General features: G+C 38.7%; 1 protein-coding gene and 1 non-coding gene across 12 annotated transcripts; one reads left to right on the top strand and one right to left on the bottom strand.

Annotated features, from left to right (window-relative positions):
* The first annotated feature begins 2,380 nt into the window (after positions 1 to 2,380).
* PHLDB2 (pleckstrin homology like domain family B member 2) lies at positions 2,381 to 206,097 on the top strand. 11 transcript variants are annotated; one of them, XM_069475080.1, is made up of 20 exons: positions 2,381 to 2,600; positions 94,984 to 95,119; positions 127,303 to 128,651; positions 148,031 to 148,414; positions 153,275 to 153,418; positions 154,480 to 154,617; positions 165,063 to 165,191; positions 170,998 to 171,153; positions 172,104 to 172,214; positions 176,083 to 176,172; positions 179,787 to 179,930; positions 183,322 to 183,462; positions 184,626 to 184,725; positions 188,777 to 188,797; positions 192,311 to 192,515; positions 196,177 to 196,267; positions 197,205 to 197,351; positions 199,413 to 199,632; positions 203,299 to 203,384; positions 204,002 to 205,840. In XM_069475080.1, the coding sequence occupies exons 2-20, from the start codon at positions 94,990 to 94,992 to the stop codon at positions 204,140 to 204,142; spliced, it is 3,927 nt and encodes a 1,308-aa protein (XP_069331181.1). In that variant the 5' UTR covers positions 2,381 to 2,600; positions 94,984 to 94,989; the 3' UTR covers positions 204,143 to 205,840. The 11 variants fall into 11 exon arrangements, with proteins under 11 accessions (XP_069331181.1, XP_069331182.1, XP_069331183.1 ...); XM_069475081.1 differs by having other exon boundaries at positions 94,984 to 95,104; XM_069475082.1 differs by lacking the exon at positions 188,777 to 188,797.
* On the bottom strand, positions 99,633 to 99,766 carry LOC138389004 (small nucleolar RNA SNORA48). Its single transcript, XR_011234450.1, has one exon. It is a non-coding gene; the product is annotated as a small nucleolar RNA SNORA48 (small nucleolar RNA).
* Positions 206,098 to 208,350: the final 2,253 nt, after the last annotated feature.

The following is a 208,350-nucleotide window of genomic DNA, read 5'->3' on the forward strand; positions in this document are numbered from 1 at the left end:
TATCAGCCTCTGTCCAGTAGCATCATGAGATTGAGAGAAGCCTTAGGCAAGCAGATGGCTTTAATCTAAGGGGCCAAGCATCTGAAACAGTAAGATTTATCATATAGAGAAAGGCCCCAAGAAGCAAAGTTCTGGTTGCAAAAAGAGACCACTGAAAACTGTTCTTTGTTTAACCTAAGAACTTAGCTGCTTTTTGGCCTGGACACTTTCCTGCCTTGATCTTCACTGGGCGTTTACTCAATCTAGTCCCAGAGAGTCTCTTATTTAGAGCCTCCATGAATTGCAAGGGGATACAGAAAAAGACATTAGGCTGCCTTTTGCAAAAGCTTCCCCCACCAACAACTTCGTGAGTGTAAAACTAACTTGCCACATATCAGAGAGGCCAGTGGACTACTTTGGAGGGTGCAGTGCCCCAAAATAACACACAAAATTTTAGATGTATTTTTCTCTGGCAGAAGATCCATAACTTTCATCAAATTCTCAAAGAATCTATGGTCCTAAAACCATTGCCTTTCTAATGCCTGTAAGTATGAATTATTTAAATGTTAAGCAAGCAAGGATGGCTAATTTAGGCTAGCACTAGAAAGCCTTGGTTCTTCCTATTTAAAAAAAAAAATCTAAATTAAGACTCCTATGGATTTGTTCACTACGGTGCTCTCTTTCAAGAGGTAAGGTCAGATAAAGCAAGACAAGAAGAAACAGACTTGGCTTAAGTCCAAAGTGTCCTAAGGAGTAGTTAGATGGGATCCAGCAAGAGAGGGTGTTCAGGAGCCAGAGGAACCAGGCAGGTAGACAAGGGACAGCAGGGCCACAATGTGTAGTTCTGGGCACCACATGTCAGAGGGAAATGGGTAAATTGGAGCCTTCCCAGAGAAGGGCAACCAGGAGAGGGAAGGGTCCAGAAGTCATGTCACATGAGAAGCTGGAAAAGCTCGAACAGGAAAAACTGGGAGAAAGGTAACAGGGATACCTTCAAATATTTGAAAATTGTTACATGATTTGGTTTTAGAAGATTATGATGTTAGATGTGGAAGGTATCAAAGGACATTTCTGCTAGGAGATAATGTTGTAGGAGAGAAAACTGAAAGACAGAACTGACTGATGGAGGCACAGCTGGGACTAGAGTCAAGATTCTGACTCCCACCCTGGCACATTTTCTCACCATTTCTGGCTGCCCTGCTGAGTGCCTCGTGTGCAGGGAAGAACTAGGACCCATGAGTTGCCATTTCGAGAAGGTAGAGTTCAGCCAAATCAAGAGTATTACTATGTGGAATGGGATGCTAAATGAAATAGGGAGTTCACTAACAAAAAATATTTCTAAGGGAATGCTTATTTGTTTTCTATTGCTCATATAACAAACTTGATAGCTTACAACAACACATGTTTATTACCTTGAAGGTCTAGAATGGGTCCTCAGGGCTGTGTTCCTTCCAGAGGCCTTAGAGGAGAATGCATTTCCTTGTCTCTTCCACTTCTAGAAGCTGCCTGCACTCCTTGGCCCACGGCCCCTCCCTGCATCTTCAAAGCCAGCAGTGTATCTTCAGTCTCTGGCTCTGCTCCTGTCACCACACTCCTCGGTGCCAGCCTCTCATAAGGCCCCCTGTGCTGCCTGGATAGTCAGGATAATCTCCCATCTCGAGATCCTTAACTTGATCACATCTGCAAAGTCTCTTTTGCCGCGTAAGGTAACACAGTCACAGGTTCTGGAGATTAGGACATGCACTTCCTTGGGGCATAATTCAACCTACCATAGAGTGTGTCACAGAAAGGATATTCATGCTGGCACTGGTTTTAGAGTAGACTTGGGTTCAAATCCTGCCTTCAGCATTTACTAGGTGCATGACTATTACCCCTTTGAGCCTCAGTTCCTTCATCCATAAAATAGGGATGCAATCCCAAGGTTATTGTGAGGACTTGTGATAACATATAGGAAATGCATAGGATATAATGCATTCTCAATGAATGGTAAATATATTTATTCAAAGACCTGCTAGATGATTCTCACCCTACAAGAATTCAATAGAAGAAACTCCATTATTAAATGGGAGATTTGGTAAAATGACCTCCAAATTCCCTTCTGAGATTGCTAAAGTATAAGGGATGAAAATTTTCCTCCCATATGTAAATTATTCTCAGAACCTCTAGTCCACTTCCCAGATCCAGTTACAAGGTAACCACTTTTCTGGGTAGTCAGTAGCAATCAGACTGTGCTTCCTGCCCCTGACAGTCCTGCTATCTGATTTTGTCACCCAGCCCTCTGGTTGGATTTGAGCAGGACTAGGAGCCTGTCCTGGTGTGTGATGATTGGCTAGACCTGGCTGCTGAGACCGGCGCAGACTCCCTCCTTCACATCTGTCAACATACCTGGCTTCAAGCAAGTCACTGCCCACTATGCCACTGTCTGCAGGGCCCAGAGAGAGCAGGGAAAGAAACGGAGGGGAACAACTTACTTTCATTCTGCGGGAAAAGTAGAAGCCTGTGTTGATGCTTCTTCCCAACATCCCAACCTCTTCAGCAAGTGTTGGGACAGCCATGGGCTATCACTGCTGAGTCAGAAAGAAAGCTGAGGGAAGAGTTGGGACTGAAAAGCAGCTATCAAGGTAAGTGGTCTATCTGGTCATGGGCTCTTCCCTAAAGAGTTACGAAACAAGCCCCTTGCATAGCCTTGTAACCAGAGTGTCTCTGAGGATGGGCTGCTGAAGGTGAGGTGGTAGGTGTGAGTGTGTTGGGAGAATTCAGTCATTTGCCCATCGGCATGTTCTAGAAAGCAAGCTGTAATTTGCTTCCATATTCTCTTGTTTTTCCTGTACACATTTAAAAACTTTGGAAGGTTTTTTAAAAAAATCTTTCATTATAACAACTTATATTTGTGATTTATTGAAATTTTCCCACTAGTAGTGGCTCCACAAACGTGATTCTGTTTTAGAATTTTGCTTGCATGACTTTTTTCCACTTTCAAGACATACCATAGAGAACAGTGTGCATATAATTCAGAGGGCTGTCAACCTATCATTTGAGGGAGTAAACTGCATTTTTCTGCTTTGGAACCTAGAGAGTTAAAAGTCCTAAAACTACTGAAGCAGAATCAAGCCTATTTACCTAAGCTTATCACACTGGGCACCCAGGTCAATCATTTACTGAGGCCAGGCTGTTTCCTGACTGGAACAGAAGACCACCAAAATCTCCTCCCTACTGAGACTCTTTATGGAATAGACACAGGCAACATAGAAGGAACCCTTCTCTGAAGCTATAGCCCATATTTTCTTCTGACCAGAGTAAATTTTTATCCTACCCAGAGTGGTAAATGCCACAAGGTCCCGCTAAGCTCAGTGATAAATAAATATGAGCAAGATTCATACACAAACCTGATGCCTGATTTCACCTCAGGAACAAGAGCTGTGGCTTTAGAGATAGCTTCGCCTGTCACTGGAGGTCTATAGGGAAGAAGTAGACTAACTATGGAACAAGCAACTAAATGATTCCTGAGGAAAACAAGGTTATGAAGTAATCACAAAAAGAAATACTTGGAATTTTTCCCCTTCACATCTACATATTCTGGAAATATGTTATTTTTAATGAACATGATCCATTCTTCTTTAAGTCTGAATATAACTCCTCTAATTTCAGCAACATTGTCATACTATCACCACATACACCTGTCAGGCCTCTGTGGTGGTTTCTGGTTCTTATAATTATTAATATTAGTTAGAAGCTTGGTGATACGGAGGCTCTATTTTTCTGAACTCCCTTTAGGGAAGGAGTTGGACCATGTATTGGACAAGGTAATGTTTGACACTTTTTATCAACCATTTGTGGAACTGAAGTGATTCCCCTCAGGTAATGTTTGTGGCCTGAATGTTTAGTGGCTGAGGCAGTTAACTAGATGCAAGAATTCAGGCCATTGTAGACACAAACTTATGTGTGATTTTGGGTAAGTCTGTGGATACCTACCAAGAATGTTGTGGAGAATTATGGAAAACTGATAAATTTCCTAAAGATATTAAGTCCTATAAAATGTGGGTCTGGTTGGTATCCAGAGCATGTTTGTAGGTAATGCAGGCGATGGAGGTGGTTTTGAAGACGCAAAGGGTCTCGGGGTGCTCAAATGAACTGACCAGACTTACCCACATTACTGTAGGCTGGGGATGGACACACAGGTTTGACCCGTCCTTCCTGGACAACATTTGGCTCAAGGCCTAAAGCACACTGGAAGCCCGTGAGGGTATATCCAGCTTTTCTTTCCATTCCAAGTATATCGGATAGCAGGCAGAGGGAGATTATTCTCAAGATGGACTAGATTAGAACAGACATTGTTATTGCTTTTACATGTTAGGAAGTTAGAACACAGAAGTTAATTAGTTTGCCCAAAATTATTCAATTAGTGAGAGTCTGAGCCAGGATTCTACTCAGCTCTGCCTTGTCGTCAATCCAGCACTTCCCCCATAAAGTCATGGAGTTGAGGACATGGAGAAGCACAAATTGGGAGGTCACCCAAGTAGCAAGGCCGACTAACATCGTCAGAGCTTCTCCATTGGCCCACTGCTGTGCCATGCCCGAGGCCAAGTGGGTGCCACAACAAGCAAAAGGCCAGCATTGGACTGGACTGGATCTTCTTTGAGGGGACGTAAAAGAACAAACAGACAGGGAGCAAAAGGGAGTGTTTCTAAAGGTGGCAGTCACCAGAGTCTTCTCAGTCCTGGATATTCCCTAAGTAAACCCAGTTAATTCTCAGGCTAGATCTCCGCCCCTTTCTATTCCATAGACTCAAACCTATGTGCCCCAACGAATGTCCAACATCTGAACTGACTCCAGAGAAAGAAATGACCCTATCCCAATCCTTCTCTGGGAACTCCAGATTTTAATTACTATTTCCGCTCACCTCAGCTAATAGCCACTCATCTAAACCCAGGAGACCTGGGCACAAAGAAGCTTAAAGCAAGAAGAACCATCAACATCCATCATATCAAGGCTCCAACTATCTGCAACCCAAAGAGACCCGCATTGACCTGCAGTCCGAATGGCTTGTTGGTGTCATTTAAGCAGTAAATGAGTAAAGTGCAGCAACAAGCCTTCCTCTGCATCCCTGCCCCTAGCTCCACTTTTGCTCAGATCGCCCCTAAAAATTCCATTAGCTGGCTAGCATAAATTCCAAAGCAGCCACAATCCTTGAGCGTTTACAACATCAAGATAAATAGATGCCATCATGAAATGTGGTTGGCTAAACATCTTTGAACAAAGGGTTTCTTCTTTTTACTCACCCGCCCCATGCATACCTCAAGGGTGTGATAGCAAAGGCATTACAAACAGGGATTGCATCACCACGTCTACCACTATTCTTTTCTAAACAACTGACGCCACCTGAACTGTACTCTGGTGCTATCATTTTTGTTAACTAAAACACTAGGAGAAAAAGTTGAAACTAAAACACAAGGACTCATAACAATATTTTACTTTTATCAAATGCTTATTATGACTAGGAAATGAACTATTGCCTTATTATCCTCACTTTTTTAAAAAATTTAATTTTCATAACAAAACTATGCAACTTGCCCAAGTCACAGAGCTAGTAAGATGAGGAGAAATTTGAGTTGAGATGTGTCAGACTCTAACGCCCAGAATGTTCTTTAGCATTCTGTCCTGGGAAACATACTCAATGGCATCTACACTGTTCACATTCTAAGTGCAAAAGTATAAATAGTCCTTTCTAGATTATTTGATTGGATCCTCAGAGTATACATTTATCCCCCCTTCCCCCCCCTCACCAGACGTTCTTGATGCTGTGCAGGCGTAAAACTCAATCAATACCACAGTGGTTTTCCTCTCGGAAAGCAACCACAAAACACACATACGTGCGCACACACATGTGTGCGCACACACATGCAAGTGCACACACACTATAACAATTGCCTACTTATCAGTGCTTTGATACCTTTCTGAAGCTGTGAGAGCTTCAGAATTGTTCTTATTTCCTGGTTTACAAACATGGTTTTCATTGTTTGGTGTTTTTTTAATTGATTTTAAGGTAATGTAAAAGAAACAAATTTTTCATTTATCATACAGAGATTTTTTAAAAGTTTATTTCTGCAGTGAAATTTCAGTCTTTGAGAAAGCTAAATTTCTCAAGACTTCCCAGCAAGTCAATAGTTTTATTTAATCTTTATCACAGGCCTGTAAGGTGAGTACCATTTTCAGGTGATATCCTTGCAGATAAGGAACCTGAGACTCAGTGCAGACGAGTGCCCTTCTCAAGCTCACTCATCCTGGGATTCCAAATTCTTTGCTCTTTTTTTCCTAATACACAAACGGTTCTCTGGATTCCTAAGGCCTACAAATGGTAGGAATGGGGCCCACAAGCTAGTTACAGAAATTAAAAATGTCAAATGACTAAACAGCATGTTCTTGGGCTTCAGGAACCCACTCAAACATTGGTTGCTTTGCTTTTGGCTGGAATTCTATCAGGTCAGTGTGGTAATGCTGTTACTCTAATTAGATTTTCATAGAATAATGAAAACAAAGATGCTAATTGTTACTTAATAAAATCTTTCTTAAAGGCAAAAATCTTTCAAGCCCATGTGCCCATGAGCAAAATAAAATATCAAAGGGGTTCCTGCTAGGAGAAAGGTAAGAAACCACTGTCCTCTAATCTGTTGTATGCATGGGTAAGTTACAGCCTCCATGGTGTCTCTTGATAATCAAAACACAAACCCTCTCTTGGTTAATCCTATAACCAGATGGATGTTTCTTGGGTCAAATAGTTGCAAAATGGTGGGGAACCTAAGTTAGTCCTTCTACAAATTAGGACTCCATTGTGAGTGTAGATTTAACCTCCAGAAACCAGCTATACTTACCGGTGGAATTCTTGTGCCCTGTGAATTCTACTTCAGTCCTAAGAAGTTCAGAGCGGTCAGGGAGCCCTGCCTTAGCAGTGCATCTGGATGAGATAGATTGTTTTCTTATTCCTAATGCTTTCCTGGGAACTGCCCCTGGCTGGCTGCCTGAGTCTCCACCCCATGTGACAGTTTTGTTGTCCACATCCTTGCTTTGGTGATAATGTGCATCTTCATTCTACCTTTTGTCATCATTTCTGTGATCTCAGTGGGTCTAAGGTTCTTGGTGCAGGAGAATTCATGGTTTGGGACAAGGAGCAAACAGAGAGAATGAAACATCTGCCCCTGCCCCATACCATCTTGAAAATTTTCCCCCTCCTCTCTACAATTCCAAGGTCAAGTTGCCCATGGGAGCAGTAAAGGAACTGAAGGTCACAAAAAGCTGGCAAATCACCATCCCTTGGAGGGATTCCCAGAAAGTAAAATGAAAATGAGATTGTTTTCACATAAGACCTCTGTATTTGGAGGACAGGATTCAAACAGTTTGAATTTGCAGTTTCACTGTGCACTGAGGTAACCCCCACAAGGTCCGTTTTTTTTTTTTTTTTTTTTCCTAAAGCCAAAACAATATCAAAAACACTTCCTGCAGAGAACTCTAACTAGGCAGAATTCTTTTTTGTCATCACTAGGCTGATGTTTTCAAGGATTCATTTCTTAAGATAAGCCTTATATAGTGCATTTGGCTGGAGCTCATGTGTATTGCTGTGGAATGATGGCTTTCATCCATGGGGCCTACTTTGTGGTGATCTCATTAGGTTTCATAAGGTAAGCGGCTTAAAACTCATGGTTAGTACATGAGCAGTCTGCGAGAGAAGAGAAAACCCAGAAACCAACCAGAAGACATTGCAGTGACTGAGCAGGTGGCAGACTTCTCTATGACCCAAGGACACCCAGTACCCCAATCTGAGTCTACAAATTCCAGGGAGATGTATCCTCGATTTCAAACATGTGTTTTCCACAAAATTTAGCTTTCCTTCCTAGGTAGGAATCCTGAACAATGGCTAGACTTCCCCTAACATGACTGTTGTCTACCCAAATTCATCTTGTTTTGCTTCTCTTTGCAAAATGAAAATCCCCCATTTTTCATAAGAGGTTTTGTTATAGAATATAGTTGTCTGGTAACTTGAAGTTCAACAAGTTGAACGTGAAATAGCCCAAGAGGTATCCTAGTCCTTACTTACTGCTGTCTTTCTCTGTGGGTTTGTGCTAATTTTCACACTTCTTGGTGATGGCTTAGTTTCAGTTCTTTACTCATCTTCATCCTTGCTGTGAATAACCACAAACATTTATTGATGGGTTATCCTCAGTTCAGCAACAATCATCTACTCCTTCCCCGAAATATATTAGACACTGTTTTTAAAACAGGATTATATAATCTTGCCACTCCTCAGAGATAAGAAGGTTTTAAACTTACCAAGTGGGCCAAACCGTAGCCTCCCTAGAATCCTCTGTATGTACATATGTGTGTGCGTGTGTGTGTGTGTGCTTTTAATCATTATACAGTATCTTGAAGATTATGGGTCCTCAGTAAATATTTGTCAATGATAATAAATTGGTAAAGCAACTGGGAATTTAGTATAGACAGTGCTTTTAAACAAAAAGACTTTGGAATTGCCAAGGAAAACTAAAGATAGGACTGGAAGTATCATTGGTGTGCACTGAGGGTCTACTTGCTCTTCTGCCATCCAGTAACAGAATGGCACAGTAGATGGGAGATTTGGGTTCTGTTTGATTCTCCTGCTATTACACTCCAATCAGGCATCTGAGCACGTTACTTCAGCTCTCTGAACCTCAATTTTCCCACTTTCAAAATGGAAGCAGGGTTTTGGGAGTATACCATCTTTAAGGTCTCTTCTAGCTTTAATATTCTGTGTTTTATGAAAAACTACAAAAGTTAAGATCAGAAAGTTCTTTAATGAAAATACAGAAATGATTTTAATCCCTTTGGGGTGACTGTCCCTATCTCTTAGGTAAATAAACTGGGACGAATAAAAAACTGCTCAAGAGATCCCAGGTATGTAACCTTAAGGATGGTATAAATTGGAGGGGCTGGAGATCTTTGCTAGAGAAAGAGCCCACTTAGCTGGGAGAACACAGGGAACCACAGATGAGTTTTCTTGTCCATCTGTAACCCTGGCACCAGCACTCAGCTCTGCCTCACCTGTGTGTTGCTAATGGGAGCTCCAGCGAGCAGGCAGTCATGACTATCATGCTCTCTTTATAAATAAACAGAAGCCCTTAAAGGTGACATGACTTGCTCAAGGTTACAGAAACATGGCAGTGACTCAGATGGAACTGTGTGTTTGGAGGAGGGGGAGCAGATGACACTATAAGCAAACAGTGGAAGAGTGAGGGAAAGATCCATGGCTCCTCTAAAGTACACAAAACAATGGTCAAGGACTGTGGAAGAGATTTAAGTTTGCTCTGGATCCCGAGACCAACCCTCTCTGCCCCTCCCTGAGCCACCCAGCCACCCTGCCCAGGGTTACTCACACAGGTTGTTGCTAACTGGATGCCTGCACTCATGTCCCTTCTTGTAAGCTTCATGAAAGGCTATTTGTAATGAAGAGAAGGCACATCAAGGAAATGAGACTGCATTAAAGATCTTCCCCAAGGCCCTGAACTAACAGGGCAGTTTTTTTGGAGACAGTCCCATTTTCCTCTTAAAGTCTAGAGAAGTGAATGGCCATCAGGATGACTGGCACAGTTATGATGTTCCATTTCAAGCATGGATTTTTTTTTTAATTTTTTACTTCTGGGGTTATTTCACTTCTCTCTGCTCTACTTCTTCAAATAAAAAAGAAAGAAAAAAGCTTGCTCCCTGTGACACTGCATGAGCGAAAACAGCCCCAGGCAATACTATTCAAAGGAACCTACTCATTGCAACAAACACCAAGGCATGGCTAGACATTTCAGTAAAGAAAGTGTGATAGTGATTGTGGCCCACACTGATTGACTTCATCCGCCCAGACCCATGCCCAGGAGACTCTAAGGTCCTGAATAACAACATCACAAGTGATGGCAAAGAACCTCTGGTCCAACAAGAAAAGCATTGAAAGAAATTAGACATCAATAGTCTTATGTCTTAGTAGCAGTTAGAGCCTGCATCACTTTACTGCCTTTTTGTCCTTTTTAAAGATTAGAAATGGCAGGCAACATTACTTATCATCACCAGGGGATATCTGATAATTTTCTGGGGAGGGGAGTAATGCCATGGATTCAATAAGAATAGACTGGTTTCCTGGAAGGATCTTCAAGTGACTTTCTGTTGTGCACAACAAAAATCATACTGGGCATTCCCACTTCTCAGTTTTCACTCTATTCCTAACAGCTAATTGACTTCTTCTTAGGTAGTCTCTTGGAGAAGGGATTAGGTAACAGGCAACACAATAAACAATGCTTAGTTGACACCATAGACAACCATATAGGCTACACTCACTATTTAGAAGCCACAAAACAGTCATCAAAAGTTACCTTTGGGTTGCCCACCATATACATTCAATTAAGGCAAGATAGGAAGAGGATAGTCTCATGATTCAATCATGTACTGTCTCTTAATGAGGCCAGAGAATCAGAACAGCCCATGATGATTCCAACAATCATTATCAATGTCAAACTAAGCTGAAATACAGACCTCAATGCCTCAGTGAATTCCTATCAAGTTAAAAAACAAAAAGAAATGGACATCAACAAAAACGAACAAACAAAAAAAACAGGCAAGGTGCTGAAACATAGGACAATCTCATACATCCTCTGACAATAATGACCAAGTACCAGCTGGCACCTTTGTGAGTTCTACACTCTGTGGACACATCACAGCTTCTAGACTTGAACTGAATTTCTGTTATTGGACTGGATTCTCTAGTCCTGACAGCTTTCTAGCAGGAGAAAAGGGATTTCAGAGCCTGTAGTAAAATGGAACTGTGTTTTCCTACTTTTCAAAAAAACATCTGGCCTTTCATATACCTACCCATAGTTCTCACTCAGCCCACTGAAGCCCAGGAAGCTAGAGTCCATGCGTCTCCCTTCTGTGCCTGAGTGTCTGCCCGACAGTGAAGGGAAGAAGGAGCTTATTCAGTAGAGGCTTTCCAGAAGATGCAGGACTATTCCTGATAATCCCACTTTTCATTGCCCACTGGGCCAAAAGGGAGTGAGGCAGCATTTTGAACCAAGGAGAGTTTCATGCTATAAATCTTCATGCATTTGGGGGCGCCAAGTGTCTTGCTGTGATTGAGGTGGAACTAAAATAATTTACGAGTAGTGTGTGTGTGTGTGTGTGTGTGTGTGTGTGTCTGTGTGATACATGGAAAGAATTTTAATATGAGAAGCGCATTGGATCAATTTTGCAACACGAAAAATCTTTTGTCGGACTATTTCTGGGTGTGGGTTACACAAAATCTAAATACTTTTTAATTTCTGGAGTTAATTAGCAAATGTCTATTTAAAACACTGGCTTCTATTGACAACATATTCCCTTCTCTAAAATTGCTACAAGACATTTTGATCATTTTTAGAAAATGTATACTACAAGAACCTTTGGCATATAAAAAATTCTTTTGTGATGTCTAAATGAATCTCAGGGTTGGTTAATTGTACTGAACTTTAGATGTCTTCAAGTAACTCTTGACATGCTGAATTTTATATCCCATTACCATCTATCTTATTTTAGTGGTGCTGTAAGTCATTAGCCAATGAAATTCAGGTAAACTGATCAATGAATACAACAGCCTGTGCATTATTATTTAGTTAGATTGTGTGCTTAGCCTACTTTCCAAACATGTTTTTTTTTCCTTTTCTGCAGGCACACACTCTGCCTATGTCTGGTTTCGCTTAATCTTTGGCTGTTCCCATGAAGGGATTAGCTGGGGGTCACCATATTTCCTCTTTTAACCACTATCTGATAAGCCTCCAACTGGGATACTACTATTCTTCACAAGCATTTATATCAAAAGCTATTAACTCCCACTTCCCCCAAGCCAAGGATATAAGCATGTTGGAATCAAATATTTTCCATTGTTCAAACATAGATCCAATAAGAAGACATTTACAGAGTGACTAACACATGTTTGACATTGTGCTAAGGGCTGTAGATTCAGACATGTGTAGTTCACAATTCCACCCAAAAGGAAGACAAACATCTCATACAGCAGATGAACCAATAAAGGAGCCAACGCAGCATCATGTGAGGCTGTCAAGACAATGATAACTGAATACAACATAGAAAAATTCCAGATGGATGCTCAGGAAGACTATCAGGGGAGTTGAAATCCAAGTGGTGTTTTTTAAAAAAGGAAATTAGGATTTGCATCCTTCCTTTTATCAGAATTCAGACTTAAAAAAAAAAAAAAGCTGCTTCCTTTTTAAGAATGTGTATGGATAACCTAAGGAGAGGAAATAACAAAAGTAGAGATAGTTATGTTAGCCATCTCTGGAGAAGCAAGGTAAGAGGAGAGTCCAGAGAGATCCTTCTAATTAAAATGTAGGAACAAGAAGAACTAGACCTTTGCCTTGAACCAGAGTCTGTGCCTAAATCACAACCCTGGGACCTGGAGCCTTAATTTAGAAGCATTCTCTGCAGCCCAGAGCTCATACGCTCTCCCATACCCTAGGGACCTCTACTTGATAGACAGTCTTGTTATAAATCTAATCTCCACTTAGATATGACTTGAATTTCATTTATTCTGGGAGCAACTTTAAACAGAAACAATGAACAAAGAACAAAACTGGAGAAATGGCAATAAGGTCTTCTGATGTCAGCAGCTGGCACCAGGTAAGAAGCTCAAGGTTAAAGAACAAAGATGGCCTACCCAGCACCCATCCCTGCATTAACATCCAAATCCAGCTTTGACTTTAATACTGCACATTTTAGCAAGATATAAGTCAGAATAATAAGCTTAGTAGCTCTTGAGCTAGCCTAGCTGGAAGTTCTTCTTAAGTTGACTTGGGTAAACATTCAGTGTGTAAGTGAAAACTTTCACCGTCTTAAACAATTTGCCTGTTTCCTGAAGTAGGGCCAACAGATTGTTGAGTTGCCTGATTCCTTTAGAAACTCAGATCATAAATCAAACTCCTAATGGACCAACTTTCATGTTGGCTTCATTCTTTCATTCACTGAAAAAGGGAATATATGTAAAAGTTAATTAGGATAGATTTGACTACATAAATATTTAAGACTTCTTTTACAAATGCCATAAACAAAGGTAAAAATAGAAATAGTGAACAGAAAAGTATATTTGCAACATAAATAACAGGCAAATGTTACTGTCCCCAAAGAGTACTTACACATCCATACCAACTACAGACATTAAGCCCAGAGAAAGTCAGGCAGAAATTGAACTGGCAATTCACAAAATAAGGAAAATACATGACCTATAATCATATGAAGAAACGTTCAGCCATGTTAACAATGAAATAAAATCAAATTGAAACAGTAAGGTTGCATTTCCTTTCTATGAGATTGGAAAAAATTGGGTGATAGGTATCGTGAGCATGTGGGAAACAGGCCCTTCCACACATTGCTGCTGGTGGAAGTGTCAGTCTCCACAACTTCTTTTTTAAGGACAGTTTGTCAAAGCATATTTTACAAGTTGTAATGTGTGTAACTTTTGATTTAGCAAATCTACTGCTAGAACTTATTTTAGAAAATAATACAAGTTCAGTGCATAAAGGATTTCCCATAGTACACAAATATTTGTGTAAGGTTTGTTTATAACAACAAATTTTGAAAACAGCTTATGTGTTCATGAGAGAGGGCTCAGATATAAACACACACACAAGGATACTGTGCAGCCATTTAAAGTGATGAGATCCGTGTAGCAGTAGCTCAGAGCCTGAACTCTGCAGCCAATAGATCTGTATTTTAGCGCTGCCAGTTACTTGCTGTGTGACCTTGGGCAAGTCACTTGACCTCAGTCTCATTTTAAAGAAATGGGGATAATACTAGTACCTATGTCTCAAGATGAAGGTGAATTAGATGAAAGTGTGAATATAAAGCTCTTAATACACCACTTGACATGCAGTAAGGGCAAACTAACTGTGAACTGTTGCTAGTGAGAGACCCTGTTTCAATCCTGCTAAGTGTGAAAAATTGGGGTAAAAATAGCACTGTTGGCTTCTGCACAAGATGACAGACTAGCCCCGGGGCTTTGCCTCTTGATCCTTCTAAGATCTTACTGAAATAAAAAAAATTTTTTTAAATAAAAAGAATAAACTCCTAATAGATAAGAAAGAGGAAGGGGGTATCAACAAATTCCTGAAAGATAGAAAACAAATAGGACAGAGGAAAAAAATACAAACAAGAAGAACTGCATCTGTAAAACAACGGAGACACTATAAAAAAACAATCTGAGGCAGGGTGTGGTGGCTCACGCCTGTAATCCTAGCACTTTGGGAGGCTGAGGGAGGAGATGGCTTGAGGTTGAGAGTTTGAAACCATGCTGTGTGACAAAGTGAGAGCCTCATCTCTACAAAAAAAAGAAAGAACTGGGCATGGTGGTGCATGCCTGTATTCGCAGCTACTCGGGAGGCTGAGACAGGAGGATCCCTTAAGCCCAGGAGTTTGAGGTTGCAGTGAGCTATCATGATGCCACTGCAGTCTAGCTGGGGCTATGGAGCAAGACTCTGTCTAAAAAAAAAAAAAAAAGAGTTCTTTTAGTGACTAAAATTATTAATGTTATAAAAAAATTGATATACTGGAAAATAATGTTAAAGAAGCTTTTTGAAATTTAGAGCAAAATGACATCAGTGGAAATGTGAGGAAAAAATAAGCATATGGTATAGCATAACCAACATATACTAAAAGTGCTTGGATATATGCCAGGCGTTGATTTACATCCATTACCTGTATTATTGCAATCAGTCTTCCCAGCAACTCTGTGGGGTAGGTAACAATATTACTACAGTTGGAGAGAATGAGGCATTAAGAAATCAAAAAACTTGCCCCAGACCACATGGCTAATATAGGAAGGAGTATGGTGTGGCTCTGAGCTGGATTGTCTCTGTCATCTTGGCATCTCCAAAGCCCTGCTGAGGACTTCCTCACAGGACTAAGAAGCAAAAACTACATTTCCCAGAATGGCCACCTCTCGCGGTTTCAGATTACAACCTTAAGAAGTCACAGTGATTGGGAAGGTAGAAGACGGATCCTTATTCTCCAGAGGCAGTTATAGGCAGACACATGGCAAAAGGTGGTTGCGAGGTTTGAAGCAGCTTAAAATTGAGCATCTAGAGAATCATGCAGATTCGGGTTGTGAACTGAGGTAATCAGTGACAGTTCAAGGCACTTTCACTTTCAACGCTTATTCCTTACATCAAAACACTTCCTGCTAGGCACACACAAAAAGGCTTTTGTTTCCCAAACCAACTTTGACTGACACAGGCTCCAAAGGCTGAGACCTAATCCTGGAAGTCCAATATCTAACTAATAAGTATCTCAGAAATAACATGGAAAATTGAAGGGAAGAAATCATCAAAAAATAGAATCTTAGAGTTCAAAAGACACAAAGCTTGGATGAAAAGTGTCCAGCACAATGAATTAAAAAGAAAAACAAGTAGGCAAACTTGTGATATTTTAGAATGCTGAAGACTAAAAGAACATAAGAAACTTCGGTGAGGGAAAAAAAAAGTAACCTACAAGGAATCCAAATTAGCTAGTTCTGATTTCTCATCAATATCATTAAGTGATGCTACCAGATATTTGGGGAATGCCTTCAAAGTTACACGGGAACATGATTTCAGCCTAGAATTCTATACCCAGCCAAACTATAAATCAATTGTTAGAGCAGAATATAGACATTTTCTGATAGTAAAGACTTCAAAATTTTAGCTTCTATGTACAATTTTTTAAACAAGGATGAAGTTCACTTGATAAACTTTCAGTGGATTTACTTCCATGAGTATTAAAAATCTGTAGCATAACAACCCTCCACATTTTCATATATTATTTAGAAAAAATATTAGAGGTATTTGGGTATAAAAAAGGAATATAAAGCACAAGTAGGTAAATATGGCACATTTGAGAGTAGCATAAGAATAACTGAAATTTGGGAAACAATTTGCTAAAGTAAATGCCTTAATGTATTATCTCTTCCAAATATATTTAGATTGTAAAAGAAAGGACTTAAAAGACACGGCAGAATCAATGGCAGAAACTCATCAGCGGCAGCAATAACGAGAGCAGAGGAGCACAGGGACTGCTATTTGGTGGCCCATCCCTGACGGTGGCCCAGTTTCCTTTGTTTAGACTGCATAGCCATCATTCTTTCTCCCCCACCCCAGAAGCCTCTGACTATGTTTCCCAGGAAGGCTCTCTCCCACAGAAGGGAATGTGAAGACACATTAAACTGTGTGTTCTTGTTTGCCTACAAGTTCCATTGCTCATTATGAATAAATATATTTAGCAATCTGGCTTATGCAGCAATTCTTTTTACTTCCTCCTATTTTTTTCATCTTCTTTTTTTCACTCTTTTAGGTTGTACCTTTTTGTGTAAGTAATCTCAAGTCTTCTTTGGAGTGAGAAAGAGTTTAAATAAATATTATTGATGACCCTAACCTCACTTTCTTGTAAGGTGCAGCAGCCCAGTCCCTAGAGCCTGACACCCTGTAGGCACACGGACACACTGGAGTTTCTGGTCCGAAAGAGCTGGGATTAAACTCTGATGTTGTATTCAGGGTTCTTGGTTGCACTAACAGATTGACTCTGGCACTGTACATAGAAAATGAATTTATTGAAAGGAGGTCAAATAGTTCACAGAAGGGGTGGGAAGGCTGGAGAAGGAGGCCTGGTATATGGGAGAGAGCAAAGGAGGCAACACAGGGCCAAGAGGGCGTGTGAGGAAGAGTCTGTTCCGGATAGTGCCACTGGAGTTCTCGCCACGGACACCAGCTACGGTTTCACCAGCCACACCTGACGCCACCCTCCGTCAGAGGCACTGACCATAATCTCCAAAGGTCCCCCAGACATCTGCGTTGCTCAGTGAAGACTCAAATGCTCAGGCAGAGGCACCTGGTGGCCTGAGTGGTCAGGGGATTGAGGAAGGAAACATATACTCTTTAGGGTTGGGCTTCCTTATCGGTATTTCCTGAAATAAGACGTCAGGGCATGCAAAAATGACAAAAGTCCATTTCACTTGTGGACCCTTCAAGGCCCTACTAGAGTAGCCAACTCATGTTCCTCTTCATTGTCACCTCATTTTTCTTGTTAAATTCAGCAATTTGCAAATCAGGATATTTGTGTTAGTTACATTTGCATGATATATATTTCCTACTTCTTTCAAAATCAGACTGTAAACATGAGCTTCTCATTTAAATTTTTAGTGTCTTTCTATTTGTACTTCTAAATATACACAGACAAGGCTGAGAAGTCTTTCCTGTTCAATTCTGTTGGGACATAAGTTTCAGATTACCTGAGAGCATTTTTCATTAAAACACAAAAATGCATTTTGATGATAAGTTCAAAGAGGCTGAGTGTTCTAATGTAATTAACCACCAACAATGTAAGATGCTTATTTTGTGAATTCTTGAAAGAGATCTTAGACTATGATAGTGAAAAAAAACCACTGAACTGCTTAAGTAAGAACCAGATAGATGCCTCTGCTAAATTCTTAGCAAAAAAATCTGTGAGGAAACAAAGACATCCATTCTAGTGGTATATGAAAGATGATGTAGGAAGATAAATAAAAAATAATGAATACCAACTGTCGGTTGATACTCTTTGCATTAAATTATATTTATAAGCAAGATTTTTATGTTTTGTTGGCTCTGACTTCACACTAGCCTGTTACAGTTACATTTCCCATGTTTGTTTTAGTCTCCTTTACATTTACAATGTCCTGGAGGGTGGTGGTGTTAAATTTAATTTGTCACCCTACGTTTAATTTTACAAGAATCCAGATCAAACTGCTGTATAAACAAGAATTGCCTTCCAGAAGCTTCTTGGTGATTAGGCTGCAGAAGTCACAGCTGAATTAAAAAATATGCTGTCAGGATTATTTTTTTCATTTTTCTCCCCTATAATTTTAATGGCTCAAATGAAAGAGCTGTTTTTCTTTAACAATAGTATCCTTGTTAAAAAGTACTTTAAAGAACTGTTCGGCTGCACTGAAACAGTCTAATTAAACCCTTAATATAACAGAGATGCCAACAGTTGCTGAATTGAGAGAATGCACTTCCATCTCATGGTAGAAATTAAAGGTGATTTTATTTCAGCTTTCCACTTGATTCTCAGTTTGGGAACTCCTGCCCATTAGACATTTCCATCACTAATCTGTGAGACTTACTACAATAGCATATTATTTTTCCCAACAGAGGTTGTCATTGAAACTGCATATTATCAAGGCAGCTGTCCGATTAAGTTTTTACAAAGGCTTAGGGGGTTATATGAGTCCCTAACAGCTGCACCAGCTGAGATAAAACACTGGTTCCCAAACCTTATGCTTCTTGGTATATGGAATGAAATGATATATTCTTTACCCATACAACAAGATATTAGTATTTAAAGGGAAAATTAAATTAAAAACAAAACTTCATTTGAGTGTAAAGCATTGTGGAAAGATAAATGAAGAAATACCGAAAGGAATATAAAATATTGCCCGTTCTCTTGAGGAGTCTACCAAAATCTCAGTAGGGACAGAAATAAAATTTAAGATTTTAAATAAAAGTTTGAGAAACTGAAGGAATTCTGCAAGTTCGTTCCTGAATAACTGCTGAACAGTGCAGATGGCTGCTTTGGAAGTTCAGGCAGTGAGAACATTTCAGGGCCAGAGGTTAAAGGAGAAAGTGGATGTGATTTATCAATTAAGAACTCAAAGAAAAGTCATCAAGATTGTCTGAAGTGTGTGTGTAAAAGTTGGAAGTCACCTGAGAGACCACTTTCTAGTCCAGTGTTCCCTAAACTTACCTGTGGAAAAGACTTATATGAGAAAACTTCTACATATAACACTTATTGGTCCTTTTCTCAGCTCTATTGAGTCATGAGGGCCCGGGAAAGGGCCCTCCAAAGTGGTAATTTTAAATGCTACAGGTGATTATTTTCATCTGAAAGTTAGGAAAAAAACTGTTCTAAGTCAATTGGTGAGCTCAGCAAATAAAACATTGAACAATTATCAAATGTAAAAAAAAAAAAAGTGGATGGAGACAATGGCCAACGTTGTGTGTGAGAGTGTGTGTGTGTGTGTGTGTGTGTGTGTTAGGCATCAAGTGTGGGTCCAGCAGGGGGAAGACTTGCACAGGGTCCAGGGCCAAAGAACTATGGCCCAGTGCTTTTCACATTGTGGGCACTCAAGAAGTACCTTGTACTGACTGAATTAAAAATGAAGCAAAGAACAAAATAAGCTGTAATCCTTGCATATTTAATGACCTATTTATGACTTTTTACCATTTTATGTTCCGTTTATTTTGTAAAACCTCTACTTGGAGACACAGACCATGAATTTTAAAGTCTCCTGTGGATTGCACAGCAAGACTGAGTCAAAACACTCCAATCCTGGGAAAAATTTAAATACCAAGGAGGTAAAGAGATTTTGCTGCAATGAGGTAAAAAGTTGAAATTCAAGAAAAGGAGCCTCTTAGCTGCATTGCAGAGAACATATCTATATGCTTATTAGATTGTGGCAGATTTTGCTAACGCATGTGATGCAATGAATAGTTCACAAAAATAATTTTAAACTGGCTTAGAGGACCTTGAAGAAAATTACTGAAAACTAGCCCAAGCCCTGAGCAAACCACAGAAACACAAACTACCATATGGGGGATAATCTCACTGTGGCAGGGCGGAGCCAGTGACTTCATGTGTTTCTTCACCATCCCCCACCATTAAAGCTCCAGTTCTTAATGCTTCTCTGTCTGCATTCCTCTAGTCAGTGGGAGTTTCTAAATTTCAGTGTGTGTGTATGAGCATTTTAAGATAAAAATGTCTGTACCCGTATCCTAATAAATACTAAAATTCCTTCATTCTCTTTACTCATAGACTCTCTACTTTTTCATATCTAATGTGAGAAGCATCTTAATGAAAAGTTGATTTATAAAACTTAAATAAAAGTAATGTTTTGACATCAATAGTTTATTTCTGAACTCATTGAGTACATATATTTTAAATGTCAAAATGAGTTAACTAGAAATATCAAGTTTTTATCAAATTATTTTCTAACCAAACATCACAAATGCATTTTTTTGCTATTAGTGTAGCTTAAGGAATCCACAGCTTGACGTTTTTCATAGGATTGAATCAATAGGAGGGGTGAGTCAACAACTATGATAGAATAAATTCATGGAAGTGCTTTTATAATCTTCTGGATGCTTAACCAGACAGAGGCAACAAGCTGTACTTTGCTAGTGGGCCCTATCAGTGTGCGGCCCAGGCCATCTTTAGACCGTAAGCAGCACCTGGGATGCCAGGAATAAGTCAGTAGATTTCACTGTGATGCTTTAAGGAAAGAAATAAAGGAGAAAAATTACTGCTTTTCAGAGCTCATTACAGTAATAATGTAATATATATGTGTGTGTGTGTGTGTGTGTGTGTGTGTGTATCCTAGATATATCACTCTCTATATATTTCTCAATGATATGTGTCTTAGTCCATTCTGGCTGCTGTAACAAAATACTATAAACTGGGTAGTTTGTAAATAACAGAAATTTATTTCTCATCATTCTGGAGGCTGGGAAGTTCACGATAAAGATATCAGCATATTTGGTATCTGGTAAGGGCCCACGTTCTGTTTTATAGATGGCACCTTCTTACTATGTCCTCACACGGTGGAAGGGTGAGCTAGCTCTCCAAGTTCTCGTTTATCCCCAATTTATAGGTAAGGAAACAAGTCTCAGGGAGGCTAAGTAACTTGTCAGAGGTCACACAGCTAATAAGAGATAAAGTCAAATTTTGAACTTGGTTTTGTCTCTCTCCAGAATTTTTATTCTTAACCAATAGGCTATAATTGAATGATTATCACGAGTTTGCTGGGCATATTGTTGGTTCATACTAGCAACAACATGTAATTTGCAGGACAACGGTCTTTGGGGCAGAGAACTTAGTGCATTTATCAAATAGGGAAGGCCATGTGAAGTCCCAGTTTCTTCATTCCTTCTTATTAAATTCAGGTTGTAGCCACAACAATTCTGCAAAAGCATCTCAGAAAAGATATTGCTAGGAGGTCTCCGCTTCTACGAGGTCAGAGTTTAATGCACGTAATACATCTTGCCTTCATTTGTATGTTCCTAACCCGTGCTCATGACTTATAGTCTTTCAGTGTGTCTGCAGTGAATTAAAATAGGACCAGATAGCAATACCAAGTGCTGAGCAAAACTCTTTTGAAACTCAAAAACAGTTTCTGTCAGCAGAAACCACGTTTACATTTTTTAAATTCCTATTTTACCTTATTCGAAGCTGTAAGATGGAATCTAGAGACTCCCTCAAACCAGAATTTATTTAATGTCAGTGAATCTTTGCTGAGATAAAAAAGAATGTTGTACTCCAAAGATACTAAATGTGGGTCACCTCAATAATAGCCATAGTTTCCATTTTCTGACAAAACCAAATAAAATTTCCCACTATTTTTAAATTAGGAAAAGTAGCATCTCAGATAACTTGCAAGCAAGACTTTTGTAACAAACTAGCAAGGTTGGAGTAATTTCTATTGAAAGTTATGTTTGCATGGTTATTAAAAGGCAGATTTGTGTTAGACTGCAGGACTCATCTTACATCGACCTCTAGAGAATGAAGTAGAAGGCAGAAAATTTTCTGGGGTTTTTTTGGTCTCTGCAATGTGCATACAGTTTTAGTTTTCCCACTGAAAGCCATGTGGGACCGATGAGGCTGAGAAGCACAATTTGAGTTAGCATTTAGATTAAAAAACTGAAGCAGTAATTTTCTCCCTTTCCAGTTTTAGTTGTTTTACCCATGTTGATAAATTGTAGGTGGGAAGTTGGGGAGAGGAGGCCAGGATGCTGCTTGGCTCATTCACAGCACTTCTTGGAACTTTTAAAATCAAGCATTTTGGATGCTAATCCCAGCTTTGCCATTATCCCATTCAACCTAAAACTACAGTTTTATTCAATTTTTTTTTTTCCTTTTCCTCTTCTGGCATGAAGGTAGCTTGAAGCTACTCAACCACACTGGGAAATGAGCAAGTGGTTCCAAAAACAGAGGTGGCCTGTGGATACACATGAGGTGTATAAAGCTCAGAGTCTCCTCGTGCACACCCTCAGTTCAGAAAGGAACTGACACTGTTGATGAAATGTATCGCACAAGATGGGATTGAGCAAATCCTTCATCCTAAAAAGGACAGAAACTCAGAAGGGAATGACTGGGAGAATGAGTCACTAGCAGCTGTTAAGAATCAGAGTGAGGTCTCTAGTCCTGATTTAACTCTCTCCTTTGTCTACCCCAGAGGCCAGTGAGCCTTGAACTTTAGCTCCATCAGAATCACCTCAAGGCTTGTTAAAACTCGGATTATTGAGCCCCAAGCCCAGAATTTCCAATTCAGTAGATATGAGTGGGACCAGAGAATTTGCATTTCTAAGAAGTTCCCAGGTGATGCTGGTCTGGGATACCGTAGTAAAAGAACTACTGCTTTAGGCAATATCAGTTTCAGAATTAAGCCAGAGAGACCAAGACTAATTTAACTACCTGGAAAATCAGCCCAACATCTCTTAAAAACAGGTACTTCTGTGTTAACCTGAAAAGGGTCCTGCTAAAAGTCAGGATGAGGAGTGTCAGAGGAACATAATTTATCCAACGTGGAAGCTCTGCCCACCACTCCTCCTCCTCCCCACCCCACCCACCATATTCAGCGGAGGCCCAGACCAGTGTGGGCCAAGGCTGGCCTGTCCTTAGGCTGTCAGTTCATTGCTTGGGTTTTGGTGCCACATCAGACTTAGATTTGAGATCCAAGTCGACCACCTAAAGTGATGAACTTGTTCAATTCAGTCATTTACTTTTCTAAACTGCAGTGTTCTCACTATAAAATTGCAAACATAATACAATTGATCTCATTGGGTTGCTGTGAAGATTAAATGAGATAATGTTTAGAAAGCTTTAAGACAGTGGCTTATGCATAGTAAGGCCTCCATAAAGGCTAACTCTAAGTATTTGTTTAATAATTATATAACCAATACATGTAACATTTTTACTACTGTCAACAAATTTTGAGGTGTTTATTCCATTTTTGGATATTGGAAACTGAGGCACTGAGGGGTTAAGTACCGTGCCCAAGGGCATCCTAGGGAGCTCTCTGAAGTTATGCCCTGTGATGCCACTAGTATCATCATTCCAATCCCAGGCCTCTAAACTTGATCTGATCCAGACCTCCTGGATAGCCTTCCCAAGAACCTGGCCACACTCCTCAGCATTAAAGGAGGAGGTATTATTTCTTCAAGCCCTCCTGGAGTCTCCCTCAGCCTTTTTTGGCCCACGTACTGCTCTATGTAGTTTGTGTCTGAAATGGAAAATTTCTGTAACACAATACCCAGCTCTGATCCCCACAGACTCTCAAATAATCTTTTTTTTTTTTTTGGTTTGGGTTAAAATATGACTTCATGTGCAAAAAAGAAGCCTCATTTCCCAGCGCTCTCAGCAGATGCATAAATGTTACAGATTCAAAACCCTCTGGTTCCTAAGAATTCCGAAGCAAAGAATTAATTTTACTTTTTTAAAAAGGAGAGCAATGACTAAGAAGTGAGAAGAGAAATGGAAACATTAAAACTAGCTGCCCGTTTGATGCAGGATATACAGTTCTGTGTGCCCGTCCTCTTCTCATGCACCCTCAAGAAGGTTCGCATCTCCAGCACGTCCACAGGCAGCCCCCAGAAAAGGCAGGAAGCTACAGCTGCCCTTAGCTTTATGATCCTGTCGAAAATTGAGTGTATTAGGCAATTGGGCAGTGGAATAAGGACTTCAGAGATTTGATTCATTGACTCACTAGCATTCTGTTCTCCTAGAGAGCCAACTCTTCACACACTCTACGTATGCGGTCTTGGGCCAGTCTAAAGAGCACAGTGGGCTTTCCCTGGGTATTCTATGACAAGCTACTCTAGCATAGTAGTGAGATGCATTATTCTGCTATAGGGCCTAGTTGGTTGACTTTGATTCCCAGCTCTGCTACTTTCTATCTGGGTGACCTTGAGCAAATTTCTCAACTTCTTCACGTCTTAGCTTTCTCATCTGTAAATGGGGCTCATGATCAACCTCACACTGTGAGATTTTACAAGGAATAGGTTGGTTATTTAATGAATTATAAAGTGTTTAAGACAGTTCCTGACACCTAGTAAGCTCCACATGTGTTGCTGTTACTACTACAACTACTGCCCTACTGCAAGTAAAGGAGCAGTGCTATGGTCTGAATGTTTGTAGCCCCCCTGCCCCAAATTCATGTGCTGAAATCCTAACCCACAAGGTGATCGTATTAGGAGATGATTAGGTCATGAGGGGAAAGCCTTCATGATTAGGGTTAGTGCCCTTATAGAAGAGACCCCAGAGAGCTAGCCAACCCCCTCCACTGTGCAAGGACACTGTGAGGAGGTGCCGTCTCTGAACCAGGGAACAGGCCCTCACCAGACACTAAATCTGCCAGTGCCTTGATCTTAGACTTTCCAGCCTCCAGAACTCTGAAAAAATAAATTTCTGTTGTTTACAAACTACCCAGTCTATGGTATTTTGTTACAGCAGCCCAAACAGACTAAGACAAGGCAGTTATGGCTATATTTGCTCAAGAAAATATAATGCCAAAATAGAAAGGAAAGTTTGTTGTTCTGGTGATGGCACAACAGTCAGACTTGAGCTTGGCATCTGACACTGCTATTTAAGTTGTGTGACCTTGGGCAGGTTTTAAACCTCTTTCAAATCAAGTTTTTTGTTTATAAAATGGCGATAACAACATCTACTTCATAGGGATGCAGGCAGGAGCTAATGAAGTAATGTTTGGGAAGCACTTGACTGTTGGTCAGCAGCCCAAGAATGGTAGTTATTATGTGGCAAACTGGTCACATGAACAAAGAAACCTGAAAGCACTTACAGCCACCCTACTTGATACGACTAAGATAATCCAACATCTGAAATTCTTACCCCAAAAATATTTTTTTAAAGACAGAGTGCACAATATATTTTTCTGCTTCTTATGTTAAACTTGTTTTGTTGTCAAATTTATAAATTGTCCATCATCCCTACCCCTAAACTAGCCTTCTTTATCAATCATATTCTTGTCCCAGAATTTGCATGCTGATATGAGGTTTGGCTTCATAAGGGCACCATGATGAAAGTGCCTCACTGACTGTCACATTTTAATTTGCAGAGGACATGGAATTTTGTGTGATGAAATGAAGGTGCTTGAGGTATCACAGGCAGGGCAGCAGCATCACTCAGTTCCAGGGGGCACTGTTTCCATCATATTGTATCAAAACCAGGCTCCAAGGGGTGCCTTTAACAGAGGACACAATAGGATGGGTGCTCCCTGGAGTTGTGCAACAGAAGAGCTCTGATCTCAAAGCACAGGAAACAAGGTCCAGTTTCTCTGACTTGGACCCTAACCTCCCATCTTTCTGATGAGTCAGACTCTCTCTTCCAAGAATTAATTGATACTTGCTGAGTGAGAACATGCTAATCCCCCAGTGATATCATGATGAGGAACTGCACAATCACAGATTCTGAGAGTTGAAAGACCTACACAGGTCATCAGGCCCACCCTCTCCAGTGCCCTGGGGGAACATGCCAGTGTGGTTCCAATTTACCTTTTGTCAGCAGAAAAAAAAAGTCTGAGGCTTGGCTTCTAAGGAGTTTAGCTTCTATTCTTAACTGGCAGACCTGACGCACCCTTACCCCTTGGCTCACCCCACAGTGCCTGTGTTTGAAGCTCCCTAGTTCTGACTAATGCATTTCTTGAAGAGGCAGGAGAAGGTACGAATGTCAGCACTCAAGGTGTGGTGAGAAAAAGATGGATGAACCCAACACCAATGGAAGGAGATCCTGGAAAGTAATGACTCCAGGAAGGCCAACCAAGTGGCTGTTCTTTTTGCTTTTATACTTTCCCTTCCTTCCACCCCACTGGCTTCTTACATGATAGTGTCATAGGAAGAGCACTTTAGAGCTAAAAGCCATTCACTCAATATTTTGTCCTGAGGCACTCAATTTTCAAATGAGAAAATGAATCTCAGATGTCAGGATGTACTAAGCTTCTAAGACAGGTGATTGATGCAGAAAACACTTAGGTTTTTAGCTGCCTTAAAAAGGAGAGAGAAATGCATTCTGGTCAGAGCAAGTGGGATTTTTAACTCCATTGCACACATATAGAAGCTAAGGCTCAAAAGCAAATGGTGATGATCCTCTTTACCTGATCCTTAAACTCCTCTGCTGTGGAAGCATCAGGGCTTGAAGTAAAGACCTGAACTAGCTTCTATCTAGCAGCTCCCTAAGAATGGAAGCTGAGAGGTGAGTGGGAAGGAATGGTCCCATTCTGTGGATGTTAAGGCGTGAAAAAAGCCATCCTCTTATCAGTAATGTGGAATTTACTTTATCATTTCATTGTCGGCATTTCTTCCTCCACACACATGTACACACATGCATACACATGCACACACACACACACACACACGCACATGCATAGACACATACTGCAGATGGGAAGAACAGAAGTCTGGAGTCAGAACACCAGGATTTTTTATTTACTATCTGTGTCATCTTTCTCAGTTTCACATTTTCTTCTTCCATAAATGAAGAGTTATTACAATGTCTTTCTCATAACATCACTGTATGGGTCAAACAACATAATGAAGTGTAACTGCTTTGTAAACCATGAGACAGTGATTCCTAAATAATTTGGTTCAAGAACCTCCTTAAGAAGCTGATGAAAGCTAAGGACACTCACCAAAATTCCCAGATGTACATACAAAAGTTTTGCAGGTAGTTTCAGAGGGTTTGCAGACCCTCTGAAGACCCCAATTTAATACCTGTTTTAAAAGTGCTTACCAAATGTGGAATGTTCCAGCCGGGACAAATGCATTATTTTTCTGACGAGAGAAAAATTAAAATGAGTCATTCATTTATTTGATAAATCTTTACTGGACCCTCATTAGATATTAGGGACTGCAGGGGCATAGATATCTTTTAAGAGTTAACAATTCAAAACAAATATTAAAGCAAAGGAATCTCTTCATGTGTATTGTATCAGTTAGGAAGGTCACCTCACTATGGCATCTGACCTCAGAACTCCTTTGTCTGGCTACTCTGGTCGGATAGAGGGCAGTGTGGTTACCTCTGATTTGAGACAGGATCCTGTGTACAGAAAGGTCAGGGGCTTTTCCCAGGTCTATAAAAGTGTTCTTTTCTCCAGGACCTGCTGCACAGAGGGATTTGGGGTGCAGACGAGTAGAGGGAAGCCATGTGCAGCTTTGACTCCACACAATCTCCTCACTTGAACCTCCTGTCAGTGAAAAGACATCTGTAAACATCTGTCATTCTTCCACATTCCACTAAGCATGCCTCTTGTAGATTGTTGGCACCAAATCAGCAAATCAAATATCAGGCGATGTAACTCCGAATTGAAAACAGGCATTTTCACCATGAGCAGAAGGTTTTTAAAAATTCCTGCAATCCAGGGTTCAAGTCACTCCACCACTTTCTAGCTTTGGGAAGCACAAAGAAAAAATGTATTCTCATTACCTGAAAATGAGAATGATAATCATGACTTCTACATTTAGTTGAAAAATTAAATGAAATAATTCATGTAAGTGCTTAAAACTATGCCTGGCACATAGTGAAAGCTCAACAAATGGTACTTATAATTATCATTGATCCCATTCCCAACAACTATATCCTTAGCCATTGTCAGAGGTCCATTGGCTTTACTGACAGTGGGAAATATGATTTGTTGTAGATGCTATTCCCTGAAATATCATGATTTTTAAAAAATATTTGTCTACAGAGATGTTACATTTTATAATGACTTAGGCTTGATTTGTAAAATCAAGCCTAAGATACAGTCTGATTCATATAAAACCCAATCAGGAGACTGGAAAACTGAATTTATTTGTATAAGGGAAGCAGGTAAAAATTGGTTAGAGCTGGTGGGATGTGATAAAGGCTGAGATTCAGAAGATACATTTGGAAAAGGAGAATCAGAAAGAGAGATAATTGATCCTGACTGGGATTGTCCAGAAGAAAATCAAGAAAAGGCAAGAATAGATAGCAGCAAATGGGAGCACCTTCCCGTATTAGAAAGAGCCCAGGGAAGCTATTTTTGTTACTAGCCCAAGTAATATCCAGGCAAACTACCTAATTTAGTTTTAGGTGACTTTGACAGAAACTGGATGATAGGAAGAAAATAGAATTTCTTCATGAACCTGAATTAGCAAATGGTGGTATATACAGAGGAGAACTGAGGAATTTAAACAAAAAATCCTGTTGAGTCAACCTGAAATCAATGGCTGGGTTACCTACAGATAGTTTGTAACAAATGTTTTTCAGATTGAAGTCAGAATATTATTCTCTGTAAACAGCAGACTAGTGCTATAACGGGTTTATAGAGGAGAAAAATATAAGAGGACAACTGGTGAGAGCTGTAGTGCTAAAACCATGGCCTCTGAAGGACCTCTTTTCTATCTGCAGACCAAGCCCCAACCCGTGAATGACAACAGAAATGATCTGCTATAAGAATTCGGGGAGTTTAGGGGAGCTCTGGAGAGCTGTATGTGTACCCATCAGCTGGCCGGTCAGTTCCTCACCCACACTTTCTGATCCTGCCACAAATATTTGAGTCACTGCCATGGCGATGTTAATGGACCCATGCAGAATAAAGGCCCATGTGACTGCCCGGGATTTAAATGTCTTCCTATGCAATCTCATCACCCAAATCCACCCACGATCTTAGAGCTTGCTCCGCCTTGCCGGCTTCTTTTGCATTGTCTAGCTGGGCCTACGTGCAGAGGGCCTCAGAGACAATGCTTGGATTCAAGTCTGGAATGCTTCAGCATAGCATTGAACCCACTCCCACTCTCATCTTTGCCTGGGGAAGAGATTCTCAAGTGCCCAAGGAGCCCTCTGGCTGCCCGTGAGCAATTTCCTGAGTCTTTAATTGTAGGCCAATGAAAACAATGCCTTTAGTGAACTGCTGCCTCCCTCTCACCTCTGACCCGTGTTCAGACACGTGGCTTTGAGTGTTGCCAGATGGAAATTGTTAGTAAAGAGCCACATTTAACAGGACTTTTATTTATGATCTAAGAGCAATACTCATCAGTTATCCTGTGGGCTTGAGTTGTGCTTAATATGTAAGTGACCTCAATCTTGTCATGTGAAACCCTATGTATTTGGATGAGGCTTGGCCCATGAAAAAGAGAAGAATTTGTCCCCTCCAAGTTCCCTTACCAAGCACTAGGACTATGAGGCAGATGGGAAAGCCAGTCCAAATTATTAGGTAATAATGGTCTGGGAGGGAGCCCAAAGCCCAAATAAATATTCTCACTTGTGTCCAAATCCTTGCTCGGCAGCTGCGTCAGACACCATCCTGTCCCCATATGCCACCATCCCAGAGATTATAAAGACAGACTCTTTTATCTCACACACCCCTGCCAACCAACTATTCATCATCTGTCTTTCCCTAATCTGAACACTTTGTAGCTCAGATCAAGTGTGTGCTGGAGTTTCATCAATCTCTTCCTAAATAACAGAGCATATGAGGAAAATGCTGATAGCTTGTTTAAGAATGTTCAACCTCAGGGCAGAGGAATGTTAGAGAATTAGAATTCCTCATCCAAGGTTTCCCAGGTCAAAAGCTGCATTTGTAAAAAAAATGTATCTACATTCTTAGCTCTCTGTATGTGCAATATTGTCTACAACCTGCAGCTTTAGAAAGTTTTCCTGTCTGTGTTTTGTTCCATCTCTAAGCTGTGTGATCTTTAGCCACTCTATTCAGTAAGTATTTGGGCAGATGGACGCAAATTGATGAAACACATATGGTTTAGATGGACAGAGATTAAGAACCCTGCTGGGTTGGATGTATCTGTGTAGTGATTGCCACAAGCATCTTAGTTGTTAGACGGTATGGATAAATTAACCCATTGAATTTACTATTGAATTTTAGTTACTTTACTTTTTAGCTTCTAATATAATTTTACAAAATGTACTTTGCTTTCCAGTATTCCTGTAAAGTATTTTAGAGAAAGTGCAGGATCTCTAATTCATTAGTGGAAAACTGAGGTAATGAGAAAGACAAGCCAGAGCCACACAGCTGAAAGCCATTGGTTGTGTCCAGGCCCACGTTTCCCTCGGTAGAAGGTGCTTCCTCTGGGAAGGGTTCTCATTACATCATCAGTGTATTTTTCCAGATACCAGGATCCCTTGGGATGTAAAAACTCTGCCTGGGGAAACATTTATTATCCCTAAGCAAGTAGTTAGATCTTTACAGAAGAGCTCATTATTTTTTTTCCCAATTTCCCTGGTGTGTGTGTGTGTGTGTGTGTGTGTGTGTGTGTATCCCTTTCCTTAGAGATTACCAATTAGTAATACTTTGCAAATTTAGTTTCACATTTGATTTACTTGTTACTATTTTTAAAGCAAATGTTACGTGGCTGTCCTCTGAGAATCTGTTATTTTCATGCTATTTTTTCCCAGAAACAATTCTCTTGTCTAAGTTAGCACGCATGCACACACATAGAGCAGGTTATGAGGCCGTAGAAACGCATTTGGGAAAATGCTTTGTAGTGTACAAGGTACTTTCACTTATGTTATTACAGGAATACTGTGAGAGAACTGCTATCACTGCACCTATTTCAGAATGGAAAAACTTCTTCAGAGACGTGAAATGACTTCTCCAATAGTACATAGGTCCTACGTCACAGAGATAGAACTGGAACCAAGAGTAGAAATCTCATTTCTCAACCCAAGATCTTGCCAGGATATGCTGTAAGACTCCTCTCGGAAGATGAGCAAAGGGAGGCAAGGATAAAAATCCTAGTCCCAGAGGGCTAGTCCCAGAGATCTGGTCACCTACAGAGAAGAGTGACCCCAGAACAAACAGGGATTGGTGCAAAGCTGGTGAGCTGGAGCAGAGCAGCCATACTGGTGCAGCAGTGCTAGTGGGTGGGGAAAGACATGGCACCCGACAGCCTCATGGCGCCCAGCACCTTCTCCCCAGGCTCTCAGCGCACCATTGTGCAGGTGCCCTTTTCTCTGATGGGAGTTGTGGTGCATCTCACCCCACTTAGATGACATGACCAGCATCTCAGCAATCACAGGTTTTGAGCAAGAAGATGCTGCACCTAGATACATGTATTTGTTTCCCAGGGCTGTCATAACAAACACCACAAACTGGATGGCTTACACAAAAGATATTTATTGTCTCAGTTTTGGGAGCTAGAATTTCAAGATTAAGATGTTCGCAGTGTTGGTTACAGCTGAGTGCTGTTTGGAAGATTCTGTGCCATGCCTCTCTCTGTGGCTTCTGGTGGTTTGCTGGTAAATTTCGGCTTCCCTTGGCTTGTAGATGCATCATCCCATCACTGCCTTCATCCTCACATGGCATTCTCCCTGTGTGCATCTATGTCTCTGGGTCCAAATTTTTCCTCCTTATAAGGACACCCATTATATTGGATTAGGGTCTGCCCTCATGACCTCATTTTAACTTCATCATCTGCAAAGACCCTTTTCCCAAGTAAAGTTACATTCATAGGTACTGAGGGTTAGGACTTCAATATCTTTTAGGGGGACAAAATTTAACCAATAACAAAAGGCAGGTTTTTTCTTTTGAAAGGCACCTTCTAATTCAAAAAGATTCATTCCTGACATGCTTATTTTGGTGTCACCTACTTCAAACATAATGATTAACTCATTTTTATAAAGTTCAAATTTTTCTTGTTAGGTTTTTAAAATTTTTTGTATATTGACAAATGAACCTTTGAATTTGAATACTCTCCACCACCACCCCCCCAAGATATAAATGCTTTACTGAAATGGTATGCTGCTATCATTATGAGAATTTATTACTTCTCTTATCTGAACTATGAACTTCCACCCATTTGCATTGCTGAGAACAAATAAAATACTTACAATGGCTCAAAATCAATGATCTTTTTCTTGTTATTATCCCAAAGGAGATTCTATTCACAGGAAAGTCTTTTCCAATGCAGTATTGGAAAATTTCTACAAGTTGTATTTACAAAAGGATTTAATTTTATATTTCTGATTTATTTTAAAAATAAATTATATTCATATTTTTTATAATTAGTGAAAGATTTTTTTAAGTGGGGTTGGGAAGAAGGGAAGGAATAAAAAGAAGAAAAAGACAAGGAAGAAGGGTAAATTGATGAAACGGAGCAGCCATATGAATGACTAAGGCTACAGGAATGCAAAGCTGGTTTTTAAAGCTCTGTCTGCTGTCTGGTCTCTGCACTCAGAAATGTCTAGATTAGCCCTGCCTTGCTAGACACTGGGAATGACATTTTTTTTTGCAGAGAAGTTTGCACCAGGGACCCAGTCAAGTCTAAAGTCTCTTTCTGAGTTTGCATTAACAATTTTCTTGGTTCTAATTCACAGGTAAGAGTTCCCACAAGAGAACATCTTGGGTTGCTTTGTTTATTAAAGGGGCTATACTCTGAGAGCTTATCTGTTTGCCTGGGTGTCCACTGGCCTCAGAAAAAGACAGCATTTCATAAGGGAAACACCTCCTTGAGCCTCTCCCTGCATACTTGCTTCATAGGCCCCACAAGCCTGCACCCCTGAGGAGGGCTGGGGTTCATGAGGAATGCAGTTTGGGTTTTCTCCATAGAGAGGTGAGAATTCTTGTTTGAGGCCAAGAACTCCTTGCCTGTCCACTCCCACTCATGTGCAAATTAGACACTTTTGATTCCCAGCATAACTTCCCTGGGGTTAAGCACAGAAGCAAGTGACCTCAGTAAATAGATAGGTTAACTACTTTAATGCTCTAAGGATTGAACTTGTAAAGGTCTGAGACCAGTCCTTACTGAAAGAGACAAGCAAGAATTTCAATACTATAGCAGCATTACTCAAAGTGCAGTCTGAGAACCACTTTTAGCAGCATCACCTGAAAAGCTTGTTCATAAACATTAACAAGGTTTCCCAGGCTCTGCTCCAAACCAACATAATCATAAGTTCTTGGAGTAGGTACTCATGAATCTCATTTATAACAAGTTTCCCAGGTACTTTCAATGCACATTGAAGTATGAGGGCCACTGCAACACCCAAATGTATGTGGGGACAGCCAAGGTTCACGTGAATATGGATCCCAACATGAACCTGCGGGTCCCTTGAGGACCAAGAAAATAAGTGATTCATCACACTAGATTTATTTGCTTTTTTGTTTAAAGTTCATACAGCCACATGCAATGTCACACCAGCTTTAGAGAGACTTTAGATAGAGTCTTCCCTGACCCTTGATATCTCTGGCAAAGTGCGTTTCCCCACCCTTGTGCTCTCTCCAGCACTTCACATACACCCTTGCCGTTGGGTTATCAAGATCTATTTAGCTGAATTTCTTTTTCAGGCAAAGACAAAGACCTAGCATTTTTCTGTCTTTATATACCCCTTGCCTGGCAAAGTGCCTGCACTGAGTAGGTGCTTAATAAACTTTTGTTGATTAAATAAATAGCATAGCTGCTTTACTCATCAGGAACTTAACAAGCAAAGAGTTTATGCTGATTCTCACTAAACTATTGAGATTTATGACACAGTTTTAATATGAGTCCGAGTCTGGTTGGACTTCTATCTTTATTCCTAATACCTTAAAACAGTAGTTTTTTCTCAAATGCTACCTTATCACCTCTGAGTTGGAAATTTGTTTATGCACTCTCTTCCCACCCACAACGGAAAAGCTACACTGACAGCAGGTGCAGAAAGGAGCCAAACAGGCCCAATTAGAGAGAAATTTGCAAATGGCACTCAGTTTACATATATTCAATACTAAGGCATACTCTCCATTTAGCCAAGGTCTACAAACACCTGTCTGTGGCATTACGAGATGCAATCCTGTGCATTTTGCTGTTCCATGTTCTTAGAGACTGACTACAGGGGAAAAGAGAGCCAGTGCCGCAGAGAGCTCCTTCGTTATTGAGACCACATTGTCCCCACCACTCTGCCTGAGTACTCTGGGGAGCTCTAGGGAAGGATGTCTGCCAGGTAGGGCTGTGCAAAGCATGCGGGTGGTGGACGTGCTGCAGGAATGGAAAGCATTTCAAGGCAGGTGTTTTTCCAAACTTGCTCTTTAGAATTATCCTCCAACTAGTGACCCTTCAGAGAGGGTTTAGTAGTTTAGGAAATTAATAAAATCAGAAAGAAAAAAATTGATCATAAGTCCTGGTGCTTATGTGCACTCTATGTCCTGGAAACTGAGGGAATTCAGAGAGCAAAATGCTGGGGATGCGAGCACCAAGTGGCTTGGCACATCTGGCTGTAGATGCACTAACTGAAGATGTGCCAGAACTAGAAATGCAAGACATGCACATCCTGGGAAAGGGTACCACCAGGACTTGGGGTGGTTTTATGGGTTGTTTTTTTTTTTTTTTTCCTGTTTTCATCTTTTTAAATAATACTAAAATAAAATTGACTTGAAATAATTTCAGTCACGTGTGCACCCTAAATCTGGCACATTCTCTGTCATGCTAACTTCTTTGATTTCAAAGAACACTCTCAATTTACCAGGCCCCAAATTTGTGGTGTTTTTAATTTAAACAGAAGGTTTTGCCAAACCTAGCACTAAGAGAAATATTTTCGTAATCCAGCCCTTTTATCAGCTCCACAGCTCGGGTGTGGTTTCATTCCCCAGTTCAGCATCCCTCTGTGCTGCTGAGAAACCAAACACAATGGCCGGGAAATGTGAGAATGCTCTTGGTGGATCAGATTCCCCCTGCATATCATGGGAGGGATGTGCTGTCGGGAAGGAATTGGAGAAGAAAAGGAAGCAAATTAAGATTTATATTTAATAGTGTTACATGTGATATAAAGAAAATATGAGGGCTTTATCATAAGAATTCCTAATAACAATATTAATCATAGCTATCAATCTAACAATTACTGAGCACTGACTTGATTGCAAAGCACTGCACTGGTGGATTTATAGATATCTCATATCATCCTGTCAACAACCCTATGAGTAGATACTATTATTTTCATCATCATTACCATCATCATCATCATCATTCATAGATGCAACCGAGGAGCAGAGAGATCAAAGGGAGATGACTTGGTCTATCATTTTGGTAGATGCATGGTTGGTCCACACCCTTAGAAAACAAACCTCAAGAACCCAGCTCTAATATATTCAGTTCAGATGATTTTCCCTATAGATTAAACAGTGAGTAACCATGGAAGGGCATGCAGATGATATTTTAGAAAGACTAGTGAGTTAAGAAGAGTGGAGCTGGGTACAGTGACTCATGCCTATAATCCCAGCACTTTGGGAGGCTGAGGTGGAGGATTGCTTGAGGCCAGGAGTATAAGACCAGGCTGGGCAATATAACAAGACTCTGTCTCTACAAAAAATTTTTTTTAAAAATTAGCTGGGTGTGGTGGTATGTGCCTGTAGTCCCAGCTACTCGGGAGGCTGAGGCAGGAGAATCGCTTGAGCCCAGGAGTTCGAGGCTTCAGTGAGCTATCACACCACTGCACTCCAGCCAGGGTGACAGACCAAGATCCTTTCTCTAAATAAATAAATAAATAATAAAAACGAGAAGTAAGAGTGGGAGGACGCAGAGTGTATGTGCTACAATTGTGATGCTGAATTTGATTTGGCCAAAGCACTGTGCTAGCAGAAAGGATATCTAGAAACGGGCCTGGAAATAATGAGACGATAGTTATTTCAGATTTTTGGCAGCCCCTGCCAGCCCTTCTTCTAACTGTATATTTTTGAAATGTCATCCAATTCATGTGCATAGAACCTGCTTTATTCTGGAGGTTAAATAAAAAGGAAAGTAGAGTAGAATAATCAAGAAATGTAATTATAAAACTAGAGATAATAAAATTTTGGCTTGACATTTGACCCAGAGAATAATTATTTTAGATATGCTTTTCTCTCATAAATAAATTAGCAAAATTTTTACATTTTCCTACAATTGCACACCTGGGAACCTACTTATAGCTTATTGCCAAATTAGTGAGAGCCCAGAATTTTCACTGAGTTTATGGAAATGTGCACTCATTTCTCAAATAAGTTTTTAAAGAATGCCTCATTGCTCTGCTATAAAACTAGCCCTGAAGTAGTCTCAGAGCTGCTGGTGCAAGCTTTGGAACATATTTAGCTCTTTTTCAGAGATATGAGCTCCTCACAGCAATGCCAAAGGCAAGAGATTCTGAAGCACAGTGTGACGGTGCACAGCCAGCTCCTGCGCTGATGCTTGTGAATGACTAGAAGGAGAACCCCTGATAACTGCTATTTGGAAGGCACTCTTGAAGATTAGGTCTTATTTAAACATGGACCTTTGGGGGGAATTACCTACAGAGTTGGAGTATACATGGATCTGGGAAAGAATCCCCTTTATTATATAAACTCTCCTTGGGTTTCATTCTAAATCTCTTTGTCAATTAAGTGGGACTGAGGCAGAGGAAAGGAGATAGGAAAAAAATAGAACAGCAAAATATCTTTCTTTAGGATTGTGCATAGGGTGACATTTCAGTATAAGAAATTCCCTTTCTATTTCTGTAAACTATTTCCAACATATTTATGATTTATGGGCTTCGATATCTACTTTACAAATCAAATATTAATTTACTATCTGAGTGCACATTCCTACAATTATGCCTCACACTCCAAATTAATCCAATTGGAATCTCCCTTCAGCGTCCTGGAAAGTCCAGCTTCCTGAGGGCAAATCTTTTCCTGCTGAAATACTAATCATCTGCACCCTATCCTGGAAAACTGGAAAATATAAAGCAAGAGATTTATAATGATTCATGTACCTAGAACCCAAAGAATCTAGGCTTGCATAAGAGTACGAGGGAGTTACAGTTCACCCTTGATGTTTCATATAACCTTTGCCTTCCCTTCATCATCAAGTAGTTTAATGATGTGCATTTCCTTTAGACTCAGCGATTGGTCCCAAAGTCAATGGTAATTATTATGCTTGCTCCTTTCTAACCTTCCTCAGGTAGAGAAGATAGAAATACATTCTCTCTAAAGATGCTTAGGCTGAAGTCATTTAAGTGTATTGCCAAGGAAATAGAAAATAGTTTATTATCTTTAAGGAGCTTATGATAAAGCCAAAAAATTTGGAAAGCGTGTACAGTTAAGGAATCAAAGGAATAAAGGCCATCAAACATCATAAAAAGAGAAGCCAGAAAGGCAATCTGAGTACCAGTCATAGGAGAAGACACAGGAAGCTGAGACAGAAGGGCTTTGATGAGAAGGCAGCGTCCTTTGCCACAGGAAGTTCTAAGAAAATGAGTCCTCTATGAAGAAAGTGATTCTTTCTAGAAAAAGATAATTGGGCACTAGGGTATCTTCTCAAGGGCAGGGCAAAACAATTTTTTTCTCTCAAAATGTCAAAAGGGGGTACTAGTTTCTTTACCAATAAGATGGGTGTCTATCTCCACTATACAATAGTAATAGGAATTCATTATTGAAATTGAACCATTATGCCATTATGATTTGCTAAGTAAGTATTAAGTCTTTCTCTTCTTTCTTTTCTTTTCTTTCTTTTTTTTCCTCATAAGACAATCCAAAATACACAGAATATAACTTGAAGCTAATATCTAGCTCTAAAATTTAGGCTCAGAATTTATGGTATTTCTTTTGCTCTTGTTTTCTGACAAAGCGGCATTTAGTATAGCATCTTAAATTAAACCAGTTCTCTCTCAAACTTGAATATGTAGAAGAACAGAAAGACTAAAGGCGCTTTGGCTCCAGATTATGAAACAACTCTTTCATTCTCTGTTCATCTTTATGTGATTTCCTTCAGTTATGTGCCACATTTCTTTCTTCCAAAAGATACTAGCTTGTGGTAACCCTCCATGTATCATATTCTCAACTTGTCTGATGCCATCTGTTTAATACAATAGAAAATAATTAACAGTCCTAATGCATGAACTTAATTTTATCTGATTCCTCTCCAAAGAAATATGAGGCATTATTCTACTGGGCAAAACTCATGAGTGCTAAATCCTTCAACTAATTTTAGAGGTAAGACACGTTTTACCCAAGTATGGATGTTACATGTTATTCAACATCATTGCACTCCCTTTTTCTTGCCGAACAGACTGACTTCTAGCAAATCCAGACCGCTTAACAGACCCCAGCAGATATATTTTATACGTACAGTAGTCAATAGAATCCCATGGGCAGCGCTGGGCTTGCATCTCATCACACAATCGACCTACTGCCTTGGGGCAGTCATATAACTTTTCTGAGGGTTCTCATTTTCAAAATAGGGACACTGTTCTGGGTTGAATTGTGTCCCCCAAAATGCATATATGAAGTCCTAACCCCCAGGACCTCAGGATATGACCTTATTTGTAAGTAGGGATTTTAGAAAGATAACCACGTTTAAAATGAGGTCATTTGAGTGGGCCTAATCTACTATGAATTATGTCATTAAAAAATGGGGAAATTTGGACACAGGCATGCATACGGGGAGAACACCATGTCAACATGAAGGTGATTATCTACAACCCAAGGAGAGAAGCATGAAATGGATGCTTCCCTCACAGCCCTGAGAAGAAACCAACTTTGCCAATACCTTGATTTTAGACTTCCATTCTCCAGAACTATGAAACAATACAGTTCTGCTGTTTCAGCCACCCAGTTTGTGGTACTTTGTTACGGGAGCCCTAGCAAACTAATATAGACACTATTATAGATCCACCTCATTAGGCTGCATTAAGGATTGCAGAAAATATGTAAAGTGTCCAATTCAGCCTCAGGGTTATAACTGCCCTTCCTAGAACAATGCACTTAGCCACTGTTTTAGCGAACTTGGGAGGCAACTCATGCTCTCACGTGAAATGTGTTTCAGTTCTCATTACAGTGTCCATAGCTTTAGAACCTTGCACAGAACATCTCTACTTACTGCTTGGGGCTCAAGTCAGGCCAATTTGATCCCAAAAACCAAGGTCAACTTTGAGTCACTAAGGAAAACACGGCAATTGATGTGTAGACATACAAACTGAAACTGACAGATTTCTGGAGATCACACTTTCTCCCCAGTTCTCTTCTGTCATCTAATCCATTCTCTTCTACCTACAGTTTTCCTCTGCTCACATAGAGATCCTTAATGTCTTACTATAGCTTCCGTGTGGTCTAATAGACCACTCATGTAGGCTCTTTTGGGATACTTTAACAATAGTTGTTCTCAAAATGTTAGCAGCATCAGAATCGCCTAGAGGGTATGTGAAACTCAGATTACTGGGACTTACCCTCAGAGTCTCTGATCCAGTAGGTCAGAGGAAGCACTAACAGGTTCCTAGGTGCTGCTGATCCTGCTGGCCCAGGGACCACACTCTGAAAACCACTGCTCTCTAATATGATATTCTGCTTCAGTTTTCACTGATTACTTACCTATAACTTTCTGGGTTCCCAAAATGTGTATTCTTAGAGATGTCTGATCTAGATCCTCTTTTTGCCTTAGCTATACAGATCTCTGACCATCCCATATATGGGAATACTTAGAGTAGGTAGCACAATCAGTTGTGGCCAATGAAAGACTGGATCATGCAGCCCAACACTTGTCTATTTATCAACCCATGCCTTCTTCAGATTCTATAGGTGGAGAAGAGTCAGAGACCCTGACATGTGTCTACTCACAAAATGTGGGCCAAAAGTTCACTTATAAGTCAGATATTTGTCACAATGAGTTCTCAGATGTTGCTTTCATTCTGTACATTATTAAAAATGCTAATGTATAACATCTGCTGTGGTTTGAGTGTCCCAACCAAAACTCATGCTGAAATTTAAGTACCATTGTAACAGTATTAAGAGGTGGGACCTTTAATGGTGATTAGTTCATGAGGATGGAGCCATTATTGTAGGAGTGGGTTAGTTAACGCATGAGTGGGCTCCTGTTAAAAGGATGAATTTAGCATACTTTTCTCTCTGTCTCACATGCTCTGTTGCCCTTCTGCCACAAAATAACACATCAAGAAGGCCCTCATCTCATGCTAGTTCCATGTTCTTGGACTTCCCAGCCTGCAAAACCATGAGCCAAAATAAATCTCTTTCTATATAATTACCCAGTCTGTGGTATTCTGTTATAGCAGCAGAAAACAGACCAAGAAAGCATCTCGGAATCATGATGAAGAGTTTTATGCTAATAGAATAGCACATTCAGAGTTCTAACTCACATTGCCTGAAACTCTCATCTTAGAGATTTTTCAGGTAAAATTATGATGGACCATGGTGGACTTACAGCTTTGAAGTCCAGATGGATGGATCCAAATGCATCAACAGCACGGGAAGGAGAAACAGGATTTTACAGCAGGTCTTGATAGGTGTTTTTGTATGTGGGCATATTAACTGGGTGTTTATCAAGGATTATTTATGTGTCTTCACAAGCACATTTTCTGTTCCTCTACAACATATTGAATCTTGGTTTTCCCCCTCCATCAAGCACAGAGCTGTATATATAGTAGGTGATTAAGTGTTTGATCGATGAATGAAGGCTCATCATCTATTCATGGGATGATGACTGGATCATTATCCATGATATTTGTGTAGAATCTTTCCTTTTGCATTATCTCCCTTAACATCAAAATTTGGAATTTGTTCTGAAGTTATTTTTCAGCTTTTATGATTCAAGCTGACATCATTATGGGCCAGTCATAGAGTGATTTCACAATCCAGAAAAATCTAACTGCTTTAAAATTTTTTAAATATAATTTCTTTACTTATTTCTGAAGAACTATGAAGGAGATCTATTGACCATGGAGATTACTTCTTTAAAATCTCCTTGTGTCTCTCCACCTACTTTCCTTATGCCCCAAACCTATTTTTAAACTCCCAAGAAAACTCCTTTCCTACAGCTCTAATCCACATATCTCATCCTTTTCTGTCCCTCTCCTTTTCTCCCAAATTCCATATAAAATTCTGTACCAAGAGACCCCCTGAGTCAGGATTGCCAGGAAAGTTTTGAATACTCATGTTATGTCCTGACACCAATATCAAACTTAATTTAGGGGCTTTTATCAGCATCTCCTCAATAATAGCTTTATCACGAGAGCTTTATTCCTCTAGAATTCTTTTCTTCTACTTTCAAAATATTTTTTTCGAGTCACAGTTGAATCTCTCCTTTGTGGATATTCACAAAAAGATCAGGCTCACATAGATGGTAGAAATGATCATTAGTTTTCCCAAACATGATTCCATTCAAAAGCAAGAATGTCCTTCTGTCTCTGCTATGCAGATGAACTTCTTTCTCCCCGTACTCTCAACTCTCAAATTATTAAGCACAGTAAGGACAATTTGGGCAAAAGGGTTCTTAAATCTAAAGAATACTCCAGAGAACTTTGCAAGATTTTATCAAGTGGTTTCAACACTCTCTTTAGTGCAGATGAAATACAGTCCTCTTCAAAGTATGAGAGGGCAGCTATAGACGGAGGCAATATTACTTCTAGCTTAAACTTCTAGCAAAACTACCTTAGTCAAAGAGCCATAGTGTAACCTGCCTGTTTTGAATTTTATGGAGCAAGGAGAGAATAACTTGGTTCTATCTTCCTCTGTCAAAAACTCTATTTATGTAGTATCTCAGAAACAGGACAGGATTCAAGGCCAGGATCAAGGTATGGCGACAGAATGTAAAAGAGAAAACTATGAAACCAGACTTCATTATTTGCATCCAAATGTCAAAAATAATCGTAGAATGTGGAGATGGGCAATAACTGCTTTTACAATCGGTAGCCAACATTCAGGTTTCTACTGAAAATGACTGCAGTCGTATACAGAACCTCCAAATCTGAGTTAAATGGTCACTCTTGAAAAGGACACTAGGTTCCTGGAAACTATGTCAAACCTTGAGCTAGCTTTATAGTTCAGTATCCTCAGTTACAAAATTTAAAATGAGAGTAGAAAAAGGAGAGATGCTCTGTGCCTGCCATGAGTCCCCTAAAATGTTGGCCACTTTCTGAGCTCAAGCTTGAGCTTTTATAGTCGATGAATTTGTTGAGTTCTTGTTCTTACTATTCCTTCAGTCTGGGGTGCTCTCTACTCTCCTCCTCAGCTTGGCAAATTCTTGCTTATCTCTTTGGCTTAAGTTTAAAAATCATTCATGCCAGAGATCCTTCCCTGGTCCTCTTTATTCCCCTTTAAACTAGGTGAGACTCCTGCTAGAGCTTCTCTCTGTAGCACCAAGTGCTGTTTCCAACAGAGTACTTACCACACTTCTACTCTGCTTAGGAATTGTCTGTCTTTCTGCTCGACAATAAATCCCATAGAGCACCAAACTCTCTACTTTTCTTACCATTTTGAACAAGTGTTTAGCACATATGAGGTGATAAATAGAGCTTTATTTTTTCCTCAGGCTATTCAGAGAGAAAAGAAGTTTTGCAATATTTTTATATATAGTGTCTTCTTTTTAAGGATTATCTATATATGAATTTATATGTTACTGCATAGTTTGAATTAATCTTACGTACTAACTTTATGTCACATATAATTTTTACTTCCAGTTTTTTGTTTTTCTTCTTAGTTCCTATCTACTTTCCCCTCCTCTGTCCCCAGTTGTTATTTAAGGACAGCACTTTCTAAAATTCCAAGGCTCTCTGTGCTTCAAAATTTGGAGAACTCTTGCTTTGCATGTCTATTTCTAGAAACTGTGCTTGCAGGAGTTCTGAGGTCTGTGACTTCAGCACCAAGGTCATGGGAAAATCCTTACTGTTCAGAAGGCGGTTTCTGGCGCCCTCACTGAATATTTGCAAATCCTCTATAGGCCAATAGTAGAAAAGCCAACACTTGATTACCTTTGTTTATAGTACTTCTTTCTGAAATGGGTAGCCGCAACTGGCAATTGGCATCTAAAATATTCACTTTGGTTTGGAATTTCTATTTTTCTTAGTAGTGGCAAGTTCTTTAAAATGAAAGAATTGAACAAGCATTGCTAGGGAAAAACAGAAATATGAGCAAGAGATCGAGAAAAAAAAATCTCCTTTAAGTGTGTTCAAGTCTCCAGGTCCAGATTATTCAGAAAAAACTTATAGATCAATCAGTGAACAGCCAGAGAGAGAAACATGTTTGAGAGAAATATAAATAACTGTAAATGTGCTTGCACTCCAGAGACAGAAAAGTGACCTTCTGATTTAGAGATAAATAAGCTTGCTGTTGATTACTAGCAGGATTCTAGAATGAATATTAAACAGCCAATTTGTGAACATTTGGGCCAGAAAAACTTGACTTCATTCCAAAGGAGTTTTTTAAAGATCAAGTTATACCAAACTTAAAGCACTACATCAGATGAATACCAAAGAGAAATTCAATTTCAGTAAGGTTCTTGACAAAGTTTGTTATCATTAAAAGCTGGATGGTAAACTAAAGACTACATGAAAACACAGTTGAGTGAGTTCAGGGTTGACTGAACAGGCATATTAAAGGCAATTGTTTAGTAGATCCATGTCCTCTGTCCTTTGGAAGAAATAGTCTCTCTGACATGTCAGAATGCTCACCCTGCCTGGTGTCATGTTGATGATAATCTAGATGACATTTTTCAAAATTTCCAAAAGCCCCAAACTGGGAGGGAAAATATGTTGGCTAATAGGATCAAGATCAAGACTGAGAAATATTTAATATTTTATCAGGCAATATATATAATAGCCAACATTCCACAAACTCATGATTAAAGACATATGTCTGAACAGTAATTTTTATTAATCAAGTGTAATATATGTTGATTTAGAAAAATAAAAACATACAAACAAACAAATAGAAGAAAATACTTTCAATGTGGTAGTCATTAGGGCTGTCTGCAAAAATTGCAGTTCTTCTGAGCTCATTGTATGATTGTACTCCCTTGCTCCCTCTGAAATGAGAAAAGGCCTTGTGATTTTCTTTGAACAACAAAATACCAGAAGTTTCGCTCAGTGTGTGTGAGTTGCTCCATCCATTCTCCCTGCCTCAGTGGCCATGGAAACTTCTGTAGCCTCCATCTCTCTGTGTCTCTGGGTGAGTCTGAAGAGCAGGTCTCTCTCTCATAAATTATGTCAGTAAATAGCCTGATCAAGAATTAATTTTTTGTCACGTTAAGTCACTGGAATTTGGGGATTATTTCTTACTGCAGCATAATCTAACCTATTTTGAGTGATAAAACTAGTATTTCTGAATATAGAGATAAGAAATATATTAGTAGTGTGTTAATTCCCAGATTTTTAGTACATAGGTATACTATTTATATAAGTTATGAAAATGTCATCTATTTTGTAACATACTCATTCACTTCATTATACTGTGAAACAAATATATTTCTACAATATCAGTTTTATAACTGAATATAAATAATGGTACATCATTTGAACATGTCACACAATACCCAAACAATTTCCTATTGCTAGAACTTTATTTTTCCTATTTTTGTTATAAAAATGATGACACTTTGTGTACCTGTCTTTAATATTTCACTTAGAATATTAATAAATTAAGAAAGTGATATTTGGGGAACAAAGTTTTTTGCTTTCTTAAGCTTTTATCATATATTTCCAAATTATCCTAAATAAATAATACAAATGTATAGTCCCACCATCTGTCTGAGAAAACCTGTTTTTCCAGACTGTTTTCAAACTAGTCTGTACGTGATATTGGTTATTATTTTTATTTTTACCAGTTTAATTTTGCTAGCACCTTTGATATCTAATATTTTTGAATATTTCATCATATGTTTGTGGGCCATTTTATTTCTTGATCTGTGACTCACTTGTTTATGTTCTTTATCCATTGTTCTACTGATATTAGTCTATTTTAGTCGATATGCAAGGGCTCTTGAGATATTAAGTTGGTTAACCCTATCATATATTTTGCAAACATATTTATCAGTTTTCAATTTACTTTTTAATATTATTTATTATTTTTCCGTATTAGAGCTTTAAATTTTAGTTAGCAAAATATAGCAGTCTTTCCTATGAGACTTAAGTCTTTTTAGGTTATGCTTGGAATATCTTCTCAAGTATCCAAATAAAATTGACATTTCAAATATAACATTTTCCTCTAGTATTTTTCTTATTTTATTTTTGCACGTACATTTTAATCCATCTGGAATTTATTTATGAATGTTAAATACTATAGGAACCTTTTCTCCCCCCCTCAGAAAAAGACCTACTATTTTTAAGTGACCTTAAACTAAACAAAAAGCATTAGTGTGGCAAAGTAATGCAATTTTAAAATTTTTTAAATTAAAATTTATGGCAATGCTTATTTCATTTAAATTAAAAAAAAAAGAATTTTCCATCCCTCAGTATCTGTTGTGGATTGGTTCCAGGATCACAAACACTCAAGTCCTTGATATAAAATTGTGTAGTATTTGTATATAACCTATAGCCCATCTTCCTGTACACTTTAAATCACCTATAGATTACTTATAATACTTAATACAATGTAAATGCTATATAAATGGTTGTTATATTGTGTTGTTTAACAATTAAGGACAAGGAAAAAGGTCTATACATATTTAGTAGAGATGCAGTGTTTTTCCAAATATTTTTCATCCATGGTTGGTTGAATCCACAGATGCAGACCCACAGATACAGAGGGGTGATTTTATTGACATCCTTCTACTGGAAGAATTCAAACAATGACTAAATGTCATTTTATGAGGTAATTTGTAGAAGAGATCCTTGCCTGGGTTGGGATGTTGGACTGATGATCTGTAAGGCTTCTTCTAAAATCTGATTCTATGATTCCAGATTGTTTGACTTACCTAAAGAAAATAACATAATAAATAACCATTGTAACTTTCAAAAATTTAGGTCTGATGTCTGAAAAAGGCTTAAACTGGGAGAATAAGATAGAGCGTCAGCATAGGGGAAAGAACACTAACTTAGGGGATTGGTGTACTAGCCCAGGCCCTACCACCAAGCAATAAGCACTAGAACCTCAGGCAGATCACTTATCGTGTCTGGGCTACAATTTGTCATACTAAAATGAGAGAGTTGAACTAAAATATCATTACTAGATGATCTAAGAGTTCCCTAAAGCCCAAGATACTATAATTCTAAGTTTAATAAATAGGCAGAAAAAACCATATAATCAGATTTTCAAACAGAAACTCATATGCCTATTCTAATAATCATTTCAGTGCCTTATCTTATGGAGAGCCTCTGGAAGAAAAAAACAGAGGTTAAATCCAAGGTTCACATTCATCATTCATCAAAAAGTTTTTAAGAAATGTTTTGTGCCAGGCACTATGTGAGGTACCAGATTCAAGAGTGATTAACACGAAGATCTCACAGTTTAGTAGTGATGACAGTCTAGTAGACCAACACTTATGCTACTACGTGGTAATTGTGTTGGATGTCTTTAACTGCTATAGTATCAGAGACAGGCAGCCTACTTGGCCCTTAGGTATGTAACCCAAGAGACTCCAGTTTACAATTTGTATCCTTATGACATCACGTTACCAAAGATGAATGTTTTCCTTGCTTAAAAGGTTTAATAATTCACCATTTAGAAGTATTTGTTGTCTCTCTATAGCGTGCTGTGTGATCAGAATTTCTTTAGAGAGCAGTTAATTTTAAATCAAATGGTCCTTATAAGTGAGAAATTCTTGTTTCTCTTTGGATACTTTTCTGCACTTGAGTTTTAAACGATGAAAATGAGGGTTCTATCCGTGGTGTAATCCACTGTGGCCTAACACCTGTCACAGATTAGAGCACTTTCCAGCTAAAATAGGAGTGCTCACTTTGCTTCTACCCATTTCCAAGGACACAACTTGTGGCCTGGGCTAGCTGTAGGCTTCCTTTCCTTGTTCTCTGGGGTTCTTTTTCTGGACCCTGCCTTTTTCCTTCTGGTCCACCTCATCTCAAAGACAGACCCCCATGAGAGAAACGGGAGGCATTCCACAGCCAAAGCCAAGAAGAAAGGACCACCCTAGGGTCAAGTTGCTGGCAGCCAACCCAGGCTATTTTGGGGTGGATCTAACCTGATTGCATATTTCTCTAAAATAGAGCACCAAGTGGAAGATATATCAAATATTTTTTCTATAGTTTTTAAACAAATACAGACTTGTAGGCCCAAAAATAAACCTTTAAGAATAAAGCAGTAAAATTTTCAGTACATATTATATATTAGAAATAGATGGTAAGAAATCGTCTAATCTGGTAAAGGCTGGAACGGGAGCATGAATGGGAAATGGGTCAAGACTGCTGGTCACAAATAGGCTCCTCACTTTGACCAAGATGATCACCTCATGCTTCCTGACCCAAGCAAGTCACTAGTTTCCTGGAAGAGAATTGGTAGAATTTCTCAGCACTAAATGTGCTTCAAAGACAAAAGAAAGAAACTTGAACATAAGAACTGGCAGGTGGAGAGAACAATTATGCTATTTTCTTTTTCCTGTCATTTCAAAGTAGTAATTTAGACAGAGGTCACTATGTTTCTTATAAATGCCATGGGAGTAGATCTGCATGGTCACCCCCCTTGGACTAAGAGTGACATAGTGATAGACTCAGTCCAGGTCAGAAGTAGAGTCTGGAACTCCTGGATGTCAGTCCTGCTCTTTAATGCTAAGGCCTTCATCCTCTGAAGGTGGAAAAGTCCAGGAGGAAAAGCATGTGTCATTATTATTTTAAATGACATGAATTTGACACACCCTAAATGAAAAGAAGACCCTTCTAAAGATTCTTTGACTCTTCTCTTGTTTACTTCTTCCATCTTTTTCTACCTTTTATTCTTTCTCTCTGAAAAGAGTCTAAGGTGAGGCAGTAAAATTGGAATGGCTAAATGTACCGCACAGGGACACTTTAAGGATTAAAGGGATAACTTATGGTAAAGCATCCAGCATCCATGTATAGGTGTCTAACAAAGGAATAGCTTCATTTTCTTTCCCTGTTGGCAAAGGGACAGCATTGCAGGATAGCAGGCAGAGAAATGACATTATGACATTATGCTAAATTCTTCTTTTTATTGGAATCAAATTGGTGAGAAAAGAATGCCAGGTTCACACATCAAACCCCTTTGTGACTCTTTTGGAGACTAAATTTTACTTTTCCAATCATCACTGTGGGTTTTTGAACAAGGCAGTGGACAAAACAGTGCGTCTCATTCCTGGTCAACCAAAGAGGGTTTGCTAAACAACAAATTATGCCTGTAGTTCAAGTTTATATCAGTTTCCTGGCATCAAATTAGGAGTTCCTTTGAAGAAAAGACTGTAGACTTCAATAAAACTCCTTATTAGCCCACTTTCTGTGAAGGTGTAATAATACACTCCCTATAGAAACTAGGTGGTCATTTGTTCAACCAACAATTAAGGAAGCATCACTCACAGTTGGTTACACAATTAGCAGATATCTTCGAGTCTGGATTATCTTAGAGGCTATAAGAACAAAATGATTTTTTTATAAGTACATTCTCCATTAAACAAAAGATGAAGAAAGAATTAAATGCTCTGACCTATATACATGGGAAGCCACATGCTGTAGTGAACGAGAATGCAGAATTTGCATTTAGATAGTCCTGAGTTCAAATTTCTTTACTAATTTCACAGACTTAAGAAAGTTATTTAATTTTTTTCTGTGATGTGGTTTTCTCATTTGTAATATGGCAATGGTAACAGTTTACCTTATAGGCTTGTTAAGAATTACATGAGATAATGTATATTATGTGCTTAGTTCATATAATATCTAACCCTATAGGGAGAGTGACTGATAAATAGTATTACTACTGTGCCAGGATTGGCCAAGCTACCATCACTGGGGCTATATACTCTGAGAATTTTTGTTTGGGCTTTGTCTTTAGCCAACCGGACAACAAAAAACTGAGTTACTGAAAAATCTTGGAAACAGTGACTTCTTTCATTCTCACCACCACCATACTGTGAAGTTCATGATCTTCACGTGTCGGAGTCTATCCAGCCAAACCCCCTCAGAACTTTGGAATAGAGTTCTAACACCACAGCAGGTGCTATAGTGTCCCCGTGGGCTTGGGGAGCCTGACTTGGGGTGGGGGAATTCAAATTGCCCTTAGATCTGATCAGCACCTCAAAGGTATCAGCTACCAGGAGATAAAAGCCCAGCCTCCTAAAGTTTATTCCTGCCAAGAAACAGGCCATACCCTGGTTTTCATAACTCCAGAAACTTCATAACATAGCCCTGAATCCTCAGCTTTCCCTATTAGAAATAAAGACCATTCTCCATCTAGAGACGGCCAAGAGAGAGACTCCTGCCACTAGCAATATGGGGGCTCATTCTGTTGCCCTTTGACCCCAGGCAGACTCATTATGCCTCCTTTCTGACCACTACAGCATATTGACTCAAACCCCTCAGGTAAATGTCTCTCCTCTGATGAGGAACCAGATTCCAAAGTCCTTGAAACATTTAGTAGTTACCTTTGAGAAGTTTCCATCCACGTAATTAGTAGTCTCTTCACACTCTCTTCACAGCACTTAAGGTATTAGGACTCTCAGTAGGTTGCTGAGTGATTGCAACTCGGGAGCCAGACTATGACTGTGAACAGCCTTTTGACCAAGGGAGATAACCTTTCACAGATGCGGCAGGAACTTTTGTTTGGTGACATAGTGTAGGAGAAGCCACCTACTTAGGATACTTCAGACATAAAATGACGTATAATGAGGAAAACAGTAATAGAACAGCCTCCAGCCCAAACAGTGTTCTGGTGTAATAGGATTTATTTTTCACTTGGTTTGCTTCTTTTTACTTATACAACAATGCATGATTATTGTAAAAAAATATATAGTAATATGGAAAAGCAAATTAAAAAATTAATTTTCCAGAAAACTACCAATATCTAATATTAATGCTGTAAAATATAACCTCCTAGTCTCTTTCTACTGTATATATTAATTTCATAAAAAAGGTGTCATGGTGAGCATACTGCTATGTAACTGCTTTTCCCCTAATATACTATGAATATTTTCTTCCTTTTTTTTTTTTTTGTGAGACAGAGTCTCACTCTGTTGCCCGGGCTAGAGTACCATGGCGTCAGCCTAGCTCACAGCAACCTCAAACTCCTGGGCTCAAGCAATCCTCCTGCCTCAGCCTCCTGAATAACTGGGACTACAGGTGCACACCATGATGCCCGGCTAATTTCTCTATTTTTAGTAGAGACAGGGTTTTACTCTTGCTCAGGATGGTCTCAAACTCCTGAGCTCAAGCTATCCTCTCAGAGTGCTAGGATTACAGGCGTGAGCGACTGCACCCGGCCTATACTATGAATATGTTCCATAAATATTTTTCTGTAATATCATCTTAATTTCTAGTAATCCATTTTATGAATGTACCACAATAATTTAACCAAACCTGAATTGTCAATATTTAGATAGTTTCCAGATTTTCAGGATTATAAAAAATAGTTTGATGACTAACATTGCAGTTGTTTGTTCTTAGCTAATATCCTTTCCTTACAATAAATTCCTTGATATTATATTTGCCTGGTGAAAAGCTACATACAGGATTTTGTTCATGTGACTAGGACTGCTACGAACATTCGCGTACAGGACTTCTGTTGAGCAGATGCAATGGTTTGTCTCCTGGGAGTGGACTTCTGGGTCTTAGATAAATGATGATGAATGTTTTCCAGGTTAGTCCCAGTTAATACCTGCTGATCAAGAGATTTGCCCCATTAGTGTCCCCTTTTTATTCTCAAAAGTGTCGTGTTTTGGGTAATCTATGGTCATCCTACTCATGCGGTAGACAAATGCTTACCTTTAAGAGATAATGCAAAACTGTTTTCCAAAGTTGTTGCATCAACTCAATCTCCCTCAATAATATGTAAGTTATGATGTGAATCTACAGCCTCTCTGACAATTCATATTGTAAGATGTCCTCTCTCTTAATGAAATGTTATTTTATTATAATCATGATTTATATTTCTCCATCTCTATTGATGTTAAACATTATTTCATCTTTTTAAATTTTTATTGATATTATAATAATTGTACATATTTATGGGGTATATGTGATATTTTGATATATATCTAAATTGGAACTAATCACTCAACAATTACGTGCACATATGGAAATAACACTCATCAGAAATCAAGCAGGTGGGAGTGGGGAGGAGGGGATGGATAAATTCACACCTAACGGGTACAATGCAAACAATCTGGGGGCTGGGCACACTTGTAACTTTGACTCAAACACTGCAAAGTCAATTTATGTAACCAAAACTTTTGTACCCTCTTAATATTCTGAAATTAAAAACAACCCAACATTTCATTTCATTGATTTTTTATATTTTTTAGTCTCAATTTTGCTTATTTCTATTCCAATCTTTATTATTTCTTTCCTTCTACTAATTTGAGGTTTGGTTTGTATTTGGTTTTCTAGTGCCTTGAGATGCATCAGTAGGTTTATTTGAAATTTTCTACTTTTTTGATGTAGGACTTATTGTTATAAACTTCCCTGTTAATACTGCTTTTGCTATGTCTCATAGGTTTTGGTATCTTGTGTTTCTATTTTAATTTGTTTGAAGAATTTTTTTAAATTTTCTTCTTCATTTCCTCCTTTACCCATTGGTTGTTCAGGAGCATGTTGCTTAATTTCCATGTATTTACAGTTTTGAAAGTTCCTCTTGTTATTGATTTCTAGCTTTATTCCATTGTGGTCAGAAAAGATACTTAATATAATTTCACTTCTTTTAAATTTGTTGGGACTTGTTTTGAGTCCTAACATGTGGTCTATCCTGAAGAATGTTCCATGTGCTGATGAAAAGACTATATATTTTGCAGCTGTTAGATGAAATGTTCTGTAAACGTCTGTTACATCCATTTGTTCTGTGGTGCAGTTTAGGTTCAATATTTCTCTGTTGATATTCTGTTTAGATGATCTGTCCAATGCTGAGAGTGGGGTGTTGAAATCCCCAACTAATAATGAATTGGAGTCTATTTCTCTCTATAGATCTAATAATATCTGCTTTATACATCTGTGTGCTCCTGTGTTGGGTGCATAGATATCTATAATTATTAGGTCCTCTTGCTGAACTTATCCCTTAATCATTACATAATAACCTTCTCTGTCTCTTTTTACACTTTTTGACTTAAAGTCTGTTTTATCTGACATAAGTATATCCACTCCTACTCACTTTTGGTTTCCATTTAAGTGGACTATATTTCCATCCCTTCACCTTCAATCTGTGTGTGTCTTTACAGGTGAGGTGAGTTACTTTTAGCAAAATGTAGTGAAGTCATTTTTTAAATTCATTTAGCCAGCCTATATCTTTTAATTGGAAAGCTTAATCCATTTACATTCAAGGTTACTATTGATATGTGAGGATTTATTCTTGTCATTTTGTGAATTATTTTCTGGTTATTTTGTATATCCTCTGTTTCTTTCTTCCTCCTTTATTCTTTATCGTTGTGGTTTTGTGGTTTTCTACAGTGATAAGGTTTGATTCTTTTCTGTTTTTCCTTTGTGTATCTGCTCCACTAGTGCCTTTTATACTCTTGCATGTTTTCATGATGGCGATTATCATTTTTTTGCTTCCAGATACAGGACTACCTTCAATATTTTTTGTAAGGTTGGTCTAGTGGTGATGAATTCTATCAGTTTTTGCTTGTCTGGGAAAGATTTTACTTCTCCTTCATTTATGAAAGAATCAGTTCATATTTGTTTGTCATATATACTTCCTCCCTTATATAAAAGGGAAAGCATAGGGTGATGAATATGAGATTCAGGTTATTTCAGATAGGAGGGAGGCAGAGAGATGGAATGCAGAGAACTTATGGTTTGAGATCAGTTATCATCAGTATCTGAGCATTTGTTTTGAGTGGTCCAATCTAAGGATTTATCACAAACAAGAAAGCAAGCCAACAAACAAAGAAATGCAGGACTTGTGTATGTTATGAGCCAAGATTATGATTAATTCATTTTTGTGCACCAGAAATCCCATGAGAAGAGGGAAGGATATGAACATTTGAAGGTTATTTATGAATACCACTAGATCTGCCCTCAATAAAGGTTAAAAAATTCATATTCTCACCAAAATGTATAAGAGTGCCTATTTCACTGTGTCCTAAATTGTTCTGTAAAGCCAAAGTGATTGGATTTGATCCACCTGGGCTGTAATGTATACCAGGGCTGTAGAACTTCTGTCCCTGATTCATGAATGGAAAGGCACTTGGTCAAACCTTACCATTCTCATCTTTGCCCAAAGCCTGCCCACTTTAGCCTGGTGTTGAAGACAGGATGCAAAGCAGAGGCTACAGCATTTGGCTGAGGGGTGCAACCATATGAAATGCCTCTGCTGCCATTGCCTTTGATGACTTCCAGATGTGAAGAGGACCACATACTTTCCAGTTCTTTCCATGTTACTCCAGGGACATTTTCTCAAAATTTATTTCCAAAATAGCCTAAAAACTATAAATACTCCACCACTATCATCATGAATGGTAACAACTAATGTCTGGCTTTTCTTTAAAGTGTCATAGTCATCAGGTATATACATAAGAGTAGCTTGCTGGGCACAGTGGCTCACACCTGTAATCCTAGCACTTTGGGAGGCTGAGGCAGTTGGATTGCTTGAGCCTACGAGTTCCAGATTGCAGTGAGCTATGATCACACTAATGCATTCAAGCCTGGGCAACAGAGCAAGACACTGTCTCTAAAAATAAATAGATAGATTGATAGATATAGTAGCTCCTCCACCATCAGATATAGTTATATATTTTTTTATTTTTAAAAATCAGATAGATATGCTTACCTCTTCAGTTGTGGAAAATTTCATCTCCATAATGTTTAAGAGTGCTTTTTCCTCCCAAAGATGATATGAGAGTAGAGATGGTTGAGGAGAGGATATATCCCAGCAGCAAAATTCAGTTCATCACTGAAGTGCACATTGGCCAAGTTCTATGGTCCATTTCAATGCAGTTGCCCCTATTCTCTATGTGTTCAGTTGGATCTAGGGATCTTTCATGAAGAGTCTCCACACAGGTCTCCACATTGGTGCCTTCATCAAAGATCTCTCTGTCTCCAGTGAGCTGTATGGGAGCAGAACTAAGTCTCCATCATATTCATTTGAAAGTAAACATGCATTTGATAAAACCACCAACTTCTATGCATTGTCAAGTCTTGGGAAATCCCACTCTCTTTCCCACCCACACTGCCTCCTCCAACACTTTCAGTTCCTCCTCCCTTTGGAAAACCCTTCAGCATGCCTCAGTTTGCCTACTTTTCATAAGTAAAAGCCTGTTTTCTTCAGGGGGAGGGTGAAATAGGATGATGCCTTTCCATATCTACAGAGTTTTCTAGAGTAGTGAAAACATAGTAAATTAAATCTGAAAACAAACAAGTAAATTCCAGAGTTGTTAAGACATTATCTGGTTGATCTACCCTCAAAATATGTCCAAAACCTATTTACTTTTCTCCAGCTCCTTTGCTGTCACCTACTTCAAGCCACCATCATCCTGATGTGGACTGTTTGTTATAATATCTCCTTAAACAAATCTTCCTGATTCCACACTTGCTCTCTTCTAACAGGTTCTCCACAGAACAGCCAGTGGGAGATTTTTAAAACACAAATATGAATTTCTGAATTTGTTACATCCTTAATTAATAAGATATAAAATAATAAAATCTAAAATCCATATCGAGGTCTACAAGACCTACCAGCCTTCCAGCCTTAATTCCTATTGCTCTTCTCTATGTTCGTGAGACAACCAGATTTGTTTGTTTTTAAACTGTCCCTCATTCTTTTCTATCCTTCTGCCTGAAATCTCTTCCTGATGACTTCCTGCTTGTACCTCATGTCTTAGCTAAATGTTACTTCCTCAGAGCAGGCTTTCATTCATTCCATAATCTAAATGAATGACCTTATCTTAGTTTCTCTTTACAACCTTTACCGTCCTTCTTAGCAATATCACAATTTGTCATTAGCTATGTGTTGATGTGATTATTTATTCAATATGTTTCCCCCAATGACCACATATCACCAGTGCCTAACAAATAGTAGACACTCAAGAAATTAACAAACAAAAGAGGAAGATATGGAACTTTGAATGGCTTAAGTTCTATTTAGGCACATAAACACACACACACACCGTAGTCATTGTGGATTGATCAACAGCCCAACACTTTCCCAATCTCATCTCAGACACAGTGTAACTAGAGGCCCAGCCATTGCCATAGCATTCCTGTTTCATATTATTGTTGACTGCCATACTTGAAAGCAATTCAATCCACATGTAAGGATTCAATAAGACAGACAAAAGCAAAAATGCCTTGGTTCTATTTTTGCTACCATCTGTGTCTTTTTAAATTCACTTTATATGTGGCATTTTTTGATGCTTGGGACAACCCCATAAATCTGCCAAATATGTCTACAAGCAGCCTTCACAAACCCCTCTCCAGCATCACCCCTACATTGTTGTCATACCATTTTAGAACTGGAAAGGACATTCGAGATCTTCTTAACTTTGCAGATAACAGAACCAAGGCTCAGAGAAAAAGTGATTTGTCCAAAGCCATTCAGCTATGATTACACAATTATAAAGTAATAGAAAACACGGTGAGCTTTTAAAAGCTTGGTCCTAATAATTGACTCACAAATTTTCTATTAAAAAAAAAAAAGGAAGCAGGGAACATTCTAAAGCTGGGAGTGTTCTAATTTTTCAAAAGATGTTTAAAAAGTTAATTGTTACCATCATTCATAAGAAAGCAAGGAAACGAGACCTAAAAATATTTAAACATCAAATCATTCTTTGCAGAAAAATCTTGCATGTTCTAGGCTTGCTTGCATTTACTTTTCTTACTGCTTTCTATAATCAAGTAAGATTGAGTAAAATTTGCCTGGGCCACAGCTTTGCAATGAAATTATTAAAACATTTATTTAAAATGTTATCTTCTCTTCAATCTGCACAATTCTAGGATCTAGCATTTTTCATGTTCCAGTACAACTGTCAATTCCAAAACGTGTACTGCATTCCTACTGTGCAAAGTAAGGCTGACTGGGCCTCTTGAGGATCAAAAAGTAAGCTAAAATGGAGACAGGCCTTAAGGAGCTGGTATTGTATTATACTGGAAGAAAACAACATAGCCAAAACTTACCCCAAAACCTACCATGGTGTCAGCACAACTTGAAAATGGACTTCTATACATATAAGGGTAATAGTAGTCTCTGAATATATTGTTGGGAAAACTTTTAGAGAAGAAAACTAAATCTTACTTTAATTCTTTATACTGGTGAAGCAGAAAGCTTCAGTTGGCCTTTGAATCGACTGATTTTCTCTAAATTATTTCTTGAAAGCTAGGAATGTCTCTGAAAATATTCACATAAATTGAAAAAATTTCTAAAAACAAGTGGGGCACAAGAATGAACAAATGCAAAGTTGTCTCAAATTCATTGAATTGGGGACTAAATTAGTTTTTCCTTAAAATCAAACTGTGGAGAATTCCAACAGTTTCACTGCTGGGAATTTATCCTGCGGATATATTCTTATGTGACTATAGTCATTGTGTTTTTATGTAATTTTCTAAAATAGAAAACAACATAAATGTTCATCAGAAGGGATTAGTTTATTTAACTGTGTTCAACCCATGTAATAGAACACTATACACTCCTGAAAATGAAACAGGAGAATCTGTAGTATCAATATGGGATAACATCTAAGAAATACTACTAAGTAAAAGGCAAGGAACAGAACTACGTACAGATAGGATTCCATTAGCGGAAACCAAGATTGTATAAATGGAACATTCATAAAGCATTTCTGGAAGGATACTCGAGAAACTTATTGGGTGTATCTTTATAAATTCTACTGGAGACTGAGGTAAAGAGAACTTTTTATTATATACCCTCTGTGCCTTTTGATCACTTTAAAATCATGGACAGGTATTACATTTTGTTTATTTTATTCCTATACTATTATACATATATCATTTTAAAAACTATAGTGCTATTAAGTTAAAGTTATTGGGAAAATGTCCTAACTTCGTTTCTCATTGTCTTTAGTTTCTATATTCCAGTGACTCTGCTGTGAGCTATATGTTTGCCTTAGCTTTTCCCATGTCTGATAACATCATGCACCAGCAAATATGATGTTCATTTCTACTACTGGACTCTTTAATCCTGCTTGTTTTAAGAAGCATTTTGTAAATTACAAGTTGATTAAGACATAGTAACTTATTTTAAGGGGCATAAAATGCAGTGGGAGAGATGGAAACTAGTTTTACTCTATAAAACCCAGTTTTTTAAAAAAGCTGTGACAACACAGAGGGGGTATGGGAACAGAGAAGGAAGGTTACTGAATTTGGCTGGGGGCAGGGTCAAGGAAGATTTCCAGGAAGACATAATAACTAAGATAAATTATGAAAAAAAGAATCAGTTGGTAAAACTACATTTCCTTCGTAGAACATTTTGCATGACCTAGAATTAGAGAATTTTAGACATAGAAAAGATTTTAAGTAGTATTAAGTGTAATCTTCTCATTTTTAAAAAAGAAGCATTATTTGTTAAACAACATGAGCTGTGGGGGCAGATTAAGTGGCCAGTACAGAGTAGATACATAACAAATATTTATTCCCTCCAGAATCAGCCTCATAAAATACAGAGCCCAGTGCACCATGAAAGGCAGGGCCCTTTGTTCAAAAATTACTAACAATTTCAAGACAACCACAATGGAGTATTAAACCAAGCCTCGGCCCTTCCGAGCACAGGGCCACGTGAAAATAGCACCTAGTTCTCAGGCCCGTGAGGCAGACTTTCCTCCCTCCTTTTACCTAAGTTCCTGGAGGTTAACTCTTGGCAGAACCTAAACAAGAACTCAGATCTCCTCAGTCCCTGCACCATTCAGATTTGGAACAAAAACCCAACAACAATTATGAATGTTTATACCATGTATACAGGTTAACGTTTCTGGATTTTTCCTACATACAATTGTGTAATTGTATTAAGAAACATGTGCCAGTTGCTCAAATAGCTAAATTATCCAGTCTTTTAAACAATGGGATGGGCCATGAATTCTGTCTTTCTCTTTTAAATTGGTGAATATTATAAAAAAAAGATCAATTTATAATGTCATTTTTTAAAAAGTTATTACAATAAGAAAAAACTCAACAGAAAGGCATGCTTTTAATAAGGGTCCTGGTATAATCAGCACTTCTTTTAATTATGTGGACAAAACTTCTCAAAATTAAGAAACTCATAAATAATCCATTCACCTGAATTTATTTTTTTTTAACTGAGGGGATACAAATTTCTCATAATTATTTTTACATATTAATTAATAAATTCATGCCTTTATTTATTCATGTAGTAAGTATGAATCAATGTGTTCCAAGAGCCTAGGAAAAGGCTGGTTCACAACAGGTGTTCATTGAAGAATGGGTGATTAATGGACAACTGAATGAATGAATGACTAAATAATAAACCACAATGGAATATTATTGACCATAAAAAGAGATGAAATGTTGATACAAGTTATAACATGAATGAACCTTGAGACATTATGCTAAGTGAAAGAAGTCAGACACAAAAGATCACATATTATATGATTACATTTATATGAACTGTCCAGAACAGTCAAGTGCATAGAGACAGAAAGTAGATTAGTGGTTGCTAGGGGCTGGGAGGAAGGAGAAGCAAAGAATGATTGCTAATGGATATGGGTATTCTTTTTAGAGTGGGCTGGGCGCGGTGGCTCACGCCTGTAATCCTAGCACTCTGGGAGGCCGAGGGGGGTGGATCGTTTGAGCTCAGGAGTTTGAGACCAGCCTGAGCAAAAGCAAGACCCCGTCTCTACTAAAAATAGAAAGAAATTATATGGACAGCTAAAACAATATATATATAGAAAAAATTAGCTGGGCATGGTGGCACATGCCTGTAGTCCCAGCTACTCGGGAGGCTGAAGCAGGAGGATTGCTTGAGCCCAGAAGTTTGAGGTTGCTGTGAGCTAGGCTGATGCCACGGCACTCTAGCCCAGACAACAGAGTGAGACTCTGTCTCAAAAAAAAAAAAAAAAAAAATAGAGTGATGAAAATCTTCTGGAGTGAGACAATGATGATTGTTGTAAAACTTTGTGAGTACACGAAAAACCATTAAATTGTATACTTTAAAAGGGTGGATTTGATAGTATTGATATATGAACTATATCTCAATTTTAAACATATAAAACAATGAAGAAAACAAGATTGAGAGATTTGCTAAAAATCAACTTACTGAGTGTGATTTTAAACTTAACATCAAAGTTTTGGGCTCCTAGGCAGAACTTTTCCCAGTTGTTACTGCCCAGAAAATTGCAGAGCACTACTAGCTCTCTCTAAGGCTCGACAGAGCACTGTACTTACATACAAGAAACCAGTCGGACCAAAGCATAAACCCACCAGTAGCTGCACACTGACTCCTGAGACCCTGGCCTGCAAGGGGTGCGGTATAATGTAAAGGGGAGTGAGAGTAAAAAAATAGCACTTTACAAGAGGCTCCTCATTTTCTCTCTGTTGTCCTAGACACTGCCCAAGCAGCCCTTGGACCTCAGGTCTTTCTTGAGAATCCAAAATAACTAGCAATACCCCTATTGTCCCTCAGCAATATTCCATGATAACTTAGAACATTTATTTCCTATTTTATCCAGTTTAATTTATTTTCATGCTAGCATAGAGCAAGATGACCTATAACCTCTTGTGAAATGCTTGGTATTTGCCCTTCAGGACAGACATAAAGCCTGTTAATTTGTCTAATAGTAAAATAACAACAATCACATTTTGTCCTTGCTTGTGGGTAGGTAATATGTAAAGTGTTCTAAAGTTTCTTTTATTTTTAGCACGAGTTCATTGGTTACAGCAGAATAAGGCAAGCATCATGCATTTTCTCTTTTTTAAAGAAAAAGGAGGCCAGGCGCGGTGGCCACTCTGGGAGGCCAAGGCAGGAGGATTGCTGGAGTTCAGGAGTTCGATACCAGCCTGAGCAAGAGCAAGACCCCCATCTCTACTAAAAATAGAAAGAAATGATCTGGACAGCTAAAAATATGTATGGAAAAAAATTAGCCGGGCATGGTGGCACATGCCTTGTAGTCCCAGCTACTCAGGAGGGTGAGGCAGAAGGATTGCCTGAGCCCAGGAGTTTGAGGTTGCTGCGAGCTAGGCTGATGCCACAGCACTCTAGCCTAGGCAACAGAGCAAGACTCTGTCTCAAAAAAAAAAAAAAAAAAAAAGGAAATGATCATAACACTAAAACCTCCATTTTCTAACTCCTAGTTTATTATCCTCTCTTCTTGCTTGTACTTAATTTTTTTTGCTAAGAAAATGGATGGAGGATAAAGAGTAGGTGATGTGTACACATGTTTTTTGTCCTGCCAGGAAAAGTTAAAGGTTAAGGGCCTGCTTCCAAAGGACAGATAATTAATCATAGTTAAAATGGCAACCTGTCATTGGAAAAGGAAAGAAAAAGCGGAAATGTGAAATAAAACAGATATGTAATATCAAGTAGTACCAGGAAGGTCAAATATTTAACTTTAAATGTGTATAAAGGATTTTGTAAGAAAAAAATTTATACTAATCTCTAGGCACAAAAGAAAAAGCAAAAATGTGGTCTGTATGTTCATAGTCTGTATGGTCATTGCTCTAATTCTGAAATCAGCAGCCATTCCTTGACTGGCATGTGCCACTTGGGAGAAGAGTGTGGAAGAACATGGGGAACAAAAGATCCTACTTTATGCTGTGAAGCAGAGAGAACAGGCAACTGGCCAAAACTTAGGTGGTTCTTCAAACTCCTGGTGGGGATCAGAGTGCCTCTCCCTCACTGACAAATATGGAATGGAATGTAAGGTTATGACTAAAGGGTTCTTTGCAATCCTGAGATTGGTTCTATTCTAGCCAAATCTCTTGGATTCCAGTAAGCTCCAGTCTGGCTGAGCCTTCCTGGGAACCACCCCCTCCCTGCCCCCACCCCTGCAGAACTCCTGGGATATCTCAGTGACAGCCCCACCCCCACCAGCTAGCATCCCTGGAATTTGAACTGTGAGAACACATCAATTCCTGACTCAGGCATTTGAGTCCATCTTCAGTAAACTCAGGATAATTGAATGGGACACCATCTCACCAACCAACAATCAGTGGTTACCATATGGGGGATATGAAATCTTGGGTTTGAAACCAAACAAACTCAGGTTCTTATAGTCATTTATTACACTCAGAAACTGCTGTGTATTTTTTGTAGAATCTGAAAGTATTGAACTTACTGTGCCTTAGTTTCCTCATCTATTAAAAATGGAGATAATATCTTTTTTGGCAAGTGTTGCTTTAAAAGAAGGTGAGGTAAATAATGAAAATTTTCAATTTATAAATATTTCTTTAAAAATCTGAAGTTTCTTTCTTTCAGTTCCAAAGCTAATGACTTCAGGCCAAACAGTGTCTTGTGAGTTGGGAGATTCTGCGGGATCCATCCCAGCCCAAAGTCATGTACTATATGGAATTAATTAGTTCCCTTAAACTCTTCACATGGCCTTTCCTCTCCTCTGTCTACTTCACCTTCTAAACCTTTTGTCCATTATCACACCCCTAAAGAGCCTTTTTAGCCACTTTTTCTTATCGCTCTCACTTCCATGAAATTTAACACCACAGATATACTATTACATCTGTTTGTGTACTGTATGTATATCTGAGCTTTATACATAAAAAGAGTAAAAATTTTTTACATCCCCCCTAACCAATTTTCACCCCCTTATGGGTAATATTGTCCCCATTGCTCTATGCTATAAAAAAAGTGTTAGAAGAATTTGTGAGTTTTTTGTGCGTGTGGAGGAAAACATTATGGAATTCTATTTCAGAACAGACTCTTCCCTTCATCATCTCATAACTATTAGAGGTAGAAAAGTGTTGGCCAAGTTTTAAAATTTCTTTATTTCCTGTGTTTAACCACCAGTGTCCAGGTCAATGGACACTGAAATAAAGAAAGAAGACTGAGATCCAAGAAATTAAATGATGACGCTAGGCCTCAGCCTACTGATGTGTTGTTCCCTAGACAGAGGACATGACATACTTCCTATAGCACAAGTGCACGGGTAATAGGGCTAAACCTGCAAAAGCTAGTCCCAAGTCAGTTGACTAATCGGTTTCTACTCTATGTGGACGTCCAGATTTTGCCTAATTAAACTTTTATTTCTCATTTAAAATTACAGCTGGTACCACGTTCATTTTAGTACATCAAAATGAAATTTTTATGAGAGAACTTTGCTAATCTGCAGTATTTATTTAAATTTTTAAATAACTCTGATGACAAACAGTAAGAATTAATTTGCACACAGAGCTTCTAAAATGTAAGCCATATTTCTTGTTATTATTTTGAGAAAACCTCTGTTATATAATAAATTTCACTGATAAATCAAGTGTTGATATAAATAATGGTAGAAAAATATCAAATTTTGGTGAAATAAAAAGTTACTAATATTAAAAAAAATAGAACAATACTAGGTGTTGTGGAAGATGTGGAGAAACTGGAACTTTAGACCATGCCGATGAGAATGTAAAATGATACAACCACTTTGGAAAACAGTTTGGCATTTCTTAACGAGTTAAATATACACATACCATGTTAACCAACAAATCTACTCCTAGGTATAGGTATTTACCCAAGAGAAATGAAATATATGTCCACAAAAGACTTGTACACAAATGTTTATAGGAGCTGTACACATGATAGCCAAGAACAAATTGTAATATACCCATGCAATATAACACTACCCAACAATAAAAGAACAAATTACTGATAAATGCAACAACATAGATGAATGTCAAAAACAATAAGCTTAGTGAAACAAACCAGACACGAAAAAGCACATATTGTCTGTTTATATTTTGATAGAACTCCAGTAAAGACAAATCTAATCTATAGTGACAGAAAGCAGGTCATTGGTGCCTGGGGCCAGAGCTGGTAGGTGAGTTGACTGGGAAGGACACGGCAACTTTTGGAGGTGATGGAAATGCTTTATATTTTGATTATGGTGGTGGCTGCATGATGTAGACATTTGTCAAAAGTTATCAACAGTATACTTAAAATGGGTACTTAAAGAAGTAGGTCAAAATGTTGTTAAAGATGCAGCAATAAAAGTTATATACTATGAAAATGCCATGAATAGTATTTATAAAATCATAATAGCAGTTATCTTATACTGCAAGTCCCAGTACCATTTTTAACAGCCTTATTGAGGTGCAATTTACATACCATAAAATTCTCCCATTGAAAGTGTACAGTTGTAGGACTTTTTGGTGAAGTTATGCAATCATCACCTCAATCCAGTTTAGAACACACTCATCACTCCAAAAGGTTCCCTCATGCCTCATTGGTAGTCAATCCCCTCTCCCACTCCCAATCCCAGGTAACCACTGAACCACTCTCTGTCTCGATAGTTTTGCCTTTCTTGGAAATTTCACATTAATGGAATTTTATATAATACAAAATGTAGTCTTCTTTGACTGCCTTCTTTTTTGTATTCTTTAGGAGTTTTGTTTGTTTGTTTTCCTTCTTTTTGTTTTCTTAAGATGAAGAAGCTCAAGTTGTGGGACTTGTCTTTGATCACATATTAGTAGCAGATCCAGGAAAAAGCACACATTTGCTAATTCTCAGTCTGGGACTTAGCCATGACACCCTGCTATTGTCAGGATACAGTATGCCAAAGCAGAGAAAAACATGATTTAGGGGATCAAAGCTGCTATCTCTAACTGCATAGTACAGGCAACTAACTCAACTTCTCTGAGGCTCAATTCTCCCTTATATAAAATAAGTATAATAATATCTAATGCATAGCTCTGTGGTGAGGAATAAATTAATTATACAAAGTGACAGGGATAGGCAAATATTACGAATTTAATAAATAATAATTATTGTTGATTGGAAAATCACTTAAAGCACATTCTGTCTTGAGACCTAGGACATAGGACATAGGAAACTAATAAATGATGGTAATTGAAGATTAGGGTTTAAACATTGACTTATTTAATTTTACAAGAAGAATGAATCGCACAGATCAAAGACAGAGCCAGATAAACGAAGAATGATTTGCTATATGTAGTTAACTGAACGTAGCTTTATTTCCTTCGTAAGAAGAACACATTATAAATAATTTTTTTGACTGATTTATGAGTAACTCAATAGTTCTCAGTCCTGGCTACACATTAGAGTCACCTGGGGAGTGTTAAAAATTACCAGTGCCTGGAATCCAGCCCAGAAATCCTGATTTCATTGGTTTGAGGAGGTGCCTGGGCATTGGAGATTTTAAAGTTTCCCCTGGCAATATTAATGTATAACCATTGTAGAGAACCCATGGCTGATTCAACAATTTGATTTCCTGGGCTTTCGGGAATGGGTTCAAAATTGTGCACTAAACTGTCTTTTGAGTATGCCACTTCTGACAATTTAGGAAGAGGCAAACCACAGAACCTGCCTGTCCAAACCCAGACTTCCATCCACAGATGAGCTTTCCTTATTTTTCTAAACAGTGTTGGATGTTTGTATAACCAAGCACAGGCATGAGGGCTTTGTATGAATGACATGATCTATTTCTACTCAGAAGGAGGAGGTTGTCCTTCACCTCCACAGCATATGCTGCCACTCTTCCTCCTAGTCCTCAGTCAGAGCTGGATGCTTAAACGTATATTCTTAAGCAATAAGTGCACATCTCATGAGTAGCAACGTCAAAACGACAAAATGTGCATGGACTGTTACTCTAACTTAAAAGGCCTGAAGACTCAGGAGGCCTGGACAAGTCTCTTACCCTGTTTGGTCTTCAAATATTTAATTTGTAGAATCAATGGATTTTATTTTATGAATCCTAAGGTATTTTCCAGTTACTATGATTCGATGGTTGTAATTTTCATGACTGATATAATAATGAACAAATTCTTTAACATCCTTTTCCAATTCTATTACTAGTACTAAACATCTCCTAAAATAAGGTTTTAGATCTCTGTTAAAATCATTAGTACAAGCACATAAATGATATATTTGGTCTTTGAGTAGTATATTTAAATTACATTGACCAATCTAAATGGCTCTATTTATATTTCTAGAAGGAACTGACAGCTGTAATCGAGGAATAGTTATTAATACATAAATGAATAATTATTCTTTCCAAAAAGATGCTGACAGAACATTAGTTAATTGATTAACCAGTTGGTCAACTATGACACTGCAAAACTATAACATGACATTAATCATTACCTAGTGAAATGATTATGAGCCTTTGTGTGATGCTGCACCCTCCTGCGAAAATCACTAATACATCCACATAAGTCAGATGTGCCAGAAGAAAGTTCTTGCTATGCAACTGAAAGAGAGTTTGTTTAAAGAAAGGAAAACAACTCTAAATAGTAAAATAAATATTTTCTTCTGCCTTTGGGTGACCTTATGCTCAACTCCTTCCCTTAGGAGAATGCTGTCTCCGAGCCTGTGGTTTTGTGGTATGTCAGTCATCTGGAGAGTCTATCTGCAGCCCAGCAATGGGCCGCTTCCCAGCCACACAAACCTGATTTCCTCCTCTTTTCTCCACAGACACCCACATACTCACTAGCTCCGTCTTTTCTTAAGATGGATTCTCTTTCTTTAATGCCAACTTTACTTTATCAACTCTTTGATCCTGAAATGTCTTTAATAAGGTTTCCGTTCTTCATTTCTAAGGCACGGTCTGGCAAATCTACCAGTCATAAACAAGCTCTGCTTTCTGGTGGTGCTAAGGTTGGAAGAAATATGAGTCAATGAAATAACTTATCTGAAATAAGAGTCACTTTAAATTAAGTGTATTTGTCTGGTCACTTGTAGAAGTTTGAGGACAATAATCATGAAGTAATCAAGTATACAAACTCAAGAGGTTAGATACTGCATCAAGAATGTAATATGGCATAAAGTTCCAGTTATGCAAGATGAATATGTCCTGGAGTTCTGTTGTACAACATTGTGCCTATAGTTAACAATACAGCATTGTGCACTTAAAAATTTCTTAAAAGAGTTAAAACAAAAAGAATACAATAATAAGTCAGGTTCAGTGCACCATGCCATTACTGACAATCCCAAGGAAATGCCAGCAGGGCGTCACTGTGACACTACCATTGAGCTATCTGAAAGAAGCTAGGAGTTAAAAAGCCAAACGAAAGATTCCTCAGGCAGAGGCCATACACACTAACCCAAACCTGAGAGCATCTGAGGTGGGAAATATGTTTCCAAGGAGGAGCCCATCTGGGGCCATACTGTTGTGTGTTTTCATGTGCATTTCTGAAACCAGGCCTATACTTCATGACTATCTTAGTCTACTCAGCCTGCCATAACAAATAGTATAAACTGGGTGCCTTAAACAACAGAAGTTTGTTTCTCACAGTTCTGGAAGCTAGGAAATCGAAGCTCAGGGTGCCAGCATGGTCAGTTCCCAGTGAGGGCCCTCTTCCTGGCTTGAAGACAGCTGCCATTTTGCTGTGTGCCCCCATGGTCTTTCCTCGGTGCACATAATAGAGGGCAAGCTCTCTCTCTCTTCTTCTGTTATAAAACCACCAATCCTATCAGATTAGGACCCCACCCTTATGACCTCATTTAACCTTAATTACCTTCTAAAGCTCTCTAAAATACAGTTATATTGGAGGTTAGGGCTTCAACATATGAATTTTGGGGGAACACAATACAGTCCATAGCAATGACATAGCAACCCACCTGGAATATCCCCAAATGTAGAAATTAGCTTTAACCTTCAAAGCAACACATTTTTAAAACATATCTTACAAATGTCTTATTTTCAACACCAGAACCCTTTGTCCAAAGTAAATTTTCGAAGATATTTAGTATGTAATATAAAAAATAAATATATTAGATGGTAAGGTTGGAAAATGTGTTCAGCCTGTGTTGAGGTGGACAGTTGCATCTGCACTGACCCAGCTCTGGGAGTAGACACATAGGAGATTCCAAGGAGCTGCCATCCTGAGTAAGTGGCTCAAGTACATGCTTCACGAACCCCCCAGGGGAAACATCTTTGCTATCAAACAGGAGAGTCTGTAAGAGCAGCTGTACCTCAAGGTTACCCTGGAAAGAGTGGAACCAAATATGACCTTAGATGCAAGAAGAGACTCAACCAAAGGGTGTCTCACCCTGAGTCATCAGGGTATTTATCAGAGGGAGTTAAGTAACTGGTCTTGCCAGTTAAACCCTTTTATAAGAATGTATTCTGTACAGCATCTTACTGATAAAATCAAGTACCTGCAAAACTGGAAGCTTCACCTCATTAAGGAATCTTTCAGGATTTGGTGTTTGCATGAAACAGGAAGTAATCATTGCTATGGAAGAGTCCAAGTTTCTTCATAAAATCATTTAAAAAAATGTATTGGCCTAGGGTCAGGAGAACTCTGGTATCATGCATATTTTGCCACCAATTAGCCTTGGTGAAAATGTAGCCTGGTTTCCCCACCAGTGGATGAAAGGGTAGATTAGGCCAGTGAGTCTGAAGCTTTAATGTATATAAGAATTATTTGAGCAGTTTACTTAAAATGCAAGTTTTATGACCTGTAGCCTCCCCCAAAAATTTTGAGTCAGTTGTTCTGTGGTAAGATCATTTCATTATTTACTGGCCTATTGATTATGATATGGGCAATGAACAGATTCCTCCCTATACACACACACACACACACACACACACACACACACATTTTGAGAAACACTAAACTTAATGATCTCTAAAGTTCTTCTGCCTTTCAGATCTTACAATTCTATATTTCTAAGGTTCATCCAAATAAAACATGATTATTGGGCCTACATTCCTGACTTATCTGCAGCAGACTTATTAAAAACAAACATCTTTTTCTCACTTTAAGCACACTGGACCACGCCATTGTGATAAAGCCCAGGAGAGAAAGGAAATAATGGTGTCTGAGCAGTATTCATCTTTGTGACCTTCATCTTGTATAGGCTGGTAATTTTCCATCTTAAGTGTGTATGTTCAAAATGATGCCCCAGAGTGAGATAAAATTGCTTAGAATGTTCCTTCAATATCTTCTGCCCTCTTTTTTCTGGCCCTGCTACCAACCCTGTCTGTGAAATCTCAGAACCTGAATTCCAGTATTCAGATAAAAAAAAAAAAAGACTAGGGTTTCCCTATTGCCTCTTATCTCTAATTCCATTTCCAAGGTCATTAATGTGTTTAAGGGAGACAGAATTTTTTTTTTAACACACTATACTCTCTTCTAGGATATTCCCAGTCATTTAAAACATCATCTATAGGTACAGGGCTTCTTTCTGAGATCACTGTTTGTTTTCAGTTGGTATCAATGGAGCTTAAAACAGTTTCTTTGGAGTCAGGGATGCTGTATCTAGATGGTGTCTTTATGAAACGTTACAGTAAGCACAAGAGCTAGCACTTTGTAAGAACAGTACTCTGCAATGGGAATGGGGGAACATAAACATATGGTGTTTGAGGTATCTAATGAAACCCAAGTTTATTCAATTATCCAGTGGAAGGACCAGGGAACTGAACTTTTCCATGGAGCTGCTCAACTTTAGAAGGAATCAGTGAAGGAAAGAGGAATAATCACCTCATTAGGAAATTCTCTGTTGGCTTCTCCTACTCTATGAGGCCATCCACAGACTTAAGATGAGTTCACTCAGTATGTATGGGTCATCCCGGGACAGCCAATTGCTGCCTGATTTTACTCCCACTGTTGAAAGCAGCTTGATGAAGACTGGTTCCTGAGAGAAGGACTCAGACAGGAGCTTCATCAAATACCATTTGCCTTTGGCTTTTTACAGAGAAAGTTAACGAATATAGCTTGGAGCCAGAGGAATTAATTTTTTACATTCTCTGTTTATTTTTAACTCTTGTTCCAAATACCTAAAGAGATTAGAGAAGGGGAGAACAATCAGGTCTTCATAGCCAAAGTCCAGGGGCAAGGTAACATGGTCCTAGAATGGAGCTCCTCAGACCAGGAGCATATCTAAAGGAGAAACCAAGTCTGCAATTATCTTGCAAATTTAGCAAAGTGATTTAACATACAATGGTAGTTTGCAGTATGTTTAAGTGAAATGACTCCAGCTGAATGGAAACTTTCCATTCAAATATTTTTAAAGTGGACAAGGGATTGGGATCATGGTGGTAAAAGTCTTCACACAATTTCAGTTAGGAGAAACAAGTTCAAGAAATCTATTGTACAATATGGTGACTATAGTTAATTAATGTGTTCTTGAAAATCCCTAAGAGAGTAGATTTGAAGTGTTTTCAGTACAAAAAATGATGAGTATGTGAGGTAATGCATATATTAATTAGCTTGATTAAGCCATTCCACAATCTATACATATTTCAAATCATTATGTTTTACGCTATATATATATATATAATTTTTATTTGTCAATTAAATAAATAAATGAATAAATAAATGTATGGCATTTTGGAGGCTCAGAAATTTTTGAAAAGGGGGCTTGGGAAATGGGAGACTGACCTAAAGTTTGGAGCCACTGTTGCTAAACAGGATGTTATCTGCTCTCTTTGTTCATAAGAGTTATGTCATCAACATATGTGCTTTTAAAAATCTTCTTCTGTTTGAATACACATCCACCCCATGGATGGAAGTGTTGAGCCACATCCCTTTAATTTTAAAGGCATGTAGCTCACACAACTGAGATGAGAGGAAGCTTAGCTGGCATTCCCTACCCAATTATGCTTCTTATATTAAAAATAGAACTATTTACTTAAACAGCTACCTAATTACAAACTAATCACTAGGAAAACATTTTATAATATGATCATAAAGAAAGGCAGCTATGTAACTTAACCTCTCTGAATCTCAGTTTATGTACCTATAAAACTAGAATTGTGGCGCTTACCTTTCAGGAAGAATGTGAGGCTCAAATACATGAAGCATTAAACACAAAGGCTGTCATTATTCAAAGAAATCTACAATAAAATTTAAGGAAATCAAATACTTCAGCATAAAGTGATAACAATCTTACTACACATTACCTCTTCTGGTCCGAACATCAATATAAACTGTTTTCCTTCAGGTCTCAGTAGAATATAACTTATTGCTTTATTCTGAACATTTTCTGAGTTCTAGAAGCCTTATAGATTGGTATACATTGGTATCTAAGTCCCTGGAGCCTGATTTCTCACTCTAGTAGGAGAAAGCTTTTGAAGCCCACTTAAAAGCCAAGGCCATATTATGTCCTAGGAATCCACCTCTCAGTTTCTGTCTCTTCTTTTCCCGGAGGAATCCCCTTGACCTAAACTCAGAGCATGAGCTCAGTCCCCACCTTCTGACACCCTCCCCAACTAGAACCTACTTTTCCTTTCTTCCAGGTTTATCAAGGTGTCTTTCTGCTGCCTCTTACATTAGAGTCACCAGATGCCTAACTCCAGAACTTCCAAATCAGACTCTGTAGGACTGAAGTTAGGAATTCACATTTTTAACACACTCCCTGGGTGATTCTTAGGCACATAAAGCTTGAGGATCCTGACCTTAAACCAGAGGACAGCATTTCTGTGGGCAGAGAAAAGTTCCTTGGCATTTTAGGTCAGGATTCTGCTTTCAACACCTTTCAAGCTCCACTGCATTTTGTGTGCCTCTTTCACCATAGCGTGAAAAATACCCCCACTGGATCAACTTTAAACTTGTTTTGCATTTAAAAGACCTAGTGAAGAAATTGGTAATTTGTGATGAGTTCATAGATTAACCAATTCTCCAAGTTAATAGGTACTAGGCTCAAACCAATGATTACCAAAGGGTGAAATACTTGCTGTTGACAGTGGGAGAGATGATTTTAAATGGTACACTCACATGGCATTAAATAACAATGAGTCACAAAGTAAGAACCTTTTCAATTCTCTTTCTGCTTACAACAAGGAGTAAGTCTTAGAGATGTGCTACTGTGTCTTCTAACACATCACGGACATTTTTTCCAACTTCTTTTTTTGACAGAGGGTAGGTTTCAGCTACAACTTTTATCAAGCAACAATATTTAACTAAAATGAAATAAATTTCATGAATTTCTGTGTATTTACTTTTATTGTTTTCTTCTGTTTTATAGTAGTGATATAAAGTCTCCCTTTATTCATTTAAATATGAAAAAGTGGGTTGATTATTAAAAATAATAGTTCAGGTAATATATGATATGGCAAAAATCATGAGTGGTGCAAATGAATGAAAGAAGATTTGGGAAAACTGTTTAGCTGATAAAAATTCATAAACAGATAAAAGAAATTCTTAGAATAAGATTAGAAAACAGATTTTCTTATTGTACTCCATGATGATGTGTTTTGTACTTTGATGCCTTAGCTTGTTTAGTGTTGCTTTTAACAGAATATCTGAAACTGGGTAATTCGTAAAGAAAAGAGGTTTATTTGGCACATGATTCTGGTGGCTGGAAAATTCAAGATTGGGTATTTGCATCTGATGAGGGTCTCAGGCTACTTCAACTCATGATGGAAAGTAGAAGGGGGAACATAGTGAAGAGGAGAAGCCCAAGGAGCATCCTGGCTTTATAAAAGCCCTCTCTTAGGGACTAATCCATTCCCAAGGGAACTAATCCAGTCTCACAAGAGTGAGAACTCACTCCCTACCATGAGAATAGCACTAAACTATTTATGAGGGATCAACCCCCAACCCAAACACCTTCCAAGAGGCTCCACCTCCCAATACCACCACAGTGGGGACCAAGTTTCTACATGACTTTTGGTGGGGACAAACAACCATATCCAAGCCATAGCAATGTCTTATGTTGCTTGATGCACTAGGGGAGCAGGTTATTTAACATTTTGTGGATATGTGAATGAAGTTTCATACCAGCTGCCTTATAGGAACAAGAGAGATGGGTAGGAATGAGCATAGCCTTCGTTCTTCATCATCTCTTAGTAATGGAAAGGAATCATTAGGTCACTTTCTGAGGAAATCACATGTAAATCCTTCATGCCCTCACCTTTTTATTCTTTACTCTTCAAATTAAAGCCAAAGAACAATTTGGGTCCCTTAATCAAAATTCTCTTCCCATATTTTCTAGCATTTCTGTTGTACCTTTCCAAACTCATGTTTCATAGCCAATTGTATTGAGGACCATGTTCCCCAGGTACGATAGCCCAGCATGTGAGAATGGGCTCAGAATGTCTAGATTGCTGAGGACCACAGCTCCTCAGATTTTATAGGTACACCAATGATAACACAGCTCAGCTGATCGAGCTATAAGCACTGATTCAGAATGAGTAGAAAGGATAGTGAATTTTGTTCACCTTACTATTAATATGTCTCTTGTGGGAGAAGACAGGCTGGTAATTCATTATTTAAATTATAAGTACAAGACAAGGGAAAATGTGTAGACTGTTTGGCCTTTATTTCTTCTTTGGTGAGCTATAGTGCCTTATTCCTATTGGTTTATGTTTTCTCATTTTTCTACATTAATGTTCGTCTCTGAAATTGATCTCTTATGAAAAAGCCTTTGAGACGAGCTTGTGGTTTCTGTTAAATATAAGCTGACTCATAGGAATAAGTTTTGAGAAGCCAGTATTCCTTGAAAATAAGTAAAAAATTAACTCTGTGTGTGTGTGTTTCTATTTAGTGAAGTATCAAAGAAAAATGTAGTAGCCATTGAAATAGAGATATGATGGCCCTTGTTTGAAATAAGGAAACTGGGATCCTTTTAGAGGCTATATATTGAATAAATGGCACAACCTACTTTCTAAACTCAGTACAAATATTTTCACAAAATATGATCACATAATTTGTTTTTATATTGTTATTTACTGGACCTTCTTTCACAACATGTTGCTGAGTTCTATTTCTTCCATTGTGATCAACTCTTAAGTCTCCTACTTAACCTTATTTTCCAAGAACCCCAGAGATTGACTTTATCTCAAATGGGTCAAGTGGGCTAGTCCTGTGTCCACTCTCTAAGCTAAGCATTTCATTGGACCACTATAACCGTATTGCCTCAATGTCATGCACTGTCACTGTTGAAGATGGGTCTTGCAAAGTCTAACAGCTCTTCGTAGTAATGCCCTTGCTTACTGGAACCTTGCTAGCACATGAGTGGAACCCAATGGTAGGGCTCCAAAGTTGTAGCTATCTTACGTTATTTTCCACAAGACTGACAACAGTCCAGACTGGCTTAATCCTGAGGAAATGCTCCTACCAGCTCCCTGCCATGCCATAATCATCACTATACATCTTGAACCTTGGCCACTTACTACTGGATGCCTCTTTTCCTTAAGGCTGGTTTCATTCCACAGATTTTGTTGCTTTTCCCTTCCAAAGTACCTTCAAATGTTGATGTCCATCTGTCAGTTCAGGCTGCCATAACAAAATGCCATAGTCTAGGTGGCTTACACAACATAAATTTATTTTCTCACAGTTCTGGAGGCTGGTAGTTTGAGATCAGAGTGCCAGCATGGTCAGGATCTGGTGAGGGCTCTCTTTCTAGAGTGTAGATGACTGCCTTCTCATTACATTTTCACATACAGAGAGAGAGCGTGAGTGTGCAAGCTCTCCAGTGTGTTTTTTCATCATGAGGTTCCAACCTCATGGTATCATCTAATTATCTCCCAGAGGCCCCATCTCAAACTAGGGGTTAGAACTTCAACATATGAATTGGGAGGGGGGGAGACAAAATTCAGTCCATAGCGCTATCGTAATTCAAAATGACAAATCTCCCTAACTTCTGAGATGTAGAATTCCAACCAGTTTTTCAACAGGAGAATTCATAAAAATCCAAGGTAGACAGCTCATCTGAATTCAATACCAGTTAGTCTTTTTCATGTCTAATTATCTGAAGTGGAAGAGCTTTCTGCATCTTCAATGTGTGGCAGAGCCAGAGACATCCTCCTTGACTAATTGCTTCCCACCTGGGGGATACTGAGTACAGGAGAACTTCATATCAAGTTCTAGGCTTTTTTCTTTTCTTTTTCTTTTTGGGAGAATTTATGCAACTGAGGATTTTGAGAATCTGGCTAAAATAACAAAAAAACCAAAGTTGGTGTCCTAGAAATATCATTAGTACATTCTCTATGGATATACTATACTTCCTCTCAGAGAACAAACCCACTATTTTCTCAATCCCAATGTTGTTTGTCCTTCAGAAGATACCTCACTCTCATACCATGGCTTATTCTGATTTTATCTGTTTATCCCAAAGATAGCCAAACACCAGTGGGGTCTGAGAGTTTAATTTTTCAGATACATTCATGTTTATCAAATAAATTATTGAGTTGAAAACCAAGCAAGGTTGGCAAGTCCTCATTTAGTAGCCACATCTGGCATGGTACTAAATGTCTTACAGGCTTTAGTGGTAATGAAACTTTGAAGAAAAGTAGTGTTCAAGTAGACAGCCTAACCAAAAGGAAACTTGGACTAAGGTCAAACCATCCTTGCCCCAGTGGCTTGAGGTTGTTCCTTTTTGTTTTTCTTGAGCTCTCTAGAAAGGCTCTGACCATATTCTTCCACCTCTAGCTACCACATGTAGAATCACAGCATTGGCAGGGGACTTAGTGGTTAAGAAATATGTTTGTCTTCCAATCTTGATAAAAATACCTTTATAACCACCTGGAAAATGAGATTCAGATTTAGCATTCTCAGACCCCTTCATATTCCACCATATAACACAGTGATGCAGGTAAAGCTAGCCCTGGCTCAGTCTGAAACCCTTCTATTTTCAATTCCAGATCCATTTCACATTATATTGTGCCTCATATGTGTTGTACCTCACACTAGTTCACATCTATAAGTTCAAACACATTACTGTCAAACAGTGGTCCCCTGGTCACCTCTCATATCTGGATGTATATGCCCTTGGGAGAACAAATCTTCACAGGCCCTAAACAGGGAATTTGGGTATGAAAATCCAAGATTTAGAGTCCCCAGTTTGGGGTGAATAAGCGGAGGGTAAAATAAGGGTAAATTCAGGAAGATAGGGCCAGAGGGGCATGACCTGAATGAGGCTCTCTAAAGTGTAGGACTCAAGGCAGGGGTCCCTTTGCTCAAGTATAAGGGTGGTACTGTAATTTATTAACACCAGGAGTTGTCAGGATATTAACACACTTCAGAATTAAAATAGCAGCATATCACTGGAACAAATTCCAGAGTCAAGCAAGATTCTACCTTCAGACCTCAGCAGCCAAAATGTGCTAGTTGGGAGAGTGCAATTTCAGAACCAGGGTTTAGTTCCAAAAGCCTCTGAAGTTCTTTCCTGAAGATTCCTTTTATGTCTAACATGGGTCCCATGTTAGGGTCCCCAGTGATTCTGAGTATCCAGTATAAGTCTGAGCTGAATCAGGTCAGCTTTCAGCAATTCTCCCAAGAGAAGATTCAAAGAAATATGCCCTACCATTTTGATGAATTTTGCGTGCTTTTTCTGACCAGACCAAGCTCATGGTTCTTCTAAGACCCAAGACACTGTTTCAGGGAGTCCAAGAGATTAGCTCATCCATGGTTCCAAGGCCATGCTGTGGAGAATGTGCAATGACTCTGTATTAGCCAGGGTTCTCCAGAGAAATAGAGCTCATCAGATGAGAGACAGAACTGAGAGAAAGTCAGAGACAGAGAGATAGAGATTTATTTTATGGAATTGGCTCACGTGATTATGGAGGCTAGCAAATTCAAAATCTTCAGGTTAGGTCAGCGGGCTGAAGTCTGAAGAAATAATTGATGTTGCAGCTTAAGTCGAAAGGCAGTATGCTGCCAGCATTTTCTCTTCGTATGGGGAGGTGAGTCTTTTTTCTCTTAAGGCTTCCAACTGATTGGACGAGGCCCACCCACATTACAGAGGTAATCTGTTTTATTCAAAGTTGATTCATTTTGTTAATCTCATCTAAAAAATATACCTCCACAGCCACATCCAGACTGATGTGTGACTAAGTACCTAGGTACTACGGTATAGCCAAGTCGACATACAAAATTAACCATCACAGGCTCCATGACAGCTAATTTGTTCTTGAGTACAACAATAGGTAATGCTACTAAAAATAAGACCATTTTTGCCAACTGCTATTACATTTTTTAAATTTGTATTTGAACAAGTTCATCTTACTACTCTACCTAGGAAAATATCAGTAACCAAGGAGAGGCCCAGAAGGCTGTCTAATGGTCAGAAACTTCAGGTTTTATTCCAGGTTGCTGGCAGGCAAAAATGTTCAGTTCAGAAAAGATATATAACCTCCATGGGGTAGCAGCTTTACTAGGCATGACCATATTTCCACAGGAAGAGTTTGAATTTCAGTTGTCAGGAAATCCTATATTGGGCAAATTTGGGTGATATGTCAAGCCCCATAAATAAAAGCAGGCCAGGTTCTTATAATTTTGCTGATTACCTTTTCAGTCCACTTTTTGAGGCCAGAACCTTAGGTAATAAATTAGGTATTAGCTCCTTACATGGTACTTTCCTCTATTCTCCATTTCTTATGTACTTTTTATCAGAAAAAAAAAATCTCTCTCTTACATATATATATATAAAGTTGTATATATATATCCTATATATTTATATATATAAAGTTATATATATCTATATGTCATATATTTTTATATATAAAGTTATATATATCATATATATATACATATATATATAAAGGTACACTGAAAACAACTTGTTCTGCCAAGATTCAAGCAGCTGTTTTCCTTGTGGAAAATGAAAGGCAGGCATAGAAGAGAAAACTCTTAGAATTCTCTCAATTCCAGGAGTATCAAGGAAACTTACGAACTTTCACTGGACATAAAAGAAGACTCAACTCCCCAAATTGATAGTCCTCGTGAATAGTCTTCAGACCACCTCAAATTTCTGGAATTTGCTCACTTCATGTTAAAGGATGAAAATTTATCCTGTTGCAGTGAAAATCCAACGTGAAAGACCGAAGTTAGGGCACAGAATCTTTCCTAGGAGCTCTGGGAAACACTGACAAGTTGCAGAAGAGGAAAGCTGACTTCAGGGGAATTAAGCTGGTGATTGGAGCTCTTCTCTGACGCCTGTCTTCCCTCCGTGGTCCACATTCCCTCCTCAGGACCAACATCAAAAGTCACCAAACTTTTCTTTCCTTCATTTATTGATTACATACTGCATATGAGATAAAGCACTATAAAGCAGGATGTGAAAGACACAGTCCCTGCCTTTGCAGAACTCTCTGTTTAGGCCTAAAGAAAAACAAATATATGCATAATTATAACATATTTGATCAAGTAAAGTAACAGATTTATGCAGTGTTAGTATGGGGACAAGCAAAGGACCTCCAAGGCACCGAGCAATTTATTTTCCTGGGAGGCACCTCCGTGGTGATGTCTGTGTCAGACAAGCAGAGGAGCAGCAGCAGTGCCATTAGTGGACGTGGGATCATGGATGATGCTGGGGTGCTCAACCAGAGCAGCTTCTAGAGTGGCTGCCAGCCAGGAGGCCTCAGGGACCAGCAGGAAGGTGATGCTGTAATATCCTGATCATGCCTTCCACTTTAAGCCAAAGTTCTTGATTTAAAGAAGCTGCAATTCCAACAGTTCACCCTGAGAAGAGCTGGGATATGGAACAGATGTTCTATCGTTTGCACCCCATTTGTATCCTAGGCTGGTGTGTCTGAGAATGTTTATTCTGTCATTTTTAGAGCATTCTAGATAATATCTCATTTCAATTAGCTCAACTCAGAAATTTCAGGTTAAGTTGCACCATAGCAGAGTGTGTGTGTGTGTGTGTGTGTGTGTACGCATGCACAGGTGCGTATGTGTGAGGAGGTGGTGGAGCGGGTGGAGATTCAGTTCTATCCAGGAGTCTTACCTGTCTCTTTAGGTAACTTGGTCTTATCTTGGATTACTCACATAAAGGCTCAGTCTTTCAGAGACTCATTTCCTCCCCCTGTTAATCTCCAAGATGGTGTCTGAGGGGGGCTGTGAGAGAGGAAAAAAAAAAAGATGATCTCTGAGTATAGAAAAGTGCCTCGCGATAGCTGAAGAAAGGCATGTTTGTAAGGTCTACTTTATACCATGCTTTCTAGATCTCTGTTGTTTTCTCATGTAGAGTGGTTAATCTGGGCAGCTCCCTGGACTGATGATTCTGTCAGCATTTGCTGCTGAAGGAAGGTGGCAGCTGGAGGAATTCATAATTTATCATCCATTTTTTCTCAGCACACCTGGGCCCAGGAATTCCCTGATGACTCAATCCTTTCTCAGTGATCAGTGGAACTGTGGAGATCACCTGAGGTCTCACTCTCTTCCCCCATGGTTCCTCGGTCAGGTGTTTGGTTCCGCAAACCCCAGGTCCAAAACCTTTGCTCTTGGTGCATTTTAACCAATTTTCACCCCTGGTCCTGGGGAAAGTGGGAATTTTTGAGTCTGTCTGTGCCACTTGGGAGCAGTGCTAAATTCCATGCCTATCTCTGTCTCATCCCCACTGCTCTTCCTTTCCTGAGACCAACTTTTATGCATTGACTTGTCCCCCTCAAAAATATGTTGAAGTCCTAATCCCCAGTACCTCAGACTGTGACCTTATTTGGAAATAGGGTCATTGCAGATGTAATTAATTAAGATGAGGTCATACAAGAGTCGGGTGGGTCTTTAATCCAACGTGACTGGTGTCCCTATAAAAAGAGGAGAAAAAGTGCAGACACAGACACTCGAGGGAAGAATGCCATGTGAGGACAGAGGCAGAGATTGAAGTGCTGCAACTGCAAGCCAAGGGACACCAAGGATTGCCAACAAACCATCAAAAGCTAAGAAAAGGCAAGGGAGGATTCTCATCTATAAGTTTCAGAGGGAGGATGGCCCTGCCAACACCTAGATTTTAGACTTCCAGCCTCCAGAACCAGAAAGTCGTACAATTCTGTGTTTAAAGCCACCCAGTTTGCAGTACTTTGTGATGGCAGTCCTGCGAAACCAATACACCATCCTAGGATGGAGTTGGGATCTTCCAGGTCCTGTGAGGGAACCTCCTTCCAGCATCCCAAATAGAAGCAAGGCAAAGCCTCTGAGTCCTCCTCAGACCTTGCTGCCTCTGGAGGTCGGGGCACATGGCTGACTGCCTGTTTTCTAAACGTTTGTCTCCTTCTTTCTATAATGCAGGAAGACCCAAAGGGTCAAGCTTTCCTGGCTTCCTTTTTCTTATCTGATTCAGACACACCTTTTCTGAAACTCTATGACCAAAACCACTAGGCCTATCTTTTGGTATGGTAAAGGAAAAAGAAAAAAAGAAATTTAGAAAGTACATATCACTCCAAAAAAAAAAAAAAAATCTGGGTATTGAGTTTCTTGCTTTGTTGCAGACTCAAATATTCTATTTCGAGTGCCAGAAACCGGTTAGTAACCATTTCATTGCCTTCATAGTTCCAAGTTTTATGCACATCAAAGGATCATCACATGTAGCCAAAATGATCCTTGCATAGTGAGCAAAGTTCTGACACAAAGCATACTTGAGCAGGGCAATCAGTCACAGGATCATTGCTCTATTACTTCCCAACCTGCAGATAACTTCGAACCATCCTCTCGCCTTGCCTTGAGAAGTGAAGAAATTCTTAGCACTATCCTCTGATAGGTCCACTTGCTGGTCTGCTCATTTCCCTCTGTCAGTCTGGAGCAGAAACCTGAGAGACACCCTGTCAGCATGCTAGCCCCAAGGAACCAGAGCCAGTACTTCTCCTTAGAAATAGATTTTTTTTTAATCTGACTCATTTGGTAGCTTCAACTGCGAAACCTTACGGTGTGTTAAAGTTCATGGTGGTTTTTGTACTTGCTATACAGGTATGTCCCTCTCAAGAACTCTGGCATGGACATTACTGGTGGTCTATAGCCTCTGTTGTTTTTTCTTCCTTTCCAACAGAACTGTGACGTTGGTCAGGTATACACCCCTTTCTGACTCAGCCCACATCCCTCGATGGTCTGATTGACTGAAGGGTTATCTCATAACTTTTTCCCATGGTTGGTTCTGGAGTGGGCATGTGACCCAAACCGACTAGAGGTTTCCAGGGGAAAAGTCTCTTTGTCTTTGAGGGACTTTTCAGGAAGCAGGTCTCCTCTACACCAGAGTGTAAGTAAAGGCTTATAGCCCTGACTGCAGCTGGCAGTCATGAAGGGACTGTCCTTAGAATGAAGCTTGTGTTCACCAGAGCTCCGAGTGGAAGCACCTGAAGCCCAGTGAGTCCACGATGTCCAGTTATACAAGCCAATGACTTTCCATATGGTTTAAGCTAATTTGATGGACTTGTAGCTGAAAGTATCCTAATAGATGCAAATTTTGTTGGACATTTAAAATATTTTAATATATACTATGTGGAACGGCCACTGATAAGTTTAGCTTTTTCAGTTATAGATGCATAAATAATTCACTCTGCCTGACTATTCTAGAAAGTATGGAAAAATTGTTCCTTTTATTTCTAATTGTAGACTACCTTTCTATACCATCTCTTAATAGCCTCATCTGCTCTCACTAAGAACTTAGCATTTAATCTGTGAATTCAAAAGATGACTATTCCATAGTTTATTTCTGAGAAGAAATTTGTTTAACTTTTAGCATTATCAATAGGCAAGAAGACAGAAATACTGAGAAGGAAAAGACTTACTCAAACCCACAAATTTCCAAAATCTAGGTAACTGTCACAAGACCAAATCACTGTAGGGCATTGAACAAGCATACAAGACTGTGTTTTTCTCTGATAAGCTGGATCCAGATTCTTAACTTTGTCAGTACATTTCTATTTTGGTGATAGATGAAGATTCTTACACCACCAAAAGGGGAGATATTTAGGGAGACTGTAAAATGTTAATTTTAAAAGATTCTCAGCTGGGCGCAGTGGCTCATGCCTGTAATCCCAGCACTTTGGGAGGCAGGAGTGGGAGGATCCCCTTGAGCCCAATAGCTCAAGACCAGAATGGGCAACGTAGTGAGACCCTGTGTCTACAAAAAATAAAAAAAAAAATTAGCTGGACGTAGTGGCATCAGCCTGTATTCCCACCTACTCCATGGTTGAGGAGGGAGGATCACTTGAGCCCGGGGAGTTGTAGGTGGCAGTGAGCTATGATCGTGCCACTGCGCTCCAGCCTGGGTGACAGAATGAGACCCTGTCTCTAAAAAAAAAAAAAAAAAGAGGAAGCAAGAAAGAAAGGAAAAAAAGATTCTCACCTTTTAAAACTCTTAATAAAGGCAGAGGTAGTGAGAAAATCATATTGGCCATACTTGGAATAGAGTAAGATTCTCCATGGAAAGAAAACACAAATCACACTTCCTGTCCTAAGTAACCCCTTACGTGCTGCATTATTATGTTTTTCACTTGAAAGTTCTCAATTTTTAGCTCATTTAAATCTTTCATATATAAGAGAGCTAGAAAAGAAAAGGAAGATTGAAATAAAATTAATTACTTGCTCTGTGGTTGTTTTAAGAATTTTAATTAGGCCGGGTGCGGCTCACGCCTGTAATCCTAGCACTGTGGGAGGCCTAGGCGGGAGGATCGCTCGAGGTCAGGAGTTCGAGACCAGCCTGAGCAAGAGCAAGACCCCATCTCTACTAAAAATAGAAAGAAATGATCTGGAAAGCTAAAAGTATATATAGAAAAAAATTAGCTGGGCATGGTGGCTCATGCCTGTAGTCCCAGCTACTTGGGAGGCTGAGGCAGAAGGATTGCTTGAGCCCAGGAGTTTGAGGTTGCTGTGAGCTAGGCTGACACCACGGCACTCTAGCCTGGGCAAAGAGTGAGACTCTGTCTTTAAAAAAAAAAAAAAAAAAAAAAAAGAATTTTAATTTAAGAAAGAGTTTTCTGGAATAAAATTAGGATTATCTTTAAGTTCATTCATTTTTGTCATTTCTCCTTAATACATTTATTATCATTAATACTAACATACTGTAAGACTAAATATTTGTTCGTGTCATTGGATAGTTTTTTAAATAAGTCCTCAACAATATACAAATCAAGTAAAGCTCCTTTACTAGGGTATCTGTTGGAATTATCTAATTATTCAAAGGGATAAACCTGGCACATTGGGGAGACGTCCACCGACATACCTTTACATCTGGAAAGCGTCATTTTCTAAGGCATTTGGGTAATCCTAAACACTTGTGCCACTTTTTATTCCCTTGCCTAAGCACTGAGGAATCTTGGCAGCTAAACCAAAAATTGGACTCTACATTTTCTATCAAACAGATAGAGTTCTGGATAGAAGAAAGCATGATAAGAGTAGAACAAAGAGGAAATCCATAAAGCCCAACAGTAATGCCATAATTTTGCTCCGTGGCCAGCGTAGGAATGCAGGAATTTTGCCATCCCACATTCCTTTGTCAATTCTGCCAAGGGAGGTGTGGTCATGTGGTGGTGGAATGGGAGTGGCGGCAGGAGGCAGTGGATCAGCTGACCCTCAACTCTCTGAGAGAAGGTCCTGCCTCCCTCTGCCCCTAGGAGCAGCCTGCTCTGGCAGCAAGGCAAGGCTGCATGTCCATAATCTCTAATTGCCAGGACTTACTGGGTAGTTTGGAGTCACCCTTCATAATTAATTCCCTTACTGGTAAGAAGCCCAAGCACATTCATTGAGAACAACAACTTGTTTATTACGGCACTTCAGGGTTCCTATTCAAAACTGGGAGATTTGGAATGAGTAATACTAAAACTAATGTTAAAGCACTCGCAATTCTAAAGTAATAGACATCTATCTTCCTTACGTATGCTGAGTGAATGTAAAATGATATGATTGCCTTTATTTTATTAATATGGATTTAAAAAAACACCTAATCTGAACATTTCCAAGAACTAAAAGTAATAAATTTAAGACAGTACAATGATTTAAATTTGATGCTTGGGCCTGCATAATGTATAATTCCTTTGTCTTCTTTCACTGGGTTATACGTTCAGAAAGCAGATATTGAGGACTCTCTATATAGCACTGAACTAGGCTCTACATTACAAAGCAAACTTAAACAAGTTATTGATTATTATCCTCCATACTCTTAAAAGGAATAGAGCATAGCACACAATAGAACTTAGTATTTATTGAATGGTGAATGAATAATCCATAGCAAAAGATAAATCACAAATGACTTCTCCTGTTATACTTTAATTGTATTTTGCAGGATATTGACTTATTTATTTAAAGTTAATGTGAAAATTCATTCTCTGTGTCTGTTCGGTGGCAAAGTGAAGCTATTTGGCTATTAAAATGAAAGGCATCACAAACTATTTTATGAGCATATGATTCCATTAATAAGAACAGGCAACTCTATTTGGAGTAAATTTAAGGTTGATAAGGATTCTGTTAAAGCTCTAGTGAGACTTTGTATAAACAGGTGCTTTGTAAAGTGCTGTGAAGATTTTTATAAAGCACAGAGTTATTAGAATGGAAATTGAAGTCAGGTAGGCTTGAGTTTAAGTCCCAGGTCTGTTGCTTACTGGCTGTACACCTGGGCAAGTCTGTAAACCCTGTATGCCTTAGTTTTCTCATACATAAAATGGAAAAGGATAATGCTACCTACATCATGCATTTTTAGTCAGTGTGAAATGAGCTGATGCACAAAAACTTTTTGGCTTAATTTCAGTTCATAGCAAGAACTCAATAAGTGTCAGCCATCATCATTTTCTTTTTCCCATCATCATCATCATCATCATCACCAGAGGTGTTAATTTCTCCCTTACTTGCTCATCCTACAAAATGTCAAGATTGCCAAGAGAAAAAAAGGAAAGGAAAAACAAAAATAAGCAGAAGTGCTACTAAATCACATTATCATAAACTCTCAACCAACAACAATCTGCAAACTGGTCTCTTTAGGCTTGACTTAGTTCAGACAGAAATCTGACTGTGTCATTCCTCTAATCTTTGCACCAATTGCCTGTGCCTCCCAAGCAAAGTCCAAGCCCCCTAGAACAAAAGGAGAGACTTTCAGATCTGAGCCCCTGCCTGCTTCTGCCACCTCAGCTCTTGCCACCCCTGACCACCTTCTGGCCAAATCCTACTCAGTTATGACTCAGTTAAGAAAAGACCAAAAACTGAGCAACTTAGCTCAGACTCTCTTTCCTCTTGGGAAGTAGGTGCTCACCCACTTGTTTAACTGTGTTATAAACATGCTACACCGTGAGCTCCTTATGGGTAGAACCCCAGGGCTTACCATAGTGCTTGGCACAGTCTAGGGGCTCAACAAATCTTTCCAAATAAATGATTGGATGAATAAGTGAATGCACACACACCAGATAACCAGATGCCAAGTACCTAGATGTGTAGTGTTGATGGAGCTGAGTACGCTTTATAGGGCTCGAAGTGGGCCAAAAAAAAAAAAAAAAAGCATTCATTTCCCAATCAAGTTTGAAAACAAGGAAAAGATAGACGGGAAGTCTGGCAGAAGGAGATAAGAATGTCATCTTCATAACTACGGAGCTGACAGAGCAGGGCACAGCTTATGCTCAGAGCAACAGAGGACTTCCAAAAGCTACATCTCCCCATTAGGTAGACATACCCACCAGCCACAGCACGGCTGCCCCCAGGGGCTGCCACTGTATACCAGAGCACAAAGGAGGTGAGCAGCAGTAGCACCTGAGGGCAGCTGGCTCCCAGGGACACAGAACCAGTTTATTTCACAAGTGCACTGATGGGAGAGTTGCCCCTTCTCCTCTGGGATACAGTGAACCAACCAGGGGAGAAAGGCCAAGAAGGTTACAGCAACTGAGGGCCAACTGCTTTATAAACATGGAGCCAGAAGAAGTGGCCCTTCCCCATCCCCAACATCCTCACATGCACTGATTGGTTCAGACGCTGGTGATATTTCCCACAAGTGACAGGGAAGCTGGATAACAAAGATATCTCCAAATTATAAATCTGTTAATGGATCATTTTTTATTTCCCCACTCTAATTCCCCCTGCTCAGTTAGTCAATGAACATAAGTTGAATGACATACTTAAACTACTTACCAAGATTTTAAAATTATTTTGGCTTCTAAAAGAACATACCTCCTGCTTGACTCCATTTATTTTATGAAATCTAGCAAATATTTATTGAGTTCCTGCCAAGTGCCATGGACTGTAGACTATAAATACGAAGACATCACAGTGGTCCTCTGTTGTTTATAAGACATCAGCATCTATGAGATAGAGAAAAGGCAGTATGGTCACTTGTGAGAATAAAAGGAACAGAGACAAATATTTACGACATTTTTTCTAATTTCCAAATGTTTTTCAGAATAGTTAAGTGACTGTTCCCCCAGAGTTTTAGACGTTTCCCTTCTCCCATCATCAGCACTAATTAGAGCCAAGAGACCAATGATAAAAGGTCATGGAGCCCACAGGAGAGCCATTTATCTTCCCTATCTCTTCCATATTTCCCCATCTCACAAAGGCCTGCAACTGGTAAGGAGATGAATTGGGTGAGAGGGTTTGGACATATTATTCAAATCCATCACTATAATTGAAAAACAACTCAAACTAGTTTCTCCTCCCTAAATGAGGGCAGTGTGCTTACTCAACTCTCCTATCCTAAATTCCTGGATCATCCATTATTCTTTTGTTCAAAAAAAAAAAAAAAACTGGCATCTGATATTTCTAAGAATTCCATTTTCCTTTTTACTTTAACTAGATTCTGGAAGACTATTCACGATATTTCACTAGATCCTAAACTCACACTATTTTTTTTAATCTCATATCTATCACCTTACATCTCATCACCAAACTCACAGAACTATTTTTAAAAAGTAGGACTTAGGTAGCACTCTAATTTCGAAAATGTTCAGATTCAGGGTCCACTCCCAACTTCAACTTCTTAACCAAACCATTATGAAGAAATTTGTAATTTTGTTTCCCCCACCGATCCACCAGCTACACTAAATGATGCATATAAACCTACCAAAATTTGGAGCAGGCCTCCACACTCTCTGCCTTGTTCCTGATTGCCAGAAAAACAGCTTTTCCCCTTCCTCCACTTCCAGGCCTCTATTAGATGAGTATCAGGAGCATGAGGTAATTTCTAAAGGCACTTCCACTATCACTTTGCAATTGCTTGGCAGCACACACGGAATGACAAGCAGGGAAAATGAGGCTGGTATTTCTGCTTGGAAAAACAAAAGTTAGTCACAGAGTTAAAACAATCTAAAATTCTTTACCTTAAATGCTACAGTTTTCTATTAAATTATAAGATATCATATAGATTGATAGCAGTAATTAAAAAAGAATCTCTGTAGCTTCATGAGTATGCATAAATATTTTGTTTCTAAATGTTATGAATAAGGAAAATGGCCAAAAGAGGCAAGACATCCCAGGGTCTAAGCATATCATTGTCAGCATGCAGGACTGTAAGATCTTAGGCAACTAATTATACTTCCATGTCTTTTTTCTAGATTTGCAAAAACAAAGAAAAGAGGAAAAAAAAGGCATGAAACTTTTTAAAAAATCACTATATCCACTCAGAATCTACAGGAGATAGGAAAAATAAAAGGAAGTTGTAGATAGTAGAATTATAAATATTGTAGGGACTTCTGCAAATCACTTAGCATAGGCATTTAAAAAATTTTTAAATATAATATTTATGCTCATCTAATGTAATGCATATTGAATATTGAAAAGGATTTAAAAAGAGACTTTCATGTATTAAAAAAATTATTATTGGGCCTCAAAGTAATATTCTTCTAATAAAACACCCAAGTGTTTCTTCTACTCAAAGCATTTTGAAGTCACAAAGGAAAAAGTGCTCTTTCCAGGGGCACATTTCTATGGTCAATAAGCTAGAAGGGACCTTTGTGCAAAAATTTCCTTAGAGCCATTAATTTAAACCCATCTGGAGAAGCAATAAGTAATCCTGTAATAAAATACTGACTTTATAACATACCACTATGATGCCCCATGTGGGATCCATTTTTATAATATGCTTACCCTATCTATATTCAGTGTGTCCCAATATACAGTATTGTTCAAGGCCAAATTTGAATAAATGCTGATTGTTTCATGTAAGAACAAGCAGACAGGGATATCTGTGTATATCTATCTATACCCATCTGTCTAGACACATGTATAGATGATGTAGATACAGACATAAATATGGATGCAGATATAGATACATTCCAGGTTAAAAATATAAGCAAGTTTGACGTGGGGACAAATTCATAAAGATTAGTTTCACAAGTAGGATGTTGTACTACTTACCAACTCATATATTAGTTTGAAAGATCTAGAGTTAATTATAGGTGAATCAGGTTGGATAAGCTAGCTTTTAGGGTGAGCAAGGCTGTGTCAGAGAGAGTTGTTCCCTTTAATCCTGGGACCCAGCAGCAGTAGAAAAGATCTATGGTGTTGCTGCCCATGGCATTGGCTCAGGAGTCTTGCCTTTGACCCTGCAGGCTTAGCTGCAAGCTCTCTCCATATTGACCACATCGCTTGTCTAAGCCCTACAGGAACTGTAACCTAGAAAGCCTGCCCAGGCACACTGTGGACCGCTGCCAAGAACTACCACAACTCTAACCACAGTCCAAGCCTTTGGCACAGCACCACTTTATACCAAATACACGTTAACCTACATCTAATCATCCATTTCTGCCTGAAGCCAACAATCCTTTCAGAATTTACTCCTGTTAATGGCACTATTTGCTTGTAATGGTATGAAATTTGCAGATTTAATATGTTCTTATATTTTTATTTTTTAAAAAAAACAAAAAATATCAATAGGTAAAATTATACCAATTAATCAAAGTAAATATTTTAAGGCCAATCCACTCCTACACAGTTCCATCTCCAGTTCCCAGGGGAAAACAGTATTAATTTTAGTGTTGTTCCTTTCTGACACTTAGGCTTTTTTCTGCTTTTAATGAAAATCAGATGACATTACATAAAAATGTGCGTGTGTGTGTCTCTGTGTGTGTAGAAATATATATATATATATATATTAGTTTACAATTTGCTCTTTTCTCTTGAAACTTATAATTCGGGTCAGTTTATATAGATTTACCTCGTTCTCATATCATTCCATTGTATGAACATATAGGAGTCTACTTAACTATCATCTTGCTGAGGGTGTTTCAGTTCTTCAGTATGGTGCCATCATAAACACAGCTGCAGTAAATACATTTGAACATATAAATTTAAGTACTTTTGCTCTCATTTCTTTAGAAGACAGACTTTCAGAAATGAGATTGCTGGATCATAGGGTATCCTATGTGAATAATTTTTAATAAATGATGCCAAATTATTGTGGCAAATTTTGGATTTCTTTTTCTTATTCTAACTTATTACTTTGTAGACTCCAACCAAGGTCTATGGAAACTTCCTTTGGGATATCATCCTGCCATTTCCTCCTGACCTGACATCCACGTGATTACATTTTAGGTCCTATTTAGACTCTAACATGCTTAGACACTGGCCTTAGCTTCCTGACTGTTTTTTATATATCCAATATATTCTATATATTACTGTCACATTAATCTCTCAAAACTTGCCTTATGCATATCACACCTCTGTAATCTTCCATCAGTCCCCAGTGACTGAAAAAATCAACCTCAATCATGCATCCAAAATCTTTCACAATCAGGCTGCAATCCTATTCATTTTATCCTCATTTCTCCTATTTAAAAATGTAAGAGAAAAGGGTGGGGGGAGAGATATCGATCTACCATGAGTCACACATGCTTAGGCATTTTCATATGCCTTAAATACTTTAATCCTCATGTTAGTTGCAAAAGAGGGGAAACTTATGGATTGGGGAGAAAACTTACTTTCTACCACATAGTCATAGTATCTAGAGCTGTGGTCTGAACTGTAGTATATCTGGCTGCTAAATGCATTTTCTCCCATCCAATACTAACCAGGCCCGACCCTGCTTAGCTTCCAAGATCAGACAAGATCAGGCACATTCAGGGTGGTAAGGCTGTAGATGCTAAATGCATTTTGTTATTATCATGCCATATTTCAGTTCAACCAGAAACTATTTATTCAACACATACTACATGCAAAGTACTTTATTAAGTGCTATAGAGGATTAAAAACATAAAAAGAATGGCACATAACTGACATTTAATAATGGCACCTGCCTGCCCAGCAGCAGCTCCTTCCAGGCAGCTGTGCTTTGTGCCATGTGCCCTTGACCTTGGCAATAGCTGGTTCAAGCAAAGGTAGACACCTGCTCTGGTGGTCTGCTGCAGTATAACAGGCACCTCAATACTCGATGCCTTAAAACAATGACAACATGTATACTGTTCACAAATCGGCACTCTGGGTAAGGCTCAGGGTGAACATCTTGTCTCTGTTCCACTCAGCATCAGCTGGGGACACTCAAAGGCCAGAACTGGGAATCATCTGAAATCTTGGTCACTCACTTGTCTGGGAGGTGGGTGCTGGCTGTCAGCTGGGTCCTCAGTAGGGGCTGTCACCAGGAACAACTTCACATAGCAACTCCATGCAGCCCTTCCTCTTCCTCATGGCGTGGGGCCTAGGTTCCAAGGGTGAGCATCTCTGAAGGGACAGACAAAAGCTGTTTTGGCCTTTTACAGTTTAGTCTTGGAAAGCACATAGCATCACTTTCACTGCATTTACAGGCCTGCTCAGAGCCAAGGGAAGAAGTGCAGCCCCCAGCTCATACTGGAGGAGCATGTGAAACGGTGGGGCCATCTTTGGAACACAATCTGCCATAGCACCTCTATGCATGCCAGGGATCTGTCATAGGAAGATAATCTGGCACAAATTCTCTTTCAAGTGAATATAACTTAAGAAGAATTTAGAGACTAAAACAGCTGCTGGAGATTAATCTGGAAGGACATAATGGAGAAAGAAGAGAGAGGGGCCATGACGAAGCATGTGTTCACTGGAGTTATGAGGCAAAGAGAAGTCAGGGGTACGAACAGAGGTCCTGCTCACCTTTACAGCCCCAGCACAGCACAGTGCCCAACACATGGGAAATGCTCCCATTTGTCACGTGAAGAAATTCACAAATGACTGAAAAGGAGGAACACAAAAGGAGGGGTAAATTTGGAGGAGGGAAGATGAGATTCCGCTGAAAACATGCTGAGTTTGAGGGTCCAGTTATAGCTCCCCACTGAGGTGTCTAACAGGTGGTTAGTGATGTGGATCTGTAGCTCAGAAGAGAGGGCAAGAATTAGGCACAGGGCTTAGGAAGCCATGGACAAGGGAAGCTTTGGCTGTGGATGAGATTGCCAAAGAATCTACGTTATTCGGGAGGAATAATGAAGTGGCTAGTACTATAGGCTTTGAGTCTGAGCACCTGGATTAAAGTCTGTCATGCCTGCTTCACCACCTACTAACTGTGTGTTTTCTAGGTTTAGTTACTTAATATCTCTGTACCTCAGCATCCCATTATAACATTGTTATAACAATAAAACCAAGCTCAGACAGCTATTTGCCTGTGAAGTAACCAGAAAACAGCCTGGCACAGAGTAAAAAAATCAATGCACACTGGTTATCATAACTATTATCAAGTTTAAAAAAAAAAAATCTAAAGTTTAGGAATGAACAGAGAAAGAGCCAGAGAATAAGATTGGGCAGGAAGGCCTTATGCAATCTTGTGTAATATTCCTTATGAAAGTTTGCAGTTACAGTCATTACTGAGTTGCCTAATATCAAATAGTGGCTGATCTGTTAATAAAGAGGGAGTGAGTGACATGGAGAACAGTATTTTCGTTATCTCTCTTTCACAGAGTGTGCGCTCTTTGGGGTGCTATACTTATACGTATCATATTAAAAAAATGTGTATGCTGCACTCAAATAAATTTTGGAAATGCTGGATTAAATGGAATTAAATGGGCATTTCCTTAGCACCTATACGAAATGCATATTCTAATACGTGCTGTGGCCTGCTAAGAAGGGGATGTGTGGGAAACAACGTGGTGCAGGTACTGAGGAACAGACTGATACAGACCTACGTCTGCATTTTGTCTCTGTCTCCTTCTGTTGATCTTGGACAAGTTCTTTATGTTTTCTGAGCTGTTTTCTGACTATTGTATTGTCTGTAAATGAGTGAAAATTACCTAATATACGGATTTGTGGTGATGATAAAAGGAGGTAATGTCAGTAAAACAAACTTAGCACAGTGCCTAGCATGTAAGTGCTCACATGTAATGGTTGCTATTATTATTATCTGGTCTTTAGCAGGTTCAGCTCTTGCCTCTATCAATAATCCTTTCCTTAGACCTCAGGGTTTTTTTTTTTAAGATTATTTTTTACAGTAGTTTTAGGTTCATAGCAAAATTGACAGGAAGGTACAGAAATTCTCATATACCCACTGTCTTTACACATGCAAAGCCTCTCCCTTGTTAACATTCCCACCAGAGTGGTACATTTGTTCCAACTGATGAACCAGCATTGACACATCATAATCACGCAAGGTCCATCATTAGAACTCACTCTTGTACACTCTGTGGGTTTAGACAAATATATACTGGCACGTACCTACCATTACAGTATCTTACAGAGTGTTTTCACTTTCCTAAAAATCCTCTGTATACCTTCTTTTTAAAAGACAGATTTATCGAGATATAATTCACATACCACACAATTCACTTATTTAAAGTTTACAGTCCAATGGTTTTTAATATATTCAAAGTCATCCACCACCTAATTTTAGAACATTTTCCTCACCCCCTAAAAGAAATTCCTTACTCACTGCAGTCACTCCCCATCTCTCCTTTATCTCCCCCACATCCAACTCTGGGCAACTGCTAATCTACTTTGTATCTCTATAAATTTGCCTGTTCTGAACATTTCACATAAATGCATATAAATGGAACCGTACAATATGTGATCTTTAATTTAGCATGTTTTCAAGGTTCATCCATGTTGGAGTATTGTGTCAGTACTTCATTCTTTTTTATGGCTGAATAATATTCCATATAGATAAACCATAGTTTATCTATTCACCTGTGGAAAGGCATCTGAATTGTTTCTACTTTTTTACTATTATGAATAATGACACCATGAATATTTGTATTCAAGTGTTTGTGATAACATATATTTTCCTTTCTTTTGGGTATATACCTAACAGTGGAATTTCTGGGTCTTATGGCAGCTCTACGTTTAACCTTTTGAGGAATTGTCAGGTTGTTATTCAAAGTGGCATTTTGTATTTCCACAAGCACCCTATGAGTGTTCCAATTTCTCCACATCCTCTCTAACACTTGCTATTATCCATCTTTTTCATTTTAACCCTCCTAGTGAGTGTGAAATGGTACCATATTGCAGTACTGATGTGCATTTCCCTAATGGCTAGCGCTGTTCAGAATCTTTCCATGTGCTTATCAGCCATTTGTATAGCTTCTTCAGAGAAATGCCTATTCAGATCTTTTGACCATTTTGGATTTTAAGAGTTTTTGAAAAATATATTCTAGATATAAGTTCCTTATCAGATATATGATTTGCAAATATTTTCTCCTGTTCTGTGAGTTGTCTTTTCACTTTATTAATAGTATTGTTTGTAGCAAAAAAGTTTTTTAAGCTTCTTTTTTAATATAACTTACGGTAGTCCATATTTCCTACAATAATATTCACTGTGGTAGACTTTCAACGGAAGATGTGGCCTTGTACTTCATTGATGAAAGTGAGCCCCTCAGTATGTAAAAGTCCTCTACTCTTGACCCTTTGTGCCACACAACTATTGACCTTCATGAGCATCTATTCTCACCTCTTTCCTCTGTCCATTGCCTTGAGATGAGGAGCCCTTCTAGTCAAGACCAACATGCCACCTGGGTTCTTGACCCCATCTTCTCTCTTCCAGGACATTGTGATATCACTTAATCCCCCTCTTTCTAGATCTTCAACATTTCCCTCATCCCATGAACTAACTTGGCTTCATTTCTCTGATTTTAAGAAAAAAACATAACTTCTTATGACCTGCATCCTCCAAATATATATCTCTAGTTATAATCTTTACTCTGCACTTCACTTGGATGCTCTGCAGATATATTTCAACTCAACATGTCCAGTATTGAATTCCCCTCCTCACACCACATCTGCTCCACTTCCTGTATTTCTATTCTCAGAAAATGGCACCATCAATATTCTGCATTGACCAGGTCTATACAAACCTACCCTCAAAGCCTGAGGAAACTAAAAGGCTGAAGAAAGAGGCTGACAAATCCAGTTTCTCAGAGAGAAACATTTAATAGGGACTTAAAAACAGAAGCCATGTCTTGAACTTCTTGGGCCGTGGTGAGACAAGATAAAGGCTCCCTGCACCATTATCCTATGGACCCAGAGCTTAAGTACCACAGAGAAAAAATGCATAGGACCTCTCAGGGAAGGGCAAGAATGCTATGTGAATCTTCCTAAGAGCAGACTTTATGGTTTAGGTTGTTTTGACCTAAGGCCAGGATTTACAGTAACAGCAGATAAAGTGGAAATCTTAGAGGCATTCCCAGAACAGGAGTTAATCAGAAGTCAGCATGGCAGATTAGCATCCAAAATGGAGGCCGGGCGCGGTGGCTCACGCCTGTAATCCTAGCACTCTGGGAGGCCGAGGCGGGTGGATTGCTCAAGGTCAGGAGTTCGAGACCAGCCTGAGCGAGACCCCGTCTCTACTAAAAATGGAAAGACATTATATGGACAACTAAAAATCTATATAGAAAAAATTAGCCGGGCATAGTGGCGCATGCCTGTAGTCCCAGCTACTCGGGAGGCTGAGGCAGGAGGATCGCTTAAGCCGAGGAGTCTGAGGTTGCTGTGAGCTAAGCTGACGCCACGGCACTCACTCTAGCCTGGGCAACAAAGTGAGACTCTGTCTCAACAACAAAAAAAAAAAAAAAAAAAAAAACAAAATGGAGTTGCTTTATCCCTCACAATCATCCACCACCTGCTCAGGTCACAGTAGACTCTCCCTTGCACCCACTTCCCAGTGCCAATAAATCATCTTAGCCTGATGAATTTTATCTCCCATCTATGTCACAGCCTGCACATCACTATCTTAAACAAATGCCCTAGTTTTGTTACTTGGCACCTTTCCCCTGAACTAATGTATAGACCTCTAACTTGTCTTTCTACCTCCAGTTCTGCCACCATTAAAATTTGTCCTCCTTAATACATCAAGGACAATTTAAACAAAAATGGATACATTTTTAGTATTTGAATAGAAGGTGGGGGTTGTCATCTTATGAAGTAATGTACATTACTGGTTATGTGACTTTCGACAACTCTTTTATTCTTCCTCAGCCTCTGGCTCCTCATTTATAAAACAAAAATGATAATACTTAGTCTTAGAGCCATTGTGAGAATCAGCTGAGAAAATATTTGGGATAGTATGTGCACAACAAATGGGAGCCCTTACATGACAGTGGGATCATGTCATCTCCTGGGGCGCCCCTGAGTCTGCAGAGAGTACTGGACACGGGACACCCGCAGAAGGCCTGACCTGAAGTCAGGAGCACCTTGGGGAGCTCTTGAGAAAAAGGATACTGGTTTCCTTCCATATAATATGGGATTTTGTAAAAATTAGAAGAAATAATAAAGACAAAGTACCTAACTGTGTGGCTGGCATGGTACAGAAAATAAGCAGCAATGAAGGCCAGGTGCAGTGGCTCACATCTGTAATCCAGCACTCTGGGAGGCCAAGGCAGGAGGATTGCTTGAGGCCAGAAGTTTGAGGCCAGCCTGAGCAAGAGCCATATCCTTTCTGTACAAAAAAAGTAGAAAAATTAGCTGGGTGCGGTGGTGCACCCCTGTATTCCGATCTACTTGGGAGGCTGAGGCAGGAAGATCACTTGAGCCCAGGAGTTTGAGGTTGCTGTGAGCTGTGATGACATCACTGCACTTTAGCTGGGTGACAGAACAAGACCCTGTCTCAAAAAAAAAAAAAAAAAGAAAAGAAAAGAAAGAAAAAGAAAAGAAAAGAAGTAGCAATAAATCCAAGGGGAAACAACTATGCTAAAAAACTAGCCCTTCTTTTGGTCTAAGCACTACTCATTACTCATTTGCTAGGATCTGTTTCTTAAAAATCTGTAACTATTCTATCCACAAGTGTGCTTTTGTTGGTGGTGGTGCTGGTGGTGTGTAAGTTTTGCCATTCTAAAGGGTAGCTAGCAGTAGAATAACAGGGTGATCCAAGATGTCTGTTTTTCAACTTCAGTAGCAGTTTGTGTCTCCAGATGTTCAACATCTATGTTTAACAGATGAAGTCCTGTTGACCTCCTGCTTTCAGAGGTCAGTTCAGTTTTCAGCTTCCCAATTATGGTATCTCTCTTTTCTCGCTGAGCACAGGCTGACATGGATCCCAGTTTCTCCTCTGAGACTCAGCAGAAGATCCTGATGGAGGAGGATGATACCCAGAGAGAGGAGCCCAGGGAAGATGGTGTTGGTGTTGGTGATGTGCAACATTTTGGTGAGAACTCTCTTGGTGTGTACTTCATTCTCAGAGGTTTTCAGTACATGTTTAAAGTATCTGCTCCGTCATAACTTATTGAGAATGCTCTGGCATTTTTTCAGTATAAACTCAGGAGTCCAGAAAGCACCAAGAAGACAGCCTGAGGCTGGCAATCTTGTCCAGAGCTTTGGTCAGGTGCTAACTCATAGGTCACTGTTTCTTACCTCACTGAAGACAAGTTGAAGTTTTCTTTAGCCCAGATGCTGAATGACAGGAAGACCAAAGCAGCTGATGTGAAGAAGTGTTTTCCAGTGACTCATCAGTCATACAGGAATCCAAGCCCCCACAGAAAGGGGTGTGATGAGATGCACAGAGAAAGGCACCAAGTTTTGGCTCTATCAGACTGGCTGACCCTACCATCTCCTCCCAGGAGGGAGGAGGCTCCAACCCAGCCACTCACAGTTCATGGGGTTTGTGGTGCTGGTTGAAATCTTTGCAAAGGGTTCCCCTGGCACTTAAAAAGAAAAAAATGGACCTATAAAATGTATATTTCCCTCATTTATTTTTTATTATATCTCAGATGATCAAGTATGCTTGAGCACCCCGTTTCAATCAATCTCATTAGTATTTCCTTGCTGCCAGCTGATTAGCTTTGTACTGTGGAGTCTCTGTTTCTCTCTCTCCCCCCTCCCCCACCCTCCTCTCTGTTTCTCTCTTTATAGCATCTTACTGGATAGATCGCTCTATTGTGGGGACTGGCAAGTTTGTGATCTGTAGGGAGTATATATTTTGAACAGGCACGGAAGATAAAACAGAAAAATTGCAATACAATAATGTGAAATACTTTGGCACCCAGTCAAAACAAGGCATGAAGTTGGGAAAATCTTTCTGGCTAGGGTGATTTCTGAACTGACTATTGCTGGGTGGACTGTGGTTATGAAGAAAGAGGTAAACAAGTGTGTGTGACACATGTGAATAACCAAAAATAGTTCATTGTAATTGCAACACTCACTTCTTGCAGGAATAGGAGGGAGGAAATGGTAAGCTATTAGGTGGGAAATAACCTAGAGTAACCAGATGAGTTTTTTTGTTTGTGTATTTGGTTTCACACTAATCTAAGGATTCCAGATTTATTTTATCTTAAAGTATTTGAGAAGTTATTGAAGAATTCTAAGCATTGAAGTGATGTGATTAGATTTTTGGTATCAAAGACCAATTCATGTAATTATTCAACAAATGTTATACAGTGTCAGTCATATATGAAGTACTGAGAGGTGCTGGGGATATATTAATAATAGTGAACAAGATAGAAGTATGCCTGCCCTCACAAAGCTTACTGTTTCATTGGGGGGACATAAAATAATTAAAAATTTTAATTAGTGCTACTGAGGCTTGATATAGAACCTTATTATAATTCCAGTGTCTGCCTACCCCTGTCCCACCTGGCCATCACATCCTGCCAAGCTTCAAACACTGAGAATTACTCAGCAACTTCCTCATACCCTATCCCCTCTCATGGCCAAATTCACAGGGCCTTGGGTTTGATACTTTCAGACCTTCTCTCCAAAATCTGAATCTTATCATTTCCTCTAGGCTCTTCACCTGTTATTGCCTTGGGCAAGCCTTGCTTACCACACACCTATGTCCCTTCAGCAACATACCTAATAAGGTCCCATCTCTTCTTGACCCCTGGGCTTGTCCCTGGCCCTCAAGAAGTCATTGCTGAAAACACTGGGTAATAAGTGAAGGCAAAGAGGATGGGGAGAAGAGTACTATTGACAGGTATTAAAGAGGTAAAAATGATATGATGTGGCAATGGGTTGATAACCAATGTGGCAGGGGTTGAGGAAGAATGAGGGACTGAAGAAGTTTTCTAGGTCGGGGAGTTGGATGACTAGATATTAAGAGATTGCCCTTTACTTGATTATAGAATACAACAAAGAAGGAGGGCCGAGGGTGCACATGGGGGAAGGTGATAATGACTTGGACATGTTGAGTCTGCTGTGCCCAAGGGGTATCTCCATGCAGGTGTACAGTATGTGATTCCATCTTCCCCCTCGTGTCCCCTCAACTCTCCTTTCTTGTACTGAGGATTGTGGCAGTTGGGATGGAAAATAAGGGATTGATATTTCCAATAGGCTCAAACTATTCAACTATTTGCAAAGCCATTGAGAATCTAACATGAAATGCTAATAGCCCATGAGAGATAGATAATATTTTCTTTTGAGAAGTAATTGACAGTGAATTATCCATCAAGGATGATGTTGTGCTTCACCAATATGGAGCTTTCAAAATTGCCTGTGTTGGCAGTCTTCAACCTTTTTGGCACAAGAGACTGGTTTCATGGAAGGTAATTTTTCCATGAATGTGGGGTGGGGAGGTGGGGAGGAGTGGTTTGGGGATGATTCCAGTGCATTACATTTATTGTGCAAGCTTCCCTGCTAATGATAATCTGTATTTGCAGCTGCTCCCCAGCACTAGTATCACCACCTCAGCTCCACCTCAGATCATCAGGCATTAGATTCTCATAAGGAGCACACAACCTAGATCCCTCGCGTGCACAGTTTACAGTAAGGTTCGCTCTCCTACGAGAATCTAATGCTGCCTGGTCTGACAGGAGGTGGAGCTTACGTGGTGATATGTGATGGGGAGAGGCTGTGACTACACATGAAGAGTGGCTTGCCTGCCCGCCTGCCTGCTGCTCACCTCTTGCTGTGCAGCCCAGTTCCTAACAGGCCACAGACCAATACAGGTCCGAGGCCCAGGGGTTGGGGACTGCAGGCCCGTGTAAAGTATTTTCCACCTGGATAGTCACTTTGATAACTTCTGGATGCAGGGCAAAACTAGCTTGTGCAACAGGAAAACAATAAACCACATTGGGACCTATTTTGATTACATTGCTCATCAATGCTCAGCGGACTAGAGAAGTGAGAAGCAATTAGGTGATTTCCCCCCCATCAGCACGGCAGCTGTTGAGGGGTCCTCAGATCTTATCTGGGAGTTTTGTAGAGGAAACAGAGAGAGTCCCAGAAAGCTCTGCCAGCAGGCCTGTGGTAGAAGGGGGAAAATATACTCATTAAACATATTTATATTTGCCCTGTGACTAGTCGATTTATTTCAATACAATCATGCATGGCATAACAATGTTTCGGTCAGTGATGGACTGCATATACAATGGTGGTCCTGTGTGATTATAATGGAGCTGAAAAATTCTTATCACCTGGTGACATTGCAGTCATGGCTTTGTAGTACCACACATTACCTTTTCTATGTTGAGATATGTTTAGCTACACAAGTACCTACCATTGTGTTACAATTGCCTATGGTACAATATCATGCTATAAAGGTGTGTAGCCTAGGAGCAATAGGCTATATCATATAGCCTAGGTATGTACCATCTAGATTTGTGTAAGTACACGCTATGATGTTTACACAATGATAAAATCACCTAATGACACATTTCTCAGAACTTATCCCTGTCATTAAGCAACACACTATATATGAAACTTTTCTCTTGTGTATTATTGGGTTGCTAAGCCTTTCATAAAGCTACCTTTAATATTAACATTAAATGTACAGTATATTCATATACCCATTTTAAAGTTCTGGAGTTCTTGTGTTAATCTTGTATATAAAATAATAATACCTTAGGAATCAACATCTGGAAATAATCAGTAAGAGAATGACCTTTTAAATAGAACTTATTTTAGTTCCAACTTAAACAACATAGCAAGTGAATTTTGATCATCTTCTTTAGGCATATTTGTAACTTGTAGAAATTCCTAGTTCTTGAGGATAGCCAGAAATTCAAATTAGTCTGAAAGAACTGTACTAGTGGTAACCTCACCATCTGTATCTCAGAAATAAATGCTTCAAACAACCATTTAGAACTTATGGAGCACTAACGCTAAATCTCTAGTCACAGCTAAGTGCTATATATAATAGTGTTTTTATTAGTTTCCTTTACAATTCTCCTGAGAGAAACAACGAAATTATCCTCATAAAGTGGAACATTAAAAAAAGGTCAAGTAGGTATCCCTGAGCCCCGGGGACAGAGCCAGTTAGTTGGAATATTGTCACTGAATTTCAGTATCTTAACTGGGGCCCTAATGAATACTCAGTTGAACAGCTTTGATTTGGGGTTGCTATCTTATTTACTATAGGAAAAAGAATCGATAGGACTTTACTGGAGTCTTTTTATTTTTATTTTTCAGAGACAAGGTCTCACAGTCTTGCTCTGTTGCCCATGCTGGAGTGCAGTGGCACAATTAGAGTTCATTGCAGCCTCAAACTCTTGCACTCAAGCCATCCTCCTGCCTCAGTCTCCAGGAAGATGGGACTACAGGTGCACACCACCAGGCCTGGCTAAATTTTTTTTTTTTTTTTTTTTGGTACAGACAGGATCTCACTATGTTGCCCAGGCTGGCCTTGAACTTCTGGGCTCAAGAGATCCTCCTGTCTTCACCTCCTAAATTTCTGGGATTACAGGTGCACATCACCATGCCTGTTGCCCCCCCCCTTTTTGGGGGGGCGTTCTTTGTTTTTCCCATGTCTCTAAGGAATGAACCAGGCATAGACATGACCTAAAGCCAAGCTAGAATAAACAGCGGGTTGCTTTGTCCTTGGCTGAGAGGAGATAGGCACCGCCAACCGGATGCCACTCTACCTATGACAGGGGCACACCACCCGTATCAGGGCCTGGAGTTTTTATTATTTTTTTTCCACTGACACATTGGTGTTATTGCACACTCAGTCATACACGTCTTTGTTAATTTGGAAATGGAAACGTGCTTGGTTCATCCATCGGCACAGTTTGGCAGACAAAAATGCAGGGGCAACAGGACATATATACAACAAAAAAAGGCCTTGATAACAGAAAGATTTAGAACCACTAACCAAGGGGAGGAAAAGCCAGAGCTGCCTTGGTTCTCCATGGAGGAGGAATTCCTGGTGCCTTGGGGGCTGAGCCCACAGGTTTCAAGGCTGAGTGAGGTGCCCTTTTCATCCTCTAGGGTCTGCAATGCTAGCATGAGAGGGTTTTCTTCTCCAGCTAGATGCACCCCACATCACAGGGTCCCACAGAGGCAGGGGGCAGGCCTGCAGGAAGGCTCAGCACAGGTGGGTGAGCTGGTCAGCAGTGGCGTGGACGGGGGGCCTAGGGGATTCCCTGCATCAGCAGCTGCCCGGAGCGGACTTGAGGAGACTTGGCTAAATGTCCTGCTCTACCACCCATTTTGCCGCCCCTGCCTTGCCCTCCCCAGCGCCGCTGCAGCCATCTCATGTGCTGGGCCAGGAGTCTTTCAATTCTGTGGCTGGAGCTCATCTTTCTTTTTCATCCCAGCCCTATATAATCAGGTTCCACATCCTGCACAGCCACTGGCTCTTCCTGTATTTGTCAGGCAATGAGGAGCCAGTGCAAGTTTAGAATGAGGAAATGACATAATTAAAATGGTATTAAATGTGAAACCTAAAATTCAAAGCCCCCTCTTTCCCCTTTCCTCAAATCTGGTCCCAACTCCCTGTCTTATCTCCGACTCCTCCCTCCCCAGCTCGGAGGGTGGTTACTCACCATTTCCCAAACTTTCCTTGGCTTTAATGTCCTCCTGCATTGCTCATGCTATTTCCTTTGCCTAAAAGGCCCCTTTTTCAACATGAAGCTCACATGTGTTGTCTTCTCATTGGGCACAGATACTCCTTTATCTGAACTCATTGGTATCATTGTTTTTGCAGTACATATCACATGACATTGTCACATTACAGTTATTCGCAAGGCAGTAAACTTCTTATATATAGACACATCATAAGTGTCTTATTTTATCTCTGTCTTCCAAACATCTAGGCACACTGTGTGGGACAGAGTAGGTGCTCAGTACATTTGCCTTTGTTTTCACATTCCTCACGTTCTGAATCCTGGCCCTTGCTCGGAGTTGTCAGAATCCCCCAGTGCACTGAGGTCTGTAGATATCTGACACTCCAATTTGGACATCTACCCCTGCCCAAGGTGGCTCAGTATATATACTATATACTAATATATGTAATATATAATACACATTATATGTGATATGTAATATGTTTTATATATTATATACACATATTATTAATATATATTATACACCACACATTATATATATAATATTAAGGACAAATTTGAAATCAAGGTGTGAGATAACTTAAGGGATGGTGAAAGTCAGATGAAAGGAAAAATAAAGACCAACAGAGAGAAGACAAGCTGAATTCCCTTCACTATCAAGGAGTACTGCTGATAGAGTGCTATTTTTTTCTGTGATAAGCAGATAAGATACAAAGAAACTCCTTGTTTTATGCCCACCATGCAGGCAAAGTAGTCCTCAAGTGATTAGAAAAGAGAGCTGGATGGTTAATCTAAAGGGGACACACACACAAACACACACACACACACACACACACACACACACACACACACGGCATCCTTTTCCTGCCTGATTGCAATGCAAACTCACAGAGAAGATTGGGGGAAGGGCAGAAAAAGAACATTTGATGTAGGAAGTAATCAGATATTCCAAACTGATTTAGATTTCCTCATAATTAGAGAACGAATCTTGTAACAGATTAAACATAAAGCAGCACATGGGGATAATCATTAAACTTACTGAAGAGATAAAATTGAGATATTTGCGTTTTTGTGCCCCTGAGAGGTTAAAGTGATTTTCACTTCAATTGTGTTTAATTTTCTGGTGTTAATTTGAGTAACTAATGTGTTATTTATACTTCATATATTTAAATACATATTAGAGAACACAGAGTAAAATCCAAATATCTAATAAGGTTATTGAAATAAAAATACATGAAATATGTCCCAAAAAAAAGGAGGAGAAAGCAAAATCTTTGTTACTATCATGTAATAATTTAATAGCAAGCTTGACTCTGAGCTTCCTGGCAATAAGGATACAAAGGGAAACTTTGATTTACATAGTTTTCCTTAACAACAGTTGCAAATCCAATGTGAAAACAGATGAAGATAGCTTTTCTAAGAAATGAGAGTACATTCATTTAAACTTTATCCACATACAAATTTAGAAGAGTGCACAGTGGTTAATGCAGTAACAACAGTTCTGCAGAAGGGCAAGTGTGGTTAGAAACCACTCTTTTGAATGTTCTCTTTGTGCTATCTATCCCTTGTGTAGAGAATGTCTGCATTATCTCATTAATTCATAAAGTATAAGTTCTCATATTTCAGAGTAGAAGTTTGTTTCTGAATGAAGGTAAATGATGCACTCAAATTACTTGACTAGTAAAAAGGCTAAGTCAGAGTGTGAAATCCAGGTTTGCCTGACTCCAAAATCAGTGACCTTTCCACTGCACCCTGCATATGAAAACGTCTTGTTTCTTTAAATAGTCATGATACTAAAGAGAACTTCAGTACAAACAGTTGTTCCAGGAGTTGGACTGGGGTGAGAATGGACTGAGCTAATAGCTACAAAGATTTGTTAAGCTATCACTGCAGAGAAACGAACAGTTATACAGATTCAGGACATAAAATGTTAATCAAGTCCAAACAGTTTTTGCTAATAAAAGGGAACAATAGCAAAAACAATTCCAAATGGAATAACTCATAAATAATTCATAATATCACTGTATGTAATACTTCAACTTTCCTCACCTGAGAGGGCGAAGGATACAGAAAAGTAAGATCAGGCTAGGAGGATCACCTGAGGCCTGGAGTTCGACACCATCTTGGGCAACATAGCGAGTCCCCATCTCTACAAAAAATAAAAATAAAAAAATTAGGCAGTCATGGTGGCGCACGCCTGTAGTCCCAGCTACCTGGGGGGCTGAGGTGGGAGGATCACAGTCTTTTGAGCAGAGGAATCATATGAGCTGACCCAGAGTTTAAGACTGCACTGAGATATGAGCACGCCACCCGCACTCCAGCTGGGGTGACAGATCAGGTACTGTAACCACTATAGTTCCTGAAGAGGTGAACAGAGAAGGAAGGTCTGTGACGTTTACAACACAATATCCCTAGTGGATGATAGCGAATGGCAGAGAGAGGGAGGTATGACTCTGGTGTGTGATTGAATCCGTAATTTTATTTTAAAGAAGCCAGGAAACGAAAAAAGTGGAAGGAAATAGCTCATTCATTTCTTTCTTTCTTTCTTTCTTTCCTTTCTTTCTTTGTTTCTATTTTTTAAAACATCATCATAACTAAAAAAAGTCATAATAACAATTATATTAATAGTTGCTATATATTGCCTGCCTTCTATACATTTCAATATGTTGGGGTCTGCATTTATCTTTTAATTTAACACTTGCACCTTCAGGGTGGTCTCTACTATCTTCAGGCTGCTACAGCATTATGCACGCTAGTGTAAACCACACTAACTCATCAGGAGTGAGAAGCCTTTGCTGGGTTTAGTCACTTTTAAAAATCACATTAAATGTAAACTTTTTGAGCCCCTTCCACATATCAAGGCTTGGAGTATGGTTCATACAAACGTGAATAAAATGACCCCCCTGATCTTTTAGGAGCTTGGCTATAGTAAGAGACAGAGTTGTCAACAGGTGAAACAAGGCAGTTAGGAGAGGCCAGTGAGGATTACTTTTGGTCCAGTAATTAGGAATTATTCATTACACAAAAATGTCCACTGATAACATTCATATTTTTAGAGAAGAGGTGGAGAGTAGCATTTAAGAGCACAAACTCTAGAGCCATGCTGTCTGTGCCCAAATTCTGCCTCTGCCAACTTACTAGCTTATTGACTTTTCTGTGCCTCATTTCTTCACTTATAAAATGGAGGTAGTGATGGCACTTATTTCATAGGATTGCTAAGCTAATTAATACTGTCATATATTTGGCAGAATGCCTGAAGGATATAGTAATTGTGTTACTCTCAATAAATATTAGCTATTTTATTTTCTTAGATATGCATATTGGCAACCTAATTATGGCCATAGTAGATTAGCAGACATGCTCCTTGGACCTTATGAGGGAAAAATAACTGTCTCTGAGATGTCTGTATGTCAAGTGTATTGCTGGCATTGTTCCAGGCAAGGAAAAGTTTGTAACCATAATGCTTTGGGTCAAAACCATCATTAATTCTGGAGCATCAGCTACATGCCAGATATCATCCTAGGCATACTAGGATACAGCATTGGAGAGAACAGAGAAAAATTTCTGCCTGCATAGAACTTACATTCCAGTGAGGAGAGACAGACAATAAACCTCATAAAAAAAAAAACTGCATTTTATAAAATGATAGGAAGTGGTGATTCTGTCAATAAAAAATAAAGAAAGTTTACTGTTAGGGAAAATGCATTTTAAACTTTAAGTAGAGTGGTCAGGGGAGTCCCGAGCAACATGGTGGCATTTGAGTAGTATCTTGAGGGAAGTGAGGGAGCAGGCCATGCAGATACTCGGGACCAGGGGATTCCAAGCAGAGGACAGCTAGCACAAAGGCTCTGAGATGGAATCATGCTTGTCTAGAAAACTAGTCTAGGAATATTGAGGAGGCCATTGTGGTGGGGCTAAGCCAGTGATGTAAGAGAAGCAGGAGATGAGGTCAGAGAGTAACAGGTCATCTATTGTCTTTCTGCACTATTATTTGGACTTTGGCTTTTGCTTTGATTGAGATGGGGACCACTGCAGTCTTTTGAGAAGAGGAGTGATATGAGCTGCCTTAACATTTAGAAAGGATCACTCTGGCTGCTGTGTTGAGAAGAGGCTTCATAGGGGCAAAAGAAGAAACAGGGCAAGGGTAATTGAAGTCAAGACGTGAGGGTAGGTTAGAGCTGGGTGGTAAGTAGTAGAGGTAGTAAGCAGTTGTATTCTGCATTTATTTAAAAATAGAGCTGAAAGGATTTTGTAATGAATTGGATTTGAAATAGAGAGAAACATAAAAGTCAAGGATGACATTAAGGTTTTAGCCTTGATATGGGGAAGACTTCAGTTTGGAAATGGTGGTTGTAGGGGGACAAAGGAAGGGATTTCAGCATTTCGGTGTTGAAAATGTTGTGTGAAAAGCCTAGTAGGCATCCAAGTGGGTAGTTGCTGGGAGCCTGGAGTTCAGGGGAGAGGGCCAGACTGGAGGCAAATTTGAAAGTCATCAACACATAGATCGTATTTAGTGCCATGAGCCGGGATGAGATCACCAAGAGAGTGAGCGTAGACAGAGAAGACAGGAGGTCCGGAATGTGAACTCTGGCCACTCCAGTGTTCAGAGGCTGTGAAGAAAGAAGGAAACAGCAAAGGAGACTTAGAAGGAGTGACCAGTGGGGTAAGAGGAAAACTATGAAAATGTTGTGTTATGGAAGTCAAAATAAAGTGTTTCCAGGAGAAAGTACTCAACTGTTAATTGCTGCTGATAGTTCAAGTAAGATGAAGCCTGAGAAACAATCTTTCAATTTCATAGTTTGATCTCAAATAGGAACAGCTCCAGGAACATGCTAGAGACAAAGCCTGATTGAAGTAAATGGGAACAGAGAACTTGGAGAGAGAGCTTTTCTTAACAGCTCCTAAGTTTTGTTGTAGCTGGACAGAAAAAAGGGCAAGTGGCTGGAGGCAGAAGTAGAGTCAAGAGAGGTTTCTGTTTTTTAAAATGGGAGAAATAACATGATTTTATGTTGATGGGGAAGATCCAATAAAGAGGTGAGAAATGGATGATGTTGATGATGTGGGGAGAAAAGAGAGTTAACTAATTGCTGGAGCACTTAACTGTTGGATCGATCAGTGTATGTCTCTGCGGGGCAAAAACCCAGGACAGATCAAAAATATATTCCTATAAAACACAAAGTATTTGTGAGGTGAGGCTTTCCCTGAAATTAGAAGTTAGGCCCGGGTGGCGTGGTGACTCACACCTGTAATCCCAACACTTTGGGAGGTGGAGGCGGGAGGATTGCTTGAGGCCAGAAGTTTGAGACCAGCCTGAGCAAGAGCAAGGCTACCCCTACAAAAAATAGAAAAATTAGGCAGGCTTGTGTGGTGGAACACTTGTAGTTCCAGCTACGTGGGAGACTGAGGCAGGAGGATTGCCAGCCTGGGCAGACCCCGTCTCAAAAAAAAAAAAAAAAGTCAGACTTTTACTTGCCCAACTGAAAAGTGTGTTAAATATGCTATTTGTTAAAAGACTACTAAGTTCTGCTCATGGTGCCACGTACTTTGCACACATTATCCAGAAGTTTAACAACTGCCCTGCAGTATCACTATCATCATTACCACACTGTAGACGAAGGCATTGTTGCTGTGAGCTAAAACAACTTACCTAAAGCCTCAGTGATCTAAATCAAATAGTTGCACTTCTCTATGCTCTTCCTTGCTGTTGTGAGATCCTCGAGGGCCGATGTCATTCATCTGTGTAACCCCAGAGACTCGCCCAGACCTCGGCAGAGGTTCACGTTCCCCCGTGCCGAGATGGACTTGGGGCCACCCTCGGTCTATTTCTTTGCCTTCCAAGGAAGCATAGGCTGGAGGACGTTCATATCAGCATTGTTTTCATTGTTTCAGAAAAATAAGTGGAAAATATAAAAACTTTCAAGAGAAATGACTGTAAGGAAATCAGAATAAATGAATTTAAAACCCTCCTGGCTCCAGCCCTTAGCTGGGGCTGTTCTCCAACACTTTACAAACTTGTTCTCCTGACGCATCAGGTAAACTTGCCCAGGGGCGACCTGTCAGGAGGAGGTGCGGTCACCTGGAGTTTCCGAGTAGAAACTTTGTTGTCCGATGAGTAAATCATCGCCCAAGGACGTCTACCACCCGCCCTTCTTCCAGCTCCTTAAAAAAATAGCCTGCCACCAAAGTCTCCACTACTTTGCTGTGAGTGCAGCTTTGAGAAGCTGGCGCCCGGTGATGGGGCGAACAGCAAGGTCCCTTTAGCAGCAATAAAACCCCAACAGTAAACTGGCCGGGAGCGGGGTGGGTCGCTAACTTCTTTGCTTCCACTCCCCGGGTGCCCGCCGCGGTGGTTACGAGGGGCCGGGGGTGCCGGACCGAGCCGCGCGGAGCCCACCACCGCGGCCCGAGGGGGACCGCACGGCGTGGCGCGGAGCACCGACGGCGCCTTCCCTCTCTCGCCGCCGGGACTGGGCAGCACCGACGCTCCAGGTGAGGACCGGGCCGCGGGCCGCCAGGAGGAGGGGGCGGCGTCGGCTCCGAGGGCCCGCAGGGCTCCCCGGGGGCGCCGCCTCCCCCGCCACCGAGTTGGTCGCCGCCGGTTGCGCAGCGGAGGGCTGGGGGCGGAGAGGAGACGGCGGCGGCCCGGGCGGAGGAGGGGCGCGCTGCCTGCGCTCGGCCAGTCGGCAGTGGCCGGCGGGCTCACGGTTGCGGCCGGAGCTGCGGCGGGACCCGGGCCGGGGCCGGGGCCGGGGCCGGGGGGAGGGAGAAGTGAGGGCGGGGCAAGGGCCAGGCGAGAGGGCGGCGGGGCCAGCGGAGAGCCGCGGCTCGGAGGAAAGATGCGACGGTGAGTGGGCGCTGGGGCGCAGAGTTGCTTTGCTTCTCTTGCAGGCTGTAGGGACAAAAGCCTGGGCTGGGGTCGGCGGTGCTCAGGCTGCGCAACTTTGGGGGGCCGAGCTCGGTTGTGCGTGACTGTCTGGGACCCGTTGGATCTCCGGTCGAGGAGGTCCTAGGGAGTGAGTGTTCGGGTAAAGGAGATGCTTCTAGAGTGATTGTAGGAAACGGGATTTGGGGAAATTGGGGAGAACTTTTGCTGACAACTCTGGAATGTTCATGGGGAGAGGGATCGAGATCCTCGGGATAGACCTTGGGAAAGAGAGGGTCCGCTGCTGGGTGGTGTGAGGCGCGGGGTTCAGAGAAGACCCCCCTTGCCCCCACCCCAAATATCTGGCTAGCTGCGCTTCTAGTTCCACTTTGTTTCAAGAGTGAAGCTCACGAGTTTGAACCGCCAAGAGGTTCCGATTTGGCCTTGGACCCCCTAAAAGTGTGTAGTGTGGCTGCCTCCGCTCCCCTAGGGACGGCAGCTACAAGGCTTGGGGAGTGTTTTGACCCTTTGTTTCACCAGCGCCCTGCACGGCAGAGACGCAGCTGAAATGTTTGCCGGTGCGTTTAATAACTTAGCCCTAGCAGTCATCACTTATTAAAGCGCCGAGGACCTGGCTAACTCCCGCCACCACCAGGAAATTAAAAGGCTGACAGGCTGTCCCTCCCAGGCTCGGGGTTTCCTGTTTGAAAGAGCTTGGGAAGTCGAACCTGCTTCCCGCAGTTCCTCATGTACCTTTCTTATGCAAAGGAGGGAACGGCTCCCGCAGCCTTTTATGTCGGTGGACTAGCCTAGGGCTGGAAATCCTCTAGGTTGGGCCCTGCCCTCTTCCCTAGAAGTCTTCCTCCTGCAACTCTGAAGTAGCTCTCTGAGTTCTAGAATGCACAGCTAGTCACAGGCGCAGCTGGGAGTGGAACTAGAAGAGGCATAAAAATGTGGAGTCCTTTTAGTATGAACATTTGTCAGCCACATTTCCCTTCATTATATGAGTGTGTAAGTTACAGATGCAGATCTTCAAGTACTGGACGGGTAACTTTGAGCTTCCTAGTTTGGTTTAACTTAGGCTTGAGCTATGTCTCTGGGATTCTAACATCTGAATTCAGCTGGGAGAGATCTAAATGAGGTTCACAGTTTCAGAGGATAAACTTTTGCCCTGCAAGCACTTGAATTCTTGGTTCCTGGTAGGATAGCAACAGAGTAGTCGGATTTGGGATAAATAAATCTTTATAGTTGCCCACTAGTTTAACAGAATGGCTATATCCCTTGTGCCATTGCTCTCCAATGTGTAAATATTTGTTTGAATAAAGAGCTAGGATTCTTTGAAAAGTAACAGTTGTGTCTATTCATGGTTCCCTTTTCATATCCTCACTTATTTAAAAGAGGGGTGTGTTTTTTTTTTTTGCCTTATACATTTAATGTGGAAATTTAAACATTATATGTACTTAAGAAACTCTGTAAAGTCTCCAAAACTTTTATAACTGGCAATCCCTTCAGTAGCAAGGGGGAGTTGAGTTTTTGCTCTCCGTTGACTAGTGTAACCTTCACCTCCTGAGACCCAAAGGTTTGCAAATCCCAGCTTCTCTCACAAATGGAAAAATGAGATGTTTGGTTAAGAGCAGTCATCATTTCAGTCAATTTGCAGGCCTCAATCTGTTCTTGCAGCTGGCAGCTGCTGTTCTTTTGGTGTTGCCATTAACTGGGGGCGGGAGGGAGTAGAGTATCCTGGATCCCTCTTTGAAGTGGGGGAGGAAAAGATACTTGGGAAATTGCGCTAGGAATTGCTTGCTCGTATCTTCAAGAACCCTGACCAAAGCCAGACCTCTAGCAATCTTTCCAGAAACATTTTATTTACTGTTAGGGGTAAAGGGTGTGAGTGTGTGAGAGAGAGAATGAAAAAGCCAAAGGGAAGCCAACCTCTGGTTTTTGATGTTTTCTTCAAAGCTCTATTTTGAGGTCTATACGCAAGGGTTGATTCTGGAGTACACTGGAGAAGTTACTGTGAAAAATGTGATTTCTTTTGAATACTTTTAAAGAGTAGTGGAGGTTATGGTTTTATATGCTAAGGATGACTTGGAAAGACAGTGGCTTTGTCCTTTCTGCCTTCTAGGTGGAATACCTGTGCTTTGTAAGTCTTTCTGTTAAGTCTTGGTGTACTTTCATTGATAATTGTGTAAATGTTACCTATTTGAAACAAAAACACCTTCTAAATGATGTATTTTTAATGCCCTGATTTGCATTACAGCTATGGTTCTCAATCGGCGGGGGAGGGGATTTTGTCTGCAAGGGATATTGACTAACAAGTATTTTTGGTAGTCAAGACTGGGGGTTGGAGAGTACTGTGGGCATCCAGTGGGTAGAGGCCCTGGATGCTGTTAAACATCCTGCAATGCACAGGGCTCACAGACAATTATCCAGCACTAGAGTGTTACCTCTGGGGCATATGTTAACAAGATTAGGGACCTTAATCTAATCTGGGTCCTCAAGAAACTTTAACTGTGTTCTTGCTCAACACTGAGAGACCTTCTCATAGAGGCTTTTTGTCTGCAGTACATTCTTTTGCCCTTGGCATAAAGAGTCTTAATATACCATGGAAGTGAAGGAACTTGTGTTCATTGACGACTTCAAGTTGACTTAAAAATCACAGAATTTTGGAGCATTAGAGCACAAGGGAGCCTCAGAGATCACTAAATTCAACCCTTTCATTTTATAGATGTAGAAACTGAGATGCCCAGGGATTAGAGACTGGACTTGTAGGGTCCCAAGTGAGTTGGGGGCAGATATAGTTCTAGGTACAACTCAGGATTAGAGAATTTAAAAACCAAAACAAAAACACTGGACTTGACCCTTTGTGAGAGTTTAGAAGCACCATTCCCTGTGAGAAAATAAATAAATGCTCTGATGGGGGAGGGGTGGCATTAGCCATGGTGACTGTGGCGCACATGCCTGGGTGCCTCAGCACCAAGAGAGGGATAATTCCATTGTGTAACCTGTGACACTCCACTTCTGATGCTTGCAGCATCCTTTCCATGGCTAAGTGGGCAACAGATGGTTCCACAGACAGAGCAGATGCTGCTTTTGAGTGCAGGTACAAAACAGAACATTTGAGATTTTCTGTCCCTCCCTGCCTTATCACTTAAGAGAGTAGAGTACATGAATGGGTTGGGTTGTCTTGGACAGGAGGGAAAATGAGAGAGGCTTCCTGAGTATAGAAGGAAAAAAAGACATCTGGCACATAAGGAAATGAGCTGATATTGCAGAAATTGTGGGAAAAATTCATAAGCTGATGAGTGGATATCTGAGATAAACTCAATTGCTTAGAAGGAGGATTAGGAATACGAAGACAGTTCAAGCTTGACTACTCTTTGGGCAGGTAGGACAAAATAATTCTGGGGTAAAAGGAACCTTAGAAATCCTCTTAGCTGACTCTTTTGGCCCCAGCCCACTCACTGGGGCAAGGTAGTGGTAGGACCTGGAAGCCAAATCTCCTAACTCCTGTTCCTTTGCACTTTACTGCACACCCCACAGTGTCTACCATTCCATCTGTTTACCTAGTTGGGGGAAAAATGGCAGTAATATAAAGTTATTGTTAATTTCTTGGGAGAGTTTTTAAAATATGGTATTTGTGAATGGCTCTGTTTATAGACAGGAATTGTCTCAGTGAGTTTTTAATTATCAGAAAAGTTGTGCATACATGGCCTGATCAATTACAAACGTGTGTACTCTCATATTTATACACTACAGTTAGCCATTAGGCCCGTGATTATGGATTCTAGCTCTGTGTGCCAAGTGGTCCTGCCATGGTAGGCATTTCATCTAATCCCCCTATTTGGGAGGTTCTGGCAATATAGGAAGGTTTTTAGTATGTCTTTTGTGGAAGAAGTAAGAGCTCTGAATAGTACTGAGATAGTTTTTTCATTGTTTTCACAGCTAGCCAATGGGTGCACCTCAAAGCCAAGTACATAGTTATGTATTTAGAAATGACACAAAAGTGATAGCTCTTTTACGCTCTCTGTCCCCTGCAGGTGCTACCTTAAAGGGATGTAGCAGCCTTTTCATTGTCACCATTCATCTGGCCATTCTTCCTACTTTCCTTTTTTCAGATGATGGGAGAGGAGACATGAGTAATTAAAAAAAAAATTACTGTTGGCTGGGAATATTTATTGGGAATTTATTAATGTGACTCTTGTCTTTTAAAAATAAATGAAATAAAAAAGGGCAGCTCAGATTTTCAAATCCCTTCAAAGTAAATATTTAGTGAGGCAGAACTTGGTCTCTGTGTCACCTAGGAATTTAAACCTTCCAGGGGATAATTTGTACATGGTTTTTTTCATGATATTTAGAGATGTTTCTTAGACATTGTTGAAAAAAGAAGCTTTGTGTTATATCTGCTTAAGAGGCAAGATTGTTTTCTATAGCAGCTAGTGGTCAATAAGAGAAACCCAAGTGTAGAAATCATTTTATTGAGGTACAAGAAACCTAGAGGTTTCAGACACTTAGTGTACAAAGAAACAGGTAAATAAGATATAGGGTAACAGGACAAGTTATACTGGGAAGTTTTTGAGAGGCTTTTCCAAGAGATATTTGTTTACTGTATATAGGTTGATTTCATTAGATGAACTGCTTTTCCTTGCTTTACAAATTAAGGGCAAGGAAAAAAATGTGCATGCCAATATTTAGTTCCATTGTTCCATTAAGCCAGATCAGCCTTTTCTAAGACTTGCTGCTAAATCTGGAGTTCAGTGGAAATTGATGTTGGTCATTTTCTTAGATATGGTTTGTTCACACATTGCATGTGACTTCCCTGGATGGCAGTATGCTTATGGAATTAGCCGGTGAAATAGCAAAAAAAACTAAAGGTTATAAGAATTTTCCAGGATTTGTTTCTTGACCACTGTACTGCTAAACCTAGGTTAGGTAAAAGCAAAGGAGACTCAGCTCCTGCATTGTTTTGACCAACGCACACCCAGTCCGAATAGTGCTTCATAGCCCAGAGATACTCGGAGGGGACTGGGAAATGATGTCTGGCTGCCACACTGCTTACGTCATTGCAGAAGTAGGTTTTCAAAAACAGCTTAAGATTTATTAAGGAAGTTGCAAGCCTTGGGAATGCAGACAAAACATTTCTTATGCATCGTGCTGAATCAAAGATATTATATTGCATTAACATAACACTGGCCAGGCCTTTTTCCCACCATGTTATGCTGAAACAATTTATCTTGCCTTTGGAATGTCATGGGCAATGGTACCCGTGAAATCTTTTCCCAATTAGGTAGCTGCTGCCTTATCACTAAAACGTGTTTCTGTCCTGTGGTCATTTCCATTTCCTGCATTATATATATAACGAGTACTCCTGTGTTATTTAATCAGTGTTTGTGGGAGTCCAGAATGTTGGAGCAGAAAGGACATCTAGTTTACTCTCACCATTTTTATGGGGAAACTTCTGCTAAAACAAGGTGAAGACAGGCAAAGTGACTTGCTCCAGATCTCACTTCTACTAGTTAGTTGGCAGAACCAGGACGAGGACTGGTCTCCTGACTCATGTCCCTGGCAGCCTGCCCAGTGTTCTTTGTACTAGATTGTCCATTACAATAAAAATAACATCCTAATGTAACCATATGCTTTATTAGGTCTTTTGGCCGGAGTTATAAAAACAGTGTTGATTAAAATTAAATTAAACTTTGTCGATTGTTTATTGATCTCTACTGGTTCAAATTCTTTCTCTTCTTTCAATCAGTATGTGGTTAAAAGGTAGGTAGCAGGGAAGAGAAAAATTAAATGTGTTCTAAGACCCACTTTGTATAATCAACTTTTTAAGTAATGAAGAAATGGTATCATCATCATTATTATTATTTACTTTATAGTATTTTAAAGACCCATCCACACAATTTTTGAGTTAAAAAATTATGACTAAGGAAGATAACTTGTGTTTGTTTCATCTCTCCTGAGCCTACTTGTGCTCTGACTATTCCTATTCACAAGTATTGGGTAAGGGAATGGGGATTGTAGTAAGTATCTGGGTCTGGGGAATGTTATTCTGGAAAGATCAAGTATTATTTTTAAGCGAGTGTATTTTTATCAGTAGTGTGGAGTAAATACGCTACTGATGTGATGGTGAAACGATCACACAGTTTTGCTCCCATGGACTCTGCTCAGCTTCCAGTTCAAGTCCACCATAGAGGCAGTTCCAGGGCCAAGAGAAAGCGTCTTTATCTCCACGTGATCCTGGGCTTGATCTTTTTCATGCTCGAAATTAGCTCAGAGGGTGTTTTTTCCTGGAATACCCCTCTGCTTCAAGAAGGGTATATGAAGTACAGTGCACATTAGATATTCACCACCTCCGAGTTAGTTATTCCATGACTCTCTGCTTCTCTGGCTTTATCTTCACCAGGGTGATCACATCATAGAGCAGGATTCTTCCAGGTTAACAGGGACATGGTCATAATCACCCAAACCTGGGGATAAATTTTACCCATGATCAGGAATAGAAAATATTTAGTTTATTTGGGAAAATTTTAGAAATGCTTATCTTAAACTAAAACTGTTTTAGGATTCTCTGAAGAACTCTAAAAATACAGGTCTCTAACTTCCTACATTCAGGGAAGCAGTAACAGAATTTAAAAATCTACAAAGTATGCCAATCTCTTCCTTTGCATAAATATGTAAGGAGTGTGTGTGTGTGTGTGTGTGTGTGTATTTTAACTTTTTTTTTTTTTTTGAGGCTGAAATTCTTTAATATATAGAGGGTTTGGCAGGATTTTTTTTTTAAGAGGTGGGGGTCTTACTCTGTCGCCTAGCACCCAGGCTGGAGTGCAGTGGCGCAACCATCCTCACTGCATCCTTTAACTCCTGTGCTCAAGAGATCCTCCTCCTTCAGCCTCCCAAGTAACTGGGATTACAGATGTGAGCCACCATGCCCAGTTTGGCAGTTTTTGTAAATACTTTTGCATCTCAACTTTCTGAAGAAATGGTTTTTATTTCTTCAGAAATGATAGGTACGTCACCTAGCATTATCTTACAAGTATCCCAAATATAATGTCCTGCTTACTTATAATCTTGACAATTCATTTGCATTCAGATTTCTCCCAGGTACTTAAAAAAATGTTAGCTTTTAGGAACTTAATTCAATATGATAAAAGGTTACTATTTCATACTTTAAAAAAATCACCAAGGAGCCACTGATATGACCCCATTCTTCTTTGTAAATTGTGTCACTATAATCTTTAAGCAAGTATAGATGTTTTTATTCATTTTGACATGCAGAATGCATATGTCTCTTTTAAAGAATGTTTTATTATGGTAAATTTTAAACATACACAAAATTTAAAACATACACTAAAAGAATAACATAGTGAAGACCCATATACTCATCACCCAGTTCAATAGTTATTTACATATGCTAATCTTGTTTCATCTGGAGACCTCATTTCCCTGCAAAACATGGATTATGATAAAGCAGATTCCAAACACCATAGTATTTCATTCACAAATAATTTACAATGCATCTCTAAGACATTAGGATTTTTAAAAAATATAACTACATCATTATCACACCTTTAAAAACCCTGCAGTATCATCTATTTTCCAGTCAGTGATAAAATTGTCTTGTACATTTTTAAAAAATAGGTTAATGTTCAAAATAGAATCCCAAACTGTGTCCACACATTGTATTTTATTGGTATGTCTCCGAGTCTCTTCAATCTAGAATCGTTCCCTTTTCTTCTTGTCCTTCCCCCGCCCCTTGCCATTTGCTGATTGAAGATACTGGTCTGCTCTTTTTTTTTTTTTTTCCTGCAAACTTTCCCGTATTCTAGAATTAAGTAATTGCATCACTGTGGTGGTTTTAAACATATTTTTCTGTCCCTCATATTTCTGTAATCAGCATACTTTTAATTTGAACTGTGTTGAACTTAATTTATTATATATATATCAAAACTTACTGAATTGATATTATCTCTTCTTTACATATTGCTATAACTGCTTTAAAAATGACATAAACACAAATATGAGCCCAATTGATAAAAGTCACATCTTGAGGATTTAGGTAAAAGTCAGGAATTGTGCAAGTGGGAAGAAAGTTTAATTACCCAAAGGTTTTTTGAGGTTGCTTCTGCTTTCTGTCCTCCTTTCCCGCTCTCCTCGCTGGCTGAAGAGAGTTATTACAGGAAACATGCCGCCAAATTCCTTAGATAGTCTAAAGAATATTTTAAAGTTCCTACAGATTAGTCTTATTCAAGAGACTAGCACAAAAACTTTTTAAAAATTCCTGTAATTGATAGTTTACTCTCTTCACTGAGAGTCCTCTAAGATTCTTTAGAATTCTTGATATAAAACCATCTAGACTCACTTAAAAGTAGTCTCTGATCATGGGAGATTAAGATCCTCATTTGCAGTATGGTTATTGCCTTTGATTGTGATTACTTTTAGGAACCTTTGAATACCATCTGGAGTTGTTTTTTTGACAGAACTTAGACTTCAGTGTAGCTGGGGATGACAGAAGGGAACTGTAGCCTGGGGTTAGACTCCATTATTGTGACAAGAAGAAGCTGAAACTTCTTTTTACTTTCTGTCCCCACTTCTTCCATCTGCATTCAATGTTCTCATTATCCCAGATCACTCTCCACTTCCCCCTGGGCTCCTTTCTTCTCCCATAGCATCATTTGAATCTTTTGTTCTTTCCTTAATGGCCTTCTTTCCTTCTTCTTTTAGATACTTTCAGAATATGGTAAAGTAAAAATTCAAAAGATAAAAGAAAACCAAGAAAGAAACTGTGTGATCTGTGTCCTAGCAGATTACATCCACATTCTAGTTCCCAGGGGCCCTCACCTTTCTCCCCAGCCCTGCCGTGTGTCACTCCCAACACCTGGTGAGTTGAAGATACTTCTTGTTTCTGGATCCCGAAGAGCCCCTTCTGGAAGTCCCAAAAAGCTTTTGTGCATTTTAGGCGGCTGTGGGCATGTGGACAGCATGTGTCTGTCTCTCTGAGTGTCTACACACATTAGGATTTACGGCTGCCTATTGTAATAGGCTCAGTCTGCAATGAATAAAATAGGCCTCCTTATTCTGCCATTAAAATACATTTCTTCCCCTGGAACTGCTTTTTTTGGATCTTTTTGAGAGATGAAAACATCCTCCTTGGACATTATCAACCTACCTACACATATCTAGTGGGTAATAATTATTTTGTTCAACAGGCAGATCTTTGAGTGACAAAGAACATGGAGCAAAGGAAGAGGAGTTGGAATCCATTTGCTGCTATATTTATTTGCAAAAAGAACAATATGAGTACTATGTCTCCTAACAAACAAAGTCTTTTTCTCTCTGCTCTGGGACATAAAATTTTGAGTGTGGAGGAAGAATTTAAAGGAATGGGAGGTTAGGAAACAGGATAAGTGAGTGGGAGAAGAGGAAGTTCTATGGAAATGGCTTTTGAGACCTTGAGAAGGCCCAGGGTTAGGTATGTTTGCAAAAACTGTGGGGAAGAGTATTGGAAGGAGAGAGGATCTGAGATATTTGCTGGGAAGGGAGTGTTTGCTTATGGGTATGGGGGCATGTGGAGAGGTGAGGCTTGTTTGCAGAGATGGAGGAGGCTGAGGAGGATTTAGGGATGAAGGGAAATATTTGTAAAGTAGGAGGATCAGTTTGCAGAGGGGGAGCTGAGGGGACTAAGGGTTTAACTAAGGATGGTGTCTGAAGGCTAGAGGATGGGGAAATAGTCTACTTTTGGATTTCTGAAATGAAAATATTGCTGGAGAAGGGGTTGTTCCTGAAGCTTCTAATTAGCCCCCTCTTCCTCATGTTTTGATGTTGGGATTAATGGAAAAAGAGGGAAGTTTTTGTGTCCATTGTTCTTTATTGTAAAGCTTAGAGTTTGGGGTTGAAATGGATTTCTCAGTTTTTATTTTTCAGCCCTTTACAAGCGTCCCCTCAGGCCCCATCTGCTGCCATTGGTCACCACAGCACTACCCCCACAGAATTCATGCGCTGCTTCTGAGGGATTGCTCTAAGCTGGTGTCTGAATTCAATTACATGTCATCATGCATGCTTTATTCATAACATTGCCGTATCGTAAACATCAGTGCTGAAAGAGACCGGCCTGTGGACCACCAGTGTGCTGGGAGAGCTTTGAACACCAGGTGTCAACCTCCCTGCCACAACATGTGCACCCAGAGTCAGCATCTCTGCCCCGAGAACCCCTGCAGAGCAGAGGTGTAGACTCAAACCTTATTATGCAGTGGAAATTTTGACCTACACTATGATTTTTGGAATTATTTTTTCTGAATTTGCTTCTGTAAAATCTAAATCCCTCCCCATTTTCCCAACCATATGAAATGATTTCCACTTTTCTATCACTTGCTCTTACAGTGCCCCTTTGATTCATTCCTGCTGTATTGGGTGATACTAACCAGTATTCGTACATGGCAATGTAAAATGACAAGTAACATATTGTGTAATTTAGGAATCCGGTTGGTACATTTACCTGGATAATTGCATTTATATAGGCTAGTCCCTCTTCTCTAACACAATACAGCACAACACAACATTTTGTTTCAATTTGTTTCTTTGCTTTTACAACTTTGCTCCTTGAGTATGTTTTCATTACCTTGAAACCAAGATCCCTACAGCTAAGGGTGTTGTAAATTCTCTGTTGGTGATTCATAGTTCGAACGGGATCAGCTTCATTGTGCTGTTACCTAAGGGAGCTGGAGAATTACATTTTAAAACAAATACGAGAATCCTACCAAAGAGAAAAGACTCTCCCAAGAAACCTTTAAAAATGGTCCCTGAGTTTGGTTTTTCAAGTAATTTTCTTTCTCTAGGTAAAAAGTACTGTGACTTTCTGTGGTACTTTTCGGAGATCTCTTTATGACTTCTGGCATTTTCTGATTGACAATGGGATGATATACCTTTCAGGTGATAAAATAACAAGAGCACGGGGGGGATTACATTTATGGATTGGAAAGTAAACGCAGACGTTTCAACACGCATTAACTTCTTTCCCGGTTAGACTTCCCGGCGTTGTCTTTTCTCTCAGATGGGCACCAGATGCGTTCCTCCCTTCTCCAGCCCATTGTGTGGATATGCATGTAATAATGCATGTAGCCATTAAAACCCTCGGGACTGTTTTCCTTCCACAATAACATAGTACAGGGATCTTACAGTTTCACTGAGACCCCTTTTTTGTTTACATAAAATATACAGGAAATCCAAAATAAACACATCAGCGTAGAGCAAGAAGACAGGCTGTAAACCTTGGCGTCTTCTTGGCCTCCTCCCTTACACATGTTAGCACAGACCTCTCTTCCCCACCTCCCTCCCTCCTGTTGTCACCTGGGCAGTGCTTCTGGCAGTGCTGTCCTTCACCTCCCCCATCCTAACTCTCTGCCTCTGCTTTCTACCTCCCTCTGCAGTTTCTGACCCATTCTGCCTGCAATCACATCCCTCCTTCCCTCCTTCCCTCATTGCCGGGAAAGTAAAACCAAACTCCTTCACTGTGCTCTTCACCCACCTGCTTCTCTACTCTCCTTGCCCTCACCCTAAGGACGTTACTGGTCTACCTTCACTACGGGTTTCCCATTTCTAGGCCTGCACTCATGGACACCTAAAATGAAAAAGGCCCCCTGGAAATAGGCAAGGAGAGAGTTATCAGCTGTGGAGAATCTGGCTGACTCTCTGCCTTTTAAATTGAATTGATTTGGTGGGATTAAGAGATAATTGAGTTGAGACAAATATACATGTGCATTCAGCTATGGCAGGTAAACTGAGCTTCGGGAAAATGAGGGAATTCCGTATTTGTACCTGGTGGTAAGTCTTTAAATGTACAACTTTTTACATGTCATTAATAGGCCAAATAAGGTTGAACTGAAAAATTGGGGTATCAAATGTGAATATCCCTTTAAATTTTCTCTGGGATGTCCTTCCATCCCAGTCCTCTGTAACTTTCCACTACAAATGTGTATGGTCCAGAAGTGTCGCATGACTGTTTCTCAGATGTGGTTTATTATTTGCAAATGTCCTGCTTGTTTCTTCCCTAGAGACCGTAAAACTGATCTTCTTTCAGCCAATACTACTCTGGAATATTTTGTGTTATATTTTGTTTGGCCAACCAACCTGCCTCAGTAATTACACTTCTTGATTTTTTTAAAAAAAGTATGTGTCGGAAGGATGGGGTGTGGCGGGGGCAGAGTGGTGGCACCCTATGGGCCAGCAGGGAACCTGTAGTAGTTTAATACTCTATAATTCTATTGGCCCAAATAAAGAAGGGACAGAGCTTGGTAATATTTTGTTCAGGTGGTTAAGTCGCATTGGCAACCTGCAAACAGGTTCAACTATATTAATACATTTTATTATCTAAAATAACATCAGTATTTTATGTGGCTGAGTCAAAAGTTAGACTTTTAAGTATCCATTCTGGCATGAGGTGTTAAGCTGTAGTGTTGAGATAAATATTTAAAATGCAGAGTTTGGGCTTTGGTGCTTAGCTTTTGACTTCTGTTTAATGATAAAACATTGGCCTGCTTTTTGGATTGCTGTGTCTGCATACCATGAGAATACCTTTTCTAACTTAGTTCTATTTCCTGTTTTGTATATATTACCTTCAAGCCAAAGTCTTTCCTACTAACTGGTGTTAATTCTTTTCTTGTCTATTCTATTAATAACATCTCACAGTCTTTTTTTTTTTTTTTTTGTATCTCTGCTTAAAACATCCTAAACATTTGAAAGATTGCTGTTGAGGTTAAACCACTTTTAGGAGAGGCTTGTGGCTTGGACCTAGGAGGGCATATCTTACTTGGTGGTAGAGATGGAAAAGGATTTAGATAACTATGAAGGAGAAATACATGGTTATTAAATACAGTTCATCCCAGGAGAGTTATATCTGTAGATTTTTAAGAACCATAATATCAAAAATAACTTGTTTTTTCCTACACAGTTTTTGTTTTTAATCATATCAGGGACAGGATGTTTGTTGGATGAACCAGTGGTTTGACCTCAAATGGGTGTGGAATCTTGTTTATATCTGTGGACTCACAAAATTTTAGGTGTGGAAGTGGCTTTATGCTAACATTGCATAATACTTAACAGATTCCCTTTCCTTCAGTGGGCTTCTTTGTCATTTCTTTTCACCGTCACCTCCCCAAGAGTGCCACTCTCACGGGGCTAGCCCCACTCCATGTTTCTTACCATTCTGTCAATCAGTCCTCGCAGTTAAGGTATGTATAGCAATCATTTGTTCATATGTACTGCTTTCCCTTTGGACTATAAGCTACGTAAACGCAAGAAATGGTTTCTTTTACCATATATCTTCCGATGCCTAGCTCAGAGTCTGGTTTATGGTAGACACTTAATGAAGATTAGCGTCTTCTTCTTTTTTTTTTCTTCTTCTTTTTTGTTTTCTCTTTTAGAGATAAAGTCTCACTCTGTCACTTAGGCCAGAGTGCCATTAGATAGTCTTTGGTCACTATAACTTTGAACTCCTGGGCTCAAATGATCCTCCCACCTCAGCTTCCTGAGTAACTAGGACTATAGGCATGTACCACCATGCCCGGCTAATTTTTTAAATTTTTTGTAGAGATGGGGTCTCACTGTGTTGCCCAGGCTAGCATCTTGATAGTAACAAATAATCCCCAAATCTCAGTGGTTAAAGACAATCTTGAGTAGGCAAGGACCCTATTCTGTGTTGTCCTCATTCAGGGGTGTAGGCTAACAACGCCTCCACAAACCTGGATGGAGGTTAGTTGTCTGAGCAGGGGCGTAGGAATTGGTCAATCATGCTCTGGTTCTTGATGCTTCAGCTTGGAACTGACAGGTTCTTTCTCTCATATTTCATTGATCAAAGCAAGGGACATAGCCATACCTCACACAGTAGGGATGAGGAAGTGCAACCTTACTGTGGTCCTGAAAGGAAGAGAACTGGAATGTTAGTAAGCAACACTAATGCCTGCTAAATAAATATCTGATACGTAGTAGGCATGTATTTAATGAATGAAGTACCTAAAACTACCCATTAAGATTTTATTCTTTTTCCTATATAATAAGCAGAACCACTTCAAATAAGGAAATAATGTAACTACATTTTTAAAAAGGAGAATACTTATATTATTATGTAAGCTATTTTCAGCAAGCATCTGGAGACATTTTTTATAACCGTTCTTTTATTTAGTTTTTTTCATATTAGGGAAGTGTTATGTTTGATTTTTTTAATTTTTTACATATATATAAACAGTGAGATAGATAAATTTTGTATAGTTAACATTTTTACCAGAGTCATTTAGAAGACTTGGGGAAAATGTTGCAATCTTCAAATATTTATATATGTAGTCTGATCAAGAAGTTCTTTAAAATAAACTTTTTTGGAAGAATTAATATCTGGCCTGAAAATTGGGCAAGAGCTAAGGAAATATGAGAGTCTAATTAACTTAAAAACAAAGTGTTACTACAGATTATTTTCTAGTATTTTATGGTAAATGTTTTTTTTTCTGATCATCAAAACAACCCAAATACATTATATAAAATGTGGAAAATATAAATTATTATTAGAGAGGCAATTTAAAAATCAATCGTAATACCACCACCCAGATGAAACCACTACGAATTTAGGGGTGTGATTTCTTCCAGTCCATTGCTGCTGTAATTGTTGTTGTAGGAGAATAGGCATATTGAGGAGACAAGAGAAGATACTGGCTTGTACTAGAGAGGTGCCTGTGGACATGGTAAGAAGTGATCAGATTCAGAATGTTTTGACAATGTTGATAGCATTTGCTGGTGGGTAGAATGAGGAAGGAGGGCTAGTGATAGAGGAGATCAACTATAACTCCCACGACTTTGTCCTGAACACTTGTGTGTCTGAGTGGGTGTATGTACAGTTGAACCTTGAACAACTTGGGGGTTAAGGATATTACCCCCTCTCCCCACTTAGTTGAAAATCTTGAACTTTTGACTCCCCCAAAACTTAACTAATAATAGCTTACTGTTGAGTGGAAGCCCTACTGATGACATAAATAGTCTATTAAGATATATTTTGTATGTTATATGCATTATGGACTGTATTCTTACAATAAAGTAAGTTAGAGAAAAGAAAATGTTATAAGAAAATCATAAAGAAGAGGAAATATACTTAGTATTCATTAAGTGGAAGTGGATCACCATAAAGGTCTTCATCCTTTTCTTCTTCACATTGAATAGGCTGAGGAGGAGGAGGGAGAGGAAGGGTTACTCTTGCTGTCTCGCGGTAGCAGAGGCGGAAGAGGTAGAGGAGATGTAAGGGGAGGCAGGAGAGGCAGGCACACTAGGTGTAACTTTATGGAAATACATTGTAATTTCTGTCTGACGTTTTTGCTTTTTCATTTCACTAAAAATGTTTTTATATAGTACCAGTCCTTCTTCCACTGTTTGTTTCAGTTTCAGTGCCCATATCACAGAACAGTCCATGTCGTAAAAGAAATCAAGAGCAGTCTTGCATAATTGAAACCCTTCTGCCAGATTGTCTGATGTCCATTTGTTTTCTGGCACTGCTGCTTCTACGTCATCGTCTCATTGTCTGGCACTGGCTTGGAAGCGCTCATCTCCATCAAGTGGTCTTCTGTTAATTCCTCTGGGGTGGTGTCTGTCAGCTCTTAGATTTCTCCAAGAACCGTATCTTGAGACCCTTTACCCCTCACCTTTTTTCCCACTACCTTACCCACAATCTCTTTCATGATTTCCTTGATAGGCTCTGTGTAAATACTGTGAAATCATGCACAACATCTGGACACAATTTTCTGTGGCAGGAATGTATTGTTTCAGGTTTGCTGGCTTTCCCAGCTTTTTTTTGTACAACAATGATGGCATCTGCAATGGGGTAATCCTTCCAGACTTTCTTGATGTTCTCTCTATGAGGGTTCTCTTCCATAGCGTTGACAATCCTTTCCATAGAGTACTATGGGTAACGAGTCTTAAAGGTCCTTATGACCTCCTGATCCAGAGGATAAATTAGGGACATTGTATTTGGAGGCAACCAGACCATTTTATTGTCCTTAGTGTTGAACTCATGGGGTTCTTGGTGGCCAGGGGAATTGTATAATATCAGAAGAGCTTTGAAAGGCAGTCGCTCACTGGCAAGGTACTTCCTGACTTCAGGGACAACACACCAATGGGACCAATCCAGAAAAAGGGAAAAAGGCCCGTTGTCCGGGCCTTCTTGTTGTACAACCAAAGGACTGGCAGCTGGTGTTTATCTTTTCCCTTCAAGGCTTGGGGTTCAGCGACTTTATAGAGAAGGATAGTCCTGATCATAAACCTGACTGCATTCGCACAAAACAATAGGGTTAGACTCTCCCTTCCTGCCTTAAATCCTGGTGCTCACTTCTCTTCCTTACTAATAAATGTCCTTTATGGCATTTTTGTTTTTTCTAAAATAGGGCACTTTTGCCTACATTAGAAACCTGTTCAGGCAGATATCCTTTCTCCGCAGTGATTTTTTCATTGCTTCTGAGAACTCATCTGCTGCTTCTTGGAGAGCAAAAGCTGCTTCTCCTGTTATCTTGACTCTTTTATTAGTCCAAACGTCTTTCTAAGATCATCAAACCATCCTGTCTTGGCATTAACTTCTCCAGCTTTAAATCCTTCACCTCTTTTACTTTAAGTAGTCATGTAATGACTTAGCCTTTTCTTAAATCTTAGGCGTCTATAGGTATACTTTACTATAACAATCCTGAACCCACATAAAAGCTGCATTTTCAATATGAGATAAAAAGGTATTTCACAGAAAGCACAAAGTTTTCATGCCTGCTGGCATAGCTGCAGGGATAGCTTCACAAATTCCTTTTCCTTTTTGACAGTGGTCCTTACCTGGATTCATTTACCTTGAAATGGCGGCAATGGGAGATGCAGGCTTCAATCAATCTACAGTACATATTAAGCACTTAAACTTTTTCTTGCAGTGTCTTTTCTCTGTCATTTGGGAGCACTGCCAGCATCTCTAGGGGCACTTTATGGGTCCCATTGTATTGTTCAAGGCTTATGATATTGCACTAAACACGATGAAACATACATGAGAACTGTAAGAGATCACTTTTTACTGTAATAGACAATTTGCTGGAGAGACAAACTGCTCGCACAGAGATGATTATCCTCATGGTGGATACTTGTAACAGTTGAGCTCACCACAATAGCAACAGAAGGTGGCTATGAAATTATTACAGTAATATAGTATGGACTACAGTTAATTTTATGCATTTATGATTTCATATTACATCTCTACATTTTACATTTCTCTGTACTGCAAATAGCATCATGCACAGTCTGTGTATGCATAAATTTTGATAAATTTTGACTTTTTACAATAGATTTGTGTATATTTTTATGGTAGTAAATGACAAAATAGACTAGTATCTACATACATTTTATGCATTCATGACATACCTCATTTTTTCTTAATTTTATGATATTTCTAGGCCACATGTTTGTGATTTTTTTCAAATTGTTGCAGATCTCCAAAAAATTTTCTAATACATTTATTGAAAAAAATTTTTCATCTAAGCGGACTTGTACAGCTCAAACTCATGTTGTTGAAGGGTAAACCATATAAGAAAACCACACTCATTGTGGGCATCATATACACAGATATACCCGTGTACATATGATCCATGTGTATGAGTGTCTATATTAAAAAAACTGTACTCATTTAAAAATATACTTAAATTATATAAATGCACTTTTTATGCTATAAAATATACTTCCAGATATGATTTTAAATAATTGTGTAATATTCTCTCATTTGATGTATAATAGCTTATTCAATTTTTCCCTATTTGGGGACATTTATGGTATTTTTCCCATTTTAATAAATAACACTGTAATGTCCTAGGAGCCATCTATTTCCTTGTTTTCTTAATTCCAAAATATTTAACTTGAGAAAATTTTCCAAGGCTTGCTGGAATTTCAATATGGCAAACCAAACAGAGATGAAGTTAGTTTGGAATAGAAGGGACCAGGAGTAGGAGTTGTCTCAGCTTCAGGCCTCCAAGGAGGCCTGGTGAGATGTGGCTCAAACCACGCTGGTGTTGCTTTTAAGGTTAGAATTGGCAGCAGGAGACAAATGCTAAGAGGGACATTTGTCTTGGGGGCAGAAAGGACACTGTCCTTGAGGAATGAAAGACTTGGCAAGAGCGATATGGCAGGACCAGATCCCATCTAGGAGCCAAATATAACAGAGAACCTCAATTTTTCTGAAGTATACTTAAAAAGATAAATTATGCTTGTATCCATCCAGGCAGGGCTTTGGGTTGGAGGGTAAGAAACCCAACTGAGCAGAGTTTATTGGAGGAGGCTGCACCTTTATGGGCAGTTGTGGACTTAGCCCATCACCAGAATTTAAGCAGCCACACTACTTCTTGACCCTGGAAGAAAGCGGTTGTTTACTAGGCTGCCTGAATGTGTCCAGAAAGTCTGTGAGGCTGAGCAAACCTATTGAAGTTCCTCAATCCTTGCCTTGGAGGGAATGAGGAAGGCTGTGATGAAGAAAGAAAACGTGTTCATTGAGGTTCTCACCTATGGGGCAGTGGGAGTCAGAGGGGTGGAGATAAGATAGAAATACTAGAGATACCCCTCTTCCTTAAACTTGTGGCCTCGTTACAGAGACAACCACATTATGAAACTGATTACTAACCATGCAGGATACTGTTTATATATAGACCAGAGATGTATTAATTACTGTCTCAGGTGCCTGAGAGTTGGAGGACAGTAGTGGTGTATGAGTTCAATGAGAATGTTTTAAGTTGTGTTTTGTCTTTGCTGGTAATCTAAGGAAAATCTTTTTATCAGTTAGAAATATATGCCTTCTAATTTCCTGTGATAGTTTGTAATTCAAAGATACAGACTAAAACTTTAGTTTCTTAGGTTAATATTGTTTATACTGGAGTCCAAAGCATGGTCTTGTGAGTCCATAAATTTTCTTAAAAATTTTAATTGTAGAAGATAGCAACCTTGAAGAATGGGTGGGCTCTGATAGGTACACAAGAGGGATAAAGGTGCTTATGCTAGAGGAGAGGGTTTGATGTCAAGGATGAACATGGTGCATTTGGGGTACCAGGGAATTTTAAGGATACAACAGTTTCAGAGTTTTAAATTCACCACCCTGATCATATGGCAATAAATTGGGGAACACTTTTCCCTCTATTATTACCTGCCTCTTTCTGATGAGTACAGGAGCCTTAAGTCTTCTTGTTGAGAAGGTAACTCCCAGAGCCCTCATTTAAAGAATGAGCTTCCAACCCTCATGTTACTGATTAGTGTCTAACATAAAATTTTTTCTTTGCCAAAACGTGAATTTTGTTTCCTCAGGAGTTTATTTCTGAGCAGTTAGTGATTCTAATAGAGGCAACTAAAGGGAGGTCCATTGCACTGTCCCTCTGAGTGTTTGCTAGGCACTCAGGAAGCAGGTGGTCCTCCAAGGAGTAGAACATTAAAGGGAAATTGTCTTTTTTTCCAGCCTAATCTTGCACCTTGACTTGGTTAGAGATTTGTTTCCTTCAAATATCCTTGCTGTCCTCTTGAGTAATTTTTCTTTTGTACAGTAAACATGCCAGATCAGTGGTCTTTATTCTTCAATTTGCAGTATCGTTTTAATAGGTTTATTAGTAAAACAAGAGTTTGTGTTTGTTAGTTGCATTAGGTTAGATTGCAAAGTTATTTGTTCAGATGTAGGCCTGACAAGGGACTATTCTTTTTAAATCTTTTTAAAGTAAAACTTTCTCTTTTATTCCTTTACAGATTCCAGCAAGATCATGGCAGACCATAGCCACATCCCCAAACAGCTGGATTTACAAAATGGTAGCTTAGAGGAAGACTTTGTGGAGCATTCCCTTGAGAACGATTCCCAAAACATGATGGAGAGCCTAAGCCCGAAGAAATACTCATCCAGTCTGAGATTTAAAGCCAATGGAGACTATTCTGGCTCCTATCTAACCCTCTCACAACCTGTGCCTGCTAAAAGAAGCCCTTCTCCTTTGGGAACCAGTGTCAGAAGTAGCCCCTCCTTGGTCAAAATCCAGGGAAGCAGGCAGTTCTCTTGTGATGGAACTGACAAAAGTATTTCCATGAAACCTTCCACTCCTCTACTCGGCACTGCACCCTCCCTCAGTGGATATCCATCTGGGAGAACGGACTTTGATCATTATACTGGCCGGGATGGTGATAGGGCCTTGAGGCTCTCAGACAAGCCTCCCTATTCCAAATATAGCTCAAGGAATAAATCACATGACAATGTCTACTTTCTTGGAGGCCTGGAAGGTCGAAAGGCATCTGGCTCACTCCTGACCATGTGGAATGGAGGTTCTCTGAGCGATGCTGGCCCCTCTCCTGTCAGCAGATCGGGAGCAGCAAGCATGCCTTCAAGCCCAAAGCAAGCCAGGAAAATGAACATTCAGGACAACCTGACACTTCAGCCCAAGTTAACCAGACACAAGGACCTAGCATCTGACAACATCGGTTTAAGAACTAGGAAGTATTTGGGCAGCAGCCTGAGTCACATGGGAGCCTATAGCCGATCGCTTCCCAGGTTGTACAAAGCCACAGAGAACCAGCTGACACCTCTCAGCTTGCCTCCAAGAAACTCTCTGGGCAATTCCAAAAGATCAAAACTTGGGGAAAAGGATCTACCTCATAGCATAATAGACAATGACAATTACCTTAATTTTTCTTCTTTAAGCTCAGGGGCTTTACCCTACAAAACCTCTGCATCTGAAGGCAACCCTTACGTAAGTTCCACCCTCAGTGTCCCTGCCAGTCCGCGAGTGGCTCGGAAGATGCTTCTGGCCTCCACCTCCTCCTGCGCCTCTGATGACTTTGACAGGGCTCCATACTCGGGGACAAGTCCGAGTAATTCATTTCTTCCCGGAGAGCCGGACAGAGTATTTGCAGCCAGAAGGAACTTCTCTTGTGGATCAGTGGAGTTTGATGATGCTGATTCGGACAGCCTCAGACAGGCCTCAGGAACGCCTCAGCCTGTCCTTCGGGAGCGGAAAAGCAGCATTAGCTCCATTTCTGGACGTGATGACCTGATGGATTATCACCGGCGGCAGAGGGAGGAAAGGCTCAGGGAGCAGGAGATGGAGCGATTGGTAATCTTCATCTGTTGACCTCACTGTTCCATTGACCAGCATCTACAGGGCAGCCTTGGAGACAGACTCCAAGGATATGTGGGGCATAGAATTTCCATGTGCACCAGCCACTGCTGTTCCTTCCTAGACTCTCTCCTGCTGTTCTTCCTCTTCCCAGATCACTACCCTTAGGCACCTGTGGGTGTTTTGAAAGGCTATAGGAGTTAGCTCCACAGAGTTCTCACATTATAAATTCTCGAAAAACATCACACAGGTAGTTGTAAATTTTACTGAATTTCTTACAAGTCTTACAAACTTTTAAGACTGTGAGGAAATGTTGACTTGTATTATTTATTCATTAAATTTGCATCTGTGTGGTTACGATAGTAGTCAGTGAAATCATGACTTAGTGGGAATTAGGTAGTGAATTTGTCTTTATAGCAAATTGTCTGGAAAGTGAAAGGGTTGCCTCAATGGCACTGAAACTTTTCAAAATTCACTTCACAAAATTGATTGAGTTTTCTTTCTCCATTTAAAATGAATTTATACTTACTGTGGAAAATACTGAAAATAAGACAGAAAGAGACATCCCCTGAGAGTCCCACCAATGAATGAGACCAAACAATTGCATTTTTTCATTTTCTTTTAAACACAGATTTTTTTCTTTTAGAATGAATATGTCAGAGATTATTTTGATCCATTAATGATTGATTAATGATTTCCTTAATGAGATAAGCCACAGCATAGTAAAGCTGGTTTACAAAAGTATAGGATTATCAGAAGTATTTTATTTACTAAAAGTATGGCAGAATAAGATTTTTAAATGACATACAAAGCTAGTTAATGCCCTATAGTACAAGAAAACGATAACTTTTGGATTACAATGGACAGAAACCATTTGTATCTTTACAGGACAAAACATGTTTGACATTTTAGAGCAAGAATCATTTGCATCACTCATAGTTTTTGATAAGTTGATGTCTATTCTTACAGAGCTTTAAAATATCCAAAGCAATAATAATGAATGAAAACAAATGTGCATACCCTTAGAGAATTAGATATTCCTTGGATGGATCAGTTAGATACTACGCCAGTATAAATTTCCCCTTTGTTTTTATAAATAGTCTCCAGAGATTATTCATGATCACAAAATGGCATTGTGTTTTGGCTTGATTCATTGACATAAACTCAGAAGAATTTTAATTACTGTATAAAAGCCTTTTTGCATGCAGACAGCAAATATAGTGCTATATTATAATTTTCTGTAAGGCCAGAGAATTAACTTCTAGATAGATAATTTCTTAAGGAATCTAGGAGAGCATTTTCAACGGCTTCCATCACTCCAGGGATCTGCCTTGAGTGCATGCTCCTTTTTACTCTTTTATTCCAAGGGTAGGGAACCAAACTCAAGAAATTTACCTCCTCTGGGTTTCATCTTTAGCATTTGTTAAGTGCTGGTGGATTTCTCTTTCATCCAGATCCTCCAAATCTGCTAAGGCTCCTGACAATCCAGGAAGTGACCTTGTTTACTACCTGTATGATTGGGCTGGTGTACACAAACAGGCTCAACTTTTGGGGAGGGCTTTGTGGGTATTGCTCTAAATATGAAGTTATAACCCCTTATCCTTAATGGTGGGCTTGTCATACCTGATGAAATTAGGCTTATTTTAAAATTTGACACTCCAGGCTTGGCCTTGGTTGCATAGTCTATTTGTCTGATTACATCCCAGTAAAAGGGACAATATATTCTTAATTTTTAATTCTATTAAACTTTTAGTCATAAAACAGCTTCTGAAGGGACGGCAGATTTTGATTTAGCTAACTAGTACTGTCTCAGTCTTGTCTAGGCAGTGCCAGCTCAGAAGCCTCTATCTATAAGTCTATTCTTTGAAATATCAGGAATTAAGAGTATCTGATAAAGTCCTATCCACGAGGCTCTGAAACTGTCTTTCTTTGTTAAAGGCATATTGTAGTCTGTAGGCAAACATAAGAGAAATATAGAGACCACTTGGTAAATGTAAGAGTAAGAGGCTATGGTAAACAGTATCAGCATGAAGGCAGTTAACATCCTTTATTAGGGCATAAGACATTGGTCTTATTTAATCAGTGTTTCCCCTGAGGGTAAGAACATAATTACAGAGAGTAAGGGCATTGAAATATTTGGGGCCTTTCTGTAAAGTACACAGACTTTGGACATTATTAGTAGTAATATTTTACCTGTACAAAATTATCCTAGGGAAGGCTGAGTTTCTCATTTGATTTGACAATTTTCTTACAGGATTCTTGATAATGTTGGGCTACTTAAAACTAAGGGGTATAACAAGCAAATGTAATTATTTCTAGCATCTTTCTTTTTGCAAGGTTAAAGAACAAATCTTTGTAATTGCCCAGAGGTTCTCTGGGAAAACCTAAAGATAGCTTGGATATAAGGTATCTTAGAAAAAATGTTTTTTTCTGAATTTAGGGTCTGTCTGATCTTGAGAAGACAGAATCAAATATCAATCAGAGGAGACTGATTGAATAATATAGGATTGTGGATACCTGAGAACGGTGAATGTTTGCAGATTGTCTAGTTAATAAAGTGATAATAGATTATTTTGTGGTAAGCAGGAAACCTTAAATCATTCAGAAATGGGGAACTCTTTTATTTTAAATATGCAAGGATATATCTTAATTAGCACAAAGCACAAAAAGTTATTCTTGTGAGAATCTCTGTTCTCGGAGCAGATTACATAGGAGAATAACCTTTTACCATGTTTTGTAAGCATAGACTGATTTTTCCAAGATCAGTCTGTCATTTCAATAGAGATAACTACATTTTAGTTTTACATTAACAGGGTGTTTCTCATACATTTTATTTTATTTTATTTGGAAATTGTGCTCAAGTGGACACATTGCAGAACATAATTACTGTTAGTATAAAAAGATTTTCCACAATTATATTTCAGTTTAGGTGAGCACAAATTTTAAATTGTCTTACTCTTATGGAAGTAATCTTAGCTTATATTTTCAGTAAGTTAATAGAAGACATTTAAGAATTTCAAATAAATGATTCTTTTTATCATAAAACAAATCCAAATCTTTTTTAAAAAATGAAATTATGCTTATATTATGTTATAAACTGATAAAACAAGGAAAAGACATATAGCTGTTTTTTAAACCAAATTATCAAATCGGTCTGATTTGTGTAAGGATTCAATTTAATTGTGCAAACTTGTTTTCTAATGGGGAAAAAATGCTTCTGAGTCAACAATTTTGTTAAGAAAGGTCTTTTTCTTAAAAGGAGAGCACATTTACAGTATTAGAATTTCACCTTATTTTGGAATTTGGGGAATGTTAGGTCCATTAAGTACTTGTTAGTCTCTACAAACCAATCAGAACTGCAAAACTCCTCTATTTTAGTTTATTATCCTTAGGAGACAGGAAAATATTTCACCTACACACAATGATTTTTTTCTCAGATACAAAGACAAAGAGCTCATAGCCTAAGTCCTACAGCTTCAACTACACAGCAAAAATAAATGCTGGAACACAAAAATCTCACTCCTCCAGATCTTAAAAGACTGCTTTTCCATTGGTCACAAAATATTTTCCTGAGCTGAGTGTATAAATAAAAAAACAGACAAATTACAAACAGCAAAAACAACAAACAAATGCTCCATCATCTCTGACATGACCAAGGCTAGATTTCGTTCCTACCTGACAGAGCAACAAGAGGTCAGACTGCAAAACCAGATTCTAGTCCGTGCTGCCATCAGTGGGGATAACTATCAGTTGTGTGCAGACCAAAACCCCGATCCAATTTGACCAGGGATCAAAAACCAAAGCAAAAGTACAGAGTCAGTGAAACAAAAATTGTACATAATAGTGAATCAGTGAAGGTAAAGTTCTACTGCCATTTGGGATTTACTCCAGGAGCCAAGATAAGATGTGCCTGGGTTTGCAGCCCATGAGATATTCTTCATGGCCAGTGCAGTTTCATTGACTCTATAGGATGAGTCACTCGAACATTTCACTGAGACCTCCAAATTGTCAAAGTATAATTTTCAAAAAGTAAACACAACTCATGTAAATAAAGAATGAATAGAGGCCAAAGAGCTGTTTAACTTATTAATGAGGAAACCAAATAGGGTAAATCTGGTTCACTAAGCGGAATATCTATAGTATTTTTAGCTCTGCTGTGATAATATCAGTGTTCTATCTGGATCTTTATTTGTTCAATCTTTATTTTAAAACTAAAGATAATTTTATTGAGTATTAAAGATTGAACCATAATTATGAACCTCCAGGGACCTACGATGGGGTAAAACAATCCACTTGCGTCTATATTAAATAGCCTCCAGCTGCTGTACTATTTGAGATGTTTAGGTTTTTTTCTTTAGTTTTTCTTCTTTCTTAAGAGCTCTTAGCTGCCAATTCATGCTTTTGTCATTATGCCAAACTTCTTTCTTTTTTTATGATTTTAGAAAGCAGATATCAAGCCTTGATTTAAAATGTTCTGAACTAAGAGTTACTAAGTGCAAATGAGGTCTTGAGAGGGTCCTGTGCACATGACGTGTGTGCACTGCAGTTCGTAGACCTGGTGACATCCATTTGGGCTGGTCAGCAGTCATTGTAACTCCCTCGTTCTGAGCTATGTCCCAAGTAGGGGGCATTAATGGTAAGGTATCTGTAGAGGGCTGAGATGCTGATTATTTGGCAAATTAGATGTTTTAGAAGCTAGAGATATCGTTATAAAGTAGATAGGATATTCTTTTATTCACTTCGTTTGATACTTGCATGTCTCCAATAATCCAGAGGTAGTGATGGTCATCCAGGGCCTCTAAAGGTCCAGGTTAGTGAAAATCATTCTAGGAAGAAAAAGAGAAAATGAAAAACTTGAAGTAAATCCTTCTGCTGTTAAGAGTATTCATTTGGTTATGTTGCCAAAAGCATCTGTGTTCTATTGTGGAGAACCAGTGGATTCCCACAAATTGCACTGTAGCAATCCAGGATTTTCTTTCTGCAGTGCCTTGGTAAACAGCACTGTCGTCATTTAGAACTATGCAGGGCCACGCTCGAGACTTATTTCTCAAACATGTAATGTGATGCCAGCTCTCATGAAGCACCATAAGGTTTTCTGATTTTTTACATGCTCTACCAAATTCCCTGAAGATAAGATTGGCTTTCTTTCAAGGCACATTTTAATATTTCCATGGTAGTTATGTGACTAGGTGAAATGTCTGGGTCAGCAATTCTCTGCTGCTTGGAAGGTGTTTTCTTCTTATAGCTCCTATGAAAACACTTTATAACTAAAGAACTTTAATTTGCAAGATGCTGGGACCATGCCTGTTGTGCTCGCTGCTGTATATTCACCTCTTGGCCAGATGACTGGGGTATAGGAAGCATTGTATGCATGTTTCTGAAAATAGTAATTGAATGTTTTCAATTCCCATTCATGACATTCATTATGGCTTTCCTTATTCTGTGGCTGTAGGCTGCACCCCTGGTTCCCATACAATCAATATGCATTTCATTCCAGGTAACAGTGAAACGCTATACAAAAGAATGGGAATATTTCAACATAAATGCATTCTTTTTACTTCCAAAAAAGGAGGAAACCCCCTTCCAACTTTCAATTAAAAATAAAAAGATGAAAATCAGTTATTTTTCTTTACTGTGAGAATTCTGTAGCATTCTTTCTAAGGATTAGTGCTCTCCAAGGTCATACAAAAACCAAGGCTCTAGGTCCCGGAGTCTTACTTGTGTGCTGCTGAACAGACAGTAGATCTAATGTTTCTAGAACGAAGAGAAAGTATAATTGAGCATATTTATTTAAAGAGTTTTGGTATTTTAAAAAACAAATGTATATGTTCTCTAATCTCCCAAAGGTGGTCAGATGCAGATACTATTTTAATGATCAGAGAGTAAACAGGTTGGTATTATTTAATTTTGTAATTGGGAAATATTGTTTAGGAACTCAAGACTAGTGAGCATTATCAGGTGAAAGTTACTCCACTTACAGATGTGTTTTGCTTCTCTATTTGCTTCATGCTGTCTCCTCTTCCTAGTGACTCCTGACCCTAAAAAACAACTTGAGCATTCAGACCTTTTTTGGCCGTGCAGAGCCATTCTGTAAGTTTGACAGTTTTTTGTTTGTTTGGGTAGCAGAATGGCCAATGTTAAGAGAATGATTATTGTTGTTTAGTCATAGCATTAACCTTTAAAAAAAAAAAAAGAATGTCTTTGAAATGTGAAGGCAAACTTAAGTATTGAAAACTATTTTGTCCTCCAGTCTGACTTGAAAAGAATCTCCTTTCTGATGTGACCCTTCCGCTTGCTACATCCTGGCTGTAGTTTTAATTTTTTTAAAAAATGGTTGTACTAGTGGAAAGAAGCCAGTTTAACTGCAGATGCAGGAGAGATTTGTTTGCTAATCAAATAAACTTAGTGGCTCAGACTTTTTAAAGGGGTATTTAGAAATGATGACTTTCTTCCTATATTTTGGGTTAGAATGGCAATTGTTACATTAATTTATTTATCTTTAGATTCATCCTAAGCCTTAAACTGAATTGTTTCTGTGGAGCCCTTTTCTTAAGTCTAATGGTTAAAAACAGCCAATTCTCTGCCTTCTTTTACTTTCATGCCTTGCTTGAATGGTTTATAGGATCTAGCTCAGAAATATAACGTGAGCCACAAATGTGAGCCATGAATGTAATTTTAAGTTTTCTTATTTTAAGAAAAGGTAAAAAAAAAATACAAAACAAAACAAAAAAACCTGGTGCAATTAAGTATAATAACCGGGCAGCACAGAATTAAATTGAAGATGCTATCTACTGCCTAAACAAGCTATCCATTCTCTAGGTAAATATCATTCCTTTGTTTCTAAATAAAGTAAGAGTAAATCTATAACCTATGGGTACTATTAAGAAGAATATTATCTGTTATTAGATCACCTGGGATTATTAGAGAATAAAGCAAGGACTGTCTCTCTGCAAATAGCTGGCATCTTCATTAATGCTATTAATATTGAAGAAATTAATGATTAGCAAATTAGGACTGCCAATCGTCCTCAGTTAACTGAGAATTAAAAAAGTTGTCACATTTTTTTTCTTTTTTCCTTCTTTAATTGGAAAGATAAATGGGCAGAAAAGGAGTGGAAAGGGAAAAATTAGCATTTAGCAATAATCTAATAACTTCACATGGGGAAACAGAGCTGAAGTCTTGATGTAATTCTATATTGCAGTAGTGTATGGCAATTGCTATTAAAAGTAGGTTCCTCTGTACTTGAGAGCAAACCCTTGGTTCTTGTTAGAGTGGCAGTACAAGCTATTGCCTCTTGATGGTGCCACGCATTTAAAAATCCTTATTGGAGTTTGAGAGATGTGTGTTCTGAATCTTAGCATAGTTTAGCATTCTCAGGCTAATAGCTGAAATATAGAAGACAACTTAGACTAAAAAGAGGTCCTGTATGTTGCTATGTCAGTTATGGAAGAAGTCTCATTCTTTTTAAAAATGATAAATCAATATGCAAACACTTATTTTTAAATAGGAAATAAAGCTCATAAATAAAATTTATACGAAAATGTACAAACTAAATGAAAATTGAAAATATATTGATATAAACAAGTATATGGGAGCAGAGGTATATGAGGGAGGACTATAAACTGTTCATAGTAAAAGAAGTCCTCATATTTGTTGCCAGATTACTTGTGTATCTAAATTAAAGCCAACTATTGAGCTACCTTTCTTTAAAATTTTCTTGTCACCTGATAGGTTTAGTGATTGTGTTGGCTAATTCTTATAATGTGAACTTCTCTTCCCCAGTTCTAGAAATATTATGAGAATGTTTGCTGTGGAGAATATTTTTAAAGTTTAAGATTTAAAAAAAAATCCAAAACACATATTACAATAGAAACATAGTCATCACTTTCTCAATGGAAAAATTTTGTTTCAGCCACTTCAATGTGCAGGTGAAGACCTATTAAAAGGCACTTTAAAAAAATTAAACACTTGATTTTGAAGATTCACATGCAGTTATAAGAAAAAAAATCAGAGAGATCCTGTGTACCCTTTACCAAGTTTCCTCCAATGGTAACATCTTGCAAAACCATAGCGCATTATCTGCAGTCAGGATACAGAACAGTTCTGACTCCGTAAGGGTCCCTCAGGGTGGCCTTTTATAGCCACGCCCACTTCCCTCCTCCTTAACCTCTGGTAACTGCTGATCTCTTTTCCATTTCTATAATTTTGCCATTTCAAGAAAATTACATAAATATAACCATATAGTATGTAACTTGTGGGTTTGGCTTTTTTCATTCGGCACAGTTGTCTGGAGATTGAGCCGGGTTTTTGCATGTTGCTTCCCCTTCCTCTGGTCTAAGAATGGGCCGTGAGGCAAAATGAAATCCCGGGGAACACACTTCTTTGTGTTTCCTTGGGTTTCTGGGTCCCTAGCTTGTCTGTCTTCTTTGCACCTTTTGGAATCTCCTTCCACTTGTCTTTTATATGATGTATGGGGTTCTTAGTTATATTTAGGAGGAAGAATAGGGAAAGTATACCTACTCCATCTTCCCAGAAGCCAAAGTCAATGAGATTAGTTTTTTAAAGTTGAGAACAGTGACTGCAGGGAGGAATCTTTCTGTGGGGTATGTTCTGTTAAAAAATTTTGGTTTGGATACATTTGACGTTTTTTATTCAAAATCGCCAAAACCATATTTCAGCTTTGGAATTGTAATTTGGATTTTAAGAAAAGACAGAATTTTAAGAAAATGCTGAGTAGCATGAAAAGGAACATATCTCTCATATATTTATTATTCTTTCATTCTGATTATATTATAGAATAACAGAGCTGGCACTTTGAAAGGCCATCTTTTATACCACATCGTGAAGACCAAGGCCTAAATCATGTTAGGCAGAGATTACAATTTTACAAGTTGTCCTGGGAGAAAGGAAAATATACAGGCATACCTTGGAGACATTGGTGGTTCATTTTCAGGCCACTGCAATAAAGTGAATAACCCAATAAAGCGAGTCACACAGATGTTTTGGTTTCCTAGTGCATATAAAAGTTATGTTTACACTATACTGTAGTCTATTAAGTGTGTAATAGAACTATGTTTAGAAAAGATACATACCTTAATTAAAAATACTTTATTGGTAAAATAAAATGCTAACAGTCATCTGATCCTTCAGCAAAACATAATCTTTTTGTTGGTGGAGGGTCTTGCCTCGATATTAATGGCTGCTGACTGATCAGGGTGGTGGTTGCCAAAGGTTGGCAGTTTCTTAAAATAAGACAACAATGAAGTTTGCCATGTTGACTCTTCCTTTCATGAAAAATTTCTCTGTAGCATGCAATGCTGTTTGATAGCATATTACCCAGAGTAGGACTTCTTTCAAAATGGGAGTCAATCCTTCAAACCCTGTTGCTACTTTATCAACTAACTAGGTTTGTATAAAATTCTAAATCCTTTGTTATTGTTTCAACAATGTTCACAACATCTTCAACAGGAATAGATTCTGTAAGTCCTAATCATTAAAGTTTTATTGTGAGATTACAGCAATTTGCTTACATCTTCACACTTCACTTCTCATTCTAGTTTTTTTGCTATTTCCACCACATCAGCAGTTACTTCTTCCATTACAGTCTTGAGTCTCTCAAAGTCATCTATGAGGGTTAGAATCAACTTCTTCTAAACTCGTGTTAATGTTGATATTTTGCTGTCTCATGAATTACACAAATGTCCTTAATGGCATATTGAATGGTTAATCCTTCCCAGAAGGTTTTCAACTTATTTTTCTGAGATCCATCAAAGGAATCATTATCTATGGCAGCTGCAGCCTTACAAAATGTACTTTTTTTTCCTTTTTTTTTTTTTACACACTCACTCACTCACTCACTTCCTCCAAAATGTACTTTTTAAATAATAAAACTTGAAAGCCAAAATTACTCCTTGATCCATGGGCTGCAGAATAGAGACTGTGTTAGCAGACTTGGAGGCAACATTAATCTCCTCGTACATCTCCATCAGAGCTCTTGGGTGACCAGATGCACTGTCAATGAGCAGTAATATTTTGAAAGGAATCTTTTTTCCTGAGCAGTAGGTCTCAACAGTGGGCTTAAAATATTTGGTAAACTGGCTGGGGGTGATGGTTCATGCCTATAATCCTAGCACTCTGGAAGGCTGAGTCAGGAGGATAGCTTGAGCTTATGAGTTTGAAACCAGCCTGAGCAAGAGCGAGACCCTGTCTCTACATCTCTACTATAAATAGAAAAAATTAGCCGGGCATGGTGGTTCGTGCCTGTAGTCCCAACTACTCAAGAGGAGGATTGCTTGAGCCCAGGAGTTTGAGGTTGTGGTGAGCTAGGCTGATACCATGGCACTCCCCCGGGCAACAGAGTGAGACTGTCTCACAAAAAAAAAAAAAAAAAAAAAAAAAATTTCAGTAAACTATGCTATAAGCAGTTGTGCTGTCATCCAGGCTTTGTTGTTCTACTTACAGAGCACAGGTAGATTTAGCATAATTCTTAAGGGTCCTAGGATTTTTGAATAGGAAATGAGCATTGGCTTCAACTTAAAATTACCAGCTACACTAGCCCCTTGTGTCCTTTGAAGCTTTGAAGTCACACATTGACTTCTCTTTATTAGCTATGAAAGTTGTAGATGGCATCTTCTGCCAATAAAAGACTTTTTTCTACATTGACATTCTGTTGTTCAGTGTACCCACCTTCATCAATGATGTTAGCTAGATCTTCTGCATAACCTGCTACAGCTTCTTCAGCAGAACTTGGTGCTTCACCTTGCACTTTTATGTTATGGAGTTGGCTTCTTTCATTAAACCTCATGAGCCAACCTCTGCTAGCTTCAGACTTTTCTTTTGCAGCTTCCTCACCTCACTCAGCCTTCATAGAATTAAAGAGAGTTTGCCCTGGATTAGGGCCTTACGCTGGATTAGGCTTTGGCTTAAGGGAATGTTGTAGTGGGTTTGATCTTCTATCCAGACCACTAAAACTTTCTTCATATCTGCAATAGAGTTGTTTTACTTTCTTATCATTCATGTGTTCACTGGAGTAGCACTTTTAGTTTCCTTCAAGAACTTTTTCTTTCTTTTCTTTCTTTTTTTTTTTTTTTTTTCCAAAACAGTATCTTGCTCTGTTGCCAGGGCTAAAGTGCAGTGGCATCATCTTAGCTCACTGCAGCCTCAAACTCCTGGGCTCAAGTGATCCTCCTGTGTCAGCTTCCTGAGCAGCTGGGACTACAGGCACATGCCACCATGCCTGGCTCATTTTTCTAGTAGAGACAGGGTCTTGCTCTGTCCTTCAAGCTGGTCTCAAACTCCTGGTCTCAAGCGATCCCTCTCCTCTGTCTCCCAAAATGCTAAGATTACAGGTATGAGCCACTGCGCCCAGACAAGAACTTCGTCTTTACATTTACAGCTTGACTGCTTGGCGCAAAAAGGCCTAGCTTTTGGCCTATCTCAGCTTTAAACGTGCCTTCCTCTCTAAGCTTAATCATTTCTAGCTTTTGATTTAAAGTGTGAGACGTGCAACTCTTCTTTTCACTTAAACGCTTAGAGGCCATTGCAGTGTTATTAATTGGCCAAATCGCAATATGGTTGTGTCTCAGGGAATAGGGAGACCTCAAGAGAGGGAGAGAGACAGGAGTGGTGTCGGCGGAGCAGTCAGAACACACACACACACACACCCACCCTTTATTGATTAAGTTTGCTGTCTTATATGGGCATAGTCTGTGGTGCCCAAAGCAATTATAATAGTAACATGAAAGATCATTGATCACAGATCACCATAACAGATATAATAATAATGAAAAAGTTTGAAATATTGCAAGAATTACCAAAACGTGACAGAGTAATGTGAGGTGAACACATGCTGTTGGAAAAATAGTGCTGATAGACTAGCTCATTGTAGGGTTGTCTTGAACCCTTAATTTATAAAATATAATTATCTGAGAAACAGAATAAAGCAAATACAATAAAATGAGGTATGCCTATAGTTACTTTCCTAACAGTATTCTCAAATTTAGAAAGAATACATGCCATTGTTTATGTTACGTTCCTATACATAAAATTTTATAACATACTTTTTAAATTTTAGCACATAATATTTTCCATGTGATAGGTCTCATCAGCTTATATGTAATAGCTCACCTTCCTTTTTTTACATGTAGACTTTCCTACCTTTTTTACCCTAGCGACTTCTTTATGCATTAAAAAAATCCTTATTTTTTAAAGGATAGTGTATGTTTTCAAATGTGAAGATTTCCTTAAAGGTCTTTATGCTTCTTATACACTTACTTTTATTGAACAAAATAAAATATTACATAAAATGTTAAAAACTATTTTAATGGGTTGTGTTTTATAGACTATGGTCTTTCAGAAGAAACAAGCAAAAAGATCCTCTAGAACTTGGTTAAGCTAAAGTGAAAATGTAAACAGATGACAATGCCATTAGATTTTGCTGTGTTTTCTTTAATGGTGCGGAGCAATCACGTAATTTGTTTAACAGAGGGTCTCAGGCACCTTGTAGATTTTCCTCTGGAACACTGTCCATGTAAGAGTAAAAACATCTGGCATTTTTTTTAGATGCTATGTGGAAATTATGATTATATTGATCATATGAATTCCTTTCTTTCTAGCCAGTGCTTTTCAGTCAATAGGGAGAAATGCATTTTTCCCCTTAAAATGTTATGGAGTCATCCATAATGGACACTTTTCTTCAAATGATATCTTTTAGTATTTTAAGAATAGTTCACCTCCAACCTTAATATTTTTTTAAGAGTAGAACATTCTATATACCACGTCTGCTGGTTAATTTTAAATGGCAAAATGATGCAAAAAGGCATCAGGAAAAGGACTAAAATATAATTAAATGGTATAATAATTGTGGTCACAGATTAACTTGATTCTGCCCAACAAAATGCAGAGGTAGAAAAAGTAAGTCAAGAAGACATTCTTGGGTAAAAAGTTAACAGGATTAATTACTTTTTTATTTTTATTTTTTTTGAGACAGAGTCTCACTCTGTTGCCCAGGCTAGAGTGCCGTGGCGTCAGCCTAGCTCACAGCAACCTCCAACTCCTGGGCTCAGGTGATCCTTCTGCCTCAGCCTCCCGAGTAGCTGGGACTACAGGCATGCACCACCATGCCTGGCTAATTTTTTTTGTATATATTTTAGTTGTTTGGCTAATTTCTTTCTATTTTTAGTAGAGACGGGGTCTCGCTCTTGCTCAGGCTGGTCTCGAACTCCTGAGCTCAAACAATCCTCCCGCCTCAGCCTCCCAGAGTGCTAGGATTACAGGCGTGAGCCACCACGCCCGGCCAGGATTAACTAAATCAAGTTATATTACTTTAGAACATGTTTGATGTAAATGAAAGAAAAATAAATAAACATTACTTCATCATATATAGGTATTATTGATCTATAGCAGTGTTATATGTTGCAGTGTTATATGTTATTGAATATATTAATTAACTACATTTATTAAATGTATTAATAATGCAATATATTTTATATTTATGTCTATTTTTAAAGTACAAGCTCCTTCTAAAATAAGGACTTTGCCAGAAATAGTAGTAGAGGCAAGTGGCTTTGAGAGAGTTGTTGACACACAGGTGAGTAATAGTCATTTTTAAAAACAATCAGTTATGTAAGGAATTGATTTATGAGATGAGATTAAAAGAACTGAATTTCTTTGTCTGAGTATGAGTAAAGGTAGGATATGACAAGCCTCTCAGGTATTTGAATGATGCATGCACTCGATAGGATGGGGACACTCATGACCTCTGAAGTTGAAGGTGGAGCCAGGGACAATGTGAATAGAAGCCTGGCTTTTATGTCAAGGGTGAAGTGTGTGGACCAAATAGGGAATGGGTTTTTTTTTTTTTTTTTGGAGAGTAGCTCCTTCTAGAAGCTGCACCACTAGATTTAATTTGCTGGAGGGAATATGTGTTGCCCCATATTGGGATAGAGGGACCAAATGACAAGATACTTTCCTCCCCAGCCTACTCCGGCAACTGGGCAGAGCTCTACTGCCAGGGGCAGAGGTATATGGACCACTGGGCAGGGAATCTGGGGCCTTGGGGGAATTCTGTCTCTCTCCAGATTGGCAAAGGAACCCTGTACCAGTGTGGGTGTAGAGGTGTGGGTTTTTTTCAGGGAGACATTTGGCTACATAACATATTTTTTCCTGTATTTCCTTTCCCTGAAGACAATTGAGTTTGGTTTTTAGTTTTGCTTGTTAACCAGTATTAGAGATGGTTCCCCAGGGCCCACGAGACAATCTTCTATTTCACTTTGAACTTTTGGTGGAAACCATCTTAATCATGATTGGCAAATGCTGAACACCTACTATAGGACAGGCACCAACTTTAGACTTCATAGCATATAGTATATAAAACATTCTCCATTGTTGACCAAAACATTGTTATGTGGCGCAGATGCATACACAACAGTGGTCCCATATAATGTAATCTGTATTATTAGATTATAATACCATTTTTTACTGTACCTTTTCAATATTTAGATACACAAATACTTACCCTTTTGTTACAATGGCCTACGGTAAAGTAACATGCTGTACAGTTTTATAGCCTAGGAGCCATAGGCTATGCCACACTGCCTAGGTGTGTGGTAGGCTATACCATCCAGGTTTATGTAAGTACATGCTACCATGATAAAATCACCTAATGACGCATTTCTTAGACCGTATCCCTGTCATTAAGCAACACATGACTGTATATGTACATGTATATGTAAATCTTCTTGATAACACAATAAGGTAGATACTCTAGTAATCCCCTGTTTTATACATGAGAAAATTGGGACACAAAGAAACTGACTAACTTGCCCAGGGTCACACAGGTAGCTATAGAACCAGGGTTGAAACCCAAGCAGTCAGGCTCCAGAGTTCATGCTCGTAGCCTCTTGGTACAGTGGAGAGAGGAGGACTAGACAGATGAAGATAGAGGAGGGAAGTCAGAGGTTTAAAAAGACATAGATCTATTTCTCCCTTACACTCCATGGGTTAAAAGAGGCCTCTGCTCCACATTTCCTCGCTCAGGGCCTGGGCTGATGAGGCCAGCACCACCTGGAGCATCACTCTGCCATGGCAAAACAAGCATGTGATGAATCATGCTCTGGCTGTTCATGCAAAGATGACACACATCACTTCTCAGAAATCTGAGACCATATCTATTAGAGTTTGCAGGTGGGGAAGAGAGGGGCCATCGTACCCTGTCCCCAGAAAGAGGCTAACTGATCACAATAGCCCCAGTTACTACCCCTAAAAGATTCATCTCTAAAACAAATAGACTTTGAGCCATTGCTTCTGTCTTCCCCCCAAGACTGTCCTACCTAACTGAGACATCAGGGTTTGTATGTGGAATCCTGGAAATTCTGCACACTTGCTGTCAGCCTCACCTCTTCTCATTCTGCCGCTCACTTTTAGACCAGGATTCCTGACTCTTGCTGGTGCACCCTATGTATTTATTCAAAAGTTTATTTGGAGCTTGGGATCCCTGAGTCTTGATATAAAGAGAAAGAAAGTTGGCCCATTTCTATGCAGCTACATCATCCCTCTTCCCCCCAAATGACCCCATCTCTTAGCCACATGCTAGTTGCTGATCTCTGAGCATACCATGACATTGCCTATGCCTCTATGCCTTTGCTTCCGTGGTGCCTTTCCAGAAATGCCCTGCCCACCCCACTGTCCCAACAGACCAGACGGACTTATATTTATCCTTGAGGAGTCAACTCACATTTGCTTTTCTGTAATTTTTGTGTATTGCTTCCTCATATGTAAAGCCATAAGTTTTCTGTAAATGTCTGTTATCACTGTTTCTGTGACTAATCACCTATTTATACTTCTTTTTAAGGATTTCAGGGTAGAAGTGCTGTTTTGTGTTCATTTGTGTATCAGTAGCACATTACTAGACAGTGAGTAACTTAATAGATCTTTGTTGAGCTGAAGATTATGAAGGTTATGGAGACACTGAAGCCCTACAATTACCAGAAGTAAAGTAAAGAGAAGTAAAGTCATACTTATCCTAAAAGAAAAAAAAAAAAAAACAAAACACATCTCCTTTGAACTAAATCATATTTGGCCATTAAAGGTTGACACTTTTGTTTTATGTAATAAATGGCCCAACATACTTAATTTAACAAAAGAATCTTAACAATGATTTCACCTGTGCTTAAGCATCAGCAGTTGGTTTTCTGCAGAATTTGGGGATTTATGCAGTGTATAGACAGCCCTATAGCCCAGACTGGCTGGTGTTGGATACGGGGGACTGGATGGGTTTAGGAGATGGATGGTGCTTCCTTCCTGGGGGCTGTGAAGCTGTAGCGGGGCGATGTCAGACACTTTGCTCTGAAGACAGAAGAAAGCTCTGAGAAAAAAAAAAAAAAAACACTTCAGCCCATGACTCTTGTTTTTTCCTTTAACCTCTAAGGGAAAAAAATTGCACACCATTTTCTTCAGGTACATTTTCTAAGATGTCGTGTCCCCTTCAAAGCTTTCTTTGATATATGTGGGATATGGAGTTGAAGGAAAGGAAAAATGGGAAGGGAGAAAAAATAAAAAATGTATTTAGAATAACTCTATTCAAAGATACCTACTTTCTAAATTCTTAGCACCAGTGTTTTGGTGTATTTAGGTACTTAGGGTCTGTCCTGGTGGCTTTCCAGGAGAATGAATGGTAGATTGCTGGTTTGGAAGGTGGGGTGGGATTTAGAGATTGCCAAGAGGGCCGCCTCCTGACTTAGCAGATTACTAAGGAAAGCTTCCAAAAAAAAATAAATAAATAAATTTTAGATAGGGGGCCAGACATCTCAGTTTGCCAGGATCAATCCCAGTTTGCACTTTGATGTTCCAGCATAATTATTATTAGTGCCCTCTTTGATTTTCAGAGTCATAGTTTGGAATGGTCGTCCTGGTTTTGGAGTCATGTAGGGCGAAGGATATTGGTGTGATGAATGGGAAGGAAAATGACTCCAGAATGAAGATGGTGAAGGGAGAATTATCTTATGAGAGTAATTTCTGTTCAGAGTTTTCCTTAAAAGGCTTCTTGTAGTGCTTTCTGAAATGCCTTGCAGACTTTTTTCTGACGCACTTCTTGACATCAGTTTATTTTTCTTTGGTGCAGCTTTTATGGGGCCAGTGTGTCTCAGTGCAGCCTGAATTTCTTTAAAATTTGTGGGCAGCCTTGCTGCATGTGAGTGTGATTCAAGCATGGGCAGATTGGCTGTGAATGGGGTGATAAGAATAGAGAGAAACACATACCCGTAGACCAAACTTCCTGTGCACAAGCCTTTGAATACTGTGTTTCACTCCCTGAAATAGCATTCATCTTAAGGATGGGATCATTTATTCCCTCTGGAATTAAGCAATACCATTGGCAGCAAAAGTAACTATTTTGGGAAGGAGATGTGGGAGGAATTTTGCTATGTATTCCAGGCTAGGCAGAAGTACCTTTCATGCTTTTGAAGACTGCACTGTTCATTAGAGCCCTGGTATTTGGAAGTTGACAATTTTTAGATACTCTAAAATATAATTAGTGCCAAGGCTAATGTATACATAGTATAATCTACAAAGATTAATGAAGACTGAGTTCAGATGCTTCAATTTAACTAGATGGCAGAAAAGGAAGTTTTCTTTGGAGATTAGCCTCTGATAGAGATGCTGTTGAGAAGTAAATTTAACACTTGTCCCTGCCCCTCTTTTCACATATGCCCCTGCAGGTTGTTTTTGCAGAATCCCACATAGACTTTTCCAAATTGTTGGAGAAGTCTAAACTAATGCAAGGATGGCTGTGTCCCCCTATTCCCTCCCCATAAAGCTGAGGTGGGTAGGGCTTGGCAGTTGGTAGCAGCTGCAGAGATAAATAAGCACCAGGGCTCCTGGATGGACAAGGTGCAGAAGAGCCTGGGGATGAGGGTGTGTAGTCGGGCGTGCCTGCCCTGGGAAGAGGCCATGAGGACGGAGCTGCAGCTGGAGTCCAGAAGTTCAGGAAGTGAAAGGGAGGTGCGAGCTTATAGCAACTAGTTTAAAAGTCCTTTTGATCAAGCTATTGCTTTTTTATTTTTGGGGGGTGGTGATGCCTACTTTAGAGAGTAGATATAAGTCATATACACCTTAAATGTCTTCTATTTTGTCATTTAAATAATGTATTTAATGTAACCCAAGGAGTTAGGTCAGTCTGTTACTACTTGACTTTTCTACATGTCACAACTTCAACTAACAAACAGCTAATTTGTCTTCTGAATTTTGTCTGTACAAATTAACTGCAATTGGAATGAAAACAGCAGCCCAGTGCTGCTTAATATTTTCCTATTTTGTTACTGATAAGCAGTATGGAAAGTCTTTTTCTATGGAGGGCTTCTGGCGTCTCCTCTCAATATGGTAAATGTAATCACAACAGATGGTTTTTGTTTTTAATTCTTTTTCACTTTGGCATTGGAATTAACGTGAAGGGTAAAGATGTTGAGGTGCCCTACCTCAAACAATGCTGTCTAGGCTTATGAGAATCATTTTGTAAATTACATACCATTGTTCACAAATATGTAATTAATTTACTTGAAATTAAATATTATGAATGTCTGCCTGTTTTGCATGGGGAGTCTGGTGCGATGTCAGTTAGTGACACTATTATAGACATTGATGGCCTATATATTGATTTTTTTAAAAAAACAAATGAACTATTATTGTATTTCCTAGCTAAATGAATCAAAGGTTCAGTGATCTCAGAGTTTGAGCTACATTGATATCTATCTGGACTTGATGTGAAATGTTCTTCATTTGAGTCCAACATTCCTACATTTTTATGATCTTAATTATTTATGGAAGAAATTAGTGAAAAAGACTCTCCATGGTGACCAGGCATAAAACAGTTTTGAAAATTCTGAAGCATTTCAAGAAAAAATAATTGAAGATGTAATCTTTTAAATGAAAAGATTCTTTCAGTAGCTTTTTTCTCTTTGTGTGTCTAACAGTAGAATAATATTTCACAGGAGGTTAGAGAATTAATTTTAAGCACAAGTGTTAAGTCTACAGTGATGAAAGAGCAAGATATTGTTGAAGGTAGATATGTAGAGGGTGGGAAGAAGATTAGATAGGAAATGGAGGTTTAAAAAAAACCACTTTGAAGTGTTGGAGAATTGATAAATGAAGAAAAGGCTTACTGAGTGCCGACATGTGCCAGGGTCAGCCCTGGGATATACTGATAAAAGGGACAGAGGAAGCCAGAATTGAGTTTTGGAGGAAAATCGGGCATTGTTAACCCCCAACCAAGTGTCTATGGGTTTATACGTGGAATGAAATTGCCGGTAGTCCCAGCCTTCTTTTTGTTTAGAGTTGTCCATTTTCCCAAACTCACTGGCTTTCCCCTCATCTCTGTGTTCTAGGAGAGACAGCGTCTGGAGACCATCCTCAGTCTCTGTGCTGAATATACAAAGCCTGACAGCCGCTTGTCCACCGGCACCACCGTGGCAGACGTGCAGAAAATCAACAAGGAGCTTGAGAAGCTGCAGCTCTCTGACGAGGAGTCTGTGTTTGAAGAAGCCCTGGTGACCCCTGATACCAGATACAGGTGCCACCGGAAGGTGTCCCTCCACGATGCGGACTCTGCTGGCTTCGGGAGTCTCAGTCAGAGCAGTGCCAGCTTCCTTGCCCCCAGGAGCATCAGGAATGAGGAACTGCTCAGTGAGCTCACCAGGACTGCCCCCCAGTCATCCTCTGCCTTTCTGAAAGCTTCCAGCGAGTCCTCTTACCTAAGCATCCTACCAAAGGTAATGCTGGCTCAGAGACACTAGGATTTAGGGCCTAGGGCTGTGCATATGCTTTAGCCTGGAAACTAAAGATTTTATCATGCTAATTTTCCAGAATGTTTTCAGTGAAGCTTCAATTTAAAAGGCAATTAGCTAAACAAGGTGCAGCAAATTAGGGTGTTTACCATAAAGTAACAAATTTGCACTGTGGAAAATGTAGCAGCACAAAAGAGTAGAAAAGAAAGGAAGAAAACTTTCTCTTCTCCCTTCCCCCTTCCAATTGTGCACCTGACAGATAAACAGGTGTCAAGTAGGTGTTAAAATTGCCTTACCTGCCTTCCTAGTATTTTCTGTGCATATATGGCTATTTATTATAGACATAGATACACTTATACACCCACATTGTGTTCTGCGCTTGTTTTTTCCTCAACGTCTTGGGAATCTTTGCATGTTGGGACACGCAACTCTACCTCATTCTTTTTAATGGCTAAATGGCATTCTTTTGTTTAACAGTACCATTTAAATTGTTTCCCATTTTTTCTCAATAAACTCCATATACAGCAAATATCTAGGATATGTATATTTGCACAATTCTGCAATTGCATCTGTAGGATCACTTACTAAAAGTGGAATTGCTCAGTCAAAGGGTTTGTATTCATTTCAATCAATATTTCCAAATTACACTTCCAAAGGACCATATTTTCAGCCAACACTTTCACTAACAGTTTATGCACACACCTTGTTTTCTGTGCCCTTGTCAAAGTTTTGTATTATCGGAATTTTTCATTTGGCCAAATTGATGGGTCTTTTATTTGCTTTCCTTTGATTATGCATGAAGTTGGGCATTTTTTCATATTTTTAGTTGTTATCTATATTTTGACCCATTCATTCATGTTATTCATTCTTTTTTCATTGTTTTATTTGTCTTGTTTTTTACTGAGTAGTAAGAGCTGTTTGTGGTAAGCAACTTAGCCAATTAGCCTTTTATCATGAGTGGTCTTCCCTTTGAATTTATGATATTTTTTGGACATATAGGAGTTTAAGATTTATTTGTAGTCATAATTATTAGTCTTATGGTTGCACATTGGTTTAAAAATGTCTTCCGAATGTGAGGATCTCTTAAATGGAGTTCAAGGAAAAGCTCTTAGTGTTATTTTTTCACTCATGTTAAGAATTTTTTTCTCCTAGCACTCTGGGAGGCCAAGGCGGGTGGATCGTTTGAGCTCAGAAGTTCGAGACCAGCCTGAGCAAGAGCGAGACCCTGTCTGTACTAAAATAGAAAGAAATTATATGGATAAAAATATACACAGAAAAAATTAGCCAGGCATGGTGGCGCATGCCTGTAGTCCCACCTACTTGGGAGGCTGAGGCAGGAGGATTGCTTGAGCCCAGGAGTTTGAGGTTGCTGTGAGCTAGGCTGATGCCACGGCACTCTAGTCTGAGCAACAGAGTGAGACTCTGTCTCAAAAAAAAAAAAAAAGAAGAAGAAGAAGAAAAAAAAAAGAATTTTTTTCCTACAAAAATTAAAAAAAAATTCCCCCACCTCTTTTCTAAAAAGGATTTGAAGGAGCTTATAATAAAAGATATAAATTTTATTGGACAAGAATTAGAACACCAAAAATAGTAAATAGGAGGAAAAATCAGATTCCGAAATCACAAGGTGAATTTATTTATTTAGGAATAAGTAGGATTAATTTGTTAATTTACTTAATTAACTCTTACCCTTAAGTTCAACTGTGAGATTCTTTAGTTAATCTTTAGTTATAAGAGAAGGACACATACTGATTCTTTAAGAGAGAGACATTATTATAGTGCTAAATTCTGGCAGAAATTTTTCACATGGAGCATTTTTAAGGGGAGTTTGTGTATTTTTTTTTTTTTTTTTTTTTTGCTTGTTTGGCTTCAACAAGACTTTTACACTGTACGTTTCTGGTTAGAAGTCCTTATATCTTCTGTCATATATCAGGACTCTAAACTGTTAAACACATGTTGGACATCAATCCCTTCTTTTCCCTAATGACCATATTTACTTTACTAATTCTGAATGGAGAATAATTCTGAATAGGACATCTGTCTCTGTGGCCAGAAAGTTGCCCTGATTAGAAACCAGGATGGGGAGGAGGATGGGGGCTAGGAGGAATCAAACGCTGTTCAGGCAAAGTAAAGGGCCCATCATATGAAAATTGGACCTGTTGTCATCAGCCATTGGGCTTCCTTAGAGATCTTTGGGTTCCTTTTGCTCTTAAACCTTTTTAAGTTTCCTCCTTTATGAAGATCTGCCAATTTTTTGTTAAAAACTTTGAGCCATACACTCTCTCTAAAGACTGTCTTTTGGGAGACAGGTTTTCTCCTGGAGAAGGCTGTCATAAGAAAGCTGTTGGTGTGTAAACAAGCAGATTGTGGCAGACTCATGTTTTTAATTGCTCAGATAGGTTCTTAGGGGATAGGAGACTCTGAAACTTAGAGCAGCACCCATTGTTGCAGGAGATATAAAACTGTGCATCCTTTAGGGGCAGGAAACATCAGGAAATGTGGTAACATCAAACACCTGGGCACACAGCAGCTTAGACACAGCGCAGGTCAGAGAGAGGATGATGGGTTCTAAGGAACTAGTTTTTCATTTATTACTTTTCAAAAATAGACATAGATTACCTTCTCCCCTCTGTGTGGATCATTACCTCAAAGATGGCATATTAGAGGATGCACATATATGTGTGCTTATTAAAACATGTCACTAGGTAAGTGGATTCCTATGCCTTACTGTAAAAAAAAGTCCCAGAGAAATTAAAATGAAGGGCATATGTTTCAAATTTCAACTTTCTCTGTCACTGTAAAACTAAAAGTATTTAGTAGCTCTGTATTGGTTTTCTTTATTTGGTTAATAAATGAGATTACAATATCCTCACTCGATTCTATTACAAAGCATTCAGTTTTAGAATGCCTCTTGAAGATTTTGCTTCTTATAAATAACTTTTAAAAAGAAACCACAAACATTTCCTAGACGACATTTATTGCTACAAATAGCCCCTTAAGGTGTCTATTATTAAATATACCTATCGTGATAAACTTTCTAAAAACTTGAATTATGCAAATACTTGTAATTCCCACTATTAATTATCTTTACTCCCTACTTGCTTATAGTTTTGCAGATTGTTCAGATATTTTGTTTTTTCCTAATGCTTTGCTTTCACCTGTGAGAGAGATATTTTTAAACCATGTTGGGAGTAGAAACCTAATATGTAATCTTGACCCAACAGGATACTGGCCTTCGTGAGGCTTTCCTGCTAGGATTACTCCTGGGTGATTTTGGAATGCCATTCACTGTTACAGACATTCCTCACAGCCTAAAACAGGCACCTAAGTATTAAGACAATGAGCTTTATTGTCTGTGATAAAAAGGTCAGCAGTTGTTTTATTAGTTGATAAGATATTGGATTTAAGATGACAATTTAAAAGCTGAATGTCAGAGCTTGAAGGACCTGTATACCTTTGTTCTAAGCAACCTGAGATACTAAATTCTCAATTGTTTAATCTCCTTCAGCAGCTGCAAAGTAGGGTAAAGAATAAAGAATATGTTACTTGTCATGAGTTCTATAAAATAAAGAATAAAGAATATGAATATGAATACAGAATACAGAATATGACATGATAGATGTCTTCTTAATGTTATTATCAGTATTATTAAATAAATTAAATGAACCTAGTGAGGTATACTAAATTTTAAATTTTGGGGTGGTTAATTTGAATATTCTTTTCTACAGTGAGTAATCTTCAATAATTTACTCAACTTGTCTGCTGTTTTTAATTTTCAATTGTGAAATTGTATAATTATTGACTTACTGATCCAACTAATTACTTCTTTTTCAGAGAGATTTGCCTTAAAGAAAGGCTGGTCTCTACCAGGTGATATCCAAGATAACTAACCTGAAATTCTAGAAAGAAGAGACTATTTTCAAGTTATTACATTCTCTTCTTAAACAGTAGAGAGTCACATTTTAGCTGTGTGTATGAGCCACAATATTCCTTTCTTCCCTGGACATGTGTCATTAACTGTGTTCAGGAGTGTAAGTACACCCTCTCTCACTTAATTTGTTTCTTGACTTTCTCAATCCTTGCCAAGGAACTCAGTTTTTCCATGAAATAATTTTATGAATGGTGGCCAGTGTCCTATTTTATGTAGTATCTTAAACATTATATAGGAAGAAAGTCCGTAGAAGAGAGACAGCAAATAGTGCACCAGCACAAAAAGTGAAATACACAATTAACTTAATATTGAGTGTGTAGTTCTAAGTCATTTTGTGGGTCCCCAAAGTGATGTGCCTTTGCTTTTCTACCTTGTGTTGGGAAGGAAACAAATAAGCATGAATTCTCACTTGCAGGTAACCCCAGCAGTGGGAGCTAGTAGTATGGCTGGAGACTCAAGAGGCTTTTGTAGATGTATTCACTCGGGAGATGGGAGAGAATGTGGAGCTGGTAATGAAGGTAGCAGTGTGCCCGAGAGATCTCTGAGGAAGATGTCAAAAGTCTCGTCTCAGTTCTGGTTCTCTGCTGTGTTGAACTTTCTCTATAACCATGGAGAAGTCACTTCAATCTCTGCATATGACAACTTCCTCATCTGTACAACCTCTTAGTTCTTTTAGCTTCCAAAGGATATGAATTTGTGAATTGATGGTGTATGAGCTTACCAAAGAACCCAACTGCCAAGCATGGCATGGTCTCTATGGGAACAAGCCTCAGAGTTCCAATTAGGCAATCACAGGATGCTTTTGGAATCCATGTGGGCTTGGAGACAGTAAAACACTAGACTTGAGGCTGGTTTGTAAGTCGAGAAATTCTAGAATTGAAGTGTGAATAACCCATTTCTGTGCTGATTAATCACAGACCCCAGAGGGTATAAGTGAAGAACAGCGGACTCAGGAGTTGGCCACAATGGAAGACACCCGGATAGTAATTCTGAACAACCTCGAGGAACTTGAACAAAAAATCAAAGATATAAATGACCAGATGGATGAATCTTCCAGAGAGGTATAAACCACGAGTTCACTTTTTACCCTCTCCCTTTTTTCCTTCTTTCCTTTAACTTAAAAATAATGCTGTTTATTAGGGTGCAGGACTTCGAGGCCAAAAACATAGAAATCAGCATGAGCAGACATTTGTTCGATGGGTCCCACGTGTCAGTAAAAATCACTTTTTTTTACATTCCTTTTTCTTTCCTTTCTTTAATCAGATGAGATACACATATTAAGTCATCTTTAATGTACTTTATGTATAACCTGACATTGTCTTAACTAGTATGTGCTTTCTGACCTGCCACAGGACCTGTCAGCTGAGGTACTTTGTTTTAGATGTTCAAGTCCAAATCCAATAAACGTTTTCTGAGTGTGTTACTGTGAGTTGCTTATCATGTTGGCACTATGGGGGAATTCACACATGAATCAAACATACACCCAGCTTTCTAGAGGTTTGCAAACCAGACAGAGACACACAGTCTATAATTAGAATACAGTGGCAATGTTTATGTTACTTCCATGGAGTGAGAAGGGGCCCATAATTCTGCCTAGGGGAGGTCTGCATATCTGTCCTCACAGATGGTGCCCATAGCCCCATGGTGGTTAGGGGCTCACCTGTTGTTTTGCACACATAGACCCTGGAAGCCCCTCCTGCTGGCATTGCTAGGAATGCAGAACTCACACGCCGGGCTGGGGTAACTTTCATTTCTCGTGCTCTAGGGACAAAGAAAGAAAGAGGTGGCTGCTCCTGAGGTGGTTCGTGCTTGAGCCTGAACCTAAACAAATAGGCAAAATATTCTTGAAAAGTAAGCAGAAAAGGGGCTATAATAGAAAGTTAAGTGATAACTAGTTTTTTTTTTCCTAGCAAATACATTTTTTAGCAAATATATTCCAGCTTTCTTATATAGGAAATCTGACTCTCACATGGGCTTTCTGGAGTGTTCCCCAGGCCCCATCATCTGGCTGATACAGTAGTACTTTTGGAAATTTGTAGCTGTTACAAGTGCATCTCTAAAGTGGGCAGTTGAGAATGTCTCTGAAGGTGAAATGCTTCTGAGCTTTGTTTTGTGTCCGTAGTTGGATATGGAATGTGCTCTTTTGGATGGAGAACAGAAATCTGAAACAACTGAACTTATGAAGGAGAAGGAGATTTTGGATCATCTAAACCGGAAAATAGCAGAACTGGAAAAGAACATTGTTGGTGAAAAGACCAAGGTAAAGAAAATTATATCTGAATGCAATTTTTAGGGGCAAAATGGTGGTCCCAGTTGATTGAATTTAAATGTTAAATGGAATTACCATGGTTTTAGATTTGTGTGTCATGTTCCTGGAAACAGGGGCACTAGAGGAAAGTCCTAAGATCATACGTTGTCACCAACTAAGAACTACCAGCAGCTGATGCTAAGAAAGCAGAGCCCATTCAGCTTGCAAGCTGGTGTTCATAGCAGCTTATCCTACCAGAGATGAATGAGTTGTTTTTTTTTGTTCTGTTTTTCCATCAGCCTTTCTGCTCTTCTGATTCCACTGTTTTTTAAAGAATTTTTTTAGTTTGCTGAACTCCTTTCCTGCTGGTGCACAGTAGGGATGGCTTAAGCATACTTAAATATGCTTGCCTCGTTTCTTTTCTTTTTTCTGTTTATTAAAAAGATGAATAGAATCCATTCATCTCACCTGCCTTGCCTTGCTATTATCTTCAATGCAAGTGCACTGCTCTTTGAAAAACGTGTTCAAGTTTTTGCAGGGTCCTCACACACTGCCAAGTGAAAGCTATCTGTGAAACACAGTTGACGCTTAGCTTGGAAAAGGTTTTGCTTATACGTTTCAGGCCACAACCTGAATGTTAGCTGATATCTACTAGGGAAAGTCTGAAAAATTACTCGCAGATTTTAGAATTCAGGGTGGTAGTTGGGTTTTTGGTTTGTCTGTTTATGTGCTTTTTTCCCTCTGGGAAATATTATACATTCCTCTCCTATGCTAAGTTAGTTACAGCCAAACTAGGCCTACAGCTAAAAATAAAATTATGATTTGGGAAAGAAAAAAGCAGATGAGTTTTAACACATTCTTCCCCACTCACCATGTTCTCCACTAAGCTGAGAGAAAGAAAAATTTTTAGTTTGAGTAAGTTCTAGTGGTTTATGTGTGGAAAGAATTTCTGCTGAATGTGACTTCCTTTTTAGGCTCTTATTTGTTTGAGACCTATAAATAAGGGCATTTGATCTTGGTGCCAGCGAATGTGCTCAAAATGATACTGTCAGAAATGGAAGTCAGATTAAAAGCTACACATCAGTTTTTGGGTTGCCTGCATGTTAAAATTAAGGCTGCACAGCTTTCTCATATTAAATTTTATGTGCGTTCATTCTACCTCCAGACTTTTAAATAATAAAAACTCTATTTGGGTAATGGGTATATTTTTCTTCAGAAGGTCAAAAACAAGTCAAAGAATTGATCTAAAACTGCAGTTGAGGAGGAGTCAGTTAATGGTATATGCTTTTCAAAGATTTTGCATTGACACAGCAAAAAGCTTTAGTTGGAGGCATCAGATGTCTTGTTTTGATACTTATTAGTATTTTACTATTAAGTAAATACTAATTAAATTAAGTAATGCTATACTAATTTTATTACTATGTATGTCATATTGGAAAACTTGTGAGACATAGGAATGGGGTATCATGTTCCCTATGACCCCTTCTGCTTTCCTCATCCATGAAGTTATTTATTTTTGTGTAGCTCACATATGGCATGGGCTGCAAATTCTATTGGTCTGTCTCTCATTAGCATCTCATCCGATTTTACACAAAAGTGAAGCAGATTGAGCCAGTGCTAAACCTCACTCACCAGGGAAGGCTGTGTTGTATTCTCCGGACCGAAGGTAGAGGGGGAACTTCAGGAACATGAACAGAAACAAGCAAAGAGGCCACCTCCATCCTTCCTGTTATTGTTTTAGTGGCCTGACAGAGGCTATGCACAGGAGAGGGGGCTAAAGGGGCTTGCAGCATAGGACCAGCTCATGCAGCTGTTAGGGGATTAGTTGGTCTTGGAAGGTAGAATAATTGTCTGTCATCACATTGTATATAAAATGGCAGAAACTGGCTTTGGGTGAGGGACTCCAGAATAGGGTGAGGGAAGTGGAAACAAACACTGGGCAAGATGATGTAACTACCTATTCTTGACAACCAAACTCAAGTAGAGACTTGACTACTTGGCATCATTCTTGTATTTCTCAAATAAACTTATTCCACCATTGTATGACCCAGCTATTTTATACCTTCACTCTGTTCAAACCTCTGGCCCACTTTCCTCCCTCTGGCTCAGAGATGCTCTCACCGTCTGCTCCCCTGAAAAATTAGAAGCATTCTGTCTTTTCACAACCAAAGAAGCTGCTCTCCTCCCCACATGACCAGTCCTTTTGGATGTGCTCAGGATGTCATCCCATCTCACCTTCTGAAGGTCTTCAGTCTTTCTGCATGCACTGTCCTCTCCCCACCAATTTCTCCCTCTTTCCTGGGCCTATGCTGCCAGCATGCCAACATTATTATTTTAAAAATAAACTACTACCTTATTATTTAAAAATAAGCTATTCTCTCTTCTCTCTTCTCTTCATCACAGCTAAACTTTTCAAAGAATTTTCTAGGTACACTGTCTCCTCTTCCTCATTTCCCAGTTAACCATTCTTCCCATTCCCGTGGCCTTAGACCTCCCCTACTCATCCGATTTTGCTCCTGTTAAGACTACTAAAGACCTTAGTGCTGCCCAGCTCACTGGGTGCTTTTCCACCCTCTTGTGATCAAACTCCTGAGCAGCATTCCATATAGGAGACACCTTGTTTCCTTGACACTTGCTCCCTCCTCCTCTCATTGCTGTCTCTGTGCACCGCACTTTTATGGTTTTCCTTCTATTTCTCATGTCTCTTTGATTCTCTAATCATCCCTCAGATCATCTGTGATCTGAACCCAGTTCGCTCACATCCTCATATTATTTTGTAGCTATGGCTTCAAGCTATGGCTTGTACGAGCTGGTGACTGTCATAGGTGTGTCTTTAGCCCACAGCTGTTTCTGAACTCTGACTCATATCCTCTAGCCTACCTGACATCTCCACTCAGATATTTCACAGGTATTTCCAACGGAACACACCCATAGCTGAACTAGATCTTATCCTTCCCTTGCCTTCCACCCACCCCCAATCCTCCAGCTCTCCCAGGCCAAGAAATTGCATCTCTGTTCACCTATATATTTAAACAGAAACCAGGACACTGATCTTGACACTTTTCTCCATTATCCCCACATCCAATTGGTTATCAAAGTATTAAATATTTCTCAATTACTTCAACATTTCTGCATCTCCACTATCAGCATTCTCTTCTAAATCACCAAAATCTCTTCTTTAGTCCCATTTCCACTTGCTTCCTTTCAATTCATTCTCTTCACAGAAACCAATGTGATTTTCAAAAAATAAAAATAAAATAAAAATTATATCACTCTGATTGTGTCCCACTGCACTTTCTGTAAGTGTAAATTCTTTACCGTGATCCATCACCACCCTCCCATTCTTCACAGCACTCTCATGTGGCCTTTCTTTCTATTGTTAAAAGATCGCTGTGCCCTGCACAGTTCTTTGCAGATACTGCTTCCCCTGCCTAGAATTCCCTTCCCCGTATTCCATGCCTTGTTGGTCCTGTCTTTCGAGGCTCAGGTTCAGCGCCAGCTTTTCAGAAAAGCCCTCTTAGACCTTTCTAGTTGAGATTAGGTTTTCTCTGTTGTTCTTTTAGTCCTTTTACATATCACATTTATAATTTACGTTTGTTTTGGGCTTACTAGATATTTATTTTCCTCTCTATCGTGTGAACTAGAGGAGGCCACTGTGATCCATTGTCTATCCAGCCCATGGTAGGTGCCAGAATACTGCCAGAGTGCTTTGGGAATATTGTCCTTGGATTCTCCTGCTAATAGCTCGTCCAGGCTGGGCCTGGGCAGAAACACTGAGCCAAACACCTGCCAAACAGCTACATGCAGCCAAGTGTCAGGACAGCTGGGCTGGACTGCCCAAGTGCACATGCCACTGGGCCCGTAATCACATTGCCAGTGAAGCCAGAGCGTAAGACAGAAGGAGGAAGTGGCCTTTGCCCTTTTGGATCGAGTTTCCTTTTCCATACACCTGTTGCTGTGGTCAGATATAAACTGTGGAATGAGAAAAGCAAAACCTGAAACGATATCCCTGTTGGGCAAGCTCCCATTCAGATGTCGATGGTACATCCTGTAAGTCTGGCCCTAGACTTCTGGAGACAAGACCTAGAGCCATAGGAAAAAGGTTTAATAACACCTCAAAGTTCGAATATTGGTGTGAAATTATTGACATTGTTTTCTGGGCTCTGGAGTATTAGCATCTGGTCTGTAGTATTATATCTTTTAGCTGACTTTGGAACTATCAATTTATTTTACATATTTAGTATAAAATAATATATATTTATTCATAATTACTATTTATTCTATGTTACCATATAAAACATAAACTCTAGTCATAATTACATATACAACATAAAATGCAGACAATTTGTTTTATTATAATTTATTGAACATTTTTGCGGCGGTTCGCTGGGCTGGCCTTTCACTACCTCAGAGGGTGGAGAGCATCAATAAGCCTGTTTCCATGTTACCATGAGCTAGATGCCACCTGCCCATTGTGTTCTCAGATAGTAGCTACGTCTGTGATGGATGGAGCCACTGTGAACATTGATAAACCCTGAACAAATGTAAGAATCTAATTTGAATGGAAACCCAGAGGGGATGTTTATTTGGTGAAGCAGTAAGCAAAGATACCATCACGTTTTCTTGCGGCAAGTGAAAGAAGGGACTGTTACCTCTGGTCTAGGAAACGGTTGTAGTTTAACAAGCTTAGTGACTGAGTAGGGAAGCCACTCGCACATGAAGGCCAGTTGGGGCAAAGGTCTGGTTGTGGCACTGGCATCCCTTCCCCCTCACTCCCCGTCTCCACTCCAAGAGCAAGGCTCATTGAGAAAACATGCATGTGTTCATGTAGATTTTGTCTGTATCTATTTCTAACCAAATTTGAAATTCAAAATCAAATATAGTTTTTCAACTGTCTCTCTTTTTGGATTATCTACATTTCATCTGTGCTTCTTAGCACCCTTTTGTTTAAGGACAATTATTTTGTGTATTCACACAGATATAGTGTGACATTTTATAGCCATCATAGCCCACATACTTAACACCCTTAAACACACTAACCATGCTTAAAGGTTTGAACTGAAGCTTAAATCACTCTGTGCCATACCACGTGTTCCTGAGTGAAATCTTAGATTATTTGACTTTTAATTTTTCTACAGTAAACATATGCCATTGCATATTAAATGTTAACTCTTTTCCCCATTATTATCTCGACAAGTACCTGTTACTTCCTCCCCATCCTTCCTTCAGAGCCAGGGGAAGACAGTGAGCCTGGCCCAGAATTCTTCAGCAAAGTGTTAATGCCTCTTGAGTGCAGAGCATTTGCCAAGTCACAGCCAGTGTTCACAAGGGACCCAGCCCTTCCCGTGCCTCTTTCTTACATTTCAAAGTTAGCTCCCTGGTTAGAGGAAGTGGAACTATATCGTGGATTTGGGGATTAAATCAATGGGATTCCAGGTTGGACTTATTTTTTCTGGTGGTTGTTTGATTACATAAGTCCTTAGTGTTCTGGTTTTCCAATTTTTTTCTACACTAAACATCCATCAGTTGCATAATTAAAATATCAAAGCCAAAGGAAAAAAAATCCTAAGAAAGAAACATAAAGATGTGCATCTTTAGAAGCAGAGAATGAGTTCTTGACAGTCACTATTTGTTGACACGGGTCTATAATCTTTCTTCTGCAATTCCAAAATCTGAAAAGTTTTGTGAGGGAAAAGAAAGCCCTTTTGTAAAGTTGAATATTCATAAGTGTAACTACAGAAATAGTAACATGTTTGATTAGAGAGTATTACCCCAGATGTCACTGGAAATGCCTATAATATAAGCTATATGATTTGTGTTACCGCTGTCAGATTCAGAATATTCTAAAATCTGAAACACTTCTGGCCTTAAATAGTATCATGGACATATGCACATGTCCAGATTCATCAAAACAAATATTTAGACATGTACAGTTTTTTAAATATAGCAATTATAGTTCAGTAAAGCTGTTAAAAGAAAAAAAGAATTTCATATAAATGTTTATGGGGCTAAAATAGTTGCCTAATCTATGAACCCATAAAAATGCCTGGCTACCAAACAACCCCACAGGGTTTAGGAACTGGAAGGAAAGGGGATTCTCAGGGTGTATGGAGAGGACTTTGTATAGACCTCCCTTAAAAATGATGTCTTAGGGACTGTGAATTTCAACACATCAGCACATCAATTCCAAACCTGACTCACCGTTTCATGAAATGTGGCCCAAGTGCCTAGAGTGTGCTGGGTTCTTTGCTAAACAGTTTAGAAATTACAGAAATGGATCTTAACTTTTAAGAAAATCTTCATCAAGCTAATAGGGTTGCCAGATTGAGCAAATAAAAATCCAGGAAGCTCAGTTTGAATTTCAGATAAACAGAGAATGATTTTTTTTTTTTTAGTATAATTATGTCCCATGCACTATTTGGGACATACTTACATTAAAAAATAATTTGTTGTTTATCTGAAATTCAAATTTAACTGATGTCCTCTCTTTTATCTGGCAGCCTGATAAATCAATAAATTAGACATCTTTTCAGGATAACCTTGAAACATCTGTGTATTTGGTATTGCACACTTACATATGGTAAAATTATTTTTTATTAGTATTCAAGAATACTATTCCATATAATATTGACATTCAAATAGAGCCAGCAAGTTAAATTTCAGGTTCTTCCTTCAAGAATATAACTTATAAGAGAGAAAACTTAATTACTGTGTTCTGACTACCAGATCTAGCAAAATACGTAGTCTTATGATGAGCCTTGCATTTTTAAGATCATTCAAGATTATTGGCAACTTGTGTACAAGTTCAAATCATGTAGGGTAAATTTATAAACACTCCTGACCATTTGTATGATTAGAAGATAAGCATTTTGCATCTGACCTTGAAATGCATCATCCCTTTCTAAATGAATGTTGAATATTGGAATCTATCATAGTTTTTGTTTGGTTTACTTGAGGCATTTAATTTGAAATGTAAAAATTTTACAACTGGGCTATTACTTGCCAGAGAGGCCTTTTATGCTATGAAGTATCTTAAGAACATTCTTTGATGGATCCTGTATTAATGTGTTGTGTCTTCATTAGAAAAATCAATTGTAGTTAATTGCCTTTTCCTCTCACTTAATCCTGGGTGGCTGAATCAGTGGTTCTCAACCTGGCTGCATATCAGAAAACCTGGAGAGGCTTTTAAAATGCTTGTTATGAGGCCTTGTGGCCCTGGATTTGTGACTAAACTGGGCCTGGGAAATAGTATATTTAGAAGCTCACCCAGGTTATTCTAATGTGCTACATGAAGACAGTGACCAAGTGTCCTCTTTTTCTCTAGACCTCTTTTAATCTTTATTGAGTGAGCGAACAACTCACTATGGGAGCAAATAGATGCCCAACACTGATGTTTGCCTTAATTTATCCAGGAATAATTTACCTTAAGCCTTAACTGTGGAACTTTAGGAATATCAGTGTTAAATATATAAAATAGGCAGCATCTGGCAATGAATTTGTGACCCAGCTGAATTTTGCTGGTACTTCCAGAGAAGATGAATCAAAGCAAGACCAGCGCTAGCGGAAGCAGTTGTCTCTGTAGAAGTCTCAGTCTGTTTTTGATTTTATAAATGCCCCCTTGTACATATGGGTTGTCCTGGAGTGTTCCAGCTCCTTGTAGTCTTATTTTTTTTTTCAACAAAATGAAATTTGTTAAATTTATTAAAAATGCATTTTGATTTATTTCCTGAAAATAGGTGTATGAATCTTCAAAAAGAAATCTTGTACTCTCTGCTAATTCAGTATTTGGAAAATATTACCATGCCTATGGTAGAATAAGTGAGTTTGTCAATTTAAATCTCGAAGAAGGATAACACCCAATTTTAATATTTTATGTGTATAAAGCAAGAATCCCTGAAATTCTGGAACCCTCAACTGCCATCGAATTTGTCCGTTTGTTTTACCTTCACTGTAGAAGGTGATACTTTCAGCTTTAATTAACTGCTTGCCTAGAGCTAATTTTCCTTTGAAAACTTCCTGAGCAATAAATAGAAGAAAGGAATATTAATTTCCTTCTGGTTCAAAGTTGGTCTACCTCTGGCTCTCGTAGGAGTGATATCACCTCTGCAGTCCTCTGTGATTTACGGCCAGGCCCACCTGCCACTAGTCCATCTTTCATCCTTTCCCTTTACTTCCTTTGCCCTAACTTTGGCCCCATTGAGCTTTTGCTCTGAGACCCAGGTAGTGGCTGCAACATTACACAGAGAAGCAGCAAGAAGGTTCTAATGGTGCCTGCTTGCATAATTCTGCTAGCTGCCTCCTTGTATGGAATTGCGAAACGTTTTGAGCACCTCAGAAGGAAGGCTCTATGTAAACATAAGGTATTTTTTATTAGTTGTCCATTTGAGTTTATTATTAACAATAAACAAATTGAGATCAACAGAGGAATAGTTTGGTTATTTCTTCAGACCTGTGACCTATGTTTTAGGACAGTGGCTTTCTATATTATCAAATACTGTATCAGTGTTTTCTGTTGAACAGAGCATTAAATTCAAGGGCTCTGCACATGTGGCATTTAATTATAATAAATAGTCATCTTTTTTTTAAAACTTTATGTTTGGAACTAAAGTTGCTACAAAGTCTGGTGACACGGTATCTAGAAATAGAACTCTTTTTGGATAAAATTCTTTTGCTGTGTAAATAGGGCAGTTTTTGATCCACACACAGGAAAGAACACATTTCTTAGCCAAAAAATAACAAGTACTGCTGATTTTATTAAAGAAAAAAATTATTAATTCTGAAAACTATTAATAAATACTAAATCTAAACCAGAATGAGTATATTCAGTTTTATTATGGATTAACATGTGGAAATCCTTTTTTCTGTTAATGATACAATTGTTTTCTCCAACTCTTGCATAATAAGTGTACCCAGTGTGCAAACATACTGTTAAAGGTTGAAGAAACTTTCTTTGCAGTCTGTTAAAGTTTAAGTTGTTGTAGTATCATTTTAGATTGATATATGAAGTAGGAGTCGCAGGTTTATGTCTTTCGAATTTATTTTAAGAAGAATACATTTGTAAAGCTAAATATACATTGCCGAAATGCCCTTGAAATTTTAAAATTTAAGTCAAAAATGGAGACTCGAGTGAACTGGTACAGGTATTGATGTCTTAAGTTTTAGGTTGAAACCATAACATCTTTTATACATACGTTCAAATATATACGTTTACACAGGAAATCATGGCCATTTAGATAAAAATTATAGTAAGGATAATTTCATAGGACTATTGCAGAGCCTTATCCTTTAAAAAACTCCTGTGATATGCTTAGAAGGTAGTTTTATTTCTACCAATTTACATAGAATGAAAATAAGGAAAAGAAGGTGGTGGTCATTTCACTTACTGGGGGTCGAATTGTTGAAGTGCTTCATAAAGTGCTTTTATTTAGGCTGAGGGTGTTAGACAAGGAGAGAATCAAGTCTAAGATGTGTTTCAAGGGTTCAGAGCATCATAAAGGGAACACAATTTGGGAAGACTGATGCCAAATGAATTGAAGTTTTGTTTCTCTATTTAAGAGGTGGCATTGTAAGGCCATGTAATCACTGTGTTAGAGTATTTGGTGTTATATCCTGAAGAACGTCTAGGGTCACTTTGGCATGTGTGAGTTGGAAGGGATTTAGTATTATCTTCTTTATCTTCTTTTCTATGACTCCAGGGCATTCTTTTCTTTTTTTCACAGTCTATGTTTCAATTTATTTTGTATGTCAGTCATTGCAGAGATGTCTGTGTTTCCAGTCACTGTCACATGTCGGTGTGTTGGAGGTGCCTGATCCAGCTCCCCTTGCTGCTTTGTTTTGCACTTTTCCTAGCTCTCTCAGCCCTTGCATTCGATGTTCTCTCTGGAGTAAGATTTTCTAATTGCTTAAGCTCTGAAGTTTTTCAAACAGCTTAGAACTGTTTGGGCTGACCAGGCTGTCAACTAGTGCCCCTAAGAATTCTCTGACCTGAGAACAAAATTTCAATGATTTCCAAAACTTGCTTAGCAAATGCCTTGAGTGAATTGGACCATGACAGTACTTGAGGTCAATGCCTTTGTCTGGTTCTCTTGGCAAGACTAGCTTATGAATTTGGTTGGCATTTCTTTTGTTCTTTTTTGGCCATTGACCAACACTCAACATTGCCATTGCTTCTCGTGTTTTTGTAACATGGTGGCAGGAAGGAGGGAGGGAGGCTGGGTGGGTCATTGCAATGCCCAGCAAAGTGGACTATGTTTTGAGAATGCACAAACCAGGCCCCTTTGTCTTAACTTCTACTTATACCCCTTTATCCTAGCGACTAACCAGATATGTTTCTATATTCATAGAATGTCTAGAGTTTGTGTATGTTTGTTTGTGTTATCCTTGGGAAATGTTCACTAGCACCTGCTTGGGTGTGAAGGTAATTTCTATTCTTCTATTTTCTGATTTCTGAACTTCAGGAGAAGGTAAAGCTTGATGCTGAAAGGGAAAAACTAGAGAGGCTTCAGGAGCTTTACTCCGAGCAGAAGACCCAGCTGGACAATTGTCCTGAGTCCATGAGGGAACAGTTACAACAACAACTGAAGAGGGTCAGTAGCAAACAGGAATGCACCAGTTATTTTGCTTTTTGTTTTTATCAATTAAGTTCCACTTATCTATGATTTACTACTTCACATGGCATAGATTTGCATAAGTTCTAATCATTAGATACATTTTAAATAGAAATATGCATGCTGAAAGTATATATTATTCCATGCTAATCAGTTAAAAAAATCCTTATTAGAATCTTTCACTAATTTATAATGCAAAATCATTTCTGGAGTCATTTTTTATAACAAAAGAGAGCTGTTACTGACTTGTAACCAGCACCAAGATTGTAGCATTTAAGTCAACTGACATCTTCCCCTGCATTTTGGCTGCATCATGAGTCCTGTTTGCCTTTGCATGTTTTTTTTTTCCTTTACCTTTGTTTTATACTCTTGTCCAGAAATTATCCTATTCTCTGATTTGCTCTCCATCACCAGCCATTGTTTTGTTTTTGTTTCTCTTCCTGCTCTTAGTGACATTTGAACTCATTAGCATGATCACAGCAGTAAAACACCAAGACTGAAATGCAGGGCATTGCTAGTGCCCTCAACATCTTCTCATACAAGCTTCATAATTTTTAAAAACTTAATGCAGCATAGACCTTTTAGTTAAACTTTAATAGGTTATTCTCCAATCCTTTTTTTTTTTTTTTTTTTATTTATTTATTTTTATTATATATATATTTTTTTTCAATTTAGTTTTACAGAGTCAAAGAGTCTAACAGTATATCTTGTTTGATACAGTATGTCCTCATAATGTATACATTATTTCTTGTACAATGATATGAAATAATATGGGAAATATTCATGATAAATTATTAAGTGAACAGTGCAAGTTAAAAACAATAGTTTCATATTTTTTTCCCCACCCCCCCTTTCCAGAGTCAGCACCTTCAAGTGTTACCACTCCCCAAACGGTGCGCAATGCACTCGTTGTGTAGGCATACCCCCATCCCCTCCCCCACCCCCCACCTCAGTCTCCAATCCTTAATGTTCATAATGTTTAGCATAACTACACTGGTTGTCTTCTGAAAGTAAGACTTTCTACGTGGATAGTTTCACAAACACTGGCACAGCCATTTAATATTTTATAGTCTCTTGACAACTGGGTTGTTTTCTCTGAACAGCAGCCCAAATAACCCATGATCCTGGGGAAGCAGTCACTAACAGTCTCGGACCTCTAAAGGAGTCACGTAGTAGTAATTTGTCCTAAGTGAGTAGTAATTTATGATTCTACGTGAGTAGCAAAGGCTGGTACCATCCATGTTATTCTGTCTGTACCTTCTTGGAATGGGCAAGTTGAAAACTCAGCTAAGATAGCACACCCTTGACATTTTTTAAGATGCCCTTTAATACAAAAATATTTGATGCCTCTGAGAACATCACCAGATAATAAAAAATAACAATTAAAATTGTTCAATGTATTGCAGAGGTTAAGAGCATCTAAATAAGAATATCCAACATAGACAGGTTAAACTGCAGTATAACAGTTTTACTATTTATTTCTTACAGTGTTGGATCAAAGAAAGTTTTAACAATATTTCTTCCCCCTTTTTACACTTTATTGTATAAAGCTGAATTTTCTGTAAGAAGAAAAATCTTCCCATTTCTCGTTGACAATTCTCTGGAAGTTTTGTGATAAAAACGATTGGAAAAAACTAGTATTTGTAAAATTACTTTAGTTTGTGATTTATGTTTGTGCCAGTTCACGAGAGAGATGGGGGAACTGATCTTTATATTTGTTCACTGTTTTTTTTTAACTATCCTTATTGCTAAAGATTTTACATGGTTGTCATAAATCTTTATTTACAGTCAGTAGCATATATATATTTTGTTCTTCTCTTCTTCTAGTTACCCATTGGTTTGGGTTCTTTATAAACATTACGTCAAATAAAAATTGGTAGAGTCTATTAATAATCAATGGAATCTATTGGTTAACCTGGACTCAGATTAATATAAGTAATTACTGTTTGCTTAATCTAGATTCTGTAGGATAACTCATAAATTTGTATGCGTTCTAAGGATTTTTGACTGCAAAAGAAGAAAGGAAATGATGCAGACAGTCTGTTCCATTAAATGAAGGCAGAGACTCCTTCCCTTTCCTCTTCAAGCAGAGTGTAAAATTCTTATCATAAAACTCCTTTCCTCAGGAGAGATAACTGGCTTGTGGTAGCTGCTGTTCACCTGATTATTAAGAGCTCTGCTAATTCTATTTTCCAGGGCTGAGGACCAGTGTGATTCTTCACCAGGGCCTTGGCTTAATCAGTAAAAAGTTCACTTACTTCATGAGAAGTCCATTCATTCTAGGAACTTCCTGTGTTATCACAAGTTATTTCCCTTCAGACTTCAAACACTGCAAAATACCACTTCATTACAAAGCTTTCCCTAAGGTGTTTAAAGTAGACTCGATAATGTTGATTTTATGACAACTATCTTCATTAGGTGGCAAGTCACACAAAACAAAAAATTAAAAAATAGGAAAATTATTTTCTTAAACTGTATGTTCTCTCAAATACTTAAGCTGAAATTGTAGAATGATTTTGTGCATACAACATTATGAACTTATGGCTGGGTTTCTTACCTCTAAATCATTATATTAGCGTCAGAATATAGTTTTCATCTGTTGTTGGTTTCATGGCCTGTGGGTGGTATGTTGTTGATTGATATAGGCTCACCAATCCCTCAGATACTAATATTGTGGAAAAGAAAGCTGAATTTAAATGAATCTTTAATTTGCCAGGTTAGGGTACACTCCTAACTGGGGGAGACAGACACCTGGCTGGGACAGTTTTCTTGTGCTTTTGATATTTACTCAACTGAATGGTTGATTTCAGTCTCTTGATTTTTTAAAAATATTTTGTCCATATCTACAATTAAAAGACCTTTTTTCTATCACTGGTTCTAAAATTAGTTTACCCACTAGTCTTAGACAAGTCGTTTGACCTCTATGGGCTTCAGTGTACTCATCATACTTGAAATGAGGAGGTTGGACTAAAAGATTTCTATTGTTTTTCTCCATGGTCCAGAAGTATGCAGTTAAAGTGTTTGATTATAGAGCATAAAATGGTGAAAAGTTAACAAACCCTGAACCCCATTTAAATTTGTTCCAGAGTTGGTTTTGAACTGTTATTGCTACAATTGCTCCTGGCCATACCACATCCATTCTCTTCTTTCTGTCCCTCCATTAGCAAAGAAAACATAAATAACTGCACGTAAACTTCTGCTATATAAATTCTCAAAAGCGTTATTAGAAAGAAAAGAGAAATTACATAGAATTTTCTTTAGTGCAGCTGTTTTATTTCCTTTCGTGCCTGGCCTTTGAGCTTGCTAGCCAGTAAAGATTTGTAATGTTCTTTTAGTGAGTAAAGTGTAGTTAAAAGTTGAACTTGACTTTGGGCTTCCTGTATATATTATTCAGGGCTCAATTAAACTACTTCTGCCCCCAAATTCAATCCCCTGAATTCTTATTCTTATCTAAAATCTTTTAAAAGTTTTTATTTCCTCCCAAATAGTTTTTCTTTCAGAGCATAAGTTTATGTACACATACATTTTAATGGTTTAGATAACTTGATCAGATGATTGTATCCGCAGAATCTGAGCACTTAGCTTAATTTTCAGCTTTTCTACTTAGTGTGCTATTATTTTCATGCAGTGGTTTAAATATTTACTACAAATAAATCAGTGACTCTGTGACTTTCGTGCAGGGTTAAAATAGCGTATGTTGCATATTAACCAGATGTAGGGTAAGCAGCTGACTGCGTAGTGTATATATTGTGAGTTATATGCCACTTTGAATGAAGCTTATTTATATGTCAAAAAAGGGCTTACTAAACTTTTCATCTCAGTAATCTTTGGCCACAAGCCAAGCTTAATTGGAAAACCTTAAAAATTTGAGTATGTGTGCCTATATGAGTAAATATTTCAGTTGATGCATTATTTTAAAATTGCAGATATTGCTTCAAGACATAGCACTTGAGTTATTAATATCTCTAATTCCTTTAATTCATTAATTCCTTTAGAATTTATAAACATGAAATGTCTGATAAATGTCAACCAAAAACCTGAAATTGAGACTACATTCCTTTTTGGCCAAATAAAATGAAATGCTGAATATGTTTTTCAAATTGCATTTTTTCCTGCTCTTAAACTTCGAGAATCCACAGTCTGTGTTGATGTGATAGTCTTGTTGCTATAGTGTTGGCTATAATTACATGGTAGCTAATGGCCCTTCTGTGAATCATCAGTAGAATAAAATTTATTGCAGAGGATAGAAATATATTCCATTTTATCAAAAGGCTTACTTTACCATTTATGTAAAAACCAGAGTGGGGGTAGGGTTAAATAGTGATATAGAAATGATTTATCATATAATTATTTATCCTACTCTCTTTGATGATTTGACTGAACAATAAAAAAATACTCTGGCTATTTTAGCTATATAGAGCTATGAGCCACATAGTTAAGCTGCCTTCTTCTTTGGCCATAGATTATAAGTTATATTTTTTAAAAACGTTTTGCACATACCACATTTATAATTGCGTCAAAGTCTCCAAAAAGAAGGGGGTGTTTTTTAAAAAAGTAGATTGGAGAATTATCTATATAATGTGCATGCACTTGCATGAATACCTCCCTGTCTTCAAGTATCTCATAGGTTGGAGGATGCCTTTTCCAGGCCATCTGATTTTCATGATTCTGCTCTTCCTTAAATGTCCTCAAAATTATTCTCAGAGCAATGGTGCTTAACCTTTTGAGTCACCCTTTGTGCCTGACAAAAACTTTGGTTCTCCTCTTTCCAGTAAAACGATGTGTAAATAATTTTAATGTGTTCATAGAAGCCTGGTTTAAGAAACTCAGTCTCCAAATTTTTGTAATAGACTTTAGTTTTTAGAGTGGTTTTAGATTCATAGCAAAATTAAGCAGAAGATACAGAGATTCCCCATGTTCCTTCTGCCCCGACACATGCATGTCCTCCCCTCATTATCAACATCCCCCACCAGTTTGGTACATTTGTTAAAATTGTCAAACCTACACTGACACATCATCATCACCCAGAATCCATGCCCAAATGATTTTGATTGCTTATCCCTTCAATAAAATTATTTGAGCATGCATGCCCTACATATATTATCTATGTCATATTATTATAAATATACATATTGAATGAATGCTCAAAGAATGTATATGTTTAAAGTTATGTACATATTCTATCCTACTTATATATACATTAGAAAACATTTATTGAAAAACTTACAAAGAAAAGAAAAAACTGTAAATAAGTATAAAGAAGGTGTATTGTTTTCCCCTCACATCCCAGTGGATTGTGTTGTGTGCCATCTGAGGTCTCTTAGAGACCTCTGGTCTGTGTGTAGGCCAGTTTTTGACTCCTTTAATCTCTATATTAACATCTCATTTCATATGAAAAGTTGTGGAAAGAAGAATTTTCTATAGAGACTATGTCACACTTTGGGCTGTAGATTGTGTTGAGATTATTTACAGAATTCTTTTTATACTTTACTATCCATTTTTAAACCCCTAGTGGGTTTAAAGCAAGAATTCTTACGTCCACAGAGCAGTCTAAAACTGATGGTGAAATAAATGCTGCCCACCCCCATGACGCCCCTTCAATTCTGCTCTAACATTCACTGTTATGGGATTTAATTCCAGAGAGAGGATTATCATGTTCTAAGCCTGGTCACAGTTGTAACTGGAAAGATAATCTTTCATTGACTGTTTTTAATAATTGTCTCCTCACATTAAGAAGGCTACAGCCATTCTGGTGTGTCTTGTGTTCATTCCCTTTTCTCCAAAGGATGCCGACCTATTGGATGTTGAAAGCAAACACTTTGAAGACCTGGAGTTCCAGCAGCTGGAACATGAGAGCCGTCTGGATGAGGAAAAGGAGAACTTGACCCAACAGCTCCTGCGTGAAGTGGCTGAATATCAACGGAACATCGTTAGTAGGAAGGTACTTTTGCCAGGTGTCATTCAGTGTGAAAAATCAAAATATGCTTCTCTCTACATGACAGTAGTGATCATTCATATAGGGATGCTATGTGTCTGCTACATATCTTTATATCTGCATGTCACATTCGGCAGATCATGGAGCCTGCCAGGTATGTGGAAAATGGTGTTCTGAACTAGAGAAATCAAGACATGGTATAGTCATTGTTACATAATGCTGTAGATGAACTTATGAATAATATCCATTTTTTTCATTTATATGAAAACTAATGCAGAGAAAATCAGGAATGCAGATATTTATTTTAAATTACTTCCTTTTGCAATCATAGTAACTAATTCAGAATAAGTCTGTGAACAAAGTCTATTTTGGAATTTTCTGTTTTCATTGCTCAATAGTCCTCGAAGCTGACTGACAGCTTATTACTATTAGGCGTAGCCCAGTGAAATGCCATGGGGATTACTACTGACTCCACTCAACTCCTAGCACCAAGATGTCCTGCTCAGAATTCAGCTTTTGTTCTAGAATTTACAATCACACCCCAGGGCTCTGTATCACATTGATAAAATTGAGGGAAGGAAAGACGGAGAAGGCAACTTCTTAAATTCTCAGTGTAAATAAGACATTCCATTGTTGTTTTTTCCCATGAGGCGTCTCCCAAGATGATGTAAAAAGTCATTGATAGTCTAAAACAAGATTTCCTGTTGACTTCTGGGTGCTTCAAAATAGATCTGAAATCACTCGAACTATATTGGCCTTAAGTAAAGAAAGTATTGAGCTTGGCAGGTCAAAGAAAATGCCTCATAATCTCTAGGTAATAATTATTGCCTACCGTCAACTAAAATGTGGTCACTAGTATTCCAGTTATAAAAACCTTTGCTTCTTTTTCCAGGACAGACTGGCAAACCTTTGAATGTCTAACATACGTCTTCCTATGATTAACTCTTTTCCTTCAGGAAAAAATTTCTGCATTGAAAAAGCAAGCCAATCACATTGTTCAGCAGGCTCAGAGAGAGCAAGATCATTTTGTGAAAGAAAAGAATAATTTAATAATGATGTTACAAAGAGTAAGTATTTTCTTTTCAGCACTGGCAGCAATAAAACATAAGTTCCCACTTCAGGGAAGTTGCCTCCTTCACAGTAAATGCATTTTAATAGTGAATGCCTTTATAATTTAAAGAAGACTTTTATACACCTTTTTATTTAATCCTCCACATTAATAAGCTGATTACTCGTAACAATTAACTACAATTCTTTGAAAATAGCAAGGATATTTTCTTCATGCTTTTTCCACATTGTAAAAGTCTAAACTATGGAAAATCTGTATTTTTTTCTCTTTCTGATTTTCTTCTTTTTTTAAAAAAAAATACATTTTATTACCCATTTAGGATTGGCTTAAGGGAAAATGCTCTTTTTGTTACCGTCAAATATTTTAGCTCAGCTGCTCTGATGTTTTGAACTCCCATTATATGTGAGTGGGTCTTCTTAGTAAATGTCATACTAGATTTAGTTTGATTTAATTGGGTAGGTAGACACTCCATATGGTATGGTTAGAGGGTTGGCAAGATTATCCTCACCAAAGGGACTATGTCCTCATCTATCCTAACACCTAAAGTAACTTCACGTAAAGGGATTCATTTGCCCAAAGACAAGCCATAGCCCAACTTTCTGACATGGTCCCTGGTGTAATTTCAGGGATAAGACACCAGACATTAAAGTTGATAGGGCTAGTCTCAGATCTGAACTCTGCATTTGGGCCACTACCTTATAAATGTCATACTTGGGGTTACAAAAATATGTGCTAGACCCAGAATAGGGTGCAGAGAAAGACCAAATTCAGAAGGAAGGATTAAAGGTTGAGGCTGTACCATGGTCCCACTCGGAAGAAATGAGGATTCCCTTCTTAGCTATTTTTAGGTTAGGAAGAGAGATGAAATGTTCCTTCTCATGGAATTATGAGTCCACTTGGGGTGCCTCTGCAGCCCGCACAGATCCCTGACAGCTTCTTTCTTCCTGCTTTTTTAGCTCCTAGAAATCTCTCAATGGAGTTATATTTCTCTTCTCTGTCCCCTGCTCTGGGGATGAACTCTGTTGCCATTGGCCTCCCCATTGCCATTTTACCCTTTGCACACAATATTCAAAGGCACAGCTTAATTAGATATTGTAGTATGTAGTATTTAAGTAGTTTTTCAAATTTTAGCAAAAAAAAATTTAGCAATAGATTTCTTAAAATAGGTGTAATCACAATATTACATTTCCTCATTAAAATACATAAAATACCACAATTTGACTGTAAAAATTGTAGTCCATAGTATTACTATTTTTATTTTTCTAAATTGAGTTATAGATACTTTTTAATCCCAAACAAAATCTCAACAGATTTTTTTGTAGAAATTGATAAATTGATGTTGAAATTTACAGTTGATCCTCATTATTGAAAAATCCCACATCTGTGATTTTGCCTACTTGCTAAAATGTATTTGTTACCCCAGAATCAATATACATGGCACTTTTGCAGTCTATGCACTCACAGAAATGCACAGAGTGGTAAGAGATGAAACAAGAAGACAACCTTGTGTAACTCAAAATTGAGTCGTCCAGCATGGGGTGTTCCCACCTAAAGTTGAACAAGGTTGTCTTCTTGTTTCATCTCTCATACTGTAAAAATGTATCCTTTTTGTGAACTGTTTAGTGCCATGTTTTCACATTTTTGTGTGCTTTTGGGAAGGGGGTGGATTTTGCTGTTTAAAATGCCTCTGAAGCATAGTGCTAAAGTGCTGTTAAATGTTCCTAAACACAGGAAGGCTGTGATGTGTCTTATGGAGAAAATATGTGTGTTAGATAAGCTTCATTCAGGCATGAGTTATAGTGCTGCTGGCTGTCATTTTAATATTAATGAATCAACAATATTTGTTAAATAAGATGCCTTCAAACAGAAACACACATAAAACAAAGTTCTGTATTGATCAGTGGATGAAAATATTGTGACCAGAGGCTCACAGGAGCCCAACCTTGTATTTCTTTTAGTAGGAATGCTTCAGTATTCACAAATTCAGTGTTTGTGGCAACATTATAGAACACAACTGCCACAAATAATATGAATCAACTGCATATGAAAATGTAGAGGGCCTAGAGTAGCCAAAACAACTTTGAACAAGAAGAATAAAATTGGAGGATTTGTACTGTGTGATTTCAAGGTTTACTGTAAAGCTATAATATTTAAGACAGTGTGGTGTTGGCAAGCAGTAGACATACAGATCAATAGAATTGAACTGAGGGTCCAGAAATAGACCCATACATAAACTGTCTATTAATTTTTGACAAAGGCACTAAAAAAATTCAGTTGGGAAGGAAAAGTCTTTCTAAGAAATGGTACTGGATCAACTGGGTAAATGTGGAAAAAAATAAACCTCAACATCCTCACACTGTATGCATAAATTAATTCAAGACAGATCATAGACCTAAACATAAAAATTAAAATTATGAAACTTCCAAAAGAAAACATAAGAGTACAAGTACACCTTCATAGCCTTGGGAAACAAAGATTTCTTAAAGGAAATGACAAAGGGCTTGTACCCAGAACATATTAGAAACTATTACAGCTCAATAATAATAGCTAAGTATTAATAAATGTTTTAAAAAGAAGATATATGAAGGACCAATAAGTCACATGGGGAAAAATACTTACCATTAGTCATCAAGGAAATATAAAAACAACAATATGATTCCACCTCATACCAACTGAAATGACTAAAGTTAAAAAGTAAAATTTCAAATGTTGATGAGGATATGAAGCAGCTAGGACATTCATGCACTGTTGATGTGAGTGTAACAGGTATGACTCCTTCAGAGAATGCCTTGGAAGCTTATTTCATTTCACCAGATATACATCCACCCTATGACCCAGCAACTCCACTTCTAGATATTTACACAATAAAAATGGAAACGCGTCTTCATAAAAAACTTGTATGAGACTATTTAAAGTGCTTCTTTGCTAATAGCCAACAAAACTAGAAATAACCTAAATATCCATCAATAGGAGCATGGATAAGCAAATTATTGGATATATTTATGTAATACAGTACTCCTCAAAAATAAACAAAAATGAACTGCTTACACCTGTGACACCATAAAGTAAAAGAAGACAACACAAAAGAGTGCATATTTTATGATTCCATTTATATAAAGCTCAAGAACAGGCAAAACTAGTGTAAGGCCATAGAAATCAGAGTAGTGCTTGCCCAGGCAGTAGGGATTCACTGGTAGGTGACATGAGAAATACTTGGGGTGAAGAAATGTTCTTCATCTTGATTGGGATATTGTTCCACTTACTAAAATTCATCTGATTACATATTTAAGATCTATGCATTCAACTGTATGTAAATTATATCCCAATAAATAAAACAGGTGACCCATAAAATTTTTTCCTAAAGGTTATTTAACACTGAATTAATTCAAGATAGATCATAGACCCAAACATAAAAGCTTACACCATTCAGTTTCCAAAAGAAAATACATCACTGGATTGTGATACTACGTCACAAGAAGTCACATGATTGTGTGTTGCTTAGGAGGATTTAAAAAAATGACTTTAGAGAATATGCAAAGGAGGGACTCTGAGGGCTCCTCCTCCCATTCAGGCTTCAACTAGAGCAGCTCGCTCCTTTTTTTAAACATGCTCTCACTCTTCAGAATTTACTACGAATGAAATGTTTCAGAGCTAAGGAAGTTTGAAAACAACTCACACATCATATTGGCTAGTAAAAGGTGAGATCTTTAGTATATAATTTGAAGTTTTGACTAAGTATGAGGAAGAGGAATTAGACATGGGGAAAGTAGGTGAGATTCTGATGTTTGTCTCTATTGTAAAGTTGCTGTGTTCCTCAGTTGTATCCAAGATTGACTCAAAGCTTAAAAGATTTTGTGTTCCTTCAGGAAAAGGAGAATCTTTGTAATTTGGAAAAGAAATACTCGAGCCTCTCTGGGGGTAAAGGGTTTCCTGTTAACCCCAATACTCTAAAAGAGGTAAGCTATGATTTCACATGTCCACTCATATCACCTTAGAAATCAGGAGATGTACGTCAGTTTTATGCAATTAGCTGAAGAGTAAAAACATTAACTCAAATGAAAGCACCTGATGCTTTGATGGTTTTCCTGCCTTTCATTATTGATGCTTTGAGGAGTTCATGGATTATCTTTGTGTCTAATACAGGTGCACATTGTGTGTGTGTGTGTGTGTGTGTGCACCTGTCTGTCTACTTTGCTGGGCAGTGACATTGTGGGTTGAAGATTCAAAAAATTTAGGATACAGGCCGGGCACGGTGGCTCACGCCTGTAATCCTAGCACTCTGGGAGACTGAGGCGGGTGGATGGCTCAGGACCAGCCTGAGCAAGAGTGAGACCCCCTGTCTCTACTAAAAAATAGAAAGAAATTATCTGGCCAACTAAAAACATATACAGAAAAAATTAGCTGGGCGTGGTGGCGCATGCCTGTAGTCCCAGCTACTCGAGAGGCTGAGGCAGGAGGATTGCTTAAGCCCAGGAGTTTGAGGTTGCTGTGAGCTAGGCTGATGCCACGGCACTCTAGCCTGGGCAACAGAGCAAGACTCTGTCTATAAAATAAAATAAAATAAAATAAAATAAAATAATTTAGGATCCAGACCAAGATGAGACTTAAATGCTCCCCTCTCCTTCCTGCAATCTCCTTTCCCACTCTCTCTCCTCTCTTCTTTCTCCTGAGTCTTATAGAACGTGAACCTGCCCTTAAACATTTGAAAAAATAGGCTGGTTTCTTTCTTTTCTCTATCTTTTCCCTTCATTGTTGCTTCTGCTATTATTTTCCCTAAATTGGAAACTCCCATTTACATTAAACTGTACATACTCTTTATCCCAAATATCCACTTTTTCCATGTCCCCATCACCACTCTTTCCCAAATATCTTAAGGAGCTACCTGCCACACTGGTATATTATTTTAACTTTAATTTGGAAAATTATTACCCTGACTGAGAAGAAAAATAGTTTTCTTTATGTTTAACTTTTTTCTAAAAAGCTAAGGAAAAAACTTGCTTCTATAGAAATATTTGCATAACCAAAAAACCGTTTTATTTATAAGTTGCTAATAAAAAGAGCAGAGTTGGGAATTCCTACATAGAAAATATTTTTTTGTGTGTAGGTATTTGAAGTAAAATGCTCATCACAATAATAAGGGTGACTAAATGTGTACCTCAGAAGTATTTTGCAAAATATTTCTATACAAGCTTTATTAGATCATTCGGTTTCATAGTTTCTCTCCATTATTCAGAACATGGAACTGGAAGGTTCAATGAATGGTTGTAAATGGAGTGTAGTGGCATAAGATAATGTCAGTGAGGTGGGGAGGGGGCAAATCTTGTGAGCTGTGTTAAAGAAATGCCGATTTTATGTGTGATGGGAGGGAGGCCCTTAAGTGGTTTTAAGCAGGGAGATGACATTATTTGATATCGATTTATTAAAGATCAGTCTGGGCTACTGAGTAGTAAGAGGAGATGCGGGGAAACGAGTATGGAGATGATTGCAATAGTGTACACTGGAGATGCTGATGTTTGAATTAGAGCAATGGCAGAGAGGTGGAGAGAATTAGCTGGATTAGGATATATTTGGGAGGTGGAGTTGACAGTTCTTGTTGATAGATTGGATGTGGGGATAAAGTAAATAAAGGAAGGTGTCAGGAATCATACCATTATTCCAACTGGCATAATGAAGTGGATGGTGAGTACCCTTTACTGAGATAGGGCAGACTGGGAAAAGACTAGGTAAGAGGGAAGATTTGGAAGTTGACTCTGGACATGCTGAGTTTTAAGGTCTTGTGGCACCCAAATGAAGTAGATGGGCTCCAAGGTCTCTTCATCTCCTAATAGAAGTATAAAATCTTTCTTTCCTATTAATGAGTTGGTCTTTTTTTTTTTCCTACAGAATTCCTGGTGTCAAAAGCACATTTGGCTTTTTGACTATTTTGTGTATCTGCAACTCTTGGGCTTGTTGAGTAGCTATGTGTTCTCTTTCATGTACCAAGCACACATGACTCCCAAGATGTTTTTTTCTTTTATTTTTCTGTCTTTCTGCTCTCTCCCTTCTCTCTCCATTCTCTCTCTTTTTTTTTTCTTTTTTTTAAGGAGTGTTGAATTTATAACCTAACTATTGTAAAGAGCTCCCACTTTGGACAAACAGCATACATTTTTGAAGCAATTAATTAAGTTGTATGGTCTATGACACATAAGGACTCAAACCTTGGCTTTGAAGAGTCCTACTATCAACTGAGCAAAAGAGTAACTCAAATTTGTTAATTTTCTTTCTGATTCATTATCATAGATAAAATGAAATGTAGCAACCTAATTGACTACTTTCTTTCTTTCTTTAGTTTTTAACCTTATAAAACTTTACAAAGTATCTATGCTCCTTTATGAAGTGCAAGACTTCATAAAGTCAATTTATAAGCAGTCAACTCTAGCTTTCTCCACTTTGTTATAATTATAAGTTATCAGTAAAAACTTTGATTTTCAGTCTGAAAATTTTACTTAACCAGCATAACAATATCTTGCCCTTCCCGTAGTCACTTTTTGAAAGGACCGATGAGCTAATAGAAGAATCTACATGTCAAATTTAACTCAATTTCACTTTTAAAAGAGAGGTGTTATTTTATACACTTTTTCTCACACTTTTTTATTGGTGTGGTGAAAATCATGATGGGTCTGTATAATTACTTTCCATGATAATTTACAAGTGCCTTTTCCACAAATATAAATTTGGGACATTTGATTCTCGGAGATTTTGATTCATGGGTATTTTCTCTAAGCTGAAGCCAGAACTGAATTATTAATTCAAAAATAATTGGAAATTCTCTGTCCCAGAGGTAGAGTCAGGAGTTGGAGAAACGGTCTTGAATTAAAGCACGTTCCAGCTGCAATTGCACCTTAGGACTGTGTGTGTGTGTGTGTGTGTGTGTGTGCGCGCGCGCAGGTGCGAACATTTGTTTTGCTAGGAAAGGCTCCCCTGGATGAGGGGAAGGTATTCTTCTTATTCTCATTTGGTTGAGCTGCACCAAAGCTAGATTCCATTACAAATAAATTACCGTTTTATACATGTTTTCTTAGCAAAACCCAGTAGCCCTCAGCCCACTTTTCTTCACACTTTAATTCATCAGGAAACAGAAGAGGGGAAAAAAAAAAAATCTAAGAATGAAGATTTGTGGAAAAGGCTCTTGAGTTAGGGAGTGAGTGATTGCATTGCCAATTTACATCTCGAATTTTTTTGGTGTACAATTATTTTAAACCTATGGGGAGTGACAGCTCAATCCGTCAACAGAATGAATGCTGATACTTCTGGATATTTTAAAATCGAAGGTGTTGGGTTATTTATAACATATAGGTATCTTTATTTCCATCAGAAAAATTATGTTTAATGTTCGGAATGCCATTTTTCAAGATTAAGCAACATAAATCCATTTTAATTGCTGATTATTCCTTTAATGAAACATTTGATAATACCACAGATATCTGGCTGTGCCGCTCTAAGCTAACTCCATTGTACTGGGAACATTAATACTCTTGCATGCCTCCGCTTTTGCTTTCTTTGTGTTTAACTTCTGAATTCCTCCTTTTAGGGCTATCTCAGTGTAAATGAAATTAATGAGCCATGTGGCAATTCCACGAATCTATCCCCTTCCACTCAGTTCCCTGCTGATGCTGCCGCTGTTGCCACTGAGCCTGCCACAGCTGTGCTGGCGAGCCAGCCACAAAGCAAAGAGGTGTGTAGGCATGCCGTTCCATTCATTCACTGCTCTTCCTCGGGTCAGAAATTAACTCACGGTGAACTGAAAATGAGGAACGTCAGGGTGTGCGTGACGAATATAATACATCTGTTTGGCCAGAGGGCCAGAGTGATGCTGAGTTTATAGAACATACCAATTTGGTACTGGTATGTTTGGGGGGTATTTCTCTACCAATTAAAATTCTAGAAAACATGATATCTATGGTACATAGTGGAGTACTAGAAGTAAGTTCAAAAAATAAGCTCTAAGTCTTAGCACTCTAACCTAGATTTCTTAGAAATAAAAAAGCCTTTCTAAAGTTGTTGGTTTGAATCACCTTTCCAGTTTGATTCTGTTTTGCATTATGGACATTTTTAAATGGTATGCCTTTTCAAATCATTCTGAGGTGGGGTCAACAATAGTAAATTAAAATATCTTCTACTGATCCAACTTGTTTGCAGTGTGAGATTTTAACAAGAGACTAAATTGAAGGATACTACCCATATTTGTGACTTCTTAATTAAAATATAACAAAACAGAACAATCAGACTATCAATTTCACTTCTTTATCTTATTCTTTCATTTCACATGGACATGTATGTACCTTTTCTTTCTCCCATAAAGCAAAGATCACCTGTCTGTTCTGGATTTATGTTTCCTTCCACCCTTTCTCCTCATCCTATCATTCAAACTACATCAGCCCCATGGCCCGAAGTCATGGCTACACCTGTCGATCCTTTACCTTTAAATGACACACCTCCTCCTCTACCAGCTAAGAAACACAGAAGGCAGCAGCAGCCGCAGGACCAACAGGTAATTAGGAACTAGTGTTTAGAGTTTGGGGATTTTACCTCGACAACAAAGTTACTCATGTGGAATCTTTTCTTCAACTTTTCCAAAAGTATTTTTTTAAAAAAGCAACTGTTTTTTTTTTTTTTAAAGGACATTTAGTATATTCTAAGGGTATTGGGATTATTATAAAATTTTGAGGCTGGGCAGAGTGGCTCACGCCTGCAATCCTAGCACTCTGGGAGGCCGAGGCAGGAGGATTGCTTCAGCTCAGGAGTTTGAGACCAGCCTGAGCAAGAGTGAGAACCCATCTCTACTAAACATAGAAAAAATTAGCTGGGCATGGTGGTGTGCACCTGTAGTCCCAGCTACTCAGGAGGCTGAGGCAGGAGGATCGCTTGAGCTCAGGAGTTTGAGGTTGCTGTGAGCTAGGCTGATATCACGGATTCTAGCCCGGGTGACAGAGGGAGACTCTGTCTCAAAAAAAAAAAAAAAAACAATTGAGACCTTCATTGTCCACTCCTGGCTTTTGATATGTTTGAGTGAGTATCACATCCTCATGCTTCACTTCCCATTCAACCAAAATATTGCAATGTATCTCAGCTATTTCTCATGATACTAATAAGTATTTCCATAAAATATACAGTATAAAAAGTTATGGTGTCAACACAAAAATATTTTTATTATACATTATTGAAACCATAATAGACAGCATTCCCTGTGTGTCAAAATTTGCTAAATATTTTACAGATATCTCTTTTCATCCTTCTAGCAATCCTGTGAAATAAGAATTACCTCCATATTGAAGTGTAGGGAACTGAGGCTCGGTGTAGTTAAGTAGCTTGTCCAAGGTCAACCACAAGTAGTGCATTTGGTCCAGTGTTGACTGGCCAGATTTTTAAATAAATAATTTATTATTCTAAATGTCACTCTACTTTTAGACACTCAATGTATACTACTGCTGAGGTAGTAAAAAAAAAAAAAATCTGTTTCAAGACTCCCTTTCAACTATAATCAAGTTCCTCTGGGAATCTGGCCCCAAAAGATCCTAAAGAGCCACGAGTGCTAGATCCCCAATGTCGGCCAGCCACGGTTCGCTATGCTCAGCCTTCATGTTGCTTAAAGGCACCTTCACTATCCCCTTTTGTTAAAGGATGTTATCTGCCCATGACTTTCAGGTTACTGCCACCTGGGTTGATATAAAAGGGAATTGGTAAAAGGTGGATCAAATAAGTGATGTTATGTTTATCTCTTTAACAGCTTCAGTCAGGGTTTACCCATCTCTAGTAGCAAAACAATCACAGTTTTTAAACTTGCTATTTTCTACCAGATATCACTAAGACTATGTTTTCAATGGGGTTTCTTTCCTATTTTGTTAAATTGCTGTTAGGGAATATTGTCAAGTTTTGAATTTCAGAATTTGTGATGTTTGGTAATAGTGGGAGCAAGATTGAATGTTCTGATGTCATTTTTCTATCTAAAATGAGCATTAAGCAGCCAAACTGCAAAGTGTTAGTACTATAGTGTGTGACACTGTAATAATGGCTGGCTGTGAATTCCAACTCTGCCACTTTCTAGCGGCATGACCTTGGGTGAGTTTACTTAACCTCTCTGCACCCTAGATTCTTCACCTGTAATATAGGAGTAATAATGGTGCCTACTTCACAGTATTATTATAAGAATTTAATGAGATAATGTATATAAAGCATTATACCTGGCATATAGTAAGCTCTTAATAAATATTAGCTAGTATAAACAGATAATTGTAAAGTTAAAGTGCAGATATTTTTCATGATTGGCATGTTCAAAGACTGTTTATAAATTTGGTAACTCAAATTTGCAATAATTTTTATGTATTTCAAAAACCTCAGCTTAGTATTAAAACGGTCAAACCTAAAGAACGTTTAATTAAGAAATCACTTTACTAGTAAAGACATTTTAGGGAGAAGGCCAAGAAAAATTTGAGTAAGTTTCAAGTTGCCAAAAATCTTGCCTTAGAAATTTGACAAAAAAAATGAAATAGTCAACCAGAGGATTTTCAAATGTGAGAGATTACTGTAGGGATTACTTGCCCAAGATCTTTTTAAATAAAGTAACCTAGAAAGATGCCTTATATGGAAACTTTATGTGGACTTGGAGTGTATTTATGTGACTGAAATATTATTACAACTTTCCAGCGACTTCCCTGTGCCTTGTTCTTTCTCTTCGTCTTCTCCCTTGCTTGTCCTCCTCACACTGTCCAGACAGAGACGGGGAGACACTGCTTACTTGCTTTGTCCCCTGGCTGTTCTGCCATCCACATGGCACCCATCCTAATAATTTGTAAGTTGTCCTGAGGCCCCAAGGCAGCAGGCACTAAAAAAGTGAAAAGTGGATTTGAAAAAATTTTTTAGGTTCAGTGATAAATTTTTCTAGTGTCTAGGATCTAACCAAATGTTAGCTCAAATCTATTAGTAAACACAGTGTAAGTTGAATAACTTTTAAAAAATTTTGTGTTAAAATTCCAAAACTTCTTTGTGAATGCATAATTCTTCATTTCCTCAGTGACCTGTTTCAGTTAGTCAAGTTTTGCTATTTTGCTTTACATTTGCATTTAAAGCACTTTAGAAGTCTGGAAGAAAGGAAAAAACAACATAAAGAAGGCCTCTATCTGAGTGACACTTTGCCTCGAAAGAAAACCACACCTTCCATCTCCCCACATTTCAGCAGTGCCACTATGGGGAGAAGCACCGCCCCAAAGGTAGGACACAGGAAGAACCATGGGCTTCAGATTCCCTGAGTCTTCTTGTCATTAATTGACCAACATGCAAAGGCCTTTAAGAAAAAATGCTAAATACATAATTACATTTGCTTGTTAGGTGGACGTCATAACTAAATTGCATTTTCTATCCTATTCAGAGGATATTTGGAATTGTATGCACTGCAACGCAGGTGACGGGTGGCCTTCACTTACACGATAGACTCCCACGGCTGCACCCCAGATCTGGAAATGAGACAGGATACAGCTCTGGGTTCCAGGAATAACAGCAACAAATACTTAGTCATTTCTATGTGCCTCACACTGGGCTTAGCCTTTTATGTGGATTGTCTCATTAAAAAACCCAGCAACACTATGCAGTAGAGGTACTAATTATTATCCCGATTGTACGTATGGATAAACTGAGGTGTAATGAAGCTGAGTGACTAACCCAAGAGCCCTCAGCTGGTACGTAGTAGAGCTGGGATGTGAACCTCGGTAGTCTGACGTTGGGGTCCTCCCTCACATTCTGCTGATGTGCCTGAAGAGTCATTGCAGAAACGGAAGAGGCAAGTGAGAAGGAAGTTCTGAATGGGACAGACTTTTGAGCCCTTCCCCTGCCCTTGATCAGGGTAACTTTGTTTTAATCCATTTTATAAATTGGTGTTTTGAGTATATTTTATTCACATGAAAGACTTTGCTATTTAAAAAGAATGCTAAAACCACTGGGGTATTAATAGGTTTCTCCAGTTTGGGGCCTACTAGGTAACTGGAGGTAGATGGAAATTAGTGCATTTGTAACGAGTTTAGATGTTCCCTGTCCTTTTGCATGGTGTGCATGTATTCTTGACCCTGCATCTGCCCTCTGCTCCTTATGCACGAAGAACTTTCAGGCATTCTCTCAGGTGATTTTGGACAGTGTCTTCCCCAACTGTCTTCAGAATTGCTGCCATTGGAGGAAGCACTGTGATGTTGAAACTGCCATGGAGTTTAGTGGGAGGGACAGTGACTGGCCTTTACCATTTAGCATCAATAAATGGAGTGCAAAGACCTACCTTCCCTGCCCTGTACAGTTAGATAGGAGCTTTAGAAACAGGGATGTGGCCGTTTCCTGAAGCGCCATTTGGCCTGCAGCTTGCCTGACGTATTCCCCCTGGTTCCCACAGGCTCACCTGCCCCTGGGCCAGAGCAACAGCTGCGGCAGTGTGCTCCCCCACTCGCTGGCAACCATGACCAAAGACTCAGAATCTCGGAGGATGCTCAGAGGTATGTACATTTTAAATCAAATCTCTTGGTCTTTTGTTAAGCATTAGAATTCCTCAGGGGGAAGGAGTGACAACAGGAGTGAGTGGCTAGAGGGGAATCAGCCAAAGTCCTAAATTTTGCTCTTAATGTATGCCCTTGGGGAGGGATATAAATCCTTATTGTTATAAAAGTTACCAAGGTCACTTTTCCTATTTATGCATATAGCTAGTACTTTTTAAACGTGCACATTGTATTTTATAGATTCAATAGAACTCTCAAACCAGAATGGCCCCTAGAGAATTACTAACTTTTCCATTTAACTAATGGAAAAAAAAAAAGAGAGGCCACCAAGATCCAGGGAGATAATCAGGGCACTTAACCAAGATCACTCACTGGGGATAATGAGCCACTAGGTTGAATGAACCTGTGCTAAAGATCATTGAGCTGACATGGTAAATATAGCACTAGTGGCTCAGAACAGAAGTCTCTTAGGCCTTTTAAGGTAGATTTGAGTTTTTATACTACATAGTTGTTAGGTTTCAGGTAGATTTTTGACTCCCAGCATGTTTTCTTTGTAATAATATATTGCATTTATAATGGTGTTCTCAAGTAGTCTTTGTGTGGCCTAGAAGAAATTACTATAATGTAGTTCTAAACTGTGGTTAACACAGCAGTTTAGATCAACAACTTATATTGGCCCTAACTTTTGAGCAGGCATGGTGCTAGATAGCAAGAATGCAAGTGAATGACATGATCCTTACCTTTGAAGTGCCTATAGTCTAGTGAGGAAGAAAGATTTTTAACAGATGATTTTAATAAAATGTAATAAATGCAATGATGGCAGTATGCCCAGGATATAAATGGGAATGCCATTAGGATGGCAGACATTTGGCCTTCAAATACATTATTGCATTGATGGGATTGAAACCCTTCCCTCTAAGCAGGCTGGAATTCAATTCTGACTGCTTGGTCTCTCTGCCTGGAGTGCTAGGGGATAATCACTGGTTTCTCATCAGGGGAAAAGAAATACATATCTCTCTATATACTTATACACACACACACATATACATATACATATATAAATTTATATATATATGTATACATACAATGTATATTGTGTGTGTATATGTGATATATATCACCTGAACGAGGTTTTCAAATCATTATTAAAAGTGATTTAAGAGTTAATAGAGGCTGTAATATTCATAAGAGATTACAATGTATAAGAGAGATATACACTGGTAATATCTGGATCAAATACATTTGATTGAACTTCTTTTTTTTTTTTTTTTTTTTGAGACAGAGTCTCACTCTGTTGCCCGGGCTAGAGTGCCGTGGCGTCAGCCTAGCTCACAGCAACCTCAAACTCCTGGGCTCGAGCAATCCTCCTGCCTCAGCCTCCCGAGTAGCTGGGACTACAGGCATGCGCCACCATGCCCGGCTAATTTTTTCTATATATATTTTTAACTGTCCATATGATTTCTTTCTATTTTTAGTTGTTTGGCTAATTTCTTTCTATTTTTAGTAGAGACGGGGTCTCCCTCTTGCTCAGGCTGGTTTCGAACTCCTGAGCTCAAGCAATCCTCCCGCCTCAGCCTCCCAGAGTGCTAGGATTACAGGTGTGAGCCACCGCGCCCGGCCTGAACTTCTCTATTTTATCTTATTTGCTGTAATTTCTTAATGAGCTCAAATATCTTATAATATTTATAAATAATAAAAAAGAGTTTCTATCTTGGCTCTAATTTATCACTGTTAACATGTCAGTCAAGTCTATTTTCTGTTGAAGTATTTTTCTGTAATATTAATATACTTCTTTTTAAACGTATTTTCCCACTGGCTGAAGACATTTAAGCTTGGGTTGGCCACACCACCGCCAAAGACCCATTCAGCACACTCATGTGCTTCATGGATTACAGTGGTTTAGGGGAAGAGTGAGCTTTTGGGAAAGAGGGTGAGATCACAAATTATTATACTCTATGTTGAAAGTATTTTCTTAAAATAAAGAATAAGAAAAACTTTGTACTAAATGGATAGATCTGTAAAAAGCAAGAGCTGTTAACATTATCATGTAAGAGGATTCTCGTGAGAATATGGTGAAACTGAAGGAAGGTTTGATCTTTATTATTCTAATCTGTTTTCCTCCCAAGTAATGGGAATCTCTGTTATTGATAGTTTCCTAGAGGAAAATTGAGCCAATTCCCTAGGCCGCACGACAGACGTGCCCTCTGCAAAATCTATTGCCTTTGATTTATCTTTTGGATTCTTGTTCTTCATTAATGTATCTTTTATACACCTGAGAAGACCTTCAGCTTCAGTCTTTCTCTGTAACTCTAAAGCGGTGAACCTCTCAAAGAGTGTGATGTGACACTGATGAGGCAGCTTCTGAGGAAACAGAGAACCACTCTATGTGTGTGGATCCAAGGAGATGTGTCGTGTGAAGGGAGCAGTGACAGGGATTTGGCTCTTGCTCGCAGAGGAGAAGCCGTCGGGCACTGAAGTTCTTAGAGCCACAGCCGACTGTAAAGTTGGCAGGATTTTCTTCCACATACATAGCCCATGCAGGTTCCCCACAAAGACCAGGAGGGATGGATCACAATTTCACTTACAGTTGTTTCACTAGCACTTGTTGGCTTCATTAAAATAGCAAATGGAAGTAAAATTCTATGGTTTTGAAAAAAGTATACCTAGCACATTTTCATTTACTCAAACTTAGTAGACTATCATTTTTTAAAACTTACACAATTAACTTAAATACACCATTTTTTTGCTGCCATTCGTAATGGATACATCAAGGATGATGGTGTAAGTAAGTATAAGCCTTACTCAATCGGCGCTGTTTTAATAGAACTGACAATGTGAGTCATGAAAACAAAGAACGTTAAGAGCAGTTTAAAGGAGAGACCTGAGAAACCCAACCCCTGAAGTTGCGATGGTTATTGGCTTTTGAACAACTTGTGACCTATTCCTTTGTAAACTTTAGAATGAATGAAATCTTTGTCCTTTTGTTTTTCATTAAATGCAGGAAAGTCCAAGAAAGGTATGACAACCTCCTTGTGTGTTTTTCTTTCCAGCAAATATTGAAAGGTCACTGTCAAGTCATCTTTAAGAAATGATCAGACATAATAGTGTACAATGGTGGATTTTTAGTCTAATGATTATTCCTTTTACACAATAGAGAAAAATTGTTACACATTTGCAAGAAACACAATGCTGGGTGCAGCTGCTGTTCATTCACAGACAGCTGCATGACCCTCTTTGTTTAGGCTTTTTATCACAAGGTCAGACCATGCAGGAAGCATGAGCACCTGGAAGCATTGTTTCATAAGACTCAGGATCTATATAAAGAGAAGAGTGGGCATTGTGATGTATATGAGCTAAGTGTAAAACATGATGTTTCTCCCTTATCAAGGCCAGGTATAAATATGGCAGGCTACAGTGGGAGGATGGAAGGATTTAGGAAGCTCCTGCTTATTCCATTTAAGCCTATTTGATAAGAACAGTTTAAATGACTGACTTGAATAAGTAAGATGGTTGTTACTGTGGCTAGATGGTAGAGACAAAGGATGTTAGAGGACTTGTTATAAAGTTTGATATACTGTGCTTCAAATAATTGAATGGCATTTTACAAACCTGAGCTCTTAAAAACTATTTGCTACTGTCTATTTGGAAAAAAGAATTGTTTTATAGTTACAATCTTGTGTTTACTCTTCCTATTTTCTGGTTGACAAATATGTGTGAAAGATTCTTCTCTTTTTTTTTTCTGTAACAAATTTTGGCATTTTTTTTTTTTACTAACTATGCATGTATCATAAGGTTTTTGGTTGTTTTTTTTTTTAACTTCTTGAGTTTTTCTCTGTAAACTTATTTTTAATCTGAAAATGTAAACATCATATCTTGTTAATCTGGTATTGTTACTAACACCATCAATGATTGCATGTTGTAAGTGTTGTATATTTTTCCTGTCCCCTTGTCATCCTTTTTGATCTTGTATTTTTTTCCTTTCCCCATCATTCTCCTCCTTCATTCCTGACTTGTCCTGTACCACCTTGCTCGGGCTGTGGACTGTCATTAGGAAGAATGAATTCCTCGACAGGTGAGCTATGATAGGCTGAATTCTCAGACATACTGGTTAGTTTTATCTTCTTAAACTTAGCTTATAAGTTTAAGTCATCTCATTTTGCACATTGAGGCCCTGATAACCATTTAAAAGTATGTAATATACATTGGGAATGTTTTGGCAAGACTCTCCGTATCGCACAATCACTAACTCTCAAGGGACTTTTCAGGTCCAATTAGCCAGAATTCATAGAGTCCAGCATTAAAAATAACAATAAGTGGGCCTTTCATATTTGGTCTCTTGGCCCTTCTGGGCAGTGAAGAGAGCTGAGTTGGTTTTGGTTTCTTGGATGTGCAATGATTAGCGACAAGCCTTAGGTATTATCAGCTCTTGCGCTATAAACCTTCTAAACGACTCCTTCAAACAGCTATTTCTGTCTGGATAGGAAGGATTTAGAGCATTCTCAAGGTCCTTTTTCCTTTTTTAGTTGCTTTCCCACTGCTAGATGTTATTCTTGCTACATAATTAAAAAACAAAAACAAAACCTAAATAGTCTCAGCATTGGGAAAGTCTCATTTTTCCCAATCCAGTTTCTTTGCCCCACCAAAAAAAAATAGATGCATTCCACTTCCTTATGTAGCCACTAAAATAGTTGGAACTTACAGATGAAAAAATGAATTCATTCGATGGCTCTTAATTTCATGACATCCACGTGCTAAATAAATGGGGATAAAGATAAACTGCGGTGAACAGGACGTCTGTGTCTCCCTCCCTGATAAAGCTCACGTGTGAGTGAAAGCTGAGACCAGTTTACAGCTAGTCTCGTGCTCCTTCTCTGTGCAGGCAGTTTTTCCTGGGCCTCCTACCAGGTCACCCGCCTTCAGTCCCCTGATCTTCTGCGTGGTGTTTCCTCTATGGAAAGTACCGGTGCCTTTGATGGCCAGGCCAGAGCCTGAATCCCAGAACCAGCTCTTTGGAATCACACTGGTGCAATTCCATAGTCATAGGAGAGGGGCCCATGCCCTTATCTATAATTGCAGGGGTGACTTATTTTCTTTGGATTTGTTCAGCAGGGAGTAGGCTAAGCCAGGTGACACTTGGGTTCACTGTGATCAGTGGAGTGTTGCCAGGTGACAGAAATGAGTAGCTCCACAAGGTGAACACTCCCACTCACACTGGGCCCACAGGAAATGAAGATCCTGTGCTCAGGCCGTTTCATTTAAGTTGCCATGAAAATGTAAAGTGTTTACCACCGAAATGACTGGACGATTCTTTCAGGTGTAGAGTCAAACCTCAACAAATAGCGAGTTGGTCTGGGAAGTTTATGTTGACTCTCCTTAGCACAGTACAGATTGTGGCAGCTATTCCTTGTGCATCTATCTGAAGACTTTGGGTCAGTTTACTGTCTCTCTCTCTTGAAGATCACGAGTTTGTTTTCTTATTCTGTGATACTTCTGAAAACAAAAACAAAAACAGACAAAACACAACCCTAGAAGATTAGAGGAGCAGGGCATACAGTTGCTCATCCTCCTTTCTGCTTTGCTTAGAGGGTGTTAACTACCTCAAAGGGTTTGGATTTTCCTCAATATGGAAAACTCAAGGAGAGGAAGAGGTTGTGGCAAATGTCATAGCCAGGGAGCTAATTTTTGTACGTTTTAAATTGCATGGCAGTCTTTTAGGAATTTGTTTTTCATGCTAAAACAAGGAAATGTCTTCCATGTAGTCTGTGCCAATGGGAAAGTTTTCTGTGCCATAAACCTTTTTTGAAATCATAAGAAAATATACATGTGTGACCTTTGCAAATAATTTCTGGTGGTTTTCTTCTGTTTTTGTCCTTTTCATAATGAATAATTGGAAACAACTTAAAAGGAGCAATTGGTAATTCCAAAAGTTCAGGTCTCAAAGGTAAATATTTGAGTAATGAATTATTTTGCCTTTCTTAAAAAAAAGACACAAGCTTTGCACATATGAATGCCTAGCTTCATTTAATGCTTTATACATTAATCATTACAATTAATAATATTGTTTACAGTCATGGTGTGCTTTTATGTTTTGTACCTTCTTGTAGCTAAGTGACTTGTGGCCTTAAAAATATATATATATATTTATAATTTATAATTTCAGATTACATTAAGAAAACTTATTTTTCCAGAAATGCCTTAATCTGAAATAATATATTTTCACTTAGAGTTCTAAAACTGTTCCAAATACTTATGGCATGAAAATTCTGAATGAAACTAAAATGATTTCACAAAAACTTTTGGCATATAATGCTTTGTTAAAGCATATGGATGTGGCTTCTGTTTTTAAATGGAAATGTTTAATCAACAGCTGAGGAAGCTGTTTAGAATTACTTCTGTTCTTTGGCCCTCTTGTCTACTTTTTGGTCATTTCAGTACTAATTAAAAGCCTCATTGAAAAGTAGGTAGAGCACAAGAAAAGAGGAGAAATTCAAATGGCCCAATTGTGAACTCTTAATGGCTCTGGTAATAGCTCCCTGGGTAATGGAAACTGTTCAAGTAGACATTTCTCTTATCAAGGAGAAAGAGATTACAAACTACTACAGTACTGGCTAGAGACAGTTTTTTTTAATGAGTTGTGGAATTTGTTTATCAGTATGATCCCTGCTTCCTGAGTATATGATAGAGAATTGAAAAAAAAAAGAAAATTTTATTTGCAGTGCTCCAAATCAGCTATCAGAGAGCAAGCCAAAGCAACAACACAAGGTGCACACCAACAACCTAATGTGCCAGCAGACCTGGCACCAGAATAAGGAACAAACCTCTTATTTATGATGCTTTTGGTCCTACTGATGCCTACATTTTTAAATGGCTGTTGTCACCAGCTAGCTGAAGCCTGATTGTTAAGGTGGGAAAAGAAGGGAGCTACATATATGTAATTAGGAGGAGCACAGTCACTGGCAGGATTGTGGACCCTCAATGTTTGAAATAAGTTCAGCAGACAAGAAAAATTGAAAAAAATAGAGAATGAGAAAAAGTGCATACTTTGGATCTTAGGATTAAAAGCATTAGTGATGGTATGAAATACAAGTTTTTCAAATGGTACATCTAAAAGATTTCACCTGCTGTTTTGTGACCAGATTGAGTGTTCCTTAAACGTGAATACCATTGAGAAGTGACTGCCCTGGAACCTCGGTGTTGCTTGTCTCTAGGATTCATCTTAACTTCACTTGGACTCAGCTATTTTCAGAGGATTCAGGGCCTTCAGTTGTGTTTGTGTTTTGTTTCTCTTGTGTTTCTGTGTGTGTTAATGTATTATTCTCAGCTGTGCGGAGATGTAGGGATGGCATAGGAAGGTGCCAAGTGATCCCCCTGACAAATAAGATCACTCAGCAAACCACTTCTTTGAAACTCTTGCTTGCATTGAGCACGATGTTGTTTCTTTGATCTTCTTGGCTTTAAAACAAATTAGACCAAGGCCCAAGTTTCATATGCAGATGTTTCTGGTTGCTGGCTTCAGTCTGTAGACTCACAAGATTTTGAGACTGAAAAATGAGGCATACTAACATATTTATGGCTCTTTCTTTAGGTTATAATCACCAACAGATGAGTGAAGGACAAAGGCAGAAATCTGAATTTTACAACCGCACAGCGTCTGAATCAAATGTCTATTTGAATAGTTTTCATTACCCAGATCACAGCTACAAGGACCAGGCCTTTGATACTTTGAGCCTAGACAGCTCTGACAGCATGGAGACCAGCATCTCTGCATGTTCACCGGACAATATCTCTAGGTAAGATTTATTTATGGGTAAGCTTTCTCGTTTGGAAAAGAGTCCACTAGTTTCAGAAAGTAAAGCCATCAATTTGGGATAGTGTATATGTATAAGCCCACATTTTTGAGACATAAAGGGGTCTACAGTGCAGAAGAGGATTGCATATCATGGTGATCTTTGAAATTAATTTCTGTGTATCTTGTGTAACTTAGACAGTCAGACGTCATATAATTGATTTTTCCCCTTTTGCCCTATCTCTGTCCCTTGAGCTCACATTTGCATTGTCTGTGAAAATTGATTTGCTTCTGTTGGTTGACTCTGAGCTTCATTTGCACTGCTTTTGATTAAATAAAGAAATAATTTGCAACAAGAATCAAAACTTTGAAGGAGTTCTTACCCATGTTTTATTAAAAGGAAGGCTTTTGCTATTCAGTACATTAAAATTTTTGGAAGGATTTAACCATTCACATTTGTATTCATACTTCGAGGCAAGCAAAGGGGGTCTTATGGAATTAGGTCCAAAGGCACATCTAAAATGTAAATCTGGTCATTGTACTTCTCTTCCAAATCTTTGATGATGCCCCCACTACCTATGAATAAAGTTAGACCCCAGAAGCTGGCATTCTAGATCCAGCCCAACTTCCTGTTTGTTCTTTCTCCTGATACACCTCACAGAGCTTAATAATTAAGAGGATGATAAACTCTCAGATCTCTTTGCCTGATCAAAGAATGAACACAAAGTCAGGGCTTAGGGAGTTAATAATGGCAATAGTAATAATATCATTGCAGATGGTATTCAGATAACTATTCTATAAGCCAATTCAATAATTTTAGCAGAATGGAGATTTTATGCAGAATTGACTCTCAATTGCCTATTTTCTAAGATCCTAATCCTAGTTTCTGAGCTTTATGTTTGTTTACGGTATAAATAATGATGCTGAAAAAGCAAAAACTGTCTGACTCATGTAACTTTCCAGTAGTCAAAAAAATGATGTCTTAACAAAAAGTGAAGGGCAAATGTACCCACAGCTCTGAGTAATTCTATAATTCTACAAATGGCTTTTTTTGACATAATAAACCACAAGACCAAGTTTATGCCACTAGAGTTTCAGCATGGAATTACCTCTTTAATAGACTTATAATTTGGGAGTATTTGACTACATAATTTAAAGAAATCTTAAGCAGAGCAAATTTTTAGTCCTTTTTTCTTTTTTTCTACCAATCTTAAAGAAATTGCCAATTAAGGATGCTTTGTCATAATACACGATCCAAATATTAGTTCCTTATTACCTGCTTTGCTGATGTTTATCACATTATTTTCCAACATAATAATGAATAAGAGCTTATCTTAGAGTCCTATGGATTTTTTTAAGGTAGATGGTGGCACAGAAGAGAAATGTCTGTTTTTCTCTCCACTTTACACTCAATATTTTATAGGCATCTTCTACTTTGGCTTCAATTTTTGACATTCAGAAGAGCTGATAGCACAATGAAATAAACACTATTAGTAATTTCTGATGCTGGGATTGGTCATCCGTGATAGCACCACAGGGTCAGCTCTATGTGGAGTAACTATGGAAAATGATCATGGCCACATGCAACTATTTGCTGTAAATTATCATTTGGTAATAATGCTGTTGTAGAAAGACTTAAGAGGCAAATTTGTCTCACCACACGTGCACATACACAGAGATAACCGTGTGAGGTGATGGATGTGTTAATTAGCTTGATGATGGTAATCATTTCACAACATATACATACATAAAAACATGTACACGGTAAATGTATATAATTTTTATTTGTCAAATATGTGTGTACTCAATAAAGCTGCGGGAGGAGACAAGTAAACCAAGAAAATGGTAAACAGTGAAATTTAAATAAAAACTGACTATGTGGAAAAAGGGGTAAATCGGGGTTATGCTATCGATAGGTTTTTGTTTTTTTACTTGATGAATTTTTAAGATCTGAAACTTAGTGAAATTCAAATTACTTCCAAATTAATTGGAGACATAAGACATACATATCTGATGTCACAGACAACACTGTAGAATACAATTTTATGCTATTAATATTATATGGCCTATCTGCTTGTCTTTGGCCTTCTGAGCTGGGTCAGTGAACTTTTCCCCTTTTTTTATCCATGAAGTCAGATATTCTCAATGAAGGGGACTAAGAATTCCTGCACAAAAATTAAAGACTTTTTTTTCTTGAATTCTTGCTAGGTGAACAGAACAGAACTTACCCTTTTGACCTCCCCCAACAGCTAATGGGAATAATGAGGAGATATGGCCATGTTCTTCTCTTTCACAGGAGAAAGCACCTGGTTTAAAAAGTGGCCCAAGGAAACCCTGGAAAGTACAGCCTAATTGTTAAGCTTGTAAGAATCCAGTATTCCTAGGACAGTTCCTCTCTTTGATGGGTGTGTTTTGTAATGGGGCATGCAGGACTGATTTTAAGATAAACTATATGTACACCCTGTGTCACTGTGCTCATTTATCTCTTTAGTAGAACTCTTAGCCCTACATTTGAACCATGCTAGGTTTGATTTTATCAAAAATATAACTTGAAGATACTATATTAATAATTAGCTGTAATATAACCAAAAGGGCTCTGCTTATTCATTTTATATGGATTTTTTTATGAATTTGTTTTTACATGAATGTGTCTAACAAATGTGAATCCCAGAATGTGCCAGGCTCTGTGCTATGAGGGATGCAGGCACAAAAGCCTGTCTGTCCTCAAGAGAGTCTAATAAAGAAGACAGGTCCTTAAATGGCTATCTAGACACCCCTGCACAAGAAACAACATTGGTTCTCCATGGCAGAAACATTAGAGTAAATAAGTTTTGACCTAGGCCACAGTCCTCCTTTTCCAGAACAGTCAAAATGTAAGCAAGTGAAAAATAAAATTTTCTGTTTTGTATTAATCATCTTCAAGTTCTTCTCCTTCTCTTTTAGTTATCCTGCCTGTTCTGGCAATGTTCACTCTGTCTGGTTTTTTTCCTCACTCGTTTGCGTGATGTCTTTCCCATTATTTCTTTTGAAGCTGTTGACTCCCTTTGTGCCGTTTCCTCCTTGGTGTGCTGGGTGGGCATTATTTACAAAACAGGCCACTGTTGCACCTAGAGGGGAAGTCATTTTTAAATAGACATTTAGGAAATAAAATGTCCACATGTATAAAGTCACAACAAAAAGCAGATAGTGACACCTATTCCCCAACTGAATAAAGTGACTTCAAATGTTAGGTGTCATTTATATAGAACTTTGGTAATAGTCTCGTTAGTCTGATATCTCTAAATCATTAAGTTAATGGGAAGGACTCCCATAGGCCATTCTTTTTACACTTTGGAGGAGGCATTAAGAAGTCACACTTTGTACGATTTGCGTTTTGGTTTATTTATTTGTGGGTAAAGCAGTTTACATTGGCGTTATTTTGCTTGCCTGTATTTTGTCTCCTAAACTGAGGTAAGTCAGTGTCACCTACAATTTTCAGAGTTGAATTGATTTGACTCTTCAGACTCATGACTCGTAAGTAACATCCTTTACATCGTATGTGCCTGGATTTTGTCATGCAACTCCTTTGCCCTCTGTGTGTGTGTGAGCGTGTGCGTGTGTGTGCGTATTAGAGAGATTTATCAATCTGAGCCAATATTCTTAAAAGGCCTTTGTGTTTGATTCAGTGCCAGCACTTCAAATATTGCCAGAATAGAAGAAATGGAGAGACTCTTGAAGCAGGCTCATGCAGAAAAGACACGGCTGCTTGAATCCAGGGTAAGTTTATTATTTTTACACTGGAGGTCTGTAACACACTGGTGCAAAGCAATGTTCCTCCTCAATGAGCCTTGGTAAGTAGAGCAATCTTAGAACAGTCACTTAAGCTTTCTCAGCCTCACTTTCTTATCTGAAAAGCAAGGTGTTAAAGAGAGGATTTCTGAGGCTCATTACTGCACTACAATTTTCTATAACTTGAAAAAATTATATATATATAATGTTAAAATAGACTAAAATGAATGCTTTGTATTGTATTTTTTATTTGATGGCCACTTTGTGTTCCTGCCAAGAAACAGGGAGGAATGTCATGTCTTTATGCATTTTTTTCTTCCTTCCCAGCTTGTGCTAACTGCGCTATTGAAATATTTACAATGCCACATTATTGTGACTGTATTTCAAGCGAGAATCTGAACTTCCTTAGGAATCCCCCAAAATGCCTTGCATCCTGCCCTAACTAAAGGGCACCTCCTTTCCTCTTCAACTTCCCCATGTGCTTCCTCTGCGACCTTCAGCCAGGAAGCTGCCCGGCAACAACAGGAATTGTAAGGACCCGTGGCCTGCGGTCAGAAGACAGCAGTTGAAAGAAAGGCTAAATCTCGTGACTAGTGTTAGGTGACAGTTTGTGAGTCTTTTTATTAAAAATGTGAGAGTTGTGCTCATTGAAATGAAATTACTGAATATAGTCACAAGCTGGATTTTCACTTAAGACAAAAATTTAATTGTTAATTAGACTTAGTGGTTGCATTTGCGGCATATGATGATTTTGAAAGCTATGCCAGAGGTGATTATGCGTTGCTTTAATCTAGGTTATATATTGTAAGAGACTAGACTACAAAACAAGAATTGTCTAGTGAGGATTTTCTTTTTGGTATTAGTTGGAATCATTCACGTATTACCAGTGTGTCTTAAAATAATCATCGTTATATGTAATATTTAGGAACGGGAAATGGAAGCCAAAAAACGAGCTCTGGAAGAAGAAAAACGACGCCGAGAAATCCTGGAAAAACGACTGCAGGAAGAAACGAGCCAGAGACAGAAGTTAATAGAAAAGGAAGTAAAAATAAGGGAGAAACAAAGAGCTCAGGTTGGTCGGTCAATCTGAATGGGTAAGAGTAGGTTGCCCCCTGGTGGTCATTTCTTAGAAGACAGACATTCTGTGTCGGGATGCACTTTGCATGGGAGGGTTAAGAGACGGGTGTGCATTAGTGTGCAAAACATATGAGTTTAATTTCAAAACCCTTAGGGAACTACCAACCAAATGACACTTAGCTCTAGTCATGCGTGGAACATTTTTCTGAGAGAGGCATTTATTCTTCCACCCATTCTTTGGGGTACATTTTAAAAGGAGAATATTTTGTGAGCAGCTTTGAAAAATGCAACTGGATTTGCTGCTGAAAACACATACCACACCCAAACTAAGACCTTTGGTTGAGGAAGGGAAGAGGTTCCATTAAGGCATCTTTTAGGAACAGACATTCCAGAACAGGATAATTTTACCAGCCCAGTGTCTTGGTGGTGGTTGTACTAGTTTGGTTTTTTTTCTAACCATTATATTGTCACATGTGTCCCCTTTGCTACACCAGTCCTCAACACCTATGCACAGGATTCCTGAATTCAAGCAAAATTGGGAGAAATAACCCATTTTGTTTAACTCCTTATCTTGGTCATAGAGTTTGGACCTCTGTTCATGTCATGATAACTGCTTATGTAATATATGTTTTCTGAGGAGCTAAAATAAAGTTTTGTTAAACTAAAATTACCATGTAACTTAAAGCTCAAATCAGTTGTATCAAGGCAAAGGCAAAAGGTATCATTTCCTTTATTCTTTACGGTTGCTGGTAGTTCGATATTACAGCAGTTGGGAACCATCTTTAAGACTGTATGTTTTGAGGTATCTGTAAGCCTCTGTCTACTGTCAAAGTACCACAGAATCAAAGGTTAAATACCAAAGGAAAAATAGAAAATAGAACTTGATCATTTTATTTCATTATGCCCAACCTCTGCCAAATTCTGATTTGCAGTGGAGATCATCTGTGCCTGTTTAGTATCTGAAGCCAAAACAAAAGGCACAATTCTATTTCAATCCTGATTATAAGTTTTGCCTCCAAGTATATGATTAAATCATTTCTCCAGGGCAAAGGGGTAGAGTTATTTAACAACATAAAATAAGACACCATTTTAGAAATATCACCCATGGTGATATGTGCTTCCTAGATTAGATGTACCCTTCCCCTAGCTGTTAGTAGCATAAAAGATATCTAAATACATCCCTTTGGCATCTGGTTCTGGAAAGTTCATTGCATTAGGTCCAGAGTTGGTTCCACTTCTTACTTTATTTTAGCCTCACTTTTCTTTTTTTTTTTTTTTATTTCATCTTATTGTTACGGGGGATACAGAATTGCAGGTTACATACGTTGCCCATGTACCGCCTTTCCCCCCAAGTCAGAGCTCCAGGCGTGTCCGTTCCCCAGGTCATGCGCATTGCACCCATCATGTAGGTATATATCCCTCCTCCACCCCTTCCCGAGTCAGCACCTTCAAGTGTTACCATTCCCCAAACGGTGTGCAATGCACTCATGGTGTATAGCCTCACTTTTCAAAACATACATTTCTGCCTTCAATTTCTACCAGAATGTATGTAAGCCACAGCTTTGTGGGATGTTTCAGGGGTAGGGGTGTACTACTAAATAGTGTTCAAAAAATCATGACATGTCTGAGATTACTTAAGGAGAACAATTATTGAGTTGTGGCAGGGACAACTTCAGGAAATTTTACAGTGGAGGAGGCCTCATCTGCAGGGGGCAGCCCAGATAACTTCATGCTTCATTTCCCTGTATTTGCTAAGTTCCTCTTTTGAGCTAAGATAAATAACATTTTTCCATTTTCTCATCCGCCTATCTTAAGGAATTGAATATATTGGCCTGAGTTTATCCACTCCCCACCCACACACATATTATAGTGTCCTTCTCAAAATACTATCCAGTTTTAGACCCCAATGATAAGTGCTTTGTTTATCTTAGTCTTTTGTAATTAGATGGGCATTTTAAACCTTAGGCTTTACAGTTAATTTCTGCTTCTAAACATCTGTGACCTAAAACAAAACAATTAATTAGCTATCGATGGAATGGGGTTTGCACTTTTCCAGGCCCGTCCTTTGACACGCTATCTGCCTGTCCGGAAGGAAGACTTTGATTTGCGGAGCCATGTGGAGACTGCTGGCCACAATATCGATACCTGTTATCACGTATCAATCACAGAGAAGACCTGCCGAGGATTCCTCATCAAAATGGGTGGAAAAATTAAAACTTGGAAAAAACGTTGGTTTGTTTTTGATAGGAACAAGCGAACATTCTCTTATTATGCAGGTGGGTGGATAAAAAAATTTCAATGATATACTCAAATCAGGAACCCTCCCTCTGTTAAAGAGCAAAGGAAACTGAAATTCAGTATAAATAGGTAAGTTGATAAATAATAGAAATAATGGCAATATCAGCTTTATAGATATACATTATTATATATTTAGATTATATAGTCTGATATGTAATATTAGACTATATATGAATTCATATATATGAATTTTCTTTCTAGAAATAATAAACATTATATATTACTTTTAAGAGTGTTCATTAGCCTATTCTAGTTCTGAAATGAACTTGAATCCCTATAAATATTAAATGTAGTCTATTTTTTAGATCATAATATTGTTTTTTAAACCACAAGACTCTGGCCTTTGTAACTGATTGATTGTCACATGTCCTATTTAAGTCACACTCAGTTAGGCAGCCTTAGCTGACAATCATTCAACTATAGTTTATAAGCTAGAATGGTCTTTTAACCTCAGAGACTAAAGCTCATCAGTAAACTAGCAATTCAGTATTAAATAACTGAAATATTTTTGGATGCTTAAATGCTAGATTATAAGAAACATACCCTACTGAATCTTATATAAATACAAGAATATTAGTGTAGCTGGCCTCTTGTTTACTGTGTATGAAACGTGTCCTTTATTAGCACAAGCATAGCTCTACTTTCTTTGCAGCTGCTAGGAAAGAGTGGTGTTGCCCCAGATGTTATGAGGAAACACGGCCTTGATTGACTGTCAATGTTGAAGAGCATCATCAGGAATTGTTATAAAGTGTATCAGTGTCCTAAATGTAAATAACAGTCCAGCCATTTAACCTGTCTAGTGAGGTCAGGCCATGTCTATGAGGAAGGTGTGAGAAACCGGGAAGCCTGTGGGAGAAAGGCCACCCTTGCCCTGGGGCCCCAGGATTGGCTGGCGGTAGGTATTGGGGTGTCTGCCTTTCACTGAGGAGCTCTTTGGGTGGGATGACAGTGACTACGGAACTTAGTGGCCGGAAGCAAACAGCCTGTCCTCTCAGGTCCCCTGCTTTGCCTCTCTCTTTTTTCAGTTAGTACAAGAGGAAAAAAATGCCTATTTAATAAGAAGAAATCCAATTTGGTGTTTGCAAAATGCATACATAAAACTTTGTGGTGTGCTAGTCTTTCCAGAAAACCTCATCTGGAATTTCTCCAACATAAATTTTTAAAAGAACTTCAGACAAAATAGCTTTCTTCTGGTATGCTCCTCTTTCTTCTCTGGGAGCCCGACCTCACTCATGCATCGGCCAGGTGGGCGGCTGGGTGCCCTGGCCGGCTTCTCCAAAGCTGTGTTCTGAGCTTCTGACCCACATGAATGCGTTTTACCAAACGGAAACTTTCGGTGATTGTTTTTTAATTTTTTTTAAATAATAAAACCTTTTTCATATATGAAAGATTACCCAAGAACACTAAAAAAAAAGACAAAAAATATTTCATTCAGCTTTTTAACATTCACATAGATCTACCTGACTGATGAGACCTAGTTGGCCAAACGCTGCCCATTTGGCTCTGTGAGCAGCCGTCACACAGCAGCTTTGCTCCCGCCCTGCCCCGCCCCCCTTGCCCACACACCAACAGGAATAGGTCAATCCCCAGGCAGTCGTCCAGCTTGCACTTCAGGCTGGACTTGACCCCACAGGAGCCCTGCCCCTTCAGCTTGTCAGTGAGGTAAATGGCCATGCGAAGGAACAGAAATGTGAGCACCAAAAGGTAAAGTCCCTGGGCTCTGTGTTCAGGACCCCGGGCTCTGTCCTTGGCGTCTTGCATTTTTACTGGGAACTTTAGGAGAGTCTCTGAAGAAAACTGAGGCACAGAAAATATGTCTGTGAATTGATGGGATAATACTGTTAAGAGAGACAGAATGGATAGCATTATCTCATCAATTTACAATGGCACTATTGATTCTCTTAGCTCACAATGTGGTTGTGAGGCTTATATTTTTCAGAGTTCTTTCTCATATATGAAGTGCCATTCAAACAAAAGTTTCCTTCTGCCTGCTTGAAATACAAGATTTACTTTTATCTCCAGATTTTATTTTACATCTGTTTTCAGAAACCAAGGTATTATTGTATGCTCATGAATTATTGCAGTTCCTTTCCAGCGAATGTTTGAGAAATACACTTTCTCTTTCACAGAAACTGGTTGAAACCCATTGAACACGGTATTAATCAAAGCAGTGTTTCCCAAGGAAGAGCAAAAACAAACGCACAAAAATATGGTCCATGGTCAAATAAGTTAGGGAAATGCTGGATTAAATGCAATTACATAGGTTTATCTCCTGCTGAACTTTTCAGGGCCATTATTTTTCAGACTAGCTTTTTGTTGTTGTTATTGGAAAAAAGAGACATCCACTTAGTAAAAAATTCAAAATGCAGCAAAAGTCTATATAGTAAAAGTAAGTCTCTTTCCCATCACAGAAGTTCTGACCTTCCATTGTTAAAGCCTGAAATGTCTTTTCAGATTTTCTCTATTCATTTTTATATATGTTTTGATATGTATATGTATTCTTTTTTCTTTTATATAGTTGGAACCAAATTATTCACTCTATTCATATCCTATTTCATATGATAGTATTTCGAGGTTTTTTTATTATGAGCATAAACCTTATGAGATATACCTCCATTGTTTCAGTAGCTGTGTGTATTCCATTGTATGGCTGGTCCGTAATTGAGTCAGTGCCCTATTAAAGCTCAAGCGGATCTTCTGCAACCTTGTGCCACAGCAAACACAAATCTGTGTATATTTACTTGAGTAGATATTATACAATAAAGTTTTAGAGTGGAATTGCTGAGTAAGAGGATTTTTTACATTTTTAGTTGTTTGTTTTACAAATTGCATTCCAGAAGGATGTATTATTTCCACTTCCCACAGGGTATGATAGAGCCTCTGTCCCTGCATCTTTATCCATACTTTTAAAATTCTGTAATATGCTCACATGCATTATGAGCCTTGCAAAGTTTAAATTAAAAAATATCTGAAGAACTTACTAGATCACAGAGTGGTGCCATTTGATTAGTGTTTTGGTTGTTTGTTTTTGTTTTGTTTTCTGTTTTGTTTTTATGGTAAATCTGAGGAAATCTTTGGAAACAGTTTAGAAAATGTTGCATTAAAAGGGCAGTAAATTATGGACATGAAGCTCTGCTGAAAACAGGGAAAAAATCAAGCACACTGAACAAGAAATTTGATCGGAAAGAAATATAAGTAAAATATTATTTTAAATTATAAGTCAAAAAACACATTGTCAAGATTTCATTGTAACAGAACTGCCTATTAATATTTCCATTACAAAGACAGTCTTGGAGGTGGGTAAATAATTTGTTTTGGTGCCATTAGTGTTTATACTTTGTATCCTAACCTTACAGTCAGTAGTTCTGGGTTATCTTTTGACTGCTAATTTGCTGAAGAGCCTTGGGCAAAGTCATTCAGTCCCTTTGGTTTGAGGCTAGTAATTTCATGTTTTTTTGTTTTGTTTTGTTTTGTTTTGTTTTTCTATATAGAACTGGGCTAATGCACTAACCCTGGTTATCTGAATTAATCTTAAATAATTTAAATACTATGTAAATATTTTAATGATGATAATTATAATGCAATTACAGTTTTTTCTGTCCCTCAGTAGGGATGAAGTATTTAACAGTCATCTGTCTTTACAGATAAGCATGAAGCTAAATTAAAAGGAGTAATATACTTTCAAGCCATTGAAGAAGTATATTATGATCACCTCAAGAATGCTAATAAGGTAAACATCAGTTTCCTAGATTCCTACAATTTGAATGCATAATGAAGTTGGGAAAAAATATTGGTTATTTTTGGATTCTAAGTAATTTCAATTTGTTTTTCTGGCATAACAGATAGATATGATCGGAATGGTGCAAGAAAGTAGGAAAAATGGGATGGCTGATCTTTTTAAGGGAAAAAAATGCCATGGCAAAGTGAGGAAATACTCTGTACATATTGGTGTGGGAGATCCTGCAAAGTGACTCTGCTAGGGTTCCAGAAAGGCACCGATAATACAGTTAATGAGGGGGATTATGCGCAAGGTCTAAGTAGGGCTATGAATAACAGCTACTACCTATTGAGCACCTGCTATCAGCTAGCTACGTTGCTAGGGCTTTACAAACTAGCTGCTAAGAGAATTGGTGAGCTCTGGTGAGATTTCTTGTGCAGAAAGGCCAAAAAGATGGCCAATCCTGAGAAAGGGGAGCAGTGTGAGTTACAGGAGAGCAAAAGCAATGCCTACATCAATTGTATATATTGAAACTTTTAAAGAGGACGAAGCCTTCACATGTGTCTGTGTTATTTAATGTTCTATTTCAAGATGTTTGTTTTATATACTTTTCCTTCTTTGAATTTTAGAGTCCTAATCCATTACTCACCTTCAGTGTCAAGACGCATGACAGAATCTATTATATGGTGGCCCCATCACCGGAAGCCATGCGGATCTGGATGGATGTTATAGTTACTGGAGCAGAAGGTTACACTCACTTCTTGTTGTAGTGAACTGGGGCAACAGTCCACGTCAGGGCAGACTGCAATAACCTCTTCCAAGAATGAAGCCATATTCAGTCCCAGATGGGAAGACCCAACAGAACCATCCCTTGAACTGTGTACACTCAGAATTCCTTTCATATTAAGAAGAAGTCATTTGTAAAAAAGAATAAAAGAGTTTTAATTCAAAGCCTGATCATAAATAGCAAAAGAATTGAAGTTTCCATGAGAAAGAAAAGACTGTTTTAATAAATAGCATCACTTATAGGAACATTTCTTATAAACTATTTTTCATCAATTGTTGGTTTTGGTGAAATAAACTAAACAGTTTACAAAATGTCTGCATATACTTAGAAATATGGAATTATTTTAGCACCCAAATCATTGGCATTGACATTGTTGATAATCAATTGCCCTTTTTTTTAAAGTAGCATTTTGCTGATGGTTATTTTATAAATATAAACAAACAAGGGCTTGGAGGGGAATATGTTTTAGGAGGAGTTTTGCCTTAATTTTTAAGTATTGCACCAAAGCCAAAGACTTGACATGATGACCTCTGTTTAATAGTAGTAATTGCAATTGATAAACTGCATTTAGTGTTACTCTGTTTTTCAAAATGGAATTTAATGCCATCAAATGCCCAGGAAATTGACTTTGTAGTGTTACCACCGGCACAAGCGACTGTACATATAAAGTAAACCACTTTTTCTGTAAAAGAAGAAAGTGCAAAAAAGCTGTGGGTTTTAGAGAAAAAGCCGTCTTAGACAACAGGTATTCTATCACATTGGGCAATTTTAAATAAAGAGAATGTTCGGTGTTGGGAACTCATTTTCCTGAAGATTTCTCCATTCCTGGCACAGAATAAAGGCAGCCAGTAGCCCATTTCTTTAGATTGTCTGATTTCTTTTTGGTGTAGAGCACACCTGCTAACTGAACCCTCATATGACATAACTATGAAATCATAGCTCTGTTTTCATCAAAGAACAGACCAGTTAAAATACTTATTTACAGAAGTGATATACTTCTATAAAAAGGCAAATGAAGTTCAAATTAACATTCTCTGTAATGTACTATTTTATTATGTATTTTTTTTACAATTAGCCTTTGTTTTTCTGAGTTAAGTTAATTTTTGTTGAATGAAAGGACTTCAGGCAAGTCTCTTTTATTATGGTTTTTCAAGTGCCATTTATTCTAGTTTATCATGTTTTGCATGTTTGTAAGTATGAATGTACTCTTTCCTAAAATGTGGTAAACGAATAGAAGTAGAAAATGATGTGACTTACTAGTACCAGGTGAAACGATTAGATTAGAAGTGTCTCTCTATGAAATTTTGTCAGGCCTCACTGGGTACAAATTTTTTTTTAATTTGTAGTGTATAGTTTGTATACATGTGTACATGTTGCCAATAATAAGATTTTGCAACTGGATGACACAAGATTTTACTTGAACAGTGAAGGAAAAAATCACGAGTGTGGAAGACATTTTTAAAATCTGATTTTGCAGAGACCACCCTTAAACCCTGTAATGATCTAAGGGAGTGAAATACAATTGCTAAAATTTTGTTGGTTAATGTAAAGATATCTTTTCTATACTGTACTTTCTTCATAGGATTGTAAAGGTATTCTAGTAACTTGCATGATGTGGTAAACCTTTTAAATATGTATGTTAAATATGTTGAGTTTGGATTAAAATGTTGACCTGACTTCACATTTGAAAATAAACTTATCTTTCATTTGGAAGCCACCTATCAGTAACATGATGGGAGGATGAATTAATCAGCAAAAGACAATTGGAGAATCTATATGAAGGTTGTTGTGTACTAACATTATGATTTGTAGTCTATAAACTGAAATAATTAGAAGTACTAGAAATACTCCTATCGCTTACAAAATAAGATGAGCCCTGAAAAAATCTGACATCTTGTTGTCTCTTTGCACAGATAGAGTTATTATTGGGGATTGCAAGGACTGTATTTACTTATCTTTTTATCTTACAGGGGAAAAAATCATGCAAATGTAAACTAAAGCTTTACTTGGTGGGGACCTCATTTGTCTCCCTGAATTAAGGCAGAAGATTTCTGAGAGAGAAATTACCCTCACCAATATTGTCCATTTACCCTTTTGTATGTTAACAAAGGCAACATTGGCAGTTTTCAGGATGCAAACAAATTTGTCTACTTCAAGTTCATCACTGTCCGTAAAAACATCTACACTTGCCACTAGCCACAATTTTTGTGATTTGTTAGACTGTTAAGAGTGGATAGAGAAGACAATCCATGGTTTTCCCTTCTTTTTTGTGCAGTGCTTTTCCACTGTTTGGCTGAGTCAGATTTTTCATTTTGCTGCATATAAAATGCAAAAAGACTTGCAAAGATAAAGGGGGAGAAAAAGGAAAGAAATAATTGAGAATATTTGCAATTATCCAAAACCTATAAGGAGAAGGGTTTATTAAGATACAAGGGATGGTGAGATGACATGCATCACCTTAGTAATTTTAGTCCCTTGGAGTCTACAAGACTAACAGAAAACTAGCAACATAGCTCAGCATCTTTTGGAAGTATATCCTGAAATCAAGTGGCTGTCCTTACTACATGAGACGCCTTACACCTCTCAAGAAAGAGATCGATTCAATCTTTATCCAACTTGTCCAGCATATTCCAATGGGACAGGTTCTCAAGACTCCAAAGACTTGCTGTATTTACTATTTCTAAATCTCACCAACTCTGGCACCAATCACTGCTCCAAAATTTATAACCAAGATAGTAAAGTGATTTTACTCAGTTTTACACTAGCTGCATAACTTTTAAGTAGGAAAAAAACTAGGTAGGTCCTTACTGGTTGATGCTCTATGTCCCCAGGAATTAGTTTGAAAGGTGTCAGAGCTAGAATCCAGAAACCTTTGTTCTACAATTTATTCAAATATTTTTCTATTGGTGGCCATTCCAATTTTTTTCTTCTTTTTGCTTCTAAAAATGGTGCTGTCCTGAATAACATGCATTCTTATGAACTAATGATGTTTTCTATAGGACAGTCACAAACTGGGGCCACTGAATCAAACCAAAGACATTGGAAATGATGTATATTTTTCTTTTTTTCTTTTTCTTTTCTTTTCTTTTTTTTTTTTTTTTTTGACACAAAGTCCTGCTCTGTCACCCTGGCTAGAGTGCCATGGTGTCAGCCTAGCTCACAGCAACCTCAAACTCCTGGGCTCAAGCAATCCTTCTGCCTCAGCCTCCCAAGTAGCTGGGACTATGGGCATCCGTCACCATCCCTGGCTAATTTTTTCTATATATTTTTAGTTGTCCAGCTAATTTCTTTCTATTTTTTAGTAGAGAGCGGGTCTCGCTCTTGCTCAGGCTGGTTTCCAACTCCTGAGCTCAAAGGATCCGCCCGCTTCGGCCTCCCCAGAATGCTAGGATTACAGGCGTGAGCCACCACTCCCCGGCCATGATGTATATTTTTAAATTGTAATAGCTGTGGCCATATAACTTGATAACAGATTTTTGCAATTCACCTTCCCAGCAATCATACATAAGTGCCAGTTCCTAGCATTCTTGCCAATACTTGCTGTATTTATTTTTTTGCCAATTTAATAAATGGAAAAAAGTGGCATGTTATTTTTTATTCCCACTTTTCAATTAGTGAGGTTGAATATCATGTTTACTTATATGAGCTGCCTATTCACCATCATTGGCCAATTTTATTGGAATTATATATTTCTTTATTTCTAGGAGTAGGCTTAATAGGAGTATTGATGTATCCATGCTGCGAAATCTCTTTCTAGGCTCTCATTTGACTTCAGGTGTTTTTTGCTATTTAAAAAGTTTACATTCATATAAAAATATATTTTTCTTTAGGATTTTGTGGTTTGAAATCTTGATTAAGAAGTTCCTTCTATCCCTGGACTGTAAAATATTCTCCTAAATTTTACTTAATCCTCTCAATTTTATTCTTCCGTTGAGATCATTTATCTACCAGAATTTATTTTTACGAATAGCATGAGGCAGGGGTCAGGATAATTCAATAATTCACTAGTCAGGCATATAAATAGAACAAAAACAGCGAATTGAAAAGGCGTGAGGGAGCGGCGAACGTCCGGTTCCACCCCAGGTATTTATACAAGATTAAGGTCGGATCTTAGAAGCATTTGCAGTACAGGTTAAAGCTGTCACGAGGTGAGAGGGATTTGTGATGCAGCAAGCCTCGCATTTTGTTTCC

The sequence above is a fragment of the Eulemur rufifrons genome, chromosome 7, assembly GCF_041146395.1.
Source record: "Eulemur rufifrons isolate Redbay chromosome 7, OSU_ERuf_1, whole genome shotgun sequence".
NCBI lineage: Eukaryota > Metazoa > Chordata > Mammalia > Primates > Lemuridae > Eulemur > Eulemur rufifrons.

Coding starts and splice junctions, on each gene's coding strand:
- PHLDB2 (XM_069475080.1), top strand. CDS start 94,990: ATGGATCCCAGTTTCTCCTCTGAGACTCAGCAGAAGATCCTGATGGAG. Junction 128,652..148,030: donor AGCAGGAGATGGAGCGATTG/GTAATCTTCATC, acceptor TCTGTGTTCTAG/GAGAGACAGCGTCTGGAGAC. Junction 171,154..172,103: donor GGAACATCGTTAGTAGGAAG/GTACTTTTGCCA, acceptor CTTTTCCTTCAG/GAAAAAATTTCTGCATTGAA.